The following is a 212,132-nucleotide window of genomic DNA, read 5'->3' as shown; positions in this document are numbered from 1 at the left end:
TTACCACTTTTGGCTTCTCATTACAGAGAAGCTAGAAAATAAATTTGGATCTGTTAATGAATATATCTTGTACTTTATTTGAAGTATGTCTCTTAGAAGTGTGAGTGCATTTGCCAATGGGGGAAAAAAATGCTTGTCTCTAGAAGTTATGAAATGTATTCATAAATTTGCCAATTTAAAGAATGCTACTTACTTTTAGTTGTCACCAAAAATTAAAATTTCTAAGAATTAAAAATTCTAATTAAGTTGGAAAAAACTATATGACTTTGGTAATATGAAGGTATAAATTATAGTAATATATTTTTAAGGAAGTAAGGGAACAATAGGTTGTTCTACAGTTAGTTATTTCTGAATGAGTCCAAGAAGAGGTCAAGCTGGAAAGAGACATTGTTAAACTCTCTTTCTCCCAAAGTCTAGAAGAGTGTATTCCGTTGGTGGTATTGCACCTAGAAGCACAAAGATGGACAATAAATAAACCTCAACAAAATACAAGGGCCTGGGCTATCTGTGAAGTTCTTAGGTGTTATCTGATCTGATAAGACAAAAGTATTCTCTAATGCTGTTACAGAAAAATACAAGCTTCTTCCTTGCCCACTAGGAGGAAAATGTTGCAAGAATTTGTTGGGTAACTAGGTTATCGGAGAGCCTTTCTCCCTCATTTAGCCCAGATACCGAAACCTTTGTTTGCTCTTCTAAGAAGAGGACAACAGTGGGATTGGCAGGAGAAGCACCAGAGGCCTTTGAGGAAGCAAAAGGAACGGTTCAACGGGTGCAGGTGCTTGGTATTTCCTGGGTTGGCCAAAAAGCATGGTGCATTTTTTCCATTGAATAAAAGACATTTTTCATTTTCGCCAATAACTTTATTGATTTGGATATTTTGAGTATGCCGGCTATCTTCCACTCTTGGCTTCTAGAGGGTAGAGGCCAGGGCTGCTGCTAAACATCTTCCAGTGCATGAGACAGCCCCACAGCAAAGGATTATTTGGCCAAAATGCCAATAGTACCAAGAAACTTTGCAAACCACTTTTGACACCTTTGATCAGTCATAGCACCTTTTCCATACACTGCACAAATCTTTTTTTTTCATTTTAGTTGCATTTTTATCTTTCTTGAAATAATAAAGCATAATACATCAAAAATGTTGCATATCTTCTTCCATCTTCAGTATTAAAATGGCTGCACAAAAGTTCACTATTTTTGGTAAGTTTTTTTTAAAGGCACGCCGATATGACAGCCATCACAATACAATCTATCAAAATTGTTTCGAATGAAGTGAAAGACAACTTAGCACTACTAGAGCCACCATATGGAAAAAACGTAAGACTTTTTGGCCAACCTAACACGGTCCAGCCCTCCCTGGATGTCACGGGGTCTTTGACAACAGCAGGGGAGGCTCTGCACCCCAAGAGGGTTTTGGTCCCAGGTATGGAAAGGCGCTGAAGCAGGATACAGTCTAATAGAGAAACAGCTCTATGCTACCAAGCCCTGCAAGCAACCGGGGCTGTAACTGGAAGCTCTGCTGTAACGGTGTGGACCACCTGTCCCATCAAGAGGTGGCTGAACAGTATATCTCACACTCCGAAGTCTGGGGTAGCACGGACACGAGCTATCACAAAAGTGTTTACCTTCAGGAGAGACACATCCATGTGACATCCCCTTAGCCAGGAACTGCAGACGTTGTTGGGGCCAGTCACCTTTGTGTCAGGTGGAGATGCTGAAAAAGACACTCAGGGAAGAGCCCAACGGTCCTTCACCACTGAAAACTGGTACAGATCCAGTACCGCGCGACGCCTGGTATACTGATGGCTCATGCATAGGGCAGCCCCCTAAATGGTATGCCCAGTATGGGACAGTGTGGGATGACATATGGACAGTCTAAGGAGGTGACTCTACATCATGTCACAGGATATCAACTGTTACAACGTCCAGGGAATGATGAAGCGGATGCACCCATTCACATTCAGTGGCTAGAAGAGGCCCCAGCAGAAGACCTGGACATGTGGGTACACAGGAAAATGAAATATATAGAGCAGAAAATCCCCTGGGCAACAGCTAAAGCCTGGGGCCTCCCGCTGAAAATGACCGACATTGTTACAGCTTGCCAACAGTGTTCTGTTATCGGTGAACCTGCATCCACATCCCCGGCCAACAACAGGATGTTATGTGCAAGGCTTGGCTGACAGCCGTGACACTGAATGGTGACTGCACCTAACTTACAATCCAACAAGAACTGGATAGTTAAGATGTTATAATGGACTGTTGAAAAATGCCCTGAAAACTGAGGGAGGGTTTTTACAAGAATAGACCGACCACAAGTCTCTCTGATGTACTAGTAACCATGAATGAAAAGCTCCGACGAGATTGACCTGCAGCATTCCAGATGCTGCAGATGTGGGCGTCCCCCTGAGAGTGCAAGTTCCAACAACGGTACTAAGATAAGGCCTTTTGTGGGGAAGTCTTACTGTTGTTGCTAGCACCCCAGGACATACACCTTGAAGCTAGTGTATTAACCTGGCCCTGGGAAACTCAAACTGGTACCCGCTGGTGCACTCTCCTGGCCCCATGGTGGGAGGCTCTTGCCCAAGGCTTCTTATACAACCTACCATAACTACGAAATGGCTGTATACTATTCAATAACCCTGGGAAACTTCTCGAGGTAGGTACCTTAATTATTTCCACCTGGCAGATTCACACTTCTACTCTCACAGCTAGCCTTCTAGGCCAGGGGGAAGTCACCAATCAAAAGGTATGGCATGGGAGGCTAGGGAGACCACCTGAACAAACCACTGTTCTTACACTGGGTAGAGCAATGGCCTGTTATTTTATGCACCGCTGATTTGCCTCTGTTGGTGCCTACTGAACATATGTCTTATTCTCCTTAGTTCAGTGCAGGCTAACAGCTTTGCAAGATGGGCTGATGAAGTAGCTCTCCGGTCCAATGTTTTGGACTGTTGGGTGTGTTCGACGATGCCCCTCTCTGCTACTGCTGGGCTGCCTTGGAAAACGAATCCAGTCAACCTTACAGGATGATTTTATCTCAACATCATTTGGAAAATTGTCTTGGGGCTGGGGATGAGCGTTATATACTGATACTGTTATGTGTAAGTCTGTTATTCCTTTGCTCTGTTACATTGTTGCTGTAGAGTATGGATACAATGTCTCACCCATCCTCCTCTCCCCAGGATATACGTAGAAGATGTAAGTGGGCAAATTGTACTTAGAGGAGAAGATACCCATATTGAGATAGAATGTGTGGTATATAAAAACTTGGGCCCCTTCCGAGGCTTCAAACTCCCTCTCACCCTGTGGGAATAAGACAAAGTCCACCTGTAAGCAAACTCTGGGGCTGACCTTAGGCCAGCTCCCAGGTCGAGAAAAGGCCAAAGAGAAACTGCTTCTAGATGTGAGCCTAGACTGTAATGAACTGCAGAGAAGTAGCTAGTGTTTTGATCTCCCTCAGCTTGTGCACAGGAACGTACCCCTCCCACCAACCCGTTTGCTTTGTTTTCTGTAGTCTACATAACCCAATGCTGGGGAAGCCTGTTTTGGCCACCAGGCAGCCACCACCCATGGGCACCTAAGCCCTAATAAATCCATCTCTTTCACAGCCAGTCCTCTGCGTTATTTCTTTGAAACTGGCAAGCAATACTCAGGTTTTCTGGAACTTCAGCCATTTGCATCACAGCAAGTTACAGAGAAAGCTATTGAGTGTTTTGGGGAATGTTAAGACCTTAGGCTTTTTTCCAGAAATTTGACCCCTCTGAATTCCCGAAGTGATAAATACAGTAGGGGAGCCCCTACCACCAAGAGGGGTCAACTGACTCGGCCACCTTTATTAGTTTTTATTAGTAACATGATTAGACATACTTGTTACTTGAAATTGGTTAAAAAATGAAGTTTTAACATGATACGGTGGATAACATTTGATGCTTACTGAAAAATGTCACTAGACCACTCTTGAGAGCTCAGCCTAACTAGAACTTTTATTGAATAGACTTCTCTTGAGGTTTGTAAAAATTTGGAATACAACTTTTTATCATTTCAAGACCCTAATAAAATGTCACATTGGCACACAGGTTTCAAAAGTTCGACTTTAATGTCTAAGTATCCCTAATGCCCGCTTTCGAGTCACCTAGGTCCCTATGATGTCTCTCTCATTTCTTCCTAAGTTGAATTTTAGATAGCACTTTGTAGTCACACTTACTTCATCCATGATCTCCAAGAATGTTAGGGATTAAGAGCATAGTAAGTTTAGCCCTGGCTGTTGTGGCTCAGTGGATTGAGTGCCGTTCTGTGAACCAAAAGGTTGCCAGTTCTATTCCAAGTCAGGGCACATGCCTGGGTTTCGGGCCAGGTCCCCAGTAGGGGGCGCGTGAGAGGCAACCACACATTGATGTTTCCCTCTCTCCCTCCTTCTCCCTTTGTCTAAAAAAAAATAAAATCTTTAAAAAAAAAAAAAGGCATAGTGAGTTCAGAGGAAATGACCTTGGATAACACAAGAAATATATACATCCTTGCAAGGTTTGATTCACAAACAAATTAATGTTCCATCAAAAGAGCCCGTGTATTTCTGGACAATGTACAGGACTTGGAAGTGGCAATCTTTTGATGTTATTCACCCCCTCACCATAATATAGATAGAGCCACCTTGGTCCTTTCAGACTTAGCCATTGCGTCGCCTCTGGAGACAAACAGGTTCTGACAACTTCGAGACATCAGTGATCACCTGTGGCCGAGCAGCTGCTGCAAATAGGTGATGTTGCCAGAGCCTAGCCGAGTTCCTGGAACACGCTCTGTACTCCCAAACAGGTTTTCAGATGAACAAATAATCATGCCTTGATTGGTGTGGCTGTTGGCTGGGTGTTGTTCTGTAAAATGGAAGTCACTGGTTTGATTCCTGCTCAGGGCACATACCTGGGTTGTGGGCCAGATCCCTAGTTTTGGGGGGTGTGAGAGGCAATGTTTCTCTCCCTCTTCTCCCTCCCTTCCCCTCTTAAAAAAAAAAAATCTTAAAAAAGAAAAAGGAAGAGATCATGTAAGGTAACCCATGTCGGGTTTCTTTCTGAAGTGCTGTCCTGGTAGTTGGCCTTGACCCAGCAGGCTGAATAGTGTGGCACCTCTGCGGGGGGAACTCTCCAGGTGGGCAGTCTGAGAAGTTTCATCACCCTGAACCCACATCATGCACAATATATAAGGATACTAACCTTGCTTGTAGGATGGATGAAAATAGCTAACATATAAGAAGGAAAGACATTCAATCTGTGTTTTCTCTACAGGACTTGAATCTCTAGGCAAACCCTAACAGCTTGGCACCTCATCTCATCATTGTCACTGGAGAGTTTCAAAACCAACTCAGAGGGAGGTCCAATACCTTCAGTTCTTTAGGAAAACAAATGGTGCAAGGAAAAAATAAGGATCATTAACTTATGGAAACTAAAAACTCTTGCACATTCCCACTCATTCCACTCAAAGCTAAATCTCTGGTTTTCAAATGAAAAAAAATCTAAATCCATAACCTTAGAGAAGATTAGTCTGGGCATCATTTGGCCAAAAGAAAAAAAAGCAGTAAACACATTCACCGATGAAAAGCTGTAAGGGAAGGAGCAGTGATCAGGCACTTTGGAGAATGGATGTTAAGGAAAGCGTGTGCACAGACACATAGAAAACAAATAGGCAAAGACTCTGAATGCATGATTACTAAGTTTAATTCAACTGTTATACCCAATTCTGCCTTGTGAAAATAACAAAATGTTATCAAAATTACATTGTCATGTAAGTACAGGTGTGTTGTTTTTGATACAGCTCTAGAAAAAAGTTGGCACCAAATGCACATAAAGTTTTAAGGCTTAATAAAAACACAGACTGGTAATTTCTCAATGCAGCTCAGAGGCTGAGAACAGAATGCTAATAGTTAATCAATCTTCCAAATACAGCCCTAATGTATAGAGCATTTTCCAAATACAGATGACCATCCCCAACAGGCTCACAGGAACAGAAACTCCTCTTCTGCTTCTCCGAGTGACCAGACTGCCCAGGCACTCTAAACCTACTCCTATGCTCCATGGAGGAAAAAGAGGGAAAAGATGAGAAGAGTAAAGGCTGGAGTTGTCACTGCTGCCCAGAGGCTCTTGCTATAGCTCATGTTGTCCTCATCCCCCCGGGCTTCTCATCTTCAGTTTCTCCCACGTCCACCCCAGAAATCCCTGCCAGTGGACGGAACTGGAGTTCTTCCTCTCACTGGGCTGACAGTGGGGGTGAAGCCACAAGGGCAAGCAGTACAACGTCAGGGTTCTTCCTAGCAACCCAGTTTGGAATTCACAAATCATTTTCTTGTATGTGAAAGACAAAATGCACTTATAAATGGCAGCTCATTTCTACCATTAGCACATTTCATTGTAAGTTAAACAACTTAGTATATTTGGCCTTAAAAGCTAACCATCACGTATGACATTTTTTAATGGGGGGAAAAAAAAGGCCTGAATTCCAAATAGCTTTTTAAAAAATGACTATTTGATGCATGAAGACAGGAAGTACTTGATAAAGTCAAATGGAATGTGTATTTCTTGGCTCCAAAGTCAGAAGGACAACTGAAAGGAGGGAAACTCTTTGGTTCACAAAGCCACATGCAGATCCCCTCCATGTGCCATGTGTAAGAAGTGGGGTTTGGCAGGCAGCTCCTGCAGGCACTTAATGTCTCAGCCACTGTGACTGTAACTAAACACAGCTGTTTCTTTCCTCAATTTTAGTTAATGAAGACATTTCTACCACGTGGCATTTGCTCTGTACGTACTTGTAACAAAAGTCACTACCACACTTTCTTCTTTTGACTATTGGCCCAACATGAGTGAATGGAGACTATTCCCCTTAAGAGGCTGAATTCAAGAAACTTCTGCCTGATGTAAAGCAACTTGAATGGACAGTTGGGACTTTGCTGACAAACCAGTAAATCTCGTACGCCTAAGGTTTCCAAGTCTCTTCCAAAAAGGAATACACTCCAGAGTTTCTGCAGAGATTTATAAAGGGTGGCCTAAGCAAACTCTTCTTTGGTATACCTGAGTAACTTTTTTCTAGAAAGGTGTCAGAAATAGACCAGTCAATAGTCACTTATGTAAAGCTGCTGTTTAAGAATAGCTCTTTAGGTATTATGAAAGAATTCAAACCTAAGAATCCAAGGCTCTCAAGCACCTCTTCTATCCAATGTCAACAGGAATAAAGTAACACACATGAAGGATTGAAATAACTCAATTTCCTGGATATATCTGGATTGTTTTAGCCTTGCAGAAGTCAGTGGGCCTTGCAGACAGAGGAACTGTCCACACCATTGGTAAAAGCTGGCAGACTTAGGAATGGGAGAAAAAAAGAAACAATTCACAAGCAAAACCAGTCTGTGAATAGACAAAGACCAGTCCCTCCTGAGTGAAAGGCAGATTCCTATCAGATCACCCCAGAGGATCAGGGTAAAAATCTCTCTGTAGAGTGTAAGACTTAGAACAACTTTTTGGCTTATTCTCAAGGTTTCTGGATTTCTTTCTAAGGCTTTAAACTCTGCTACTATGTTAAGTGATTTTTAGATACCCAACTGGCTGGCAGACTGCCAATGCAATGAGGACATGGAAGACCCCACTTCATCAGGCTCCCGTGGCCTTGCACCAGCCCCCCACCCAACGCATCTGAGAGTTCCTCTCACATCCAAAATTACAGAGTTCATCAAGGAGTCACATTTTCCTCTCACAAAGATATGTTTCTCAGCAGTCTGGAAGGTGAGGTCCTCTGCAGCTCCCACGGTGGCAATGGAACCTGAGCAGTGGCTTCAGATACGCAACAGACCCTCTCCCACCCCCTATTCCTCTGGACTAAAGGAAACTATTTGAAATGCTATCTTCTGAGTTTCTTATCTGGCTACAGGGGAAGCAATAGCTTCTCTAGTAGAAAGAGATGCTGGATTTGCCTCCAGGTGGATTCAGGACTTTGTTGTGAGATCGAGGCCGTGGGCCCAACCTGGGCTCATGGCTGTCAACAGTGGGCGTGGGCTGGGGCTCCTGAGCACGGTCTGCTGCTTCTCTTGGACCACCTTTCTCACCCAGCTCTTCTCTGGACAAGGTGCTTGTTGCAGCTGTGGAACAAAGTCAGCAAATGATCCCGTTAGAGGCTCCTCAATACCTGGATGGCCAAGCTGTGCACATAAAGTCTGCAACACAGACCAACTAGCAAGAAATGCATACTGTAATGGGAAAAGGGAGAAAAGCAAAGAGGAAGGCCTTCACTGTACCAAGAAGGCTCACTTATTATAAGCAGAGGCTATTCTTGAACTGGGCCTAAAGCTGGGGCTTAGTATAAGCAATCCTTGGTAAATTCCTCAGTAAGTTCAATACTTCTTTATATTGCTTGTTGGACTCTGTTTCCCTTTTTTTCACCTCAAGTATAAAAAGCAAACTATCTCAAAGTGAGAATTAAAAAAGAGGGAGGCGGCCTTAATTGGAGGCTCTATCAAGATGAGACAAGGTTTTCTGGCACCATTACTCTGGACTTCTTCAATGAATAAATTCCCATGTATCTTGGTCACCAATTGAGGGAAATGGTGACAAAAATGGGCAGAAATCAGTGCTCACAGTTGGCTTACAGAACCATGGTGGGATTAAGAGTCTGACAACTAACCCCACCATGGGAACAGCTCACTCCCTGGATGATGGATTATGGAGACACCAGCTCTCCCCACCGTGTCAAGCCTCACATTCTCTCTTCTCATCCTTCCTGTCCTGCTCTGCTTATGCCCTTCTTTTTGACCTTAGTTCTGCTGGTTCTATCCTCAGCCACAAGTATGTTAGAGACTTTGGATCTCTGCCCTTCCCTACACAAGATCAGCTTCTAAAACAGGAAACCTTGGTCTTAGGCCTAGGCTAATAATGACAAGAAGTGAAGGAAAATCAATGGTGACCAGTTAAAAAGCTTTCATCAGAAATAACCTAGCCCTCCCTCCTAGAGGGAGGGGGCAGGGGAAGTGGTGGGGGGAAGGCAGAGACAAATGTATTTGGAAAAATAAATTAATTAAAATAAATAATAAAATTGTATTATTATAAAAAAGACAAAAAGTGCATTAAATGTTTTCAAATCTTAAAAAAAGAAAAAAGGAACTAACCTAGCCCATCTCCCTGGACTTTTTCAAATGCTCAATCCTCTTGTCAATAAACACAACCTTGTTGGTTTTTCTCAGCAAGAGGCACAGGAGTATTCTCTCTCACCCTCTGGGGTGCACCAGCAACTTTTCCAGAGTGAGAGCATTCAGAGGAAGAGACAGGAACAGAAGCTCACCTTTAAGGTCCAATTTTGGGTCTTCTTCACATAAGAGCACGTGGTCCTGCAACAAGGCAAACCCCAGGTCAATATGTGATTCAGAAACTTTTAACCCTCATTCAGAAGAATGATGAAAATTAAGGCATGGACGGATGACTTCGGTTCATTTTTAACTTCTAAAAATGATTTTATTTCAATCAATTTAAACCATGAACAAAGCAGCACCATGAACTCCCTCATAACCCACTGTATAGCAACAATGACATCACCTCATGCCATCCTCGTCTCAGCCACACAGTTCTCCCAATTTCAATCCCTCCATTTCTTTGTGGAGTTATTTTAAAGCAAATTCCAGAAATTTCATTAACTCATTTAACAAATAATTCAAGATGTGGCCTTAAAAAAAACACATTTTCACAGCTGCAAAAATTAAGGCTTCCTTAAATATCTAACATTTAGTCAAATTTTAGAACATTAGGATATGTTCTCAAGGCTCACCCATGTTGGAGCATGTATTACAAATGCCATTCCTTTTTATGGCTGAATATCCCATTACATGTGTAGTACATAGCACATTCTGTTTATCCATTCCTCTGTTGGTTGACACTGTAAGTAATGCTATTAAAATAGGTGTACAAGTATTTGAGTTCCTGTTTTCAAAATTTGGGGATATATATCTAAGAGTGGAATAGCTGAATCATATGGTAAATTCTATGTTTAACTTTTTCAGAAACTGTCAAACTGTTTTCCACAATGGCTGCACTATTTTACATTCTCGACAGCAATGTATGAGGGTTTCAATTTCTCCATATCCTGGCCAAAAAATAACATTTGTTGTTTTTTTTTTTCAAGGCCCATTTAATATCAAGAATGTGATACAAGAATCAAGATGGTGGAGGAGTGAGTGGAAGTCACACTGACCTCCTCCCAGGACTAATCTGAAATTACAACTAAATTGTGGAGAAATCACCTGGAACAAACAGCTGACCAAGAGCAGGCGAGGAGCCTTATAACCTCGGACTGACAGAAGCCCAACTTTAGCACAACCTAACTGGTAAGGAGTGCGGTAGAGACTTGAGAAGGCAGGCAGGTCGCCCATGTGTGGCAGCGCCAGAAGGATATTGAAATAGTCAGTTAGATCCTGTTGAAAAGAGTGGGGTCTAAATCATAAGCAGGGATCTCCAGCCTACAGCATCGGAGCCCAAAAAGAGCACAGATAACAGCCAGCTGCAAAAAGCGGCAGAGTTGCTCTCTGCCAGAGACAGGCAGCTGGAGACGTAAAGAGCCATTTAAAGGGCCAACGCATAAATTTTTATTTGCAGCCACTTACCCTGGTCTTCGGCAAAGGTGGGGGCAGAGTGGGCTAGAGATGCCTGAGGAGACTGGGAAAGGAGGCTTTGGGGAGAGAATGGAGCGAGTAGCCAGGGGGATCCCAGTGCTGACTCCTCCCCCATGTGGCAGCAGCCAAGTGGCTCAGGCAGACCATTCCCCTGAGCAGCAGCAGCCGTAAGAGGACCCAATAACCTTGCCCCCACCCCCGGAAGGACTCTGCCCTGCCCTGTGGTGTCTAGGATGGTCTGCTGAGTGCAGAGTGACTAGATTAACAGCTGAAGGGGACAGCCACAGAGAGAAAAATCCTGGAAGTCTTGAACAGACTGCCTAAGGTCAGAGAGGGTCAACATCTGACATCATCAGAGGCAGATCCAGATTGAAAAAAACAGTGGTCTCCTACCACAGAAGTTCATACCACAAAGTCAGGAAATCAGGACAGATCAATTTAAGAAGTGGAAGCAAAAAAGAAGAGTCTCACAAATAATGGGAAGACAAAGAAACACATCCCAGTTGAAGGGAAAGGAGGAATCCCCAGAAAGAGAAATAAATGAAATTTATTTCTACGAGGAACTTGCTGCAAATTATATCAGCATGAAAAAGGACATAGAAACTATCAGTAAAAGGCAAGAAGAAATGAAGAATACAATTTCTGAATTGAAGAACACAACAGAAGGAATCAAAAGCAAGCTAGATGAAGCAGAGGAATGAATCAGTGAGCTGGAGGTTAATGTACAAAAAAGCTCCCAGAAAGAGCAAGAAAAAGAAAAGACTCAAAAAGAATGAAGAGGCGTTTAGGGAAATGCAGGACAACCTGAAACGTAATAGTATCTATATAATAGGGATATCAGAAGGAGAAGAGGAGGAGCAAGGGATAGAGAACCTGCTCGAAAATTAATGATGGAAAACTTCCCTAATTTGAAGAGAGCAAGTCACACAAGTCCAGGAAGCACCAGAAGAACCTAGTGAGTATGAAGGTCCCATTCTAGAGGAACCCAATGAAGCCCACTCCAAGATACATTATCATTAAAATGGCAAATATCAAAGACAAACAGAGAATCCTAAAGGCAACAAGGGAGCCCCAGTACGGCTAGCAGCTGACTTCTTAACAGAAACACTATAAGCCAGAAGGGAATGGCAAGAAATATTCCAAGTCATGAAAAGCAAAGGCCTGCAACCAAGGCTACTCTACCCAGCAAGGCTCTCAATTAAAATGGAAGGTGAAATAAGGAGTTTCCCAGACAAAAGAAGGTTAAAGGAATACACCTCCACCAAACCAGCACTGCTAAATATGCTAAAGGGACTGCTTTAAGAAGATGAAGAGAGTCTATGAATACCCAATTACTTTCAGTCACCAATAGTTGATATTACCAATATTTTAAAATATGTATTAATCTGATTGTGACAATGATGTTATTTTAATTACTTTATTATTTGTTGAAACTAAACCTGTTTTTGTATGTTTCTTGCCTATTTCTATGATTTTTAAACAGCTTTAAATGACTTTTTTGTATTCTTTATCCATTTTTTGATTGTTTGTAGAATTTTTTCCCTAAAAAAACCCCCAAAAACGATTAACCCTTTTTCAGATGTGTTGCAAATACTTTCCTATTCTATTCCTTGTCCTTTAACTTTCTTTATATGTATGTTACTGTGTAGTCTTAAATGTTTAATATAGCCATATTGTCAATATTTTACTTTATAGCTTCTGGGTTTGAATATCTTACTTCAGGGTAAGAAAAATATTATTTTGTATTTTCTCTTAAAACTCCTTAGATTTTACATATTGATTTTTAATTCACCTGAATACTTTTTGTATAGCATGTGAAATAGGGCTACTTGTTTTTTTATTTCAAGTAATTGTTGTCCATGCACCTTATTTGTTGAATAAGCCTTATTTTCCCCATTGATTTGAAATATCAATTTAATCTATATATATATATACTTTTTTTTTAGAATGCTCATTTTATTTCTCTGATCTACTTATTTCTGTGTTGGTGTCATGTTGTTTTAATTGCTAAGACTTTATAATGGATTTAATTTTTTTAATACTTTATAATGGATTTGACATTTAACAAATAAGTAAATAAATCTGCATTAAAAAAAAGGAAAATGAAAGAATTCCTACCTTTATTGACAACATGGATGGAACTGGAGAATATTATGCTAAGTGAAATCTATTCAACAAAATAAACTATAGGCATGGAAACATGGAGCAGACTGAAAGTGACCAAAGGGGATGGGGAAGGAAGACAATGGTGGAAAGAAGGGGAGGGGACTAAACAAATAACATGTATGAATGACCCATGGACATGGACAACAGAGGGGGAACTGACTGCGGGAGTGGGGGGTGGGGGAGGGATGGGTGGAGGAGGGCAAAGGGGGAAAAACTGAGACAACTGTAATAGAATAAACATGATTTAAAAATAAAAAATTAAAAAAAAAACTGTGATACCGAAGATACAAACACAATGATGGAACATATTCCCTCATTTATATCAATGACAATGCTCTTTCAACATGTGCCTGTTGAATGGAATGGGGATTTAATAAATTTCACTACTAAAAAAATAACAGCGAGTCTCATCACAGCCAATACCCTTATACAATCTAGTTGTGAAAAATGCTAGAATGTTTATAATGCTTCAGTTTGAACCTGAAGTTTGATACCACACCTTCATGTCTATTTAGTCCTAGGTAAGATTATCTACAGTATTAGAAACCATTCAAAAAACAAATCATTAATTAAAACCACATTGATTTAAGGCTCATTCAAGTAGAGCTCCAAACTAAATGGTTAAATATATGAACTACCTGAACTGATACCTATTATTTGACTCTCTTATACCTACTGTTTCTTGGCAAATAAACCCTTTAAAGGCAAAATTCACTTATCTCAGTTTTGACCAAGAAGTCCAAGAACAATCATGAAGTCCACAGTCTACTGGCAAAACTTACACACAGTGCCTCTAAGTCACCATGCTCAATGTTAAGAGTGATGCATATTCCATTTTTACATTTTACTGGAATTTTACATGTTCAATTCATGATTTTAAGTCTCTAGTTTTCATTCCTCCAAACTGCCTGAAGACCCAGTGTGCCACAGACTTAAGAACTGTTTCTTCCTCTTTCTTCAAACAGAAACATTTCTCAAGTGTCTACACACTCTAGAAGAATTTTTTGGAGATGGCCACTTCCTTGTAATTGTCCAACATGATCAGAGCTCTGAAGCAAGGGGCAGGGGAAGAGAAAAAACTTGAAATACAAGATTCATCTTGTAAGTTTTACATTAACCATTAAAGCTGGATAGTGTAAGAATGTGGCTTTTTTTTGGCTCATAAAGTCTGAGTCTTGGTATGGAAATGAGTACTTGGCTGTCCCAACACTGCTTTCTCATAGTGGGACTGTCAGGGAAGTCTTGACTGGGGAGTATAATTTGTTTACCTATTAGGTATAAACTTCTAGGCACTCAGTTCATTTTTGGGCTTCTTCCAGGTTGTCTTTAGTCTCTCTCAGTTCACCTTTCAGTTTTAGAAGAAACAAGCTGATCACAGGTCAACCATTGTTGATCTTTGTTCGGCAACACTGGGCGGCTGGACTTGCTTGAGGTGCTGTATTTGAGTAGTACACTCTTGCACTACAAGGATGTTTTCCCTGCATGCAGACCTTGCTGTTGTTACTTTAGTTTTTCTTCCAACTCCCTTAAGCCAGTTACATCATTAGAGAGTTTGGTTCTGTGTACATGCCCTCCAAAGCTTGCACATGTGCTTCATACTGTTTCTATCTTAAAACTAACTCACTTCAGTGTCATAACTTTGAAGACTGTCTCACTCAGTCGAACCTTTTTGGGAAGAGGTTCCTCACTGGTCATCTTAAATCCTGTTGTGTCTCGAGGCAGCCACAGCCACCTGACCACCACTGGCACCACTGTGGGGAGGAAGGGCAAAGGGAGGAGGCAGACCAGGGGTCTCCAGGTGCCAGGGAGGACCTGAACTCAGGTGCCAACTCTCCTGCAGCCAGAGCACACCGGCAAGCGGTGTGCTCCCCAGGAGCTGGGTCAGCTGAAAGGCATTGTGGGAAAGGCGTTATTTTTCCCGATAATAGTCATCCTAGTGAGTGTGAAGTACTTCACACTTTGTGGTTTTTCATGTGCCTTTCCCTAATGACTATTAAGATTGAGCATCTTTTCATGTGCTGATTGAAGAAATGTCTCTTCAAGTTCTTTGCCTACTTTTGAATTGGGCTGCCTTTTTGTTGTTTTTTTGTAGGAATTCGTTATATATTCTGGATAGCAAACTTTAATCAGATTTGTGATTTCAAATATTCTATGGATTGTGTTTTCATTCTCTCAGTAGTCTTTTTTAAAAATTTATTTTTTAATTCCAGTTGATATACATCAGTTTCAGGTGTACAACATAGTGATTAGACATTTATCATTTCCTACCTTATGAAGTAATCACCCCTGTAAGTCTACTACCCATCTGACACCATACACAGTTATTATAACATTGCTGACTATAAGCTCTATGTTGTACTTTATTTCCCCATGGCTATTTTTATAACTGGCAATTTGTACGTCTTAATCCCTTTTACCTTTTTCACCCAGCACCCCAACCCCACTCCTATCTGGCAACCATCAATTTGTTCTTTGTATCTGTAAGTTTGCTTGCTTTGTTCATTTTACTTTGTTATTTTTCTAAATTCCACAAAGAAGTGAAATGGCATGGTATTTTTCTGTTTGACTTATTTCACTAAGCGTAATACCTTCTGGGTTCATACTGCCGCAAATGGCAAGATTTCATTCTTTTTTATGGGTAAGTAATAATTCCATTGTATAAATGTGTATCTTCTTTATTCATTTAAAAGGATACTAAGGTTGCTTCCATATCTTGGCTACTACAAATAATGCTGCGTTGTTGGTACCTTTTGATGTACAAAAGTTTTTCATTTTAATGAAGCCCCATTTATTTATTTAAAACTTTGTTGCCTGTGTTTTTGGTGTCATATTTAAGAAACCACTGTCAAATCATTATAAAGACTTGTCCCTAAAGTTTTTCTTACAAATTTTATAGTTTTAGCCCTTAAATGTAGGTCTTTGACCCATTTTTAGTTTTTATATACGGTGTAAGGTAAGGGTGCACTTTCACTTTTTTTGCATGTGTCTATCCACTTTTCCCAGCATCATCTTTTGAAGAGACTATTTCCCCCCCCCATGAATGATCTTGGCACCCTTGTGGACATACCAATTCACCAGAAATGTGAGAATTTCTTTCTTGGTTCTCAATTCTATTCCAATGGACTACGTGTCTATCTTTATGCCCGTGCCACACGGTTTTGATTACTGTAGTAAGTTCTGAAATTGGAAAGACTCTCCAACTTTGTTCTTCATTTTCTAGATTTTTTTGGCTATTAGTGGTCCATTGAGATTCCATATGAATTTTAAAATGGGTCTTCCTATTTTTTTTTTTTTTAAAAGCATTGTTGGGACTTTGATAGGGACTGCATTCTTAAGTATTTTTTAAAAGATTGAACATCCCCCCTCTCTGCCATGTAATTTCCTATATTTTGGATAACTCTGATTGAATCCCTGTCGTGCTGATTAAATGAGGTTTGTTTTGATTCAGGCCTGTTTTTTTTTTTTTTTGATAAGAATTCAAAGGTAGTCCATGATGGCCCTCTGTTATGGGACCCATAGTTTTTGGTCTGTCTCTTGTTGGGAGCGACTGATGACCACTGCCAACATCCGCAATTTCATTACAAGTCTGCAAAATGGTGCTATCTGAATTCTGATATTCCTTCTTCATTCATAGGCTGGAGTACTTTTATAAAAAGCAACTTTCCCTGTAAAGACTGTTATCCTAAGGTATAGTTCATGCAGGAAACACTGTCTAAATGCTTTATTCTATCCTTGAGCAGTTTTCATAATCAACTGGTCTTCTGGAATTCTCCAAAGGTGACAAATAAGATTTAAAAAAGTATAATTAGGGAACCCATGAATTCTGAATACTTGGTGAACTTTAATCTAATGCAGTTGTACTTATTAATGACCACTAAAAACTGACATTTCTGTGAAATGTGAACTATTCTTTTGTATGTTTAATTTTACAACTATTCTTACCATCCCACAGTGATGTGCAGAGAACAGCAGCCTGAGTGCAGTGGGCAGTCGCTGCTACCCACACACTAAGACCAGCTTCCCCCAGAGCTCAGTCATCAAGAGGGTGGAATTTATTTCTCTGGTGACTCAGAGGAGCTTCAAAACTCAATTACTAATGACTGTACCCAGAAAAATCATCACTCTTCTTGTCTCTTCCTAATAACATGTCAAAGCTGACTCAAAGCTTTTGAAAAAAAGAACTGGCTCAATGTTTGCTTTTCTTACTTTCATGTCTGCTATGTGAATGTAGTCCATACCTTGGGTTTGTTTGGGTGTGCCAAGGGTAAAGTGGCAGTCACTGGCGACCCAAAAATGTCACTAGTCTTCCCACCAGGTGGGTTCAGACGCTGTGAAGTGTGCACAGGCGTTGATTCCTCAAAGATACCACTTCCTTTCCCCCCTGCGAAAACAATTATAGAATAGTGAGGAACCCACAACATCCATCCACTCCTGCCTTCCACATTCATTATTTCAGAGACCTCCTCTCACAGTAACACTCTAGTCCAGTCCTGAGTTCAGGCCAAAAGGCTGGGATGGTCAGAGTTCCTAAAGACCTACATCAAACCTAACCCCTCAACCAGGTGCCTGCTGGGGACTCCATTTCTGGAACTGAGCTCAACTGGGCCTGGCCTCCACAGGCAAGAGGCTTGAGATGCCATAAAACTATTTTCCGCCATAGAACTTCTTTAACCCTGAACCTTTCATGCTTCTTTTTTTAAAAATGAAGAATCTTCTTTATCAAACCCATGAAAAGTTCTTTAGTAGATTAAAAGCAAACAGCTTCTAAGTTTTTAGGTCAGACAGATAGAACTGAATAACATACTCTGTTACGGGCAAACCTGTAATTTGGAAAAATAATATTTAGTAGTCATTTTCTGACCTCATTCTGGCTGGAACTTCCAGGAACAACTAGGTATGTCATCAAATCACAGACATTTAATATCTTTGCTGCCAAGTATAAGTGATCTGATAAGCCATAATCAAAGTATGCATCTAAGCCCTGACTAATGTGGCTCAGTTAGTTGGGCACTGCCCTGCAGACTGAAAAGTTGCAGGTTCAATTCCCGGTCAGGGTACATGCCTGGGTTTCAGGTTTGGTCCCCAGTTGGGGTACGTAGAAGGGGCAACTGACTGATGCTTCCCACAGTGCTGTTTCTCCCTCTCACTGGAATCAATAAAAGAAAAAAAAATACATCTAAGATGTAACTTCTTATCTTATGAGGAGATGACTAAGGCTTGGACATGGAAGGCCAATGTTTAAATGCCTCACCGACAGATCATCTCTTCCTCACTCAGCAAACACTAAGCACGCACCTCCTTTCCACACAGCGCTATGCTAAGTGGAGGGGGCCCATTATGATTATGGCTATGGTGCACCAACAATTTATCTTAAAGGAATAAAAAAGGTACATTCCACTAACTAGTTACAGGACTGTACACAAGTTACTCCGCCATTCTATACCCCAATAAAAGGAACTTCTTTGCAGCACTATGAGAAGATTACTGTGGCTCATATGTCAAATGCTTAGAACAATGCCCAGGACATAAATGCTCAATAAATGTTGGCCGTATTTTCTATGTCCTGAATGTACCGTTCAGTGAGAAAGGGTGCAAAACAATCTATATAATACACAATGACAATGTAAAAGAAGGTGTTGTTCTTTTTTGCTCATATCTGAAGAAGGAAAAATGGTTACAGTCGCTTAGCTATAATAACTCATACCGTTTTGACACAGGCCACGAACCCTTAAGAACAATATGGACGACGAGAGCTCTGTGTGAGGGGAGTAGGCTCCACCAGGGAACCTGTTCTCTCGATAGCCTTCAGACCACCGCTGCTAGAATGGATTCTAAAGCAGACTGGCTTCCAGGATGCCAGTCTTCTAGGGGGGACATAAGAATCACAGAACACAGAAAGGAATGACTGGACTGGGGTGCCCTGACTTTTTCAGGTGGGTGAACACAGAATATGTAGGACTGCTCTACAGGAGAATGTGCACACACACATTCATATAAAATTAGGGTGATTACAAACCTTCTGAACATTGGCTGTTGGCTATGGACATCCCAAGAAGCCATAAACCCCAAGCTGGAAACTCTTGGGCTGGGAAACCAGCACTGCATGGTGTTAAGGGCAGTTCATCTGTGGCCAGATGCTGGGTGAAGACCTTGCTCAAACAGTTACTCTGTGAGCCCAGATGAGTGACTTCAACCTTCTTTTGTCTCCACTTTCTCAACTCTAACAAGGTATAAATAATAATAATATCTTCCTAGGGTGGTTAGTGAGATACATGAGTTAATATACATGAAGTGGATAAGGCCTCAGTAATGCCGCTAGGCTGTTGTTATTCAGTGTGTTGTTAGCAAAAATGTCTAGACCACAAAGTGGAGAAAAACTACTGCATGAAGCCATCCCTTTACTGTATTGTTTCTGGTTATGCTTAAGTAAATTATTTTTTTACAGTGCACATTCACCTGTTTAAAAAATGGAAGATAAGCCCTGGCCAGGTGGCTCAGTTGGTTAGAGCATCACCCCGTACACCAAAAGGCTGCAGGTTAGATTTCCAGTCAGGGTGCATACAGGAGATGATCAATGCTTCTCTCTCTCACATTGATGGTTTTCTCTCTCTCTCTAAAATCAATAAATATATCCTTCGGTGAGGATTAAACAAAGGAAATAATAAAATAAAAAATGGAAGCTAAAAGTGACTCGATTTAAAAGTTTTTGCTAGGGGCATCGCTCATTTAAAAACATTTTTTAAATTGTAAATGTAACAGAAAAGTTCGTAAGACACAACTGTCACAAATAAAGCAAGCAAACACCCATGTAACTAAACTAGACTGCAGATGCTATCAGCCCCAGAAACCTGGGTATTTCTTCCCCATCACTCCAGGTCACCACATGCCTGAATTTTCTAGAAGCCAGAGACTTGTTTTTTCTCTTACAGTTTTAATGTCCAATCCTAAACAATATAGTTGTTTTTGAACTTTTTTTAAAGTAGTCACATTGCATGTCCATTACTCAATATTTTACCTGAAAGATAAATTCAGCTTTGAAGATGGAAGAGGTGCGCAATCCACCCACAATTGAAGAAAAATAAATTCAAAATATACTTTAAAAAAACAGGTTATTTATTTTTAGAGAGAGGGGAAAGGAGGGAGAGAGAGAGAGAAACATTAATATGTGGTTGCCTCTCACATGGCCCTTCCTGGGGACCTGGCCTGCAACCCAGGCATGTGCCCTGACTGGGAATTGAACCAGTGACCCTTTGGCTCGCAGGCTGGCACTCAGTCTGCTGAGTCACACCAGCCAGGGCTCGAGTTATGCTTTTTTAAGAACCAAATTGCAGCCCTGGCCAATGTGGCTCAATTAGTTGGAGTGCCACCCTGAAAACCAAAAGTTTATGGGTTCAATTCTCAGTTAGGTAACATCCGTAGGTTGTAGGTTCAGTCCACGTACTAGTCAGGACACACATGAGAGGCAACCAATCAGTTTCTCTTTCACATCGATGTTTCTCTCCCTCTCACTCCCTCCCTTTAAAAATCAATAAGCATGTCCACGGGTGAGGATTCAAAAAAAAATTGTAAAAGACAGGACAGTCTGGCCCTAGCCAAGTGGCTCAGTTGGTTGGCGTGTCATCCTATGCATCAAAAGGTTGCAGGTGCTATCCCTGGTTGAGGTGCATATGGAAGGCAACCAATCAATGTTTCTCTCTCTCTTTCTCTAAAATTAATATTAAAATATCTTTGGGTGAGGATTAAAAAAAAAGAGAAGACAGTATGGTGGTAGAGTGTGAGGAGCGGCATCACATACGTCATGGTGAGCACTGGCTACCCACAGAAGACTAATTGGAAATATCTATCATATTTTAAATCACCCAGCAATTCCATTTTGAGAAATTTAGCCCAAAAGATATCCTCAGGAGGTAAATCTGGTGCTCCAGAGTCAGGACAACCCATATGCAACGGCTAGCTCTGCTACCAATGAGCTGCGGGGCTTAGGCACACCAGGGAATCTCCATGCGCCTCAGTTTCCTTTTCTGTAAAGGGGGTAATACCACCTACCTCCTTAGGTTTGCAGAGAGAACCTAATAATACATGGAAAACATTTAGCACACTCCCTGGCCTATTATTAAACAAGCCACACATATCAATCTTGTTAGAGCACCAGAAAAAACTTGTGGATGATCTAAACCAGGTGACTAGCAAAGCACATGAATGAGGAACAAATGAAACACTGGGTGTGACAATACTTGGTAAATGTTCAGTGACTCACATAGTAAGTCACACACTCTGCCCTGCACACTTTTCTCAATCAGGCCCTCTTGATGGAGATTTGTGGGGCTAAGTCTGCAAGACTGAAAAAGAAATGAGGGCAGGAGTTTAGGCCTGAGGTTGGGGACATAGCTAGCAGTTTTCTGTTTCCGGCTTCCCTTGAGAATACATCACAGATAATTTTTAAAAATTTAAAAAAAAAAATTTATTTATTTATTTTCAGAGAGAGGGGAAGGGAGGGAGAAAGAGGAGAAAAACACTCATGTAGAAACATCAATTTCACATGCACCAAACCCGCAACCCAGGTACGTGTCCTGACCAGGAATCAAGCTGTCAACCCTTTCCTTTACAGGATGATGTCCAAGCAACTGAGCCACACCAGTTAGGGCCATCACAGATAATTTTAAAAACCACCTGGCAGGACCACAAGAGGCAGGAACTCAGCACAGGGAATCATGCTGTTGCTGATACACCTTGTAATTAACTGCACAACAGAGGCTTTCTCATTCTCCAGTCAAGAGGAGCCTAGGCTGCCCACTGGGCACTAGAGCTGGGGCATCATAACAGAAAAGTTCATAAGACATAACTATCACAAAAAAGAGAAAGCAAACACCCATGTAACTACCACCAGATCGTATAGATGCTACTGGCTCCCAGGTTCTGTACCCAAGTTGTCACACCTTCCAGGGAACTCAACACCCCATGGACAATGTACTCTGCTGAGTCAGGGCCAAGGGAGCGGGCTTGTCCACCTTCAGGTGCCTCAGATTTGATTCAATATGCCACGTGGCCCAATGTTATGCTATTGTTGGCACAAAGGATGTGCAAGGCTGACCACTCCTAGCCCTACACCCATAAACTGGATACAGTAAGAACATTACAAACTTAGTAAAACTACCCGCTTCTCTACTATAAATATATCTACACCAACTCCACACCCCCAACCAACCAAACACAACACTGGCTTTTGAATCTACTGCTTTCTTTCCCCTCTGGGTTTGGTCAAATACCAGGGGAAATCCAAAAAACCCTCACCATTATCTTCTAGAGGGTTGGTCCCTTGTAGTACAGGCATCCCCTGCTAAGTGAGTGTTCTAGGGACCCATCCGTATCAGTGCACCAGCTGGCATTGCTGTGAAAGGCTGCATTCAGCTTCAGTGAATTTTTTTTTTTTGAAGACTCAACGTGTTTGCCCATTTCATGATGGGTGAATTACAAGCATACCTGCCCAAAGCACACTGAGTGTTCAGCAGTTTTTGACCAAAAACAGCATGGCCCCCATGCCCTGCCCTCCCTATTCCCCTAATCTTGCTCTGAGCGACTTTTCTGTTTCCCCCAATGAAAACAGTCCTCAAAGGGAAAAGTTTTGCCGCTAGGAAGAGGTGAAACAAAAAAATGGCAGAAGCACTAAAAGGCATCAAAATTGACGAGGTCAAACATTGTTTTGAGCAGTGAAACAAATGTCTCAATAGGTGTACTGCATCAAAAGGAAGATATTTTAAAGGCTCTGATGGTGACTGAAGTTGAAACATGTAAGAATAAACACACATTTTAAAAAATTCCTATCTTTTGCTGTCCCCCCTCGCATGTATATCTGTCCAAAAGTAAAAAAATAAAAATATGTGTACCCAGAATTGAAGTGGAGTGGCAAGCAGTCCTAGCTCTGGTTCTGATTTTACTGCTTGTCTGAAATACTGATTCCTATGTCTGGTCTCTCAAATTTTTAAGGATGGGATGAACCTTGCTTCTCCTCATGGATGTAGACAGGGGGGAACTTTTCAGGTAACTAGCACTGTATGGTCACTCAACTGGACAGTCTATCAGTCAAGGAAAACATTGTTCTAGATTCTCTTCTATTGTAACCACCAGAATGTAGGGTAAGAACTATGTGGATGTGTGCTAGACCAAGTCTTCCTTTTTTAGTTTCATTCCCATCAACAAGATGATTAAAAGTTTCCTTCCTAAGAAAAATGTTTACATTTTTGAGTAATCTGTACACAATCTTAGGAATCTCAAGAGTCCACGGGACAACTGGGAAAGTCTCCCTAGCAGGAGTCTTTGCATCCTCAGAACCTACACCCAGTCAATGTCTGTTGACAGAGAGGGACAATTCAAGAATGATCGAGTCACCTTCAATTTAAAGGTCAGGAAAAATCCTTCCTCACATTCCAGAACTCTGATGGCAAGGGATAACTTGTACCAGAAAATACGTGAAAGGATCAATCCATCTACTGATCTACCTACCTACCTATCTATGGAAATTTTATCAAAAGAGCAGCTAAAAAAGAACAGGCAGAGGCCAAAGGACAAATGAGTCACAAAGGCCAGTACCTGGGGGGTTGGTTCTCTTAGGAATGTTCTGAGGTTCTTCAGTTGGTCCAAAAATATTTGATGCCATCCTGTTGGGTCGGCTTGAAGGCACACCTTCTTCTGGACTTCCGAAAAGATCACTCGATGCTCCTCCCGGAGGCTTCATGGCCCTGCAAGCACAGAGCAAGCATGAGTGATGGATGGCTGACCTGAATCTCGATGCCCATAACTAGACAGGGCATGTGTACTTTCTTTTTTTAAAATTTATGCTCACCCAAGGATATGTTTTTATTGATTTTACAGAGAAGGAAATGGAGTGTGAGAGACCAAGAGAAACATCTATCAGTTGCTTCCTATACACGCTTCACCTAGGGATCGAACCCTCAACCTCTCGGTGTATGGGATGACGGCCTAACCAAGTGAGCCACCTGGCCAGGGCCACATGTACTTTCATACATGTGTCTATGGAAAAATTCCACACTAGCATGACTAGTTTATAGACGGCCACACGGCAAACTTCCTTTACTGCCCTCAAGTTTTCTTTGTATGTCTTGGTTATGTGAAAAACCTCTTGAAATGTGTATATTTTGAAATTATTGCTGGGACCTCTTATAAGTAAGTTAAAGTTTCCCTACAGGCAAGTTGAGCCGTATAGAATTTAATACAAATTTTAATTATCACACATAGTGTTCAATACTATAAACACATAACATGGTGTTTAATACTGTGCCTTACCATATGCCAGCTACAGTTTTAAAAGACCTTACACAACAGCCCTCTATGGCAGGAATTATTTTCACAGATCATGAATCTGAAATAGAGAGAAAGCATGAGACAGGCCACACAAAGAGTAGCAGAGCTAGGATCCAAGCCCAGGCAGCCTGGATCTAGAACTCAAACTATGTCCCACTGTCACTCTTAAAGGCCTCCAGGAAATAATGAGGGGGAAGCTCACCATGTAACCACAAATCAAGTCTGATCCACAGAGCTGAGTCTTCAGAAGGGCAGCCACTGGCCACTGTGGGCACTTGGATATGGATGGACTCAGATGTGCTACAATTGTAGACTACACATCAGATTTCAAAGACAAAAAGGCAAAATTTCTCTTTGTCTTTTATACTGTTCACATGTTGAAATAGTATTGTGTACATAATAGTTTAAATTATATTAAAATCACTTCTTCCTGTTTCTTTTTACTTTTTAAAATGGGCCTACTAGAAAGTTTAATATTCCTTATGTGGCTCACATTTCTATTGGAAAGTGTCAGCTTAGACGATGGGGAGTGCCAACATTAATCCGGGGAAGTCCTGAGAATCTACACCAGGATAATCATCTCCACTTAAGTCTGTTATAACCAGTGAGATGCTGAACATCAGAAATCAGAGAACACACCTGCCAGCACCACTGTTCATTTCAGATCAATGCATTATCCACCAAGTGTCATCTTTAAAACACACCAACCTTCTATGAGGGTTGATTCTAATTAAACAGCTATGGACAACAGTGGCATCCCCACTGCTCAGACAACAGCAGCAGTATCTACCTGAAGTCTCCATCCTTGGGAAGCTGACACGCACAACTTGGAGGTTTTAAAGTGGACATTTCAGAAGAGAAAGATCAGGACTTTGAGTCATTACTGCAATAACTAAAGAATTCAATTTTCACAAAGCCCTGCCCTGATACCCCAAGTGTGTCTACTTTCACAAAGCAGTAGCACAATGAATTTATAGCATATTTTTAGAACACTAGGAAGATTATTAAAATGATCTTAGAGAGGGGGACCTACTGAAATTGAGTTTTAAACTGGCGAGTGGCCCAGGCTCTTTCACTAGTCCTAGGCAACAGTGACATTTAGAAATAGACGGAATTGCAGAGGTCAGCAACACAGGAAAGCTCTGATTCCAGGTTAAGCCTCACTGGAAAGCTATACAAACACTATCAAAGATTTAGTTTACAAAAATAATAGGATATTTAAAATGTTTCCTCAAAAGGGCTAGGATGGGAGCTGATCACTCATTGTAATTTAAAGTGAACAGAGTTCTCAGATTCCATGGAGGTAAAGCAGGACTGCAGAAAGCACTCATCTGCTTTTCAGAGGGCAAACATGCCAGCCCTGGCCAGGCGAGAGACCAGCCAGCCAGTCAACACTACAGAAGCAGCCAAGGGCCCAACTGGCAGACCTTCCACGCAGGGCCCGAAGTACCTGTCTGCTCAGGAGGAAGGAGAAGGTGGCCGCCTGTTTAGCAGTTACGATTTCATTAAGGATTTAATGAAGAAATAGACATTACTTCTGCATGAAGGAAGAACATCTTAAAACTAATGAATAACTAGATTAAATTAGAAAAGACTGAATAGGACTTTAGATCATTCACTTTGATAATGGACACAGTGAGGCCATCTGACTCCCATACGCATTTATAAGTCACAGAGCCCTGGTCACAATGACAGCCTCTGTATTTTTCTGGACTAGCTACAGCAGGTCCAATATGCTTGGGTTTACAAAGCCATGTCTTTGAAAGAGGGAATGGGGACCTGCAATCTTCAGAGCTGAACTGAATTTAACACCAAGTCTCATGTTGTCATGAGTTAAAATTCCCACTTTACTGACTTATTTGAAACACAGCTTTTCTTTCAAACCTCAGGGTCCCACAAATTGTCAGGCCAGATTCAGGGTAGATTCATCTTGATTCAAAGCTCTCAGGATGCTTTCCTGACTCTCACATTCTACATTCCGGGATCTCCCAAGTCTCCTCAGCCTCTTGCCCTTGCTTCATCCAGTTCAACTCATGTTCGCTGAGCACCAATTGCTGGCATGTCTGTGCCAGGCCCTGCAGGTAGAAAGATGACTAAGAACAAGTCCTTGGCCTAGAGAAGCTTCAGGTTTACCGGGAAAACTAGAGTGGTGCATAGGTGATTTCAGTGGTCTAGGAGTGATGTGACAGAAGCACTGAATGTTACTGAAACTCCAAAGACATCCTTGGAGGAGAGGCCCAAATTGAAGTCTATGGTCTTAGTGACCAAAGGGTACCTTCGAGACACAGGAGGTAAGTCACAGCTATTTGAAATAATGACACGCTATTTTTAAGTGGTGGAAATACAGTGTTTATTCCATTATTCTCTGTACTTTTCTGAATTTTATTTTACTTTGAAAACAGGAGAAGGAAAAACTATTGGTGCCAAGAATGCTGCAGCAGATTCCTGTGCATAATAGCCAAGCAATCATTTCCAGCACAAAGGCAACGGGGTCCACAGCTACATGCGGCAGTAATAAAAATTGCACCAGCTGCCTCAACAGGGTCTCAAATAAATTGGACAAAGTTAAATAGACATTTTAATAAAAACAGAACCCACAACAATGGCTTAATGTGGCTCTACTCTCAGTTATCACTATGACACTAGTTTTGGGGAGGAGTTGGGAATACCAGTGAGCGGGCATTTCGGGGATGAAACCACATTGTGGGGCTGCTTCCCAGTTATTTTTTCATTTCAATATATTTCAACAGAGATATTCAAAACACAAAAGAGAAACTATGGGGCATGTGACAAGAATAAAAAGCACACACAGCTCAGGAACTATGTATGGCACAAGCAGAGAAAACAAGACCTAGCGGTGGGTCTCCACGTTCCTGACCTCCAAGATCTTGTCCGTGTCAGAAAAGCTTTTGGGGATTGGTTAGGTATGGAGAGAAACAGTGAAACAGACTTGGATTAAGTTCTTTACAAATAGCCTTGGCTGGGATGCTCAGTAAATTGGAGAATCATCCCCATAGGCCAAAATGTTGAGGGTTCAGTCCTTAGTGGGTGTGCGTGCAGGAGGCAACTGATTGATGTTTCTCTAACATCTATGTTTCTCAAATCAGTAAAAATGTATCCTCAGGGAAGGATCAAAAAAAAATTCTTTACAAATACATACCTGGGGTGTTCAACCTGTAGCCCACGGGCTGCATGCAGCCCAGGATGGCTGTGCATGCAGCCCACCACAAAACTGTAAACTTTACATGTTGCCGTGTATTTAGTATGTGGCTCAAGACAACTCTTCTTTCAGTGTGACCCAGAGACGCCAAAAGGTTGGACACCCCTGCCAGTTTAAAGGAAGGACCTTAGATTAATGATGGCTTTTATAGTTTAAAATCCCTTTAACACAAAATAATCAAGAAAATGAAAGATAAAGGTCTAAGAAAAGAAAATCTGGCTCGGTGATCCTATACCCACCACTTAGTTCCCCCCCTCCACAGCCTATTAAAGTGTAAACCCTACAATGCCTGTCTAGCTAGCTAATCAAGTCCTTTAAGAAGGTGGTCAAATGCAAAGCTTCCAGCAGATCCCAAGCAGAAGCTTCCAATTACATGTAATGATCCAGTTATGAAGACTTCTTTTTCCTTCATCAAAGTCTTGAAAGTAGACTTTTCTCCTTTTCATATCCTTTCCAAAAATGAACCTCCCTAAGAAGTGTAGAGAACTACCTTAAAGCACCAGCTCTGCAGCTAATGACTGTAGCTTGAAGTTACCATAAAATCAATGTTACTCACAGCGTTTATTCATAAACTCAACCAACATTTCCTGGGCATCCAGTGTCAGGCAGTGTAAACAACGAGGGGATATACTTAAGGGACACAACTGGAAAAGTGCTAGGAAGAGGCTGGTGTGCATTGTGCAGGACAGCAATTACCAGGCACAACTCAATTCATCCTGAGCACTCCAGGGGAAACTCCTGGCCTCCATCAGTATAGATTTAGATTCAAGTGTTTAGTATTCATTGTTCCCTGGTTTAATGGCTACTTAATTCTTTAGGCACATTAATGAATATCAACCTAACTCCACAAAATTTAAAGGTTTTTAAGCAAGTTTAAACAATTCTTTTATTTAGTATCTAGTACACAGTATTTATCTTAACAGTCTTCTTACATGCCGTCTCTTCTACGGAAGAGGTCTTAACTAAAGAAACTCTTAGACATCTTAAGACCCAAAATTCTATAGTGCAAGCAGGCTCCCCAGTGGCGTGACAGACCTTGGCAGCTCTATCTTACTTCTAATATACAGAGCACCTTAAAGTTAAAAAGAAAGTGTGCTCTTTTTCATGGCGTCTCTGAGGTGGTCAGCTGCTTCAAGATGAAGCTGAACACCTCCCTCCCAGCCACTGACTGCTAGAAATTCATTGAAGTGGACAATGAGCACAAACTTCATCCTTTTTATGAGAACCTTGGGGCCACAGAAGTTGCTGCTGGTGCTCTGGGTAAAGAATGGAAAGGTTATGTGGTTCAAAACAGTGGAAGGAATGACAAACAAGGTTCCCCCAAGAAGCAGGGTGTCTTGACCCATGGCTGTGTCCACAGGCTGCTAAGGGGCATTCCTGTCATAGACCAAGGAGGACTGGAGAGCGACAGTGCCAGTCTGTTCGGGGTTGCATTGTGGATGTCAATCTTAGTGTTCTAAACTTGGTCATTTAATAAAGGGGAGAAAGATATTCCTGGTTTCACTGATACTACTGTGCCTCATCACCTGGGGCCCAAAAGAGCAAGAAGACTCCACAAACTTTTCAACCTGTCTAAAGATGATGTCTGCCAACATGTTGTGAGAAAGCCCCTAAACAAAGAAGAAACCTAGGACCAAAGCACCTAAGATGCGGCGTCTTGTGACTCCACATGTCCTGCAATGAACTAAGAAAAATAAGAGGCTGCAAACTTTTGGCTAAGAGGATGAAGGCGGCAAAGAAAAACGCCACGAACAGATTGCCAAAAGATGTAGGCTGTCCTCTTTGAGAGCTACCTCTGAGTCAAGTGAAAAAATGAAGTTTTCTAAGAACAAATAAGATTTAAAAGAAAGGAAGGAATGGAGGGAGGGAGGGGAGGGACAGGGGGAAGGGAGGAAGGCAGGAAGGCAGGAAGGCAGGAAAGAAGGAAGGAGAGAGAAAGCATGCTGGGGTGTGCAATGAGATCTCCATTTCTATTACTTAAAATGCGGCCTGGTTCACCGTCACCAAAGCAGGGAGGGCAGACCCCTGCCTGCTTCCTGGGCTGCGGTACTAGGGAAGGGCAATAACTATATCCCAGAGCTGTGGGCTCACGACAGTGGCACAGCCTGGCTCCTGGGCTGGGGGACTTAGGGTCAGCACCACCAACCTCCCAGGGCCGCAGGATTAGGGGAGGGTTCCACCTGGCTACACAGGGCTTCGAAATTAGGGGAGGGCTCCAAAAAGATGCGAGATTAAGGAGGACTGCAGAATGGTGACCTTCCCTGGGGCCATCCACAAGCGCGCCAGGCGCCAACAGAGGCTCCAGGACGGCGCCCCGCAGCCCCCAACACACCCGCCTTGTCCGGGCTCCCGGGACTACCCGCCCCGAAGTAGCAGACCATTCTGCCGACGTATTTCGGGCGCGCTACGGACGAAAAATGCGGAAAGGCGCACCTCCAGCCCTCAGCCGAGACGCTGGCGGGCGCGGGAGCACGTCCGCTCGTTCGCCCGTCTCTCCGATGCGGAGGCTGAAGCCGCGGCTCTGTGAGGTCACCCGCCAGCCTCCCCGCCGGCCGCGCCCGAACCCACGCCCGCGCTGCACCTGGAGCCGGCTCGGCCGCCCTCGCTCTCCGGAATGTGAAACATGTCTCCTGCTGCTCGGCGCCCCGTCGCCTGCCGCACCGCAGTTCCCGCCAGGCCCCGCGCAGCCCAAGGCTCGCCCGCCAGCGCCTATTGGACGATGCCAACGCTAGTCACGCCACCGCACCCTATCACGGCACCGAGCCCCACCCCCATCCCAAGACCCGAAGGCTTGTAGATGGCCACGCTCTCAGCCGATTGGTGGAAGCAGGTGCCGCTGATAGCATCAGGCACCAGCATTGGGCAGGAGGCCGACAGAGGCGGGCTGCCGCTGGTGGGGGCGGGGGCATGACGTCGGCCTTTGCACCTAGCGGCCTGGGCTGAGGCCCCACCTCACCTTCTCCCAAAGCTTTTCACCCGGAATCGCTTCCTGAGTGGGAGCGGGCACTACCCTACCGACAGCCAAGAGGGAGGCCTAACACGCGCCCTGGGGAACCAGACACGCGGGCAAGAGGAGAGGAAGGCCAAGTCTAGACTTTTCTTAGACGTCAACCGCTTCCCCAAGGCCAATGACTAGCTGTTTCTTCTGAAGGAATAATGGAAGTTATCTGTGAGGAGACTGAATTTTGCTAACGAGTCAAATGGCAGGTCCAGTGGTTGGCAAAAAATCAACCAACGCTAATCTGAATTATCTGTTCGGGGATTCGGCAGTTCCTGCCCTTCGGAGTCCTGGAGAGCCTCAAAGTCATCATCATAAATATGAAACAAGTAAAGTGCGCCAGTTCCCTCTGGCTCCAAAATAAAACTAAAACATAGTCGGCAGTGTTCTGTTACTAAATTACACTGCGGACAGCCCTTCTGTTCTTCTGAGAGCTCACCAAACAAATGAAAAGCCACTTTAACTGTTTGTAAAGTACACTTAAAAAAAGAGGCAGAAACAAAAATTAGATCAAGTATTAGTATGTATTTATGCACAATAATAAAAACAGATTTACAAGTTAAACTGGAAATTTAAACATAAGAAGTTTAACAGCTTTTTGTTTATTATATTAAATAACCAAAACACCTTTTATTCCCAAAATTGGTAAAGAATAAATAATGTAATTTACAATATGGTACAAAAAGTAATCAGGAAGGACAGGCATTCTGCTTTATACATATACTGTATATGTATATTTATTATCTATAAAACAAATTCACATCTCAAACAAGCCGAAAACCTTAGATGATATGGCTTAACGATTATTTAAAAGAAACAGCAGTAAGTTCCGCTGCCCAGACAAGAAGCTCTGGAGCCAGTTATCCTGTTACAGAACAAAGGGTACAGGTTGTTGTAGTGCTTTCCAAGCCTGAACTTACTTAATGAGACTTACAAATTACTGTGGGATTAGGAGAGCTCTGACAGGAAAGGTTTGCTGTGGTTTCTTTTTTCCCCCCTCAAGACAAAGTGCCCTATTTTTCTCACAAATGCATCTGATAGATCTCAATGTCTTTAAAAAAAAAAAAACCCCAAAAAACAACAAAAAAACCCCCCAAAAAACCCCAACCCCATAGCAGCTGGTATGCTCCTCATCCGCTTGTTTCCAGTGTTTTATTCCATAACTTTTTTCTGCACAAGTTTGGGTTCGATGGTATAATCTCAGTTAAAATGCTATTACATTGAAAGGGACACCCATCAGTGGTGAGGCCATGATACAGAATGATAAAGAATGGGATTCTGAGGCTGAGAACCTGAAGATGTGAGAAATCATGCAGATCAACTGACTAAATGTTTCCAATTATCCCCACTCCCTGAGAGCAAGTGCTCTACATCCGGAAGACAGAGAAATTAAAAAAAAAAAAAAAAATGTTATCACAAACTTCATGTGGAACCAAAAACTTCAATTTGTCTGCATTTTCTAAAGAAGGGAATGCTCACCACTGGAGAGTCACAATAAGAATCAAGGCCACAGCACTAACTCCCTTGAGACCAGAGACAATCTCACTCTCATAAAAGATGAATCAGCAAAAAGATGCCAGACAACATTAGAGTGACCAGGAAAACATGTCTCTGAGAAACCGATGTGTTAATTACAACATGCTCAAATGTACAGGGAAGCCACAGGTGTATACTGAAACTATTACAACTTCCATTGGAAAGGCAGAGAAAGATGCAGGAGATAGGAGGCTTCTCTATTTTGGGTCTTTTGAAAATCCAGCCTTTAACAGTTGCTTATTTTAATATTCACTTAGGCTGGGAAAAAATGTATCCATCCTTATAATGCTACAAATGACACCATTCTCCCCTTAATGTGGCAAGCAAACACTTATACTAAGCATCTGGTTGCTAGAGAAGCAGAATTCTCTGGAAATGTGTAAGTTTCATTACAGGTGAGAAGAGTTAGTCCACTCTCCTTCCTAGCCCACTTCCCCAATGAATGACACTGGCCAGTCAGCAACTCCCAGATGGAGTCTATGCCAGAGATCCAGGCAGAAGGTGCTACTAAATAGCCTACAAAAGCTGATCTGAGTCTCCAGAGTTTTTCTCCTTTGGGATGTCACTGAGTAACAGGTGCCAATCTACCAACTAGACTGCCTCCCAGTGTCCCAATGAACAAGCAGCTCAGGAACCCTTCATCTCTGGCACAGTACACACTGCCATTGGCATCTATGCTCCAATGTTACTTGGCACCTCTGGTCCCACACAGTAGAGAGGTATGAGGAAGCTAGTTGTGGCCTAAGCTCAGCCTTGTTTCCTAACCTACTGCAGACCTACCCAAGTAAGATGCCCAAAGATATCCTGATCTTGTTCAGCTCAATAGGGTGCTGATTTCAGGAAGCTGATATACTGATCACAAAACATAAGTAGTTTAAAGATACTCTGGTTCAAATAATGCTGTCTATATTTCTTAATAACAGGATACCATGTCCCTTTCTATCTCCAGAACTTTGGAACTTTTCCTAGGAGTGATGTTTGTGCCTAGAACAAGATCTGAAAGAAGGAAGCCACATTAGAGGTAAGAGCTCCAGAGAAGGCTGATGGAAGCCTTGGTAACTCCGTTCTGGGGAAGAACTAGATGTTGGACCACCTGCAGTAGTAAAAACTAGTGCTCTAACTGCACCAGGACATGTGACCCTTGACTGCATTCCGTAAAAAGGAAGAAGTGAAATAGGAGACCCACAGGACAAAAGTAGACATGAGGGATTAAACCTATGCATCAGAGTGTTCTCTGCTCTTAGGCTAACAAAATGAAAAAAGAGACTGAAGAAGAGAACCATCCCTGCAAAATCCACTTGTCACAGATGCTAAACAGTAACACATTAGAAGTTCAAGAAAGTATTAACTGTAGTCAAACAAGTGCTCAGGGATCATCCCAATAGAGAGAAGAAACATCATAGATCACCTTGAAGAAACTTGTAGATGGATGCAGGAAGGAAACCAACTAAATTGTTTTACCTCTTCATTGTCTAATTTTTAAAATAAGAAACATTCTCCAACCAGATTAGCAGTTTTTTCTAAAAGTCCACACAATCATGCAAAAGACATGATTCTTTCCCCTTCCTGTTTGGAACACACATCTAGATAGGGAAGCACCAGGCAAGGGTCAGTATTTCTGGGGTGATGGCACCAGTTACACTGTCCTGGGACCCTTCTGCTGCCCTGTGATCAGTGTCCCTGAAGTGTCTGCTATCTGTGGGTACAGATATCACCAGGCCAGGCCTAGCTGTTCTCCCCACCCCTCCGCCCTCCATCATCTCTCTGCAGAGAAGCAACCGAAGTGTGGCATAAGTTTGGCAGAAAGAATGCAGCCATGGTCTGCAGCCTCCCTGCAGAGAGCAGGAAGATTACAATTCCCTAGGATGCAACAACTACGCCAGGGCACACCCACCCCTTCCTTTCAGAAAGTTAAGACCCTCCGGACTGTCCAACACAATAACCAAGGCAGAAGCCTGGGTGGAGATGTGGTCATTATGGAGACCCCAATATGAGATCCCACAACTGGTGAAGAATGAAGAGCTGCTCCAAGGCCACAGTAATGTCTAACATTGACCCTTCCAGAACTCAGCCTCATCTCCTAGGCCACTACTGCCCTATGCCTGTTGGGACACGACTTCCAGCATGTTGCATATTCTGGGGTGCAGAGGTGTCTCTATTCTGACCGTCTTTTGGGGATCTTGGGCTTGATTTGTGTTCCTCTAGTCTGCAGAGGGCTTTACCTACCACAGTTGAGGATCACTAGCCTGGTAAACCTTCCTATGATGCCTCTAGGATGCCCCCACTACGAGGTACGTTCACTGGGATAGATCGCTGACAGGGGGTGCACCTCCACTGCCATCAAACAGAACCTCTCGGCGGCTGGGTTCAGCAATGGACAGCTCCTGGGCCAAGTCGTTGAACCGAGATATGTAATCAACGCTGTTTTCATTCATCATGCACACCAGCTGGGAATCCACAACCTGTGGGCAGAGGACACAAGGCAAGACCACATCAGCTAGTGGTGGCTTGCCATTTAGACTGGACGAGAATGGCCACAACTTGGACTTCCAATCGAAGGCAAATGAACCTAAGACCTCAAGGTCTCTCTACAGTGAAGACTGTAATCTCCCATCGACTTGCCATGTAACAGCAGCCCAGCACTCTGGGAAGAATCTCAGAATAGCACATCGTTTTGAACTCTGGGTTTTGTTTTTTGAGTGAAGAAGATGCTTTTATTAATCACAACATGAAATTAACTTTACAACCCATTAGAATTGAACCAGGATAAATATGCTGTTAGAAAATTTATTTCTCACATTCGAGGAAAAAAGGACATAGTAGGTCTCTTCTAGGTCTTTTAAACTGATTTCAGTAAACTTTTTTTTAAACTAGTGAACAGCATTAACATATATTCTCAAATAGTGCTAAGAAGGAGTTAGAAAGGCAACTATGAAACCTAATACTGACAACAACTGGCAGGATTAGAGCTATTTTGTTAAAATGTTAAGAACCACATTTCTACTTTACCTGTAACATCAGTGTACCTTTTTCACTGATTAAGACAACTGCTTGCTGAGGGTGCCACAATGATTGGCAAGTTTCTTAAGTAACAGATGTTTGATTGATCAGGACTCAAATAAGCTTCCTTTCCCACTTTTGTCTCTTTTGGAGGAGAAATAGGTAACTCTGCCTTTTGTATGTAAGGAAGCTGATATTCTGATATTCAGCTTCTGTAATATTCTAGTTGGTAAGTAAAAAGGGATATGAATTATTATTAGGAATACATCTTTGAAATACTTTGTTTTTAAAATACCAAGGCTTCTGAACTTCTCAAACCTATCTTTCCATTTTGGTACATAACTTGATAAAGGTAACATACTAGATCTGTATTATAGTAATTTCTTCTGTCAACTGCATTTTGCCTTCAATAAGTGTGAGAGTTATAGACTCAAACAATTTTTACACATAAAGCATCTTTAGTTTCCTTTTCACTAAACTGAAATTTCCCCCCAACTTCTGTGCCTGTGAAAGGTAATCTGAACACAGACATACATACTTGCATACATGTGTATATTTTTCTATATGTTTGAAGTAACTTACTTTTACCATTAGAATAAAACTAGACTACAGGGACAACTCTGTGAAGACAGTTTGGTCTTCCTCAGAAATCCTCCTCTGGGTTGATGAAAGCAGGTGCAGTTTGCTGAAGGATGCAATGAAGCTGTATTAAGTCTTTTCATCATCTGCTAGTCCTGCATTGCCAGGTCTCACCACAGCTATGTGTACATCTGCTTTCTCAGAAGCACATGTTTCTAGACTTATGTCTGTCAGAGACATGTTGGTTGAGTACCCAATGCTGTTTGCAATCTTTCAGTAACTCTCACTGTCCACTTTGTGTCCAATCTTGGTATCAAAATGACCAAAAAGCTCAAGAACATCTCCCTCTGTAGAATGCTGAAACAATAGTTTCCTGTGCCTTTGCACTCACTGAAGAATATATATATGCCTCCATTTCAGCCTCTCTGCACTTCCTGACTGCTAGAATTACATCTTCAAAGAACCCATTTCCTCAAAAGACTGACATCCTGATGACATTCCTCTTTTTCCCAATGTGTGTGCAAATACTCTTTTAATATTTTCTCTGATGTAAGGAAATAAAATGTCCAGAAGAGGGTCAGAGGGCTGTGGATGGAGGTCCCACCCCACCCACCAACCCCTGCCACGCAGCCTGAACTCTCATTGTTTTGACAAGCATGGAGAGTGTACAGTGAGCTTAGCACATCTGGTTGCCAGGATCTGAGTGGTGGTTCCCTTTTTATGAGACTGTTGGGGGGAAGACAGTCAGACAGATAGACAAATGGCACAAAGTGGAATGCAGAAACTCTGGGGTGGCCTGTAGGAGACCTAAGTGGAGAAAGGGGACAGAGTTTGCCATGAGGGTGGTGGGCACATTCATGTCAGAAGAAACATGAGGTCAAAAGGCTGGGGGTGGGAATAGGCTTTGGCTCTGTCATTAACAAGAAAGCTGATGGATGTGATAGTAAGTGGAGTTGAAGACAAGAGACAGACTCCAGTGTGTACAGTAGGGTCTTAGGTACTGGGACTTTATTCTGTGGACAAATATGTGGAACCTACAGTCTTCAGGGTTTATACTCTGCCTCCTTTGCTGGAGTGGAAGCCTCATGAGGAAGAAGCCCTTGTTTTATTCACTCAGTGCCTAGCACATCATTAATGAACTGCATGAAATAATGAAATAAAAAGCTTTGTAAAATTCTGAGTAGAGCTATGGCCTGAACTGAATTTTAAAACTTTTATTGTGAGAAACAGGAAAACAAACTGAAATTTGTTTTCCAAAAGGAGAGAAAACAGTGACTGTTTTTCTCTCCATATATCGGTCACCAGCTTCATCAATTTGTGGTCAATCTAGGCCTCTCTCCCACACACCTCTTGCTCCCATCTCTTTTACTCAAATCCCACCATCAGATCATTTCAGCCACATGTTTCAAACTGCACTTCTAGATGAGGACTACCTTAAAAACACTCATGTTTTTGAATGTGCGAAGTTCCTGGTCAGATCCTTTTGATAAACACCTGCTATTTCTGCAGGTAAATATGTGTTACTGGCTATGGATTTAGTAGTTCATGAATAGCACCTGCCTTTGTTCTGTGCTGCCTACCTTTGTGTGCAATGTGCCACTCACAGATCTTGTTAGAAATGCAGGTTCTTTTTTTGTTGGGCCTGTGATGGCTCCAGGGTCTGCCCTTCTAATAAGTTCAAGGTGTTCTGTAGTGGGTCTGTGGACCACCTTTAAATAGCACAGTCCTGGAGTGTCATCTTGGGATGTCTGTGCAGTGCCCGCCTTTGCAAGAACTAGGTGCTTATAAACAATGTCCACAGAGACACAGGAAGAGAAAGAGACCAGCCTCTTGGGGGACAGTAGAGTCACAAGGTGTTCTCTAAATAAAGGTTCTGTGGCCACAGAAATGCTCATCGAGGGGGGAGGGAATTTACTATATTGCTTTGTTTAGCTTGTATTTAGGTGAAATTTCCATTCATGTCAGGGGTCAGCCGAGAATCCTCCAAAGCTTTCCCACAAGTTCCTCAGGTCTAAGACTCACATCAAGAGCTGAATGGCCACGGGACACCACTGTGTGAGCCTTGTCTGATCCAGGGCTTCCCTCAAGAATCTTACTATAAATCCCTTGAGGGACACCCACTAATACCTCAGCATCCTGGGGAGCCAGAGCATGGGAAATGTTGCTCCAGGACTTTTATCAACAGGACCAAGCCCATCCAAGTGGCATTCTAAATGTAGACTCTCTTCATTTTCAGCATATCCTCTAAATCTCTCTTCCACCACCTGTTACTTTGTCCCTTGCCTTATAGTTAAATGTATCTGTCTGCATTCCTTCAATTAGTGCACATCCTTGCAAGCCTTTCTTGCTCAGACAATACTCAAACTGTGTGGGATGGAGCCTGGGCGGCTACACGAGCAGAAAGCTTCACTTAAGAAAGAGGGACACCACATTCTGGGTACCTTTTCCATGAGGCCTGTATTTATCCAGGGAGATTTCTGGCATTCCTGTTAATTGACATTTGGACATTCTGGTCCAAAGATGAGGGCCACAAACTAAGTCTTCCTTGCACATCAAGAGTCTGCCATAATGTGACTTCTGTTGTTATCACCCTGATCATGAGAGGAGCCCACGAGAGTGTCCGTGCCCTTCCTGCAGAACCCCTTGTCCTGCTTGGGGAACAGTGACAAGTAATGACACAGGGAGGTGCTGCTCAAAGTCAGACGGCAGCAGGGATGACACAGCCACCTACAACTGTCCTTGACTCCTCTACCAACACCATCAGCATCACAGAAAGGCAGCGTTACCTGCCTGAGGGCAAGTGGCTGGTGGAAGATACAGCAAGATCCAGTCTGCCTGCAGAGTCCCCGCAGTCAACCCTGACAACAGGACTTCCCAGGTTTTGACATCTTTAAGGCTCAGCTATTACTTTGTTGTTTGCCACCAGAGTTTCCTTTCTCAGAAGCCCAAAACCTGGATATACACGTGCTGACTTTTGGTTTTGACATCTTGATGAGTAGTTCTTAATAACCAAACAGGTCTGCTGGAGGGACTTGGCCACCTCTGGAAAGAGGGCTGGAAGTCTAATTCAGGCCTAAGGTTGTATACTTACCTCTGCCACGTCAGCCAAGGACCTGGACACAAATGAGTCTCTTGAGTTTCCATCTAGCAGGCTGGGGCCCAGCAGGGAGGTGCCACTGTGGGTCCCCGCTGGAGTTGGCAGCATCTTCCGGCCCTTATCCGAAGAGATGAAGCTTGCTGCCAAGAGGAGGAGGAACAAGCCCTGAGACCAGCTTGGTCAGTCCCAGGCCAAGACAAGGCTGGAGGTGGCCTCACCAGGACCATGTAGGCCTCCACCTGTACACTTGCACACAGTGAGTGTGTAGAGTCATAGCTTCCCTGGCTTTTCTCAAGTGGGGACCCTTGGAGGGTCCCACAGAAGCACACACAAGTTGGCCTCATATTTGCAGGGGCCCTCAATATTCTGCTCTCCAGTCACAATTCCCACCTCCATGTAAAGTGGTTTCCAAGTTTTCACAATTTGTGTTTGATTTTGTAGCAGTCTGTACTGTTCTACAGGACTCATACAACAAGAAACACTCATTGGGTGCTGGCCCCCTGCATCAGCCAGCCCAGAGCCCGCATTCTGGGCCGTCAGGTGTGGCGTCTACATAGGGTGCTGACCCTGTTCAACATGTGTACAGCACACTCCTCTCTGGGGCTGCAGTCCAATGGCCATGTGTACGTACTGGCTACTCTCTAAAAATGCAAAGTGCATGGATCCCAGATGCGTCTCAGAAGCCCCTCCTATGGAGGCCAGTATGTCTTTCCCTAACATCCTCCACCCATCACGCCAACACCTGGTGCCCAGTGAAGATGAATACATCCTGTGAATGTGTCAAACTGTGCCAAAAGAAAGCTGGACTGGCCACATCATAGTAATTTATTGAGGGGAAAAAAAGAGGGAAGCTAAGCGCATAAAAAGCCAATTTCTTCTACTTTGCTGTTGGCAGCGAGAACAGAAGGCCCTAGTCGGGGAAGGACCAGGGCAGCTAGCTCCACTGCAGAAGGGTACAGGGGACTATGTGGAGACATGGACGTGGGCTATATCTCAACTAAGCTGTGGGTTACAAGGGTGTCATATTTGCCAAAACTCAGTAAACTGCACACTGAATATCTGGACATTCTCTCATAAGTAAGTAGTGCAGAAAAAACAAACCCTGGAAAAGAAGCAAACAGTCCTAGTGGGAGTTCTGCCAAAGGAGAATCCAGACTCCAGTCCACCCATTAAATTCACCATGTGGAGCCCTGCTTGTCCCCTGCTCATCTCAGATAGAGACATGGGCACCCCTCACAGACACTCACCAAACAAGCTGCTGAGGGATGAGTCCGTGGGGTCGCTGGGGCACCACTGGGGGTCATGGGTGGGTGAAGCAATCCAGTCTGGCTGGGGGCTGCTGGATGGGGAAGGGAGACTCTTGGAACTGTCACTGCCATTTAGTTTAGCTGGAGAAAGAGGGACTCCTTCACCTGTCAATCAAAATCCTGGGTCAGAGATGCCACGTGGGCTGAACAGCACTCCGCTTCCACAACCTGTCACTAAGGCAGTGTGCCAGCACAGCTCTGTGCCTCTGAACTCTAGAGACCCAGGACCCTGCTGGGACCCCCACAAAGGATGAACAACACTGGTCTGTGAAAGGAAACCCCCTTGCAGCAGAAATACACGCCCATCCTAGGGAACAAAAACAGCCGCAGCTATCACTGATGGAGCCAGAACTTATGCCCAAAGCTTTACCTAAATCCTCTCACACATGCTTACGACAGCTCTGTGGAGTGCACGGTATTCCTGGTACACAAATGAGCCAATGACCTGCCCACAGCCGGACACTGCCAGGCTTTGAACTCAGCTCATTTTGAATCTATGGCCTGAATCATACCAGTAAGTGCCAACCACACCACTGCTACCAGGACATCAGGCCAACCATCTCCTGGAACATGCAAAACCCAAAGGCACCCACCCCGATTCATAACCAACTAGGACAACACCCCACCTAATCTTCAGGCTGGAGAGGCCTTGTTAGCCCGCTGTTGGTCTCAAGGTCAGGAGCTGTCCCACGAGACCATAAACAGCTGTAGGTTCTAGCCATACCTCATCAACCTGTGCTGCCTCTGCTGGCCAAGGCAGGTGCTTGTTATGCAAAAGTGAGAGCGAAATAGGGTGAGCCCAAATCCCCTAACCGAATGGGGAACTGATTCCAAGAGGGGTGAGCAGGGACATTACCATACTGGCCAGAGCTGATGGCAATCTCAATAATGGAGTCGCTGATCTGAGTGGCAGGCTCTCCCTGTGAAAGCACGTCCTCAGGTGGGCCAGGCAGGGAGATATCCAGCAGAGCAGAAACGTTAGGTGGAGAGAGTCGAGTGCTGGAGCCCTCTGCCAAGGGTGAGGTGGAAAGTCCATTGTGGAGAGGAGCCTTGGACAGCTCTGATAAGGAGAGGACAGGCGAACCCTAGTGGGAGATGGGGAATTGTTCAGTCACAATCGATTCATAATAAACAACAAAAAAATCAACTTCAGCCTTCCAAGGTGGAAACAAAGTGATGGGCAAGTCAACAGAGAGGTGATGGAAAGAAACTGTAATCTCCCACAACTGTGTCTGAATCAGCCATAGATGGGAAATGTGTGTTCTTCTATCTAGGCAACAGAAGGACAAAGCCACTGGATGTCCATGTGTCCTTGTCACATCCTGGCAGTCCTCAGCAGGGATGCTAGGCCTGCTGGCAGGATGGGGACTCAGCATTGGAGGGGGATCCTGGGGCAGCTATTTTGCTCAGCAGCCAGTAGCACACATTACCTGGAAACCGTCTGTCATTGGCTCCTGCTCAGACCTCGAGGGGATGCTGATAAATGGATCACTTGAACCCTACAAGAAAAGAGCACCATGAATACCAATGAGCCACTACACACAGCCTGCCAGAACTCTGCTCAAAGACTAGTGAGCCATTAAGCGCCTGAGGAAGGGGCTGTTCTACTCCCCAGCTTCCTAAACAACCTAGCAGCACAGGAACACATTGTGGTCTGGGTTGGAAATCTCTTCCCGTGTGGACAAGCAAGCCCACTGTCCCAGAGGGTGGGCCAACAAGTTGCTGCACTTAAAGACTGTCAATTCAAAACCTCATAGTCCTCAGGCAGGGCTGGGCTATGAAACCAGAGAAACCTGAGTGCTGACAAAGGCAGAGAGAGTGCTGGTCAGGGGCCACTAAGCCCACTGCTGGCCAATTTGGTTAATGTTCCTTCTCAGGCCAAGCTGACACAGGAGTCTGCTGACATACAGATCTTGCTTATCTCAGTTCTGGATTCTCCTGTGTCACCCAGCAAGCCTGTCGCCACTCTGTCTCCTTCCATGGCTCTCAACTCTGATCCATGCGGTGCTCACACATGCCACACCCTCCCTGGTTTAGTGACTCTCCTCTAGCCCTTCAGACCTGTCCCCTCCTGAGGCAGAACTGGAGTCCAGCATAACCTAAATCCCATTATCTTGGCTCCTGTCCCTCTGGAGAGTGACTGACCCACCCCGAAAGCTTGTATTAACTCAGAGAAGCCTTTTTACACACTCACCCCCACGGTGGCAGGGATGGAGTCTCTATTTTGGTGGTTGCCAGCAGAGTCTTGTCCCGAGAGGGCAGCTGTTGCCTCATCTGAAGATAGTGGAGAGATGCCAGACAAGCCCTCAGCATCCAAGACGGGGAGGGGGCTCCCAGGGATAATGCCAGCACTTGTAGCCGCTAAGTCAACAGCACCTGGTAACAGAAAAAACATTGCCAATTCGAGCTCTACAGACATCCCAAAACATGCTCCACAGGGCTCATAGGAACAGCCTCTCCCTCATGCCTCATTTTAATGAGTAAGGGCAATGACTTTCCTGTTCTCTCTGGAGGATACTAAGACAGCATGGCTTGGGGAAGAAGAAAATAGAAACATTACTCAGAACCCTCAGTGGTGTCTGTCTCCATGTTGGTCACAAAAACTTACTGGCCAGATGGCCCGTGGCCTGGGGTGGAAGGACCTTGGGCATGATTGGCCGAGACAGAGCCGCTTTGGTCAGGGAGGACTGGATGGGCCGGAACGAGCCTCTCCCTGTGAGAAAAAGAACAGAAGCCGCTGCATTAAGCCCATTTGCCCCCAGTGCATGGTGGAAGCTACAGAGAGTTTGCTTTCACAGCCAGTTGGGACCATGGAAGCTGAACCAAAATGGAAACCACTGAACATCAAGTATGTGCTAACTTGAAGAAGTCTAAGGTCAAACTGGCCCCCAATGAGGAGAGAACTCTGGCATCTGTGATGGCAGCACCACTGTGCCCCTTGGGGGCTGACTGCTGTCAGCACTCTCATCCCCTGGTGATGGCCCTTTAAGGGTGAGGCACACCTGAGCTAGCCTACAAGCTCCTCTGAGGAAGTCAGAGCATCAAATCTTGAACTCAGACTCTGCCTCTGCAATTGCGCTCTTTCCTATTAGGCTTTCTGCAGATAAAAAGGAGGCATGAGAAAAAGCAATCAACAGCTGTCTGGGTCTAGCAGTTAAGTAAATCTGAAATGTCAACATCAAGACTGGGTCCTGACTAGTGTGGCTCAGAGGATTGGGCATTATTTGGCAGACCGCAAGGTCACCTGTTGGATTCCCGGTCAGGGCACATGCCTCGGTTGTGGGCCAGGTCCCCGGTTGGGGTGTGTGAGAGAGGCAACTGATAGATGTTTCTCTTGCACATTGATGTTTCTCTCCCTCATCGATGTTTCTCTCCCTCCCTTCCCCTCTTTCTAAAAAGAAAAAAGAAACCTTTAAAAAAAAAATCAAGATTGATTCAAAAGCTAAATCACAGAGTATTCTTCACTAAACTATTCTCACTGAAGTGAAAAAATTTACTTCAAAGAGCCAAGGCACTCAGTGACCTTAGAGACCCATGAAGGCCTGATTTGTACACCTCAAGATCACATCTATTCCAAAGAATAAAACAAACAAAAAGCCTGACAAAATATCAGAGAGAGTGTGGGCCAAACTAAGCAAAGCATCCCTAATAGGGCCACCTAGGCCCACATTTGAAGGGAGCTGCCCGTGCACCACCTGACAGAGGCCCACGCTTGCCTGCACTGCAGCCCAGGCCCAGTGAAGGGGCACACTCAGTGTCTGCTGACAGAGCGGGCAGAGGAATGCTGGAAGTGTCATGCCAAGAGCCTCGAAAGCAAACGCCTGCCATTCCCAAAGACGAGGCGGCATGCAAGTAAGGAGGAGTGAAAAGCCAACCCCAGTAGCCCCAGTGCTTACCGGTTATTGAGGAATTTGACATGATAGAGAAGGAGCAGACATTGTGGGACTGGTTTTCAGATGGTCTAGGAAGCAGGGTTCTCTGTGGAGGGAAAACTGCCAACAATCAGGTGACAAAAAAAAACCCCAACACCAAAAATCGCTCAGGAAACCAGTGAAGAGTTATAAATGGGTATTCCAGTTAACAGCAAGCTGAGTATAACCAGATGGTTCTGGTTCTAGAGCTAATGACACAAGGGCACCTGAAAAAGTCTAAGGACGAATATATCCTATAGATATATATAAGCCCTGAACACTGGGTCCTCTCTGAATCCAAGAGATCAAACCTTCTCCAGGGACATGGGAGAAATGTCAGAACCATCAACTGTTAATCCAGAACGTTCCTCTGGATTTGGCTGAAATGCAACTAGTCATATATTTCTGTTTATAACCACTCAACGTGGACTGTTACAGTGTGGACCTATTCTGGGCCGCCTCAAATTTGGGATGAAGGAAATAAAGTTGTTGGCTACAGCAGAGATAGGCTAAGGGCCTGTAGCCCTCTACCCCATCTGACAGTCCTGGTGCCCACCCCTCCCTATCTGTCCAGGGCTTCTGTGTGTGAATAATGAAGTTCAAATGTGACAAATACCATCTAAAGAAATATTAACTGCTGAAATGGTTACGCTGTGAAGTAAAACATTAACAGAAGTATCTGTCAATCCAAAAGTGTCCCGAGGACTTCCAGCTCTGGGGGCACAGCTGCCTCTCTGCTGACATACAAAGGACATCTCCATTCCCCTCAGAGGAATGCCAAAGTGTTGGCAAAGAGGAGAGGAAATGCTACTGGGGCTGCAAACTCAACAGGGCCATCTGCTCAGCTGCTGTGAGGTGGTAGGGTGACCTGTTAAAAAGGTGAGGAGCTGAAGACATGCCTGCTCTGCTCAAAATGCACTTTCTGAGAGGACTAACTAGGTGAGAAATATTTTAGGCTTTGGGGCCATATAGTCTCTGTTATTGCTACTCATCGCCACCCTGGTAGTATGAAAGTAACTGTGGACAGTAGGGAAATAAATGACTGGCTGTGTCCAATAAAACTTTTCATAAAAACAGTAAATGGAGCCGTGGCTGATGTGGCCCAGTGGATTGAGTGCCGGCCTGCAAATCAAAAGGGTTGCTGGTTCGATTCCCCATCAGGGCACATGCCTGAGTTGTGGGCCAGGTCCCCGGTAGGCGACATGTGAGAGGTAACCACACATTGAGGTTTGTCTCCCTCTCTTTCTCCCTCCCTTTCCCTCTCTAAATAAATAAATAAATAAATAAATAAATAAATAAATAAATAAAATCTTTAAAAACAAAACAAAATAATAAATGGTGTGGTTCAGTTGGCTGGAGCGTCATCCCATAGACCAAAGGGTTGCATGTTCAATTCCTGGTCAAGGCGCATATGAGAAGGCAACCAATCAACATTTCTCTCTCATCTCAATGCCGGCCCCCCCCCCCCCCCCGCTCTTTATCAAAGCAATGAAAAAGTGTCCTCAGGTGAGGATAAATAAATGAAAAAGGCCACACATTATGTGATTCTATTCATGTGAATGCCCAGAACAGGCAAATCCAGAGGGAGAAAGGGGATTTGTGGTTGCCAGGGCTGGCAGAGGGGGCAATGAAGATAATAAACAGAGGGCTTCTGTTTAGGGTGATGAAAATGTTCTGGTGATGGTTGCACATCCCTGTGAATATACTTAAAAACCACTGAGCTGTATACTTTGAATGGGTGAACTTTATAGTATGTGCACTACCTATCAATAAAGCTGTTAAGATACTTCATCAACTACACTAAAACCAAATGCATTAACACTTAAGAGTTGGCCATAAAACACAGATTTGAACTGTGCAGGTCCCTTATACATGTATTTTTTTTCAATAAATACCTGTACTATTTTCGATTCACGGTTGAGAATCTATGGATGAGGAGGGCCAACTGTGCATTAATCTACACCATTTTATATAGGGACTCCAGTATTTGCAGATTTTGGTGCCTGTGGGGCATCCTGGAACCATTCCCTTGCGGATACTAACTGACAATTTAAGTTTTGGAGGAGTCAAAAGTTATACATGGATTTTTGACTCTGCAAGAGGTTAGCAACCCTAACCACTGCACTATTCAAGAGTCAACTGTAGTCTGCACAAAATACATAAAAACACTTAAGATTTAGAATACATCTTTCTTCCTAAGATCCATCATGCAGTCTCTCATTTTTAAATAAATTAATCTGAATAGATTTCTATGAGTCTAATAAAACGAGATCCATGCACTAATCCCAAAACAATGCATATTTGTAACTTTCTAAGCCCACAGTCATTTCATAATTCCAGCTTCACCTCTTTTACCTTTTTACCTCCAAATAAAACTGCGCTCTTTCGCACATGCAGCTTATTCCTGTATCTCCCCTCTGGTTTGCATGTGTCATCTGCAGATCCCCCCAGTGTTTATCATTATGAACACTGATGAGATTTGGGCTCTGACCAATCCATAAACCTTGCCAACTGCTTCCACTGGCTAGATATTTATAAAGAGATGTTCTGAGAGCCCTCAAATATATACTAATCTGGAACATTCCTGGGACTTGAATCCTCAGAAACTTGTCTTTTTTGCAAGTAGTTTTCATGTTGTGCAAAAATTATCTTTAATTTCAGGTATAGTTAGGGACACTGTTATTACTTTAGTTATCCTATTTAGAAAAAGGAAGAAAGGGACAGGGATCCCCCATTTCAGGTTAACACCCAAGACACAAGGGAAGAACAATGTGCCCGGCAGCTTGGCCAGTGGGAGGCCAACCACGCAAACCTGACCAGGCAGGGTTCCTGACCTGGACCACCAGTGGCTTCCGTAGGTGCCGGTTCTGCAATTTCCGGGGCTTTGGCAAGAAGAAATCCGACTGCATCTGTGGGGAAAAGAGCGCCCTATCCTTGAGAGTGTTTTCACAGCAAACTCAGGTCAGCAGGTGAGCAGAGGGATGAAGTCTTCACACTTACGCTGATGGAGTTCAGATGCTGAAGGAAAGTCAATTCTGTCTCTTTATTGGGAGAGAATAGCTTCCCGTGTCGGCTATTGGGTGGCAAAGTTGTTGGGACGGCAAAAAGGCCACCATCTGAGTCACTGCTTCCTGTACTGGAGGGACCGGCCACCAAGAGGGGTCTTGGAGGGTTTCTCAAACCTAGAAAAGGAGAAGGGGAAGTGAACACAACTACAGACAACACAACAATAGCTGCCTCGAGTGAAGGAATCAAAATTATACCTATTTTTGTCAGATAAGCAAAAATAGGTATAATTTTGATATGCTACAGAATTTTAGTAAATAGTTTGTGTGTCATGGGATGAAAATAGCCTGAAAATCACTGCCCTAGAGAACTGTTAACACACCAGGACATTAGGTGTCTTCACCTAGAAAGTTATTGCAGGTTTTAGGACACCCATCTAGATCAGGGTAAGAACAGAAGCAGGACCACCTTGCCTCTTGTATGATTCATCATGCATCAGACATCACTGCAGAAAACCTGGCCAGTGTGGATATTCAGTATGTCCAGGATGGCCAAGGTTCTGCAGCAAGAAAGTCTGCCTAAGGGAAAAGTTATGACACTCTTCACGCCTGATGTGGAAGTCTTCCAGGTCACAGGGCACAAAGGAATGTGCCAGCCCTCACGCCCTGCTGTCCCTGCATGCCCTGACATCCTATCTCATCAGGTCAGTCTAAGGAGTTACAAGACTTCGGTGAGTGAAAGGAGGGAGTCAGGCTTAGGTACATATACCATAGACTCATGCCAGGGGCATACAGGGAAGGGCTGCAGAGCATCCACACATTCTTTTTTACCTTTAAAATTCATGATTCTAGCCATAATTAATCTGTTTTACTAAGAAATAGTAAGCAAAGAAAATTGGTGCCTCAGGGAAATAAGTCCTGGGTTTACGTACCTAGTAACCCAATTAAGGACCCTAAATTTAAAAGTATCCCAGATAGCCCTAACTGGTGTGGTTCAGTGGGTTGGGCACTGTTCTGCAAATCAAAAGGTCATTGGTTCAGTTCCTGGTTAGGGCACATGCCTGGGTTGTGGGCCAGATCCCGAGCTGGGGGCATGTGAGAGGCAACAGATCGATGTTTGTCTTGCACATCTGTTGTTTCTTTCCTTTTCTACCTTTTCCTCCCTCTAAAAATTAATAAATAGGTGTGGACCCAGCACCAGCCACAGAGCCCCCATGGGCCTGCCCGGCCCTGAGTCCCGCGCTGCACAGGTACCAACCTAGAGCCAGAATTGAAGCTACAAGATGGCTGATCAGGGCCCTGAGGGCATTAGCCCCCTCCAACAAATGGTGACCTCAGGTGCGGGGCTGTGGTCACCTTTCTCTTCATGACCCCACTGGACATGGTGAAGGCTCACCTGAAATTTTAATGCCCCTCAGTGCCCAGCGAGCTGACGCCTCCCACCAGACTCTGGAGCTTCTCGTATGCCAAATGAAAAGTGACTCCTGTACTGCAATGGTGTCCTGGAGCCCCTGTATTTGTGCCCAAACGGTGCTCGCTGTGCCACCTGGTTTCAGGATCCCACTCACTTCACTGGCACCACTGATGCCTTTGTAAAGGTTGTGAGACACGAGAGCACCAGGACCCTATAGAGCGGCCTCCCACCCACTCTGGTGATGACTGTGCCAGCCATCGCCCACCACTTCACTGCCTAACACCAACTCAAGGCCTTCCTGTGTAGTCGACCTCTGACCGGACTTCCACGCACAGATGGTGGCTGGTGCCCCAGCCCACTTGGGTACTGTCATGTGATCGGCCCCCTGGACCTGGTACAGACAGGTTCAGCATGTGTCATACTGGAAGGTGGGTACCTGTGTCTGAGCTGCCATGGCTCTTCGGGATGTACTCTTTTCAGCCTTGTATTGGTTCAGCTATGAGCTGTTGAAGAGCTGGCTGAGTGGGCTCAGGCCAAAGAACCGGACATCAGTGTGCATGTCCGCTTTGTGGCTGGCGGCGTCTCAGGGACGGTGGCAGCCAACCTGACTTTACCCTTCCATGTGGTGAAGACAACACCAGGTTGCGCTGGGAGCAGTGGAGGCAGTGAGTGTCATCCCTGCACACTGACTCCACCTGGCTGCTGCTGTGGAGGATTTGGGCTGAGTCTGGCACGTGGGGACTCTTCGCAGGCTTTCTCCCAAGAATCATCAAGGCTGCCCCACCCTGTGCCATCATGATCAGCACATATTAGCTGAGCAAAAGCTTCTTGCAGAGTCTCAACCTGGAAAGCCTCTGGGCCAGTGAGAGAAGCAAAGGAATGGGGGCCACATCTCTTCTGTGGATGGGGTGGGGCAGGAGGAGACTGGGCCAAGTGCTTTGTTCCCAGGAAAAGGGCCTCATTTTTCTTCCCTCTCAACTCTGAGCCCCAGGGGTAGTGCCTCACCCCTTTGAGCACACCCATGTTCTCCTCAGACAGCTTTCTTCCTGCTGGTCCCCATCCCAAGCCCCAAGGATCATCACTTTTCCACCCTCCCCTTTCAAGTTCAAGACCAAATCTGTTAACTGCTTCCCCTTCACTCCTTTGCCTACTTCCCTGTGTGTTTGTTGTAGCTGGACCTGCCCTTATTAATTCCTTGAGTATAAAGACGAAAAAAATAAATAAAATCTAAATAAATAAATATCTCCCAGATGTACAACTGGGGCAAAGAAACACAGTGGGCTGGAAGGTCAGACTCTTTCCAAGGCTTGTATTATACTACTGGGAAGCCCCTGAACTTAGGTGCCTTTACTCTAATATTTTATTTTTAAAAGATTTTCAAAAATTTACTTTTAGAGAGAGGGGAAGGGAGGGAGAATGAGGAGGAGAGTAACACTGATGTGTAAGAGAAACATCGATTGGTTGCCTCTTGATCAGTTGCCTCTCACACACCCCCAACTGGGAGACCCACTGAACCACGTCTGTCAGGGCTACTCAAATATTTTAGATGTAAAGAAAAACAGTCTCTAGGAGATTCAGAAAGAACCAACCCTTCTCAGACTTTAAGCCACCAACTCAGCATGTTAAGGCGGCTTCTGCTGACCTCATAAAGCACAATCCCCTCAAAAGTGAACGAACTGGCAAGAGCTATCACGTTTCTCACTGGCTCCTGCACCCAAAGACCCTAAAGCCCTTGGTGACAGGCCCGCCTCTTCCCGCCTCTCAAGGAGGTGGCAATTTCTGTTATCTTAACCTCGTCCCCTAGAGCGTCACTGAGTGGGGCCAGGCCTCAGGCATCCCTGCACTTTCAGCCCTGGCATAGCTCCCATGCCAAGCGGGGTGCCCAGGATGGTGGGATCTGGGTAAAAAAGGGCTGCCAAATCTCACCTGAGGAGGGGCAAGGAGCAGAGCTGGGAGAGAAGGTCTTGCTGTTGCGAAGGGCAGACTGGTTTCGAGGGCAGCGGGGACTTCGGGAGCTGATGTTCACCACCTTCCCTGGAGGGGTTGTCAGCTGCTCCTCCTGGGCAGGTCTCACTGAGGCCATAGAGCTGGCATTTGACTCTGGAGCCTAGGATAGAAAAATGCCAAAACAAGAGCCAAACTCAGCCTATGAACAATGGTACTGGAATGAGTACCCAGGAGCAGAAGGTACAAGAACTCCCTGAGTTTAGAGGGACAGCAAAGGCTAAGTGACCACACTTCCATGATGGCAAAGGTTAGTATCCTTGAGTAACTCAACAAGGCCAGCAGTCAAAGTCATCAGTCAGGTAGGAATTCGGGGACCCCACACCTCCTCCTGTACCTCCCATGGCCCTTCAGCCCCCACCCCTGACCTACTTTTTTCTTTCCATGGGAACCATTCCCCCTGCCCTCAGCCTACTTTTCTGCTAAGCTTATTCAATCTCACTATTCAATTGCCCAACTCAGTGCCCAGCCAGCCTCTTATCAGCATCCTGACACCCCAGGAAACTTGCTTGTCAGTGTTTCACCCTACAGCAGAAGGGAGACCACAAGGCCAGGCCATCCATCTTTAATTCAAGGTCCCGATTCTCAGCTGGGGCCTTTGGTAAGAGGTTCTCACACCTGAGCTGCATCAGAATCACCTGGTAGAGGGTGTCAAAACATAGTCTGTGGGATCCTGAAAACCTGCACCTTTCACAAGTTCCCAGGTGATGCTGAGGCTGTTGCCAGGGAACCCATTTTAAGAATCATGGCTCTGAGCACCCTGCTTTGCATTCTCTGCAATACTTCCATCCTGCTCCACTCTCCCCTTCAGTTCAGGCCAAGGCCACTACCTCAGCTGTGTTGCTTCCAGCTTTCGCAGGAGGCTGTCTAGCTGGTCCTCCTTCCCTATGGTACTGAACATACATGTTCCCCCGTCTCCTTTCCTGACCCCTCCAAAAGACAAACTTGAAAGTTTTTTACACTCATCATTTCTGTCCATTCACTTTACTGTTGCCCATGCCTCCCCAAGGGTCACCTCCACACTGCAAAATCCAAAGGGCATCACTCACCGTCAGGCCTTGCCTTACCAGCCTCTGTAGCATCCAGCCAGTTCCCACCCACCCCTGCGAGTGCCACCTCTCTCATGAGGCACTGATTCACTTCACCACTGTTCTACTGAGAGTCTCTGGGCAAGCACTGTGCAGAGATGCAACTGAGAAAACAGAGGAACCTGGTAGGGGAGTCACACTGGAAATCAACACAGAACAGCAAAATCGAAGACTGAGTGTCTGCCCAAGAAAAGCAGAGGTGTGATGTGCGTTCCCAGGCACCCCTCATACTTAGTTCTGACGTGAATCAGCACTCAGGTGTGCACAGTGAGACTACAGTCCTGGTCTGTCCCCCAAAACCACTGCATTCAGCTACCTCAGCTGTTCCTCCTATTTCGGGAACAACTTGTCTTAAGACTCTGCTTTCTTGTGTCTAAGAGAGCCTACAAGACTTTCCCATGAGTGAAAAGTCTCTCCCCTCTTTGTGGCTCCTCTAATTGGCCACCCCAGGTAGAGGGTCCTAAGCTGTGGTCTGTGTGGCAGGGTCTCCCATTCCATGGGCCATTATGGCTGTTACCTGGGCTCAGGGACCACCCACACACCTTGGACACTCCTGAGGAGCCGCAGACCACTTCGACTAGCCTTCTCTTGGACATCTACACATGGAGGTCCACATGCGGAGGTCTCTTAAGTGCAGACCCATAAAGCTAAGCCCCACAGGGTGCAGCCCACAGCCCCAGCATCCTATTTTTCCCTCCCTCCATCAAGGCTGTGCCACTGCTGTCCTCCTAGGACAACCATTCTAAAGTGCAAACTCGACCTTGTCACTACTCTGATGAAACGTGCAGCACTCCTAAAGTTTAGAGACAGCCCAGTCTGGTTCAGCTCCTGGCTGGCTGCCACCTCACCTCTGTACATTGTACCCTTGGCTCAGGGCTCAGCAGGATCACTGGAGCCTGGCAGGACCTAACAGACGTAGCCTGTTGATCACAATCCTCTTTGGAACCCTGCATGGACTTGGAAGACCAGGCAGGGAGCCAAAGCCTCAACGAGTGTTCCACATAGCTCTGCTCTGTGGAATGAAACAATCTGAGAACCTCCACCTTCCTGTTCACAAGAGTCCTTGCCTCCTTCCTTTCCCCAAGCAGCCTGTGGGACTCTCGGACACCTGCTATGGGGCCATGTCCACCCTCACTCACCAGCCTAGGGTTGACCTCAGTGGAGATGAGCTTCAGGAGGCAGCTGAGGAGGCGCTGCTTGTGGAAGGAGGCAGGTGGGGAGCCACCGGGGCCCTGGCCCTCGGGACCCAGCACAGCCAGCCAGTCGTACTCCAGCTGCAGCTTGCTTGGCTTTCCCATCATGAGGTAGACTTCGGCCAGTGTCAGGCTCTCAGAGGTCTGCAGGTTCCAGCCCTCCTCGCGGAGCTGCTGTGCCAGGCGGCTGGCAGGGATGTCCTTCGGGGGCTTAACAGAAGGCTGTCCCTGAAGTGGTGGGGGGTCCAGGGGGCTTGCCTTCTCCTGGGGCTCCTCCGAAGGAGCATCTACTGAGTCTTTAGTGCAAACATCTGGCTGGGGCCCTGGGCTGGGCTGAGGCTCCAGGCCAGGTAGGCTGCGGACGGGGGATGGTGCCCTGACCTGGGCAAGGTCTGCCACCTCTGTGCTGCTAGGGATGTGAGTCTCTGGGGAGATGCATGCTGAGGGTCGAGAGTCTGCGCAGTGGCATGGCTCAGGGATGATGAGGTCCTGGCAGGACTTCATGTAGCGGGGGAAGGGGTCCAGGAGAGAGAGCTCATCTTCCAGCTCTGGGAGCTGGCCACAGGCACAGATCGTGGCCCGGGGCTCTTGGGCTGGGCTGCCTCCGCCCTCTACAGGAGCTACCATAGGGGTCTTCTCAAGCTGTACCCCAGTGTCTTGGAGCCCAGGGGGAAGCCTGTCAGGAGCATTCGGGCTGCTGAGGCTTAGGGCAGCCCCTTCCCCAGGGGCACTTTCAGGGGAACTCTCTCCAGAGCTCTGTGAAACATCCGGGGCAGGAGGAGGCCGCCCCCCGCCCTTGCCTTCAGTGCCGCCCCTTGGATACTTCACCTGGCCCCTGGCTGTACCCTGCCCGCTCTGGATGCCCAGGATCTGGGCTGGAGGCAGCGTGTGGGCATCCTTGGAGCTCTGTTTACATCGGCCACCCTCCTGCCAGTGCACTGTGCAGAAGGCCTTGGAGTGCACCACACGAGCCACTCCTGGAAGTGGGGTCAGCGTACAGTTCTCTCCTGGGAACAGGTGCAGCACTACTTTCTCCTGCGACGACTCCACAAATGAGTCCTGCAGCTGCCGCTCCGCAAGTGTCTTTCGCTGAGTGCACTGTCAAGGAACCATGTGCAGCAGTGCCAACCCCTGGGTATCACTGGGCCTTGGGGAAAGCATGACTCAGGCATTTCCTTTGGGGACTTCACGCCTAACACATGCTGTCCTGGCTGGGGACAGGGCAGGGCAGTGAGCTGGCTAAGGAGGAAGAGAAGTCTGGAGCAATCCTTGCCTATTTTGATCAACCTGCTCATAGGCCGGATGGTGGCTACTCCCCACATGGAGAGTTGCTGTGACAGAGCTCTAACACTGCAAGGTAAGAAAAGGGGCTCACACCCAAAACCCAGAGGACAAGGGGCAGTGGGTTTTGGTTCCAGTTCTACACCATCTCACATCACAGCTGCTATACCACACAGGGCCCCAATGTAATCCTCGGTGGGAGGGAGAGGCAGGACATCATTCTAAAGCAGTAGATGCTGTGAAATTTGAGGGGGGAGGGTATTGTTTTAGTAGGAAAAAGATACAATTCGTACTTCATGGAGCTCCCACTTCTGCTTTAAGAATTCAATGAGGCTGGAGACCTTCCGATGCAGCTCCACAATCATCCTATAGGAAACAACAGACGGGAAGAGGAAGGCTGTAACCACAGACACAGAACTGTCTGTACACCCCCAAAGGCTGGTGGCAGCAAGACAATGCCACAGAGATGGAATGGCACTAAGGAGGAGCCAGAGCTACAATGTCCCAGCAGAGCCACTGACTCCTTTTCTTTAAAATTGTTTCTACTTTTTAAAAAAATTATTTTATTAATTATGCTTTTACAGTTGTCCTAATTTTTCCCCCTTTGCTGCACTCCGCCCGGTACCCCCATTCCCTCCAGCAATCCCCACCTTAGTTCATGTCCATGGGTCACGCACACATAAGTTCTGTGGCTATTCCATTTCCTATACTGTTCTTAACATCCCCCGTCTATTTTGTACCTACCAGTTTGTACTTCTTAATCCCTGCACCTTTTCCTCTATCCCCCACCTCCTGTCCCCACCAGCTGATAACCCTCCAAATGATCTCCATATCTGTGATTCTGTTTCTGTTTTGCTTGTTTGCTTAGTTTGTTTTTTAGAGCCAGTTGTTGATAGTTGTGAATTTGTTGCCATTTTAACATTTACAGTTTTTATACCTTTTCTTAAAAATTAACCTTTTAAATTGAGGTAACTAGTGACTCACATGAAGCTGCAAGAAGACAAAGCAGAGACTTGTGTATTCTTTACAATGCAAGATCTCACCCAGGATATGGACCTTGGCACAACCCACCAACATGTTATTATATTAAGCGCCTTTTGAGTTCAAGAGGGGGAGGTATGGCCCGCCTTAAATTAATCCCAAGAATATAAAAATACCTAAGGAAGGAAGGAAGTATGGACATGCTACAACATGTATGAACCTCAAAAACGTAATTAGTGAGAGGACAGACAGAAAGGACCATAATATGTGATTCTACTTGTGTCCAGAAGAGCGAAATCTATAGAGACAGAAGGTAGACTAGTGGTTGCCGGAAGCCAGGCACCAGGGGCAGGGTTTGGGAAGTAATCATTTAGTGGGTACGAGGTTTCCTTCTGGAGTGATAAAAATGTTCTGGTACTAGATAAAAGTGGTATTTGTATAATACTGTGAAGGCATTCGAATGTCCTGAATTGGACACCTTAAAATGGTAATGGTTAATTCTATGTAACATGACTTTTACCTCAATCTAAAAAAAAAAAAAAAAAAAGAAAAAAAAGAAAAGAAAAGAAAAGTGTAATTAGAAAATGGTCTGTATCCAGAGTGGTGCCCTGCCTATAAATCAGACACAAATCTTTATGAAAATAATAAGAGAGAAACAGAAAGGGGACTGGGGGAGGAGGGGAAGAGGGGGGAAAGATTCTGTAGTCATCAACCTGCTAAGCATGACATTTTTCTACATCCTACTCTCTTGGCCCATAACACCCATACCACCAGAACCCCCAATACAGTGCGCGCACACCCTACCCCCATGTTACTCTGGAGCACTGGGTAAAGTCTGCTCACCCAGAGTCCACGGGAACCCAAACACCTCCCTCTAGTCCCATCCCTTGAAGCTGGCCCCTGGCCAAACACCAAAGGCAGTTACCTGAGCCTGGGGTTCTGGGCTAGGCTCTGCACACGGGCCCAGGCATGATTGTTCCTTGGCTGCAGCTCTACAGGGACTCTCAGGGGCAGACGCACTGGCTTCTGGTCCTCTTCATCACTCAAGCCTGTGAGAGAAAGGCGCCATGAGAGCTTGGTAAACAGATCTCCATGCAGAAATCAAAGCGCTTGGCCAGACAACTCAAAGTCAAAGATGAGCCATGGGCAAACGGCCTGGGAGGGAAAGCAGAGCTGGCAGAGAAGCCGCTGAGGACCTGTGCCTAGAGAAGTGCCCATGTAGCCACTAGGGTACCCGCCAAGCCAGAGCCATGACTGGGCCACGTGAGGCCATGAGACTCATTCCTGACACCGACGGCACTCCCTGTGAACGCTGCCGTGGCTTCTGAGCTGACCTTGACTTACCGAGTAGACATACTAGGAAGGTTCAGACACAGAGCTCTGCCTGTCTGTTGCTAAATGGAGCAGTACAGAACACCTCCCCGACCCTACCCCAGACCACCTTTTACATACCATCTGGGTCACAGAGTTTCTTCAAGGCTCGGCACATGGGCGCTTTAATCCGTAGGTTTCTCCCTTTATAACGTACTGTGGTGGCCCTGGGAAAGAGTTTTAAAGGAGTGCTGAGACCTCTAAATGAATAGTAGCTCCCTGTCCAGCACAGGAAGGAGAGGGTCAGCATGCTGATACACACAGAACTCAGAGCAGATGAGGACCCTGGCTGGGCACCCATTCTGGGCACCCATTCTGGCCTCCAGAGCTCCTGCTCAGACCCGTGACTCTGGATTTCCCAATACTTTCCCAATCACACCTCACACTGCAAAAGGGATGACTGCCACTCATAGGAAATGTGTTCTGTCTCCTGCTTGGTAAGTGGTGTGGTATCAGCTGCTGTCCCATGACAATAGAGCTCCTGTCAGACACTAGCTGGTGTGCCTTTCACTCCTATTCCTTAAGAGTCCCTTAAGAGGTTTCAACCCACCTTTATGTGACCTCTTAACCCAGCTCTAGGTGACTGCACTTCCACATTAGCAGGGCCCCCTGGTACCTCTATATATCGCACTATCGGAGGCCTGGGGATATACAGCACTCGCAGCCTGTAAGCACAGGACATCAAGTGTTTGTGCTCCCCACAAGTGACCTTCAGGCAGGTCCAGAGTCAGTAGGGTCTGCCCCAAGTCTATCTGTCATAGCTATTGGTGATGCTCTGTCTGGCAGTAATTTATATGCGCAAATTAAAGAAATACTATAAATGAGTACAAAAGCCACAAATATAGTTCCTTCTAAAAAACATACTTGGCATGCTTTGGCAATATCCAACGAGGGCAGGTTGTTTTTAAAAATGGCAGTCAAGTTAAGTGTGGGCAAGACAACTACGAAAGACTGAGGATGACCTGGAAGCATTCTGCAGTCCCGCTGCTGGTGGGGCCCTTATGCTCCTGTTCATTTGAAAATGGTAAATCACAAATGATGCATCTTGGCTAAAGTTTCTAAAATAAAAACCACCCAGAACTCTGAGGATAACCCCAAAGGCCTTGGCCAGCCACCCTGTGGTTGGTAAATAAATGTAGGTTTGTGTTTACAAAAGTTTCAAGGTCCTTGTATATTGTTTTCATGACTCTGTTTTAACTAACTTTTTAAATTATCCAACTCCAGCTGTGAATCCTAGAGATCCCAGAAAGCCAGCTCTCCCCATTCTGTCAGGAGGAGGGATTCAGAGAGTCCACATGAACAAGCATCACGCTCCACTGATACTGAATACTGTATCTCCCATGGGTTCAGACACTTGAACCCATGGGAGATATAGGCCTGCAAAGTGCTACTGTGGAGGTGTGAATGTGAATGATGTTGGAGCAGGGTTGCAGAGGAGGAAGCTGGGAGTAGAGTTTCAAAAGAGCAATACTTAAGTACCAAGTCAATCCTTAAGCAACCTCCTTACATAAAGGGCTCTGAGCAGAAGTGGACTTTTCTGCCCATCATCATTTTTTGTCGCATCTGTACGCCAAATAAAACAGTAGCAGGCAAGACTTAAAGAGCAGGTGGTGCTGTATCATGTAGCACCTGTGTTTGAGATAATCACATTTTCCGTTAAACTGTTATTTCGTGACTTCCTTTTTTTTTTTAAAGTGAAATTGAACAGCCCTCTTTTTATGACTAGATAACTATTCTGAGAATACAATCCCTTTCCTTCTCTCTCAAATGGAAGTTCTATAAGTAGCCTGAGGCTCGAGCCTGTACAAGGTAAAGCCATGTTCAAACTCACACAGAAAAGGCATCTCAGGCCTGGCCTTGGTCCTGGGACATGGTCCGTACTCCACACCCTCACATACCAGCCACACAACTGAAAGACAGATGAGACTACTAACAGGCCAGGCCAGGGCTTCCCCAGGGCACAGGTGTTTAGAATTCTTCTGTGTGCAGAAAAATCACAGCTTGATCTCTGATGGAACATATGAACACAGAGGGTTCTACCTGAGCCGCAGCAGTTGAGTGTTACTTTCAAAAAAGAGGCAATGGGGTAATACCTGTATGTGCACAGGAGTCTGGCTTTCCTTTCTGAGAGATTTATTTACTTCCCTGTAAAGTTATTTGATAAGTCCAATAAGCATGCTGCTGGGTCTGTGACCAATGTAACAAGGTTTACTTTTGGTGCTTTTCTCAATTCATTTATTCCTTTACCTAATTCTATACTTTTATAACTAAAGGAGATTCATAGTTGAAAAGATCTGCATGAGAAGCAGAAACAGGAAGTTGATTAAATCAAGACACTGTACTAATTTTCCCTCACCCCTGTTTTACCTTTACAGGCTTTTTACTTTGTACATAAAAATTGATGTATATTGGTGAAAGAATAAACACATAAATCAATAGAACAGAATTCAAAGTCTGGAAAGAGGCCCACACAATACATTCAACTGACCTTAGATGATGCAAAAGCAATTAATGGATGAAGAGCGGTCCTTTTGGCAGATGTGGCCTGGACAACTGGACACCCATAGGCCAAAAAAAATGAACCTTGGTATAAACTTAACATCACTTACAAAATTTAACGCAAAGTAAATTGTGGATTTAAACGTCTAACAATAAATCTTTTAGAAGCAAACAGAACATCTTTGTGAACTTATTAAGCAAAGGGTTCTTAGATACAAGGCAAAGGGTACTTAAATACAACACTAAAAGCACCATCTACAAAAGAAAAAAATGCCAAACTGTACTTCATCAAAACTAAACACTCTGCCCTTTGAAAGTCACTAGTAAAGAGAATGACAAGACAAGTTACAAGACTAGGAGAAAATATTTACAAATCACCTGACAAGACTTGTGTCTAGAATATATCAAAAACACTCTAAACTCAACATATGAAAACAGGCACAAGATTTGAATGAACACTTCACCAAAGAAGAGTTGTAGATGGTAACTAAGCACGAGAAAGATGTTTAACATCTTTAGTCATCAGAGAAATGCCACGCACTCGGATGATTCAAAAGGAGAAGAAAACTGAGAACGAGTGTGGGGAGCAACTGGAACCCTCCCTGGAAAGTTGGGGCAGTTCCATATACAGTTAGGCACATACTCACCATCTCTTCTCCTAGGGATGTGCCCAGGAGGAGAACGTTTAAAATTGCTTTTTCTCTATAAACAGCTCTTGCCCTTCACCGGGGAATCGATAAACAGACCACAGAAAAGCCGTATCAGAGATACTACTCCGCAGGAAATGGCACGAACAGATACACACAGCTATACAGGTGGACGTCAAAGTGTATATTGCAGAGTGGAAGTCACCAACCTCAGAAGGCTATATACAGTATTATCCCATTTAGATGACATTCTGGAAAAGGCAGAACTACAGGGAAGGGAGAGCAGCTCAGTGGTTGCTGAGGCTGGGTATGGAGGAGGGGATAATTACAGTGGCACAGTACAAGGGGGTGACCCAATCATTCTATATCTTGATTATGGTGGTACACAACTCCATGAATTTGTAAAAACTCAGAACTATAAGTGAAAGAAGCTGGTCTGAAAAGGCTACCTGCTGCGTGATTCCAGTTCTTTGATCTTCCTGGAAAAAGCAACTATGAAGGCAGTACAAAATCAGAGGCTGCCAGGCCATAGGGAAGAAAGGGATAAATCGATGAAGTACAGGGGATTTCTAGGGCAGTGAAACTGCAGGATCCTGTAACAGTGGATACAGGACAGTGCATTTGTCGAAACCCACAGAATGTACAATACCAAGAGCAAACCCCAATTAAACCATGAATTTGTGAACCCTGAGAAAGAAGATACCTACTAAAAAGGGGTCCTGGTAGCTAACTGGGCTCAAAAAAACCCCAAAAACGAAAAAAACAAACACCACAGAGCCTTGCAGCCATTCCTACACAGGCGCCTCGCATGCAAATTGCACTTCAGGTATAAGTCTTGTACTGAATGGCCTGCCTCTGCACTAAACAGCCTGCCTACCTGCACTGTTTCTGCCATCTGAGCCAGCCCTTACAAAGAAATCCCTGGAATCCTATTTTAACCAATAGGACTCAAGCTTTACCCATCCAATCAGAGCTGTGTCACTCCAACCAACCAAGCTGCTTCATTCTGATCAATCAGGACAGTGGCTTTTGGAGCAAACAAATTGCAAAGCTCTGGAGTCCTCATTTACATGAGGAAAGACCAATCAGGGACCAGGGAGGAGGCTTCTGAACATATAAGCCAGCTCTCCTCTGGTTCTTAGAGTGCACTTTGTCTTTCTACTGAAGACCAAAGACTGTGTTCCCCTGCTGAGCTGAAACACAAAGATGTGTTGCTGAAGCAGAGCGGAGCAGACCAGTCCAGGCCAGAGCAGACTGGCACAAAACAGCAGACTAATGCACAGAGGAACAGACCAGCATAGCACAAAGCAGACCATCAAGGAGCACAGCAGAGTTGTCTGATGGAGAGGGGCCTATCCCCAGGGCTGCTTCAAAGCTGCAGCCATGCTGTATCACAACTGAGCTGTTTTATACCAAATAAAGTTTCCTCTTCACCACACCCCAAATTAGGGAATCCTGTTGGTGTTGAATGGCACCAACAATCATCAGTTGACAGACTTTAGCTAATAATAATGTGTCAATACTGGTTTATCAAGTCTAACAAATGTATCATTTAGTACTAGATGCTCATAACGAGAACATGTGCAGAGGAAGAAGACATATGGGAAACCTCTGTACTCAATACCCAATTTTCCTGTAAACCTAAAATGGCTCTAAAAATAAAGTCTGACCCTGGCTGGTGTGGCTCAGTGGATTGAGTACTGGCCTGTGAACCAAAAGGTTGCCAGTTCGATTCCCAGTCAGGGAATGCCTGGGCACATGCCTGGGTTGCAGGCCAGGTCCCCTGTGCGGGGCATGTGAGAGGCAACCACACATTGATGTTTCTTTCTCTATTTCTTCCTCCCTCCCCCCTCTCTAAAAATAAATAAGAATTTTAAAAATGATTTTTAACATTGACCTTTAAAAATGGTCTTAAAAAAACAAACTTGTAAATAAAAAACCCTGCAGAACTGTATAGCAAAAAGTATATACCTTAAAATATAAATTTAAAAATGGATGATATACAACCTGCCTTGCTCCTACATGGAATGAGAGGAATGCTTTCACACAGAACAAGGGGCTGTTATCCTGAGATTCTTGCCAAGACCACCCAGATACCCAGATCCTTACTTGGCCTGCAGAGGGACCCAGCCCAACCACCCCAGTTCCACTCCTCACCCCCACCTGTCCCTGTCCACAGACACTCCCCACCCTATCCCCCAACACACCAAGAAGATGATTTCTATTCAATGAACTTTATGAGCTGCCCTGCCCCAACCCTATCACCACTGTATATCCAGCACCCACTCTTGTGCCTGGCACCATGTGGGTACTCAGATCCTTCTATGGCTACAGATAAAAACTCTTTCACTGAGCTGGCACAGCACCTCATGCTATTTCAAACCTTTTCTTGGGTGTCTCGGCACCTCTCTGAGAAACGGCGATGTAACAGGTAACGCACCCAAGCCCAGGGCAGCCAGATGAGCAGGTGAGGCCCCTGAGTAAGAGATGGAGGCACCTGAGATGGGTTCCTCACAGCTGGTTCACCGCACACTCCATCCCAGAGTTGGCGATGCATTCACCCACCACTGGCTGAAATCCTATTGACATGAGCAAATGCCCCATTGGTACTGCCTCAATGAACTTCTGATTCCTCAGCCACCTCTCCAACTTTTTTTTCACTGCATACTGCAGGAAAGCCATGCAAGCTACCCTGACACTAACCTCTACAAAAAAGAGCATCTAATTTTACTCTTTACTTCTACTGGTACCTTCAAGTGATGGGTATACAAGTGGCTGCTGTGCTATTTTATCAACTTCTCTGATGTCTGACCTTTTCATAATAAATTTTTCTGAAAGATTAAAAAAGTAGCAGTCTTGCTTCTTACATGCAGAAGGGTTTGTTATATGATGCTCTTCTGTCACAGTGGAGGAAGAAGCTGGCAGCACTGAGCATCAATGTGCTTCTCTCCCCAGGATCTATCAAAGGGTCAATGGGACTCAGACTGAAGAAGGCCAGGGCCTAGCTCAACATACCAACTGGAGTGGAGGCCCTTCCTGAGTTGCAGGCTGGTGAGACTCCTGACAGGAAAGCTCCAATGACAGCAAAGCTCCAATGACAGCAGGAGGAGATCTGTGCTAATGAGCCACACATGAAGGACATGTGACATCCAGATTTTGCTGTGTCTCAAGTGGGGGTGGCCACTGGAGCTTGCAGGCAAGGGGTAAGTAGGAGCTTGTCACCCAGGAGAAAGGGCAGCAGCAGTGAGGAGGAAAGCCCTGTTCCTCAGCAGCATTCCTGAGCTCCCCCTGCACTGGACACTATCACAGGGCCCAGGGGAAGAAGCACGAGATAAGCAGATGATGCAGGGCCTTCTGGCGGACTCCTTAGTCCAGCGCCTCTCAGGCTTTGCCAGAGCCGGCTCCTGCTGGTCTTTGAACCCTGTGGTCTATGGGCCCCACTCACACCACAACTCTCCAAAGGCTCCCAGAGGGTTTTGCCACCAGGTAGGCATAGTGTCCATTCACAACAGGGTCCAACCAAGGCTTAAGCCACATGAGTTACATTTTTGTTGACAGAAATACAGGTAAGAAATAAGACAGAGAGAAACATCAACAGGTTGGTTGCCTCTTGTATGTGCCACGACTGGGGACCAAACCCATAACCTAGGCACCATGCCCTGACCGGGAATTGAACCTGCGACCTTCCGCTTTGTGGGACAATGCCCAACCGAGGCCACACAGGTCAGGGCTGATCATAGCAGTTTAAAATTAATTAAAAACTTATTTCCCCACTATGCAATTTTCCTCTTTTGATAAGATAAAAAGTACATTCTTGATAGGCGTTCAAATTAAAAAAATGTGGAATAGAAAGTCAGGGCACCCATATACCCACCAACTAAAGAGAACCCTGACATGAGGTGGGGGTTATGTGTCCAAATGCCCCATTGGGGCCACACAGCCACACACATATGTGCTCGGCCTCACTTCTGAAAACAACCCTGTCTGAAGCTGAAGCGGCTCTTCCCTCTGCGACACTCCTTTGCTAGCATGAGCACCATTGTGATACACAACATCACAAGAATGCCTTGCCCTGATCTAGTCATTTCCTAGAAGTGGGACTGCTGGCAGAGGGTTCACACGCTTAGGAGTGGGACGTTACAAACTCACAGTCCTTTCTCACTGTCTGCAAACATGATCAGCAACAACGCTGACTGAGACTTCTCCATCCAGTCATGAAGTGTGATGCTGTTTTAATTTGCCTTTCTTCTCACTTTGAGCAAAATGTAGTGGGAGTGGCACAGGAGAGGGTTCTGGGAAGGCTGGTGGTATAACATTTTATTCTGTTTCTTGACCTGGGTGGGACCACTTTGTGAAAACTCAGGAGCTGTGCACTTCGGGTCTATACGTTATCCTGCAGGTTCATCATACTTCAATTTAATGTTCACAGAAACAGCATTGTAATTCTGATTGCAATTGCACGTATTTGTATATTAATTTAATGAGAGCACACATCTTTATAGTGTCGTTGTTTCTTCATGCCACCAACCTGGCTTATCACTGTTCGTGTAGTAGACCTTGATCTGGCTGAAACTATGTCTGTCAGGTATCTCGTCTCTATGTTCCTCCCCCCTTCCTGTACTATCCTATTTATGAAAATGTCATTGCTAACAGTCCATACTTAAGGAAAGAGAGTATCTAGATAAATTATGTGGAATTCTCCATGGGAGATTTGCATCTTGTCCTTTATTCATTCAATTATCAATTCTATCAATATGGACTCATGGAAATCTATGTTTTATATAAGCTGTAACCTCATACTACATTACTAAGTAAGGATTCAAAGCACATACATGATGTAGATGCTCCTCCTGAATCCCTGATGGTTTGGAACCATTTCACCTGGGGCTTCACTGAGGCAGCTCCTTGCTGAGACTGAGAAGTCTCAGCTCAGCTCCCGGGGTTGTCAGTACCGTCAGGCTTTCGGCTCAGGGCCTTGGTGCTCTCCAATCCCAAGCGGCCCCTAAAACCAACCTTCTGGCCATTTTCAAGTTTGTCAAAAACATGCCTTCCTCATACCCCCATCAGACAGGATGTATCAGGCATGCATGTCCCTCTAGATACCCAAGACAGTCTCTCACTCTCCTGTAGGACTACCTCTTTTCTGAGCTATCACAAAAAATAAGTAAGAAAATACCCTAAGACAAAGCCAAGCAAGCTCACTGCTTTTTGATCAAACCAGCCATAAACACCCAAGAAAAGAGCCAGAACATCCACTCACCCAACACATCTGGGGCAACTGAAATAAAGGGTGACATGAGATTTACCACCAAAATTGTATCCCAGGGGAAGTAGATTCCCTTGGGGTGGGGTAGGGTGGTAACTGGTGAGACAGTAACATTAGAGACCACCTCAGCCAATGATCTTTCCTCTACTTAACAAGGTTCCTCAGATGCACACTACACCAGTCAAATGTCCCAGATCTTGGAGCAAAAACAGCTTCAATCTGACAAATATAGGGCAGGTACAAGGGTGGGAAATAAGATGAAATGTTGAAGCTGTAACAGGCAAATGGGGTGTGAGGGTAACAAATGACTCACAAGGCCATGGCCAGTGGCCTCTTCCTACTTGCCTGACCGTACTCTACATACCTCTCGGAGGCTCCCTTTGGCCAGTGCCACCAGTTGTTAAAGACTACCCATACTCCCTAAAAGCTGGAGTGAATCACTGCTCTTCTGCACAGTGGTGATATGGACCTCCTAGTTACTATCAGGACTGGCTGCAAAAGGGTGGCAGTTCATAGAGATAAAGCCTCAAGAATAGAACACGGGCATCTGTAAGGAAAGACGCTGGGCTGGAGCCAGAGCAGAACCACACACAGCCAGCCCTACCTGGCAGAAGCTCCCACCTGAGAAAAAGGGGCTTGCAAGCTGTCCAACCCCAGGCTGGGGAGACAAGAACCAGAGGTTCAGGAAGGCAATATCCTGTGGATGTAGCAGAGGTCAGAGGTCAATGTTCCATTAGACAGCTCAACCTACAGGACAGCTGGACTTTGACCAGCAGGGGTCTTGGGTGGTAGGGAAGTTCATCCGCGACAAGGAACAGAGAGGTCCGGGTGAGAGCACAGAAGCTCTGGTGGGGTGAGTGGGAGCGACAGGTAGGTATTTCGAGTTCTGTATTTCAGCAAACTGCTAACGCCCAAGAGGAGCAGGTGGTGTCTCACAATACAACTTGTACTTACCCAACCTGAATGAGTTCATTCAACTTTGTGGCATTCTTGTCATCCATACCTTTAAACAGAAAAAGAAAAAAACATGACCTTGAAGCAGTTAGGAACAAAATTGGTAAAGGTTGCCATATACTTATCTTTTATCTTCCTTGTAGAATACAAAATGATTTACAAAATAAAACCTCTGCATTAGCAGCAGCCCCTCCCTCAAAGTCAAAACAAGAAGTCATCTGTGCTGTGTGTGCTGACCCCACGTGCATGTCCTCTCCACCCACCCAGTTTCTCAGTGGGACCAATACCTGTCTCAGTACAGATAATCATTCTTCCCAAAAACTTACTCTCAGACACCAGGCTATGCTGAACCTCCACTTGTCCCCAGCTGCCTATTTCAGAGACTCATTCCTCAGGGTAACTACTGTGCCCTGTGCATGCTTCTCCTGCTGGGCTCTTGTGCTACTTGCATGCCTTCCTTAGTCAGCATTGAGCCCAAGGGTTCCAGAGTCTGCTGGGTGATGAGCCTAGACCCCGTGCATTTACTCTGCCCTCCTGGTACTCAGCGATGTCCTCAGGAAATGAGAGAAAGCAAGTATAGTAACCAGGTAATGGGAAAATCTAGGTGGTAGGTGTTCGAGTGCTCACTGTAAAAGTTTTTGAACTCTTCTATGTATTTTGGGGGAAAAATAAGCCACAGACAACTGAAAATGAAAGAAAAAGAAAAAAACCTTACAAGCAGACAGAGGAAGAAAAACATTCCCTCTAGAGGAACAAGGACACAAATGTGACCTCTCACTAGAAACCATGCAGGCCACAGATGATGAAACATTTTTAAAGTGATAAAAGAAAAAAAAAAAAAAACACTGCCAATCAGAATTCTACACCCAGCAGAAGTATCTTAAGAATAAAGACTAAATAAACACTTTTCAGATAAATAACTACAAGAATTTATGGCCAAGACAACTACACAAGGAAGACTAAAGTCAGTTCTGCAGGTTGAATTGAAGGGAAACAGTACCACATGGAAATGGTCCTCAGGAAAGAAGGGACAGCCTATGAGAGGGCGAATGTATAGACTCTCTCATTAAACAAAGAGGTAACACACAGACCTGCCTTCAGATGATAATAAATCAAACAAGCACCCATGAGTATAAGTGGCAGTTGTGACAGTGCATGAAGAGAGGGGCTGAGCGCTGAGAGGTGAATGACATGGAGGCCCAGCCTGTTGTGGAGGTTTGTGGACATTCGAGCTGAGATAAAAGGATAGGCAGGAGTTCACAGGCAAAGGGGAGGGAAGGGCCCATCATCCTGTGTCTAGCAGGTGGGAGAGACACGACAGAAGGCTGGGTAGGCAGAACCATAACTTTGGGGTTTGAGTCATCAAATGGGGCACCATCCAAGAAACTACCCTTCAAAGAAAAGAACCAACCGGGGAGTACTACAGGTAGCTGTGGTGTCTTCTTCTCACTGTGTCCCAACATCAGTGCTGTGGCAGAAAGACTAAGCACAGGGTGTAAGAATCAGACCTACGGCCAGCGTGGGACCTTGCCACTTAATAGCCAAGGAGGCTTGACGTCATTCGTTTTTCATCAAAACGCCCTCAGCCCTTTTACAGACGGGGACAACGCCATCTCACATAGCTATTTAGATGCTTGACACAATGTGATATGTGTCAAAGTCCCTGGGATTTGGCAGAGACTCAAAGTCTACTATTTCAGAATTGACATGTGCCTGAGTATCTGCTTGAAAAAGGCATTAATAAAAAGCAGGCTCTGACCTCCTGAGTGCTCAGACATTTTCTGAATAGTCCAGAAAGAGTTACCACTGAGCAGATGTGAGAGGCTGCCATGTGCTGGGCACTCTGCAGAAGGCTGCATGTGGAAGCATGTCTTCTGAAAAGATTTCATGAAATGACAGAATAGTGTTCCAGCACATGATCAGTGGATAGTGGCTCAGAGGGAGAAGCTCCACCAGGATGTGTGTACATGTGAACATGTACAAGTATGAAGTGTAGCAGGGCTGAGAGTGATGACCAGTCATTGTGGACAGGACTGAACAGCCAAGGTGGAGGGGTGCCCACCAGGGAGACAAACTGAAGTCCAAATGCAGAGGCCCCTTGGGTCAGGGAGACAAGTGATACACCAGGGGCAACATGAAGTGACCCAAGGTCATGGCACCAACAAAAGGATGAGGGCAAAGACTCATGGGAATCAGAGACTAGCTGAAAGTTTCTGGCTGAGTGGCACAGATATGGCAAGGAGAGAGGAGGGGCCATGGCATCCTTACCAAAGAAGGTGATACCCAACATGCTGCCATGACCAGAAACATTTTAGGTCTAGGACAGAGAAAAGGACACAGTGGAGAAAGTAGATATTCAAGGGAGGTGAGGCCCAGAGCCCCTCTCAACAGACCATTCATAGCAGGAGCTGGGAGAGGTTTACAAAGAAATACTCAAACTGTGGGAAGGATGAAATGGACAACCAGGACGCCTGTTCTGTTTGGAGCCTCTGAGGCATTCTTGCCTGTTTTAGAAGAGGGGAATTCACCCAACACAGGCCAGAAGTGCAGAACTACAGCTGAAAGCCCATCATCCCCGCCCTGCTGCTGCCTGCACACCTCCAGCCACCTGCCACTCAGCTGTGACATATTACATGACTGGTAAGATGATGGCTTATGGTTTTTTCATATTATGTCATTTAACATTCAGAGTGGCCCTGTGGGTATGTGACAAGCAGACAGGTGGCATCTGCAGAGGCAAGGTTGTACCCTTTGGTCTGTGATCACACAGGGAGGCAAGGTAGAGATGCAAGATGCTGGGCGCAGGTGCCTCAGGAAAGCCAGAGTGCTCTCTATATCTAAAGAGAATCTAATCACTATCAGAGGATCAGAACATTACAAAGGGAGGGGCCTGGGCCCTTCAAAGTACCAGTGCCACCAAAGACCAAAGCGTGGGGGCTGTTCTAGGTCAAAAGACTTAAGGGACATGACAGCTACAAGCAGGGCAATGTCCTCAACAGGAGCCTAGCTGGTATGCTGGGATGTGCTGGAAAATCTGAATATGGGCAGAGTATTAGGTAAGACTGTGGTGCCTATCTGATAAATGTGAAATGCTAGGTGTGATAATAGTATTGTGGATATGTAGGAGAATGTCCTTGTTCTCGGGTGACAGAGGCTGAGGAATTCAGTGGTATGCTACGATGTGTGCAACTTAGTCAAATGGCTGAGCAGGGAAAAAAGCAAGTATGTAGAGAGGGATAGAGTGCACACAGAAAACATGACAAACGTTATGGACTGGGAAATATAACAGCAGGTATGTGGTGGTCATTACATTTTTCTTCAGTGTTTCTGTACAGTAAAATGTTTAAGATGTAATTTGAAGGGAATACAGAAGAGCCACCAGGATTCAAAGACCCAACAGTGCCAGGACAGCAGGCCCTGCCAGGAGGAGCCATGAGTGCTTTGTGGAAGGCTGAGTCACTTCTGAAGCTGCCAGCATGGCTGGGACAACATCGGTGGCTCATACTCACAGCCCCCAATCTTCTTGCGTAGCTCCCCGTAGCAGATCAGACCATACAGCTCCTGGGATGACTTCTTCAGCCCTCGAGAGAACACTGAAAGACAGGAAATGATAACACTTTAGAAGGGGGAAAACACAGCAGTTCCGGGGTTGTCAGCTTGTGTGTACCAGCACAGCACTGAGGGAAGACTGAATGCTGCTGATTTCTCAGTTTTGCTTACTGCACCTTGGAACCGGAGAATGTTAACATCAGGGGAGACTAGGCTAAGAGTATACAAGAACACAGTGCTGTTTTTGTTAATTTTCAAAAGAAGTTAAAACAAGAAAAAATGGGGGGGGGGGGGGGGTAAAAACTAGCCCTAACAGATAGGTCAGTGTCCCCTGGGAGAAAACAAGATACCCAGCACAGCTGGCTCCAAGGAGGTAGAAAAGCTGGAATGTGACCATCGCCAAATTTGTCACCCACCTCTCTCCACACATGAAGAATCTGCTTGAGCTCCATGTGAGGTGCGCAGCCCTGGAACTGTGGAAGCTGACCTGTCGTTGCCTCCTCTGACCAATGGTCAACACGCCCCAGGCCTGGGGTCAGACCAGAGAACTGTGGCTCAAATGCTTGAGACTGCTAACTGATTCACCCGTGTTCCCTAGTAGCAGGACCAGTTATATTCGGGAAGCAACACATGGATAAGGCAGCACATGTCTCATTCAGCCTGCCCTTCGGCTAGATGTGGCCACATCACTAAGTCCTGACCTTTGGAGGAAGGAAAAGTATTGTGGAAGACTTCTGAAAGGCTCCTTAAAAGACAGATTTGGGCAGGATTATGCTCACTTTTTCCTTCAGAACTGCTGTCTAGGGCTGTCTTGGTCACAGCTAAGCACTAAGGATGGCAAAGCAGAGAGACGGGATGACCTGTGTCCTCAATGCCTGCCCTGGACCACCTAATGCAGACATCTCTGACATGAGAGAATAAACTCTTACATTCTTAAGACATTATTTTGAGTTTTTGTAGTCTATGAAGCCAAATCTAATTTTGATATAGAGGCCCAGCCACAGCACAGTCTAGGCATCTTTTAGGTCATCTCACAGAGCAGCAACCAATGTCATTTGCCCATCACCCTGACAACTGTTCCTTCCCAGAGACCCCTTATCAAAGTCCTAACATTCAGGCTGTGTGACTATAGCAACAGAAAATGAAAAGAAAAATATATTAGCAAATGGAGACTAAGACTTTAAATAAATAATTTAAAACAAGGATCCCGAACGTTGGACAGGCTCTAAGAAGCCTAGGACTCTGCCAACGTTGTAAACCAACCATTTCAGAATGTTCTCCTGCAAGAAAGACCCATAAATGTAACTGGACTCTCACAGGGGACCACAACTCAGGACACTTTAAGATCTACTATTCAATGAATGAACAAATGTGGTCTCTCCGGATAATGGAATATTATTCAGCCATAATAAGGAATGAAGTTCTAACATAGCTACAACCTGAACTAACCTGAAAAACATCAGGTTAATAAAAGAATTCAGGCACCAAAGGCCACATATGATTCATTTTACATGAAATGTCCAGCATAGGCAAATCCAGAGACAGAAAGCGGACTACAGATGTCAGGGGCTGGGAGACGGCCTAGAAATAGCTAGACAGTGCCAATCCTAATGTAACTGCCAGTACAGCACAAAGACGCAGAAGAGTCCTCAGGGTTGATGCGGTCAACCAGCTGCCACTAGCTTGGAGACATTACCAGGACCAGCTAAAGAACCTTAGTTGAGCCACCAGCTCAACAGAAAAGCAGTGCTCCTCATGCTGTCACACCAGGACGCCACCAGGGAAAAGATGTGGAATAATGAGATGCCAAGAAGGCAGGAAACAGAGGGGAGGGAGGGAAGGAAATAGAGGCCACACTGCAGAGAAGCAAGAAAGGACACAAGCTGGGTCCATCCCATAGAGCTTGCCGTGGAACCAAGGTGCAGCGTGGGAGCTGAACTTGAGGGTGGCAGACTCATACTCTTCATCCCTGACTTGGAAAAAGGGCCAAAGAGGAATGACACCTCCAGGGACAAAGGGAGGCGCTCAGGAGGTTGTCTAGCAGGGAGAGGTAACAAATACTTAGAAAAGAAACATTCCTGTAAGTCACCTCTGAAACCTACAGAGGAAAAAGCCCGAGTGTGGCAGGCCCAGCAACATGCCAGACCTCACAAGCAGTAAATGAGACCATGTCTACACAGGGCACCTAAGCTTCCCCTGCAACACTGCCTACTCTGCCAGGAGTATGCTCACGCCAAAAGGACGGAACATGCTAGTTAATGGCTCCTGGAATCCTGTCACCCTTCCTTCCACACTTTATCACCAATAGCTTCTCAATCCTCCCACACATTGGTGACTGCCTTTCTCTTTGGAGGAGAGCTTTTCCAGAAGAGTCAAAGTGGATGAAGGACCTGCTCTCAAGGACTGACTTTCATGAAGTTACCAAAGAATATAATATGTAACAAAAAAAGAAAAAATGTAAAAGACAACACAGCCCTGGCTAGGTAGCTCAGTTGGTCATCCCGATACACCAAGGTTGTGGGTTCACTCCCTGGTCAGGGCACATAGAAGAAAAAAAACCAATGACTGCATAAATCAGTGGAACAACAGACTGAAGCCTGTCTGCCTGTCTCTCTCTCAAAAAACCAATAAAGAAATTTAAAAAGACACTACAGAAAGAGCCAAACAGCTGAAACTCACTCCCATATGCCACCCAGAAAGGTAGGGAGGGTGTCTGTGAAGACAACAGATATTAACAGCACTGGACTCAGTAGGATAACTCAAATAAGCTAGTGATCTGAGAAACAGTTGCAGGTATGGCTAAGCACAGCAGCACACACACAGATGGTATGCTCACAACCAAGAGAAAAAAACATTGCTGACTTGTCATATGCCAAAGCCAGCCCAGAATCTTAACATTAATTGTCACATGGACAACGAAAGCAGTATACGAAACAGTATTAGCAAAAGACCTACCCAGTCAGACCAAGGGACTGCCCCCAAAATGTGGACACCAATAGCCCATTTCCGTGGGTCTCTAGAACATGGTAATCTTACGTAAACAAATATTCTGTTAAAAGATCTTCAACACAATGTTCTTTTTGTGTTGTATTTATCTCATAATGACAAACCTGCTGGCCAGAAAGCCCCCTGCAGCTAGAGGGACCGGAGTTAGGGCAGTGAGCCCTCCTACAAGGCAGCCCCCTGGTTACATATAGTAAATGCTGAGACATTTGTCCTCAGCAAGGACTGGAAAAAAGATACTCCATGAGATTGCCAGTGGAAGGCTTTGAAGCCAAAAAGATACCTTTAAACAACTAGTGATAAACAAGGGCATTACTGGCAGAGAGAACCTGGTGGTGCCATACACTAGCTCAGAGGACAAAGGCACTTCACATTGGGTCTTGCCATGAAAATGGGTCTTGCTGTGAGCAGAATGCACTTCACTGCCAGGAGCTCCTTCCTGCATTTTTCAAGGACAGAACCAGATGGGAAATACGGCAAGCAGGAGACAGAGACCCAGGCTACCGGTTTTCACCTTCCCAGAAAATCAGCACTCATGACAAGATGCTCACAATGAGAAAGACTGACTTTCAGGAAGTAACTAAAAAAATATGATATGCAACAAAAAGAAAAGTGTAAAACGCAACACAGAAAGAGCCAAAGAGCTGAAACTCATCCCCATGTGCCACACAAACTTAGTTACCCCAACTGTGTGAAGTTAGCTGAAGAAAGTACTTCTGGCCCTGGCCAGGTGGCTCAGTTAATTGTAGCATTGTCCCTTACACCAAAAAAGCTGCAGGTCTGATCCCCAGTCAGGAAGCATAAGGAAAGCAACAGATCAATGTGTCTCCCACATCAATGTTTTCCCTCTCTCTCCCTCTCTCTAAAATCAATAAACATATCCTCAGTGAGGATTTTTAAAAAAGTACCTCTGAAGGAACGAAGCAGCACTGTATAAATAAAGACGTTCACATGCCCACATATGTGTTATTTAAAAACACTGAAAGTGTCCCTGGCCAGTGTGGCTCAATTGGTTGGAACAACCTCCCATAACCAAAAGGTTGCTGGTTCGATTCCCAGTTAGGGCACATACCTAGCTTGTGGGTTCCAACCCGGCCTGGGCACATATGGGAGGCAACCAATTGATGTTTTCTCTCATATCACTGTTTCTCTCCCTCTCTCTCTCAAAGCAATGAAAAAAGGTCCTTGGGTGAGGAGGGGAAAAAAAAACAAACCCACTAGAAGTAGATTGCAAGTCCAAAAGGAAAGGTAAAATGTATTCATTTATAAACATCAACTCAAAGAATTAACATTTAATGAACAACATGAAGAAATTCTACAGCAATATGAAGAGGTGGTGTGAAAATACTACATTTACAGAAGATAAAGATGATGGGATGCTGGTTGGCTTAGAGCTCAGCTCCTCAGCTTATTGGCTGAGTGACTTGGGACAGGGCCTCCACGGCTAAACCAGGGTTTTCTCATCTGCAGTAAGGGCGATATCACCTCTAGGGAAGAGTACGTGACATGCTCAACAACGAGCACAGAGCAGGCCCACAAGCAGGTGGCAGCAGGGGCAGAAGAGGATTCATGGAAGGATTTTTGGGAGTACTGAAATGAAAGCTCAGTCTTGGAATGTGAACGGGGTTACAGAGTCTGATGGTAGGGGTGGCAGGAGTCAAGGCACAAAAGGAAGTACAGTTTAGCAGCAGGGTGGCAACCCCATCCTGGGAGCAGGTCAGGATAAGGGTGTGGGGCAAGGCAGGGGGAGGGGACTCAGGCAGACATGGGTCTTCTTTGGATGATGCTATGCAGAAAGTGGGTTGGGAAGGACAGGACCAGAGCAAGGGAGAACAATGATCTAGAAAAGGATGGAAGGGGAGTGGGTGGTGAGGACGGGTGAGACAAACTCTAAGGTAGACTCAGCAAGACCATGACTGGTAAGAGGAGAGATGTCAATGAAGTTTCAAAGGGAAACATATTCAGGGGCAGTATCAACTAACTACTATGACTGCCTGGAGCTTGAGCACCCAGTTGTGTGGGCAGAGAGTAAGGATTTATCCAGGGTGGGGTCAGTAAACAATGGCTCCCATGGCCTCTTTCTATAAATAAAGTTTTGCTGAAACACAGCAACACACATTCATTTACACTGTATCTACAATGAACTAGGACAGCAGAGTGAAGTCATTTTTATAAAGACTGTAAATTCCCAAAGCCAAAAATATTCATCATCTGACCCTTTACAAAAAAGACTAAGCTTGATTCAAGCTCTCTGGGCCTTTCTAAAGCAGAGGAGGAAGTCCTGGTTCTGATGTCCTGATGGATCAGTTGGTGATACTGAGTCCAGTTGGCTGACACACAATGACCAGAACACTGAAGGGTGGGGCAAAAAGAGAAACACAGTAAGGGAAGAGGGCCACCATGAAGGACTTATGGCATAGGTTTAAAGAGGGTATTACCACAGCTATCACAGGTATTCTGGATCAGAAGTGAATTATTATTTGAAGAGAAGCATGAGAAATAAGCAAAGTCAGTATAAGCAAATGTCTGGAATGTCTGACCAATAACCGAAGCTGTTTGTAAGTGAAGAGTAAGACTGAAGAAGATGAAACTGAATACGGAGAGGGGGGAATGACATGAAGACCCAATTCTCCTCACATGCGGAGACAGGAGGCAATGCCTCCCCTGAGGACAGAAATGTGAATCAGAAAGAGTGCCCTGAGCCAGAAATCAGAACTGTACCTGGCAATGACTTAGACATATGAATTAAAGACGCAAATCTTGATTCAAAGACAGATGGTAAGAGACTTGGGAAAGGGAGCCCTTCATCCGTGGGTGACATGCAATAGGCTTTGGCAATCCTAACCCCAATGAGACCCCACTGGGGAGAGAAGAACTGGAGGGGTCCAATTCTGGCCTCTCCTCATTGACTGTGCTGTCCCTCCTCACAGTGGGGGACACAGGCCCATGGCAAGCCAGGGACCCAGACACCACAGGCACTCAGAACCATCAGAAACAGGCACAGCTTCTTTGTAACTCTGCCTGACCAAATTACTACATGTGTGTACCACCAGCCCAAGTGCTGCAAGACAAGAACATCCCAGGCCATGTGTCTGGGCAAAAATGGCACCGAAGTGTGTGTCCTGTGACTCCAAGAACCCCGCTCCTGACCAGAACCCACCCCCACCTCCCAGCCTCCCGAGACTGAGCTGCACATGCTCACCATTGTCAAAGTCGATGTACTTGGTGATCTTGTGCCACGTGCGGTAGTAGAAATGTCGCACCTGCTCCTTGTTCTTCACCATGCTGGCGGGCTTGCCTTTCTTCTTATACTTGAGGGCTATGTTGTTCTGGATTGCTTCAAAGTCTTTCCCATGCTGGAAAATAAGTCCATGGTAAAAGCAGAGTTTAAAATAAGCAGCCTTCTGTACAACACGGACAGTTCAAGAGAAAGGGGACCAAGGTGATCAAGCAAGTTTCCTTCATAGCTCTTATCTGTGCACCAACTTCAACTTCACTTCCCTAGAACCTCAGGTTTTCATCATAATAACAGCTAAAAGCAGCAATGGAAACTCAGGGATGGAACTCTCGCAAGAGTGGATATCAAGAGGCAACGGCCCTGGAACAGGAGAAACATAAAGTTTATCACTCAGACAAACGGCTTAATCCCTGAAGTTCTTCAGAGACCCTGGAATGAGACGGTTCCATGAAGATAATCATCAGAAGACAGAACACGATGACTGGGAAGCTCAGGGGGTTGTGTATCTGGCATCTTAAAAGACACTGACTATTCAGAAACACCCTTACTGCCTCCATCATACAAAATATATTCTATATTCAAACAGGGATAGCAAATTTGAACATTTAACAAGAGAATCAATCACACAGACTATGCTCGGGATACATCTGTGGGCCGGCCCTTCATTCAATACCTCCATGCAAAAGCTGAATTCATCTTAGATTTTCAGAACAGAATTTATGTCCCAGAGAACAGTCATCATCTTTGCTATTTCTGGTACTTTCAAATCAACCTACTGTTGATACTCTCATCAGAACCAAGCTAGTAAGAAGTACTGGGAAGGGCCTAGAGGTAACGGCAGGCACCCCAGCATCAACAAACACCCTTAGCTTCTTAATCCCATTTTCCAAAGGGAACTACGGCTCCTTAAAGAAATTAATGCTGCCATATCTGGGACAAGGAAAGTACCAGGTCAGTCTGGAGTATCTTGTGTGCCAGAAAGTGAGGATGTGCTCAAAGTACAATAGAAATGTGTTGAAAGCACACAGAAGCCAACTTGAAGAAGCTACCAGTGGCCAAATCTACAATTTGAGTGACAAAATCAATAACAACAATGAACATCAACTGTAAGTAAAAAATAAAAGGAAAAAAAAACCATGGTAAGAATGGATTATGATGTAAAGAATAATGTAAATATCCCTGAGTCCATACAAATATAAGCAACTGAATAAATACATAAATGGAGAAGGGAGTGCTTTTCCTTGCATTGGGTTTCTAATTAATAAATGTAGACATAATGGAGTCAGAAGATCATCACTGGGCAAACATCATAGTAACGGCTGTTTCAGGGAAAAAGCTGCAGTGGTGGCTAAAATTAGTGGGAGAAAGAAAAATGAGAAACAGAGTGCTTACATAGCCTCAAAGTAAAAAAATTACTTTGCAGTGGAGAACCCGGGAGACGCGACCGGAATGCAGTGATCATGTTCACACCACCAGGATAGAGTCAGCACCCCAAACTCCGGATAGGATGCTTCAAGGACAGCACGGCATTCCTGTGGTTCTCTTGACAAAAACGCAAACTGGAACAATTAAATCATGGAGGAAGCCTCAGTAAGCCTACACTAAGTGGTGTTCTACAAACTGACAGTCTAGGAGTCTTCAAAAGTGTCAGTGTCATCATGAGTGGAAAAAAAGGGAGACAGAGCACCCGTCCCAGGCTGAAGGACTTAGCAGTCACAACAACTAAATGCAATGTGGGACCCTCATCCAGAAAGAACACCTGTGGAAATACCAGCTCAATGTGAGTAAGCCCTGTAGGTCAGTAAATGTATGGTACCCCCACATCTCCTCATCTGCAGGTCATAACGCAGTTATGTGAATGTTAGGGAAGCAGGGTGAAGGGCATTTGAAGTTCTTTGTACTCTTTTTTACAACTTTTTTCCAAGTCTGAAATTGTTTCAAAGTGAAAAGGTAAAAAAAAAAAACCCAAAAAACAAAAACCTAGAAGAATTAAAGCCTGTTCATTCCTTTTTAAAAAAATGTAATGGCAGGTAAAATGTAAAAAGGCAAAGCTTTGTCTGAAATGCTTTCCTCCAGGGTCCAGGTCAGGTGCTGCCTCCCCTATAAAACTTCTCTTACATCCTGATCAGAATTGTGACTGAAACAGTGCAACAGCCTCTCAATCTCATGACTTCATTCTGCAGCTGGAATAACAAACCCAGAAACTTGAACTGACTTACCAGGTAGGAACTAGATTCTGGGTTTTGTGATCCAATGTTCTAAAACTATACTGCCTTCTGAATTCTTGTAGCATGTTAGTGCTTGCTTTCCAATGGTCCAACTTTTTATGTGTCTGCTACATTTACCAAATTAGATTGTCAGCCCGCATAAGAGGGAACTTCTTTGCATTTCTAGCATTATAATAGTGTTCTATACTTAGATGAGACTTTCAGCAACTATCACCCCGGTAATCAATAAGCACAGGATGCTGGCCTTATGACTGAAGGTAAGGTAGAAATCAGGAATTTTATGGCAGAAGCAAATACACAGACAAACAGATACAAGAAGGGAAAATGAAAAGCTGATAATAGGCTTTGTGAAGAACTGCCACTGAAATGGAGTAAGAGGATGTCAAGAATGATGATGTGGGTCCAGGCATTCATTCTGGTGCACCCCCCCTTCTCTGTCATGGGGGCCATGACCTGTGATTACGGCCACAGGGAGAAATCTGGGGTGGGCACAGCCAATTTGGGTCCTCCCCAGACTGTGCTAACTAGAACAGGGGTGGGACTCTTGCCTCTACGGAGTGTCTGAAACTGGAGAGAATAAGCACAGAAATGTCATCTTCAGTGCAAGAGGATGACAGAGAGAGGACAGATGATATGGCCAGTTTGAGCCAGCCCCTCCCTGTCCTTGCCCAGGCATGAGAATCACTCAATCCCCTTGTCTCTTTATGCTGCTGAGCTGGGTCTCTGTCACATGACTTGTGTGCATCAGAAAGGCGGGGACAACCTGGACCAACACTGCAGAAGCTTTTCTCATAGAGCAGAGGCCTTTACCCTCATTTTCCACAGTTCAAGATATTCATCGTCATATATGCCCCAGCTAATCAGCCATACGTCAAGACCCCATGAGAGTCCCACTGAGTTTTGGTCAGACACGCAAAATGACAACACATAAAAACAATGCTCACATTCTCTTCATCTCGCGCCCTCTTCAACACACACACAAATACACATACACATACTCTCACACTATTTGGGATATACAGTACCAACAGTGGAAAGCATTAAGTAATCAGAATAGCCAATTATTATTAATCAAGGGATTCAGGTGAACTCAAAAGAAATACTTAGTAGAAAAACTAGAACAAGAAGCCTAGCCCAAAGAGAAGAAAATAAACTAATCCCCCTGAAGAAAGGTAAGGGGAGGTCATTCATGGGAATTCTTCCCCTCCTACTTTTAGTTAACAACCACATCTCCTGTTGCTTTCTTCAGCCAGGCACCCTGCGAAGCCCAAGAAGGAAGGCCCACAATAAAGCAGTAACTGTCTCAGCTTAGCATCAGCAATAGTTGCTATTCTAAAAACATTCCAGGAATCACAAGTCTTGTATACCTGACAAAAGGCAATTTAGTGATATATTCTATACAAAAACAACCTCTGTACTGTAAAGTTGTCAAAGAGGAAAAAAAGAACACATCTGAACTCATCTGAATGACTCCGCACCTACCAGAGCAAGCCTCAGTTGTGCACTTCTTTCTCTCCTTGGACAACTGAGTCAAACAACACCAAAACATTCGCCTCCTCCATCCTGATGGGCAGACTAAATAAACCATCAGCCCCAAGAAGGGAGAAGACCAGTCATAGGAGTGTTTCAAGTTCTAGTTCTCTGCCTCCACTTACGAGTCTCTTTTTCTGGTCTATGAGCACTTCGTGGTTTCAATTCCAAAGCCTCCTTCCTTTATTGAGCCTGTTCTATTGCTCTAATACTTTTACTATTAAAAAAATAAGGCTCATTAAGTGAACAACCTACTTTAGATACCATAGCCCAAAGATGTATCCTAAAATACCGTATGTACACAAGATATTTCTAACAGAATCTGGAAGGAACAACAACAATCAACAACACAATGGTTAACTGGAGTAAGGCTTGGCGAGAAAGTTAACACTTCAATGTTGTGGGCCACTCAGTATCTACCATAACTGCTCAACTCTACCACTGCAATAAAAATTGGCCAGAGACAATATACAAGTGAATGGGCATGGCTGTGTTCCAATAAAACTTTGTTTACAAAAATAGGCAGAGAATACGCAGACCACAGATTTGCCTACACTTGGAACGGAATATTTATAGGAATGAAAAAAATACTGAACAAAAGAACTATGAATGTCAAAAACGCATGTGACAATTAAAAAAGCACGCTCACTATAATTACAAAGATTTGAAAAAAACAAAACACAAAAGTGAAAAAGGCTGGCAGGGAGCATGACCATTTCTTTTGAGGTGTGGTATCAGGCAGCAGCTTTTCTCTATTTTTAGGACTTTCTATAGTTTGTCCCAGGTCAGCTGCAATGTCTCTCAGGGCTGAACTGGCTGCTCTAACTGATGTGACAAGTAACCCTATGGCTCTCCCCCTCAGGGGACATCCCCTCCCCATCAGCCCATTCAGCTACAAGGGAAGGCCTAGAGAGAAGGGTACCACTACTCAGCCAAGAATACGTTTGACCTGGTTGGGTAGATTAGTTGATTAGAGTATCATCCTGATACACCAAGGTTGCAGGTTTGATCCCTGGTCAGGGCACATAAAAGAATCCACCAAAGAATGCATGAATAAGTGGAACAACAAATCAATGTCTCTCTCTCTCCTACTTTCCCTCTCTCTCCATAAAATCAATTAAAAAAAAAGAATATATTCGAGAGACAATGGGTAGAATCTAAGAAAAGAAACATATAAAGACACTTCCAAACAGTCATCTCTCTAGTAACAGCATTTAATTATTTGTTTGTTTGTTTGTTTATTTATATTAATCCTCACCCAAAGACATGCTTATTGATTCTTGGGGGGGGGGCATTAATCGGGTGCCTCCTGTACACATCCCGACCACGGATTGAACCCACAACCTAGGTATGTGCCCTGATGCAAACTCAACCCTCAATCTTTTGGTCTACAGGATGATGCTCCAACCAAGTGAGACACCTGGCCAAGGCAGTAACAGCTTTTATGTCAAAATGAGGTGATAAAAGGACATAGTCAGAGAATGAGGTCTCAGCCCTGGGGACCCATTACTTGCCACAGTCACATTAGGAACTCCCCATTGGAATTGCTGACAAAGTACAGTAGCTATGCAGTAAAAAAGGCAAAGGGGAACTGAAAGTACAAGTGATAAGAGGCTAAGAGTTTGAGTGGCCTCTTCTGGCCTCATAACTCACTCACCTCATATAGTCCCTCAAAAAAAGTGTTCTTGTCCTCGGTGCTCCACGACTCCCACTGCCGACGGACCTTTTTGCCTTCTTCCTTCTCACCACCAGAAGATCCTAAGTTCCGGGAGGAGGAGCGAGAGGCCCCTGCAGAAGCAGCAGGGGCAACCCCAGACCCATTTCCAGATGATGATCCACCACCGTCAGCTCCTTTGAGAGAAAGGACTATACAGTTATCTGTTCCAGTAAACTGGAGAGGCTCCGGAAGGCCCCACTCTACACTCCTCAACTGCTGAGGCTATAGTGGCACAGCGCCTGGGACCTACTGCGTGCCCACTGGGGCTGTTCAGTAATGACATCATCCTGCCTGACCTCATACTCTTTCAAACGTTTTTACAGTGAAATAAAGGAGAAAGAAGATTTATGTAGAATCATTTAAAGAGCAAAATGATAATGTCCATGACAGAGTATACAGTTCTTTCCTCCCTTTGGACCAAAACCAAGCATCACATTTCACGGTATCTTTTTCAAATGAGGGTTTGGCTGAAATAATTCTTATCTTTTCAAATAAACAAACTGAAATTTCAAACTCAAAACATTTAAATGGGTATAAAAAAATGTGCCTTCTTTTAGATATATAAATACTTTAGTATATGAATAATTTGATTCCTAAGAATCTGTAAAAAGTCTTAAACTCCTCTTTTTCAGGCTTCAGCTTGGAGGAGGCCTAGGTATAACTTTCTTCAGTTGTCCAGAATCCAGGTTCATCCAACACCAAACATCTCTACCATGCTGCCAAAGACCAACCCCAATTAAGATCCAAGTCGTATACCCAAGGTGCGTAAGTGGGGAAATCCATGCCATGTATGCCCTGGTCCCTAAGTCTGTCTCCAAAAAATGGTTGTGATGACATCATCAAAGTAATAGGTGATTGGAAGGGTCTGAGGGTTACAGTGACACTGACCATTCCGAACAGAGAGGCCCAGATTGAGGTAGTGCCTTCTGGCTCTGCCTTCATCATCAAAGCCCTCAAAGAACCATCAGGAGACAGAAAGAAGCAAAAAACAAAACAAAACACAACACACACACACACACACACACACACACACACACACAGAGCACAGTGGAAATACTGCTTTTGATGAGCTTGTCAACATTGCCCAACAGATACAGCAGATCTTTGGCTAGAGAACTCTCTGGAACCATTAAAGAGATCTTGGGGACTGCCCAGCGTTGATGGCCACCACCCTCAAGACATCGTAGATGATATCAACAGTGGTGCAGTGGAACAACCGGGTACTTATGGGGGGAGAAAAAAAAAAAAACAGGGTCCAGCACAAATAATGCCCCTTTTTAGTAAAAATCTTTTATTATAAAATCGTAAGCATGTCTGTAACATAACAATATCACACTTAAGCACACCATATGACATTTTAGGTAAAATGGTTAGATTAAAACTATAAATTATTACATCCATATTACCCTACCAACCATACCCAAAGCAGGTGTTACTTCTGCCAGATCGTATATTTCAATTAAAGGTCATTTGACAACCAAAAACAAGTCTTAAAACTCCTCCTTCTTGATCAATTTCCACCAGAAAAAAAAAAATCTGGTATTCAGAGAGTGACCCTATAAACCTCACAAATGCTTTTAAAGCAGCAGTTCCTAATCTCAAGATGGGACTTTAAAAACCATGCTGAAGGGGAAAACACCATCAAGTATATAATAGAGTTTCCATGCCATGCTGTAAACCAAGAACTCTGCACTCGTAGGACAATTAAGGCAATAAATGAGAGTTAAAGTTCAGATAAAAAATCTGAACTTTGGTTTATCATCTAACCAAATGCTCCCACCCATCTAGTTCCTGCCTCAGAGGCAAGAAGCACTCCCAGGGTATCCCAGTGATAACAAGCATTCTCTTCCCACAGAACTGCAGGGCCATCAAATGGAAAGAAAACTTCAAACTCTGAACAAGGGTAAAAATAAAATCATAAAAATGAAAGTGCTTTACAAAGCAAAAGCCAAACAAATGCAGATTATTGTTAAGATGTTTTTCTAATAAAATAATCAAGAGCTTTCGATTTATTTCTTGGTTAATGTTGTGGGCCCTTGCTATGCAGACTGGGGCCACATTTCCCTCACTCCCTCAACAGGGGTCTACCTCCAAAGGATAAATAAAAAACAAGCAGTTGCACAAAAATCATCAGAAATAAAAGAAATGAAGCCCTGGCCAGGCGGCTCAGTTGGTTAGTGTCCTGATATGTCAAGGTTGCAGGTTCAAGCCCCCATTAGGGCACATATGAGAATCAACCAATGAATGTCCAAGTGGAAAAACAAATCGATGTTTCTCTCTAAAATTAAGGAAAAAAAAAAAAGAAAGAAAGAAAAAATTAAAGTTTGTTGATCCATGTAAGCTTTCAAAGACTATTCCTGGAAAAAACACAAGACACTGGTATCGGGGCTGCCAGAGGAACAGTGGCAGAGTCACTTTCTACTGTTAGGCTTTTCTAAGTGTGCCTCGTGAATCTGTTATCACGTCAAAATAGGGAGTATTTGAAAACAGTTAATCCCATCAGCTTTCAGAAAGCAGTATGTGTTTTTTCACACATGCTGAAAGAATTACTCAACCATATGGAATGGTTTGATTCTTTTGTGCAAAAAGGTGTATCAGTTAAGCAATGGGCTGACTTCCTAAAGCAGTGATTTTCAACCTTTGTCATCTCACAGAACACATAAACTAGTTTCTAAAATTCTGTGGCACACACAAAAATATATTCTTTGCCAAACTGACAAAAATAATAGGTACAACTTTGATCCATTCACAAAGGACAGCAAGTTGTGTTGGGTGTTGTCATTTTTAATTTGACAATCTAAGGGTAAAGAAGTCAGTGCCCTGACTAAATGATCAGTTATTGCACGTTTTAAAATTTTTTGCAGCACACTGGTTGAAAAATCACTGTCCTAAAGTAACATGAGTAAGTACCAGAAACCGCTGGTTTATCAGAGCTATACTGTCCAATTTGACAGCCACTAACCACATGAGGCTGTTTACTTACTTATTTATTATCACCTGAGGACATGCCCATTGATCTTAGAGAGAGAAGAGAAGGAGCAAGAGAGGGAAACATCGGTCAGCTGCCTTTCCTGCATATCCCTACTGGGGACCAAACCCTCAACCCAGGTATGTTCCTCGATGGGGAATTGAACCCACAACCAATCGAGCCACACCAGCCAGGGCCACATGAGGATATTTAAATAAAAAGTTAATTAAAATTAAACAAAACAAAATCTCAGTTCCTCGGTCACACTAGCCCCATGTCCAGTCATCAATGTCCACATGTGGCTAGTGGCTGCTGTGCTGGACAGCACAGAACATTCCTTTCATTGCAAAAAGTGCCACAGCCAGGGCTATATTTGAATTTTTGGCATTCACTGTCCCAAACGCACTGTTAGAGAACAAGAGATAATCAAGCTAAAGCATTCTACATCCCAGTTTCCTTTCCAGCTGCCCCTTTCTATCCCACATATATGTATCACAAAAACTTAATCCAGATAATCTCCATGCTACAGAGTGGGCTCAGAAAGTATGAGACACACAATTTGACTTTGTCTATTCCTCACCAAACCAAACCTGAAACATGACCTAATTAAAGAACCTTGCACTTCATATGATGTATTCAACAGGTACGGCAACTTTAAAACACATTTCCCAGGAAAATTGGTTTCATTCCATTTCTAGTAGGTCTGAGATCATTTAAAACACCACTCTTAAATACAAGAAGTTCTGGCTGACTTAAAGCCCACAATCCCTCATATTTTAATCATTTCAGGAAAGGATGACTGTCCATCTCTGTACCACCCACAACAAGGAATTTCAGAGTCATTTTTCACTTCTAATGAAACAGTCACTAAATTCCTTCTCTAAAAGATTTTATTTATTTTTAGAGAGAGGGGAATGGAAGGAGAGAGAGAGAGAGAGAGAGAAACATCTACCGGTTGCCTCTCGCATGCCCCCAACTGTGGACCTGGCCCACAACCCAGGCATGTACCCTGACTGGAAATCAAACTGGCAACCCTTCAGTTTGCAGGACAACGTTCAATCCACCAAGTTACACCAGGCAGGGCAAAACACTCAATAAAATTCCTTCTGAAATAACAGCAGCTTGCTAACCAGCCCTATCTATGGGCATAGCTCTGGTTTACTTTTGCCGGCCCATACTGGCATTAGATGTACTTCCAAGTAAAATATGCATTTTTGAAAATTCTGTAATACAGCTATTTTGTTAGCTTTTTTGAGATTTCACCAGATCACAGTACTGGTGACCCAAGAAAAGGAATGAACAGTGAAGGAAAACAGAATGGAAGCAATTCAGGGCTGGAAGGCACCTCAGGGGTAGAGAGCAGGATAAACCAAAACTGTGGATGTAAGAAAAGGTACAACAGTCAAAGCAGCTCTGCTGAGATACGACAGGCAGAAACCAGACCTCAGAGCAGCCCACCACTCTCACTGGCCGGAGGTCATATGCAGAGATGTTCAGCCCTTCATTCTGATGGGTCCAAATGATACATCCTTAGTAGAAGAAAACAAAGCAATGTGAGTATTTTTTAAAAAAGCAAATCACCTCCAAGTGACCCTTTTAAACATTTGGTACCCCATCATTCTAGACCTTATGATGCCTTGGAAAAGTAAAGTAGAGTCACAAAGCTTCCAGGCAGAAAGAGAACCGTGACATCTGGTTCATTCCCAACATTTCAGATGCTAAAGAAGCTTTATCATTTAACCTCAGGCTCACTCCAGGATTCCAGCTCAGGCATTAAAATCAGGGACTGGGATCAGAGACACTGGTAGAATATGATGGTGCCCACCTAGGAGAAGCTATCATCAGGACAGGAAAATTCAGATGCAGACGGTGATGACTGAAGGTAGGAGAGGGAAGCAAGTGAGGAGAACAGAGGTAGAAAGGCAAGAAGTGGAAAGAGAAGACAATCTGAACAAGACACGGTGGGTGTGGGGGCTTTTTCTGGCGATTGGAGTGTGGGAAACCCAGCAAAAAGTTAAGGGCCAAAATTAACCCTCCATCTGTAGCAACATGTGTGAGGCCACAAAGAGGGTTAGCAAGAGTCTACATGATGGTAAGTCAGTATCCAAGAAGCCTGAATGGAAGTGAGATGCAAGAATAGGATGCCCCACAGTGAGCTCTTTGACAGCAAGAACAGTATCTCTTACTTTCCCATGCCCAAGGTTGGCATCAGGCCTCACACAGAGCAGATGCTCAATGAGAGCTCAGGAACCAACAGAACACAGAGCAGGGGCCTCTGCTGTGCTCGTTGTGCCCCTCACCCGCCCCCAGTCTCCTGGGACCCAGTGCCTCCAAAACGGAACCCACACTTCCCTCTCAACTCACTTTAGTGCTATAATCCTCCAGCTGCCCGGGTGCCACCTGGCTTCTCCTCTTTCCCATTTCCACTGACATTTTCCCAGGCCAGCTCTGTGCCACCACCGAGTAACACAATCTTAACTGCCTCCCCTCTGGTCTCCCAAATCACCAACCCCAGCTGCAGCCCACTCTCCAGAACCTGCATTGAAGGAATGCGGCCATTTGTCCTCAGTCTGCCTTCCTTGACTGCCTGTCTGTCCGCTACCCACTACCCCGCCCCCCCCGCCGCAAGATAAGCCAGGCTGTGTGCTTGCCCCATCATATACCTCTCCACTGGCTGCAATGCCATGAACCATGCCCCTCACACTGCCTGAAAAGGAGAAAATTCTCCCCATTTTTCACTGAATAAGCTGAGGCACAGGTGGAGCTGCTTCCCCAGTGGCCTGGAGGTGACAGAACCTGGTTTTTCTACAGTGAAGCACTTTCTAACACTGCTACTCTTTATCCTTACAGTGTGCAGTTATTACCCACATTTCAGAAATGGGTAAACTGAGGCTCTAAAGCATGAAAGCTCCGAGGTCGCCAGGCAGCAAGCCTCTTGTTCTAAACCTGAGCATTTTCCTCTGTGGCCACACAACAGCGTGGTGGCTGCTGCCAGTGTCACAGCTGCTTCAACATTTTTGTCATATACAGAGCTACAGGAATCAGAGGGTTTTCGGGTAGAGGAAACTTGAGCTCAACATCCAACCCTCAGTCTATGACAGATGAGGAAGCCAAGAGGTTCAATGAGTTGCCAAAGGTGCATGGCAACTAAATAGCAGGAGGCAGGACTGTGGGGGTTGTTTACCTCTAAAAACAAAACTGTGTGACTTAATTTATGTAAGACACAAGATGTAACAACAATCAGTCACATCATACAATGACTTGTTGTCCTGAGCTTTCTTCTGTAATTTGGTGAACTTCCTTCCAAGGGTTAGTAAAGGATTAAAATCTTAAGAATGACAGACCCACCAAATGCAAGGTATTCTATAATGTCCTGGGATGATGAGAGGACACATGAGCCATTCTCAGCTAGAAGACCGGTTCAAGTTCAGCTAATCAAAGTGTGTCTCCAAGAATGCCTGCCTCCCACCACGGCACAGGAATGCTTCCTTATTACCTGTATCCATGATATGAGAGGGCAGAGACCTTTCGGAGGCCGACTGCTCCGTCCCCACACATCCACCTCAGGTCACAAAACACCATGGTCGAGACAGGAGGCAAAAATGCCATGATCTCCCACAGGTGCTTCTGTGCCTTTCATAATACGTACCATTTGTGTCAGAGGCTGGAACAGTCAGCACTGCTTTCAGAACTCAGATGTGATTTGAGGGGACACCTTCTCTACCAAGGCCACACAGAGAAAATATGCCAATCCCCACTAAAAGTGTCACCTAAACAGATGAATGCCAATGCTGTCCTATGGGCTGCTCCTATCGTCACTCACACCATGCCGTGCCATCTGTCTTTAGAAAACTACTCCACATGCAAGTGTTGAATGAGGAGGACCCCTCCCAACTGCTTGCCATGCAGTCTCTGAGAGCCAGTGCAGACGCTCCAGCCAGGAGGTCGGAGCTCCTGTCGAGGGTCCCTGGCCTCCATGACATCCTCTTCTGTGACCTGAAGATAACCTGGAACCTGGTGGTCCCAGAACATGGCCCAGTCACCTCTGCATCCCAGGTGTCTCCACAGCATCTCCAGTCCTTGGCAACCCTCCAAGGCTCGGCATCCTCAACACTATATCCAGGGCTGGCCTCTCTCAAAGACTCTCCCCTCTTCTCCCACAAATATTTGAGAAAAATACAACTGAAACCCCACTGTTTCTATTAGAACATATGTCCTCTTCTTATAGGTAATTCTTGATATTGATATCTCACCCAAACCACAAATACCTGGGAATGTCTTTTTTTTTCTTCCTTTTTTTTTTTTTTTTTTGGCATTTCTCACACTGTTCTCCAGTGCTAAGAACACTGCATTTACTTAACATGATAAAATGCTTCTATGTACCACCATCTTCTATGCACAAAGCTAATTTTTACATTTTTGACTTTACTATCTGAAATCATTACTGTTATTTTTGTACCTTCATATAATATAAAAAAAAGATACAACTGTACCACATAAAATGAAAATCCTGAAGTATATTTGGTTGGCAAAAGATAATTCCAAAGACAGCCAGGCACCACAGAAATGACATTAGTTTAAATTAAAAGCCAACATGGTTTTAATTTTGACATAAAAGCTCCAAAGAAAATTTAGCTCAGCCTTCAAACCAATATTCAAATGTTACTTCATCTACTCACCTATATGTATCCACATCTATCATGTAAAGCAAATGCAATCTGTATAACTTACTAATTTACCTCAAACCTCTGGTTTACAGACTTTTCCTGTGTCCTGCACAGCTTCATCATGACCCATCTTTGAAGTGGCCTAGACCACACATAGTAGGTTTCCTGAGCTACTATGCAGAGGGAGTGAATGTCACAATAGGACCGTGTATAAGGGTTACTGTGGGGTGTGCCGCTGTGCACTGGACGGAGTCAGGGGAACTTCTCCCCTTCCTCCTCCTCTCCCAGTGAGGTCTGACACCTTTCAGCAAAGCTTGACATTCCTGCCCAGGCAGCCATGGTGGCTCCATGCAGTCATCATTGCACTTGACTTTATTAAATGTTACTTACTGAAGTGAACTGGAAAGAAGAACCACAGTGCTCTGGCGACCATCTGATGTGTCCTCCTCCCCCAGAAGAGTATGGAGGGCAGGAACTTTGCAGTATGCACAGCCATACTCTAACCAGCTGCCCAGGGCTGGCCCCTGTGCCTTGATGAAAGGACAATGAAAGTGAAGGCAGTACAGACAAGAGGTAGAGCTGCACCAAGCACATCAGGCAGTTCCACACCTGAAGGGAGGAGTATGCGCTCTGGCCATACCCTGCCCAGTGCTCTCAAGAGGCAAGGCTAAGCAGAGCCCATGAGATATAGAACTATTCTGATTTCAGGCAATCTCCCTCCTACAACACTCTCCTGAGAAGACATACAGGATCCAAATCCATTCTGCACAATGGACTTCTTCATCCCTGAGTGTTAAGGTGAACACAACTTTAAACCACTATCTTACCAGACCCATTTTGTAAGTAAGGAACCTAAGGTTTGGGCATGTTGAGGAACTTTTCCTTTGCCCCACAGCTAACCCAGCCATTCCGCAGCTCTGTGGAGAGAGGCTGATCCTTCCGACTGCTGGTTCGAACCTCTCTTTCTTATGATTTCAGTCTCTCAAAAGTTGACCAAATAAGGGTGAGATACTTTATAAGATAGCTTTTAAAAAAAGCTACCTAGAAGCTGCAGACAGCCAAAAGATTATACAAAATGTAAGTTCTATACAGTGATTGACTGACTCTTAAGCAGAAGCACAGTCAGTCAAACATGGCCCAACTGTAGAAATGGTGCATTTTGTGACTAATTCCCATGAGAAGTGGAACGCAAGTTCAGGGGAAGGAGGGGAGAGAGGGCCTGTGACACAGTGAAAACAAAGGGTCTGGCACCCCTTCAGCCCCACTGTCCTGACAGGGCAGCAGATTGGCGGCATTCCTGGGAACCCCTACCCACTACCTCCCCAGAGGTCCTCCCCCTCGCCTGTCCACCAGCCCAGGTTCAGCCTATAGTCCCAGACTTCAAAGCCAGGCACATTTCACACAGAGGAGCACTGGGAGTCCATTGAGCACAGGCTTCAGGGCCTCACTGCAGTATTTACTATGCTGAGCCAGGCACTGATACTATACTCATTTATAGACAAAGAAATTGAGATACACTAGTTCACCCAGAATTGAACTGTCAAGGAGGGATGGGCAGCGTGGGCTCTGTCTGCTGGCCCACGTTCTCACAGATCTGTGAATTCTGGGTTTCAGTCTCAAATGCGTCCTCCAGTCACTCTGGGCAGCATGGCAGGTCTGCAGGAACATTTGTTTTGGCATCAAGCAGATCCACTGGTTTCTCATCTGCAGCTTACCTTCTGTTTAGGTTAAGCACATTATTTTAACAACAAACTTCAGTTTCTGCACCTGCTTAATGGTAAAGTAACAGAGATGCAAAATGCCTGGCACATAGGTTCTAAATCTTAGTTACTTTCCTTTTATCAATTCAAAACGAATTCAAATTATTCTAGATAAAAATTATTTTTTATTGAAGTTGACAAAAGAGTCTGTTGTTATAGAGAAAGAAGTCACAATATGTGGACAGAAACAAAACAAGGAGGACTTCCCTCTCTCCACTCTACTCCCAACTCACTGCAAGTTTCTCATATCCCTTTAGACTAAAACTGGCAAGAGCAGTACGTAATCAACCAAAGGAACCTCCAATGATTGGACTGTGATTATTACTTAAGCCTAATGAAAACTATATTTTTCTGAAGAGAAAAACTAAAAATGCCAGTACAGAAGTCCTCACTTAACATCATTGATAAGTTCAGCAACTTTAAGCAAAATGATGAATAATGAAACCAATTTTACCACAAGCTGATTGATATAAGCGAGAGTGAAGTTCCAAGGGCATCTCATCACCATTATAACAAGGATGGAATTTGAGGACTTGCTATAGTGTTCATTTCTTTACTGATCTATGCTCACCACCCCAATTGGAAGACAAATGCTACTCTAAAAACACTTTTCAAAGGTTAGGTGCATGCTCTCACATGACTTTCTTTCCTGGCTGTTAATGAAGATGCCAAGGGAGCAAAGGTTGTTCTGAGGCATGAGGAGGGGGACATTCTGGGGTCCTGGGTGTGGAGGAGTGCATCCCAAGGATCCTGGTAGCCCAAGTTAGAGCACAGTCACGTGGCGCTAAAGGCCAGATGCTGGCTGAGAAATTCTGTGAAGAAAAAGAGACACACTTTCTGCTCCTCTTTCAGAGCACAGTCAAGTGGCGCTAAAGGCCAGATGCTGGCTGAGAAATTCTGTGAAGAAAAAGAGACACACTTTCTGCTCCTCTCCTCAAAGCCACCATTACAGTTTAACTTTATTATTTACTTAAAGAAATATTTTCTTGCTAAGAAAATGCCTAAGTCACAAGAAGCACAAATTCTAACAAATTTCTACTTTACTAACAGAAAGTCAATTGCTGCTCCAAGCCACACACTGGAGGCAGGAACTAAAAACAGAAGCACCAAGAACCTGATTGGTGGCTAATCCAGGAAACCTTTTCCCTCTAAGCAAGTCATACTCAACTATTCAAGTGAAAGCAAACTTCCCCTAATTACCTGACTGTAAGAAATGTAACTGACCACTCAAGTTTTAGCATCTCACATATAGGTAGCCATTTACAGGTGAGAGTGCTTTCACATCAGCACCCCATCTCATCTTAGCTGCCATACTTCAGAGAGTGGAGCAGTCACTGCTGTTCCTCATTACACAGGTGAGGAAGCCTCTGATGAAAAAGCATAAGCAAGAGGTCAAGTGCACAGACCAAGGCCAGCGGGCTAGGGTGACAAAGCTGTACACTTTGACTGAATTCCAGATTCAGGGTTTCTGAAGTCACAAACGAACTCTCAGGAGCACCCCAGGTGCTTACATTTGATAACTTAAGACACACTTGTAACTAGGAATGAAAAACTATTCTTTATAAAACAAACAAATTAATATTTTCTTAATCACTCAGCAACTATCACATCCAAAATAAATTTATCGGGCTAGTTTTAGTTTCTGAAATATACTAAACTACCTTATACTTACATCGTAAGTACTTACATCAAAATTCTTTACCAAAAAAATGAGTAAGGCCATGATGTCAGAAGCCAGTCTTCCTCAGTTGCGAATGAGACAGAAAAAGCAATTTTAATGATATACTTTTAACAGAGATCTCCAAAATGGGTTCTCTGTTAGCATCCAAAATATTTTCTTTTTTAAAACTATCAAGACCATCTAATAAATTTAAAGGACCATTTCCCAAGGAGCTAAGTTTTTTCATGCAAAACTCACTGGAAATTTGTTACATTTGCTATCTAACAAAGTGCTACAAACTTGACCTGAAATAAAAAAGATGTTAAGAGCAATTCACTTGTACAGTTAAGGAAAAGCAAAATGCTCAAGTAGAAACAGATAAAAGCAGAAAACAATGGAAAACTAGTACATTAGGAACAAAACTGACACGTGGTTTTCTTACTATTTTGGAAGGGGCCCCAGAAAAGCTGTAATATTCTCAATCACCTCAGAATACCATGACAAACACTGTAGGCTGTTGTTCTTTTACATCAGGCTACAAATGTTTTTACTACCTACTACCCTACAAGAGATACTTTCCATGGCACTGAAACCTCATCTTGAAGCCCTTAATAACTTTTGAGCCTAGAATACTTGAAGTAGAATGTGAAGTGCCCAAATCAGACCCTAGGATATTTTTGGCTTATCAATCTTCCCCCAAATGCGTTTCTAAAGCCCATTCCTTTGTTGTATTTCCACCATCTGACATTGAGCAAAGATACCGCAGGTATTTTCTCTCTCCATTTCTAAACTATTGTCTGCTGTACAAAATAGCCTAAATCATCAATGATCCTTCGAGAGGAAAAAAACCAACCTTCAGGAATCTATTATACTTGCTCAAAGAAAGGATACTTACTGCCTTTTAGCATAGTTTTTTAAACATAGGAAAGCAGCCTCTTTGGGGAAGAAAAAGAGCACGTCCCCTCCAAGAGTGCAACCCCAAATGTGGAACAAATGCGGGAGTGGGGTCAGGAGTTGCAGTGGAGACCCAAAGGTGAGCACACGGCACACCCTGGGAAGGGGCTGGGGTCCCCCGTACCTTTTCCGCGAGGCCCAGAGCTGCTGGCGCTGCTGCTCCCCCCGGCGCCTGACGAATCCTTCCTGAGCCTTTTGCTCTGCGGCCTCACGCTGGACCGTAGGAAGTGGTGCTGGTCCTGCGGGCACGAGGGCGGTGGGGACGGGGCCTGTGGGCCGCCCTCGGGGGCCGGGGGACCGCCGCCTCGGGGGGTCTTGCTGTCCCTCTTTGTGCCACCGCTGTCCTCGGCCGCGTCCCCGCCGCCGGCCCCCTCTCCCTCCAGTGCGTCCTCATCGGCCGCCCTCTTGCCCAGCCTCTTGAGCCCTTCCTCCCCGCTGCCGCCGTCTCCCAACTTCACTGTCATCCTGCGGGAGAGGAGAGGGGCCCTGGTGAGGTCGGCACAGCCCGGAGCCGCCGCGAAGTTTAGCCGCCCGCCTCCCTCTCAACATGGCCGCCGTTGTTTGTTCCAGGTCCTCCCACGGCCCGCCCGCAGCCAGCAGGCCGAGTCTGCCGCCCCAGACCCCGAACCCTGTCCCAGACCCCTACCCAGACCCCGTGGCCTAGGACACGGAGGCACCAGGGGCGGCGGGCGGCAGCTCGGTAGCCGCGCCCAGAAGGCCATGCCTTCACGGCGCCCCAACCCGTCGGGGTCGAAAGGGATGCGGGGCCCTGCGGGGCGAGGTTAGGGTTCTTGGGTCCCAGCGTCACAGCCCGAAGCCACTTACCCAGCGGGGCCGCGGCTCACGGCCTGCGAGGCGAGTAGACTGCAAGCCGGCCTCCCTCCCTTGGTTGCCTGGGCCGGCCGGGCCTCGGCGCCCTGGCCCCGCGACTCCACCCCTTCTCGCCCCCCAAAAGGAGCATGGCACCTGGCCAGCGCACCTGCCCCGCACGCCGGCCCCCAAAGTTGGCTCCGGAGCGGGGAGAGGGGCCCGGATCCACCCCGACAGGGGAGAGGCGCGGGCTCACCTGCGTGCACAGTGAACTCCATAGTGGCCCGCGGCTGCCTGTCCGCCTGCTTATTTTTAAACAGACATAAAGAAAAATAAGCTCAGGGTTTCTGGGACTCTTGCTTCCCAGGTGGGACATGTGTACTGTTGCGGGGATTTACGGTTTTAAAATGTTTTTTTGGTTTTTTTGCAACAAAGGAGCATGTTGCACGGAACAGGTTGGATCCACCCATGAAAGGGACAGCACAGTATGTCCAGGTCCAAATGCAAGAATGGGTAGAAGGGAATTGTGTTAAAACTCTCCGTATCCATTAATAAAATTCTTGCATTAACTTTACTCCCCACTGCTGTGTGAAATGTCAAGAACAAAATGTGATGACTCTGAAAATGCAACCGAAGACGCAGACCCACTCAAAAACAAACGGAGATAATCAGGCACCTATCAACATAATACCCAGAAATAGTAATGTGTACATGCGATGTAGCAATAAAGATAAATGTTAGGTTCCTCAACAGGTGTTGATGCTACTATGCCCAAACTGTGTTTGACAAGCTCAAAACAACTGAAGCCAGGAACATTTCCATTCTATTAAAATGAAAATGAGAACAAGGCATCAAGACTAATAAAATACAGTAACAAGGGCAAGCAAGGACCTCTCATAGAAAGGTTTGGAAATGAGTAAAAGTCATAGTAATACCTACTACTGCTGTGATGTATTGTCACAAAATAATATCTAAACAGTTTTCATCTGTTGTATTATCATTTCAACTAGGTGTAGTTAAAACAAAAACAAAAACACACCGCCAAGAAATAGAACCACACAAGATAACCAAACTTAAAGAACTTCATTACATAGAACTTCTCACTATTCATGTCTCAACTTATCCATTTGTACTTTAGAAAGTTGAAAGTATACCAAAGAACCTTTTTCCGCTGTGTAATGTGGAGAACCCTACTTCCCAGGGGCCTATCATCCCAAAGCTACCCACAGTCAACCCAGGGCTCAGGCAAAGCATACATCGGCCACAACATAATAATGAGCCCGTTTGCCAGGCTGAATGTTAGACACTAAACTGAACATAGAAGGACACAGCTTTTCAGAATTAAAGGGTATGAACACATTTCAGAGTTTTCCTCTAAGATTAAAGGAAAACACGATAATGGAAACCTTACTGAAACTTCCAGCATTACTTCCAGAACGTGCGCAGAGGTGGAATCACCTCAGCCTCAATCTCTGTTCGACACTGTCACGTTTCGGTTAGGAGAAGCAAAATTCTCCCTTCTGGGGCCGATTCCTGGCTGCACACAAAGTGCGCTGTCAACACAACACTTTTCGGTCCCAGTCGCTCCGACAAAGCACCGCGCGCGTAACCACCGCAGCAAGGTCGCAGGCCGCTTCCCCGCAGCTCCGATCCAGCGGGGAGCTCGGCCTCGCTACAACAGCCGGTCGCTGTGGCCTACCCCTTTCGAACCCCAGCCCCCAGTTACCTTTTTCATCAATGCCTCGCAGCACCTTGGCTTCCCCAGCCCCCCGGGGGCCTCCCCGGCGCCTTCAGATCCGGCCGGGCGGGGCAGCCCCGGGTCCGGAGCGCCGGCTGCAGCGAGTCCGCGACGCTGGTATGGCGCTCCCGCTTCGGAAACGGTCACCGGGTGACGCTCGCCCCGGCACGTCCCCTCCGCAGCCGGGGTGCGGCTGACTGGGCTGCGGGAGCCAGTGCTGCCGCCCCTCAGCCTCCCGGAGACCCGGCCAGCCGCGCTCAGCAGTTCCGGCTACGGCGGCCGGCGGAGGCTGCAGGGGCGGAGCGCGGGGCGGGACAGGGAGGCGGGCGCGCGGAGCTGGGAGGGGCGACGCGCGCGAGGACGAGCACGTCCGAAATTTTCAGCGGGTGCCCTCTTCAAGAGCGCTCCCATTGGCCAGCTGTGCGCGCGCGCGCTCGCACGCCCAGACGCTGGGCGGGGGCGGGAGGGTTGTCTACGACGCGAGTAATGTTGTGACGCTACCTCGCGACTTTGCGGTTGGTGCGTCTCTCCGGATTGGTCGGGTCAATAGCCAATAGAGTCAGCGCCCTGGCTGTGATTGGTCGGAGCTGTATGACGGATGCGTGAGAAGAAAACGCCGCCTCAGCTCCAAGTGTTGAATCCGGCGCGAAAAAAAAAGTATAGAAGTGCGTCTGAGGCACATAAACGCCCATCGTATTGGGTTGAGTGTGTGCTTTTGAAGATTTTTGGCGTAGCGAATGGTGCTAATCACTTAGGTCCTTTTTCTTCATCCTAGTATTTATCTGTGTGTTGGGGCGGGGGAGAAGTAAGAGTGATGGTGTTTACGGTTACAAACTTGTAGGGAGTAGTAAGTAAACCATAGAAATATAATGCACAGTACAATGAATACAGACAAGAGTGTGCTGCAATTAGTAATGTGATAAATAAGCTATATGGGCAATCTTATTACACTATAGAAATGTATCGAAGCAACATCACTGTACAACTTAAGTTTACACTATATTACAAGTCAAATTCTTTAAAAATTGCTTATGAAAGCGGGGTTTTAAAAAACAGAATATTCTTTGTAGGCTCCTATCCTGCCTCATCGAGTGGTATCTACGTTTTCCTTTTTTTTTTTCAGTTGTTTAACAATGTGGGCCTTTTTGCTCAGTAACTTTTTTTTAATATGAGATTGCTTTGTTTTTCAAAGTTAGTTTACCCCTGACCGTTAAGGGCAGAGCGCAAGTTGTTAATGCTTCTGGGAATGCATGCTGCCCCTAGAGATGAGATTCGTTTCTACTGGATGGGATGAACCCGTGTCGTTGGCTGACATTTTCTCGCCAAAGGCATCCAAATGGCGCATTGAACGCATGTGATCAATTATCCAGTAACTTCAAGTAAGTATATGTCTACTCAATTGCCTTTTCTCAAAAATACTTTTGAACCACCTCCTCTTCCTTGAGATCAGACGAAGTAGAGCCTAGAAACGGTCTTGGGTACAGAAGACGCAGCAATAAGTTTAACAAGAGAATACTCTTGAAGAAGATGGCGTTCCGTTCCTCCCCCGCAGTCGCTGCTGCCTTCCTCGACCTTCTGACTACGCGGTTGGAAAGGCGTAACTATGGCAGCAGGTCCCAACAGACTACATCGCCGTCACCCCTAGAATTTCGCAGTTCCCTTCTCTGCCCAGAACGGCATACTCGCGCCTGTTGGCCCCCCTTTCCGAGCTAGCGTTGCTGATTCCTGACCACGGCTGGGGTGCCGAAAAACTGTCTTGCAAGACAGTGGCGCTCGCCAGGGGAGGGAATACGCGGGGGAAATCTAGCCCTCTGCGCGTCACGAACGTTCCCGATCATTTTCGGCTCTTTCCGGCCCCTCGTGGAGCTTCGGGTGGCCTCGGCGTTCGCGTTGCTCACCTCGGCTGTTTCCGCGTTCGGCGAGCAGCCGTTGTCCCGGCAACGCGCGGCGGCGCCTTGGTCCCGGGTAGGTGAGAGCCGCTTAGGGAAAGGGCGCTGGGGGCCGAGGGTGAGGGGTGGGAGAAGGGAGAAGTCCGATGGCCGGGAGTCTGGAGGACAGCGACAACGAAGCGGGGTCGGGGGGTGCCTCGGCGGTGGGGCCGGGAAGAGGGCTACGACCAGGCGCAAGACCGGGTCCAGCGGCCTCCTAAGTTATTTTCGTCCGGAAATCCGGTCTTGGCTGATCTCCCGCTGCCCCCTGCGGGTTGAGGTTACGAGGTGATGGCCACCTCAGGCGCGGTTCAGGTCCTACTGAGGGCTGCTTGGTCGTGCGAGCCTCTGGGGAGCTGACAGGGTGGATTGGTGGGGGACGTTGGCAGATCTCTCGGTATCCCGGGGCGGGGAGAGAACCACCCTTAGGTGAGCCGCACCGTCCCAACCAGCGATGGCTTTCCTTCGTGTACACGAGATGCAGCTCTGACCCCGCCTGTGCCCAGGCCTGGGGCCTGTGGCCTGAAGGGTGACTTCGAGGAGTGGCCACTAGTGTCTGACCCCCACGCCTGTCCAGTCAGTCTCTGTTTCTCCAATTGCTTCTGATTCCCTCGTGCAGCATCTCCAAACAGGAGAGCAACTTAAATTTAAGCTTTAGTACCACGAACCACTCAGTTGAATGATTCTTTCCCAAAAGTTTATTTTAATGGAAGCGGTAGGATGTTGGATTGTTGGAGCCAAGAGGAGTAAATTGATTAGAACAAATGAAACTTTCTTCTTTCCCCCAAAGTTCATATATATTTACCAAATGCTTTTAATGTTACAGTGATCCTCAGTTTAAGGGGAAAAAAGTTCACTTGTTTCTGAACTGATGCCATTAACAGATGTTATTGGTAATGATTTTGATAGTCATTTCTCCTTGTGTTTGCTCTGGTAACTTTATTTTTGAAATTATGCAGGTGATACTTATTCACTGTAGAAAAATGTTAAAAGTCAGGTGAAAGGAATGATAAACAATCATACATTGTATAAAAAGGGACTGATTTTTCCCTGACCTGTAACCCAATTTTGACAGCTAACAGAACATCAAGAACATCTTTCCTTGCTAAAAAATCTTCATCATTCATTGGGAACCCATTCTATGCAAAGTGTTCTTCTAGGGCCTGGGGGGTGCTCCAGCAGTCTCCTACCCTGTGGGTCAGATAATCTGATAGGGAGTGGAGGATGGTCGGTCAAGTACATACGCAGCGATGGAGAAGTACAGGGGTCTATGGTGACACTGGGCAGTAGCACCAAACAACCTAGAAGTCAAGTCCAAGAGCTCCCTGGAGGAAAGGAGTCTTCTTGAGTACCTAAAGGAGGGATGTGGAGAAGAGAGCCTCTGGAAAAGCCTCAGGCAGGAGGAAATCAGTAGCGTAAAGATCTGTTAGCACACATGCTTATTACAAAGTGATGTTTAAAGTAAAAATACAGAGAAAATCAGGTTTAAATATTTCAAGTGCTATTCTAATTTTTTCTCCATTATTAGGTAACATTTCTCATCTTGCAGAGGAATATTTTTACAAAATAAACTTGTTAAATATGAATATGAATTTCCCATAGTCCAGAATTTAGACAGTTGGTTGATTGCAACATGTTAAAACCCACTTTAAAAGGTTTTCTGTACTGTATTGAATCACCAGGTCTTTATCTAGTGTGTTTTCATTTTTAATGGCTTTGTTCGAAGTTTTGCATAGGACTTCATACTCAAAGAAAATAGAGCCCTGACCAGTGTAGAGCCCTAGGTCAGCGGTCCCCAACCTTTTTGGCACCAGAGACCTGTTTCATGGAAGGCGGGGGCGGGTGGTCGGGGCGGGATTGCCCCTGCTGCGGAGGGGGTGGGGCGGAGACTGAAGGCAGAGCTCAGGTCAGCTTACCTCGCAGCGGAATTCCGTACAAGCCATGAAATGGTACCGGTCCGCAGCCCAGGGGTCGGGGACCGCAGCCTTAAGTGATGTGTGTGTGCAGGAGACCCCTGGATCCTGTCCTTCCCCTGACTCCAGTCCCCCTGCTTCTCCAGCCAGCGCCTGGCTGCTCCGTCAGGATTCCTGAACGGGTGTTGAGCAGTTTGTGATGGTGAGAGCACAACTTCGAAAATTGTACCTTTGTTTAGTATTCAGGGTATATACTCATAAGAAAAAGGTAAACATTTGAAATGTGACTGTTCATTTGTATCCACATGCTTTCCAGCTTCCCTGAAGGGATTTCCTTCCCTGAATCCACACTGAGCTTTTGCGACTTCCTCTGATACAACTACTGTATTACTCAACAAAAGGCATAATCTGTTCCCTACAATGATAAAGGTGATATAATTTTGCAGGTGTTGAATAATTTCTTTGCGTTTCTTTTTGTTGTAGTTAAATATGCATAATACAAAATTTTTCATTTTAACCATTTTAAGTATGGCGTTCAATGGCATTGAGTACATTGATGTTGTACAACCATCAGCACCATTATCTTCAGAACTTTTTCCATGTACCTTAAACAACTGCCCCCCAAACTCACCCTCCCAGCCCCAGCAGGCACCAATCTACATTCTGTCTCTGAATTTGACTATTGTAGGTACCTTTCATAAGTGGAATGCTTGTATGCAAGTACATTATTTGTTCTGTTGTGTGTGGCTTGTTTCACTCCGCATAATGTCTAGGTTCATGCATGCTGTAATGTATCGGAATTTCATTCCTTTTTTTTATCCTCATCTGAGGACATGCTTCTTGATTTTAGAGAGAGGGGAAGTGGGGGAAGAGAGGAAGAGAAACATCAATTGGTGGCCTCTCATATGCGGCTTTATCGGGGATCGAACCCACAGCCTAGGCATGTGTCCCAACCAGGAATTGAACCCATGACCTTTCAGTTTGTGGGACGATTCTCCAACCAACTGAGCCACATCAGCCACGGTAGAATTTCATTCCTTTTTAAAGCTGAATAATATTCCATTATAAGAATATACAATACCACATTTTGTTCATTCATTCATATGTCGATAGGCATTTGGATTGTTTCTACCTTTTGGCTACTGTGAATAATGCTATGAATATTTGTGTACGAATACCTGTTCAAGTCCCTGCTTTTCTCAATTCTTTGGGTATATACCCAGCACTGGAATTGCTGAATCATGGGGAAATTCCATGTTTAATGTTTAAGGAATCACCATATTGCTTTCCAGTAGTGGCTGCACTCTTTTTCATGCCCACTAGCAATGCACGAGTGTTCCAGTTTCTCTGCATCCCCATCAATCCTTCTTATTTTCTATTTTTCTAATAATAGCCATCGTAATGGGTATGAAGTCACTCTACATATACTCTCTTCTTTACCAATTAGCTTCCCCAAACTGATTCTAGAGAATGAAAAATTGAACAGAAGTCAGACTATCATTTCATTCATCATCCTACCCCTCCCTCAAAGGTACAGTATGCACATCTTTTCCAGGAAAGAAAGAGGAAGGAAAGGAGAGAGGGTGGGAGGGAAGGAAGGAAGGAAAGAAGGAAGTTAAGTTCCTGTAATTAATGAAGTGCAACTTCTCTGCCGTTGCTGTGGGTTTGTTTTCTTGACCCTCTAACAAAGCAGTCCATCTGCCTTCTACAGCCTGAGAGTTGGAGGTGAAGAGAGCCTTGGTTTTCAAGGTTTATCAGAAATTGAGTACTAGGTTTTTCTATACATTCTCTTTTGTGAAGCAGTTTGCTTTTATTTGGTTTGAAACTTTTTTTTAAAGATTTTATTTCATTTTTAGAGAGAGGAAGGGAGGGAGAAAGGGAGAGAAACATCAAGGTGGTGTGTGGTTGGTTGCCTCTCGCATGCCCTCTGCTGGGGACCTGGCCCGCAACCCAGCCATGTGCCCTGACTCATTTGCAGGCCAGCACTCAATCCACTGAGCCACACCAGCCAGGGCTGACAATGTTTTTCTTAAAGGGGACTATAGAAATGTAAATTGTCCTTATTATGATTGGGATAAAAATCGTCAAGGATTACTCACATAGTCCAGGCAGCAAGGCTTTTCTTTGCTGTTTTGATAGCAAGAAATTTTACTGTTTTCTATCATGCTCTGGATCATTGCAAGTCTAACCCCTTGCTTTTAGTTGCGTTTTTTTTCCTGTTAGGGATCTTCTACGTGAAATTGCCTGAAATCAGTATGAAGAGGCATTGATAAGTTACTGAATATCTAATGAATATAGGTTTGTGATGTTTTTCTTTCCTAAGTCTATACACAGTCCTTTTGTTCAAAACTACAGGGCTTGGGTGTTATTTCCCCTGCAGGTTTCAACCCTGACTAGGTCTGAGTTTCATCATGGCCCTCTATTTTGACTACCGAATAGAAGCCCCAGACTCAGTTGGGTCTCCTTCCTGCATGAGTTGGCACGCTGTTCATCCATTCCTGGCAGTCGCCTCTATGGGCACAACCTCAGGAGGATGTGTGGATATATACCTGGAACAAGTAAGTACTAAGAAGCAATAATTACGACTTCACTAGATTCCAGCTCTTTCTCTATACGTGTGTGTGTGTGTGTGTGTGTGTGTGTGTGTGTGTGTGTGTATGTGTGTGGTGGAGGGGTGGGGGGTGTAAGGGTTATGGTTTGAGGTGTAAGTAGAATAGGAGGTAGGGGGCGTGTAGGATGTGTGTGGGGTATGATGTATGTCTGTGTATGTGAGTATGTAAGTTCTCACTGAGGTCTTAGCTCCCGCTATTTTAAAAGCCCTATTATGTAGATAATTCTTTTACCTCTGAGGTTTAAGTTTGGGGGCATGTTTAGAAATGTTTAAGACAGAATCCATAGTCAATTCACAGTCACAAAGCAGAAATGGTCCCTTAGCATTGTCCATCCTGATCCAGTCTCCTCTCAGCTCACATCAGCCATTTAAAATATTTAGTTTTCTGTAGCCACCATGACAAATGACGGCAAATTGCGTGGCTTAAAACAACAGAAATGTACTCTTTCCCAGTTCCTGAGGAGAGAAGTCTGAAATAAGGGACTGGCAGGGCCTTGCTCTCTCTGAAGGCTCCAGGGAGGATCTTCCATGGTTTGTCTTTGCTTCTGGTTGCCAGCAGTCCTGGTGTTCCTTGGTTTCTGCCTGCACCACTCCAGCTTCTTCCTCCATCATCATGGGGCTGTCTCCTCCACGTGCCTCCTCTTCTCTTAAGGGCACAGTCATACTGGATTAAGGCCCACCCTAACGACCTCATCTTAACTTGATCATCTGCAAAGATCCTCTTTTTAAATAAGGTCATGTCACCGGTATCAGTTGTTAGGACTTCAGCACATCTTTTTGGGAATTTGCACAATTCAACCCATAGCAAAAACTTTCTAGATGTTTCTGAAACTTTCAGTACCTGTCCCCCCGCCCCCAAAGTTCTCAGTGCAGAGCTTCACATACTTCATACTTCACAAAGAAAATCAGATTTCCCTTCCCACTTATTCTCGGCCCTTTGCAGTCTCACTGTTGACCCAGATACTTCAACCAAGCAGCTAGTCAGCAGCAATGTCTGTGTAGCCCTGTGTGCTTTTGGGCCCTTATCTTACGTCCCTCCTCCACACTGCTCCATGCTCTTGTAAAGTTCTGTGGGAAACAGGCCATGGAACTTGCAGTGGCTTTCCTTTACCCTGCTTCCTTCATCCAGCCTTCCTCTCCTTCCAAACCAGGGCTATTGTTGGCATGCCTTGAGCTTGTCTAGGCCTCTTCTCCTTCTATTTCCTCCCTCTTCCTGTGCCTGTCACTATCCATCAATGAAGAACTTACAAACCTATATCTCCAACCCACAAGTCCCCCCTGAAATATAGACTTAGAAATCCAGCTGTCCACAGGACCTCTGGTCACAGGACACAGACCTCAAACTTCACAAGTCCAAACTGAACTGAACTTTGCCCTGCCCCACACTTACCTTTGAAGGCTGAGTGTTCTCCACCCTGATGCCCAGGACAGGGGTCTGGGAATGATGGTGACCCTCCCTCCCCACCTTGTAATCCATGGCCAAGTTCACCTGGTTTATCCCCGGAGCCTCTGGCAAACTAAGCACAGCTTGCTCAGCGCAACACCTGTGTCCTGAAGGTCCTCCCCATCCCCATTCCCCACACAGGGCAGAGCCACCTTTTGGAATCATACTTGGAATCTGCCACTACTCCCACCTTCCCCACCCCGAAATTGTTCTTTAGGTAAGGACAGAAATACCTGACGTGGCCCCCAGTGCCCCCAAGGCCTGGCTCTCGTGCCTCACTTGGTGCTCCTCCCGGGCTACCTCCACACCTGGCCTTCTGGGGCCTTCCAGCGCTGCATATGCTGTGCCCTCTGCACAGGAGTGTCTCCCTTGATCTTTTTGCTCAATTACTATATTCGTCCTCCCGATGAAAGTGGCTCAGTGACACTTTCTGATGAAGTCCTTCCCTGCTTTGCTCTACACTACGGCGGAACCTTTTGGTGTCTTGCCTCCCTCGTAATTGGAGGTCTCATCTGTGACACTTACCACTCTTTCGTCCTTCCATAGATGGAAGCTCAGCCAGGGCGCCCATCTGCTCTCATGTTTGTGCAGCCCCAGCAACAAGCACAGTGTCACTCATCTTCTTTGGAAAAGGTTCCTCCCTTCTAGGAGTCAGAGAACCCTCTGATAGGTAGTACAAAATTTCCTTTAGAATAAATATTAAATTCCAAAATGATCGCAATTTTAGAAAAAATTTTAAAATTTAAAAAATTTTAAAAATACTATTACAAAACAAAGTTACTTTTTGTGTTTCTAATTGTACAAGGAAAACTTCAGGATTTCTAAATAATTATTAGATGATAATGAGGTCACAGATGTAGCAGGTAGTAACAAGATTACTAGAAAGAATCTGGTAGGAGTACTGAGAACAAATGAAATTAATCTCTGAAAACACACATATTTATACCCTAAACCTATTTCTTGAGAAAATTCTAGAAAACTCAAGAATATACAAACACATATTCCATTAGCTATCAGAGCAAAGACATCATCACACATCACATAGCCTCTGGAAGACTCCACTATACGCTGGTGAGAAAATGAAAATAAATAGGCAAATAACTTCTTAGTGTCATTCTGAAAATAACTGGCCTTGCAGACCTCTGAAGAGGCTTTGGGAATCATCTGACCACACTTTGAGAACCTTGAGGTCAACAAACTTCACCTGGCCTACCACTTGTTTTTAGAAATAAAGTTTTATTGGAATTCATTAAAACACTAGCTAGCCACTGAGCAGCTGAGAGTATGTCATACTCCTTGATACACTGGTCAGTACGGTCTGTTGTGTGTTAATCTTACACTTTCATAGCTCAGCTGGGGTAAGATTGATGTTTCTATGAAAATTAGATAGAACAGCTCCTTAATAAACAGTTCTTTATATCTTCTAGCTGATGTTGATTCCATTGATTACCCAGAAATTCTTAGAGTAGCTGCCACTCTCTGTAATATGGGATTCACCTCTTGTCTCTCATAGGGTGAGTGTGTGCCTGATACACATATTGAGAGGTCATACCAGATCACTTCTCTTTGCTGGCACCCGACGCGGCTGATACTGGCTGTTGGATGGGAGACCGGAGAAGTGATTATGTTTAATAAGCAGGACAAGGAGCAGCATGCTGTCCCCCCAACGCACACCGCTGACATCACTGTCCTCAATTGGAGCACCAATGGGAACTGCCTCCTTTCGGGGGACAGGGTAAGCAGACACCTACTGACACTGACTTCACATCTCAGCATTTCCTTGTTTGTACCTTAGGGACATGCTGGGAATGGTGTTAAAGACCAAATAATTTGAAATGTGTGGTTGCCAAATTCAGTTGATCTTGTCAGATGCCATGGCAGATTTTGTTTTATACTGGAAGCAAGGTTTGAAAATTTTATTCTACCATCCCACACCATGTAATGTCTATCATTTTTAAAATGAACTTTTCTAGATAACTACATTCATAAAGATGGGATGAATGACTCAGGTACTGTCACTTTTATGGCACCGCTAAATTACCAGCTTCCCTGAGCATACTTCTTCATTGCCTAGGAGTCCCCAATCCTGATTGTCTAGCTCAGGGATTTTTTAAACCTGCCTGATTTGCCCTTTGGGGCATTTGACAATGTTTGGAGACATGTTTTGTTGTCACAATGAAGGAGGGCTCTTCTACCTGCATTTAGTGGGTAGAGGCCAGAGATATTGCTACAAAGCCAGGACAGAGCCCCCGACAGAGAATTATTCTACACAACAGTGCTCAGGTTGAGAACCCCTGGTGTAGACCTAATTTGATTCACAAATGTACAGCAGAAATTTTACAGTGTGTTCATTTATTACATGTTTCAGGTAATACACTTGCGTGTTTCAAAATTCAAAAGGTATGAAATGGTATGTACCTTGAAAAGCCTCTCTACCCACGCCCATCAGTGTCCCCTCCTTGCTTTTTGACATCCATAGCTTCTTAAAGTCCCTCCAGAGTTTCTGCAGGTACACACAGGCACAGAAAAATGCATTCTTTCCCCAATTTCTAATTTTGCGATATTTCAAATCTTTAGAGGAGTTAAAAGACTAGTACGAGGAACGCCTATATACCCTTTACATAAATCTACTAGTTATTAACATTTTGACACATATGCTTACTCTCTTTATGTATGTATTTTCCCTGATTATTTGAGAGTTTGTCACAGATGTCATACTTCATTCACCCCTACATACTTTGCCACTGATCCCTAGAAACGAGGATATTCTCCTACATAACCACAATATACCTATATATAGTTAACACAGGAAAGCCAGCGTTGATGCAGTACTAATACCCAGTGTGCAGTCCGTATGAGAATCTTTCTAGTTGTCCCAGGAATGTCCTTTATAGCTGACTTTGTTCTATCCAGGATCCAGTCAAGGGCTGCACATCGTGTTTGGCTGTCATTTCTCTCTGTTCTACTTCAGTCAAGAACAGTTCTCCAGTCTGCCTCTCTTTCTTTTTTTCTTTTTTGCTCTTTCTTAACATTGACCTTTTTAGGAGTCCAGACTAGTTATTGTACATAATATCCGTCAGTTTAGATTTTTTTGCTTTTCTCTTTAGATTAAAGATTTTTGGCTGGAGATACCACACAGAGGATCCTGTCTCCTTATTGTCCTCTCCTTTCACATAAACAATAATACGCAATTCTGTTCTGTCTCTGTCCTTTTCATTTTACACTGTCTTGCAGATCTCTCCATTGCTAAACAGCAAACCACCTTCTTTTTTAACCTGTCCTCCATATGAGCATACTTCACCAGCCTCTGTTGATAAACACTTCATTGGTTTCCAGTCTTGCTAAACAGAGAATGACACAGCGGCTAACCTCATGCTTTTGTCATTTCATACATGTGGAAGTTTAGAGAAATTCCTAGAAGTGGGGTGGCTGAGCCTTACGGCATGTGTGTTTGTGGTTTGATGGATGTTCCCAAACACCCCACTATGGGACTTGTGTCCATTCACACCAACTCACCAACACAACTCATAAGGTGTTGTATCCAAATTCAGAATTTTGTCATGTTCTAATTTACATTTCCCCTGCTATTGACGATGAGTATCACAAGGACAGTTGACATTTTCTGTTCTGGTCTTGTCATTTGCCCATTCTTCTGTCAGTTTGTTCCCTTTTTCTGGATGATTTTTCTTCTATTTTTTTATTCACTTCCCACCTACTGACATTGCCCTGTCCCCAGATTCTGACTCTCTTGGTGATCTTTCCCTCCTCCCTGCTGTGGAATGTGCTGCAAATCCCCTATGAAAGTAGAAGAATTCAAGATCATTGAGTTTCATTATTATCCTTTGACTGTATTATGTAACAATTAACAAAGTAGATTAACTCAGGCAAGAAACTAAACTCATGTGCTGACCAAGTCCTAAGAGTCAAAATATTTAAGAACAGAAATGTCTAATCTAAGAAAATCTATACTATGCTGGTCTTAATTTAATAATGAGCTTAACTAGGAAGAGAAGTAACAATAAATGAATAAGCACTTGAATGCAGCACCGCTGAGTGCCCAGGCTTGCCTGAGGGTCTTCTCAGCTCTTTCACCAAAGACCCTGCTTTACTTAGGTTGGTTACCAGTGAAACCAACCCAGAGTAGCTGAAGCAAGAAGGTGCACTTAATGAGGCCATCAGAGTGTCCCAGGGTCTCTAGGGACAGGAGCACAGCTGACTTCAGGATTGTCTGGAACCGAGAGCGGGGTGCTGACAGACACATCTGTCTGCCAGCACTGTTCTTTTTCCATGTACTATCCTAGCGCAGTTACCTCTCTCTTTGACCCATTAGATGCATGAGACAGAATCTCTAGCTGATGAAAACAAAAGCAGTCACCTGCTCTAGTTTCAGCTCCCACCCCAGAGACCTGTCCCCTCCTCCTTCTCTCCCAAATTTAGCTCAGGCCAAGTACCCACATGTGCAGTAATCAGCAGTGGCCAGGAAGGTAGGGAGATCCTTAGAAAAGGGACATCTTGGCAGATGTTCTGTGAAGTAAACTTTAGCAGTTACATCAGTAAAGACATGGGGAAAATGTTACATGGACCAGGTCTTGTTTTCCCATATACTTTTGCAGAGCCAAGGATAGGATCCAGTAAAATCACACATGACAAAGGGCAAGTCAGCTCTTACTGTCATAATAAATTATTAGAAAACCTAGAAGGATGGCTCATACTTTGAAGTGGCAGTAGATCCACACTTGAATCTAGAACATTCTTAACTTCACATCAGCTCCTTCATTCATTAAACTCTTGCTCTTCAAAAATAGGACTAATTTCTCATTAGTGATAACTTTTTTTTAGAGCATTTCTGTATAAAATTACAGTGAATGAAGTAACTTAGAAGGAATGACAGCAAAGAGAAAGCTCTGAACACGCCCTGTGGGAGTAGTGAGAGGTGCAAACAACATTTAGGGTTGGGATCGGGGGACAAGGCTGCCACAAAGGAGATGAGACACCTCGGAGTTCGCCTCTAAATCTCCACTTTGTGTTGCATTTCTAGCTGGTGAGCCAGAACCTGAGACAGAACACGTCTGACTCATTGCATCCTTCGGAGTCCATGGAAATTTAACTTGTGATTGGGGTGCATTTGTCCTTCTGTCAAAACAAGGCCTGTGTGATCACATGAAATCACTGCTGCTGGGGGTGCAAGGGCTCTGAACAACTTCTTCCTCAAAACAACAGTCTAGAATTCTGGACATGCTAATTATGTCCTGATTGTATTCCGGAACCGAGTGGATTGCCAGTTAGAAGCTTTGTATGCTAATGAAGATCTGTATAAAGTCAATAATCATGTTAAAAAAATAAGTACTTGATGATTGCACTTGAAGGGCAGAGGAGAGAGACTACAGATGTTTTGTATGCACAAAACACCATCAGACACACAGGATCCCACAGTATAGTTCTGTGGGGAGAAGGCTGGGTGGCAGGGGAGGGAAACATTTTCGTTTTCTAGCCTAGTCTTTTTCACTATGCAAGCATCATTTTGAAAAGAATTACTAAACACAAAGGACCCAATGATGACCTTATTCTTCATAAAGCTGGCAAAGTCAAATAGAATTAGTTTGATGATATATACTATTCATATTATATGTATATATACACACTCATGTTGCATACTATTTTCAATCTTACATAATGTTTTTAGATATTTACTGTATAAGTTGCTTTTGAAGCCAACCTCATTGGAAAATCATATTCCAATATACAATAAAGTGATGTTACCCAGCATGTGAGGATATTGGATTCAATGCTATTTGAAAGCAGGCTGGGAGGAAGAGTGTACTGTGCACTAAAACGTCCACTGACCTTGAGCAGGAAACATGCCTTGAGGAATGCCCAGGCATCAGAGCAAATGTACTTTGCAGACAGATTCAGATGGAAATACTGCCATTTGGCAAAGCTAAGTTCTCATCCCTGGTCATGGAGCCTCCTGGACCTGTTATAATGGAATTGTCTCCTTCTTGCTGCCTTGAAATTCTCTCACACTCATCTATGCTGTTAATTTAGACTTTGATGGTTTTAAAATTGAACATACACCTAACACCCAGATCCTGGATTCTATTGGTTTCCTCCAATATAAGGAACCAGGGCTCCTTGGTAGCTGAATCTAGGATTGGAGCAGGACAGCGAGCCCAGAGAATCTGTAGTGACTGGAAGTAAGAAAGTACCGTAAAACCCACCAAGATAGAGTGTGGAGCCAGTCGAAAGAGCTCTCAATGGCTGAAGCTGGAAAAATTGAAGCAAGAAAGTAGTATTGGATCATAACTCAAAGTAGATAATAAATATCCACAGGTCCATACTGATATAAACCTATGATCGAATAAATAATAGTGAGGAAGAGGTAAATCTCCTGTGCTGAAGAATCCTAAATTATTCATGTAGATTTTTCCTGCTCTCCTGTACAGAGGGGAAAGGGGGAAAAAAGACCTGAACAGTGGAGACACCTTACAAACATGACTTAGTCAGAAGATCCAGGTCAGTGTCACAGAGATAAGACATGTCAATGGCATGGACCCCAGATATGATGAGAAGAGCACTTTATATATAAGTACTTCTCCCAAAACCCACAACCCCGGTCAATGATGAGAAAAATAGACAAATCTCAGTGGAGGGGTTCTACAAAACCCCTTAATATACCTCAAAACTATCAAGACCATCAAAGACAGGAGAGACTAAGACATGGTTTCAGCTGAGAGTAGCCAAAGAAGATGTGATGACCAAATGTCACATGGGTCCTGATGGGCTCCTGGGACAGGAAGAGGGCATTAGGGAGGAACTGAGGAAAGTGAATAAAGACTGGTTAATGTATCAATATTGGCTTGAGAGGTCTTAATTCTCAGAATTATACTACACTTATGTAAGATCCAAGAATAGGAGAAACTAGGTGGGGGTATGGGATTTCTCAGAACTATTTTCACAACTTTTCCGTAAATCTGAATCTGTTTTAAAAATATAAGTTTGTTTTAACAACGGAAAATATGACAGTTGTTGTCTCCAGAGGGTAAGGGTTGGATGGGGCACAAAGAAAAGTTTCTTGCCTTCGTTGAATACTTTTGAATTGTTTGCATTCTTCATGGAGCACATGTAGTAATTTTGTTTTTTGGTTTTTTTTAAAAAAAGGAATAAGTGTAAGTTCTATTGCACAGTGGAGGTCTTGCCTTCCACCAGTCACTCAATAAGAATGCATTTCCTCCACATGTGATGTTGGATTTTCCAGCTTGGTGTCCTGCTCTTATGGAGGTTGGATCAAAGGGGCCGAGTACAAGGGACACCCCTGCTCAAACATGAATACGGAAAACACCTGACTCACTGCATCTTCCGGCTCCCCCCTCCTGGCGAGTAAGTATGAGCTTACACGGTGGCCTTGAGTTTAAATCCTTGGGGGGGTGGGGATGGGCTGAGATATGGTGCCTCCTGATACTGGAGGGGTCAAAGCAATGAGCCACTCTCAGCACATCTGTAATGACAGCACTTTCCTATGCGGAGTAGCAAGAAATCTGACTTCCTGGGTCATGTTTGCTTTCAGGGACCTTGTTCAGTTGGCTAAGGCAGCTGTGAGTGGTGATGAGAAAGCTCTGGACATGTTTAACTGGAGGAAAAGCGGCTTTGGAAGTCTCTTGAAAATGGGATCTCAAGAGGGACTGTCATTCTTTGTCAGCCTGATGGATGGTGAGAAACTTAGTTTGAGAGTCTAGGACACTGAATTTTAGGGGTGTCTAGTAAGGATTTTAAACAAATAGATGGTGTTTCTGCCTAAAATAACAGGCAGTATGAATGCTAATCTTAGAGTGATACATTAGCCAGCTTTATATAGTTATTTATCCAGTATTCAAAGAATGGCTTCACTTGGTTCTGATTAGAGACAAATTGAGCATTATTTGTATTTGAAGGGTTTTCATGTGGAAGTTGTCTGTCAGCAATTATATCCTGACTGCTTATTGTGTGCACAGCACAGCCAAATTGACAGTCTTGAAAAGGTGCTTTTGTTGCACTCCTTTTATTCAGGCTATACAACTGTGAAGCACCTCTTAAGTGTCAGGTACTTGACTGAGCTTGGGGAATCAAGCACGAGCAGGATGGGTGGGTTTTTCTTCCAGCCCGCAGCCCCCAACCAGCTCTTGTGGGTGGTCCACATTAAGTGCAACCTGTCTTAATTTTAACACAACTCCCCTTTAGTGTAAATAGTGAAATAGGCTGCCCCAGTGGCAGCTGATAAATGCAATATAAAGAGGAAAATAGAGTCTTTCACATTTACATGAGACATTCACAAGTGTTTCTGCTGTAAGAAAAGCCAAGGAAGTGAGGCTTATACAAAGGTGATGAGGTTTGAGGAAGCTGTGCCACCACAACAGGAAGAAGACAGCAGATGATAGCTGGAAGGGGCTGGGGGCTTTTGAGATACCTTTCATTTCAGTGGGTAAAGAAACGGTGCAGAGGGAATTTGAGGAGGTCCCAGAAGGGGCATGGAAGGAGCCCGGTGCAGTGGAGGTGCGGGGGAGAGGAAATGCTAGTGCAAAGGACCCTTAGGAAGGGAGTTGAAAAGATGACGTGGGGGCACAGGCTGGATAGCTCAGTTGTTTAGTGTGTTGTCCCGATATGCCAAGGTTGTAGGTTTGATTCCAGGTGGGGGCACATAGAAGAATTAACCAATAAATGTATAAATAAGTGGATAACAAATAGATTTCTCTCCCCATTTCTCTCTCTCTCTCTCTCTCTCTCTCTCTCCCTCTCCATCTCTTTCTCCCCCCTCCCTAAAATCAATAAATTAAAAAAGAAGAAAAGATGATGTAGGAAGAGATGTGCAAAGGAAAAGATGTTGGCAACTGGGAGGGGGTATGTAGTATGTGTCAGTCCTTCCTCGCCCTAGATAGCTGTGGGCTTCAAAGGCAAATTGTCCAATACCTGTGTGCCTCAGTTTCCTGACATGTAAAACAGGCATAGTGATAGTAAGAGTAACTGCCATGAGAGCTCGCTAGAAACGTTAGTTAATACCCATGTAAGTGCCTAACACTGAGCCTGCCATAAATATGTGCTGAGGAGATGCTCGTTATTGTTTCAGTTAGCCTCTAGAGAACCTCAAACTTTGCAGTTATAAATAAGAATTCAAGTTATCCATTAGGAATAAGATTAGAGGAGACCAGAAGGGTGAGGAGACTCCAGAGAGCAACAGCAACGAATTGGATTCCTGAGAGTTTGCAGGAGGTTCCACCCACTAAGTTCAGAAGCCTAAAAATGGAACCAAGAGGTTGGCAAGTGGTTCCAGGCTGGATAGGCTCTGCGGCTTAGACAAGGCAAAATGGACAGTCAGGCATGCACAGAACAGGGGAGAGGGCCTGGGGGCTACAGGAGGTCACAAACAGAGCCTCAGTGCAGGGGCGATAGATGCACACCTCATGTTAGGGGACCAAGGGGAACAAAGTTGTGAGGCTGGGGAGTCAGGTGGGTCATCCATGTGAATGTTAGAGTCCTCCAAGGTTAGTGGTGGTGTAGGTAGAATTGGCAGAGGCAGCAGGAATCGAGGCTGAACTAAACCAGTAAGATGGGGCTTATTCAGAGACGGCAGCCTGTGAGGTTATGTGCAAATGTATTTAAAATATTTAAAATAAGATGTTTATTTTGAGAATGCCCCTAAGTAGATATAAATGGCTGCTGGTGTCAAACTGCCTGATGACTGTCCCCTTTGCCCTCAGGGACAGTGCACTACGTGGACGAGAAAGGCAAGACCACTCAGGCGGCATCCACAAACAGCTCCATCCAAATGCTGTTCTACATCGAGAAGAGGGAGGCACTGGTGGTAGTCACAGAGAACCTGCTGCTGTCCCTGTACTTGGTGACTCCTGAGGGCAAAGCAGAAGAAATGATGAAGGTGGGCAGAGGAGCAGGGTTCAGGCTGGGTTTTCCTGATCTGATTAACCACCCTTTCTAATTCCTTAGCAAATTTGTTTCAGGGCCCCTAACAGAGCTGCTTAGTACAACTATGTCTTATACGACGTTCAGTTCAAGGTGAGGGAAACTGAGAGTGAAGGGGATTTTTCTAGTGCCAGTGGACAGACAGGATGAGAGTTAAGGCTGTGCCCTCCATGACTGATTAACTGGAAGCCTATAGACCTGGGTGTGACAGAATAACTACTCACTTAGCCCATTCAACTTCCACAATGGAATCAGGTAGGGAGGGACATTACCCTGCTTTCCTGCTATGTGCAGACAAGGCATGGCGAGGGCTCACTTGCCGTTGAGAGCCTTGGAGATTTTTCCCTCACGTGCGTTCTATCACAACTGCCCCTGAGGCACACGTGCATGTTGTTTCACCTAAGGGGTATAAATGATAGTCACTGTTCTTGAGTAGCAGATGTTTCACTACGGCTACTGAGACCCACCTCTGTGCCTTTGATGATGACTCATGGCGTGTGCTCTGGGCCCTCAGCACCAGGAGTATACCACCTGTCCTTGTGTCAGATTCTGCCCATTGCTGCCGCCTCCTAGTTTCATGGTTTATAGCAGAGGAATCCATATTCCTTGGAGAACTCTGAACTTTCCCTGAAAACACTCTTATAGATTATGGAGTGGGTTGATTTTTTGTAAATCCACCTTTTTTGGTCATTTATGTATACTCTAGCACAGCAGTTGAAAACATGATCACTGAATCACATGGACCTGGGTTCAAATTTTTTTGAGCCACTCACCAGCTGGTGGGCTCTGGACAGGTTTGTTCTCTGCAAAACAGTGTGACACCTGCCTTGGAGAGCAGAGTGGTGCCTGAATTTGTCTCAGCTTGGTAGTCACTCTAGAACTGAACCCTCTATGTGCCATGCGCTGGGCAGATGCTATTATTAACCATTTGATGTGCAAGAGTAATTGTCAGCTTTGGCTTGTGCATCCTGGAAAGCTAGGAGTGCCTTTCCAACTGTCCACATTCACCCCACACTTTCTCTATTGGTGAGTCTCCAGGAAGTCACTGCAGACCAGAGATTCCAGACTCTCGAATGGGGACACACAGTCTTGGCAAAACGATATGCTTCTTTTGGGTTGTTTTTCATTTTACAGGTAAAGTTGAGTGGGAAAACGGGTCACCAGGCAGACATCGCTTTGATTGACGGCAGTCTTCTGGTGACTGCCACTGGGGAAGCAGCCCTCAGGTGAGATCTGACACTCCAGGGATTGCGTGATCAAAAGTCAGTCACAAATTCTGGATAGTTTTCACAAATCAGACACACCTATGTAAGTGCTCCAAGGTCAAAGAACAGAACATATTAGAGACCCCAGGCATCTCTGCTCCTCACTTCAGGGTGGAACTACCCTGATGTCTGCCTGTGGAGTCCCCTAGCCTGGTTTTTGTGAGCTTGGTATAGACAGAATCACATGTTCAGTTCTCTTGCTTCTCACTGCTGTAGCTCCGTGTGATACTGGGGGTTCTCATGGTTGCAGTTCCTGGCAATTGCTTTGTTCTCATTGCAACCTGGTTTCACACATGGACCCTCTTTTATTAATAGCTGTTCCCTTTGATTATGAACAGGACACCAAGTAGATATAAATGTAATGATGGCCTGCTTTTAATATCACAGTCCAAAGGGCCATGACTCTTTCCTGATTTTTACAGTTGAGTCTGCAAGTTGGACAAGCCCCTGAGAGGTGAAGGCAGTACACTGACCAAGTTGCCCTAGTGGGCTTTCTTTTTTCTCTTGCAGATTCTGGGATTTAGAACAAGGAGAGAATTATGTACTAAGTCCAGACGAGAAGTTCGGTTTTGAAAAAGGAGAGAATATAAACTGTGTTTCGTACTGTAAAAGCAAAGGTGAGATTTCTGGGGCTGGCATAAGGGAGAAAGAGAACCAACCTCCAGCTTTGCCCTTTTGGCTGCAAAATGATGATGGTGGCTATTCAAAGACTGGTAACTCAGTTATAACTATTTCAGGTCATTTGGATAAAGTCAGTCAAGACAGAAAGTAACCATAAAGCCTTTTATCCCACAGGAAGGTCAAGAGTTTGGTCAAAAGTGTGACCAGCGTGGCTGTATGCAATTAATCTCCATTCTCCCCCGAAACGCCAAGAAAAAGAAAGTGTGGGAAAATTTAGAAATATACGAGGTCTGTCTAGAATGTATCCAGACATGTAATATGAAAAATAGAGATATTCACTGAAGAAGGTAGACAATACAAGAAATATTGTACATAGAACAATGACACTTAAGTCCCCTTCAAAGTAGACACCTTGGAACCTCACACAGTTCTCCCAGTCGCCATCAGCTGCCCCGTTGTATTTTCCTGAATCTCATCGATGGTCTGAAATGTCTTCCTTTTCAAAGGTGATTTTAGTTTTGGGAAAAGCCAGAAGTTACAGGGCATCAAATTTGGGCTGTAGGGGGGCTGAGTCACCTAGGTGATTTGATATTTTGCAAAAAAATCTCTGCAGGAGACGTGATGTGTGCGTAGGCACATTGTGTGATGAAGCTGCCAGTTACCAGTTGCCCAAAGCTATGGCCTTCTGAACCATCCGAATAGTTTCTGTGGAAGAATATTCAAGCTTAATGCAAAATTTGATGCAGGTTCATTGCTCTACTCGTTCAGGCATTTTGAATGCAATGGCCACACAGTACACATGCTCACTCAATAGCATCTACCACCCCCACTGACTAGTACAGTGAAATCATTGTTCATACATATGCATTCCAGTCCACTCTCCTTGGCTATCAGGCTACATCGATATCCTGCAAACCATTCTCATTACATTAACAATAGCTGGAGTTTTTCTGGACAGACCTCATATATATGTATGTGTAAATGTGCGTATGTATGTGTATATGTATACACACAGAAAGAAGAGGAGATGAGCCATGGTGGCATTTATTTTGTGCCTACTGAGAGCTGAGTGCTATTCCAGCATTGAGAAAGCAGATTAAATAGGCAGATAGGTCTCTTCTGTCATGGAGAAAGAGAACCAGCACCAAAATCCCCACCGACCACATGTGCACTTGGACACACTATATCACTAGGTAGTCATTCGTTTCTTCAAAGGAAGATACAGCAAGTGAGGGCTGGAGAGTTACTGGGCAGAGGGCTGATGGACTGATATTTCAGAGAGGACAGTCAGAGAAAGGAGTTGCTGCTATTCTTAACGCTTTTCACGTCAGTGACTATGAACTCTGTTTTTACCTGTAGGACTTCTGGCAGCAGGTACTGATAAAGGGCGAGTTTCCATGTGGAGAAAAGTGCCAGGCCCCCACAGCAGCCGAGGAGTGGAGGGAAAAGACAGGTGGATCCTTCAAACCCCTACTGAGCTTGAAGGAAACATCACGCAGATAGAGGTATGACTCAACCAGGGCATCAGAGGTACTTGTTTTGTGCCCTGCAAAAGTGGAGGAAGTAATTGACTTTGAACCTATTTTTTAAGTTAGTCAACTTAAAATGCTATATAAAAATAAAGGCCTTTTGGAGTTCGGAATTGTAAATAAGGATTGTGGATGTAGTAATCTATGAGTATATCTATTTTCTCTACCTACCCATCCCTTTATCTCTATCTTCCTTCCATCTATCTGTCTATCTATCTATCGATTGATTGATCAATCGATCAATCGTTAAAACCAGCTTTATTGCCATGGCTGGTGTGGCTCAATGGATTGAGTACTAGCCAGTGAACCAAAGGGTTCGCTGCTTTGATCCCCAGTCAGGGCACATGCCTCAGTTGCAGGCCAGGTCCCCAGTAGGGGGTGTGCAAGAGTTAACCACACATTGATGTTTCTCCCTCTTTCTCCTTCCCTTCCCCTCGCTCTAAAAATAAATAAATAAAATCTTCAAAGAATGTTTTAAAAAACAGCTTTATTGGGATACATAACATACCAAATGGTTTTTAGTATATTCACAATTTTACAACCATCACAATAAATTTTAGAACAGTTTCATCACCCCAGAAAGAAACCTCATACCCATTGGCAGTCATTCCCTATTTCTCCCTCCCCAGCCCTATACAACCACTAATCTACTTTCAGTCTTTATGAATTTGCCTGTTCTGGACACTTCAGTGGAATCATGCACAATATGCATGAATATGAGAGTTCTTTCACTGAGCATTATGTTTTCAAGTTTCATCCATATTGTGGCATCTGTCAGTATTCCCTCCCTGTTTATGGCTGAGTAATAGTTCACTATCTGAATACATTACCTTTTGTTACCCTTTCATCCACTGATGGACACTGGGGTTTTTCTGCTTTTGGACTGTTATGAATAATGCTGCTGTGAACATTGGCATACAAATTTTTGTGTTGCTGTATGTTTTAATTTCTACTGGGCACTTGGATCTTTTTTATTTATAATTTCTGTCTCTTTATTGATAGTCTCTGCTTGGTGAGACATTATATCACACCTTCCTATACTTCTTTAAGTCTGATTTCGTACAGTTCTTTGAGTATATTTATAATGGCTACATTGGAGTCTTTAAGTCCAACATCTGGGCCCTCTGGTGGCAGTTACTGTTGCCTGGCGTTTTCCTTGTGTGTGAGTCATATTCTTTTGTTTTGCATGCCACTTAATTTTTTGTTGCAGACTAGACATTACAGTTAAAATATTGTGTCACCTCTGGAATACTGACCGTCCTGTTCCACTCACTTCAATGGCTCGTTGCTGCCGTTCGCATGTCTGTTTACAGAGTGGCCAGGTGGGCCCCTGTGGTGATGCCTCCTTCCCCTCCAGTGTGAAGCCTTTGGCATTGCTCCTCAGAGGGACCATAGTTACCCCCAGGGACACCAGTGGTTTTAGGGGGGCTTTCCTTGACTATTTTTTCCCTGATCTCTGTTAAGCTTTCTGCTTCTGTCTAGTGTCACAGACTGTGTTAGGTACCCCCAGTTGATAGCTTTATTATTTTCTCCAATACCATGGAACACCAATGGCTCCACAGTCAGGTCCAGTGAAATTTGGGTAGGGTTGGTCTTTGACTTCTGTGTCTGAGGTTTGTTATCTTCCCTAGGCTCCTCCTACGTGCCTCCTTCCCTGTTGCTCTCGGGTAAACTCTCCAGCCTGCTGCTGAGCTCGCCGTTCTCATGAAGCTACCAGCCTCCTCTAAATACTTATCACAAAAACACCTTCACCGTTTTCAAGAGTGTCCTTAGGTTTAAATGTACCCACATTACAGTTCAAATGAAGTCACTTCCTTTGGGGAGTGGTTCAGAGCTCTCTGATCTTATTGACAGCCTCTCCCTTGGGGAAAAAAATCTTAGCCTTTCAGAGGTTGGGAATGGGGACGGTGACCAGGTTCTCTCTAATGACACCATGCTTTATGAGCATGGAGCTGGGTGCAGTAGCCTCTGGTCTTCTCAGATTGCCTCTCCCAGCATGGGGCCTGTGAGCAGGGGATGATAGAAGGAGGGAGACCTTGCCTCTCTGCCCCACTCACCTGGAATTGGCGTCTATAACCCAGAGCCAGGGGAATGAGATATGCTGGCAGTTGGCCACTCCCAGAGGCATGCTGTAGCCCTCAGCTGGGAGCTGGAGGAGAAGGAGCCCCCTTCTCGTCCACTCAGTGGAGCTTCAGTTATACTGAGCCGGAGGACAGGAGGAGGGGAACAGAGTAACTCAGGTGCTACAGACTCCGCTCTTCTTACCAGAATTAGTAGACTTCCTTGAATAAAGGTTTCTTAATTTGTTTTAAGCCCAATTTCCAAAGAATTAGATTTTTTTCCCATAATTTTTACCAGTTATGCCTGTGCTGTCCTCAGGGCTCCTCACCCTGCCATCCTGGAAGTTGTCTCTCAGATCTACTCCATGTTAATCTCTTAAATTAAAATTTACTTAATCCTATACTACTCTGGAAAGGAAAACTTATGTAGTAAATAGTTTAGGGATACCTTATAGCACTTTTGGGACTTGCTTTCAGATCCTCTCCTCAGTCCATATATAAAAATAGTGTATAGATGAATTAACAAGTTAAATATTTTACAAAATATTAGGACAGAATAACTAGCTAAAAATAGCATAGAATATTATCAGACCTGTAGAGAAAATATAACTTTCTTGGATTTGAAGTAAAAAAAGTAGTTGCAAAGCAAAGATTAACAAATTTGAGCACATAAAAACTTATTTCAAACTGGGCAATGGAGAACATGACTAGACTTGAAGGAAAATCCGAGTTCTAAAACACTGCATTTCTCGATTCTCAATGATAACTGTTTTTGTTTTTTAATATGATATTGACATGCAACTCTTGTTTTTACTTTTCTGTGGGAGGAGGGAATCTTTACACAGATATTTTTAAAATGTATGGCTTATTTTAATGGTATCTTAGAATAAACAACATGAAGAAAACTGATATTTATAGAAAAATATTAAGTGGACTCTCTCTGAGGCACGCCCACCCTTTCTTTCCTCTCAGACGTGCATCTTTACTTTTCTCTCCTAAACTCTAAGGGTCTCCATGAGACTTGCAACCAGGGAAGCAATGGACAATGGGAGCTCATCCCAGGCTAAGCCCCTGAACATGCCTCCAAGGCCCCTTTTTCTCTGACTTTTCAGTGAGCTAACAGCAGCCCACATTGCCTCACTTCTGTCACTTGACTTTTACTTCTTAGTGAATCAACACAGCCTGGTGTGGCTCACTTCTTTTCTGTAACATTTCTAGGGAGCAAAAGCAGAACACTGCCTACGCTCTCTCCTGTTGCTTCTGTTATCCTAAGCCCTTCTTTTGTTTCACTGTCCCCAGCTTTAATAAACATACTCTCAAAATCAAACAAGAAAAAGAAAAATACTAAGAACTTTAATGGAAAAAACGATGAAGATAATTTACCTAAGAATAGTTAATAGAATACATAAAAAATACATGGAGCCACACTGGTAATGAAAGAAATGCCATTTAAAATTATAGTACAAGCCATACTAACTTTCTTAAAAGGACATAAAAGAAAACTGAGTAAACATTAGATATTTGTTCTTCAAAGAGAAGCCTCAACCTCGTAAAGGTATCATTTCTTCCCAAATGTACAAAATAAAAAAATGTGTACATACAGTAAAAATAATTACTTTTTTTTTCTGGGAGAATTCAACACAGTAATTCTTAACTCATCTGGGAGAGCAGGTAGCCAAGGAAAAAATTCATAAACAATCAAAACATTTCTGCATACTTTACCAGAATATATCTCAAAACTATAGCAATTAAAACATTGGTTACTCAGGAGTGGATAAATATATCAGTGTAATGGATTAGGAAATCCATGTACAGATTCGTATAGATTTGGAAGTTTAGTATGAAATTATGAATGTGCCATTTCATATCACCAGAGGAAAGCTGAATAATTTAATCACTGTTAGGTTTGCTATGAATTCTTAAAAATAAATATCCCTAAATGTAGAAGATGTTCAGTCAGCCAGAACAGACACAAGCTAGAACAGCCATATAAGTACCCACTGCATCACAACTCTGAGTATCAGTATTTTAAAAATTTTTTACAAAGTATACATGTTATACTTATAAAATTTTTTAAATAACTTTTAAAAAATTTTATTTATTTACTTTTAGAGAGAGGCGAAGAAAGGGAGAAAGAGAGAGAAACATCAATGTGTAGAAGAAACATCTGTTGGCTGCCTCTCTCACATGCCCCCAACCGGGGACTGGGCCTGGAACCTAGGCATGTGCCCTGACCGGGAATTGAACCTGCAACCTTTCAGTTTGCAGGACGATGTCCAATCAACTGAGTTACACTGGTCAGGGCTTAAAATAATTTAACAACAAGAAGAAATAGTGCTTGGAAATTGTTTATGAATTCTCATTATGTATAGTGTTTTCTTGACTCTATATCTTCTTTGTTCACACTTTTGGTTCTTTCTCTCCAACATGGAAATGAAGTGGGGCTCCAGGAAGAACCTTCTGGCAGTGAACAACCTCAGCTCTGTGGTGATCCTCAGTGAACAGGCCATGTCATCGCACTTCCACCAGCAGGTGGCCGTGGTACAGATTTCCCCAAGCTTACTCAGTGTGTCCTTCCTGTCCACGGGGGTGACACACAGCCTGCGCACAGACATGCACATCAGCGGGGTGTTCGTTACCAAGGTAACTGCGAGGGTGACCCATGAGGTCATTTGGGGGTTTGGGGGTCTTTAATGTAGGCAAGAGACCTGGTCAATTGTAGGATCATTCAAGAAGGTATGGGGCCCAGATCACCGGTTGCTTTTTCATTTCCATAATTCTTTTTAGGATGCTGTTGCTGTCTGGAATGGAAAACAGGTGGTGATCTTTGAGCCTTCTGGAACCACGTTACGAAATGCAGGTGGAAATCTCCATTCCCCCTCCCCCCAGCAGAAGGGACTCATAGCACCCTCCTTTATTTTCCCACCATCTAACAAGAGGGTGGGCTGGTACTGTGGTGTGGGCAGAGGGCTGGCACAGGGCCATGGGAGACCCTCATATCAGTTCTCATGCCTGTGCCTATGTTTCCAGAGTCAGTGCTGCAGCCCTGGCCCTGAGCTGCCAGAGCCTCTCAGACCTCCTGGGCCTCACCCTATTGAAGCCCGACATGGTGGCTGAGAAGTGCAGCTGGATCTGGAGCCAGCAAGCCCTTCGGGGCTCCAGGACAATAAAGCAATTCAAATAAGCCTGCATGCGGGGGTTGCTATGCACCCAACTTATGAATTGGTTCCAGACCACATAGAGCAGCGAGCCCATGGCATCTTGACCAAAACCAGCCTATGTCTGGATCATCAGAAATGCTTTATCATTCCCAAACACCTCTCTGTCCCATCAATCTCTCTTGCTCTTTGTTTTACTGGACTGCCGTTATCCTTCACTCTTCAGCACATGCCTATATGAATTTCCCCAGGCTGCACAAACTGAATGGCTTAAACAGAAATTTATTCCCTCACAGTCATAGAGGTCAGAAGTCCAAAATCATTTCCACCAGGCCAAAATCAAGGCGTCAACAAGGTCACACTCCCTCCAGAGCTCTAGGGAAGAATGTGTTTCTTGCTGCTTCGAGCTTTTGGTGACCGTTGGCAATCCTTGCCTTGGGCTCTCAGCATTCCAGTCTTGGCCTCCATTGTCACATTGTCCTTCTCTGAAATCCACCTCCCTCTTTAGAGTGACACTTTTTATTGCACTTAGGGCCCACCTGGATAATACAGGATAATCTCCCCATCACAAGACCTTAATATCTTTGGCCATATAAACTAATATTCACAGGTTCTAGGGAATAGGACATGATACCTTTAGGGGATAGCTTCCAACCTACACAATGACCACCAAGATGGGCTCCTCACCTAGCTCACTTTTTAGCTTCATCCATTCTGACCTCTGTCCTCTCATCTCAAAGGAAGACTTGCCATTGCACTTTCCAAGGATGATCCCTCCATGTGTTTTTAAACACGTCACACCTCTCTGGGAATGTTTCTGCTGCTGGTTATCACTTCTCTCTCTCATATTATTCTCTGTTTTTCTTTTTCTTTAATGCTTTGTGGACTGAAGTTCTAACACTTTTTTTTGCTCTGCATTGTATTGTGCTTGTAAATCACGTCTTTTCCTCTCTTCTAGTGTAGACCGCCCCCCCTAGGGACAAGGATGAACTTACCTTCCCAATAGGACAAACAGCACAGCCTGTGCTGAACTATTTTCAGTCTTGTGTGTATAGTCCTCTCCCTAACTAGATAAGAACCCGCCTGGAGACAGATACTAGAGCGTGTGGCCTCCCAAGTTCCCCATAAGATAAGCAGATGCTTGCTTAAACAATTGTGCCGTCATAGGTGCTGTGCTGCCAGGTGGGAGAAAAGACATACCAGTAAGTGGTGCAGGGCCCAGCACTGAGTTCCCATATCAGGCCTGGAGCCTGTGCAAGCTGTCACTGCCAGCTGTGGCTTTGGGCAGTTCCCTGCCCCTCCGAGCCTTGCTGTCCTCATCTGCAGCATGCAAAAAACACACTTGTCACAAAGCTATTATGAGGTCAAAAGTGAATTAGGAAATGTGCATAAGAATGTTCCTTAAACTCTGAGGAAGTATGAAATGTTTAGCTGCTGCTGTCATGTTTATCTTTAATTTTAGGTACCTTCCTGTGTGAGTCTCCAGTGTTAGCAATGCATGAGGAAAGTGTTTATACAGTGGAGCCAAATCGAGTTCAAGTTCGAACCTGGCAGGTAAATTGCTGCTGTAGGGCAAGTAGGCTCTGATGATAAAGACAATTAGGACAAAGTTTAAAATGCTATCTCTAAATCAGGCCAGAGCCTACATATTGGCTTTACCCAGCCAGATCAGATTTCCCCCACCAGGAGCTTGGTTGTAAAATGGATTCTGGGATAGCTGCTCCATCCATAACTGTTGTAACTTAAGAAATCAGGAGGCAGGGCAAGGATCTTTTGCAGTGAAAAGGACTAGATTACTAGACCTTGAGTACATGGGGTTGTGAAATAGGAGGAAATGTTTGCTCTGCCTCTTGTGGGGCGGCTAAGGAGCCATTAGTTTAGAACATAATATCTTTGTACAGGCCTTTCCCTGCATGTGCCTGTGGGGCAGGCCAGGATGGGAGCAGTACATGCCTTCAAGATGACAGGCCTCTAACACTCCATTCTGTTCTCTCCTGGTGGTGTAAAGAAACCCTTACCTGTCTGTATTGCATACACAGAGTGGCTTAAAACAATAGAAGTTAATTTTCTTATAGTTCAGGAAGCCAGAAGCCCAAAAACCCGTGTGTGGGCTGGGCTGGCTCCTTCTGAGGCTCTGAAGGAGAATTCCCTCAGTGCTCCTTCCAGTTTCTGGTGATTGCTGGCAACACTTGGTATTTCGTGGCAGGTAGACACATCACTGCAATCTCTGCCTCCATCTTCTCATGGCCTTCTCCCTGTGTCTATGTTTTTTGTCTGTGTCCTATAAGGACACTTGCCCTTGGGTTTAGCCCCTCCCCCCTGCACCCCCATCCAGAATGGTCTCCTTGAAATCCTTAGCTTACATCTGCAAAGATCCTTTTTCCAAATAAGGTCATATTCACAAATTCCAAGTACATATATCTTTTGATAGCCACCATTCAACCCAATAAATGTAGCAATGTTTTGCGTCAAGGTCTAGAATACTTTTCATGACCCTGATTTTAGCTCTCAGTGTGACTGCTTTGTCCAGCTCTGAGTCCTTTCCTGTGATCCAGTGTTTGGTTTCTGGGGCTTCTGTATCCATGTTCTTGTACCGTTCAATGCTGCTCATCCACTCCTTAATTTACCAGTTCCTAAAGGAGCTTCAATGGAGTTTTGCATTCTAGAGGGGACTCAGTCAGTAAAGTAGCACACTTAAAGCAAGAGAGGGACGGGAAATACCACAGGAGAGTCATTGGAGCAGAGACCTGATGATGTGGGGGAAGCAGCCCACATTCCCTGGGGGAGAGTGCAGACTGAGGGAGCTGCCCGTGCCCATCAGACCCTTTGTTTAAGGTTGGAGAGGAGGTAGAGGCTGCAGGGAAGGAGGCCAGAGCCCAGTGGGGCATCCTATGCAAAAAGCTTGCCTTCCTTACACTAACATTGTATAGGGAGCATCTGCCATGGGTATAAAGTTTAGGCAGAGAGGGGTCATGTTCTTAAGAACAAATGACAGGGGACAGCTATGTCAGCAGAGAGATGACCTATGGGGCACCGGAGGGCAAAAAGCATGCTGGGAAAAGACTCTTAGCATACTGGGAATGGACCAGTGGCCTGCTAAGAAACATGGAGGCAACTGAGGAGCCTTGCCAGCTGGGCAGGGTGCCTTATGACAAATGGCCTGTAGCTGAGTCTTTTTTGTTACTAATTTTTTAACTAAAAGGAGTATGTGACCTTTGTGACTAGTAATATAATGCCAGTGTGTGCAAGGAAAAGGTTAGCAACTTGATTCTGAAAGCCTATAATGTGTCTCTCCAGACCTTTCTCCCTGCTGGGAAGAGATAGAACACAAACTATGGTTGTTTGTTGCTGTTTGTGTCTATGACCTGCACCTTCCAGTTTTCTAACAGGACCCACTTCCAGACTGGCATGTAGAGCTGCTCTCCCAGTGCTTTATGCTGTTTTGTGCAGTGAGTGTCCTAGGATGAAGAGCAGTGACAGGCACCCTAGGGCAGGCTCATTTACACGGAGGCTGGAGCTGAGAGAAAGGCTGGTATCTGGCAGACACTGGTGAGGCTGAAGCCAAGGGGACAGCAGAGAAGTGGGAAATGCAGCAGGAGGGCCTACGGGCCAGTCTGAAGATAGTGGGGGTTGTGAAGCCCAGAGGGACAGAGTTGCTTTTTTCTTGTGTTTGTGTTTTCTCCAGGAAGATAACTTCTGGGTCAGTGTGGTGGGAAAGACTAGGGGAGCTGGCACACAGAGAAGTCAGGTAGGAGATGCCACAGGTGAGAGATCTAAGGGCCTGGAGCCAGGCGGTGGGCTGGGAGATGAGGCCAGAGTGGAGGGAGAGACAAATTAATTGGTGAGCAGTTGGATGGTAAGTGGTAACAGAGGGAAGAATTGAGGGTGTTCTGAGTTTTCTAGTTTGGGAATCTGGGTTGACTGTGATGCCTTACAATGGAAACTACAGAAGCAGTGCACGCTTCAGGGGACAACGTACAAGTGTGAGGCACCTTGGACACTCTTCAGAGACACGCAGGAGCCAGCTGGAAATACAGGTTCTGGAGGTCAGGGGCTGGGTCAGTGCTCTAAAGCAGTTAATTTGGGAATTTGGAATATATTGACATAAAGGTGATAGTTGAACCAGTGTAAAATCAAGATAAGTCAAGTTTGTACTCTGGGTACACGGAGTATAAGGAGCCAACAGAGAAAGAGGTTGAGCAAAGGAGGCTGAGGCCCAGCCTGTCATCATTAACGGGGTTGTCCTTGACCCAGTCAACAGTCACCTATGACTCTCCTTTTGATGCTGTGTTCAAGCAGCTATTTGCTTATTCCACAAGCATTTATTAAGCTCCTGCTGAGGTGCATCGAAATGAAGATTGGATTTTTTAGTTTGGAATTTCTCCTCTCCTTCCCTGCCGCCCAGACATTCATCCCTCAACCCTGCATTTTCTAGACAAGTTACACAGGTTCCTGCCTCCTCACCTGTTCTCAGAGTCTCTCTCTGTTTAGCATTATTTACCCACTGAATTCAGTCGGAACCCTGCGTGTCATCCAGCGTGCCTCCTCACTCTCTCATGCCCTGAACCGCGCCTCCACTGCTGCTGGGGCTCAGCCCTGCGATGTCCTCAGCTGTGCACATCGGACTTGCTGCCCCCTCTTTGAGCCCCTAGAGACATACCGCTCACGGTTGGAGTGCCCTGCTCCCACCCTGGTGCTGGGCAGGCTGCAGGCATTCACCGATAATTCTTTGAATTGAGCCAGGAGCCTCTTTTAACTCAGAGGAGTAGGGTCCTCTATTGTATACAAGACAGGCTGCCCAGGCCTGACTGTGGTCGCTCTTTTCAAAGTACTGTTAGGAGTGACATTTGAAATTAAATGGTATTTAAACACTTTAAAAAATATAATTCATTATGAAAACACTTCATGGCTCAAAACCCTCTAGAATCTTCGAGCTTCACTTTGAACGAAATCTGATTCTTTGCCAGCACCAATGCCGCCCTGCATGGCCTCTGCTGGCTTGCCCACCCCTGGTGCACGCCCCTTTCATGGCTTCTTCATTTTCCCCACAGGGGCCTCAAGGTCCTAGACCAGCCCCTTCATGCTGCAGTTCATGCCATTGTGCTGTTCCTTGAATGATGGCCCACAGCTCTCCAGAGAGCTGGCTCCTTCTCCCTAATCTCAGTTTAAATAGTGCCCCCAGATAAGACTTCTCAATCAAGGAAGTATGATACATACAGGAAAATGGACATGTGCATGAAACATAAATGGAACATACCCATGATGTAACTATCATCCAGTCACTGACCTCCCCACCCAAGAGTGACCACTTATGTGACAGTAGCAGCATAGTATTATCAGAGGCTTTCCCTTAAGACCTATGCAGAGAAGGCCTGCTTGCCCAATCCAAACAGGTGGAATTGACTGTCTCACTGCCCTTGGCACGTTTCTCTTTCAGCATCCTATCTGTTACCTCTAGCACTTTTCTCAGGTTGAGGTTTACATGTGTATTTGCCTGTTGGCCTAGGTGCTGTCTGTCTCCCCCGTGGGACTGTAAGCATGAGGGGTTCCCTGAGGGCAGGGCCGCGTCTTCCTTATGTCACGTTAGAATCCAGCAGAGTGCTGGGTACATGCTGAGCCATCACCAAACATTGTCCGAGTACATGAATGGAGCATACAAGATTCTCTGTAAATGTTTAGGCACAACAGTGAAATGCTACACAAGCTGCTCTTCTGAATTATTTGTCCTTTCCTTTTCCTCAGGGGACTGTGAAACAACTCTTGCTATTCTCTGAGACGGAAGGGAACCCATGCTTCCTTGACATCTGTGGAAATTTCCTGGTTGTAGGGACAGACCTGGCTCACTTTAAAAGCTTTGATCTTTCCCGAAGGTACAGTTTTTGTCCAAATGAAAGTTTTACATTTTAAAAATTAGGAGGTAATGTGGTAGGTATAAAGCGGATAGGAGCTAGGAAACTCTTTATGTTCTCATTTTAACATTAACATGCCAGTTAATTTTTTTTTTAAATACCTACATCTTTGCATGATGGGGAAGGGAGCAGCACAGGGGAAGAAGAGGAGAGTTGAACAGGTGATGCAGGGGGGATTTCTTAGGGTGGTGAAACTTCGATATGATAGATGAAGAGCAATGTCCGTTTGCCAAAACCAATAGAACTTTATAGCAAAGAATGAGCCTTAGAGTGTGCAAATTTTTAAAAAACATTTTAAATTTTTAGGATCCAAACATGGGATACAGAAGGTGACAAAACAGTCTACCTTTGTTACAAATGTGTGAAACAAGCTCACTGGAGAGTGAGTAGCTGTCCTCAGCCACTTTGGGAATTAATGGCAACTGCAAAATTAAAAGCACAGGTACTTCACACAGCACGATGCTCTGGCTGACAAAGTTAATTACCATAGGGGTTACTATCCAATACTGCTACAAAGCGACGCTGGAAGTGAGCAGTGAAGGGAATGGCTGGAGAGTGGCGGGAGCTGGGCCCTGCCTGCCGGGGCGGCAGGTTGCAGACAAGCAGGGGAGGAGGCCAGGGAGACCCCTGTGGTGAGGGACGAGAACTGGAGGCGCAAGTTTGAAGTTACAGGTGGCTGCATATGAAGGTGTTTATTACACGTATGTGTCTGTACACCAGTTAGTGACACACATTTGCTTGTCCTGTCAGCTGAGGGCCTAGAGGCAAGGACACCCCAAGAGCAACCAGCTCACCAGTGCCCAGACTAGGGTTTCTAACAGCATCTCCATAAAAAGGAAGCAGCTTGGAGAAATAGCTGATTCTAGGATTTAGGCAGGAAATATACAAGATGAGCCTGGAATACCTTTTAAGTACCAGGAAGTAAGAAAGTGCTAAAAACCAAAATACAATGATGGGGTATGTCAAGGGATATAGGAACCAACTGAAAAAGCTCCCAGTGGCCAAAGCTGAAACAATGGGTGGGGGGGCAACCCAAAAAACAGCACTGTTTTTTAGAACCCAAGGTAGAAAATAAATATCTGAGTTCATACCAATATAAATAAGTTAATAAATAAAGGAAACAAGACAACTCTCATACACAGAAGAATTGCAAATAATTTATGTAGATTCTCCTCCCTCAAGGAGAGGAGCATAACTCCCAGCTTTGTAAGTGTGGGCTGCACATAGTGACGTCCTCCCAAAGCGGGTAGTATGAGGGCAGGGGGAGTAACTTTACAGACACGACCCCAAACAGGAGAGACCAGGGTCAACGTTACAGAGGTGAGTCATGTCAGTGGCACAGACCCCCTGATACGATGTGATGACATAGCACTATACCTTTGGAGTCTTTTTGAGTCTAATGAGAAAAGCATCAGATACTTCGCAGTGGGGGTGGGACACTCTACAGAAAAGCTGAATGGTCCTCCTCAAAACTGCATAGGCATCAAAAACAGGAGTCTTAAGACATGGTCCCAGCCCAGAGGAGCCTAAGGAGGCGTGATGACCAAATGTCATATGGGTCATGTGAGTCTGTCTCATGGGATCCTGGGACGGAAGTGGTATTAGGGAGAAACTGAGGAAAAGAGAAGAAAGGAAAAAAAAAAAACAAACCATGATGAGCAAATCCAGGATTGTTTATATTTGTAACAAACTAAAACCAACTAAACTGAGGAGTTAAGTAAATTTTAGTTCATCCAGGTATTTTAAACTGAAATTGTAACAAAGTGTGGTATAGTAATCCTATTCTGAAAGGAAAGATCACAAGCCCTCTGCAAGGGGAAATGCAAGGGGGCAGGATTTTTAACAAGCTACTTTGTGTAAAAAGAGGAGGGGGATGAAATTACATATTCATATTTGCTGATAAGAACATGAGAACTTTAAAAATTCATATGGTATTCTGAGCCTGGCCCATTTCCTGAGACATATGGAATCCCAGGGTGGGAACAAAGGTTTCAGGTCACTCAGAGAAGCAGATCCTTACTCTGGGACCTGTCATACACAGTAATCCTTTGGTTTGCACTGAAATCCTTGTCCTCCTCCCTGCAGAGAGGCGAAGGTGCACTGCAGCTGCAAGAACCTGGCTGAGCTGGTCCCTGGCGTGGGGGGCATTATGTCGCTCAGATGTAATGCCAATGGCAATAAGATCAGCATCCTCCTCAGCAAGGTGGGTGTCCCACGGGGGCCTCCCTCTGTTCCTCCTCCTCCAGTCTCACAGGACCCTCGGCCTTTCTGTCTGTGCCTTTCCTGTCCACTCCCTGCTCTTTGTGTCCCAGGTCCCATTCCTCTTCCTCTTTTGTCCCTTCTCCAGGGAGTCCTCTCCTCCCTCTTCTGTCCTCCCATCTGGTGCCATCCTTGCCCTCCCCACCTGCACAACTTCTGTTTTCTTCCTGCCTTTTTTCACTTCTTATTTCATCAAAAATATGGCTTCTTCTTTACTGAGCCCCTCACCTCTCCTCTTTTTTGTCTCATCATTGCCCAAGTAAACTCTCTCAGCCCAAGGGGGGGTGGCCACAGGACTGTTGAAGGCAACTTTGAGTCTCTTGCTTAGCGATGGAGTGACATCAGGGTGCACACAGCCACATGGAGGGTCTGAAAACACGGGGACAGAGGGCATGGTCATTTTGTTCTAAGTGGCTGGAGCCTTAACACCTACTAGTGTTTGCTGTCTTTTCATTTATTTGTTCGTGTTCTTGTTCCTTCATTCAAGAGTTGATTATGGAGTGCCTTCCATGTACCAGCTGTTTTGCTGGGCACTGTAGATGCAAATCAATTAGTTAAACAAGAAGATTCAGGCCTTCCACTGTGATTGAACAGACATTGATCAAAGGATGAGGCAAAGTATATTTTTTACAACTTTGGTGAGAGCTGGGATAGTGAGTAATGCAGGAGGTGCTCTCCAGGGGGGTCAGGAGGCTTCCAGACAAGGTAGTGGTTGAGCCAAGATGTGAACTGTAACAGAATGTAACTGTTAACGTAAGTTCTTGGCATTTGTTGCCCCTAGCAACCAAGCCAAGGTTTCCTTTTCTCAGTTTCTTTTGTGTGTGCACATAACTTTTATGTGAAGATCAAGAAAAAAGCAGAGACGATGAGCAAGCTGATGCTGGTCATAGTAGCAGCTGTGGAATCTGGCATCTAGTGCTCCCTGTTTGAAGAGTGAAGAGATCGAGATAAGTTCTTTGTCAAAGGATGCAGCTGACTAGGCTGTGATTGAGATCCCTGCTCATACTCTGATTGCTATGGCAGAATGGCTGGAACTCAGGAAGAACAAATGAGAGACACCATGGGATTGAGTGAATAAAACAAAATGTCTCCAGGGACTGGGGAGAGTGTGAGCACAGGCTGGTGAGTAGGCAAGGGGGAGAATTCAGAGTCCAGAATGCTTGGGAGAAGATTCCCAGGGGAAGGGCAGCCTCGTTCCTTGAACATCAGTGCAGAACAGTTTCTCAGACACTCAAATCACCCTCAGGCAGCTGCATCAGAATTGGTTTATCAGAATCCAGATTCTTGTTCCCTTGGTCAATCTACCTCAGCAAAATGACATTGTACTCAAGTCAATATCGAGAACAGCAAGACAGCTGTAGTCGGCCTTTACAATATTTTGGGGTTTGTTTTCAATTTTCTGAAACTATAAAGTAGCAATTCAACAACCACTCAGCGGGGGTGAAGGTAAAGTGACATTCAATTCTCAATGCTGAAAGTACGCTGGCCAGAGTGGCCGGTGGGTCACTGACACCAGGACATGGTTTTCTCAACTGTGTAGTCACCAAGAGCTTCTGGTTTTCTCTTCCTGTAGGCTGACAACAGCCCTGATTCCAAAATCTGTTTCTATGATGTGGAAATGGACACAGTGACCATCTTCGACTTCAAGAAAGGACAGATTGATCAGAGAGAGACATTGTCCTTTAATGGGCAGGACACTAAGAAGTAAGATTGTGGTTTGGGAGGATTTTCTTGAAAATGATGCCCTGTTAACTTCTAGGCAGGTTTTGCTAAATTATACCTCAAACTTTAAAAGACTCCAGCAGCTATTTGTGGTGAAAGCAAAAAGTGAAACAGACACACACTTGGGCAGTTAGGATAGACTAGGATCTTTCATCTTTGTTTTCTAGGTTCTAAGGTTCTGAAATTAGCTTCTTTTGAAAGGCCTATGACTGAGGTGTCTAGAGAAATGGCCCCAAATCACATGATAGAGAGAAATGCAAAGAATCTTAGATCCATCAGTATCTCTGATGTTAGAGATTGCATGTCTCTTGTAAAGAATGTGTTTCTAGAAAAAATAATTGCCTTTCTCCAGGGAGTTCATGTAACGCAGCAATTTTCAACCAGTGTGCCGCAATAATTTTTATTTTTGTTTTTTTAACTTCACCCAAGGACATGCTCATTGATCTTAGAGAGAGGGAGGGAAACATCAATGTGAGGAAAAAAACATAGATCCGTTGTCTCTCATACACATCCCAACTGGGGACTGAACCCACAACCTAGGCATGTGCCTCAATGTGGAATCAAACCGTGACCTTTTGGTTTACGGAATGATATTCCAACCAACTGAGCCACACTGGTCAGGGTATCACAAGAATTTTTAAAACATACAATACCTGACTATTTAGGCAGGGGTACTGACCTCTTTTCCCTTAGATTGTCAAAATAAAAAAAATGACAACAGCCAACACAACAATAGCCACCTGGTGCAAATGAATCAAAATTGTACCTTTTTTTGTGTCAGACTTGCAAAAATAGAATATATTTTTTGGTGTGCCATAGAATTTTAGTAATTAGTATATGTGAGCCGTGAGATGAAAAAGTTTGAAAACTGTTGATGTAACGTGTACTTGTACTTACCTACTTTGTGTAAGAAAATATTCACAGAATTTAAGTGCTTATACTTTTCCATGTACAGTTCACATTTAATTCTGCATAAAGTGCCACACGAGATTAAAACGAACTGTCCAGGGGGATGTGGGAGCTGACTCTGGCCCTTGCTAGAGCAGCAGTGTGGCTGATGCTCAGATCAGTGTATCAGCAGCAGAGGTGGTTGCAGAGGCGAAAAGCCTGCAGGCTGGTGGTGCAGAGGAGAGCAGGCTGTCGGGAATGGCCGAGCCAGCGCTTTTCTCTGGCGGCCCTGTTCCTTTTGCTCCTATCGCGGCCCCTTCCGGCCCCTGTCCAGTCTGCCCCACACACTTCCATCTTTCTCCACCTCAGAGTCCCTTTCCTGAACCGTTTTTCAGCTGGTGGCTCACCTCTGCCGGTGGCCCCACCCGCACACACTCATCTTCACTTCTTACCAAGTTTGGCTCCACTTCTCCATCTCCAAATGTCCCTGGAGTTTCTTGCCATCAACTCAGAAATAGACCCCCAACTCAGCCTTACTCCCCAGAGACCCCATTCTTGCCCGAAGCACCACTTTTCTGAGTCACCTGGTCTAAAACCTCAGAACTAACCCTTCCTTTAACCCCCAGTCTCCGTAACTTTAATCCCAGTGTTCTTACTTTGAATGTCCCTGAGTCACATTTCCCCCTCCACACACTGCCTGCCGTTCATGCTTTCCTCCTAGTGGCTGCTGGCACTTCTGAGCCACAGCCTTGTGCCCACCACACCCCTCAACAGACCAGTCCCAAGGTGGCCCTGGCACTCCTTGGGTCCCCATAAATGCTTCCATCTAAACAACCATGCTTGTCTACCAGCCCTGCTTTCTGCTCGGTCCTAGAGCAGTGACACCTGTAAGGGCTGCTGGTTTCCTACAGAGTCAGGTATCTGAGCTCCTGCACAGCTGCACAGGCATGTGGAGTCTCTCCCTGATTTGCAGTCAGGTGAGGTTCAGTCTTCTGTCAGTCACTTGCCTTCTCTTGAGATCTGATCCATTCTTTGCCACCCAACCCATTTTTTTGTAGGGGCTTTAAGTTTTTACTGGATTATAAATGGATTATAAAAGGGTGACCGGTTGTTGTAGCCCCTGGGCTATTCTGGGCATTGCAGCCCAGGAGGTTTCAAATGATTTTGCATAAGCTGCAGTTTACTCCTGTTATCTTTTGCCTGCAGCTGTGGGGGGCAGTTAGTAACATTCTGTTCTTGCTTTCCAATAATTTCCAGTCCAGTTGCTGGCCATGTAGGGGGGTGATGAGGAGGCTGTCCTCAGAGTCCAGAGGGACAAAAAAGGATTAGAATCTTCTCTCCAAACTCACAGAGACAGGGTTAGGGAGTAAGCCTGGGTCGAGCTTCCGCTGCCCACTGTTTCCCTGGTCACAGGTCTCAGGAGGCAGAGGAGAGGGAGAAATAGAGAATGTTCCCTGTATAGACCACCAAAACGTTAGGGAAGATGTTGATGTCGGCTGTGAAAAAAATTCACAGAGAGACAAAAAGGCAAAGAGCAAAGTTTTATTCACTTTTCAAGAGGGGAAATGGGGCATGGTGCAGAGAGACACACCAGCCCCAACCCATTTTTTTCTCCCTGAAGTTCTCACTGAATTCTGGGCCCATGAAACAGGGAGGTTTAAAGGTGGGAGGGACCAGGAGTAAATGCACCATATCACATAGGTCACAGCTGGAACCAAAACCCAGGTCCAGAAACTGCCCAGCAGGGAGTGCTGTCCCCCTTGAGGTCTACCCGCTGGTCCTGGACTTTAGGGTCAGCATCAGGGACCCTGTGCCACATTTCTAGAGCCGAAGCCTCATTGTCTGACTCTTTCCAACTAGACTCTACTGGGACTCTTTCAACCAATTTCTTTAAATGTGAAAGAATACAAGCAAACAGGCTGCACCACCACTTGGTGGGCAAAGGTATACTCCCAGTCTGGGCAAGCAAGAGGCCTGCTGCCACGGACTGGAGACTGGCCTGAGGATGTTCCCAGAGGCTAAGAACAGGAACTCTCAGTGTTCCAGATGGATCTCTCTTTCAGGAACCATGCCTTTGCGGATGAGAAGCTGACACACCTTGTTCCCATGAACCACTTCTGGGATCAGAGCGAGCCCAGGCTGTTCGTGTGTGAGGCCATGCAGGAGGTAACAGAAGCCCAGCCGCAGCCCGTGGACAGGAAGACCCACACTAAGGATAGCGCTGGCCCCATGGTACAGCATGGCCTTCATTTGTGTTTAGTTGCGTGGGGACTGTGGATTTGTGAGTTCACAATCTTGGTGGCAAGGTTTATGGGAAAGTTACGGAGAAATTCATTCAGGTGGAGCAGAGTGTCCCCCAGTAAGATGCCTGTGTGGTCTCTCCCCTCTGGGCTTACACCAGGCGGCTGGCCCCGCCCACTCCATCCTGTCTGACTCAATGTAATACTCTGCTTTCCTGTTATCTCAACTAACCCCTTGATGTTAGCACACCCTGCTGACTGAATCCCCAAGACAGCAGCCTGCTAACTCCTCATTTATTCCACAACTTGCTGTGACCCTCAAACAAGGACGATTCTGACTAAAGCATCTCCCTCACCTCAGTCACAGCTCTCTGTTCTTGCCACCCTACTCCCCAAGCTCTGCAGGGTCTCCCTCCCCCATGCTGATGACTCTCAGGGCCCCATCTCCCCAGCCCAGGGGTCAGGACCCTGACACTTTCCAAGTATTGTGTCTTGTGGGACAGGACATCAAGCATTCCCTGGGAAAGCCCAGCAGTTTTTTGTGTTTCTTTCTAACCCACCTCTTTCCAAGAACATTTTTATACATAGGGTCCTCAGTAAATCAGTAAAGGACGGCAGTGGTCTTAACTATAGGGGGCTTTTCTCCCTGCCAAAGGAACTTCCTTTCCAGGATGGTAAGAGTTTGGACACCCTGAGATTATCAGCAATCCATGTCCATATTCTGAGATTTTCAGAAGCAAATCCTATCATCAGTTCTGGAACTCTGAGTGGTAAAATGTATTGAGGTGGTACCTGTGTCATTGGATTGAGAGAAGCAAAGACATTGCCAGGGGATTTTTCTTCAAGATAGAGGGCCTGGTGACAAGTCTAGACAAGTGATAAGAATGTGCAAATTGATAATGAGTAAAATATGAGGGGATGTACATGTGAGGCACACTTCCTGGCAGTTCAAACAGAAAGCTTTTTTGGTCTTTTATGAATATGATGAAAAACTGTAAGAACTCACACAGCAAGAAAACGCTCTGGCACCCCTCAACCTCCTGTTGATTTCCTGTTCAGGAGGTGCTGCAGCCTGGTGTTGCAGTTCTGAGTCCCTTAGGACAGGATCCTAAGGAGTCCCTCACCTCTTCCCTGTGTATTCTCTATTCCTTGAAAGTAGTGGCAAAAACCGTTTTTGTCATTGTTTCTCTGGGTAAAGAAGCTGAAGAGGATATCTTTTGAAACCTGAGAGCTCTTCTGAATTTCACCAGCTGGGTGGGAATGATTAGTCTTTGCCACAAGGAAGTCAGTCAGTGGGAAGGACGTAGTGGCTTTCAAACCAGATGAGGTGCACCCTTCCAGCAGATGCGTCATTTTTTCCAGAGAACAGCAGCAGATGGCGGTGGAGACTGGTATGTTTGCCACATGCCCAGGAGGAGAGTGGATTATCTACATCAGAGTGCTCATCCTCTGTTTTATTTGTATTTTATTTAAATACCTCGTCAATGAAAATGGGAATTAGTTGTAAAATACTAAAGTATATTGCCAAACTAAAAATAGAACAATCTTTTCCCTCTCTCCCAGGCGGACATATTTATTCTGTCCTTCTTCATTTCTGAAGAGCATGGCTTCTTGCTTCAGGACAGCTTCCCTCGGCCTCCCACCTACCAGTCTCTTCTGGGAATGGAAGTGCCCCATTATTACTTCACGAGAAAGGTACGAGTCTTGTTCGGCTGCCTCTTCTCACTGCTCATTAAACAAGGCAAACCATGTGCTCTAATTTGTCCCCTAAAATTCCAGCAAATATGGGGTCTCCTGTGTTAAGAGAATCATGAGACTTGACTTTGCTCTCAAGGCAGACAGCTGTGCTAAGGAGGAGGGTCCTGGCATCTCTAGGGTGTCCTCCTGGCGTTTCCCCTGAGGGCACCATGCCCTGCAGCTTTCCTGCCTTTTATTCTAGCTGCATTTTTAAAATTATGTGTTTATAGCTCCACTGTAGAAAATATAGAAGCTACAAATATAGAGATAAAGACCAAAGATGATGCAAGTCTCCATAGAACCAGCCCCCAGAAATGGTCACTGTGAATGGGCTGGTATGTGGCCTTCCAACAGGTGTGTGTGCGTACCTATATTTGTGCATATTGCATACAATGTATAGTTTTTTTTTTTAATTGATTTTTGGGCAAGAAAGAAACATTGATTTATTTTTTCATTTATTTATACATTCATTGGTTGCTTTTTTTTGTATGTACCCTAACCAAGGATTGAACCCACAACCTTGGCATATCAAGACTACGCTCTAACCAACTAAGCTACCTGGTGAGGGACAAGCATGGTTTTTAACTTTGTGAAAGAATGGGGTTGTTTTCAGCATACACATACTCATGCCCCAGCATGCTTACTTTGGACGAGTTACTTGCCTTCCCTGGGACTTGGTCTCCTCTGCTCTCTGGCCCCTTGATCTCTGTATGTCCCATGATGAGCTGCCTGTGGGCCTGTGGTCCTGAGACTGCTGAAACTGCACGTATGATAGTGTAAGTGATTAAAACAACACATCTCGGTGCAGTTGGTTTACATGTCCCTAAAAATACCACATAAAACAGCGTGGCATGGCCAACGACATGATGAATAATGTATAGGTTGACATTTACTTGTGTTAAATGGAACGATCTTTGTCAAGATCGGGAATGGGTTCATGTGATCCCCAAATTCCAGAATCCCTGTGCTCTATTGATGCAGGTTTTCTCTATCCCTTATTTGAAATGGATTAGTTCCATCAGACTAGCATTTTTCTGAATTTTATTACATAGTGCTCCTTAGGCATTTTTATCTGTCTTTGATTTGAGAACTCGGAAAGTTATGAGAGACGGATTCTTTCTATTGCGTTTTCCCCCTGTTTCTCTCACATTATGGACTTTGGTTTCTCCCTCACACTTATGCAGTCCTTCTCTCATTTCTTGTCTCCTCCGTGCCCGCTCTTCTAGTTGTCCAAGAGAGGAGACATGCGTGATACAATGTAAGATGACTCCCCACTTATCCTATGTCACTTTAACTCTACCCTTTTCTCAAGATTGTCTTTTCTTTATTTTAAGCTATAGTTGTCTGTGCAACAGTACTTCCCACCTCACCTGCATGACCTCTTTAACCAGGTTTATCAGGCACATGACACCATGCCAGCTCCTCATGGGTAGCAACACACCCATGTGACTCCACAGAGCTCTCATCCTGGTCAGATGTATGGCATGAAGAGGCTGTCACCTGTGGCTGTCTGATGTTTTTATTTCTTTAAATACTGCCCTTCTTCTGATTATTGACCTGTGTTTACATCCCTTGGCCACTTCCTGGGAGTTCCCGTCCGCATACTTGAGAATCAGCAGCCCTGGAGCCCTAGCTCCCACTCGTGGCCTGGGCTCAGTCCCCCTCTCAAAGAGCTGTAATGAGAGCGGGTGCAAATGCAGAAGCAAGGGCAGAGGAAGCAAGGCCCTCAGGTGCTCATATTCTGGTGAGAATTCCTGAGTGTGCTCACAGGAGCAGGGCTCTGATTAGATCACAGTGAGGCTGATGGACATCGGGTCCTGCCTTGTGATCATTGAGCCACAGTCAGCAGCGCGCAGTTGTTTTTTGTACGTGCACATTTCTGAAGGTTTCCCATTCCATGCAAAATCAGTCCAAACTTCAGCCTTCTGCCTAGTGTGACCCAACCTACACACAGCCATGGACTGTGGGTTGCTTCAGAGCCTTTGTTTATGCTTTGCCCTGTGCCTAGAAAGGTCTTGCCATGTACAGCTGGGTCTGATACATTCTACCAGTGTCTCAAGGCCCAAGCCACACACCCCCTGAAGCTGGGGACCACAGGTGAGCTTGAGAAGCAGCAGTGAGATGGAAGAGCTGCCAGGAACTACACCAGAGGCAGGTAGTGGCAGCTAGCCTTGCAGAAGTTACAGAATAGCAGCAGATTCAAGACCAAGGACATACAGGGGCACTGGGTCCCAGGCGGGTAGATCATGACCCCCCTTTACACAGGGGAGTGTTGTATACAGCAGAGAAACCGAGCCTACAGAGAGAAAAAAACAAATTATGCGGAAGACAGAGGTTTGAGTGTGTGGGCTCCAGCCCAGAAGAGAGCGGGTGGGCATGCAGGCAAATGCAGTGCCCAGCGGTCAGGAAGGAAGCCAATACTGGAGGGAGCAGGTCCCCTCAGTAGGTTGTTTTTCAAGGTGCCAGGTATAAAAAGGCCTCTGGCAGCACACTATAAAATTGTGCTCATGCTCAGGCTGGAGGACGTTCTTTCTGCACAGCTGTTTGGGGAGCTGTGTACTACTGACAGTTCTTCTGAGAAAAACCAGTGGGGAGCATGCCACTAATCCAAGTTATCATTTTGGAAAATTCCAGCTGAAATCATGATGGCATTACGTATTTTAAACTTTGTGCATATATGTGCATATGTTTTACTTAATAGTAAAAACTTTCTAGTTTACAAAACAAACCTGGGAGGTGGGGATTTTCACAACCACTTTACATATATCTGTTGAAAAGTTCCTGTGCATGCCTTTGCTTATCTGCTGTCTGAAACCAGAGCCAAAATGTCTGATTTCAAATGGGGACTCGTTTTTGTTGCATCTGTCAGGGCCTCTTGCTGGCCATCCACATCTGTCTGCAGAGGGCCTAACATGACTGACGTATGAAAAAGAGGCCCTGCTTAGCTTTAGGCATAGGCATTAGTTTTACATGAACTGACAGGTAAACAGTGCCCTTTCTCATTCAGCCAGGAGAAGCAGACAGAGACAACCAGGCAGATTCAGGGCACCACAGTATGGTGGGCAGGAGGCCCCTGCGAGACTTTGTGGGGCTAGAGGACTGTGACAAGCCCACCCGGAATGCCATGCTCAACTTCAGCTTCTTCATTGCAGTTGGAGACATGGACGAAGCTTTCAAATCTATCAAACTCATCAAAAGGTAAGATTCTGTTCACTGAGGTGTGGAAGGGATGAACACACTCTCAGAGCACTTTCTCTGTATCTCTCTTCCCATTCTAAATGTGATTCTAAGAATCACTAACTCTCCTGTGACTGTGTCATACTATAATTCATGGTCTTTTTACTCAATGAAATGCTGCTGCTCTTACAGACTCCGGGATATGCCTGGCACATTGCACCTCAGAGCAGTGAGTTGGGGTGCAGGCACAGTTAGGTGTGGGGAGAGGTGAGCCTGGCTCTCAGCCTCTGCAGTGCTTAGAGCCTCTTGGGCTGTTACTTAGTTGTTTTGATTCATTTTATAGTGTTCTGGACACTTCCCAGTTGAAAGTTCTGCGGTTGCTAAATATTTGTAATACCTGTCCCTCTGGGAATAATTGCTACTAAACAGAAAAGGGTTTGATAATAAACACTCAAAACAGTACAGTGAAAATGCAATTAAAACTGCTCTAAAAAAAGTTTTCAATCAAAGGCTGTCAAAAAGTAGGTTCCCCTTTGTTCCTGAGATAATTCAGCAATTCTTCCCAGTAGCAGTTGACAGATTTTAATCTCAGAAGGATAGAAAAATTATTAAAAAAGGAAACTGAAGTGGGAAGAAAAATGGGAAAATTCAGTTGTCTGGAACAAGATACCCTTTTTTGCAGTGATGGTTTCTGTAGCATGGAAGCACCTTTCAAACTAGCATGTGACCGTGGTGCCTTGTCTTATTTCTAAAGCAGGCCAAACCTTGTTCCGGTTGGGAGGGCCCTTTCAGCACTGGCCATGTGGACAAGAGGACTTAGTCTGGGAAGTGAACTGGAGGGACTAGATGGCATAGTCTAGCCTTTCTCAGATCACTTTTTGTTTAATGTAAACACAATCACAGACCGTAATGAACCACGTGGCCAACTTTAAAACTTTAATAAACATTTATATAGTCACATACATAATATTATTAGAATTATACATCTTAAATATTCATTATCCTTTTTTAAAATAACAATTATTTTTAACATATGATTTTGGGGGGGGAGGGCAGAATCCGTTGTAGGAAAGAAACTCAAAGGGAGGAAGCTCAGACGTAAATGTCCCCATGAGCATACTGGTCATGGGACAGGAATCTGGCTCTTTCTACACTGACTGCTGACTTTATAATAAATCATCAGGCCAAGGTGCTTTTAAATCACTCTCAATTGTTTTATGTGTTTAACCCCAGCCTACCATTTGTTCTGACTATCCTGGGGTAATGTAGGCTTCGAATTCCAGACTAGTCACCTCACTTCTTTGGAAGGTTAAAAGCAACAAAGCTACAACTTTCTTGGGGGTGAGGGGATGAGCCTACTGCTAGCCAGAGTCTTACCCTGGCTTTGCATGGTACCCACCAGTGCTCAGTATCAGTTTCCTGGGCCAGAGGATGGCGACAGTGATTCCACTTCCAGGTGACATGAATTCAAGCAGTGTAGCTATTAGAGAGCTCTCCTTATAGGTGTTACCAGGCAGTCCTGTTCCCAGGTCTCGGGGGACGTGGGCCAGTTTTTAAATGTTTTCTGTTCAGCCTGGGGAATTATGTCCTATTCACCTCTCATAGGTTTAGAAGCTGGGTGGTTTGGAATCAGTGTAGCATCATGAAGGCGTAGCCTACTGACATTTGGCTGAAGATGGACCAAAGATTTCATAGGGGAAAAAAGTGAACCTGTCTTTAAATTTCTTTAAATAAAGAGACTTTTCCCCTCATACTCCACTAATTGTGGATCTGTAGGAATATGGGCTTCTGAGGCTTAGTTGACCAGAAACATGAATTAGGACATTAGTAACCGGAAGTTGTGCTCCCACCAGATCTTTTAAAATGTCTCAACCCTTCTCTTACTGGTAGCCGACAAAAATCACATAAAACAGACCAAATTCTTTTTACATATGGCAGTGTAGGTAGATACAACACATGTTTTAGACAGTGGCAAGAGGTTTGCATTTTATTTTAACTTAGAAAAATAATCAGGCACAAACAGACATTACTAACTCCATCCTGTCATAAGGCCATAACCATCTAATTATACATTCTGAGCCACTTGAGGAAGATCGTGGCCATTTCCAAAAAATCTCCCAGATGTTCTACTTTAACAAAGAAAATGTGATCACAGGTGACCCTCTCAGCAGACACAGAATAAATTAACCCCAGATGACCAGGGCAGCTGCCGCTCCTCACGTGCATATCGGATGCTGGTCTCCTTCTTGCAACGTGCGTGAGCCTGAAGCCAGGTTGTGAGTGTGTCAGGAGGAGGCTGGCACAGACGATATATGATCAATAACATATTTCTATAAACATAGTAAACATACCTGTGTATCGTACATATGCATATATAAGAAACCACATGAATTGACCACCTCCACACAGGCAGTCCCTTGGTTTCTAGACTGTTCCATTACAGTGGATAAAGTCCCAAGCAGGGCCCCATCCTGGCAACCCTCAGCATGGTGACTCCACATAGTCGTTGTCTAGCCCACGGCGAAACCGAGCAGTCAAGGAGCGGCTGATGACAATCACTCGGGGCGCCATGCAGTCCTCTCTCCTGTGAAGAATGTTCCAAATGAGCATGGCGGCTGCCAGGGTGGCCAGGAGGCAGGCGCCAATGTTCAGGTAACAAGACCAGGACAGGCTGGTGTACGGGCCAATTCTGTAGAACGTCACCAGCCCAATGACCAGGACAAAACCTGTAAATGAAAGACAAGTACTGAGAAAGCCTTACTCAGAGCCAGGAGAAGGCCTGTGGAACCCCCAAAGTGGATTCCGTGCACAGTGCCAGCTTTGCTTTTTCCCCGACCCTCCCATCTCCCCAGGTTGGTGAGGAGCCTGATTCATGGTACCAGCACTTCAGTGTTGAGCTGCTCTGTATTAGGCCTTTGTGGGTTTTTGTGACCTTTGAGTCTGGTAGTTGAGAGGTGGTGGTACAGTGTGGAACCCCGAAATCCTGGCTCAGGATAATATCTAGGGACTTCAGAAGAAAGGAGTCTAGTCCTGCGTGCTCTTCCTGGGATCCTCCCAGTGTCAAGCTGCTTCCTTAGTTGACCTTCCCATAAAGATGACACTGACTCTTGCTTTCCCTCACCCCAGACAAACCCAGGAGTAGCTTTGTCTGAGGTCCTCTCTGACTTTTATAAACAATTAGTTCGAAGTGAAAGCAAACACAGAAATTTCCTAAATCTTATTTAGAAACAACTGGGATTGCTGTTTAATTTAGTCCAAATTCCTGTTTTAAGTTTTCTTTTTCTTAGCATTTGCTTCTAGAGGAAATAGAGATTTTCTTTCAAAACTCAAGGTGGCCTAGAGCCTGCATGCTTAGGGAAGGGCCCAAAGCCAAGACTGGAGATGTGTCTTGAGTGTTCTGCTGGCAGGTTTGGTTTTTCCTCTCACTTCCAAATAGATGCCTCTGGTTCTAGAATTTCTCTCTCACCCCCACGCACCTCTTTCCCCTGCTTATTTTCCCTCCATACTCTTCCCTCCTCTCTCCAAACTCTGACAGCAGAGAAGGGGAGGGGGCCATGCTAAGGCTGTGGCCAGTCTTCCCCGATGGCGGTTCTCACAGACTTGTTCACATTCAGTTCATAGCTAATACCACGTCAGCTAATACCGTAGCTTAAGTAGAGCACCATTACTTTAATAGTTTAACCTTTAAGGAGCTCCAAAGACTTCATTTCATGAGTTTTAATAAGAGGAAAGCCAGGATTTTGTACCCAGGATCTGTTGACTAGGATAACAGGGCAATGATGTGTAATGGAGTTCAAGTCTGAATCCAGGCCAGAAACCCCAAGCACTGGGATGGAGGAGAGGCCACTACTGTTCTGCAGTCGAAGCAGCTGGTCCACATGGCCCTGCCCCTCCTTGTCCCCTGAGGTTATCACACCCCTCAGCTGGGAGGGGCTGTATGAGGCAGAGGAAACTGGAAGGAGGCTGTGGGGTTGAGCAGAGCCATGGCTAGCAAGAATGAGGAGGGTGGGCAGAAGCAGAGGCCTGGGCTTCCCAGGGAGCCCCATCTTCTCCACCAGCACCCCACCCTCTGATGTGCTGACCTGAGCGAGTCTGTTTAATGGAACCAAAAATGCATGATGAAGACACAGGCTCTCGTAGCCCGTAATGGTCCAGATGGGATTCTCTGGCCCTTTTCAGGCTCATCCACGTTCCCTGCCCTACACTCTGGCCAGGATGAGCTGCTGCTGCTACTACTGCTGCTGCGGTGGTCCCCCTACCTGCCCTACACTGTGATATCTGTACATCTGTTCACACTCTTCCCCGTACTCCCCATGGCCTCCCCTGCTTTCCTCAGAAAACCACACCATGTGCAACCAGCGTGGCCCCAGAGCAAAGAGCAGCAGCGATGCCAGCTAATGGTTCTATGTTGTAAGTTAGTGCTGGGGCGGGGTGTGGAAGACAGGCTGGAGTTTTCTAAAAACACAAGCATCATGGTCTCATCATCACTATACCTCCTAGAAAGTATGAATTAAACATTCACTTACTCAGTCGTGTCCTAAACAATGGTGACAATGACTAATCTCTATTTTAATTGTCTACAGTACTTTGTGGAGCTTTTTATACATGGAAAGCTGCTGGATACTTCCTTTCTGTTAAAAATAACTAATTCTGTTTGTCATGCATACTGACAAAAAGAAACTTGTCATTTCTTTCTCCCAGGGAAGGGTACATCTTCTGCTCATGGCATTAACGGAGAAAGAAGCTATAGCCTTTTTTTAGTGTAATAAGAATGAAAATACTTTGTGTCCTCCTCATTTTTACTTTGTCTATGGGCATTTTTTTGTCACCCAATGGAGCTTGTTATGCCTGGTTTCAACAAGACTCGGAAAGATGGAGCAGGATGGGAACTTTGGAAGAGGGAATTAAGATGCAGCTTACGAGATGAGAGGAGCAAGGCCCTGGCTGAAGGGGACTGACGGCAAGGCCAGCGGGAGCCCCCAGGGTGGGCAGTATTACATCAGCCACCCCCCTGAGGGATACAGGCACTTGCCCTCTGCTGTGGTTGAAACCCATTTTCTCTCTTTTTAAACTAAGCTTCCTTTTGGATTGTGTGTGTTTTAAGAACATTTAAAAAATCTGTTATGTTGTTTCAGCTACAATTCTAAAGCATCATTTGTCAAAGGAGAACAGTGTGAAAGAATTGAGTCTCCCATGGCCTCCAGGGCAACCCTCTCTCACAGTTCAGTTATCTGTCCTGAGGTTGGTTTCACCTCTGATGAATAAAGAGAGAGGACCTTGAATTTTGTTGCAAGATATTTCAATGTAGACATGGGAATTAGGAGAATTGGATCAAAAGAGGTCACGTAAAGTGGAAAGGACTGGAGTGCACTCACTCAACAGACTGGCAGAATTAGAAAGGGAAGAGACATCAAGCGTTGGCCCAGGTTTGAGGCAGAGGGGACCGGCCCTCACTGAATTAGAGCTCAGGACAGCGCGGTGTTGCCCTAGGATCCACAGTGCCACTGCTAGGGTTCCACCCAACTGAAACTCCTGCCTGTCACAGGAAACATGACTGTGCCCCAGATCAGCAGCGGCTGACACCCGTGTCCACAGTGGATGATGGTACGGTTAGCTGGCAGTGGGAAAGGGGCAGGTGCACAGCTGCGTGGGCAGCACTGCGCCAGGGTGAGCCCCAGAGGCAGTGGTGCCCGAGAGGAAGTCACAGGGACACAGCTCTGTCACATGTGCTCCTCTGTGCATGGTTCACGCAGGCTCAGCCTTCAGGCCGCTTTTTAGAACAACTTAGAGAGGGAATAAAAATATTAAAAACCAGGGAGTGGCTGGCACAAGTGCAGGACAGTAGTTAACTCCAGGGGAAGAGAGGGCGTAACAGAAAGGGCACGCAGGGGCTTCTCGGTGTTCACCCCATGCATCTTTAGCAGGACACACATGATTCATTGTGTCCTTTGCATAAATATTCATAGTAAAACATTTAGAATATTTTAGAAGTACAACTAATTTTAGGTTCTTCAATTAACCAGTACTTCCTGAAGTCCATCATGACATAGGCGATAGGCCTGTACTTTTCACCTTTCCATGGCTGTGTCAGTCAGTTTTATAGTGGATATTAATGCATTTGACATGCTTCTCCTCCAGCTGCATGGTCAGCTGTGTAAGACGCACGTTGTGTGCCCCCACACAGGTGCCCTGAGGCACCTGCTGCCCTAGGATGCACCTTAGCCTGGCCTGGCCCTGCCTCAAATCTCTTCCCCCTCTTTTGTGGCTTCCCTGTCCCTGTCACACTGCAGCCACGCTGGTGCCTCTCCATGCCTCTGAGATGCCAACTTCCACCCCTTCCAGGCCTTTCTGGGTGCTGCTATCCCTGTGCTTCATCAGCCCTAGGGAGGAGGGCTGCCTTCTGTCCTCCTGTCCTTGATCCCTCAGCACTCAGAGGTTCAGTCAGGGGTCACACTCCTTAGCTCGCAGCATTGTGCTTCCTCCAGCAATAGTCCCTGCGGCTGGAGTTAGGCCCACCCATCGATCTCAGCCTCTCAGAGAGTCGCTCAGTTTGGGACAAATCCAAATAGATCCGTAATGCAGAGTAGAATATAGTGTGGTCACTGGAATAGGAGACCTGATGAATAACAGCTTCCACAGTTGTGTCCTCTAAGCTTTTTTTTCTGTTGTTATACAACATTAATTTATTATTAAGGAAACAAAATTATAACCTACTTTACTCTCTTGACTGGAAGCTCTTCTAAGCTTCTTAATGACTAAAACCTGTCAGAGAGACAGGACCCCGTTAGCCATGATCAAGTAGACGTCACTCAGCATGGAGCCTGGGCTGCTGTGCTGGCACCTTGCATTAGTTGACGTATGACATGTTCACCAGACCTATTGAGAATCTACTCAACTGGGTTCAGGGCGGGGTGAGGGGCGCGGTTCCTAAGGCCCAGTTGTTTTGTTCTTGGGGAACTGGCATTTTGCTTGAGAGGATTAAGATGAAATTAATCACTACAGCATGATCCACTGTGTACGAGGGGCATTTAGGACACATGGTATGGGAGCGAGGGGGCAGCGTTCTGCCAGAGAGCAGAAATGGCGGCTGGGCAGACCCTCCCAGAGAGCAGTGTTAGGCTAGACCTGTGACATAAGGGGACCAGTGTGTGGAGAGAGCCCTCTGAACTCCAAATAGTGAAAATATTAAATCATAGAACACTCCACAGACTGCGTGGGCAGAGCAACCACTGGCTTCCACCCCCTGGGCTGTGCCAAGGGACCATCCCAGCACTGAGTGGCAAGACTTAGACTCTGTCTTGTGCCCACACTAGCATTTCCCAGCATCTCGGGGCTACTCAACTGTATTGTTACTTCTTTTCTTAACATCACCATCAGAGGTTTTTAAAAATAGGGTAGGCTGTGATTTTGTAACCATTGGAATCTGTTTATTACTTTCTGTGTTTAGCTATATTGCCTGCAAGGTACACAAACTCAGACTTCAGAGAATGTCAGTTTTTTCCCATTACAAGATGAAAGAACATTCGGGCTGTGGATAATTGATTCAAGAAGTATAAATTCACATGTGCACAGACACCCTGGGCATAGCCACCTCATCCTGAAACACAAGAAGGAAAGTGATAAAGATGGCAGGTCAGAATCAACTCAGAGGCTGGCAGATGGCATCTTTGCAAAGTGAAAATAAATGAGCCATGCATCCTCCTGTTTCATCATATTTCTAGAAAACTTGAAAATCCAGCAGCGGGCAGCGCTGCGCTGTTTGCAGCACAGCTGGCATAATTCAAAGGCTACACCTTAACTGGCTTTCCCCCCGGCAGGAGTAGAAAGAAAGAGTGTAGTTCCGTTCCCTGGGGTGAAAAAAGGTTAACAAAACTTGTATTTACATGTCTTACTCTGTGTAAAGATCAGTGTTGGCTTTTGCTTTATTTTAGTTCAGTATATAGTCAGAGTAGGGGTTTCTTTCCCTAACATTAAAAAAAATACATTTAGAAAAAGCCTCTTCTGAAACAGTGAGCACAGGTGCTGTACCGCGGGAGAGCCTGGGCCCCAAGTGTGGCTGCTGTGGTAGGGCCGGTGGAGTGACCCTTGCAGTCTGCCTTGTCCAGGCATAGCTGCTGGAGAGTGTCTGCAGCTCCTGTGGTTGATAGTCATCCAATGCCGACCTGGGCTAACTGGGGGTTGTAGGCACTGAGCAAACACAGGAAGCATGGGGAGCTTCCACGGGTACCACTCGTCGGAAGTAAAAAGCCACAGAGACATGGAAAGGCAGGGGCCCACGTGGGCCCACGGCCTCACTGTGCCCCTCCAGACTCAGTCCTGATGCCAGGTCATTGCCACGTGCAGACATTCTTCTGAAATCAAACTAGCCTTATACTTTCATAGCTCTGGGTGAGGGAGAGAAGTGGTGTTGAGGAACTAGGTATGGGGGTGCTGTGGCCTCAACCTCAGATTTTCTGTTTCGGTCACAGGCTCATGTGGAGACCTCATCTCTACTCAGAGTTGTCTCTGGAAGACTTTTCTCCCAAGACTTTTCAGTGATGTTAATGTTTGTCCAGAAACAAATCTAAGGGGAGAGTTTTAGCAAACACACCAAATTCTGCACATGGAGTTGGTTCCATCCTCATGAATTTATGTTTCCAAAGCCAGCAGCCCCTTCCTGTGAGTTGGCCTTGCAGTGGGTAGTGTGATTCACAGCTCAGCCTGCAGAGCGCCCTTTCCTTTCTCTTCCTTCCTGCCTGCTTCCTAGGGTGTCAGTGTCTGTCACGGGGCCTTCCTTTTGAATGACTGTCAGCACACGCAGGTGGCATAAGTGGAAACCCGTGGGACTGACCTCTGAGCTCTTCACCCAGCACACCTGCCTCAGCATGCACGGCAGCTGAACTGGCAAAGCAGGCACCTGTGACTTAGAGCTGGTGTGACAGTTTCTAGAGAGAACACAGGGTCCAGCAGAGGTAATGCCTGCTTGAGTATGGTTGGTAGGGTAATAATATGCGTGTAGTAATTCATAGTTTTAATTTGAACATTTCACCTAAAATGTCATATGGTGTGCTTGAGTGTGATATTGTTACGTTACATAATTGCATGCTTCTGATTTTGTACTAAAAAGGAGGCATTATTTGTGCTGGACCCTGTATTTACAGAGCAAACTCGTTAGGTAATGGATCCACTCAGGGCATAGCTGTGGTTGGGATCGTCTGACACTGAGCAGAAAAACAGTGCTGATTCCATGTTTCTGCCAAGAGGGAGGGATTCTGGAAAAATGAAAGACTAAAGATGGTACGATTCATACGATCGTACACTTCGATGAGAACTGACACTGTGAAGTGCTGCCTGACATACCAGTGCTCTGAGCAGCACAGAGAAAATGGAGAAAGAAGAAATGAGAGGTATGGTTGGGATATGGGCTGGAGCTTGGGACGTAGGTACAGAAGACAGAAAAGCAAATTATCCAGACCAAGCAATTTATACCGGTTTGTTGTAAAAAAACAAAAATTTGTATAGCCCTATGATAAGGTCCTTGAGTCTAAGAAAAACAACAGAATCCCCATCAGCTCCTAAGATGCCAAGATAGTTACCATTTATCACCTCGACTGACCTTTGAAGACTACTAATAAAATTAGCATTCTCAGGGGCAGGGAGTAAGTGGCCCTTTGTTTGTTTATACGTTTTGCCATCATAAGAAAAACTCGAATGATTTCCAGAAATGGAAAGAGGAAGCCAGCAGAGATGAAGCCACGTGAGGCTTTTAAAGTGGCTTTTGACCAGGGTCCACAGTAAACTCCACTGTTAGTCATCCTGCTTAAATTGAGAGGCTTTGTGTCTCAAGGAGAGGACTGGCTGAGGCTAGAAAAAGAATACAGCTCAGAGTCTGGTGCCAGAGGTCATCATGGTGAGGACTGGTGTCCATCAGCTGCAGAGCATGTGTGCTCAGTTTGCAGATGACACTGAACTCTGAAGTGCCAGGCTTCAGAAGTTGGGGTGTGAGTGGCCAGAAATAGACAAGTACAGGTTCAGGTTCCCTTCTTTGGGAGAAAAGCACAAGGACTTGGGCCTGCTGGGCAGCTCCATGAAACAGAAGAGGAGATGCTGGAGAATGGCCCAATGAGAGACCAAGGCCATTAGGAAGGCAGTTCAGAGTGAAACTTAAAACAGCCAACTTCTGCAAAAATGGTTGTACATTTGTACCTTAACTGCATCATTTCATTGTGGTTATTATACTTTGAGAAAAAGTACTAGTCCAAGAAAGGCCCAGGGCCACTCACATGATTGATGAGGAGGCTAGACTAAAACTTCTGCAGCGATAGAGGGTGAGGGTTACTTAGGATGAGAGTTGATAAATCATAGGCTGGGAATAATATCAAATATTAGAATCAGAAACCTATGGATGCCTGAGAGCGAGAAAAAGAAACGTGTTGTGATAAATTTGTGGCTAGTAGACCTGTAGCCACTGTTTAGAGACAGACTGCTTGGGCTAAAAGCCCCACTTTGGGACATTGCAAAGAAGACTGTGCTTTTTATCATAATGTCTCTGGGTGTCACAGGTATGGATGGGTGCAGCCTGAGACACCATTTCTAGGGTCCTTGATGTGGTACCAGAGAATTTTTTCACTTATATATCAGCATTTTCCAAAAAGGATTGCAGGTGGCATATATATAGACTTTCATGAGCGGTAGGGATGAGAGAGGAAGGCTTGGGGGGAGGAGCAGATGAAAAGCCCAGTCTTTGGGTCCTCCCATCGCATGATCCCATCTTGTCATCATGTGAGATGTTGGCTCCCAAGACAAGATGGAGAGCCTACTAGCCCAGGGCTCTCAGTAGCGGGGGTGCACAGGTCCCCCACCCCAGGGAGAGCACCAGCATATGCCAGTAGGGGACAGTGAGCTGTGGGGGACACCAGCTATGTTACCAGCCCGATCAAGTATATGCAGCCAGAGGGTTCTCAGGCTGGACTCTGATAGCGCACTGCCTGGAAGACTCAGCGGTGGCTGAGTAGTTGCCCTTCAAAGATGCAACTTGACCCAAGTACAAAGCTTTCAATGACCACTAGATCGTCCATTCCATCTAAAAATGTCAGCCTTGGGCCACACATGGTAGTCAGTACTGCATAGCCAACAGTGGGGGCCCAGGAACTATCGGAAGCACCTAGGGGTCTGCAGGAGAGTCATGCTTAGGAAATTTCAACACCCCCACCCCAAGCATTCTGCCCAGGAGGATAGTTTGCCCATGGAGTGGGCCAAAGGGGCACCTAGCAGGGCTCTGGCACTCACAGCGAGCTCAGGTAGAGAGCCCAAAGTCCTGACAAAGAGCACAGAGGATGTGTCTGGGGACTGGTAACATTTCAGTGGGGTGTTGTCCGGCAGGACTCCAGTGGGAAGTCAGAACGACAGTAGTAGCAAGCATGACTGAAGATGGCATCTGCAGGCCTGGGTGGCTTTCTGTGCTATGCAAAGAGCACAGGGATGGAGTGACTCATCCAGAGCCAGGCCGCCTGCCCCAGAGCCCACTCTCACCCAGACACCCATGGGAAAGCTCAGCTGTTCTCAGGGACTTTGAGGTGCCCACCAGGCTGAGCTGCCTGCAGGGTTCACCCTGGCTTTCTCCTCTGTGCCAAGTGTCTGACATGAGTCATCGTCAACTGCATTTACCAGAGTCTGGGAAAGAACTTTAACCTGTCATAGGTGGCTTCCTCTGACCACACCCCCGCCCTGGCCCCACTCAGCACTGCTTTCTGTGCTCTGGCTGTGCCTTTCTGCACACATCAGTGAGACCACAGGCACAAAGAAACAGAGAAGAAACAGTGAGCGGAGGAACCAGAAGAGTCAAGGAGAAAGGAAAGGTCTGTAGAGTGAGATCGAAGCTCATGCGTGTGTGAGGCCATGGGAAGGAAGCTCTCACGCCTGGCAAAGCAAGGCCCATACATCACAGCCATTGGCTCTGGTGCTGGGATGGCCCATCGGCCCTCACACTGCGGGTCTATGTTACGGACCCTCCTTGAACCTCTACTGTCATCAGAACATGAGGGGCATGTGGTCACAGCCTAGCTGCTCTGAGCCCTCCAGAGAGGGCTCCAGCGCTTCAAAGTTGGATTACTGACAGATTGAGTAATGAGCCTTAAGAGGCCTCAGGGAGGAAAAAAGAGGAAAGCTGGAGAGTTAGTATCGGTTATGGGCTAGTTACAACAGAAAGAGCCAAGGTGGGGAAGGAGACGGTACCGAGCTGCTTCATGGTGACTACACCCATCTCATCGGCCACTGTGTGGCATCCTGTCTGCCAAGGGCCTTTTAGACTCCCAGCAGGGCACAGATGAATTTAGGTGCCTCAGGCTCGTGTTCTGTAACACACAAGTGCTTTCACCACAGGGAAAATGCAGGGTTTTCACAGCATGTTCAGCCTGTGGGAAGGGGGTGGATAAGGACAGGTAGGAATTCTTTTTTCAGCCTTAAGGTAAATTAAAATTACACTTGGGCCCTGGCCAGGTGGCTCAGTTGGTTGAGTGTCATCCCATGTTGCAGGTTCTATTCCCAGTCAGGGCATGTACCTAGATTTGCAGGTTTGATCCCTGGTCGGGAAACATATGGGAAGCAGCTTATCAGTGTTTCTCCCTCACATCAATGTATCCCTCTCTCTCTCTCGCTCCCTCAAATCAGTGAATATATCATTGGGTGAGGATTAAAAAAGAATTACACTGGGCAAATCCTACGAAGAAATTGGAAACTTGTGTGTGTTGGCCTGAATGTAATAGAGCAAACCGGGTGATGTGGCTGGTATTTCATAGGTTTTTGACCTATGAAAACGGCCATTTTATAGAGTCTCCAAATGTCACTGTGACAGGGTCCTTTGAAGCCGCAGCTCTGAGGAGCAGAGACTGTCCTTTTACAGAGCCAGGCCAGGCATCATGTAAGTGTGGATTGTGCTCAGAAACTAGTGTAGAATGAATGAGCAAGTGGGCACATAACCCATTTCCGGCTGCAGTGCCAGGGCAACCTCCTATCAGCACGTTGCTGTCTCTGACTGGTTCCTGCTTTTCCCAGCCACCAGTTTACGCCATGTGCTTTTCCCTTCCTCATTTTCTCCCCCTGCCCACCCTCTGGCCCAGGCACTAGGGACTCAAGGTTGGCTTGCGTAACAGGTACTAGCAGGCATTTCCCCCTCCTGGGACAGGATATCCTGGCGCCCTTCAGTCTCTCCCTGACTGTTTAAAACGGACCGGAGCACAGGAAAAAACCTAACTCTAAAATTAGCAGCATGATAGAAGAAAGGCACATAGCTGCATTCTGTACTGTTTGTCAATGAAACAAGTCTAAACAGGGCCAAATGCATTTCCTTTTTGGGCAAAACAGACCTATTGGGAGTAATGGTCAGACAGCAAGGGGAGAGGCAGCCTGTGGAGGCAAAAGGAACCATCTGAAATACTGTGGACTGCCCCTCAGTGCTTCTGGCTTTTTCCATTGGCCTCTGCCTGTCTGACACTTTTTAAAATAGAGCCTGGTCCAACCTTTCCAGAGGTTGTGCTGGCCTGGAAATACTTAGGAGAGGAGCACAGTACCCTCTGCCCCACCTCGCCAGGACGGGCTCACAGGAGACCTTTGGCAGCCCACCCCTGCCAGGATTGCTGCAAGACAACTTGATTTTAGTTAATGGGGCTTCCTCCCTTTTTGAGTTTTTAAAATATGTTATTTGTAAACAACACTGTCTTGTACTAAAATAAGAGTTTGCAGGAAGTAAGACGTCACTTTTGCACCAAACCCACAGTATTTCTTCTAATAATTCTAAATAAGTATTTCAAAAGAATTTCTTGAGAAATGCAATGACTGATTTGATTATCCTGCTAGGAGTTATTTTCAAATCAGGAAATGTTACTTTCATTTCCTCAGTGCCACTAAAATAATCTGTTTTTAATCTAGCTTTTCCAATCACGTTTTGAAATCTTCCACTTCCTTCTTGAAGGGATGGAATTTCAGATAACCCACATGATGGAGATACGTTGTTTCACTTAGGCAAAGAAACCCGTTCTGTTTTATAGCCCTCAGGTTGGCAGAGGGCAAATGGGTCCTAAATCACTTGGAATGTCTGGGTTTTTACCCACAGTCATGGAGGGGGAGTAGAGGTGGAAGTGATCCAAGATCCCATTTTACCTGCCTGAGTAATTCTCAGACATCAGTCTAGTAGCGGGGCAGGCTTCGTCCCTGCTTTGCAGATTGGGTCACATGGATAATAAGTGATAGAGGCAAGAAGAAATCCAGTCCCCTTCACGCCAAACCCTGTGCTTTCCTCTGGTCAGTCCTCAGCTACCCCCTCCTGCATCCAGCCTGTGGAGAAATGACCAGCCCAGAACCACACAACCTTCCATTAATAGGACACAGGAGAGCCTTTTTTATTCCCACCCAGGCGCTTTCTAGCACACAAACACCTGCCAGACAGTCAGCCTCATTCTGGAAATTGTGTTTCTCCTGAAGAAATTAGGGCTGGGATCCGTCATCCTAGAGTGATTCGCTTCAGAATGCCTGCCATTTTTTCTGGGTTTGTTGAAATTGTACCTTCAACATTGGGACATGTTGCCATTCTCCACCAAGCACATCAGCTACTAGCACCTACATGTCCTGGTCACTTCATCAGTCTCTGTCCCCATGGGACCACTGACCTGACTTCCACAGTGGGTTGTAGAAAGCCTGAACTTCCCCAGGTTTCCACGATTGTAAACCCTGAGCCAGTGAGGAGCAGAGGTTGACGGAAACCAGCAGAGCAGCCCCCCACAGTGCCTCCATGGCCACCATGGAATCTCCCAGCGCTATTCCATTAATCATTTACAATGACACCACCACACTCACCCTTCCAAGACCACAAAGTGTGCTCATGCTCAGCCCCATTTCACCTACAGTCATCCCCAGAGGCCGTGATGGCTTCCAAATTGTTCCAGAGAGGGTCACTACCTGATGGCCCTGGGCCTGGCTGCTCTATGGAAAAGTGGGGCCGCCTCACCTCATCAAGTGTAGGCTCAGATGGCACTTGCCTCTCTGCCAAGGGCAGGCTGCTTCACCAGTCCCCCAGGCTGCTGTGCCCTCTCAGGAGGGCATGAACCCAGGCTGCCCACCACACAGGCTGCCAAAGACTTTGGAAGTCAGAGCACATACCCATGTGCCAGCACCTTGTCTCAAAATGGAGAAGGGCTAGGGGTCACAGCTACAGAGATACAGAGCCATTGCTGCTCAAATCTTCAGCGCTGCTCACCTGTGTGCGCATGTTTGTTTTGCTTCTGCCCACGGGGGCGGGTGGAGCAGGAGGGGTGACCCAGGGGGTCCCTGTGGGCATTAGAAAGCCTTCCAGCCCCAACACAAGCTGAGGGTGCTGCCACTCTGTTTGCCCTTCTGGGGTGTGGGGGTACTTACTCGCCAGCTGGAATGCTGCAGCCATGGCCTCCTCCCAGCACTGGGAATCAGGTGACATCAGGGGCAGGCATGTCAACCCCAGGATGAAAGTGAGCTGGCCTGCAGCAAGGGCTACTGTGGCGACCAGGTTACAGGCACGCATCATGTCGAATTGCACTGTGAGGGCCAAGAGGGAAAGAAGGCAGGTGGTCAGTTCAGGGCAGGAAGCTCAGAGCTGGGTCTCCTCCTGGGGCTCATCCCTCTGTCTGTAGTCACAACCTCGCTGATCTCCCTCTGCCCCCCAACCCCAGGCTTCATGTACTCTACTCCCCGACTTGCACCCAGTCCAGGAGTGAGGCATGAGGGACATACACATGGGGCAGAAGGATGACAGAGCAACATTGGATGAACTGCAGAGGCAAGGGGCAGGAACAGCAGGTCCCTTCCCTGTGGCTCTTCCAGGCTGTTAAAATGGCCCCACCCACAGAGCTAATGAAATCTAGCCTCCTCCACCCTGCTCCCCCACCCCCTGCCCGCCCCGCCCAGTGTCCGGCTGCGATGGTGTCTGACAATGATCATAGCCCTTGTGGAACCTGAGTCAAATGGAGGTGTTGTGCCACCTCCTGCCATGGAAGGTGCATTTCTTCTGCCCATTGTGTCTCAACAGCTTCCTTCTTGCTGTCCATCAGTCACTCAGAGCCTAAAGGATCTTGCCCCTCCCTAATCCCAGGCCTCCTCCCAGTGCCTGCTCCAGTCTGGAGGTGGTACCAGTGGCTCTGAGGCCAGTGTGGATGCGGCAGGACAGTAGCAGAGGGCCCAAATGTTGGGAACTCAGAGCAGCTTCTCGGAGAGCCCAGCACCAAGGGTCAAGGAGCGAGAGAGAGCGCAGGTGCTACTAGATGCAGGACAGTCACCACCAAAGGAACCCTTTCACCTTCCTGAGTTGAGCCTGGCGGTGTAGACCTGTAGACCGAGGTGAGCGCTGTGGGTTCTGCTCTCAGTTGCTTTTCTCGCATGCATAGCTCCCTTCGCAGGTGGGCTCTACTTCCCTGTACTTGAGCTCACAATCTAGTCTTCAGAGTAACCACAGAAACAACTGCCATTACCGTAAACCCTGACACTCCTTTCTGATCCTTTACAGTACCAGGAGGCAGGGTTGGGCAAAGCTGGGGGAGCCCCAGTGGTGCAAGCAGGGCCAGGCCTGCTGTGGGGCGGGTCTGGAATTCCGGGGAGGAAGGAGCAGACACAGGGCCCTAGAGAACAGCAGCAGTGCTCTTCGAGCCTTAGCATCAGGGGCACCGTGCAGGGGCACCGTGCGCTCGCTGGAGTCTGAGATTTCTTCACCTCCCCCAAGGCTGAGGCCGTCAGCTCAGGCTAATAAGCAATGGTTTAGGCCAATATGCTGGTACTTTACTGATTGCTCGTGCAGTGTTCATGGGGCACCTGGCGGTGCAGCCGGTGGCTGGATGGCCTTCTGTCAGGATGGGGTGAGCCTGATCAGTTCTTTCCCACTTGGCTCAGGAAAACTGACTGTCTTCTTGTGGAGGCTTTTGTTCACACTGCTCTTTCTCCCTGACATTTGATTTTCTTTGCAATTAGATTCTGCTTCTCTTAAAAGATGGTAGAATTTCGGAGGTGGAAGTAACCTTAGGCAAGGGTGTTAAATGTAATGGAGGTTAACATCTGGGCCCAGAAAAGTCTGTCCGGTTTCCCAAGCTCAGCCTTGCCAGCAAGGAAAGACTTGAATGAACTGCTGGTCGAGGAGAGGAGTAGCCTGCGGCAGACAAGCACCGGGGGACAGCCGCAGAGAGCATGTGGTGGCACAGTGAGGCCCCATGACTGAGGCTCCCAGGAGCCAAGAGCAGAGTGCACCAGGGACCCTGGCAGGCCCCTCCCCATGTGGGGCCTGCTGCCCTGCCCACCTGGTCATCCTCCCTGGCCTAGTTTTGTCTTTCCTGCTGGCTCTGAGTGCACAGCCCTGTGCATGTGGCTCCATGTGGCATCCCCAAGCTCACAAGCCACCACACAGGCCTCTGCCCAGGTCTCCATGGATATGTGGTATTGAAGATGTCAACAGGGTGTAAAGGATGAAAAGGTGACTGCTAACAGACTCACCACTCAGCCTCAGAAGACTCCTCTCTGAGCCATACTTCCTTCACTGACCACTCAGAAGGGACATGTCCTCGCTGGCATCCACCATGCCCTGGCATGTTACAGGCTATAACACTACCTGTGTGCATAGTCTAGGCAGCAGTGCCTGGATTTTAAGGAACCCAATGAAATGTGACATGAATGTCATCTGGCCAGGAAGCATGTGGTGCATACCCATCCACCTGCATTTCTAGTGGACTCAAGCCACCCACCTGGGGCTAGAGAGCGTTGAATCACCTATGGGCAGGGCAAGGGGTTCCACTCAGGGAGTGCTGGGCTCCAGCCATTTACCTAAGATTGAATTAATGTTTATTCATGATGCATCTTGCTTCAGAAAAAGAACATCAGGTGCCTGGCAGAATGCATGGAATACAGAAAGATGAAAACTGACAGAGAAAATAAGGATCAGAGTAGGACTGACCCTGGAGTTAGGTTGTGGGGGTCTCTTTGGAAACCAAAGGGGGACCTCAAATCTCCTGAGTTTCCCCCGAAACCTCACAGGAAGGAAAGAGCCACCTGGTGAGTAATAAAAGACAAGATCACTGCACCCTGCCCAGTGAGCGTCCTTAAGGACAGGACCCGGTGTGCCATGGGGGCAGCGGAAGGACCTGGACCTGGCCCGTGTGGCCCTGCCCAATATGCTCAGGACACCCAGCTTCACAGAAACCCCTGACCAGAGCTGAGTCATGGCTCCTTGAGATGTTGTCAGCGAGCGTTGCCTGGACCTCTGGTACAGAGCCGGCAGGAGCCTGTCTGCCGGTCTCCAAGCTGCTGCCCTGGCTGCCTGCAGCAATGTTCGGAATCTCTAGGACAGCCTGGCTCTCCGTTCAAAGCAGAACCAGTGCTGTGTGATGAAGGGCATGTCACGCCCCCTTGATGCCTCTAGACAGGTGCCCAGGATTGGACTGTTGACCCTGCCACCCAGACCCCACCACCCATCACGACGAGATGATTTGACAGAACTTCAGCTGGGTGGTGTAAAGGGTGTTTATGCAGAGACGACGAGTGTCACACAGGGGCCCTCTGCTCCTTCCTCCTAATCTTTATGCCTAGCTAGATTGGGAGCACAGTGTGGGCTGGGGTTTTTCATGGAGTTAGTGTGGCTGAGCACTGGTTTGATTTAAGGTGGTGGCAGGAAGCCCCAGCTCTGGACCGCCTGGGCCAGGATGCCAACTTGCTGCTCCCTCTTCATGTCACACGAACCTGGTGTGAAGCTTGCTCACTTCCCTCAATTCAGTCTTGCTGGAGAGGCTTCTGTAGACCTTTTCCTTGTTCTGGACCAATATTTGATGCTCAGAGATTCATTACACGTAGCTGCCATGAACGCCATACTAATGGCATGAGGATATTTTAGAAGTTGGTCAGAAAGTTTATCAGGTGGTCAGAGAGGGACAGCACGCGAGGGCAGGTGAATGGGGCTGCTCAGGACACATGCCAGGGTAGGAGGGAGGCGAGAGCTGGCTTTGTGGAGGTTTGGAGGATCCCTGTGTGTCCTCCTGGCCTAAGATGACCAGTCCTTAGCATGGAGACAGAGAGGACAGACAAAGAGGAAGGGCACCTGGGCGCACTGGGGATGGCAGGAGTCCTTAAGGTCCAGGACTTCCCCCTCCCAGGCTGGGGGAGAGGGAGAGGTGTAGGCTTTGCAGAACTCACACTGGAGCTGCCTCAGGGCTACTGGCTTTCATTGCCCCTCAGGACAATCCCAAAACCAGAAGGATCGCTCTTGACCAGCAAGTTACACAGAGACCCAAGTCCATCTGCGTTTACTTCCGATAGACCCTTGAGTTCAGCAAGCTCATAGAAAATTCTGAAATCGTTCATGTACTTTAATCTTTTAAAGAGAAGTTTTCACTCCCTGTTTGCAAAGGAGGGAGGGGCAGGTAGCCAACCCTCAACAAATGACCCTGTCAGGCTTTGGGGAGGGACTAGTGTATTGCATGTGTCCAGGGACCTCAGCTGTGCCCATGTCTCTTGCAGCCTCTGTTTTTGCCTGTGAAATGGGACAACATCCCCTACCGCAGTTTCCCTCACAGGTCAGGGTCCCAAGCCCACAGCAGTTGAGGACAGTCACACACCAAGCACGTGTTTGTATTGCTTGAGGACTTTGGGGTATCATCTGACAGAATCTAGCGAAGGCCCGTCTGCAGCTCCATGTGTGTCACATTTCCTTAAAGACAAATTTTGTCTTCAGAAGTGAAGATGTCCACCTGCAAGTTAGACCCTCTCAGCAGTTTAAAGGGTCTTCATGGGGAGATCTTTGCCTGTCAACCACAATGACTGTTTAGATGACAAGTGTCTTCATACTTAGAAACTGTTCCCCGTGATACACACAAACCTGACACTATTTTCAAAGTCAAGTTCCCTGCTTCCAGAGCAGTGTTAGACCCAGTGCTTAGCATGACCAGCCAGGGTCCTGGATGAGGCAACAAGGCAGAGGGAACGAGGGCTCTGCCCTTTGGGGCTGGCCTCTGCCCTTTGGGGCTGGCCTCTGCCCTTTGGGGCTGGCCTCTGCAGGCGGTTGGGGGTCCCAGCTACAGTCAGTCCTGGTGGATCTCCTCCTGAACTGCGTACCACCTTAACCACCCTAAGGACTGTGGAATGAAGTCAGAACTCAGGCATGTGTTCTTAAGCTTCTTGTTTATTTTTCTCATTAACAATCTTAGTTTTCCACCAGGAAAAATGTATTTCCTTTGATTTGGTTAATGCATCTGTTCTTTTGCTGTGCATAATGGCAGAGAAAAGCCAACTACTACATGGGGAGAACTGTCGCAAGGAGCAGAGGCAGGTTTGCGCTGAGCAGGACTGACATGTGCCTGTGGCTCGCCAGGGGAGGGTGGGCGTGGAGCTTGGGGCCTGCCTGGTTCCCCAAGGGCCAGTGCTGCCCCTCAGAGCAGAGCACCCCTCACCTGTCAGCAAACACACAACCCATGTCTTCTGCATGCTGTGCCGGGCTAGCAGGCCCCTGCACCCCCCGATTCTAAAGGATACAGAAAAGTGAGCAGACTTACATTTGACGGTACCTCTGGACTCCTGGAAGCCTGCTGCCTCAGAGCCCCAGCCCAGGGCCTCACAGTCCTTTGTATCCACCTGCCCAGGCCTGGTCCCAGGGCTTGGCCCTCCCCGGGCCCTGTCCACCAGCCAGCAGGACCTCCATAGCCCCACACTTCGCTTGCGCCCATCCTCCAGCGTCTGATACACCCAGTTGGGGGTGAAGGCTGCTGCATTGTTGAGGATGAGAGAGACCAGGGCCACCAGCACAGCTGTGGCCACCAGTTTCTGGACAGTCATCACTGACTGCCGGTGCCAACCGCTTGTGGAGAAAGTCGCAGTCCTGGTCAGCTGCTGTGGCCAGGGAGAACCAAGACGCTGCTAGGACCGGCTAGAGGACATCACCGTTCATTCTTGGAGGGTCGGGAAGGCCCGTGCAGCAGGTGCAGGTGAGCCCACCTCACAGTCCTCCTTACCCTCCTTCCTGCACCTGGAGCAGGGACAGGCCTGATCTGAAGGTGACTGCGTGGCCCATCCCGGGAAGGAAGCAGGGCACCAGCGAGAGTCCAGAATCCTGAATGCGCCGTCTTCCTGGGAAGCAGAGGCCCAGGGAGGCTGGAAGCCTCTTCTCCCCAACTCAGGAGAACGGAGAGTAACTGGAGAAGAGAGACGGGTGGCAACGTGGTATCAGCTGGGCCTCCTTAAAGCCAGCCTAGCTCAGACCGAGCTGGTGTGGTAGCCAGGCTCTGAGCAGGGCCGCAGGGAACAGTGTGGGTTCAGCAGCCTCTGTGCTGCCTGAGCCCCTGCCTGAGCCCCTGCCTGGTGCCTCCAACACAAAACGCCTGGTCCTGGAAAGCAGAGAGCCTGCTGCAGGGAAGTATGTGTGCGTGTGTCTCTGTGTGTATGTGTGTGCGTGTGCATTTTCCCCCTGTCTCTCAGCAGAGAGGAAATGGTTGTTTTTGAGGCTGTTTTTGGTGAGCTGGAGGGCGTAGCCAACTGCAACAAATAGCTGCTGGCCGCAGCAGCCAGACACTAACAGGATGTGTTTCCTGATAGGAAAGGCAGGGGGGCCTTCTGAAGTCCTGCTCCATGACCCTCCTCCCTGGCTTCTCCCCATCTTCCTTTCCAAAAGGGAGGGCCGGGAATGCTGGCCCAGAACAGACTCGTGGTCCCACCTGTCTGTCTTGGGCCTGGCCAGCCTGGCACTCAGGTACCACAGAGCAGCTACAGAGGCAGGTGCTGCCCACAGTGCCCCAGGCAGTCTCCTGTGCTGGGCCTGGGGACAGCGGCAGGAAGCTCAAGGCTGGCAGGGCGCTGGTGACCAGCCGCCCACCCAGCCCTTGGTTGTTGCCCCAGCACAGAGGGCCTGCCAGCCCATGATGTGCCTGGACCTGCCCTTGTCACAGGGAGATACAGATGGAGGAGGGAACTGCCCAGAGGCGTTGGCAGCAGAGGAAGGCCAGGTATGGTGGAACACCTCCTTAGATGGACCTTTGTGTCCCAGCCAGATCCTCTTACTACCTAGATCTGGCAGGTCAGGGTCCCGCTTGGAAAACTTCCAGAGGGAGTCATCCTTGAGGTGCAAGAAGGTGGGACTCTGGACATGCTGCACAGGGACCAGTGAGGTCTGAAGGAGAGTGAATGTGGTTTCTGGCCTGGGCTGTTTGCTGTAATGGGAATTTCAATCTGCACAACTCATGAGGGATCAGGACCCTCACTGTGCTGTGCTGGCGTACCTCGGTCATCCGTTTAGCTGCCATTGCCTTGGATGGGCCTTCATCTGCTCTGCTCAAATCCCTCTGAGCTGCAGGCCAACACAATGGGAGGTTCTCTGCCCAAATACAGCACAGGGAAGATCACGCAGCCAAGGCCCCAGAGCGGCTGTGAATGAATGAAAAGGTACATCTGTACCATGGTACACGCACATTTGTCTATGGCCTGAAACCCCTGGAGTTCCAGGTAGTAGCAGTACTTGCCCTGGACTATTTGCTGTCTTCACACGCTGCCCAAGGTGCAGGGACGAGCTCTCTCACAGGATAGGAAGTTGGTGCTCAGGTCACAGGGATGATCTGATGACCTCAGCGAGGGCGTATCTGATCTGTTCTCCTCAGCCCTCACCTTTTCACCTTCCCACTTTTGGAGCTTCGTAGAGTTCCCAGCCTGTGTGGATACCAAGTGGCCCAGCCAGCCTTGGAAGCCCTGGCCTGCAGTGCTCTCAGTCTCATGTTTGCATGGGGCTGTGCACGCCGCACGCGAGGCGGGGCTCCCAACGCCATTAAGTCTGCATTCTTGAAAGGCAGGGGTCTTTGGAGAATCATGGGTCCTGATAAATGTCTGTCCAAATTCCCTGAGGGATTGACCTATTTTAAGATTTTTCCCACTTTCCATGGCTTGTGCCGAGAGAAAAGCTGCTGTTTCCACCCTCCGCCTTGTGGTCCTCTTCTCTCAGTACCAGGGGCTGGATGAGGGTGGGCCCGGTGGTTCTGTCTGCCCTCCTCATTCCCACAGGCAGCCCCCTTCTCTCAGGAGGACTGGGGCAAGCGGTTCAAACACTCCTGAGTTCTTGAGTGCACAGTGCAGTAGACAGAGGCCTGAAAAAGGAAGTTTCCCCAAGACTCCCTTAGAAAAAGATCAACTCCCCTCTTTATTTATGTAAATCATGTATCCTTAAGCAGTCTTTAAATGGCCGATTTTTGATAAAAAGCAGCACTTGGTTTCAGAAACCAGAGTACCTGCTTTGCTTGTCCTCGGAGCAACCACTGGGCCAGTTCCGTGCAGCTCTTTCCCAGGCTGGACAGGGAAGGGGCCAGGACCTCCAGGAAGTCCTCAAGGGGCTCCTGTCAGGTCATCAAGCCCTGCACCCTTAGTCATTTCCCAGGATTCTGGTTCATGGTAGAGTGGGAAGATGGGGGCAGGGAACAGAGGAGAACTGCTGCCTGGTAGCTGGACTTGAGTTAGGAGTGACTTTGTCCTCAGAGGAGCCCCCCACATACCCATTCGTCCACCCTGTGACCGTGGGGGTCCCATAGGGGAATGGAACCCAGCCATGGGCTCCCTGAGCCACTTAAAGGGCCCTTCCTGTCTTCCAGAGGTCCGGGTCTTAGGTCATGTCCTGGGGTCCAGCTGCAGCGCCTGTGTGTTCCTCTCTGTTCCAGCACATGTTTAAATAGGAGTGTTTATCTTAGAGCAGAGAAGCAGGGGAGATTCGGCAACAGCATGTGTGCTGCTTGGTAGAACATGAGACTGTTACTCCTCCAGTCATCCATGCCCTGACTGGGGGTCTCCATGGAGCAGGCCCGAGAAGAGGGGCCTCTGAGACTGGTTATAGAAGCTTCTCAAAGGACAGCCTTTCCACACAATTGGGCCAGTTTCAGACCAGCCCCTCAGCTGCCCCTTCTGCCTCTCGCAGAGGCGCCTCCCTGAGTTGATGAAGTGCAGATGTGAGTGCTGTCCACAGACTGGCTCAGACAACAGGAAACTCTTAAGACTTGGATGGAGACTAGGCGGTGTTTACTTCTTGGAATGTATATCGTATGCACAAACCCCAGAAGTGCAAGCTGGAACTGAAGCTGCCCGTGGAGAGGAGGACAGGAGTTGCGCACAGTGCTGATGCTGTGCTGGAGGCCAGCCAAGGACATAGCCAGCCCTTTGGGCCTACACTCTGGGTCAGTCCTTCATTCAGCTATGTGGAGAGGTGCCTGCCCCTACTGTGGTTTGCGTGGGCAGGCCTAGCCCAGCGTGAACACCCAAGTTTGTACTTCCAGGATGTGTTTTTATGGGCCCCCACTTGGCAGAGATTTAATTCCCAGGATAGAATCCTTTGTCACATATGTGCACACAGCATGCCCAACGCTTTTCGTCCAGACAGGCACAATGAAACCCAGTCAGGTCTCTGGCTCCCTCTACTCTGCCCCCAGGGGTACTTTATGCTGGCAAAGCACACAGCCCTCCACATGGGGAGATGTGAAAGCCCAGCTCTGCCCATTGGGAAGAGAGCTGATACACAGTTTCCAAGTTTCTCTGTTTGTTCAGGTTGCTTTCCACTTTAATTGGATGCAGCTATCAGCTGTCTGCTTTAAAAACAAGGCAAGGGAAGGGAGAGGAAGAGGAGACAGAAGAGGTTACCCTCAGCCCTCATCCGCACCATCACACTTAAGAAGGTTGCAATCATGTGAAATCTTTTGGAAAGGGAGCATAAAAGGCCCCCGTGTCTAATCAGCATCTTGCACAGTGGGCGTGGGAAGGCCGGGATAAGTCCAAGCCCCAGACCACTACTCACCATCCAGTGCTGCCCACGCCTACTCCGCAGCTGAACCTTGAAAACACCGAGGTATGTTAACAGGGGAATGAGAAGTCTGAGGAGCAGTGACAACTTTTCGTCATTTCTGTAAGTGGGAAGAGAGAAGTTGTGTAGAAATGACTAGAAGCTGTGGGTGAGAATGGAGTCTGCTTTGAGATTCCAGATTTGGCCCAGGACTCTCCTTTTACTAGCTGTCATTTCTAGAACCAGTGGTATTTTGGAGAGCTTTGTTCACTGGGTCTGAGTCCGCCCCCAAGACTCTCAAGGGCTCCCGGGGGCCTCCATGTCAGTAAGAGCAACGTCAAGGCTGCCCGCGATGTGCGCTTCTAGACAACTGGCTTTACACCCATGGTGCTTCCACATGCATTCCAACTAGCCTGTGAGGATGAGGGAAAGACAAGCTCTGATTCTCTGCTTATTTTAAGGAAGGAAGCTTGGTACAGAGGAAGTGATTTCTTGCCTGAGGCTGCTGGATAGAGAAGGGGCAGAGGGGCCTGACTCGGACGTCACTCCAGCACTGCTGGCCCAGGGCAGGAGATGGAGCTGCAGGTCCTGGAGCTGGCTGTGTTCTAAAGCTTCTGCTCTGTCAGAGCACGTTCACCTGAATTCCAAAGGAGAGGAGTGGAGTCGCATGGTGGCTTTGACACATTGAAAGGTCTCCCACTGGCTCATGTCCCACAAATGACTGACTGGTTTGTGCTCCTCAGTGCTATAGAAAGCCCCTGTGTGAGGTGGTCGAAGGGGATTGAGCTCCAACAGGCCCCTCTCACCAGGACTTGTCTTGTACAGGTCAAGCGGCCTGGGGCCTGTCACCCCCGTTTACTTCTGGCCATCCCACAGTAGCCATATCTAGCAAAGTTTTAAAAGTTCCAACAGGACCCATATAAAGCCCATAACATACAGAAGTATACATTTGTTTGTAGGAAAGGGCATCTAGATATGCAGCATTTAGACCGCAGACACCCGCAGTGAGGCCCATCCCGCTGGGTAAACACCCAGCCTCCATCCGTCCTGGCGCTTCCCTTCTCAGGAGCTGTTTTCACCCCAGTTATGTCCATGTCATGATACCTGAGATGAAAGTCTCCTGTTTATCACAGAGCCCCCCTGACTTCCGCCACACTCCCCACTCAGCTGTGGCTCACAAGGGGACTGGGCCCCACCAGCTCAGTCCTTTCATGATACGCCCCCTTCCCTCATCCATCCTTGGGCTACTCTCAGGCAAAACCATTAGCAAAATGCCCACAGTCCCAAGGGCCAGGGAGTCGGGGCAGGAGCCCTGGGTCAATGTCAGAGAGTGAACACTCTAGAAACCTTACAATGAAGAGGAAGAACCTGTGCCCCTGAACTTTTGACAGGGTGCGCACTTGTGCCCCGATAACTCGGCGAGGCTCATGGGCGTGAGTGAGGAAAACAGGAGTCCTGGGAACTGTAAGGGCAGCTCTCCTGTCCCACTCCTCAGCTGGCTCTGCAGGCCCCGGGACCCTTGCCTCCAGTCAGCACTGGGACAGGAGACAGGAAGGGCCATCCTTGGCCCCCAGCTCCCTTGGGTGTGGTGGGTGTGGTGAAGAGAAGCTTGTGTTTGCTGAGCAAATGTGCTGAAACTGGAGAGAGAAGTGGGTATTTGTCAACCTACAAAGAAGGTTGTCTTCTACAAAGACAAGGAGGGGCCCTTCTCTTTCTTAATGGGCCTCCGCCTCCTGTCGACTGCAGGGGAAATTCAGGAATCCTGGGGCTGTGGGAGGGAACCTGGGATAAGGAGCAGGGGTCCCAGGGCCCCTCGAGAGCAGATGCCATGGCAGGTACACCAGCAGTGGGACCCTGGGGACAGGTGTGTTTTCTTCTGAGGGATATGTGGTCCCTGGTCTGCCGTGTTTTCTGTGGGTGGAGCCCATTCAGCTCCTGCATTTCCCCCCTCTTGGTTACCATGCCTGTCCGCACAGGTACCCAGCACTGTCTGGAATTGGTTAAGATAGGGCCCGAGGTTGGGGGACTGGAAGCTAATGGAGCTGCCATGCCCTCTACCACAGCGAGGCTGTCTGGGAGAACATGGCACGTGTGTGTGTGAAGACCCAGCGTCTGGACGTCGCCAAGGTGTGCCTGGGCAACATGGGCCATGCACGCGGAGCCCGAGCATTGCGGGAGGCTGAGCAGGAACCAGAGCTGGAAGCCCGTGTGGCTGTGCTGGCCATACACTTGGGAATGCTGGTGAGTCAGGCAACAGACAGAGGGGCCCACTGCTGAGAGGGTGCTCCTTGCTCCTTTTGTCAACGGAGCTCTGAGGCTGAGGCCCTGGCCATGGAAGAGGGGCCACTGCTGGCTTTCAGTGGCAGGGGGCCTGTTAGGCCAACCTTAGAGGAGAGGCCATGATATACAAGGTTTGTCCAGAAAGTATCAAGCCATATACTATGAAAAATAGAGATGTTTATTGAAGAAGATACAAGAAACCTTGTACGAAGGACAATGACGCCTCAGTCTCCTTCAGAGTAGCACCTTGGGACCTCATGCAATTCTTCCAATTGCCATCAGCTGCACCATCATATTTTCCTGAATTTCACTGATGGTCTGAAATCTCTTCCCTTTCAAAGGTGATTTTAGTTTTGGGAAAAGCCAGAAGTTGCAGGGCACCAAACCTGAGCTGTAGGGAGACTGAGACAAAGAACTCTGCATGAGATGTGGTGCATGAGTAGGTGCGTTGTGATGAAGCTGCCAGTCGCCAGTTGCCCATAGCTATGGCCTTCTGAATCATCTGAATAGTTTTCGCAGAGGAATGTTCAACCTTCATGCAAAATTTGATACAGATTTGTTGCTCTACTTGCTCAGGCATTTTGAATGCAACCGCCTGCTCACACACAGTACACCTGCTCACTCAAGAGCATCTACCACCCCACTGACTAGTAGAGTGAAGTCATCATTGCTCACACATGCACATTCCAGTCCACTCTCCTTGGCTGCCAGATTACATTGATGTCATGCAAACCATTCTCATTATATTAACAGTGATTGGACATTTTTAGACCTCATATTTTTGTCTGTTATTTCTTTGCAGGGAACACAAATCCTCTTAAACTAGCTTAAGCCAGAAAGGAGGGCAAGGCCCCTGAGGAGCCCCCCAGAGCCTCTCCCTCCTCCAGGAGGCAGAAGCTGAGTTGCCTGGCAGGGTGGGCTATGGCAGGGGCAGCTTAGATGGCCTTCGGCCATGTGGGGGATGTGGGGGCCAGACCCTCGGAGAGAAAAGCTGAGCGGCACCCATGTGTCTGCCACAGGGAGGAGCTGAGCACACCTCCTCCCTCATGGCATGCAGAGACATCCCAACTAGAGACAGTCTTGGGTGGGGTCAGCCCTTCCTGGGGATGGGAGACACCACATTGGCATGAGACATTCCTCTTGTACATCCCAGAACACATCCTGAAGTGTTTGTTCTCTGTGTGTGTGTGTTATGTGTCTTTGTCCTGGGTTTGTTGATGGCACATGTGGCATCTGTAGTGGGCTCATGTGGTGGCCAGAGCAGTGACTGCACTGACGTGCACTCTGTTCTTCAGGAGGAGGCTGAGCAGTTGTACAAGAAATGCAAGCGCTATGACCTTCTCAACAAGCTCTACCAGGCCTCTGGCCAGTGGCAAAAAGCTATTGAAGTCGCCGAACTTCACGACCGGGTCCACCTGCGCACCACCTACTACAACTACGCCAAGCATCTGGAGGCCAGTGCTGACTGCAACCTGGCCCTCAGCTAGTGAGCAAGGGGCCTCTCCTGATTCACTCTGGGATAAGCCTTGGTTGCCTCTTGTTTTTTCTCTGCCCCAGTGAGGTGGCCATAGAGGTTCTCAGAGAAAGATTCTAGAGTGAGGCACTTTCATAAGGCAGGTGGTGACTTCAGTGAGTGTCTTTCAAGGGGAGCTTGAGTTGTTGCTTTAGGAGAACGTCTGAGACAGGGCCACTGCTTCACCTTGCCACCAAGTTCTGAGCATGTTAAAAGGCCTGGGGTCAGCTGGTGGTGTTGCTACAGCCCCAATCCAGCACGGTACCACCCAGGGTAGTGCTGGTTGTGGTGCCTGGGGGCCTGGCCACAGCTGAGCCCTCTCCAGGGCAGGCCCATGAGCAGCAAGGAAGTCCCACTGCCTCCTGACAGCAGGTCCACAAGCCACAGAGCTATAGGCAAGGAGCTAGGCTCCACCCTGTTTCCATGCATTCAGCACAGGTTGAGACAGTGGGAACTAGCTAGTCCTTCTGTCCTCTTGCAGCTACGAGAAATCAGATACGCACCGCTTTGAGGTGCCCAGGATGCTCTCAGAAGACCTGCAGTCCCTGGAGCTCTACATCAATAAGATGAAGGACAAGTGAGTGTCCCCCAGTGGGCCAGGGGCTGTGGCAGGTGGAGGCTGTGTTTGCATATGGGGGCTGGTGGCCTGGGGCTGCTCGGAGGGAACTTTCTTCCAGAGCTTTACATGTGAGAGTGTGAAGCATCCTCTTGGTCCCTCAGAGCCAGGTCTCAGGATGCTGGGCTGGATTTGGGGGGAGGGGGATTTTCATCTGGACAAGGCTCCTTAAGACCAGGGGACCTCACTCTTGTCCACCCAGCTTCCATATCTCCTGGCTGCTGGTCATGGGAAGTGCCCTCTGAGAGTGGTGTTTAGGAACCAGGGGCTCATTTCCAGTGGAGTGGGGACCTGAGGGATAGCGTGTGGGCTACTCACAGAACCCTGTGGAGGTGGTGGGCCCAGTACCTGGAAAGCCAGGCAGAGATGGACGCCGCACTGCACTACTATGAACTGGCACAGGACTACTTCTCCCTGGTCCGTATTCACTGCTTCCAGGGCAACATTCAGAAGGTAAGTACATTCCAGGGTCCTATGAGGGGAATGAGCTGGAGACAAAGCCCCCAGAGTCTCTCTGGTGTTTTCCTAGGCTGCTGAAATAGCCAATGAAACAGGAAACTGGGCCGCATCCTATCACTTGGCCCGGCAGTATGAAAGCCAGGAGGAGGTGAGGCAGGCGGTGCACTTCTACGCACGGGCTCAGGCCTTCAACAACGCCATTCGTCTCTGCAAGGTAGGCAGCCGTATGCACCGCACACGGTGTGAATGGAGACGTGCCACCTCTGATGGTTAAACCCACGCAGGTGGAAAATGGTGCTTTGTCTTTGTTTCCCACAATCTATGAAGAGAGTTCCAAAAAGAAAAGTTAGAGAATTGTATCATGAGCATCACATCCCCAACCTGGGCCAGTTTCTACTACTCAGGCCTCAGTCTCCCTGCCATGTGCATCTCTGCCCCTCTTTCCCCATCTATGCCCCTCCTTCCCGCCTCTTATCTTCCTTAATAGTATTTGTAAAGTACGGAGTTATCACTGTGTTGTCCCCAGGGCTCCTGAGCCCACACAGAAGCTGGCCTGTTGCTCAGTGGCCTTATAAATAGGCTTTTCACAGGAAGCTGTTGGATGTTCTGCATCCATAAAAATGTTTCAGCCCAGGGCCTCATGTCTATAAAATCTAAAATGTGGGGAGCCCTCATATAAGCTAGTTCCCACTATGTTCCATATAATAAGGAAAAAAGGAAACCTCTGAAAATTCTGATATACAAACCCAGTAAGACATTATGACACTCATGGGAAACCACAATCATGTGGATTGGTGCGTGTCAAACAACAGAGGCGGGCTCCCCATGGCATCGTTCACAGAGCTGAGCGGGAACCACTGAGCACCAGCCCCTCTTCCTGCAGGAGAACAGCCTGGATGACCAGCTCATGAACTTGGCCCTGCTGAGCTCCCCCGAGGACATGATTGAGGCTGCACGCTACTACGAGGAGAAGGGCGAGCAAATGGACAGGGCAGTCATGCTATACCACAAGGTGAGGGGCCAGGCCTCCCCTGGACCTGAAGGGGTACAGCACAAGGCTCCCCGGGACCAAGGGCACTTGTCTATATGCAAGGGGAACACTCAAACAGTCTTGGGACCCAGGGTCGAGACAGCCGCTCAGAGTTCCCCTGCTATCCACAGGCCGGCCACTTCTCCAAGGCCCTGGAGCTGGCCTTTGCTACCCAGCAGTTTGTGGCCCTGCAGCTCATCGCAGAAGACCTGGATGAGAAGTCGGACCCTGCCCTCCTGGCTCGCTGCTCCGACTTCTTCATTGAGCATAATCAGTACGAGAAGGCAGTGGAGCTGCTGCTGGCTGCCAAGAAGGTAGGGGGTCGGCAGGGTCCCTGCCAGGCACACACTCGGGCACTGAAGCGCCCAGGGTCACTGTTTTCACAAACACAAGCGTCACTGTCTCTTGTGATTACAGTTTCATGAGGAAGGCTTTGACTGCAGGCTGCCTGGGATGAAGGGGCTGTGAACAAGCTCACCTTGTATAGCTGACCCAAGGGTGCACACACTGCCCGTTTCACCTATGTCTACAAATTATAACTAGGGAGTTCCGTGCATCTTGTTTGTGTGTGTGTAATAAAGTGCACATAACAAAATTTAAAATTTACCATCTTAGCTATTTTTTAAGTGTACAGTGCAATAGCATTAAGTGCATTCAAATTTTCATGCAACTAATCTCCAGAACTCTTTCCATCTTTGCGTCTTGTCCCCATTAAACAACTTTCCCTTCCCTCTCCGCCAGCCCTGGCATCCTCCACTTCACTTTCTGTCTCTGTAAATTTGACTGCTCTAGGAACCTCACGTAAATGGAATCACACAGTTTTTGTCCTTTCATGACTCGCTTATTTTACTGAGCGTAATGTCCTCAGGGTTCATTCATATTATAGGATATTGCAGAATTTTCTTCCTATTTAACACTGAATCATATTTCACATTTTTGCCCATCAATTCATCCATAGATGGACACTTGGGTTATTTCCCCCTTTTGGCTATTGTGAATAATGTTGCTATGAACATCAGTGTACAAATATCTCTTCAAGACTCATCTTTCAGTTCTTTTGGGTATTTACGCAGAAATGGAATTGCCAAATCATATGGTAACTGTTTTAATTTTTTGAGGAATTGCCATACTGTTTTCCTCAGTGGCTGTACCATTCTACATTCCCACCAATAGTGCACAAGGGTCCCAATTTCTCTTAAGTCCTCAGCAACAGTTGTTATTTTCTAGTTAATAGAAAGTTAGTTGAGTCATCCTCATGGGTATATGAACTAATGTTTTTTAGAAAAATTCCCCTTGATAAAAACTGAATGGAGATACAGAAATTGTTAATCATACAAAGTTAGCCTATCCAATTAAAAGATCCAATTAAAATCTGCAGCCAGATTTATGCCATTTTGTTTCTCACTACTGACAGATCAAGAAATTCTTGAACAAAGGAAAAGGTACCCATCGTGTTCTAGGTGAGAAAGACTCAATAGATGTACATCTGATCCTCCCTAAGGCTGTCTCAGACTTAACCAGACTCCAGGAAAAACACCACAAGACTTTCTTTAGCTAGATAAATGGATTCTATAGTTTCACAGTGAAAAGCAGATAAATAAGGATAGCCAGGAAAAATATGAAAAAGAAGACTACCGTATTTTGTCATGTGTAATGTGCACGCACATTTTTAGCCCAAGCTTTCAGGAAAAAAATCTTTCATTTTAATTTTTTAATTCAATTTTTTTATTTATTTATATTTAGATACTTTTTTGTATTATAAAAGAATTTTAGCATTTATTTTTTAACATATTATGGTACAATAAATTTTATGTCACAAATAATTACAAAACACACAAACAGATACAAGGTACAAGAAATTTTATGTACTAGTAACAAATGAAAAATGTACTACCCATGAAAAATGTGCATCTCTATTTTTCCCTCAAAATTGTGCAAAAAAGTGTACATTATACACAGCAAAATATGGTAATAAAGGTGATTAAACCTCCCAGATGATAAAGTATAACAAAGCTTGAATAATTGGGATCTGGTGCTTGATCAGGCCTACAGTCAGTAGAAAATATTAGAAAACCCAGAAGTAGAGCCATATATGTATACATGTGTAGTATGAGATGCAGGAGCATTCACAACAGTGGAGAAGAGATGAGTTGTTCAATAAATGGGGTTGATACAACCAGGTAGCCACTGGACAAATCAAATTCTACTCATCTCCAGTAAATTCCTGATGGGTCCAAGATTTAAGCATGTCAGTGAAATAGCAGTAGTTCTGCCAGAAGCCACAAGGTGTCATGTTGTGCAGTCTCAAAGGAGGGAAGGCATTTTCTTTTCTTTAAAATAATATTTTATTGATTATGCTATTACAGTTGTCCTGATTTTTCCCCCTTTACCCCATCCACCCAGTGTCCCCACTCCCTCAAGCAATCCCGCCACCACTGTTTATGTCCCTGGGTCATGTGTATAAATTCGGCTACTCGTTTCCTATACTGTAATTTACATCCCCATGGCTATTCTGTAACTATTTGTACTTCTTAATCCCCTCACCTCTTCACCCATTCTCCCCCTCCCTCTTCCTGTTTGGTAACCATCTGGTAACTACCATATTTTGCTGTGTCTAATGTGCATTTTTGGCCCAAATATTTTATGGAAAAGTAAGGATGTGCATTATACATGGGTAGTACTAATTCCGTATCTATATAATCTATATAAATGTTTTTCATTCTTTTATTTATGCTTATGTGTTAAAAGTGTAACTCTAGAAAACAATAATGACATCTGTATGCAAAATAATACACTGGAATACGATATTCTGTTTCTAAATATAAATAAATAACTGAATTAAAAATTAAAATGAAAGATTTTTTTCCTGAATGGGCCAAAAACATGAGTGTGCATTTTGCACAGGAGTCCATTATACACATATGGTAACTTCTTTTCTCTTACTGCTTTTAAGAGCCTCCCTTTATCTTTAACCTTTGCCCTTTTAATCATGATGCATCTTGGAGTGGGCCTCTTCATATCCATCATAATTGGGACTCTCTGTACTTCTTGGACTTGCATGTCTATTTCCTTCACCAAATTAGGGAAGTTTTCTTTCATTATTTTTTTAAAAATAGATTTCCAACTTCTTGTTCTTTCTCTTTTCCTTCTGGCACCCGTATTATGCGAATGTTGGGACCTCTTGAACTTGTCCCAGATGCTGTTTATACTATCCTCGTGTGTTTGGATTTCTTTTTCTTCTTGTTGTTCTGATTGGTTGTTTTTTGCTTCCTTATGTTCCAAATCATTCATTTGATTCTCAGCTTCATCCACTCTACTGTGGTTTCCCTGTAAGTTGTTCTTTATTTCAATTAGTGAATGCTTTGTTTCGGACTGGGTCTTTTTTTTGCTGCTGAGGTTTTCACTTAGTTCCTTGAACGTCCTTGTAAACAGTGTTTTGAACTCTGCATCTGATAGACTGCTTATCTCCATTTCGTTTAGCTCTTTTTCCACAGTTTTGATCTGTTCTTTCATTTGGGCCATGGTTGTCTCCTTGTTTTGGCAGCCTCCCGGTGTTTATTTCTATGTATTAGGGAGAGCTTCTTTGACTCTATGTCTTGGTAGTGTGGCCTAATATAAGAAGTGTCCTATAGGGTCCGGTGACACAGCCTCCACTGTCACCCACGGTGGGTACTCGAGATGCCCCCTTTGTGTGGGCTGAGTACACCCTCCTCTTGTAGTTGTGCCTTGGTTGCTGGTGGCAGGTCAACGGCAGAGATTTACCCAGCCCAATCAGCTGCACAGATTGGCTGTGACCACTTAACACCAACCTCCGCTCTCTGCAGAGGATGAGCCGTGCAGAGGCAGGGTGGCAGTGCTCCAAGGTGGTCTGTAGCTGTCCACTGGGTGCACTGGCCCTGGGGTTTCCTGGGCGGTGCAGAGAAAGGTCAGCCCCCAGCTATATTTTCCCCGGGGCACCCTGCCTGAGCTGTAAAGCAACCTGAGAGGGCTCACACTTGTGCTGGGTTTGGAGATTCCCAGGTGAAGCCAAGCGGTGACTCTGATCTAGCTGCCTCCAGGGCTCACTGAAGCCAGCTGTTGCTCGTTTGATAGGATTTAGGAGCTAAGACCAGCCATTCTTAGGAAAAGCAGCTTGGGTGGGCCTGAGCCTGTGGGGATCTCCAAGGTGGGTCTAACAGTGTTAGCCAGGTTCTTGGAGTCTCAGATATGGCACCAGCTTACTGGCTCTGTTGGGGAAGGGTTTAGCAAAGGAACAATGGCCTCTGCTCCCCTTGATGCCAGACATTTCAATTTCTCCCTGTGTACCACTGGTGCCTTTCAAGCTGCCACCCCTGCTTTGGAGCTCAGAGGAAGTGAGTCTGAGTAAGTCTGTGTGTGGGCTCTTTAAAAGGAACTGCTTGAGGGGCTCCAGCAGTGTCATCCCCTGTCTCAATCACTGCTGTTTTTTTGCAGCCAGAAGTTGTGAGTACTTATTTTCCAGGCACTGGAACCCTGGACTGGGGGGGCCTGGTGTGGGACTGGGACTCCTCACTCCTGAGATATCTCTCCTGAATTTTTATCGATGTGGGTGTGGAACCCCAGCCCATTCTGCGTCTGTGCCCCTCCTACCAGTCTGGATGGATGTGGTTTCTTTAATTCCATAGTTGTCAGACTTCCATTCATCTTGAGTTCTGATGTTTCTGCGTGACAGTTCTATATTTTAGTTGTAATTTTGATGTGGTTGTGTGAAGAGGCAAGCCATTCTGGCTATGCCACCATCTTGACCAGTAGTTCTCAGACATTTTCTAGTATTTAAACTCAAAAGCTATAGTGTTCAATTTGACCAAATACAAATTTGAAAGTAGCACATGGGAAAAACACCATAAACAATAAAATGGAAAAAAATATATATTTTACTGATATCCCCAAAAGCTAATTTTGTTAATATGTATAGAGTTCCTATAAACCAATAAGAAAGTTACCAAAAACTCAAAAGGAAAGGACAAAGAATACGGATGGTCAGTATCATTCATAATAAGAGAAATACAGGTCAAAACTCAGAAGAGTTTCCATTTTTCATGAATTAGACTAGTAAAGGTAAAAAGTTTGGAAAAGCCACTGGATTGTCATGGGAAACAAATATATTTAGGCTTTGGGTGGGAACACGGCAGACATCCTGTCCTCAGAATTTATCCTGAAAACACATTAATGCTTGTGAGAGTGGCGTAAGCACAAGGGCTGTACCAGCAAAAGATAACCCACCTCTGTTGTCAGCAGGATGAGTTAAATATTAAGCAGTGGTTCTTGGTAGAGTGGAATACTATGCAGCTGTCAAAAAGAAGGCACATTTCCTTCTATACTGAGTTGGAATCATCTCCAAGACAATTCTTTTTTTCCCCAAGACAGTCTTTTTTTAAATTAATTAATTAATTACTTTTTTAGAGAGCGGGAAGGGAGGGAGAAAGAGAGGGAGAGAAATATCAATGTGTGGCTGCCTCTTGTGCGCCCTCCACCAAGGATCTGGCCCACAACCCAGGCATGTGCCCTGACTGGGAATTGAACCAGTGATTCTAGTTCACAGGCCAGCACTCAATCCACTGAGCCACACCAGCCAGGGCCCCCAAGACATATTCTTAAGTGAAAAATATAATTTTCTCTTAAATTGTTAAAGAAAATTAATTAATTAAACCCCTCAATTCAAAATTTTTGAAAGAATTATAGAAGAAAATTAATTTCTGGTTTCCCTTTTCTCCCACAATAAATATAAGATTCTTTTGAGCTCCACATTTCCTTTGTTGTATTCCATAATGTTAATAGCATGAGAGAAAGTCACATGCCACTACTGAGCCTGGCTCTGGCTTCCTCTGAGGAGGTGGTGGGCAGGAGGGTAACTGCTTCGTCTTGGTTTCTGTGGCACCTTCCCAGTATCAAGAAGCTCTGCAGCTTTGCCTGGAGCAGAACATGACCATCACCGAGGAGATGGCTGAAAAGATGACCGTGTCCAAGGACTGCACGGATCTGTCAGAGGAGTCACGGCGTGAGCTGCTGGAACAGATTGCCAATTGCTGTGTGCGCCAGGGCAACTACCATTTGGCCACTAAGAAGTACACGCAGGCTGGTAACAAGCTCAAGGTGAGGAGGCCTGTGCAGTCACTTGAATTGCACATCAGGAACAGATGCCCAAGGCATGGTCTTCCATTTGTCCTGAGTTTAACCCAAAGGGGATGAGCTTTCCCAGCCTGCGTTCTGAAGGGTGCCTGGGGGAACCAAGAGTCCTGAGCTCATTCCTGTCCAGCACCCAGATGCAGTATCTAATGTAGCAGAGCAGTGACATGACATGCTTCCAGCGCTCCTAACCTGGCCCTGGCTCCTTTTCCATCTAGGCCATGAGAGCGCTGCTCAAGTCTGGAGACACAGAGAAAATTGTCTTCTTCGCGGGTGTCTCAAGGCAAAAGGAAATCTACATCATGGCAGCCAACTACTTACAGTCCCTGGACTGGCGGAAGGAGCCTGAGACCATGAAGAACATCATCAGTTTCTACACCAAGGGGCGGGCCCTGGACCTCCTGGCTGGTTTTTATGATGCCTGTGCCCAGGTACAGCTGCTTCATGCAGTTCTAAGGGCGTGGGGAAGGGTCATTGGCCCATGGGTCCTGATAGTCTTGTCTGCTCAGGTGGAGATCAATGAATACCAAAACTATGACAAAGCCCATGGGGCGCTGACCGAGGCCTACAAGTGCCTGTCCAAGGCCAAGGCCAAGAGCCCTCTGGACCAGGAGACCAAGCTGGCACAGCTTCAGAGCAAGATGACGCTGGTGAAGCGGTTCATTCAGGCCCGCAGGTTCGTTCACACAGGAGGGCGGGAGGCCGGGTGTGCTGGGCCTCGGGCCCCAGGGGAGCCTTGTGGAGCACCCCCGCCAAGACTCCTCCTTGTGCCTGCTGTTCTCCGGCTCCCCCTCACTGCCAGGGACCAGACCCGGGTTCCATTTCCAGTGAATATTCTTCAAAGGAACTCCCTGGTCACCTAGACAAGAACACGAGGGGCGTTGCTGTTGCTTCATTCATGTCTGACCTCCTCTTGTTGGGGGGGTCCCTCTAGAACCTGGGCACATTCTTGGGAAGGTTGTTCCAGAAACAACCAGTGATCATTGAGAGAGAAATCTGTTCGGGGACAGAGAGGGATGGCAGATTCGGATCTGAAGAGAGTGTCTGAGAAAAGCCTGGGATTTGCTCATCCGTGTGCAGGGGTTGAGCAGGATGGTTCCAACTAAGGGCCCATTGTACTGTGGTGATGAAACACATGCTCCTTCGTGTGGAGGCAGCTCAGGGCCTGTGGGAAGGAGGCTCGGGCAGCACATTTTCTCTGTATTTAGGAGAGGCCACGAATCTTAATTTGTACATGACTCCAGTTTTTATTTATTGGCAAATCGTCCAGTTTTTCCAAGAGCCCACTGTGTATGCAGCAGCCCTACTTCTGCCTAAACCACTGAAAGCATTTTCTTATCTGAGAACAGGCTTTTGAAATAAGAGTTCCAAACATACTTTGATCACTTTTGTGCAAAGTTGGGCTCTTTAAAGGGCACTCCCATAAGGAGGCTAAAAGGTAATAGAAAAAAATACAATTATAAAATAAAATGAAGGGCACTCCCCACTCAGACATGTAAGTTCTGGAATATCTACTGAGCCTGGGATACCGGAGGGAGAAGGGAGGAAATTGGGCAGCAAGGACCAGGCAGCCACAGGGCAGGGCGTCGTGCGTGGAGTGGAGAGGACTCGTGAGGCCATAGGGCAGTCTGCCTGGAGTGGCCAAAGCAGGGCTTAGCAGGAACTGGCCAGGTGGCCCCCCAGAGGCTCCAGCCCAACCGCCCTGAGCCAAGTCCTGTTCTGGGAAGGCCCTCCTGGCCCTGCCCTCACTCACATACCACTTGCCGCTCTTTGACAAACCCCAAACGTGTCATTGCGCAGGCCTTTGTTCACGCGAACCCCCTGTCCAACCTCTTCGGCCCCCTGAGTCCCCCTTTGTATCACACGGTCCTGCTCTAGACTGTTTCTTGGACAGGGACTGGGATGGACAAACAGTTGCTGTAGCTCAGTAGCGTCACTCTGAGCCATCAGTAAATTTTTGTTAAATGAATGAGTGAATTTATGAATTAACTCATTAATGAATTACTTTAATTCATGAGAATTACTTTCACAAGAGGTTCAGCCTTTGGTTCCTGTGAGCACCTTCTTGGGGCAGAGAGGGGGCCTGCTCTGACCTCTCACACCCAGCCCATGACCTGGGTTCGGGCTCAGGCTGTCTCTGCTCATGTCAGGACATACAGCGAGGACCCCAAGGAATCAGTCAAGCAGTGCGAGCTGCTCCTGGAGGAGCCAGACCTGGACAGCGCTGTTCGCCTCGGGGACGTCTGTGGCTTCCTGGTGGAGCACTACCTGCGGATGGAGGAGTTCCAGATGGTGAGTGTTGAGGACAATGGGTGGCTTTGCTTCCCAGGGTGGGACCTGCCTAAAGCAGCTGCACCCTCAGCCCCCAAGAGTTGGGAGCTAACTGTGGAGGAGGCACCTCTCCTGTTTTTGTTATTGATTTTTTTAGCCTTTTTTATTTTGAAATAATTTTAAACTGAGAAGTTACAAGAATAATAGAACCCAAATGTGTCCTTTACCAGATTCACCAGTTTTTAATATTTTGCCATATTTATTTTTCTTTGCTCTTTTTCTTTTTTATTGTTTATTCTATTACAGTTCCAATTTTTTTCCCTTTTGCCACCTCCACCCAGCCCACCCCTCTCTCCCACAGTCAATTCCCTCTCTGCTGTCCATTTCCGTGAGTCATTCATGCATGTTCTTTGACTAATCCCTTCCCCTTCCTTCCACCATTCCTCCCCTCTTTCCTCCCCTCTTTCTCCCCCACTACAGCTATCAGTCTATCCATGTTTCCATGTGTCTGGTTCTATTTTTCTCATTAGTTCAATTTATTCATTAGATTCCAGTTATAAGTGAGGTCATGTGATGCTTTTCTTTTACCCACTTGCTTATTTCACTTAGCACAATAGTCTCCAGTCCATCCGTGCTATCGCAGAAGGTAAGGAGTTCTTTCTTTCTGCCAGGTAGTATTCCATTGTGTAAATGTATCGAAGTTGTTGAATCCGCTCATCTACTGTTGGGCACTTGGGCTGTTTCCAACGCTTAGCTATTATAAATAGCGCTGCTGTGAAAATCGGGGTGCGTAAGTTCTTTCGAATTGGTGTTTCAGGATTGTTAGGGTATATTCCCAGCAGTGGAATCGCTAGGTCATAAAAGGCGGTTCCATTTTTAATTTTTGAGTAAATTCCATACTGTTTTCCACCGTGGCTGCACCAATCTGCATTCCCACCAACATTGCACTAGGGTTCCTTTTCCTCCGCATCCTCACCAGAACTTGTTTGTTGATTTGTTAATAATGGCCATTTTGGCAGAGGTGAGGAGATATCTCATTGTGGTTTTAATTTGCATCTCTCTGATGGCTAACGATGTTGAGTGTCCTTTCTTACCCCTATGGGCCCTCTGCATGTCCTCCTTGGAAAAGTGCTATTCAGGTCCTTTGCCCATTTTTTATTTGGGTTGTTTGTCTTCCTGGTGTTGAGTCATATGAGTTCTTTATATGTTTTGGAGACTAAACCCTTGTCCCGTGTATCATTGGCAAATACGTTCTCCAATGTAATGGGTTCCCTTTTCATTTTGATGATGGTTTCTTTAGCCATGCAGAAATTTTTTAATTTGATATTTCCTATTTGTTTATTTTTTCCTTCAATTCCCTTGTTAGGAGATACTTTGGCAAAAATATCACTATGTGGAGTGTCTGAAACTTTACTGCCTGTATTTTCTGCTGGAACTTTTATGGTATCACAACTTATATTTAAGTCCTTTATCCATTTTGAGTGTATTCCAGAGTGTGGTGTAAGTTGGTAGTCTAGTTTAATTTTTTTGTATGTACCAGTCCAGTTTTCCCACTTTGCCATATTTATTTATTTGTTCTGCATACATGTTTTTAAATTTCTCTTGTATACATGAAATGGGTATTTTTTGGAGCCAATTTGAGAGGTGCAGACATCCTAACCCTTCACCCCTCAGATTGCTAAGGGGTGAAGACACCTGGGCATTGAATTGCTAGGTCAGAGGGTGAGTGTATGTTTAACTTTCCAAAAAACTACCAAACTTTTCTTTATTTTCTTTTTTGTAATGTAGTTTTCATGGTTCCTGTCAGGGTTATTCCCGTCTAATCAAACACAATGGGAAGCATCTCCTGTATTTTCTGAAAGACTTTATGTAAGACTGGTGTCATTCCTCCCTTGACTGTTTGATAGGATGCATAAATAAACCTACCTGGGCTTGGGGCTTTCTTTTGGAAAGTTTCTGATAATTCTGTTTAACAGAATGGTTCTCAGACATTTTGATCTCAGGGCCCCTTTGCCCTAGGAAATCTATTGAGGACCCTATTTATGTGTATTTTATCTACCAGTATTTACTGTATTAGAAATAAAACTAATAAGTTTGTAAAATATTTGTTAATTCACTTAAAAATAACCCACTATATCTTAACGTAAGTAATATTTCCATTAAAAATAACTATATTTTCCAAAACAGAGAAGAGTAGTGAGAAAAGTAGCATTGTTTTACATTTTTGCAAATCTCTCTGTCTGACTTAATAGAAAACAGCTGTATTCTCAATTTCTACTCCTGCATTCCATTCGGTAAAATAGGTTGTTTTGGTTGAAATATATAAAGAAAATCGAGCCTCACACCAATATGTAGGTAAGAATGAGAGGGGTGTTTAATAGCCTTCTCAGATATTTGTAGATCTTCTTTGATACTACGCCAGTAAGTGCTACTTTCATAAAAGTTAGTTGCAGTGAGAAATCTGAAACCCTACCAGTGTACTTTTTGTTCTCGTTATGTTTAACCCATTCGTCTATCTTGGATCTTTCACACATGCATTATTTTGTCAAATCATGATGGTCATTTGCAAAATCTTGGTTCACTGAGTTATGCAAATGTTAACATTTCATTTTATATATCATCTCATTTATATATTAATTAATTTATATAATTTATATATAATATTCATTTTATATATTAAATCTCATTTGTTAATATCATCACCAATCACACCAAAAGAAAAGTCTTTAAGTATTGTGAAGATGTCCAGTTCATGGTGGCCAGTACATAAGATTTCTGAAATGCTAATTTCTATTTGAAAGCCCAAATATTGTCCTTAGCAAAAATACTTTAAAGTGAGTTTCGCTTTGTTCATTTTTGAGAAAAAGCCTGCCACATGTCCAAGTCTGAATAACCACAGTTTACCTTTTAGTCGTTTTTACAAATAAAAAATGGTGTTCCTTGTAAGTAACAAATTTAACTCACAATCCACACTAGGTGTTTCCTCATCTTCACCAACGTTTGGGACAGTCTCTTATTTCAGCCGTCCTGGTGGCTGAGTAGTGGTATCTCATTGTGGTTTTAATGTCTACTTTCTTCTTTTCTTTTTTTAAAAAGATTTCCTCCCTCCCTTCCTTCTTTCATTCATTTATTTTAGAGAGAGGGGAAGGAAGGGAGAAAAAGAGGGAGAGAAATATTGACATGAGAGAGAAACACCAATTGGTTGCCTCTCATAGGCGCCCTGATGAAGACTGAACTCACACCCCAGGCAAGTGTCCTGACTGGGAATCAAACTGTCAACCTTTTCACTCTGCTGGACGACACTCCAACCAACTGAGCAGCACTGGAGAGAGCTAATGTCCACTTCCTCGGTGGCTAATTAATGATTCGCTGGCTGCCCACACATCTCCTCCTGTGACTGCTCAAATCCTTTACCATCATTTTATTGGGTGCTTGTCATCTTATTGTTAATTGTGGTCCATATATGCTTTAATACATTTCCTTGATCAGACATATGATCTGCCAGTGTTTTCGCTCAGTCTGTAGGAAGTCAGTCAGCCTGTTGGAAGTTCCCCTCTAATCCTTTCCCCTTTCTTTCTGGAACTACAGTTATTTGTATATATTGTTCCCTGGTTCAAACAAGTCTCTTTCTTTCTTTCTTTTTTTCTTTTTTTTTTTTTTTTTGCCCCTAGAATTTTTTCTGTTCTTCATTTTGGACAGTTGCTTTTACTTCTGCTTCAGGTTCACCAGTTTTCCTTTTCTGATCTTCTACCCATGTTTTACATCTGACTTAATTTCCATCCCTGGGAGTCTGAATTGGTTCTTTTCCATTTGTCTTCCATGTCTGTCTGTACTTTGCTTATCCTTTCCTCTACCTTACTAAGCATATGAAATATATTTATAAAAACTATTGTAAAATCCTTGTCTCCGTGTCAACTCTGGATCTGTTTCTATTGATTGATTCTTTATTATAGCTCATATTTTCCTGCTTCTTTGCATGCTCAGTCATTTTTTATTGGATTCCAGACATTGTTTCAGGTTGTTGAATGGTAGAGAGAAAGAAAGAGAGAGAGATCTTCTAAATATTGTTGAGGTTTGTTTTGAGATGAGGGTAAGTTACTTGGAAACAGTTTGATCCTTTTGCAGCTGCTTTTTATCTTTGTCAGATGGGTCCGGAACAGCCCTGAGTCTAGGGCCAATTTCACCCCACTACCAAAGCACTGCCCTTCCGAGAACTCTCTGTGTCTAGTGTGTTGGCAGGTCTTCCCACCCTGGCTGGCAGAGCGTGAACTACTTAGTCCTGGCCCGTGTGGTCAGTCTCAGGGGTTGTTCCACCTGCTCCCTTCTGGTGGTCTTTCCCTGGCCTCAGGTGCTTTCCTCATATGCATGCACTGGTCATTACTCATGAGATGAAGACTCGGATAGGACCCTCTGCAGGTCTCTGAAGAATGCTGCTCTTTTTACCTTTCCCACTCCCTCTTATTTCCTCTTTATATTTGGTTCTCAGCAGTCTGATTATGTCTGTAGGCATTTTCATTGTATTGATACTGAGCTTCTTGGATACATAAATGTATGTCTTTTACTAAATTTGGAGAAATTTGTAATTTTTTTCCTTCGAATATTTTTGTCTGCCTAATTCTTTCTGGGACTTCAGTTAAATGATAGACCTTTTTATAAAAGTGAACACACATTTGTAATCACTGTTCATTGTCTTAGATCATTTAAATTAGAGAACATATTGACTTATCTTCAAATACATGACTTTCTTCAGCTACCTTCAATCTGCTGTTTACCTCTTCAGCAAATTTATTTTAGAGTTTATATTTTTTGTTCTAGAATTTAAACTTATTTTATTTTTCATTCTTTACTAAAATTTCCTATTTGTTCCTTCATTAAAAACAATTTTCCTTTATACACTTGAGCATAGTTATAATTGCTGCACTAAAGTCTTTGCTGTTAAGTACCGTATCTGGATCATGTCAAGTTGATCTTCATTATTTTTGTTTGAGAAAGAGAGAGAGAGAGAGGGAGGGAGAGACGGAGAAAATGAGAAACACTAATTTGTTGTTACACTTACTTATACATCCATTTGTTGACTTTTTTATGTGCCCTGACTGGGAATTGAAGCTGCAACCTTGGTGTATCAGGACAACTCAAACCTATTCAGCTACCTAGCCAGGACCATTATTTTATTATTATTATTTTTTTAGTATAGGTTAATTTTTCCTGTTTCTTATGTCTAGCAGTTTTATTTATCTATTTACATTTTGTATTTTGGACATACAATGTTATCGAGTAAGAGACACTGGATTCCATTATTTCCCTCCAAAGAAGATTACTGTTTGTTTCCACTTCCTTCTTCTCTCTCCCCCTCCCTCCCTTCCTACCTACCTCCTTTCCTTCCTTTCTTTTCTGTGATCATCTTTGCTCAACTCAGAGTCTAAACTCTCCCCCGTGTTGGGCAGCCGCTAGAAACTCTGCTAAATACTTTAGCCCTGGTGCTGCTCCTGGGAGTCTGCCCCTGCCCCCACTACATGAAGAGTGTAGGGCCCACGAGAGATCAGGGCAGAGTTCGCAGAATTTGGGCTCTCCCTTGATGACTCTCTTTTCCAGTATTTCCTTACATTCCAGCTGTTACGGTTGACCCCAATTTTGGTTCTGGTTTTTTGAGCCATTAAGGGTGTGGTTTTCTGTGTGCCTTTTAGCTTCTCACAATAGCCCTGACTGGGGCCTCCCGTGTGACAAAAGTTACAATTAGACGGAAAATCACCTTCTTGCCAAATGTCAGCTCCCTCCCATCTTCCTGACTGGGGTTGTTCTCCAGTGCCTTTTATGTTTTGCCCAGTTCATCATTGTGTCTGGAAGGGTTGGTCTAATATTAATTACTCTGTCATTACTGGAAGCTTCTCTCATTCTTTTTAATCATAATCTCCTAATAACATAAGATTCTACGTGGCTGCATTTTTCCTTGGTATTCCAAAGGGTGTCATATAGACTCCACCAAACCCACATACATGCTCCACCTGCATCATCTTCAAACACCAGCTGAGTTAACCAGTAGATAGTTCCTGGTGAGACTACAGCGACCCCAAGGAATCTCTGTTCCCCTTCCTCAGTGCTCACAAACTGAGTATTGGCAAGTTCGTTTCAGAATTGTTGCTAGTGAACTGTGCCAGCCTCATTAGGCTGAGGTTTCCAGAATTCACAGGAAATTTCCAGAATTCATCACAGCTTCCCACCAGTGTGAAAAGTCAGCACCATGAAACCCAGATTTCCTGGTCTAAGGACTTATTTCCTCTTTGCCCCCCACCATGTCTATTCACTCATGTTTTTGTTGTGAGAAAACAACTCCAAATCTAATCTCAACAAGGAGGAAAAAATAAAATAGGGACAAAATTGGACTGTGGAGATGCTCAGACCACTGTAGCCTCAAAACTAACAGAAAAATCACATTTTGAGTATGTAATAAACTTTTTGTTGTCTTTAGCCTTGTTTGAAGCCTATGGGATTTGATGGCTAATTTTTTTTAAATCTATACATAAATTTAGAAAGTCTAGGCATATACGAGTTTCCTTTTGGTGGGCAATGAAAACCCCTTGTTGCTGCTCCGCTGTCCCTGTTTCACTTCCGGACTTCTCCATTTTCCTCCCCCGACTCAGTTCTCACTGCCCGGTCACAGAGTCAGGTCCTGACAGACTCCTGATGTTGGACAGTCTTCAGGGGTCAGGATGCCCAATAATGCTTCTTTATTGTCCTTCATGTCTTTGATGACCATGTATTCCTTCTAGAAATTTTGCTCCTTTATTCAAGAAATCAGCTCTGCACACCAAGGAGTTACACCACCAGTTCCTTCCTACCTGGTTCTTCCCTCACCAGCTCCTGCTTCCCTCCCTCGCTCCCTCCCTCCTCAGTGTAGGCACTCACTCCTTCTTTGCCAGACCTCAGCTCCAGCCACCCTCACCACAGCTCCCACGCTGGACCAGCCTTGGTCGTCTTAGTGCTCTGTCCTGTGTGCCTAGCACAGCACCTGGCCCACAGCAGGCAAGTGGTAAATACCTACAGAAGCCTCTCTCTGTGTGGCTGTCCTCTTCCTCCAGTCTGCAAACCCCTGGGTGCCGGAGGGGGTGCGGTGTGCTGTGCTCTGCCCATCTCCCACCCTTCTAAAAACCATTTACATCTTTATATTTTTTTACTTTTAATATCTTAGTTACATGTCCAAAAAAAGATTACTCTAAAAGTGTATTATCCTTAAGAAATACTAAGATCTGATCATTGTAAATTAAAAGCTTCTAGAAATTTTGGTCACATTCTGAATTGTTATAAAATATACCTTGTGGGTAAGCCTTAGAAGCCACGAGGCCCTGTTCCTTCCCCCTTGTGCTCATGTGTGGGTCTCCCTGTGGGTGAGTGGGTATAGCAAGTGTTCGCAGGTATAGGCTCATATAGCAGATATGGGGAGGTACAGGCGGGCATAGCAGGCGTGGGCAGATGAGGCGTGTGTGGGCAGGTGTAGCAGGCATCCCAGATGGAAGCATGCTGGTTTCGCCTCAGACCCCCTACCCCCAAGCTGATCTGTATGGCACCCCGTGCTCTCCCACATAATCCCACTGGCAGGACCAGAGGAAAGTTCCACAGGAAAACACTTGACAAATTCGTTTACTGGTCTCGGATTAAGGAACACACATAAAAGCAAGTCAAATTAATCATTGGCCTAATTAACTGGGGTACATTGGATGCTTGGTCAAAATAAGTAAGACAAACCACATACATATCACTGCCTGCTCTCCAGACAAGCGTATGCCCCAGAGTGCATGAAAAAGATGGAGACGTGAACCCATCCTTCCCTTGGGGTCTCCCTGTGTACATCTGGGGTGGATATCCAGATCCTAAAGGGAGTGTGGTCCCAAAACACACATGGGTTCTCATACACAGGCTGCTTGCTCACAAGGCTTTCCAGGAAGCTAGATTTACCTATTCAGCTAGTAGTGCTGATGACAGCTCACAGCACTGACCTTCATGGCCTGAACTGGACTGTCCTCAGATACCACCACCCTTGGAAATGCCAAATTGCACCCAAGTCCCTCATCTGAGAAGCAGTGACAGCTTTCGTTTGCCCTCCAGGGGCAGGTGTTCAGGAAACCCACTGCAGTGAAGGGCATAGGCCCTTGGTTCTGATTGAGCTAACACAGTAATGACTGTTCTGTGTGACACAGGCCTACAAGTATCTAGAGGAGATGCGGAGAAGACTTCCTGCCGCCAAGGTATCCTACTACGTGAACCAGCAGACCGTGGACGCCGTGCACCAAGGCCTCGGCATCCCTCTAGCACGCATCATGCCCGAGAGGATCCACAACAGCATGGAGGACCCTAAGGAGGTGGATGAGGAGGTGGTGGAGGAGGTTGAGAATGACCCCTGAGGGCCCGTTGCTGGGAAAGCTTTCTGAAACTTTCTAGTTATCAAGAGCCTGACTTTCTTTTTGGAAGAAACTTTTGTGTTTGACTACATACTGTAGGGCCCAAGAACAGGCCGGTCTGCTTAGAAGGGGAGTGGGCCATCCCTTCTGCATTCCTGGTCCTGCGGAGTTTTGGTTTAGGCTCTTTATTGTCAAGGGAGTTGGTTCATTTTTCCCACAGCTTTCTCCAAGTAGACTGTAAAGCCTAAGGAATGTCTAGAACTTCACAAACTGAGGATGTTAGTACATTCACTCTGCTTCATCCCAGCACCCAAGTAGGTTGCTTGACATACATCTGACATTTTTCAGCAGGATAACCACATTCCTGACCACAGGGCCATTCCTGAGGAGACACCAGAGTGGCCGGGGGTGGATTCTCTCTGTGAGGTAGCCTGTGCTCTTCCTGTCACCATCTCCCAGTTTGAGGGAAGAGCTGGCACCAAAGCACAAAAAGGGGAGGGTGACCTCAGGTGCCACCCACCGTCTGCTGAAACTCTCCTAATAAAGTTTATTTCCTCCGAGGACTGTGTCCCCTTCCTGCCCTGTCCTACCCGTTTTCATGTCTCCCCTCTGGAGGGCTTATCAAGGCACTGAGGTCCCTGCCCAAGCAGTGAGAACCGCGAAGCATGGGGCTGAGCACCTGTAGCTCCTTTTTAATTTTTTTTTTCTTTTTTTTTTAACATCACCTACCTTTAGGTGAGCAATGGGGTTGAGGACACAGCAGTAAGCTCACAGGAGCCTAGCAGCCCGCTGGAGCAGATCCAGGCCCTGAGTAGCAGCACCCTCCCCATCCTCCTCTACAGCTGCCCACAGAGCCTGCCCCATGTCCCTCCTCGGGACCCCCCACCCCAGTGTTCAGGGTGCTCTGTTGTTGGGGGCAGCACCCAGAGGCCCTGGCGTGGACTTCTGGCTGAGCACCCAGACCTTCTGCGCTATGAGCAGCAGCGTGGGTGCGGGCCTTCCTGCTTGCACACTCAGTACCAGGTAGACGGCCTGACCCTCAAGTGGCTGTACTACAAGCACATGGGTCAGCCTGGCTCCTCGGGCCTGGTGCTCGGCCCTCCTGTCCCTCCCTTCTTCCAGCAGGAATGGTAGCAAGGAACTAAGAAGACGACACTGGAAGGAGCTTGTCTTTGAGTTTCTCCAAAAGCAGCAGCGCCTTCACAGCCAGCATCCTGCAGTCCTCATTTGGGTCCTTCTCAGCCACATCTGCCAAAGATGAAAATAAAAGCAGGACACAGGCAGCATTACATGGTGCTGAACAAGCCAGCCTTCTTCTGTTTTGCTTCATTTAAGTCTTCCTGAAGGAGCTCCCACAGGGGCCTGGTGTGGCCCGCTGCCCTGGGCTTTAGGCCTGTAGCCCCAGAACCCTCTTGCTGTGGTCCCTAGTGAGAGAAAGACCTTAGATGCCAGCAAAGGGCTCTTGACTGCGTCCCTGCACAGGAGTGATGCTCCCCGCCACCAGGAACTCCAGCCAGGTGGGGAGGCAGCTGGGAGGAGTGAACACACATTCTTCCAAAGAGTCACTCCAGTGCTGCAGCTCTCACCCCAGGGAAGGAGCCCAAACAATGGAGCCCATCCTGGATGAGGGACTCTGGATGCCACATGCCTGCGATCCTGAGAAAGACCTAGCATCGCCCTGAACCGTCCTGACACACGTAACATGAGACATAATCAGAGAAATCCACACAGGGGTACTCTGTACACCGACCAACAGGACAAAAGACACTGGGGACACGTGACCGCAGGACAGGCCCTTGGCAGGACCCGGGACCTGGCAGAAAAAAAAAAAAAAGCTGTCATTGCACCACTGGGCTTTCAAGGGTGGTCACGGATTAAAGAGTCCAGTCCCAACCTGAGCCCCAATCGTAGAAGTGAGTGTGGTGGCTCTGAGGGCAGGCTCAAACGGCTGCAGTTGGGAGCTGATACTGCTCACCACAGACTTTTTAAAAAGAACATGTAGATAAGGGAAATGGAAACAGTATGGCAAAATGGGAATAACTAGTGAATCTGGTGAGGGAACAGAGTGCTCACTTTATCAATCTTGTAACCTTTCTGAAGAGTTGGAATTTTCCAGAATGAATGTAGATACCATCTCCCAAATCAGGGCACCTTCTCTCAGGTCCCTCTGCAGGACTCTCCAAAGTGACCCCAACAACAGCCATGTTCCCATCCCCACACTGGGGGACACTTAAGTGTGCAAATAAGGAGGGACACAATGCTCACACTGGGCCATGGACTGGGACCCAGAGCTGTAGGAATCTCCACATTGTCCCATGCCCTCTGATGGCCACAAGAACCCTCCAGGCTGCATCAGCCTCCCACCCACCTTGCTCCCACAGCCGTAGCAAGAGGCCGGACACTCACCTGCCAGCCATGACCGGGCCTCCAGCAGCTCATCAGGCAGGTCTGCCAGCAGTCGCTCAGCCGGAACGCTGAGCAGAACAGAAGAGACGGCGAACAACAAGCCCTGGCGCACATAGCTGCTGAGCAAGGTGGAGGGCTAAGCCTCAACGAGCCAGCCTAGCCAGGGAGTCCCTGACACTGATTTCCTCTGAGCACAGCAGCCACACAGACAACAAAAGCATGCCTGGCCCTGCCTAGCCCCCCTCCATCTTACTGACAGGCCAAACGGCCTCCTGGCCATTCCTAGGAGCTGCCACCAACCTCCCAACGTCCACTTTCCAGGATTCAGATCCCCGCTCGCCCCCACACTGTGTCCACATAGTACCACTGCCCTCAGTCCATTGGCCACTCACACGTCACCATGGAAGCGAAGGGCCCACACGAATTCCAGCAGAGCCTTGCCCATTGACACAGCCACCTGAAACAACAAGGGCCAGTGGGCAGGAGTCCCAGCACCCAGCAGTCTCCACCTTGGACACTTTCCTCAGGTTGAAACACTCCCCAAGGCCAACGCGAAGACCACAGGAAGGACAAACCACTGGTGCACACTCCACGCAAAATGGGGGCCATCAGCTGCCATCTCCCAGCTCACCGTGGTGTTCACAGCCAGGTACATCAGAACCCCTAAGGTGTGGGCCAGTCTTCCAAGAACGAACTGGTCATCTCCCAAAAGGTCAAAGGTCACCAGAGGCCTGAAAACAATCAGGTGAATGATGCAGGTCTGGCACTCAGCAAACTCCTGGGCCACCAATGGACATCCCTCCCCCCGCTGCTGCTTCTCACTGCCTGCCCCCATGTGGCACCCAGAGTCATAAGAAGGTGTTGGACAGATACCCAGTCACTCTGCAAGGCTGCCTGGCACAAGCCAGGGCCTGGGTCAGAAAGGAGGGGCCGTGGCACTTCAGGGAGGCAAGATCACCCCCCGCAGGGCCACACATAGCCAAGGTGGCGGCCCCTAGCACTGCCTCTGAAGGGAAGGGCTCCAGTCCCCGGCCCTCCCCACCATCACCAGAACCATCACATTGCGTGGTGGTGGCCAACAGGACGTCAATAGTCCACTCAGGCTGAGGCTGGACAAGGAGGCAAAAGGCAAAGGAGGGGTGGGCAAAACACCTGCAGCATCAAGGCACCACAGACAGACTCTGGCCCCACCAAAGACCTGACATCTGTGATAGAAAATAGGACACCTAATGCCCTTACCGCATCATTTAATTTAAGCCATGAACCACCACAGTTGAAGTCGTGATCCTGCTGCCGCCCAAAGCCCCACCTCAGACCCCACCCTGGGAAGCCTCCTGTCCTCAGAGGTATCTGCGGCTCATGTTCCCTGAATCACAGGCTTCCCACTCACCTGTCAAAACCCTGAATGAGGGGGAAGAAGAAGTAGCCAGCCACTGAGTTGAATTCGTTGGGGCTGCCAGCTGGTCCTTGCCTGGGAGAGCCCTGCCAAACACAGTGCTCATGGGGTGCCATGCTGGGTGCAGAGCACAGCCTTCCCTCCCCCAGGAAGGACATTCTCATGGAGGGCCAGCCTGTGCGCCATGGGAGGGTAAGCAGTCTCCCTGGCCCCCACTGGCTGGGTGCCAGTAGCACCCATCCCCACAACACCCAAAAATGTCCCCGGACTTGGTCAAATGCCCTGGGGGAGGAGGTCAGTCCTGGCCTAGGCAGGACCCCTGACCACAGAGCCCATACCAGGTCATCTGCTGTTGAGAATTCTGGGGCTTTTTTTCACACCTAATTCTTCATTCATTTCTTAGAACCAGTTTGGTTTGCTGCCCTACAGCATGTCACGCACTCAGTTTGTGCCAAAAACTCCCCTCACAGAACATCAACACTGGAGTCACCACCTCCACACACACACAGTGCCTGGAGGTAGCCGACCACTCAGCCAGACTGCCCAGAGACTCCACCCAGGCCGACCTGACCTGAGTCCTGGCTGACCTTCGAGAAGCGCCGGGTCTTCCTTCTGACCCTCTCATCCACTACTGCTTGCCAGGTGGGAGCCACAGTGCAGCTGGGCTGGCAAGTGGAGCCCAGGGAGCCACCGTGGGGAGCCTTCCCAAGGCGCCCAGGCCGAGACAGCTCCTGGGCTGCCAGAGTCAGGACCTAGAAGAGATAAAGACCCAGGGCAGCGGCCATCTCTCTGGGAAATTTTAACATTTTATAGTTTAAGGTAAACCAAGTATCCCATCAGCACCAGCAGCTCTTGCTGTCTTCGAGAGGGAGGTTTAGGGAACCACGTAGTCAGTTCCAAGTATCTCAGTGTCGCTTTGCTTTGTGGGGGCACAAGAGGGAAAGGTGGGCATGCTTTCTGGTGACCAGCGAGCACCTCCACTCCCCTTGCTCAGGCCTCTTCTCTTTCCAGGCTCATTCAATCCTGCCCCCTGCCTCATAGGAAAAAGTAACGAGGGCTGTAAGTGGATGGGCCCTGAAAACATACAAGTAAAAGAAGCCCACACTAGGTGACCACAAGTATGATATCCCTTATAAGAAGCACCCAAAACAGGCAAATCCACAGAGAACAAGAGTGGACTGGTGGTTACAGGGGCTTGGGAAGGGGGAGTAAGCGCTCACAGGCTCTCTTCTGAGGGTGACGCAAGATCTGAAAGTAGACAGATGTGACGATCACACAACATTGTAAATCTACCACACACCACTGAGTTGCAAACATTAAAATGGTGAATTTTTTGTGTTGTCTTAGTCTGTTTTAATCCAGTAAAATACATATAACATGTACCATCTTAACCACTGTGAAGTGCACAGTTGAGTAACAGTAAGTACATGCATGTTGTTGTATGACCATCACCCCCACCTACCTCCAGAACTTCCAGCTTCCCAAAATGAACCTCTGCCTCCATTAAACACTAACTCCCCATCCCCTTCCACAGCCCATGGCTCCACCATTCTACTCTGTCTCTAAGATTGTAACTCCTCTAGGAACCTCATGTAACAGGATCATACAGTATTTGTCTTTTCATGTCTGGCTTATTTCACTTAGCATAACATTCTCCAGACTCATGCACATTGTAACAGGGGTCAGAATTTCCTTCCTTTTTATCAGACAGACGCTGGTCCCAAGGACAAGGTATTCAGGAGGCCTTTGGTCCAGCCCACATAGATTCTGGCAAACGCCTGCTCCCTGGCTTTGCGCCAGGCCTAGCCCTTCCTCACTGGAGCAGTTTGGGCCTCACAAGTGGGACAGGGACCCCAGGTCACTCACATCCAGGATGTCCATACGCTGCCTGAGGCTGTAGTTGACAGCGTAGAACTGTGAGGTCAGATACTCCGCCACCTAAACCAGGCAGATGAGAGGTCAATGGGTCACAACCCTGGAGGTGGGACCCCAGCACAGACACAAACCAAGGGGCATAACCTTGGCACCCCATAGCCACCGGCACTCACCCGGGCTGGGTCTGTGACAATGAGAGCCACCAGGGCTCTCTGGCGCAGCCCCTCAAATCCCACCACACTTGTCTTCTCCTCCAGGTGCAGGAGCACTTTGGCCAGCTCCACGCTCACCTGCACACAGAGGTCAGAAGTCAGGGTGCATTCAGCCCCCAGACCTGCCCCAGGCACCCCCCACCCCAGTCCTTCGCTTCCCTTACAATGGAAGGGACACATCTCAGAGAGCCCAGGACTATGTGTCCTCTACTTCCCATCCCAGTAGGCCCCAAACACAGGCCTCCTAGAGGGACACAGAACGACCAAACATGCGACATGAGCCAGACCAGGTTCCTTCATGGCATATGTTCCTCCCAGGACATTGCCCACCTCCCATGACCCTGACAGCCCAGCCCCTCTACCTGCTCACCTCCCGAGTGGCAGCCGGGCTCCTGAAGACCAGCCCCTCAACGGCCCGCAGGGCCGCCTCCCAGTACTCACAGTCCTCAGACGTGGTCAGGGCTGCACAGAACCCAAACAGGACTCCATCACTCCTAGGCCCTGACCTGACTGCAGCAGAACCGGCAGACGGGGTCTGGGCCCTGAGCGGAAGGCAAGTGAACCCGAAGGATACGAGCAGGTCCCATGGCGCAGCCACCCCAGCGCAGGGTCATGCTCGGGGCTGAGGCCTCACAACAGGGCGCTCAGCAGGGGTCCATGCCGCGGGGAGAGGCTCACCTTCGATGCAGTCCCGGACATACTTGGGCATCTTGCTGCTCTTCAGCTCTTGGTCCCCTGACATGTCGTACGGGACAAACTCATCATCACTGTGGAGCACAGACATGAGGAGACTGCTGGTCCCCCAGGAGCAGACAACAGGCAGGGAAGGAGCTCTTGAGAGCTGAGGCTGGACACCCTCTACAACCAGGACAAGCTCCTGAGTCACTAACATTCATCTCCCAGCCGCTGAAGCTTCAGGAATGACTGATGGGCTAAGGCTGCAGTGAAGCTGAGCCCCTCTATGTAGGTTTTCATATCGGAAAAAAGACTGGAGAGAGCTCAGAGCCAGCACGGTGCTGTAGGCTGACCCACTGCCTCAAGACAGGCCCATCAGCCCTTGAGTTCACCTCGGGGGCTGTGACATCAGCATGGGATTGCCCTGGGCCTCAGTGCCTCCCCACCCGAGAGCTCCACCCTACCTGTCAAGCTCCTACCTGTCAAGCTCGGAGTCAGAGCCCTGTGGCCGGACCTGGGGGATTCCACCGTCTACGGTCTGTTTGTCAGGGGCCTCTGCAGTGACTGCAGCAATAGATGGGCTTTTGGGAAACAAGAAGGAACTCTTCAGGAACACCCTCACAAGTTTCTGGTCCCAGAACATATGCTTCCAAGGAAACGCTCCTTCCACCCCGACCCTCGTCTTCTTAGCTTCTGCCTCAGCAACACAAATCCAGGTTGACAAGACAGAGTCTAACACACGTACAGGAAATGCCCCCACCTGCCTCACCATGCCCAGAGCTCAAGGTGGGGAGACCTCACCCCGCCTCCAAGGGACTGTCAGCAGCAGGCTGGGGCATGGCCAAGGCCAGCAGCTCACAGGTCAGTTCATCCTCTTCATACTGCAACACAAAAGACCTGGAGTCAGCTGGGACATGACCAGCAGGAGCATCAGGGCAAGGGCCCCTCAAGGCCTTCCCACTGCAGCCCCTGTCCATACACCTCCAGCCTCTGACAGCCAGAGTGTTTCAAGAACAACTTCCTAAGTCTCTACCTTGGCAGGAGGCAGCACTGGGTATGCTGGAGGCTAAAGGGCCCCACCCCACCTGAGGGATCTGAGAATCCTCTGGGACAGAGCAAACGCGGCGATGGCCCCAAGGATGTCCCAGAGGCCTCAGCAGATGGGGAGGAGGGGATCCCTAGCATGGTCTGAGAGTTAAACACCCAGGGATACACCTGGGGGACCTGCTCGAGCACAGCTGAGGGGCTACACCTCCACTCCTCTCTGAGCCATGAACCCTCAGCAGGGCTGCCAAGGCCGGCCTGACACCCACAGAGAGATGCTCCGTGACCAAGGACCCAGGAAGGTGAGGTGACATCAGGGCTGGAGTGAGAGCAGCTGGAGGAGACCACATGGGCACAGCTCGCACTCACCTGGAACTTCAGGGGAGGGCCCTCCGGGTGGATGCGGGCACTAACCACCTCAGCCACAACCATGCCCAGGCGGCGCACGGCAGGCAGACTGCTGTCCAGGCGGCACTTCACTCCTGCCATCAGACTGGCCTGCAACTCTGGAAGCACCGACATATGCACACTGAGCATATGCATGGGGAAGGCATGGTGAGGATGCGGCGCCCATACCACCTGCTCACCGTCTCGGCTGTCCCAGAGCTCCGTGTCCCCCAGGTGCATCAAGCAGATGAGGACAGCCTTGCTGACATACTGCTGCTGTGGCAGTGGTGTGTGGCGGATGGCGCTGCTGCTGCCCCACATCTCCAGGAGCTCCTTCAGCACCTGGTGGGCAACACAGCCCTGGCCTGGTCAGACGGCCCCACCTCCATCCCTGCATGTCCTCCATCCCAGGCAGGAAGGTGCTCACTCCCTGTCCCACCAGGAGATGATCCTGGGACACTGCAGAGACTAAGGGCCAGACAGGATTTACCTTTACAAGGAGAGGGCGCCGCTGGCTGTCCAGGGCCAGGTACCCCAGCAGGCTCTGCAGCATAGGCGTCTGCAAGATAAGCCAGGCATCTCGTTCCTGTCCACCGGGCAGATATCACCCACCTGCCACCTGCCTGACCAAGACAGCCCAGGGGGCCCAGGTCTGTCTGCCTGAGAGCCCTGCAGTGGGAACAGGTGTGGGCTGAGGGACAGTGATGTTTCCCAGGCAAGTGGGCACTGCTCCAGCTACACCTGCTACAGTCATTTCTCTGGGACCGGAGGCGGCCCTGAGCCCACAGCCCTGCTGGCACTCTCACCATGTATCTGTACTGCAGGAACAGAAGCTTCTGAGTCATCACAAACTGGGCCTTCTTACTCTTCATCACCAGGTTCCCCAGTAGTCGGGAGAGGACTTCAGGCCTGTGAGGCACAGTTGAGGGGAAAGGGAATCTCAACATATCAGGCTGGATCCAGGGCTCTGCACTAACCACAGGGAGCTTGGGTGACCATTTCAGCTCTGAGTGGGTCTTGATTCTCCCTCTTCCTGAAGAACGTGGAAATCTGGGAGAACCCAGCACCTCAATGCAGGAGGGCATGCCTTCCCTACTCTGACCACATCTAGGATTAAATACTTCACCTAGGGTAGGGGTGGCCAGGCTTTTCCTGTGAAGGGCCAGAAACCGACTACATACAAAGGGATGGCAGGAAAGATGTCATATGGATCCCCAACTTCTACCTTCTTCCACCTACAGCAAGTAAGGTGCCTTGCTTCTTACCCGGGGGCAGCCTCTATAATCCCTGTCAGCACGGCCTCCATGGCCCGGTCAGGCACACATTCCACCAGGCGCCAGCAGACGCGCTGCCAAAGGCAGTTGCCCTCGGTGAGTGCCGTCAGCCTGGGCACCAGCACGCCCAGGATCTCCTCTGAGGGAAAGCAAACAGAGGAGGCCCTGAGCCCAGGATCGTGGGGCATCAGTGTCTGCAGCCCACAGGCTGACCAGTTGCATAGCCAAGCCCCTGCCAAGGAGCTCTGGACAGCTGACATCAGCCCACCCATGGCCAGGCCCAGGCAAGGGGACCACTGCTGTTTCAGGACACAGAGCAATGCTCCCACCCTCTGCCAGGGAAACATGGTGCCCACCTCCTCCCAGGACAGCCACTGGGAGGGAGGGGGAGAAGATCAGAACATACTGTGGCTTCTCCCCAAACAGGAAACACTCACTCTGCCTCCCATAGACACAGACTTTCCCGAGGACCTGTGACACGAAGGAGACAGAACAGTCCAAGCCGCCTGGGACAGGAAAAAACATGAGATTTTAAAGGAGGGCAGTGTTAAGGCTATCAAAGAGTATCAAACAAGTGGGGACAAACCTCATTCCTAGGCAGGTGTTGTAAAAATGCAAAAATGCCAATTTATTCAATCTAATCGAACCATAATCTTAATAGGCTTGTTTTTGACTTGAGGAGCCAACAACAGTAACTGTTTACACATAGCTCTGGCCGGGTGGCTCAACTGGTCAGAGCGTCATCCCATACACAAAAAGGTTGCGAGTTTGATCCCCAGTCAGGGCGCAACCAATGATGTTTCTCTTTCACATTGATGTCTGCCTCTCTCTCTCTAAAATCAACCAGACATATATCTATATGTGTACATATATATAAGTGTATATATATATTCTTGGGTAAGGATTTTAAAAAAAAGTTTTACACGTATTCCCCCACTTAACCATCATAATGATCCTCCAAAGTAGGAACAATTATGATAGAACCAGGAGAAGCAGCACTGAGAGGAGTCTGGCCAAGCGGTCAGCTACTCATAGGGGAAGGTGGGGCTCTGAGCCACCCACACAGAGGAAGGGAGGAAACAAGGACATAGGAACAAGGAGATGGTGGGTGGTACTAGCTCCACTGGAAGAGCCAGGATGATGGAGCCGACCAGGATTCAGACAGGACCTATGGACAGCGGAAACGATGGAAATGTGGTATTTGTGATCTGAAGGAGGGCATCTGCATGGCCACTGCACAGTGCAATAGACTACACACATTCTACATACCTTCAAACAACCCAGAGGCATCACCAACCAAAAAGCAGCCGGGCTGGGAGACCTGGCAAGATACATGCAGGCACCTCACCTCGCTGTGGGTCTCTCCCCCTAGACAGTGATGTGCTTCCCTTGAGGAGCGTCCTTGGACTCCATGAAACAACAGGTGTGAAGAACCTCGAGCAGCACCCAACTTGGCAGCAGCTTCACAACCTCGGCTGCTAGAGCACTGAACGCTCCCAGGCAAGCCACTTGCCCCCCACAACTGACACCTCAGACTGTGTGATGAGAGGGTGAAAAGAAGCCGCTCCCACAGTGCCCCTCCAGGCACCCGAGATGACCAGTAACAAAGACACTGAGACAGACCCAAGCCAACAAGGACAAGCATGCCCTCGCCAATAGTCAAGTGAGATGAACCCTTGTCACACTAAGAATTCCACTTTTCAGACTGGGGACGTCCCCACTGACACTGAGTAAGGGCCCAGCAGTGAGCAGCGCCATCTGGCTGACTTTGCCAATATCCACCCCAGAACTGAAGAAATCAAGAGTCAGCTCCACCTCCAAGGTCAACACCCGAGAGGTGGGTGAAACTTTATTGTGTGGGTCAATACCAACCCAAACAGGAGACACCTTCTGACCTGCCAAGGGCACCACCCAGAGACTGCAAAATGCCCAGAGGCCAGGGAGGGACGGAGAGCATGAAAGCCCAAGAAAACGATTGGAAGAGGGACACTTGGAAGGGCCCTTACCTCGGAGAGAGTCCACGACCGCCTGCAGCACCCGCATGGCCTCCTCCCCAAGCAGAGGAAAGTAGTTCTGAGGGAAGAACTCAGCGAGGTTCTCATGCTGCAGACAGTTGCCCAGGCGGTCGGGCAAGCCTACCACCTTGATTAGGAGCGTCTCCTGGAGCAGAGGAAAGGCTGGCTCTGTCTGCTGCCGACACTGCCCCTCCATGACAGCAGCCATCCTGCCCTTGCTCAGGAACCGGGCCAGCAGCCGTGCCATCTTCATCAGACGGAAACTGGGACTGAACCAAGAGCACGTGTGATGGGCAGAGCCCCAATCCCCTCCATCCTCAGCATCCTCAGCCAGAAGGAGTAGTAATGGCCATTAGTAAACAGGTAATTCTAACAACCTAATTGGCCCTTTCATCCCCCACATACGCTGAAAGAGAGAGTATTTAAATCTCACTACCAAGTGGGACACAAGCACCTGTGGAGCCCAGTGCAGCCTCCTACCTCGGAATCACGCTGGACACCACTGCCCCCTTCTGGCAGTGCTTTTCACACGGTACTTGCTTTTTTCAGTAACAGCTGAAAACCCAGCTTTCCCCCAACAAGGCGTCCCCACAAGGACTGTCCTATGCTCTGATGTGGAACCTGGGAACCACTTCAAGCAAGGGGTCCTGTGAGTTTGCTGTGATGTCTGGGTGCCTGCCCGCAGAGCTGGGAGCCACAGGGTGAAGGAGAGCGCCAGGACGACGGTGATGCACCTCCACCCCCGTCACCTCAGTCTGGAGCTAACCCACTGCCCCAGTCACAGGGACTCAGACACTCCTGCTCCCTTCCTTCTCCTGCCTACACATCAGGGACAGACAGAGAGCAAGGGCCCTCCTATTTCAAAGATTAACACACACTGCTTTTAATTTTCAGATGCCCTGCCATTCATTTCCAATCCTTCAGGCCAAGCTTATGCTGTGGCTGTGACAGGCGTCCCTGTATTCAGACCCAGCACCACTCACCCTGCAGCGTCCTCAAGGGCCTCCATCAGCGCCAGGAAGGCTTGGTCAGCGGGGCCCTCCAGGAAGAAGCTGGCCCACAACTCCTCCAACTGGCCATTGGGCAGCAGCTCCAGCCAGTCTGGGCTCAGCTTGCCAACAAGGCACCTGAGCAAGGCAGAAAAGTGGACCCTGGCAAACTCTTCCTGCTCCTCAGGGAGGGCTGGGTTCTCTGTCACTCCGAGATACCGCTTCAGAGACCCAAGAGTGGAGAAGATGGAGCCACCATCCTCAGAAGATGAAATGGTGTGAACAGCCTCCCGGACGGTGAGCCGGACCGAAGAGAGCCCTGAGTCCATCCTGTTCACAGGAAAAGATGTGAGAAGTGCATGGAGCCATGGGCATTTACATGGAATCCAGCCTTGGATAAGGACGCATTTTTCCTGTACTCTCAGAAACCCCCCCATCTCCCACACCTGCTGTCACCCCTAACTTTCCTTCCCCTCCCACATCTTAAACTGTTTCCACCAAGAGTCCTATTCAGGACTATGACACCTTCTATAGTAGGGTGGCAACCTATGCAGGGACACATCCCAGTAACTGGAAACATCTTCAGTTGTCACAACTAAATATGCTACAGGCCAGGGATGCTGGTAAATATTCCGTATGCACAAGACAGCCCCCCCACCCCCCGGCGACAGAGAATTATCCAAACCAAATGTCAACAGTGCCAAGGTTGGGAGACCATAGTCTAGAGACACCCATCAATGCACCCCCAAATCCCTGGTGCACCACCCATCTGTGATTGACCTTGCCAAACCCTTCCTTCCCAAAAACCACAACCGTCTCTAGGTAGTATTTATTTCGGATGATGCGACTCTGCAGGACTGTGTAACATTACAGTAGTCACCAGTTTGTCATCAGTGTACCCAGCCTCTTGATAAGGTTGTATTAGGGACCCAAGAGTGTCCTCAAGAGCCTGGTGTCTCACGACCCAGCCTGGTCTACGTCGGCTCCCGAACGCGGTGTGCATGCCGGCTAACAGGCCAGCGATCGGCCCGTCCCACACCCCTACCAAATGTGCGCCAGAAGCCCACCTCGTGGAGTGACAGAAGGGGGTCTCGTGGGATGGGAGGGGGTCTCGGGGGCTGGAGGACGGCGTCGGCGGAGGGCAGGGTTCTCGGAGCGGCGCACAACCGCTCGGTCCCGGGAGTGGCCGCAAGCCGGCCCAGACCCTACTCCGCCGCTGTGAACCCGCCGCAGTCGAGTCACTGCGGCCGCCGAGGCGCAGCCCCAACTCCTAGTTCACAACGCGCGGGACCGGGGAGCACGAGCTCCCTCTTCCAGGCAGAGTTGCCACTGAGTTTCTTTGGACTTGTGGGTGCCGGCTGACCAATCTTGACGAATCTCGTGGAGAAGTCAGTGAGCCGAAAAAAAGAGAGGGGCGGACGGTCGCATCTGCGCTTGCGCCTGCGCCTGCGCCTGCGCCAGACGGGGACGGAGCCTGCGCCTAACGGGATAGCGCCTGTGGGGGGTGAGGTCCCTCTGTGGGCGGGGCTGCGCTCCCCAAATTAGCTTGGATCAGGGTTCTCAGCCAGAGGCTGAGCGGCCATTCCTCTACCTTCTTGTCAGTGTTTTCAGGAGTGATCTCCAGCTCACAGTGAGCTCCGGAGACCCAGTTCTCTCTAGAGCGCCACAGTGCACGCCTCCACAATTCCTACTTGAGCATCCACCATGTGTCCGGCCTCGCTCCCCATCCAGTATCCCCATCCTGGAGGCAAGATCCTGCTCTCCAGGAGCCATGACCCTTATAGGAAAACGGACTGTAGACAAAGAAGCAATAACAACGGGGACGGTTTCGGGGATTCATGAATGTAGCGGTGCAAATGAGGGTCCTGGAATAGAAGCTGCACGTTCAGCATGTGACCACCCACCGCAGGTGGCTATGGAAATTAGCTGAAATCAAATAAAAGGCACAGGCCGGTACTTTTCAAGGGCTCGATGGCCATCTATAGCTACTGGCTGCCATAATGCACAGCGCATCTAGAGATGGTAACTTCCGTCTTGGCGGAAGCTCCTGTGGGCAGCATCGGTGAGTGATCTGGGAAGACCTCACTGAAAGGTGCAATTTTAGCCTAGATGGTCCTTGTGGAGAAATCTGGGAAACGTTTATTCATTCAACATCGTTAAATGCCTGCTGCGAGCAGCAAGCACTCTTCCAGGAAAGAAATGAAGTAGATCATTTCAAGAGACGTGCCTTCTCACGTAGCAGGGAGGGAACTAATGTACCTGAGCAATACGTCAAATGGCAGAGTCATACGAAAAATTAGGCGGAGTAAGAAAATGAGTAGCTAAGGGCGGTCTCATTTTAAAACGTCACACTGGGTGCAGTTGGAAGAATGGACGGTAGGGGGCAACCGCGGATGCAGGGATCCCAACTGAGGCCGTTGTAAAGACAGGTGTGGGCCAGCTGGTGAAAACTGGTTGAACTGGCTTGTTCCTGTGGAGTACAACCGATGGATTGGATGAGAGGTGTGACAGGAAATGAGGAGTCGAGAATGATGCTTTCCTGGGACTCTGGGGATTCCTCCCAGTCCACTGCTGGATTAGATCCCTCAGTCTCCAGTTCCTCCAGCTACTGCAGTCGTCCTTTATTCCTCTCTTTTCCTGTTGATTCAGTAACTCTCACAAAACAGTGCACAGAAGATCAATTTATTTACATATCTGAAAAATGCCTTCATTCTTTGCTTCAGGTCAGTTTACATTTGAGCTTGTTGCACAATTTTAAATGAAAACCATTTTCACTCAGAAATGTTAAGGTTTACTCCTCTGTCCTTACCAGCCAGAACTTCTGCTGAGATGGCCAACAGTTGGGGGGGGGCGGGGGGGGCGGCGGGCGGGCGGCCTCAATCCTCCCCCATGTGACCAGGTTTTCTCCCTGGATGCTTTTAAGGTCTCCTCATTGTCCGAGGTGTTCTGGCACTTGATGAGAGGAGCCTTGGGGTCAGCCGTCATTTCCTTGACCCAGTGCTCTTTGGCATGTGGTCTTGAAAATAACGGATGCCCTTGTCTGCGACACCTTCCTGGATAGTCTTCCAAACAATTTCTTCCACCTGTTTTCTTTAGTTTCACTCCTCCAGTTTGTTTTTGTTGGATTGATCTCAAGTGTTATGTTTTTTCTCTTCTTTTCCATCTCTTTGTCTTTTTGCTGTGCTTTCTGGGCAATTGCTTTAATTTTGCCTTTCAGCTTTTGTCGAGAGAGAAATCAGTTTTTATTTTCAAGAGCAACTTCTCCTTTTCTGATTATTCCATTTTTTGTAGCATCCATTTCTTGCCTTGTGAACACAAAGCTTTCCTTGATTTTCCTGAGGATATTGATTAGAACTTTTCTGAGCTTTTCCTTGGCCCTCTGCATTCTCTCCTGGGTTCCTATGCTGTTTGGGCAGATTTCTGTCACTCCTGTCAGAAGTTTCCAAGTATCTGGTGATCCTTGGCTGAGCTTTCATATTAAGTAGGAGAGAGTAAACAGAGCCATGGATAAGGGTAACTACTGCACATCGGCAAAGACCTTTTACCAAATAAGGTCCTTTTCACAAGTACAGGGTTAAGACTTTGACTTATCTTATGGGACGGGGGGCGTCACCATTCAGCCCATTACACAACCTATTCCCAAAAATAAATTAAGGCGGCTTCGAATCCCATGTCCTTTGTCTTATCCAAGCAAGAGATGTCCTCACAGGATGCTCTGTTCATGGTGGGACTCTGGGCCTCACAGCAGACTTGGATCCCAGGACTCCCTGGCTCCGGCCAGATTCCCTGTCCTGCTTTTATTTCCTTTTGGTGGCAACATGAGTCCATGTGTTCCTGCTAAAGCAATCACCACTGCCCACCTTTGAGCCAGCAGGAACAGGGTTCCCACCCTGTAGAATTATTTTCCAAAGAAACCTCATCTGTTTTAAGCTTGTCTCCTTGGGAACCTCCAAATCTCCAGAGTCTGTGGGCTGGAAGACAAATGCCTTTCACTGAGTGACAGGAAGTACCTGACTCCATGCCAGAGTTGGAGGAAAACTTCTCCACTGAGAGCTGGAGGGAGCATAGGTTGAGAGAGGAGCACAGAGCAGACAGCAGCATCCTACAAGTTGGTGGCAGCTCCTGCTTCTCTTCCATCTCAGAATGGGCTGCCCAGGAAGGAAGACCCTGTCTTTCTTCCTTATTTTTGTGCTTGTTTATCGTCATGGAGCTTTGTCACAGAAAGCTGACCCTACAGGGCAAAGAAAACCATTTTTTGAGAGGCTCCGCAGACTGGAGGAGCAGGTAAATATTCTCACCCTGCAGGGCAGTTGATTTTTTTTTTTTTAATTGACCACAGAAGAAGGACAGACATTACAGAAATGCAGTAGTGAGCATCGGCACTCTGTGGACACAGACATGGAGTTTGTAGTTCTATCTATCAGCTGATGTAATTTTCACCTATACTTGGAAACCAGCAGAAAGGTTTCCTGGGCCCGGTTGTGAAGACAAGTATGGATTCTGACCACATTAGGACTGGGTGGGAGTCAGAGGCTGGGAGGAGTGGGAAGTCCTCAAGGGAGCAGCTAAAGCTGTGCTGGTGCTGTTGGGGGGAAGATGGGACAAGGGAGCAGATGGGGCAGCGGCACTGGGCACAGGGGTAAGGTCTTGGGTCTGTCTTGGGGGAGACACCCCTATGTGGGTTCGTAGCCAGTTCCCAAGTGCCCTGCATGTGACAGGCCTGCCTCAGGCACTCCCCGCTTTGACCTAGATAAACAGTTCACTCAACCCATCCTGGCGTCTGTCCACTCACACGGAGGGCTCTGAGGGTCAGGGGTGAAGAGCGAGGGACCAGGCTGTGGGCCTGCAGCCCTTACCCAACACAGTGCAGCCAAGTGACCTTGGGCTGGTCCCCTCCTCTCTGAGTTTGGCTGGGATGGGACTGGTCTTGGTGATTGGTAGGCTCATGGTAGGTTCCACAGGAGCATGGCAGGGGAAGCTTGTTCAGTGCCCTCCTGGGCCCTGGCCCTCACAGCTGCTATATGTCCCCTGCAGTTTCGGAGGTTCCAGGAGGTGACCTTAACACACCTGCAGGCCATCGCCAGCAACTACAACCTGTCCTACAACATTGATGCCCGGTTCCAGAACTTGACACAGGAGAGCCAGGCCTTGGCTCTGGCCATCAACCAGTCACAGGCCACTGTACAGAGCGACCTGGGCTACCTCAAGACCTGGATGCGGAAGACACAACGCAGAAGCCGGAAGGTGGACTCCAGGCTGCTGGCCCTGGGTTACACCCTGAGGGAGAGGAGCCAGCAGCATACTCGGGAGAGGAAGGAGCAGGAGGCACAGAGAGAAGCCCTGTCTGGCCTGGCCCTAGACATGCGGGCCCTGCAGGACACACTGGCTCACCTGACACAAGTTGTCCAGAGCCAGGGCATCAGGCTGGCTGCTCTTCAGGTGGCTTGTCCTGGCACCACAGCCCCAGTGCGGGCCCCTGCCCAGCCTGGGCTACCAAGCCCAAGCTCCCTGAAGCTGCAGGGGGTCAGGCAGGCAGGCAGTGCTTCTCCTGAACCCAGGGACCAACCTCAGGACTTTGCTGGCCATCTCCAAGGGACACAGGAGCCCCCAGGCCCAGGCAGCCAGTGGACAAGGCCCCCTGAGACACAGGCAGAGAGTAAGTACCTTGCGCCTGCCCTTCCCTTATCCACCTCCACTTTTTCCTCTCCTCCTTAAGCCTCTGATCCCCTCTGAAAAGCCTTCTCCCTCGGGCTATATGGAGAGGACACTGGCCTCATGCACCACATGACCCATCTCAGAAGAATGGGGCCATCCAAGTGACAGCCAGTCTGTAGGTCCCCAGAAAGTCAGGCCTCCCCTCAGCCTGGGCATTAGGAGTGAGAGCACACATACGACAGGGTGCTGGCTGGCGCCACAGTCAGTACATGCCCATTCCAAGTTGGAGATTGGCTTCATTATGGCTGGTGGGATCCTACTGATGCCTTCAACTATCACCAGCACGAGCCCTCTGTAGGGCCCTGGCTTAGCCAGCACCTTGTGGGACTTGTGCCCACCTGTGGAGGGCCCCGAGCCTTTGAAAAAACAGTTCTGATCTTCCAGGTGAGAGGTTTTCAACTGAAGCACCGCTGACATTCGGGGCCAGGCAGCCCTTAGTTGCGGGCGCAGCTCCAGGCACTATAGGGTGTTTAGTAAGCATCCCAAGCCTCCAAGTAGATGCCAGTTCATCTTCAATTTTTATCTTTGACTGTGTTGCTCCTTCTGTCTTGTTTAGCAGCTTCCAGGGCCCCTTAATCAGAAGAAGGGTTCCCTTTCATTCAGGGCATGCTGGTGGCCTCACCAAAAAGATAGGACCAACAAGCTGACCTACAGGAAACTGCCAGGGCTGCTGGGAAAGGGAGGGCTGCAGGTTTGACAACCCAAACTGTGTGCAGACATTGCTAGATATACCCTGGGGGCACAGTCATCCCTGGTTGAGGATAACTGTCCTAGATTATAACAGAAGCCTGCTGGGGGCCAGCCACAGAATGATCTCCATCCTCAAATCCAATCGGAGGATGGGCTAGAAAAGCATAGTTCCAGGCTCTGCCCCCAGCCTGCAAATAGGAACCTCAAACCAGGTGCAGCGACTGGAAGCCAACCGTCCCCCTTCCCCGACACACACACACTTCTGTCAGGCAGGTCTGGCAGAAAGTCTGGTGGGCAGGATGCAGGATGATGGTCCTCAAAGACACCATGTCCTGATGCTCAGATCCTGTGGATATGTCACCTCATGTGGCAAAGAGGACACATGTGATTTTGAGATGGCAGCGATCCTGGATTACAGCACGGGCCCAGTGTCATCACAGAGGTCCTTCTAAGAGGGAGGCAGGAGTATCTGATCAGAGGAGATGGGACACAGAAGCAGAGATCAGAGGTATACATACTTTGAAGGTGGAGGAGGGGCCTCAAACCACGGAAGGGGCTTGTCCCTGGTGCCTCCAGAAGGCATCAGCTCTGCCAACACCATGATTCTAGCCCAATGAGATCTATGTTGGACTTCTTATCTCTCCAGAACTATAAGATACTAAATCTGTGTTGTTTTGAGACACTGAGTTTAGGGAGATTTGTTACAGCAGCCATAGGAAACTCATACAGAGGCTCTCTGGCAGTGAGGAGTGGCATCTCAGCCTTGCCCCCTAGGTAGGCACATGACTGCCCTGGTTCTCAGTCTTCCCTCTTGTCAGATAATGAGACACAGCCCTCACAGTTAGAGTTTGATGAAGGTCAGCTGCTCCGGTCTTAGGCCCACCTGCCTTCGGCAAAGGACATGCCTATAGCAGGATGTTTCTGGATATTTCTGGAAGCTTTTGGAAGTTTCTCGGTAGCCTTGTGGTGCATGGACTGACTCTCCTCCCTCTGTGTCTAGTTTGCAACGTGGGACCTGCACTCATCTTCCCAAATACCTCCACCAAGAACGTGGTCTTCCTCAGCCGCGGCTTCCTCTCAGGCCTGCGGGCACTGTCTGTCTGCAGCTGGGTCCGAACAGCCTCGGGCCACCTGGGCACCCTCCTCTCCTATGCCACCGAAGAAAATGATAACAAGCTGGTGCTGCACGGCCGGGACTCCCTGGCCCCCGGCTCCATCCACTTTGTGATTGGAGACCCAGCCTTCAGAGAGCTGCCCCTGCAACCGCTATTGGATGGCCAGTGGCACCACGTGTGTGTCATCTGGACGTCCATTCTGGGTAGGTACTGGCTCCATGTGGACCGAAGGCTAGTTGCCGCCGGCTCCCACTTCAGGGAGGGCTATGAAATCCCTCCTGGAGGGTCCCTGGTGCTGGGCCAGGAGCAAGACAGCGTGGGGGGTGGTTTTGATGACTCTGAGGCCTTCGTAGGGACTGTGGCAGGCCTAGCCATATGGGACCGTGCACTGGTCCCCAGGGAAGTCTCACACCTTGCCACCGGGAAGGAGCTCCCGCCTGGCGCCATCCTGACACTGGCTGATGCCGCATTGACAGGTGGATTTGTGCAGAGGGTAAATTGCACCTGCCTAGAGCTCTGCCCGTGAGGCCTCACCACCCGGGAACTGTGATCATGCTCTGGGCTTGCAAGAGCTAGTTTCCAGCTCTGTTCAACCATCCCCGACCCCAGTACGCTCCGTAGAGGGACCCCACCCGGACTGGAAATGGAAGGGCAGGCACACCGGCATCTAATGTAGAATGAGGGCATTCCATGGGGTGCGGGGGGGGGGCAAAGAAACATGGAGGGGGAGAGAGAGTGATGGGAAGAGACATATCAGGATGCCTGAGAACTGCATTCTTTTCCTTGTGGTGGCATCCTTACAGTTGCCTTCTCTGCAGCACGACATGATGTTAACAAGGCCCAACCAGGCAAGATGGGAGTGCTGGACCCCTACAGGGCTTCTGCTATGGGTGAGGGTTTGCTGCCCTTATAGGCTACTTCATGGAGAGCTCCCATTTTCCTTGAAACTGCATAGGCAGCATATGAACTGTCATCGTACTCTCTCAAGGTGGCTATAGAAGTTTCCCTTTGGGTGATCCTTGTTCCAACGTCTCATGAAAAGGGCCAGAGAATCCATTTTCTGGCCCCCGGTGCTACAGCCCCCTATTCACCAGGAGCCCTGGGCGTTCCCTCAAGGTCCTGGGATTGTTGTTGAGGCTGTGTATGCCTCCAGGAAAGGGGACCTGCAAAGACCACAGTCTATTCAGAAATAAACATTAGCAATGGATGGCCATGCTTTTAAAGCACCTGTTTTAGGCTATAATTTACACACTATAAAATTTACCCATTTTAAGTATACAGTTCAAAGATTTTTAGTAAATGTACCAAATTGTGCAATCATCACCACAATCGAGTTTTAGACTATTTCCACTGCCTCCCCCAACAAAAATCATGCCGATTAGTGGTCACTTCTGTCTCCACCCTAGCCCTTTCCCCCAGCTTTCGTAACCACTGATCTGCTTTCTGTTTCTGTGGATTTGCCTGTGCTGGACATTTCATATAAATAGAATCACACAGAAATTGCCCTTTTGAGTCTGGCTTCCTTCTCTCAGCAAATGCTCTCCAGGTTCATTCATGTTGTAGTGTGTCAGTGCTTGGCTTCTTCATAGGGCTGGACAGCATTCTATTGTAATGGGCCACATTTTGTTCATCCATTCAGCAGTTGACGGATATTTGGATTGTTTCCAATTTTGGGCTATTGTGAATAAAGCTGCTGCTATACACATTCTCATATGAGTCTTTGTGTACACATATGTTTGTTTTTATCTTGAGTGGATACCTAGGAGTAGAATTGCTGGATCGTATGGTAAATCCATGTCTAAACTTTCAAAGAAACCACCAAACTTGTTTCCAAAGTGACATATCATTTTACCTTCCCACCAGCAATATATGAAGGTTCCCATTTCTCCACACTCTTCTTGCCAACACTTGATAATTATCTATCTTTTGGACAACTCTTTTTTAAAGATTAGACAACTTTTTTTTTTGGAATTCTGATTTTCATGGGAAAAAACACATCAACAATTAGAACAGGCATGGTTTACTTTAAGTTTCATTGTGATGTAACTTAACCCTATAATATTTTCAGTTCCTCAACACACCTCCCCTTCCTGGGAGAGGTGCCCTAAATTAGTCCCTTGGGTCCCTTAGCAAGGTTCCTATCTCTGCAGAGCTCTCTGTGGCCCCAACAATTCCAGGACTTCAGCTGAAAAACTCAGCCCAGTGCACCCCAACCCCCCAATTCCTGCCCCCCTCCAATGCCACCTTTCATGAGTCAAGGTCAGAAGAGGCATTCTAGAACTGGAAACCCCCTGGGTGGTCATGTGAAGGCTCCCTGGATCACTGGCTTCTGCTTCCCCTTGCATTGTCCTAAGATGCATCCATCTTCTCTGGCCTTTTCTGGAGCTCTTGCTCCATCCCAATCTGGTGTTCAGGGGTGAGGGATGACATCTTTCTTTTGGAAAGACTGGTAATTTGATTACTATTTCTTGAGGGATAGCAAGGTCCCCAACATTAAAAAAAACATACAGGGCATTATATTCCACCCCTACCCTGCTTTCAAGTACTTGTAATGCTGTGGGGGGACATAGGATGTGTCACCCTTCACAGCAGCATTCAGCTGCATGTTTGAAGACCCTAAAGCCATGGGAATTTGGTGGATGGGGCCTTCACTGTGGGCTGTGGATTTGGGGATGCTTTGTAGGTAAGGAGCCATCCAGGAACGCAGAGCAAACTGGCTGTGGCAAGGTGACAAGGGCTTGGAGAGGGGGTTGAGACAGCTTAGGGGAAGCTCAGGTGGCCGAGATTTTGGTAATGGTTGGCCTGTCCAGCTGAGGTGTCTGAGCTCTGCTCCGGAGGACAAGGAAAGATCATCCAGGTTTTGGAGAAGAGGGTCTGATGCTCTCACATAACCCACTATGCCCATGGGGTCAGCAACAAAGTCCACGTGCACTTTGAAGCATGAACCATATCTACCTCTAATTCCATAAAATCTCACCTTTGACCCGAGTCTGTTGGTTTTCTGGGTAAAGAGGACAAAAGGACCCAAAACTGTCCTCCTGCTATGGAAGCTGGGTCCTGACAAGGTGCCCATGCTGGCTTCCCCCTTCCCCCATTTTTCCACACTGCCCATTTGTCCTCTGAAAGGGCCCCTTGGCTAGCAAAAGGACAAGTTCAGAATACTCATCTAACAGGAATGACCTTTGGGATCGCCCTGCATTGCTCAGTCACAGAGATGGTCTGACTTCCCTGCAGAACCCCATCATCCCCGGGACTGTTCTCACGCCTCCGGGGCTCTGCTCAGCTCTTCTGCCTGCTGGGATGTCTTCATGCAAATCACAGTCATCACTCAATCTAGGCAAACCAAACAGGTCCAACCTGCTCGTCAGGGCCTTGTGCAAGCCAGCTTCCCCTCCTAGCCTCCATGCCCTTGTCCACAAATTGGGGTCATCACACTCCTGTCACCATCACTAGAAAAAGCAGAGCCAGGTCACACTAAGGAGAGAACAACTTTTTTGAAAGAATGTTGTTTTCAGTATTTCCTAAAAAGTATTGCCCAATAATCGTTGTGGAAATTTATAACCCAGTTGGACCTCCTTCCTCTTATTTTGGTTTTAGTTTTGATTTTATTTTGAAATACGTGGTGGGAGGGGCTCCCTTATTTTCTCAGCCTCAGAGCCTCTAAAGAGCTTTAAAAATATTATTTTGAGTATTTTCAAACCTAAAAAAAAGTTGTGAGACATTCCACATTATATATATTTATCCTGGATTCATTGAGTGTTAACATTTTATCACATTTTCTCTCTCTGTGGGTAGCTGCACGTTGTGATTGATTATGTTGTGAATCATTTGAGGTTAATTTGCAGACATTACATCACAACACATTCTCCTACATATTTCAGTATCTCCTGAGAACAAGGACCTTTTCTGACATGACCCCAAGACAATGATCACACTAGGGGACTGAACAATGCTATAATACTACTACCTAATGTACATGCATAGCCAGTCTTTGCCAATGTCCCAATAATGCCAAAGCCACAAAGGAAACTTTGTTTACTCTTTCATCAAGGGAGGGCAGTTCCTTGGCCTTTCTTTGTCTTTCATGACACTAGCACTACAGAATACAGCTGCCTAGTAGTTAGTAGTTCCCTCAGTTTGGGTTTACCTGATTTCTTCTCTGTGATGGGTCTCAGGGAAGCATTTTCTACAGCCAGGCTGCAGGGGCAAAGTTGTGTCCTGCCCAGTGCAGTGCATGTGGAGGCCTGTGATGATGCCAGTTTATTGTGATGATGCTAACCTTGTCCTTGGTTCAGATGGAGTCTTCCAGATTTCTTACAGCAGGTTTCTTACAGCAGATTTCTTTTCCCTTCCTCACTATAAAGGAAGATACTATGACACTACATACACTTTTTTTCCCAGAAAACTTTAAACCAACAGCTTCAGCTTGCATTAATGATTCTGGCCAGAATCAGTCATTGCTACAGTGGTGGCTAAATGGTAATGTTTCTAATTTTATCCTTTCTTCCACATTTATTAGTTGACAGCATTCTACAAGGGGGGGACCCCAAAAAACAGAATTTATTTATTAAAAATTGTATATTTATAAGAATAAACATATAAGTATTTGTAAGAACATGTTTAAACTTCAGTCACCATCAAAGCCTTCAAAGTAGTCTCCATTTGACGCAATATATCAATCGAGACTTTTTTTTTCCCCACTGCTCAAAACAGTTTTGAACTTGTCGATTTTGATGTGTTTTAGTGCTTCTGCCTTTTTTTGTTTCACCTCTTCCACAATGGCAAAACATTGCCCTTTGAGGATTTTTTCCATCAGGGAAACAAACAAAAAAAGTCGCTCAGGCCCTATGGGTGAACAGGGAGGGCGGGGCACAGGGGTCATGCCCTTTTTTTGTCAAAAACTGCTAAATGCTCAGCTTTCCAAGGGCAGGTGTGCTCATAAATCACCCATCGTGAAATAGGCAAACACCCTGAGACTCTTCAAAAAATTCACTGAAGCTGAACACAACCTCTCACAGCAATGCCAGCTGGGTACACTGATAAAGGTGGGTTTCTAGAACACTTACCTAGCAGGGAAGCCTGTACTCTGTGAGGGCCTCCCCTTCAGAGGATAATTCTGGGGTTTTTTTGAATGGGTTCCCCCCTGGTATTTCAAAGAGAGAGCCCT

At 46.6% G+C, this 212,132-nt stretch overlaps 6 protein-coding genes and 2 pseudogenes across 7 annotated transcripts; 3 read left to right on the top strand and 5 right to left on the bottom strand.

The window, feature by feature from the left end:
* Nucleotides 1–5,687: 5,687 nt before the first annotated feature.
* On the bottom strand, nt 5,688–29,993 carry JPT2 (Jupiter microtubule associated homolog 2). Its single transcript, XM_054589388.1, has 5 exons — nt 29,917–29,993; nt 23,384–23,532; nt 17,035–17,177; nt 9,310–9,355; nt 5,688–8,113 (listed from the first exon to the last, which is right to left on the bottom strand). The coding sequence occupies exons 1-5, from the start codon at nt 29,958–29,960 to the stop codon at nt 7,923–7,925; spliced, it is 573 nt and encodes a 190-aa protein (XP_054445363.1). The 5' UTR covers nt 29,961–29,993; the 3' UTR covers nt 5,688–7,922.
* Nucleotides 14,061–14,491, bottom strand: LOC129083585 (pre-mRNA-splicing regulator WTAP-like; annotated as a pseudogene).
* Nucleotides 29,994–30,900: 907 nt separating the features above from the next.
* On the bottom strand, nt 30,901–95,575 carry CRAMP1 (cramped chromatin regulator homolog 1). 2 transcript variants are annotated; one of them, XM_054589369.1, is made up of 22 exons: nt 95,277–95,575; nt 93,807–93,855; nt 92,865–93,205; nt 80,672–80,865; nt 75,221–75,374; nt 68,976–69,059; nt 65,467–65,515; nt 56,182–56,267; nt 55,655–55,778; nt 54,033–54,114; nt 52,414–53,556; nt 50,109–50,289; nt 46,764–46,945; nt 46,598–46,672; nt 43,749–43,830; nt 42,461–42,565; nt 42,047–42,228; nt 41,283–41,351; nt 40,709–40,937; nt 39,793–39,957; nt 38,540–38,685; nt 30,901–34,331 (listed from the first exon to the last, which is right to left on the bottom strand). In XM_054589369.1, the coding sequence occupies exons 3-22, from the start codon at nt 93,202–93,204 to the stop codon at nt 34,167–34,169; spliced, it is 3,837 nt and encodes a 1,278-aa protein (XP_054445344.1). In that variant the 5' UTR covers nt 93,205; nt 93,807–93,855; nt 95,277–95,575; the 3' UTR covers nt 30,901–34,166. The 2 variants fall into 2 exon arrangements, with proteins under 2 accessions (XP_054445344.1, XP_054445343.1); XM_054589368.1 differs by lacking the exon at nt 93,807–93,855.
* LOC129083581 (probable mitochondrial glutathione transporter SLC25A39) lies at nt 48,263–48,995 on the top strand (annotated as a pseudogene).
* Nucleotides 95,576–97,198: 1,623 nt separating the features above from the next.
* Nucleotides 97,199–187,229, top strand: IFT140 (intraflagellar transport 140). Its single transcript, XM_054589364.1, has 30 exons — nt 97,199–97,253; nt 101,510–101,687; nt 104,698–104,919; nt 110,440–110,561; nt 110,749–110,891; nt 112,913–113,088; nt 114,267–114,358; nt 114,908–115,014; nt 116,378–116,523; nt 121,047–121,250; nt 121,395–121,467; nt 123,228–123,319; nt 127,508–127,635; nt 129,760–129,877; nt 131,507–131,637; nt 134,607–134,775; nt 136,347–136,478; nt 139,528–139,718; nt 166,530–166,707; nt 168,042–168,232; nt 168,741–168,836; nt 169,196–169,328; nt 169,405–169,548; nt 170,218–170,346; nt 170,496–170,678; nt 176,269–176,475; nt 176,727–176,939; nt 177,018–177,184; nt 178,659–178,800; nt 186,972–187,229. The coding sequence occupies exons 2-30, from the start codon at nt 101,541–101,543 to the stop codon at nt 187,173–187,175; spliced, it is 4,380 nt and encodes a 1,459-aa protein (XP_054445339.1). The 5' UTR covers nt 97,199–97,253; nt 101,510–101,540; the 3' UTR covers nt 187,176–187,229.
* On the bottom strand, nt 140,625–161,185 carry TMEM204 (transmembrane protein 204). The gene is made up of 3 exons (XM_054589367.1): nt 160,223–161,185; nt 155,085–155,240; nt 140,625–142,423 (listed from the first exon to the last, which is right to left on the bottom strand). Exons 1-3 carry the CDS (start codon nt 160,500–160,502, stop codon nt 142,179–142,181), a joined length of 681 nt encoding a protein of 226 aa, XP_054445342.1. The 5' UTR covers nt 160,503–161,185; the 3' UTR covers nt 140,625–142,178.
* A 280-nt stretch (nt 187,230–187,509) lies between the features above and the next one.
* On the bottom strand, nt 187,510–200,833 carry TELO2 (telomere maintenance 2). The gene is made up of 21 exons (XM_054589365.1): nt 200,513–200,833; nt 199,440–199,775; nt 198,448–198,725; nt 196,879–196,947; nt 196,433–196,580; nt 195,974–196,076; nt 195,658–195,726; nt 195,368–195,509; nt 195,150–195,286; nt 194,538–194,617; nt 194,216–194,317; nt 193,740–193,828; nt 193,432–193,523; nt 193,023–193,139; nt 192,841–192,912; nt 191,562–191,726; nt 190,969–191,060; nt 190,210–190,309; nt 189,971–190,035; nt 189,579–189,694; nt 187,510–188,420 (listed from the first exon to the last, which is right to left on the bottom strand). The coding sequence occupies exons 2-21, from the start codon at nt 199,772–199,774 to the stop codon at nt 188,314–188,316; spliced, it is 2,478 nt and encodes an 825-aa protein (XP_054445340.1). The 5' UTR covers nt 199,775; nt 200,513–200,833; the 3' UTR covers nt 187,510–188,313.
* Nucleotides 200,834–203,588: 2,755 nt separating this feature from the next.
* PTX4 (pentraxin 4) lies at nt 203,589–207,553 on the top strand. Its single transcript, XM_054589190.1, has 3 exons — nt 203,589–203,729; nt 204,480–205,101; nt 206,851–207,553. The coding sequence occupies exons 1-3, from the start codon at nt 203,589–203,591 to the stop codon at nt 207,489–207,491; spliced, it is 1,404 nt and encodes a 467-aa protein (XP_054445165.1). The 3' UTR covers nt 207,492–207,553.
* Nucleotides 207,554–212,132: the final 4,579 nt, after the last annotated feature.

The sequence above is a fragment of the Pteronotus mesoamericanus genome, unplaced genomic scaffold (assembly GCF_021234165.1).
Source record: "Pteronotus mesoamericanus isolate MK-2021 breed Mesoamerican mustached bat unplaced genomic scaffold, CSHL_Meso_final scaffold_167, whole genome shotgun sequence".
In the NCBI taxonomy this organism is placed as follows: Eukaryota; Metazoa; Chordata; class Mammalia; order Chiroptera; family Mormoopidae; genus Pteronotus; species Pteronotus mesoamericanus.
This window is presented reverse-complemented; position numbering and strand designations above follow the sequence as displayed.

Bases quoted from the DNA above. Each gene is read 5' to 3' on its own strand.
- JPT2 (XM_054589388.1), bottom strand. From the start codon at position 29,960: ATGTTTCACATTCCGGAGAGCGAGGGCGGCCGAGCCGGCTCCAG. The intron at 17,178-23,383 runs GTACTGGCCTTT...TTGTTTTCGCAG, and splicing joins TAAGAGAACCAACCCCCCAG to GGGGGAAAGGAAGTGGTATC. The intron at 9,356-17,034 runs GTATGGACTACA...GCCTTGTTGCAG, and splicing joins CACACCCAAACAAACCCAAG to GACCACGTGCTCTTATGTGA.
- CRAMP1 (XM_054589369.1), bottom strand. From the start codon at position 93,204: ATGACAGTGAAGTTGGGAGACGGCGGCAGCGGGGAGGAAGGGCTCAAG. The intron at 55,779-56,181 runs GTATGTAAAAGG...TTTCTCTCACAG, and splicing joins GAAACTCTGTGACCCAGATG to GCTTGAGTGATGAAGAGGAC. The intron at 40,938-41,282 runs GTAATGTGTGCT...ATCTCCCACTAG, and splicing joins CAATGACAGACGGTTTCCAG to GGTTCGCCTGTCCTCTCCTT.
- IFT140 (XM_054589364.1), top strand. From the start codon at position 101,541: ATGGCCCTCTATTTTGACTACCGAATAGAAGCCCCAGACTCAGTTGGG. The intron at 104,920-110,439 runs GTAAGCAGACAC...TGGATTTTCCAG, and splicing joins GCCTCCTTTCGGGGGACAGG to CTTGGTGTCCTGCTCTTATG. The intron at 168,837-169,195 runs GTGAGTGTCCCC...GGCTACTCACAG, and splicing joins ATCAATAAGATGAAGGACAA to AACCCTGTGGAGGTGGTGGG.
- TMEM204 (XM_054589367.1), bottom strand. From the start codon at position 160,502: ATGACTGTCCAGAAACTGGTGGCCACAGCTGTGCTGGTGGCCCTGGTC. The intron at 155,241-160,222 runs GTAAGTCTGCTC...TGGCCCTCACAG, and splicing joins GTCCAGAGGTACCGTCAAAT to TGCAATTCGACATGATGCGT. The intron at 142,424-155,084 runs GTAAGTACCCCC...TTTCATTTACAG, and splicing joins TGCAGCATTCCAGCTGGCGA to GTTTTGTCCTGGTCATTGGG.
- TELO2 (XM_054589365.1), bottom strand. From the start codon at position 199,774: ATGGACTCAGGGCTCTCTTCGGTCCGGCTCACCGTCCGGGAGGCTGTT. The intron at 195,287-195,367 runs GTGAGCAGGTGG...CGGTGCTTCCAG, and splicing joins GCTCTGGGACAGCCGAGACG to AGTTGCAGGCCAGTCTGATG. The intron at 193,829-194,215 runs GTAGGAGCTTGA...TGTGCTCCACAG, and splicing joins TCTGACTCCGAGCTTGACAG to TGATGATGAGTTTGTCCCGT.
- PTX4 (XM_054589190.1), top strand. From the start codon at position 203,589: ATGGGCTGCCCAGGAAGGAAGACCCTGTCTTTCTTCCTTATTTTTGTG. The intron at 203,730-204,479 runs GTAAATATTCTC...TGTCCCCTGCAG, and splicing joins TCCGCAGACTGGAGGAGCAG to TTTCGGAGGTTCCAGGAGGT. The intron at 205,102-206,850 runs GTAAGTACCTTG...CTCTGTGTCTAG, and splicing joins CCCTGAGACACAGGCAGAGA to TTTGCAACGTGGGACCTGCA.